General features: G+C 45.0%; 4 protein-coding genes across 9 annotated transcripts; all 4 read right to left on the reverse strand.

The window, feature by feature from the left end:
* Positions 1-81,146: 81,146 nt before the first annotated feature.
* ADD2 (adducin 2) lies at positions 81,147-204,005 on the reverse strand. The gene is made up of 16 exons (XM_086323801.1): positions 203,576-204,005; positions 140,251-140,368; positions 133,950-134,166; positions 132,118-132,256; positions 122,411-122,562; positions 121,896-121,976; positions 118,552-118,701; positions 117,250-117,393; positions 115,283-115,381; positions 108,658-108,834; positions 99,965-100,222; positions 98,943-99,062; positions 97,793-97,882; positions 95,737-95,884; positions 93,681-93,806; positions 81,147-84,753 (listed from the first exon to the last, which is right to left on the reverse strand). The coding sequence occupies exons 3-16, from the start codon at positions 134,130-134,132 to the stop codon at positions 84,446-84,448; spliced, it is 2,175 nt and encodes a 724-aa protein (XP_086179927.1). The 5' UTR covers positions 134,133-134,166; positions 140,251-140,368; positions 203,576-204,005; the 3' UTR covers positions 81,147-84,445.
* Positions 204,006-212,238: 8,233 nt separating this feature from the next.
* On the reverse strand, positions 212,239-227,148 carry FIGLA (folliculogenesis specific bHLH transcription factor). 4 transcript variants are annotated; one of them, XM_086323803.1, is made up of 5 exons: positions 226,830-227,148; positions 222,675-222,827; positions 220,937-221,087; positions 212,559-212,582; positions 212,239-212,318 (listed from the first exon to the last, which is right to left on the reverse strand). In XM_086323803.1, the coding sequence occupies exons 1-4, from the start codon at positions 227,103-227,105 to the stop codon at positions 212,572-212,574; spliced, it is 591 nt and encodes a 196-aa protein (XP_086179929.1). In that variant the 5' UTR covers positions 227,106-227,148; the 3' UTR covers positions 212,239-212,318; positions 212,559-212,571. The 4 variants fall into 4 exon arrangements, with proteins under 4 accessions (XP_086179929.1, XP_086179930.1, XP_086179931.1 ...); XM_086323804.1 differs by having other exon boundaries at positions 212,559-212,587; XM_086323805.1 differs by lacking the exon at positions 220,937-221,087 and having other exon boundaries at positions 212,559-212,587.
* A 15,466-nt stretch (positions 227,149-242,614) lies between these two features.
* CLEC4F (C-type lectin domain family 4 member F) lies at positions 242,615-259,082 on the reverse strand. 3 transcript variants are annotated; one of them, XM_086323806.1, is made up of 9 exons: positions 258,765-259,082; positions 256,950-257,046; positions 254,858-254,957; positions 253,926-254,042; positions 253,527-253,622; positions 250,635-251,753; positions 245,400-245,551; positions 243,981-244,099; positions 242,627-243,372 (listed from the first exon to the last, which is right to left on the reverse strand). In XM_086323806.1, exons 3-9 carry the CDS (start codon positions 254,931-254,933, stop codon positions 243,228-243,230), a joined length of 1,824 nt encoding a protein of 607 aa, XP_086179932.1. In that variant the 5' UTR covers positions 254,934-254,957; positions 256,950-257,046; positions 258,765-259,082; the 3' UTR covers positions 242,627-243,227. The 3 variants fall into 3 exon arrangements, with proteins under 3 accessions (XP_086179934.1, XP_086179932.1, XP_086179933.1); XM_086323808.1 differs by lacking the exon at positions 253,527-253,622 and having other exon boundaries at positions 242,615-243,372; XM_086323807.1 differs by lacking the exons at positions 256,950-257,046; positions 258,765-259,082 and having other exon boundaries at positions 254,858-255,098.
* Positions 259,083-261,824: 2,742 nt separating this feature from the next.
* Positions 261,825-267,809, reverse strand: CD207 (CD207 molecule). The gene is made up of 6 exons (XM_086323810.1): positions 267,700-267,809; positions 267,486-267,602; positions 265,742-266,116; positions 265,035-265,186; positions 264,295-264,413; positions 261,825-263,853 (listed from the first exon to the last, which is right to left on the reverse strand). Exons 1-6 carry the CDS (start codon positions 267,773-267,775, stop codon positions 263,703-263,705), a joined length of 990 nt encoding a protein of 329 aa, XP_086179936.1. The 5' UTR covers positions 267,776-267,809; the 3' UTR covers positions 261,825-263,702.
* Between the last annotated feature and the right edge of the window lie 20,549 nt (positions 267,810-288,358).

Here is a 288,358-nt window from a genome sequence, read left to right on the forward strand (position 1 = left end):
CTGGAAGAAGATAGTGCAAATATCTGCCGCATTTGCTTTTGTAGCTGCTGCCCAGATGACACCCTTCTTGATTACGCTGTTCCAGTGGCCAATTTGGCTTCATTTGTGGGTCCCACAGGACTGTAGCAAACAAAGAAACAGTTTTTAACCAGCTATCACCCCAAGGCTCAGCACAGAAGGACCAGATAGTAAAGCCCATCTCCCAACCTTTTCCTGGAAGAGACCTACATGCATACATTACATACTACTGCTTAAGACTCAGACTTCTAGTTTAGCACACATCTATAGGCTGATTGCAAGCCTCTCCTGAGACCAGGGAAGCCAGCAAAAATCACCTCTGCATTCTCCCTCAATCACATTCCAAACCACTAGTATCTCCCTGGAAAGAGTTTGTGCATACAACTGATGTCCCTATTTTGTGGCTGCAACCCAGGGAAAGCAACCCTTGATTGTTTGGCTCTGGTGCCATATTCGACCATGTTAGACTGGATGGACTTAACAGGTAGTTACAGAACATTCCATCCCAAAGCAGCTGAACACACATTCTTCTCAAGTGCACATAGAACACTCTCCAGGATAGATCATAAGTTAGGCCACAAAATAAGTCTTAATAAAGTTAAGAAGATTAGAATCATATCTAGCATCTTTTCCAACCATAATTGTATGAAACCAGAAATCAGTTATAAGAAGGAAACTGGAAAATTCACAAATGTGAGTAGATCAAACAATGTGGTCCTGAAAAACCAATGGATCAAAGAAGAAATAAAAAACAAAATGAAAATGTATCTTGAGGCAAATAAAAATGGAAATACAACATACCAAAACTTATGGTATGCAGCAAAAGCAGTTCTAAGAGGAAAGTTCATAGTAATATATGCCCACATTAAGAAAAAAGAAAGATATTCAATAAACAACCTAACTTTATAGCAACTAAAAAAGAGAAAAGAAAACCCAAAGTTAGTAAAAGGAAGGAGATAGCAGAGATCAGAGTAGAAATTACTGAATAGAGACTATATAGGCAATAGAAAAGAACAATGAAACTGAGTTGGTTTTAAAAAACAACAACAAAATACATGAAGCTTTAGCTAGACCTAGAAAGAGAGAGAGAAGAATATTATTCAGCAATAAGAAAGAAGGGAATTCTGTCATTTGCAACAACATTAATGAATCTGGAGGGCTCATTCACTAATGCTAAGTGAAATAAGTCAGACAAAGACAAATACTGCATGGTATCACTTAAATATGGAATAAAAAATAATGTCAATCTCATAGAAACAGAGAGTAGAAAGTGGTTGTCAGGGACTGGGGAGTGAAATAGGAAGCAACTATTAGAAAGCTAAACTTTCAGTAATAAGATAAATAAGGTCTGAGGATCTCATGTAAAACACGGTGACTATAGTTGATAATATTGTATAGTAATTAAAATTTGCTAAGAAGAGTAGAACTTAAATGTCCTCACCAAAGAAGAAGATGGAGAAGAGAAATAAGTGAGATGATGGGTATGTTAATAATTCAATCAGGAGGGAATCATTTTACTCATACACACATGCACACACACAGAGAACAGGACAAGACAAGGGTTTCCCAGTGCGTTTCTCAAAGCTGGTATAACCCTGACACCAAACCCAACAGACTGTGCAAGAGCAAACGAACAAAAATAGTACCTCAAATTTGTCCCATCTCTGAATACAGATTTTTTTAAAAATCATGAATAAAATACTAACAAATTGAAACCTGCTATAAGTTGACCAAGTAGACCTTGTTAAGTATTATAAGAATGATATAATTATGAAGGATAAAAGCTTGATTTATCATGTTCTTAGGTCAGAGAGAAGAAAGCAGTGATACTAATAGATATTAAAAATAATTTGATAAAAGTCATTTATCTATTCTTGATTAATCCTTTAGTTAATTGAGAATAAGAAATTCTTTTTTAATATGATGAAATGTTTTGGGAAATAGATGGGGAAACAGTGGAAATAGTGTCAGACTTTATTTTTTGGGGGCTCCAAAATCACTGCAGATGGTGACGGCAGCCATGAAATTAAAAGATGCCTACTCCTTGGAAGAAAAGTTATGGCCAACCTAGATAGCATATTGAAAAGCAGAGACATTACTTTGCCAACAAAGGTCCGTCTAGTCAAGGCTATGGTTTTTCCAGTGGTCATGTATGGATGTGAGAGTTGGACTGTGAAGAAGGCTGAGTGCTGAAGAATTGATGCTTTTGAACTGTGGTGCTGGAGAAGACTCTTGAGAGTCCCTTGGACTGCAAGGAGATCCAACCAGTCCATTCTAAGGAGATCAGCCCTGGGATTTCTTTGGAAGGAATGATGCTAAAGCTGAAACTCCAGTACTTTGTCCACCTCATGCAAAGAGTTGACTCATTGGAAAAGACTCTGATGCTGGGAGGGACTGGGGGGAGGAAAAGGGGACGACAGAGGATGAGATGGCTGGATGGCATCACTGACTCGATGGACGTGAGTTTGGGTGAACTCCGGGAGTTGGTGATGGATAGGGAGGCCTGGCGTGCTGCGATTCATGGGGTCGCAAAGAGTCGGACACGACTGAGCGACTGAACTGAACTGAACTGAATGTTTAAGTAAAATCAACCAACTGCCAATATTATTTTTAATGATGAACACTACAGGTATTCCATTAAAACCAGTAAAAGGACAATGCTCACTCTATTACTTACTTTTACCATTTTTCTGGAAGCTGTAATGAATGAATTCAATTTTTCAAAAAATAAGAAATATGACTTAGAAAGGGAGAGAAAAGATGAGCATTTTTAATATAAATGCAAGTTTTCTACCTGGAAAAGTATTAGATTGATGGGGTGAGATCCCTCCCTGTGTACAGGCAATAAGAGGGTATATTGCCTATTTAGAATTTTAAAGGAATAATAAATTGACTTAAAGACTGTCTCTTTTTACTACCTCTTTACACTGGAAACTCTAAACAATATCAGTGATAAAATAATCTTCTGTGAAGAAAATACTTTGCTAAGTTCTAAACAGTTGTGGCAGTTATTTTTGAGTGTGTATATTTATATATAAATACATATATAATTATATGTGTATTATGTCATATATAGTAAGTATATATACACACATACATATAAATATGCTTCAAACTAGCAGATTTTCATTACTTAATCTTTAATAAACTTTGTATCCTATGTGGAAATTAATTCAGAGACCTTCCAATTAAACAGTCAGTCCTACCCACATGGATTTACTTACAGATCGTTTGGAGAGGAAGTTTATAACAATTTAGAATCATTTGATCTTGCTTTAGGAGAATTATGAGTCTTCCATTCTGTGGTACTACTTAATTGAAAGAGTAGATTCACAACAAACAGTAATGGCACAATCGCTCTAAGAATATAGAAACAGGACTTGACTTCTTCCATTTGGCCATGTAATCATTGCCAGAAGAACTCAAAAGGGAAGGTCTGACTGCCTGTATCATTTTCACCAAGACTGGAACGTGATTCTAAAGCAATGGCTCAAATCCTGGCAATGTTCGCCATCATTCACCTTTTTCTACGAATTTTTTACAGAAAAAGAAAAACGTTAGAAGTTTTTCTAAAATGTAAACAGAAATGTATGATGAATTTCCTGGTGATGATATTTTAGTTACAGTATTGCAGCTTCTGGAATTGTAATTTCTACCAAATCTACCCTTGTCATTTAGACTTTTGCTAGCTATTTGTGTATCTGGTGCTCTATGTGACAGAAACTTTTGAAATTAAAATTAATAACTTTAATCAACTATAAATCTAGCCATATTGCCCAATGAACATGAATATGCAAACATTAATTTTGATGAGGGCAGTGACAAACTTGTAGAAGTAAAAGCTCAAAACCATAAACTGTAATTATTTTATATTATTTCATCATTCATTCCTATGCCAGACTGATTGGTAGGTATATGTTTTCTTTCCAAAGAACACATTAATGTAATTAAGATGTATTTATCTATTACTTTTCTGGTACAATAATATTTTATTTTAGGGTCTCCCAGGTGGCACAGTGGTAAAGAATCTGCCTGCCAACGCAGGAGACACAGGTTCGATCTCTGGATCAGGAAGATCCCCTGGAGAAGGACATGCAACCCACTCCAGTATTCTTTTTTTTTTTTAATTTATTTATTTTAATTGGAGGCTAATTACTTTATAATATTGTAGTGGGTTTTGCCATACATTGACATGAATCTGCCATGGGTGTACATGTGTCCCCCATCCTGAACCCCCCTCTCACCTCCCTCCCCATCCCATCCCTCAGGGTCATCCCAGTACACCGGCCCTGAACTCCCTGTCTCATGCATCGAACCTGGACTGGCAATCTGTTGCACATATGGTAATATACATGTTTCAGTGCTGTTCTTTCAAATCATTGGAAAATCCCATGGACAAAGGAGCCTGGTGGGCTACAGTCCATGGGGTTGCAAAGAGTCAGACATGACTAAGCAAAAGTAATTTTTTTACTGACATGATCATTTATAAAAGGTTCAAAAAGGAAAATTTTTATTGTGCCCTCTGTCATTATTATAATTTGTTTCATTTCATGATTATTATTCAAAATAACTTCATAGTATACAAGGGAGGGAATAAAAGTCCCAGCCTGCTCCAGGTATCAAATATTCTAGATACACCATTGCCAATATTTTGAGGGTATTACACTAATAACTCTTCTCTCTCTGAGAGAGGATCAAGCCCATTACATTGATTCTTTCACAGTCTTGATTATCTACACAGAGCTCTAATACTTTAAAGCTGGCATAGGTTTCACAGAATTCAGATCCTTGATTGTCCTTTTTGTACGTAGAAAATAGCTCTTGCTTCCAGGAAATCTTATAACCAACTTTATTGGGAGCAGTCTTCATGGGTCAAACACAGCAGATGTCTAAGCCTTAATCCTCTGTGCATCCAGCCTCTGCAAGGTGACATAATGTCCGGGTCATTTTCCCAAGTGATAAATGTCTCATATATCAGCCTCTACCATCATAATTTGACTAATGGGTAACACAAGACAAATTTTCAATATAGCATAGATGCATTTCTGAATGGATAAATACATGTTTGAAGAAAGAAATGGCAACCCACTCCAGTATTCTTGCCTGGAGAATTCCATGAACAGGGGAGCCTGGCAGGCTATGTCCATGGGGTCACAGAATCGGACACAACTGAGCAACTGACACACACACAGATACATGTTAAAGGCAGCCTACATCCTTGAACATCCCCCATATGTTTTCTTTTTAAAAACTTTTTTTAAATTTTATATTGGAATATAGTTGAGTAAAAATGTTGGGTTAGTTTCAGGTTATAGCAAAATGGTTCAGTTATACATATACATGTATCTATTCTTTTTCAAATTCTTTTCCTATTTAGGTTATTACAGAATATGGAGTAGAGTTCCCTGGGCTATACAGGAGATCCTTGCTGGTTTTCTATTTAAAATATAGCAATGTGTACGTGCCCATGCCAAACTCCCAATCTATCCCACCCGTTCTGTTACAAGACAGACTCACAGATTTGGAGAATGAATTTATGGTTACCAGAGGGGAAAGGGGGATTTTTTAAATGTACATGTTGCACAAATATAGAGTGACCAGTCGTCCAAATCTGCCTGCATCTGAGGGCACCGGGGATGCAGGATTTCAGTGCTGACACCAAGAGAGTCCAGGTACATCTGGGTGGATTGTCACACTAGGTATAGGGTTAGTTCACCTGTCCCATATATATATTTATAAAATTTAGAAATGCTTTTGGTTGCTAGCTAATAGGAAACCCTCCCAAAACCATTTAATCAAAGCAGGTGATTAAATGAATTCCACATTCTCACATAACAGGCAGATAGAGGTGGACAGACCAGTTACTGTAGCTACCCCACAATGTCATTAATGCCCTAGGTCCCTCCTGCCTTTCTAGTTCACTGTGCTTCACATTTTTTTCTATTGATTTCATGATTGCTAGAATGTCTGCCATACCTCCAGACATCCTTTTCATTCCACTGCAGAAAGTGGGGGAGGAGAGAAGGATGTACGGATGTGGCAGACTTCTTCCCCTATCTCGTTGGCTAGACTGTCCCGTGGGCACCCCTGACCACGCAAGCAGCTAGGGAACCTGGAATTCATGTTATAGCCTCTAGTGCAGGAAGTGGCAAGGGAGAAGGGCTGGAAATGGGTCCTGAGCAAGCCAATATACAGGTAAGGTTTGGGGCACTATCAAAGCCATAAACATTTGTCTATAGGATCTGATTCAGCAGCGTCCAGAAACATGAAGGATTATCATGATCTGGAAAATGTATAGAGTAGGTTTCTTAGGACAAGCCATGTCTAAGTATGACTCAGAAATGTATTTATACATTTTCTTGCTCCCAGGCTGATGTACGTTATCAGAAATAAAAAGTCCAGTCACGGAAGAAACAGCAGAAGAGCGGGTCATAGTTCTTTCAATTTGTTGGTGATCCATAGTGATGGGAAAATATACGCAGCAGTTCTGAGTTTACTCCTGAATGGAGAGACAGTAATCACATCCACTAGCACTCAGAACACCTTTTCCTGGGCGACACCTTGACTTTCGTGAGGTTAAAGCATAGGAACCTTCCAGCCATTTGTTGACTCCCAGAGCAAAATGTTCCTGTCCTCTCTGATTGTTGGAAAACATGAACTCAGAGGGAGCCAGAGCACTCGATTTGATGTAGTACTGTTGGGAAAATATCAAAGTCCATTCATTCATTCATTTGTTCATCAACTTTGAGCACTGATGGACCAGATGCTGTTCTAGTTGCTCAGCACACAGCAATGAGCAAGGCAGCAGAGAAAATTTCTTGCCCTCATGTAGCTTACATTTCTAGTGATGAAATAGATGATAAATGAAATACATATATATGTTGGTAATAAGTACTATGGAGAGAAATAAAACAGAGAAGGGGAGAGGGGATGAGGGGTGAGTAGTTATCGTTAAAAGGGTGATTTTCACTAAACGATGATATTTGAGTGGGAAATGAGGGCATAGGTCATACAAATATGTGGGCAAGAGGAGCCCCTGCTAAAAGTATGTAAATGCAAAGCTCCTGAAGCAAGAGCATGCCTTCCTCTATGGGGACAGTAGGTGAGCAAAGAGAAGCAGTGGTAGTAGTAGAGATGGGCGGTTGGGGGAGATTGTGCAAGACCCTAAGGATCATTGTTAAGTACTTTGCCTTTTATCTGAGATAATTCAAGGCACCGAAGGTTTCAAGCAGAGGAGTGACGTGGTCTGATTTGTATTTTAAAAGGACCATTGGTTGCCGTGATGAGAGCAGGGATGCAGGAGTACATTATACAAGAGCACACACAGGGAGAGCAGGCAGAAGACTCTTGCAAGAATGCAGGCGTGGGACTTTCCTGGTGGCACAGTGGATAGGAATCTGCCTGCCAATGCAGGGGACATGAGTTCGATCCCTGGTCCAGAAGATTCCACATGCCATGGAGGAACTAAGCCCACAAACCACAACTATTGAGCCTGTGCAGCTAGAGTCTGTGCTCTGCAATACGAGAAGCCACTGCAAGAGAAGCCCACACACAGCAACCAAGAGTAGCTGCCTCCCCTGCAACCAGAGAAAGCCCATATGCAGCAACAAAGACCTAGAGCAACCACATACATTTTTTAAAAAAAGAAGGCATGTGGAAGAAAGCGGGTGCTCGGACCAGGGTGATACCTGTGGAGTTGGTGTGAAATGGGGGGATCTGGGGGTAAATTTATCCTGCTGGATTAGCTACAGATGAGGGAGAGAAAGATTTTTGGCCTGAGCAAAAGGGAGACTAGAAATGCCATTTCCTGACATAGGAAGGACGATAGTTTGTACAGGCATTGTTTCATTTGCCCAGGAACTAAAACAAGTTTTCTGTGGGGAAGGTCAATTTTGAACAAGCTAAGTTTAAAAGTAGATGTCTATGCAAAGTTATCAAGTAGACAGCTAAATATACCAGTCTAGGCTGGAGGTAGGAATTCTTAGAACTTCAGGAAGAGGGTCTGCTTCATTAGCTGGGATTTTGTCCTACTTGTCCTAAAAACAAGCAGGAAAATACAAATTATCATCTCTGTAATTAAAGCTTTCAGGATTAAGTAGTTTAATTCCAATCACGCAGCTGTAAATAACAGATTGCCTCCATCTGGGGCTCCACCCGCGCTTCAGATCACAATTGTGTTAACCTTAACATTCACAGGCCTTCTCAGGTGGCACTATTGGTAAAGAATCCGCCTGGCAATGCAGGAGACATAAGAGATGAGGGTTCGACCCCTGGGTCAGGGAGATCCCCTGGAGAAGGGCATGGCAACCCACTCTAGTATTCTCGCCTGGAGAATCCCAGGGACAAAGGAGCCTGGCAGGCAACAGTCCATGCGGTCACGACTGAAGTGACTTAGCACGCATGCAACATTCACAGGAACTGTTCTACAGAACAGTGAAATGTGATCCAGAGTCACATGTCCAGTTTTTAACTAACGTGGTATCAAGTAAGTTAAGTCAAAGTGATGCAGCTGAAGCTAAAAAATATCCTCAGGATCAATGAAAAGTCACCCATAAATGTTGTAGGCCTCTGTTATAGGACCTGGGTTCATCAAATAAGCAAACTGAAAAAAATTGAATATTATCCATCTATTTTAAAACTATTTCTGTGCCTTTTCCAGACTTTTTCCTTTTAAAGGAGAAAAACCCATGAAGGTCAAAGTCAAGGTCAGAAGCTTTCCAGCAATCTTCAGTGGTTCTGATGCATATGCATGCAGGTGTCTGCAGTCTCAGCCCAACCGTCTCTGCCTGCTAAAGCCTGGTTTGGGTACCACGGGCAATACTAGGGTTTCCTGAACACAATTGTAGCTTGTAATTAAGACAATGACAATTTTGGCAGTCAAGGAGGCTGTGCTGCCGCCTGAAACCTACGAATAATCATTTTTCACATTCCTAGCAGCACTCTGCAAACTACTTTTTCACTATCTTTTTTCACCTTTGCCAACTTTTAATATGCATTTCTTTGTGTACTGGTGTAGTTGATAATTTTCTCAGTATACTCATTAGCTCTTCTTTTTACCTCTTTATACTTTGGCCACCTCATGCGAAGAGTTGACTCATTGGAAAGGACTCTGATGCTGGGAGGGATTGGGGGCAAGAGGAGAAGGGGACGACAGAGGATGAGATGGCTGGATGGCATCACTGACTCGATGGACGTGAGTCTCAGTGAACTCCGGGAGTTGGTGATGGACAGGGAGGCCTGGCATGCTGCGATTCGTGGGGTCGCAAAGAGTCGGACACAACTGAGCGACTGATCTGATCTGATCTGATCTTGTCGCTTTCAACCAAGGTACCCTGAAGCCATAGTTTAGGTAGTGCCGTAAAAGAATTAATGGATACATGTAGCTTTCTCTATAAAGCTCTCTGGGATGTATTGATAGCTTGCTGATAGCATGCAAGGAAGAAATTGAACAATAGAGAAATCCAGCTTGGGTCACCACCGCAGAAAGGGTGGAGTTTTAAATCTCTGAGAAGAGTTCTTCATTAAACTGTCAATCTGAGTACCTGGTGCTAAGAGAGAAAAAGAGTTGACTAACAATCTAAATTTATGAAGCTGTTTTTCAGCTTGAGAGCTGATGCTTAGAGATGTCCTGATAGGACATTAAGGCATCCAGGCAAACTCCCCAAGCCAGTGAGTCCCATGATGAAGTCTATCCCAATATCCCCTCATTCTGTTGCTCCCATGCATGCATGCGTGCTAAGGTCACTTCAGTTGTGTCTGACTCTTTGCAACCCCGTGGACTGTAACCTGCCGGGCTCCTCTGTCCAGGGGATTTCCCAGGCTGCCATTTCCTTCTTCAGGGGATCTTCTTGACTCAGGGATTGAACCCAATGGATGGATTCATGGATGAACCCAATGGATGGAACTCAGATGGATTCTCTACCACTGAGCCACCAGGGAAACCCCAAGTGTGTGTGTGTGTGTGTGTGTGAATGTGTGTATATACACACACACATATATATATGCTTACAGAATTATGCTTGTAAATATATATAAATATATACAAATTATATGTAAATACATAATCCATAATATATAAAAATACATAAATGTGTGTATGCTCAGTTGCTTAGTCGTGTCTGACTCTGTGGCCTCATGGACTGTAGCCCACCAGGTTCGTGTGTCCATGGGATTTTCCAGGCAAGAACACTGGAGTGGGTTGCCATCTAGGGGATCTTCCCCACCCAGGGATTGAATCTGTGTCTTGTGTTTCTCCTGCATTGGCAGGTGGATTCTTTACCACTGAGCCACCTGGGGAGCCCAACATACATAAACATATAGATATAGAATGGGCTTCCCAGGTGTGCTAGTGGTAAAGAACTCATGTGCCAATGCAGATGACATAAGAGATGTGAGTTTCTGCTGGGCATACACACCAAGGAAGCCAGAATTGAAAGAGACGCGTGTACCCCAATGTTCATCGCAGCACTGTTTATAATAGCCAGGACATGGAAGCAACCTAGGTGTCCATCAGCAGACGAATGGATAAGAAAGCTGTGGTACATATACACAATGGAGTATTACTCAGCCATTACAAAGAATACATTTGACTCAGTTCTAATGAGGTGGATGAAACTGGAGCCTATTATACAGAGTGAAGTAAGCCAGAAAGAAAAACACCAATGCAGTATACTAATGCATACATATGAAATTTAGAAAGATGGTAACGATAACCCTGTCTGTGAGACAGCAAAAGAGACACAGATGTATAGAACAGTCTTTTGGACTCTGTGGGAGAGGGCAAGGGTGGGATGATTTGGGAGAATGGCATTGAAACATGTATATTATCATTTGTGAAACGAATCACCAGTCCAGGTTTGATGCATGATACAGGATGCTTGGGACTTGTGCACTGGGATGACCCAGAGGGATGGTATGGGGAGGGAGGTGAGCGAGGGGTTCAGGATGGGGAGCACGTGTACACCCGTGGTGGATTCATGTTGATGTATGGCAAAACCAATATAATATTGTAAAGTAATTAGCCTCCAATTAAAATAAACAAATTTTTACCAAAAAAAAAAAAAAAAAAAACAAGAGAGAGAGACATGTGAGTTTGATTCCTGGGTCGAGAAGATCCCTTTGGAGGAGGGCATAGCAATCCACTCCAGTATTCTTGCCTGGAGAATCCCCATGGACAGAGGAGCCTGGGGAGCTACAATCCATAGGGTCACACAGAGTTGGACATGACTGAAGCAACTTAGCATGCACACATACATAAAAATAGAATATGTTGATATATGCTAAATATTTTTTTATAAACATAAATTCCCCTTTAACCAGCTTATAGAATAATAAAAATATGTTTCCTGGTAAACTTTAAGCCATTGTTTAAAAATTGGAGGATAGTTTTATCTCCAAACATCACCTGAGCATTGTAGTCAAATGAGAAGCATCAGTTCAGTTCAGTTCAATTGCTGGGTTGTGTCCAGCTTTTTGCGACCCCATAAAACTCATAATTTCCACTTCCTGTGATCAAGGCTGACCCAGCACTGCTGGATGTAGAGCTCTTGCTAAAGAGGAGAATCTGAAAACTTCACATCAGGAGACAGAGCTAGAGCTTCTTAAAAGCTTCCTAGGTTTGTGTACATCTCTAGGTATCTTTTGTCATAAGCCTGATGTTGGAAACCCTAGGATGTCATAGGGGGATTGGTGTTTCAAAGTGGGCTGTGTAGTCACGGAGAGGATGTGGCAAGTCTATAAATTATAGTAAGGTGCCCCAAGCAGAAGGCCACCTTTCCTCTCTTCCTTCTTCCTCTTCACCACTCATATCTTCCGAACATTGAATTCTGAGGTTAACTGGTTTCCCATCAGTTGACCCCTCTCAGTAGCAGAACCTCACTGAGTGTGTCTTCTGCAAACCACAGAACACCTACTTGTATTCCTCAAAACTTTTTTTGTGTTTCACTCTTTTTACCTTCACTTACTCCTCCTCTGATGCTCTTCCTTTCTTTATGTAGATCTGAGTTTCTGACCTACAATATCTTCCTTCTCTCTAAAGAACTTCTTTTCACATTTATTACAAGGCAGGTCTTTAGGAAAGAGGGATGGCTCTGAAGGGTATACATGGGAGGAACTTGTGCAGAAGAGGGTGGGATACTGTTTACACTTGGTTTGGAAGTCAGCTTCATATTTGGTGTCCCGCATTTCCTGAGAGTTTAGGATCCTTCATTTCCTATTTTTCAAGTCTTTTAGAAGTCTCTTTATTTTTGTAAAAAAAAAAAAAAAATTCCTCGAACAGCTGAGAGACAGGAAGGTAAGGTGGTTAGAGGCTGGTGAAACTTTAGATTCAGATGGAAACCCTAGAGGAATTTCAAACCTTTTCTTGAGCTTTATTTTCATTTTCTGGAAGATTTTCTCAACACTTACCTCCACTACACCCCCAGAAATAGTCATCTCAAACTAGGGGAGGGATTGAAGCACTTTCTGAGAAATAGATTGGTTAATGGTAGTTTTTGGTAAATCTTTCAACAAGTAAAGAGGGTAAGAGATCTTACATGTCTTGATTTAGTTTAAATGTAATGGCTGCAGGCTTATTTATGGAAGAAGGATTTAAAAACATAACCAAAAGACATGTGTGGAAGTGGGCTAAAGTGGGTGGCTGATTACAGGATTAGCTTGATGATATTAATATGGAAGTTGGTAGTGGAGTGGGGGAAATGATGGAATTAATTTAAAACATATGGCCAGTGTAGTGTACTACAGATGTATTTTCGCAGTTTGAGACTTCTGGTCCTGGTTAGGGTCAACATGAAAATAATTCCTCAGGATGTAGTCATTCCTTCTGATGCTCCATGTTCATTGTGCATCCAGCAAACAAGATGCAAGTATCCTCCCCTGAAAATTGTGGGGGGAACGTGAACACTGGCCATGCCACACATCTCCATTTCAGGACCCACACAAGTGGTTGCATCTTGTACAACTCTCTTGCTTCCACTGCATCCCACCACGCCCTGGACATTGATTTGGGAAGGCTTTCACTGGCCTCCAATCACTGCAGAAGGGGCTTTTGCCTAAGATACCCAGCGTCTGTTACAATTCAGTGCAATCTGGGGCTGACATTATTCTTGATCATCCTCACTTATCACAATGAGGTGAGCAAGAGGAGGGGCCTCTTTTAAAAAAAAAATTTAAAAACAATCTATCTACAATGTTCAAAGGTGGATCATAGATTCCCTCCTCTCCTAGGCATGGATGATCCCTGGTAGACTGAACTTGCGTGTGCGCACACAAAGTTGCTTCAGTCAGGTCCAACTCCTTGTGACCCTATGGACTATAGCCCGCCAAGTTCCTCTGTCCATGGGATTCTTCAGGCAAAAATACTGGAGTGGGTTTCCATGCCCTTCTTCACAGGATCTTCCCCATCCAGGGATCAAACTTGCATCTCTTATGTCTCCTGTGTTGGCAGATGGGCTCTTTACCACTAGCACCACCTAGGAAGACCCCAATAGACTGAACTGCTGCTGCTGCTAAGTCGCTTTAGTCAAGTCTGACTCTGTGCAACCCCATAGACGGCAGCCCACCAGGCTCCCCCATCCCTGGGATTCTCAAGGCAAGAACACTGGAGCAGGTTGCCATTTCTTTCTCCAATGCATGAAAGTGAAAAGTGAAAGTGAAGTCGCTCAGTCGAGTCCGACTCCTAGCGACCCCATGGACTGCAGCCTACCAGGCTCCTCCGTCCATGGGATTTTCCAGGCGAGAGTACTGGAGTGGGGTGCCATTAGTCACATCAAATGCTCATTCAAGAGCACATTGGCTAGCTTACTCAAAAGATGCTTGCAAAATATATGGAATCTAGAAAAATGGTACTGATGAACATATCTGCAGGGCAGGAATCGAAACACAGAGGTAGAGAATGGACTTCTGCACACAGCCAGGGAAGGAGAGGGTGGGGAGAATTGAAAGCATTGACATGTACACGTGTATAAAATAGCTAACTAGGAAGCTGCTGTATAACACAGGGAACTCAGCTCTGTGCTCTGTGATGACCTAGAGGGGTGGGATGGGGGGCAGTGGGAGGGAGTCTCAAGGAGGAGGGGATATATGTGTACTTACAGCTGATTCACGTTGTGCAGCAGAAACTAACACAACATTGTAAAGCAATTATCTCCCAATTAAACGTTTAAAAAAACATTTGACGAGAGAATCGGCAGCACAGAGACTCAAGATTGGGGCACAAAAAGAGGAAAGAAAGAGAACAATGTCTAGACACAAAGACTATTTTAGTCTCTCTCTCTTTATATATATATATATATATATGAATATATAAGTGGCACAATTTATGATAAAATACATGATAAAAAAAATTAAAAGACGTTTGCAAGTGTGTTGGTGGAGACTGGCCAAGCACACAAGCACCCAGCCCAACGAGGGTGTGTTAATCTCTTTGACCTTCAGCCCTCTGCAGCCTCTAAACCTGGGTTAGCCTGGATTCTTTAAAACTGGGCCCAAAGGAACAGAGAATAGTGTTTTAAACATAAAAAAAAAAAAAGTATGGGGGCAATGGTAGCCTCAGAAATGGTCAAGAGACTCACCTTAGCTGTAGCCCCCTGTATAAAACAGGTCCTGCCTTGATATCAGGAAAGGGATTTTGACCATTACAGAGGCCCCCAAAGTAAAAAGAATGCTCTATCTGCAGGCACTCTCTGGTCCTGGCTTCAAGCACAGGGCTGAACCAGGGACTCTGCTGTGTGCCTGGTGATTATTTCCAGCTCAGGGTGAAGTTCAGGGATTCCACTGTTGCGGTGGGGAGATCCCTTTTACCAGCTGAGGCTGTGATTGTTCATCCAGAAGCCAGATGGTCTTTGAGGCATTTCTAATTCACCTGGAAGGGGATGTTTGTGTGTTGCCCTGAGATTTGCTGATGAAAGCGGCCAGAGGAGCACAAAGGCTCCCAGAAGACCTAAATAACAGGAACTCGGCAACCCACAGACTGCAATTGTGCCTCCACAATAATAGTAATTACTGCAAGATTGATAATTTCATTTTCAATTTCCTATCGCCACTTTTGTCTTGGGCAGCTCAGAAACCCAACAGAAAGAACTTGAGCCACTTTTGGGGTGTGACCATACAGTAGTATTTTCATATTTGTCAAATGTTTTAGCATTTATTGGTTTTTTAAGTTACAAAAATACTATGTTGCCTATAAAAAATTGAGAAAAGGCAGTAAGTAAATTAAATGAGAATCCAACAAGCCAGTGATCACCACTACTGACACATATCATTTTATCTATCATTTTACAAAAATAAAAATGTGGTATGTGTTTGCTGCTAAGTCACTTCAGTCGTGTCCGACTCTGTGTGACCCCATAGACGGCAGCTGATTTCTAATTTAACAGTATTTTTTTCAGTCTTTCCAAGTCACTAAATAAAATAAATTTAATCAATTTAAAACCATTATTTTTAATAGTTCCATAGGATTGTATTATACAAATACAATATATTAAATATTAATATATTTAAATACAAATATATATTAATATATTTAATCCATTCTGTATTGTAGATTTAGATTATTTCTAATTACTTTTTTTATTGACAAGGAATTTTTTAGGTCAAAGCCTTTTTTTTGAGGCCAAAGTGCTTATTTTTAATAAATGCTCTGGACATGGACACTACCTGTAGAATTTCTGGTTCAAAAATAAGTGAACATAATCCAGGTTTTTTATATTTATTTTCAAATTATCCTTCAAAGAATTTGTGTCTGGTTATACTTGAACCCGGATTTCCCAGATAGCTCAGTGGTATAGAATCTGCCTGCAAGGCAGGAGCCACAGATTCGATCCCTGGGGGGGAAGATCCTCTGGAGGAGGGCATGCAACCCACTTCAGTATTCTTGCCTAGAAAATCCCATTGACAGAGAAGCCTAGGGGGCTGCAGTCCACAGGGTTGCAAAGAGTCAGATGCGACTCGAGCATGCACACGTACTCAAACCAGCAGAGTATAAGAACTCATTTCCCCATATATTCTTTAATTCTAAGTATTATTATCACTAGTAAGTATTTGTCAAATAGGTAGTTATACAATGGTATCTCATCCTTTAAAATTTGCATTTTCCTGGTCATTATTGACTGTGGCCATCAACAATAGCATTTGTTTGTATTTCTTCTTTTGTGAATTGCCTGCTTATTTCCTCTGTTCATTTTTCTGCAGGACCATTCATCTTTATCTTATTGAGCTACAAAAGCATAATCTGTGCCATAGATATCAAGCCTTCACTTTCCTTACAAGTTGGAAATATTCCACCCCCCATTGTTGTTTGCCTGTTAATCTTTTTAAAGATCCTTTTTGATATACAGATTTTAAAAATATTGTCAGTTCCTTTATGATTTGTGTCTTTGGTATCATTCTTAGAAAGCACTTCTCCATCAAAAAAAAAAAATATATATATATATGTATGTATATACATAACTCTTTTCCTTGAGGGTTTTTATAATTTCTCTTTTTAAACTCACATCTTTATCTGGTAGTGATGTTAATTTATTGTGTGAAATAGAAACTTTATTTTTTCCCCAAATTGTTAGTCATTTGGCCAATTATTGAAGATTTTTATCTTCCATTTAACTGGTTTGAAGTGTTACCTATATCATATGTTAAAATTTTATGTATATTTTTATCTGCTCCTGGACTTTGTGATTTTTTTTTATCAATCTATCAGTCTTAGCTGTTGTTGACCCCAAGTGGGGTTATTTTTTATCTCAACTGGTGTTATTTTTTGTAGTATATATTGCTTTGTTGTATATTGTATTAAGTGAAAGTGAAAGTCACTCAGTCATGTCCAACTCTTTGCCGCCCCATGGACTATACAGTCCATGGAATTCTCCAGGCAAGAATACTGGAGAGGGTAACCTTTCCCTTCTCTAGGGGATCTTCCCAACCCAGGAATCAAACCCAGGTCTCCCGCGTTGCGGGCAAATTCTTTATCAGCTGAGCCACAAGGGAAGCCCAAGAATACTGGAGTAGGTAGCCTATCCCTTCTCCAGAGGATCTTCCCAACCCAGGAATTGAACCAGAGACTCTTGCATTGCAGGCAGATTCTTTACCAACTGAGCTATCAGGGAAGTCCTGGATTGTGTGTTGGGGAAATTGCTGCGTATTTCATTTGAAGTTTATACTTGGATATTTTACGATTTCTGTAACTACAGTCATTGGGAACCTTCTTCCATGAGATGTTTTGAAGTAGTTATTGCTGATCTATGGTAAAACCCTTGATTTTTAATAAATGTTTTAGGACATCACAGCTAACTACCCTCTTACAGTTCCAATATTCTTTCACGTTGTTGTTGGTAGTTCAGTCTCTAAGTCATGTCCAACTCTTTGCAACCCCATGAACTACAGCATGCCAGGCTTCTCTGTCCTTCACTATCTCCTGGAGTTTGCTCAAACTCATAGAAAGCAGAAAAATAATTTATTCCAAAAGATGACAGATCAATCCTGAAGACAGAGTTTGGTGTGATTCCACCACATCGGGACAGATTTCCCCTCTGGACATATTCTCTTTCTGATTGTCCCACTGGAGTCTGGAATAAACCCTTATCTGAACACTGTGTGGTATATTTAAAAATACATATGGTTTGAAAATTCACTCATATTTTATTTAGAAAATTTCCCCTTGTGTGATAAAAGAAGTCTGTAATTTTTATTGTCATTTTTGCCTACAGGGATATTTTAGTTTTTTTTATAAATTGAGTTTTATTGATAAATCAGAACTCTGTTTACTGTTTTGTATTTTCTGTGGTAATTTTTTTTAAAACTTCAAAAATTTTTTTTTCTGAAAGGCCTGAAATAACTCTCCAGTACATTGTTTGAATTGTCCATTCAGAATGTACATCTCAAGTCACTGGCAAATGTCCCTCATCAATGAAACATCTCTATCCATCCTTATATTTCACATCTAATATCTTCAGGGCTCACTCCCAAATGTGCTCCCTAGGAGTCAGATCCTGCAATTCTTCTGGGAGCAAAAAGAAAATTCCTATTTGCAGGCTGGTCTGAGACAGGGATGAGGGTTGATATTATGAGGTACCTGCCTCAAGTGAAGTCTTTGCAGGGTTTTCAGGCAAGCAGAGACTGCTCTCCCTGCTAATGGAGAGACAACCCTTCTCCTGCTATAGACAATTCAGTGGAAACTAGGGATTCAAGATTTTTAGGGTCATACATACAAATGTCCCCATCCCAGTTCTCATAGATTTACCGTTTTTGTACCAGGGTCCTGACTCTAACATGGGGCATCTATTGTGGTTATAAGTTGTCTCTTTCTCTATTTTGCTACCTTTATAATTAGATCCTGGACCTCATTTTTGACATGGTCTACGCTATAGCTGGTTTCCCTGGTAGCTCAGCTGGTAAAGAATCTACCTGCAATGCAGGAGACCCTGGTTTGATTCCTGGGTCAGGAAGATCCTCTGGAGAAAGGATAGGCTACCCACTCCAGTATTCTTGGGCTTCCCTGTTGACTCAGTTGAAAAAGAATCTGCCTGCAATATGGGCTGGAAATGAGGTGTCTCAATAACTGCTTCTTTAGAAATGACCTGCCTTACACTGTATGCTTTGTGTATTGAGAGTTGTCTTTCCTGATTTCATCATTTTCTTTTTTAAGACTTTCAGTGTAATTAACAAAAGTTAGACAAATAATTAACAACAACAAAAAGAACCAACCTCCCCCAACAAAAACAACAACAAAAAACCCACCTCTCCTGGAACTAACAAGTGATTATATCAAGGTTATGGAACCCAAAGTATACAAAAGTCAATCACTTTCCTATATACCAGAAATAAATATGTGCAATTTGAAACAAAGAGCACAATACCACTTAACATTAGGACCCTCAAATGGAATATCTAGGTATAAATCTAAGAAAATAAGTACATAGTCTATATGAGGAAAACTATAAAGCTTTAATGAATAAAATTGAAGAATTAAATAAATAGATATTGCATGTTCATGGATAGGAAGACTCAATATTATCAAGATGTCAGTTCTTCCCAGCTTTGTCTAGAGATTCAATGCAGTCCCAATCAAAATCCCAGCAAGTCATTTTATACAAACTGATTCTAAAATTTATGTGGAGAGTCAAAAGACCCAGAATAGCCAGTACAATATTCAGTTCAGTTCAGTTCAGTCGCTCAGTCGTGTCCAACTCTCTGCAACCCCATAAATTGCAACACACCAGGACTCCCTGTCCATCACCAACTCCCAGAGTTCACTCAAACTCACGTCCATCAAGTCGTTGACGCCATCCAGCCATCTCATCCTCTGTTGTCCCCTTCTCCTCCTGCCCCCAATCCCTCCCAGCATCAGAGTCTTTTCCAATGAGTCAACTCTTCACATGAGGTGGCCAAAGTATCGGAGTTTCAGCTTTAGCATCAGTCCTTCCAAAGAACATCCAGGACTGATGTCCTTTAGAATGGACTGGTTGGATCCCCTTGCAGTCCAGTGGACTCTCAAGAGTCTTCTCCAACACCACAGTTCAAAAGCATCAATTCTTCGGCGTTCAGCTTTCTTCACAGTCCAACTCTCACATCCATACATGACCACTGGAAAAACCATAGCCTTGACTAGACAGACCTTTGTTGGCAAAGTAATGTCTCTGCTTTCCAATATGCCATCTAGGTTGGTCATAATTTTCCTTCCAAGGAGTAAGCATCTTTTAATTTCATGGCTGCAATCACCATCTGCAGTGATTTTGGAGCCCAAAAAATAAAGTCTGTCACTGTTTCCACTGTTTCCCCATCTTTTTGCCATGAAGTGATGGAACCAGATGCCATGATCTTCATTTTCTGAATGTTGAGCTTTAAGCCAACTTTTTCACTCTCCTCTTTCACTTTCATCAAGAAGCTTTTTAGTTCCTCTTCACTTTCTTCCATAAGGGTGGTATCATCTGCATATCTGAGGTTATTGGTATTTCTCCCGGCAATCTTGATTCCAGTTTGTGCTTCTTCCAGCCCAGCGTTTTTCATGATGTACTCTGCATATAAGTTAAATAAGCAGGGTGACAATATACAGCCTTAATGTACTCCTTTTCCTATTTGGAACCAGTCTGTTGTTCCATGTCCAGTTCTAACTGTGGCTTCCTGACCTGCATATAGGTTTCTCAAGAGGCAGGTCAGGTGGTCTGGTATTCCCATCTCTTTCAGAATTTCCCACAGTTTATTGTGATCCACACAGTATTAAAAAAGAACAAAGTTGAGGACAAACACCATCTGACATTAAGAATTACTATAAAGCCATAGTAAACAAGACAGGTGTTATTGGCAAAAAAAAAAAAAAAGGCAAATATATCAATCAAACAGAATAGAGAGTCCAGAAATAAGCCCACTGATCTTTGACAAAGGAGCAAAGGCAATACAAAGACAGTCTTTCAACAACAGTGCTGGGAACAACTGGACACTCATGTAAGAAAAAACAATCCTCACCCAGAACTTACATCTTTCACAAATGTTAACTCAAAATGGACCACAGACCTAAATGCAAAATGCAAAGTTTGAAACTCCTAGAAGATAACATAGGCGAAAACCTGGATGACATTGGGTTTGGTGATGAATTTTTGGATACAACACTAAAGCTATAATCCGTGAAATAAATTCTTAATAAGCTGGATTTCATTAAAATTAAGTTTCTGCTCAGCAAAATACAATGTCAAGAAACTGAGAAGATGAGCCACAGACTGAGAAAATATTTGCAAAGATCCACCTGATACGGGACTGCTATCTGAAGTATAAGAATTCTTAACACTCAACAATGAGGAAACAAAGGACCCAATTAAAAAATGAGCTAAAGATCTTAACAAACACCTCACCAAAGAAGATATATACAGATGGCAAATAAGCATATGAAAGATGCTCCATGTCATATGTTACCAGAGAAATGCAAATTAAAACAACAATGAGATGTCACCACACACGTTTAGAATGGCTACGGGGTGGAACACTTACACTACTGAATGCTGGCAAGGATGTGGAGCAATAGGAACTCTCATTCACTGCTGGTAGGAACGAAGAAATAAACAGCCACTTTGGAAGATGGTCTGGCAGTTTCTTACAAAAAAAAATATTCTTACCATATGATCCAGCAATTTCACTCCTTGGTGTTTACCTAAAGAAGTTGAAATTTTATGTCCACAAAATAACCTGTGTATGTCAGCTACATTCATAATTGCCAAAGCTTGGAAGCAACCAAGATGGCTTTCAGTCAGCGAATGGGTAAACTGTGATACATCTAGATGATTAAATATTATTCAACTCTAAAAATAAATGAGCTACCAAGCCTTGAAAAGACATGGAAGAAAGTTAAATGCATATTACTAAGTGAAAGAAGCCAACTGGATCCATTTGGAATCTCTATGATTCCAAATATATGACATTCTGGGAAAGGCAAAACTATGGAGACAGTAAAAAGATCAGTGGTTGTCAGGGCTGGGGGTTAAGGGGAAGGAAGAATAGGCAGAGCTCAGAAATATTTTCAGTACAAAAAATTCTCTGTATGATGAATTCATTATGATGAATTCATTATAATTAATTCACTGAATGTACAATACCAAGATGAACCTAAGGTGAACTATGGGCTTTGAATGATTATGATGGGCCAATACAGGTTAAGCAATTATAACCAATGTTCCACTCTGGTGAGTGATGTTAATAATTGGGGAGGCTATGCATGTGCTAGAGCAGGGAGTATATGGGGAATGCAGGTATATTCCTCTCCATTTTGTTGTGAACATAAAACTGCTCTATAAAAAATTAAATCTTTAAATAAATACCCACCAAATCAAGTGGTACAAATATTAAGTTGATACAAATCCAAATATAATAGTGATTCCATTGAATATAAATGAATTAAATACTCCAATGTAAAAACAGAGATATTCAGACTGAAAATTAAATCAGAAGTCACCTGGGGGTAAAAAAGCAAAGCCTGAGACTAAGGCTTAGGTATAATTGTTAGGGAATGTATTAATAGCGCTAGGGCTTGGAATGGAAATGAGGAAAGAATAGGGAAAAGAAATAGGCAAAGAGGAAGAGTCAAAACAAGGATGTGAAGAGTAGATATATGTATATGTATAACTGATTTTGCTGTACAGCAGAAACTAACACATTGCAATTCAACTATACTCCAATAAAAATTAATTTAAAAAAACAAGAATGTGTTATCAAGTTGACTAGCTGCTACAGGGTGTTCCATCACAATGGATGATCTAAGATGCTTTATGATAGGCAGCTAAGATCTTTGGGAAAAAACAGGGGAGCATTTATCCATTAACTCCCCCCACCTTTGGCTGAGGGTTGTTCCAAATGGCATTAAGTGCTTCTTACCCATGTTGAGCAGGCAGGGTCCCACTGGTACCCTACACTGAGGAAAGAGCTGGGGCCAAGAGAATCCCAAGTAATTCCCAAGAGGTGTCCAATAGACCATCCAAACATTGGGACTGGAAGTTTTCTTCTACAACTTTAAAATTTTCTTTAAGGATTAGTCATCAGATTTATACCTCCCATTTAGTCCATTTTGGTAACTTACATGTTTCTTTGAAAATCATCCCATTTCATCAAGTTCCTCAAATAGGCACCATGGTTTTTTTGTTTGTTTGTTTTTGATTCTTTTTGGCCACACGACATGTGGGATCTCATCCTCAACCAGGGATCGAACAGGTGCCCCCTGCAATAGAAGTACAGAGTCTTAACCACTGCACTGGAAGAGAAGTCCCCTAGGCTAGAATAGTTTTTTCTCTCTCTTTTTTTAAGTATACTTTTAGGAGGGTGTATAATATGTTGTTTATGGTTTTATATTACAGAAACAGGCTTGGATTGAATTATTAATTATACCTTTCTGTTTTTCAGTGAATTAATTTCTGTTTTCATTATATTAGTACCTTTTAACAGGTTTACTTTACATTTATTTTACATTAAAAAAATTTTCCTTCTTAGTCTAAAATATGTCACTTACAAAAACAAAATATAATGAGGGCTGGATGGGGGAAGAGGGAAATGGGGAGATGTGGTCAAAGAGTGAGAGTGTTAGTTATGTAAGATGATTAAGTTCTGGAGATCCAACATACAGCATGGTGACTATAGTTAATAATACTGTATTGTATACTTGATTTTTGCTAAAAAGGTAGATCATAGATGTTCTCAACACACATACAAACAAAAGGAAAAGGAAAAATGGGAACTATGTGAGGTGATAGATATGTTAACTAGCTCGATTGTGGCAATCGTTTCACAGTGTGTATCAAAATATCAAGTTGTACACCTTAAATATGTATAATTACTATTTGTTAATTATACTTCAATAAAGCTGGGGGGAAAAAAGGAATATGCAGACAATGAAGGCTTGTTGGATAGAGACCAGCAAATAAAGAGATGAACACCTTAAAATACAAGGTTAAGAAAAAAAACAGCAGCAAAAACTTTTCTTCTTGAAATAAATACTTAACTCACGTAGTTTCATTATTCCTTTTAAAAATAATATGACAGCAACAGCATTTTAGAATACGGTTTCTTTTCTGAGTATAGCTTTGTCACATGCCAGAAGTTTTGAAACCTGGTATTATTATTACTGTTATTTTCAAAACTATTTAATTATATGTTTTATTTCCTTTGTTACCCAAGAGTTATTTACAAGAATATTGCTTAACTTCCTGGTGTTTGATATTTTCCTTACTAATTTTTTGTTTTGCTGGATTATGGTCAAAGAGAGTTTAAATCTAAGAATTTATGGAAATTTCTTTTATGACCTAATATATGACCTCATATCCAGTGGCTATTTTCAAGGTATATGAACCAGGTGTTTGTGGACTATAAATGCCAAAAAGCTTACTGATTATATTATTTGATTCCTTTATTTATGTGTCCACTTGATTCATCAAAGTGAATAAAGAAATGATAGTCCTAACAATTTCTTCTTGATTTCTAATTTTTAATAGTTAGACACTATTTTATGTAGAACATAAACATTCATGAGTTTTATATCATTTTGTGATTTACATCTTGTATTGGTATAATAGTCTACATAACTTTTTTCTTTAACTCTTCTTTGTTATTAATATTGCCATCTATATTTTAGTTTTGGCTTTGTTTTCATCAATGTTGAGAATTAATGTTGTGAATAAAGTAATTCACAACATTAAGGTACTATGTCTTTGTCATCTTTTAAAAGAAGAACTTTATGGGTCACTTAATTTTAGACTTGCCTTTTGTCAACAACATGTATTACTCAGATTTCTGTGGAGAAAATAGAAACCACCTTATGTGTTTCAAGTGGGAAAGGACTTAATACAGGCTATTCTGTGCTTTGGAGGCCTTCGGGGTGTCTGGAGGAGTGGAGACTGGGGGCCTCCAGTGGACTACTGATTCCAAGTCACTGCAAGGAGATCAGGAAGCTATTGCTGCTGCTGTCAGGACAACTGTCTCTCGCCCCTCCGAGTTAGTGAGCAGATGCTGGAACATGGCTTCCACCAGCTGAAAGCTGTTTCCCATTACCTGACAGCAGGAACATGGCCTCCACCTCACCTCACCTACCAAAGCAGCACAACTATTTCAAGGGCATCTTATTGGCCCAACTGACTTATGACCAGTGCCCTCATTTTGATGGTCTTCAAAAAAGGTAATTTTTAGATTTACAACCTCTCCAAATGGAAAGAGAATGGAATGGAAGTTAGGAAAGCCAGTCTAAAAATCTGCCATACAGTAACAGAATGCTGGATTTATCCTTTGGAATTATGAGAGACCTTCTGTCTCAGATGAGGGGGTGTAGTAGCTCAGTCACATTTATTCTAACAGATACTACCGATCTAACTTCTTTACTCTTAGGCTGACTTGCATTTCTACTCTTCTTCTTTTCATACTTTTGAACATATGGATCAACTTTTATTTGCTTTTTTTACTAAATAGTAATTTATATTCCACTTCATTCTACTACTGATTATCTTCAGATTAAAAATATTAATACATAAAGGAACATGTTTCGTTCATCTACATATATTTAGGTTAAATATGTGTTTATATATTCATACACACACACATATATATGGGGCTTTCCTGGTATTTCAGCTGGTAAAGAATCCGTCTGCAATGCAGGAGACCCCAGTTCAATTTCTGGGTCGGGAAGATCCCTTGGAGAAGGGATAGGCTACCCACTCCAGGATTCTTGGGCTTCCCGGGTGGCTCAGATGATAAAGAATCCACCTGCAATGTGGGAGACCTGGGTTCAATCCCTGGGTGGGGAAGATCCCCTGGAGGAGAGCATGGCAACTCATTCCAGTATTCTTGCCTGGAGAATCCCCACAGACAGAGGAGCCTGGCAGGCTGCAGCCCATGGGATTGCAGAGTCAGACATGACTGAGTGACTAAGCACAGTATATATATAGATATAGATTGCAAGATTAATCATAAATTAGTATCTACTGATAAGCGTTCTAGTCAGGGACTTTGTTGGCAGATAAGAGAAACCTTCTACTAAGTTTTAAGATTTTAGTGGAAGGCTATTTGGTAGATTATAGAGTTGGTGGGAGGCCTGGACAGTAAGGCTGGACAAATGGGCAGGAGGCTAAGAACCTAGACCCAGGCCATACCCAATCTGTTTAGCATCCTGCTGCTGTCCCCACAGCCCCAGGGCACAGGCCTCCTGACTCCTCCTCTAGGTTAAATCCTGGGCAGGGCTTCCTGTGAGCCGATTTTAGGCCACCCACCTGGGCTATCGAAGAAGAGTACTTGGCTTTTTTAACATCAGTGGAGAAAGGCTGGCCTTTGAACCTAGGAAGGTGTGCGCCCCTTTGGGTGTGCGCCAGCACTCCCCAAAATGACTGCACACACCCATAATTGTGAAATATGAGAGATGTAGTCTGTTTCCCTTCTTTCTTCTCTTTTGTCTCTTCCATCTGATCAGAAGCTATTGTAGGCACAACATATGGAAATCAAGAAACCGATTTCTGTCTTCAAGGAATATATCATCTAGCATGGGAGAGTTAGATGCTTAAAGGTATGTTTTAATGTCATGAGAGACAAGTAGGAACATGTATGTTCACAGAATAGGAATGCAGTGGAAGAAAAGGATGCTTAATCCAGTCCGAGTGGGAGAGGACTAACTGATTTCAAAAGAGGAGCATTTCCAGGTTTCCCACGGGGCAGAAAGACATGGAATCCAGAAACATAGGGCCCCACGGTGCACCGAAAATAGACACACTCTGCTGTGGCCAGGTGTGAAATGCAGGGTGGGTCTAGGGTATCCAAGGCAGGAGAGGTGGACGGAGCACCTTGCGCCAGGGGAGGGGGACCCAAGGGAACACGCCACCTCCTCCACACTGGGGCCTGGTAACTCTTTGTCTCTGAGATATGATAAGTCTTTGAACTGTATGTTCAAAGTATGACATAGCAGGACAGTTCAAAACTATGACAGAGCTTCTAACCCAGCTGGAGCCTGGAGAAAGTGGTGGCCAGGGCATAGCAGAGCTGCTGGAAGGGCGCACAGGACACTGCACTTCTGCAAAATTGTAAGGGTTTCCCACAGTTCAGCAGACCCCAGGGAGGGTGCCTAGGTTTGGGCATCTTTCAGGTGAGGGGACTCCAGTAATATTTTCTGAGAGGCGGACCACCTGATTCAGGGAATTTGCATGGGGGAGGACTTATAGGCCCCAGAGAGGACAGCATTTAGATGTCTGACCCACAGAGGCTACCAGAAGCCCATCAGTTGCTACTTTTCTAGTAGCAATATCCACAGAGGGGCCACAAGAGAGACCTCTCCCCTTGAGTGGTCAGGCCACTCAAGATGGCTGTTTTCTTGCTCTCTTACATCCCCTACTCTACCAGTGCCTGCTTCACCTACACCCTACTCACAGGAATGACCTTTCTGCACACTTGCCCCAGGCCGAGCTAGTGATAGTTCTTATCAAAGAGGTGGTGAAGGGCATGCCCCTCTTTCAGTTTCCCTGATAACCCATGAGCCAACCTGACATCATATAACTGACATCCTCATATATCTGGCAATCTTCCTGTCCCTCTGGGAGCAAAGACTGCCCCCATGTCCTGCATCCTGCACACACAGGATGTCACTCTAGGACCTGACTTCAAATACACAAGCTCCCCCATCCATTAAACCATCGGTGACTCTGTTGCTGACTCTGGGCTCTTTCTTCTGTCTTAAAGCTGGACGAGCACAGGACTTGTAGGCCTGTGGAGGGCAGTTCAACACCCACCCCCACCCAAGCCTACCCTCATCTCCAAGTTGCTGTACCCACAACTGTAGTCTGTCCTGGAGTTTTTGATACTGGAGTGAGACTGTTTCAGTCATGAAAAGTGATAAAAAAGAGTTCTGGAGTTTTGACAAGCTGTCGACAGGGGAGCTGCTAGCCAGTGGGGAAGTATGACAGAGTACACAGTTGGAGAGCAGTTGCTGAAAAAAAATAAAAACACTCTATGCCTGTACCCGGGTGAGCTGAGACTTCTCAATAAACGTGTTTGGTCTGCGGTTGCCGGTGGCTAATGAAGTGCTGAGAGAGCTAGTTACTCAGCATGGACCTTGTATGCATGCTCAGTCGCTCAGTAGTGTCTGACCCAGTGTGACCCCACGGACTGCAGCCCACCGGGCTCTTCTGTCCATGGGACTATCCGGGCAAGAAATTGGAGTGGGTTGCCATTTCCTTTTCCACAAATCTTCCTAACGCAGGGATCGAACGTTCATTTCCTGCAAATGGATTCTTTACCGTTGAACCACCTGGCACAGGCAGTGTTTCCTAAAAGTCTCCCAAGAATCTCTTTTCCCTCGCAGCGGCTGCTGAAAACTCCCCATCCTCTTTCTCCACCCTCTAAATCTTTTTCCTCCCTGTGTTTTCTCATGCAAACCAATCTACCTGTGCCATCGGCTCGTCCCCACCCACCAAACCTGTCTTGTGGGGACCTGACCTCCGCCGGCTGAGTCACACCTGCATCAGCGCTGGGCTGACGCCAGGCCCTCATCCCGCTTCCGGCCCCGCGGTGAGCTCCAGTCAGGTTCCCTGAGGGGAGCCGCTTTCTCTTCCGCCTTCTGAATTAGATTCCCCAACAACAAGTAATCCGGCTTCCTGGGGAAAACTGGAGTTTGCTGGGGAACGTGACCATTAATTGTCACTCGGTTATCTGAGCCCGCTGTTCCTGCCTTTGCAAACAGCGCTGGGCCGTGCCCTGGAATGAACTGCTGCAGGGGCCCAGAGGTCCTGACCGCAGACCCTGCTCCCGTCCCTCTTCCCTTTGACACACAGCGGTGAACTCTGAATTCCAGCACGTCTCCGCTCTGCTGTAGAGCCTTTCTAGGGCGGCAGGCATTCGGCCAGAGCCCGTCTCTGTGGCTTTGTGCCCACAGGTAATTATTAGGGCATGGCCCCACACACCCTCTTAACCTCTTTGACTTCCAGTCTCGGGGGTCCACCACCCCTGCGGCGTTTGGAGACTTGTCTAGCCACCGCATGGTGGTGTGAGGTACAGTAGGGGGTCTGCTGGATGGCTGGTCCCTCCGTGACCTTCTGCTCTCCAGCGGCCAGACCCGGGTTCTGAACATGTCCAGTCATGTCTGCCACTGACCTCTTCATCCATGAAAGAGTCTTATATCTGTGCATTTATATACAATACTGAACAAATGCTAATTCCTAGCCAGTACTTGCTGAGAGACTTTGACTCTCAACCTTGCTGCCATAAAGTCACAGAAGTGTGGTTCTCCATTTCACAGATCTGGGTCCTAAAAGTCCATGCCCCCATGCCCTAATTCTGATGGTAGAATAGCCCCCATTTCCTTCTTTTTTGAAGGAGACTTTCTAAGGATGGTGCTGCTCCTATCAGACCAATCTCTGCTCCCTGGTACCATGAGCATAACAACTGGATGATCATTGTGAAAGCTCATTCTCGGCACAGTTCTAGAGAAGTAATTTACCTAAAAGTCCAAAACCCACACAAACCATCTAATATGACTGAAATGTTCCAGGCTTCCTTGCAGATCATTGCCATGGTATCACATCCAAGTAAATACAGATCCCACCTTTAAAAAAATTGACAAGGAATGCAGGTCTTTGCTGAAGTATTCTTCTAAACCCAGAGGATAGGGTTACACAGGACAAAAGTATCTCCTAAAATCCCTAAACAATTTTTCTTATGCCCAAACTATGATTTCTCATCCTTTCTTATGGGAAGTGCTCTAAATCTAGATGTCTCCTGTTTTTCCTCCTTTCTCTGCCTCTCTATCCCTTTGGTTCTCTCTGCTTTTCTCTTTATCTCTCCCTCTGATCTGTATGATTACACCTCCTTAGCATTTCATCACATCCAGCTGGTCTGGTCAACAAAGCCAAATCATCTTCCCTGAGACTCCTCACAAGGAGCACAAGGGATACATTTTCTTCTGCAGTTATTTTTCAATTCAATTTTTTATTTTGAGATAAATGTAGATACACCTGCAGTTGTAAGAAATAATGCAGAAAGATGCCCTGTACCTTTACCCAGTTTCTTCAGTGGTTACTCTTTCTAAACCGTGCAGCACAATTCCACAATCGTGATATTGTCATTGATAGAGTCAGGATACAGAACATTTCCATCACTACAAGGAGCCCTCGTGTTCCCCTCTCATAACCACACCTACTTCCTCCCCAGTCCTCTCATTAGCTCCTGGCAGCCACTAATCTGATCATTTTTGTCACTGTGACATTTCAAGGCTGTTGTGTAAATGGAATCATATAGTTTGTAACTCTGGGGGATTGGTTTTTCTCACTTAGCAAAATTCTTCAGAGATTCATCTATGTTGCTACATGTGTCTGTATTAATAATTCCCTTTTATTGTTGAATACTTATTTTTGCCCACTTGAGCTGTTATAACAAAATACCATAGACTTAAAAAAAAAAATACCATAGACTGTAAAAAACAGAAATTTATTTCTCTGGAAATGGGAAGTCCAAGGTCAAGTCGCCAGCATGGCCATGCTCTCACAAGGGCCCACCTTCTGGTTCCTAGCCAGTACCTTCTTGCTGTGTCCTCACATGATGAAAGGGGCTAGGGGTCCCTCTGGAGCCTCCTTTACAAGGCACTAGTCTCACTCATAAGGGTTCTATCCTCATGACACACACACCTCCCAAAGGCTCCACCTTTAGTAGTACCATCGTCTTAGGGGTTAAGATTTCAACACATGAATTGTGGAACAGGACACTCAGAGAAGGGCCCAGACTCCACCTTTAGTACTACCATCATCTTTAGGGGTTACGATTTCAACACATGAAATTGTGGAGCATGGCACAGACATTTAGATCACAGTACTAGTGTTCCATGGAAAGGATTTATCACAGTTTATTTAACCATTCACCCCTTGAAAGACATCTGGGTTAATTCCAGTTTTTGCCTATTAGAATAAAACTGCTATAAATATTTGGGGCCAAGATTTTGTGTGAACTTAAATCATATTTCTCTGGGATAAATACCCAGGAGTGCAATTCCTGGAGCATACAGTATTTGAAGGTTAATTTTTAAAGAAAAAAGCCAAACATTTTTCCAGAGTGGCTGGACCATTTTCTATGCCCATCAGCAATATATCCATTTTCTCTACATTCTCACCACATTTTATGGTGTCATTATTTTTTTGCTTTAATTTAAATTTGAATTTAATTTAATTTGAATTTCCTGAGGGCTAATGACATTGAACAACTTTTCATGTGCTTATTTATCATCTGTAAATCTCCTTCAGTGGAACATTTCTCCATGTCTTTTGTTCATTTCTAATTGGATTGCTTAATTTTTTTTACTCTTAAGTTTAAGAGTTCTTTATCTAGTCTAGATACAAGGCTTTTGTCATATAAGTGATTTTAAAATATTTCCTCCTTCCCTGTAGCTTATTTTTCATCCATTTAACTTTGCTCTACGAAAACAAATTCAATGTCAGATTTATCAATTTTTCCTTTTATCAATTGTGCTTTTGAGGCCAAGTCTAAGAACTCTTTCCTTCGGTTCTAGATCTCAAAGATTTTCTTCAGTGTTTTCCTTTCCTAAGTTTTACAGTTTTGCATTTTATGTGTAAGTCCATAATCCAGTTTTGCGTTAATTTTTGTATAACATGTGAAACTTAGGTATGGATTTTTTCTTTTTTTTCGCTTTGCTTTTTATATCCAATTGTTCCAGCATTTGTTAAAATGGCTATCTTTCTTCTATTAAATTGCTTTTGCATCTTTGTCAAAAATGAACTGGGCAAATTTGTAAGGATCTATTTCTGTGTTCTCTGTTCCATTGATTTATGTGTCTATTCCTTCATCAATTCTAATTCTATCTTGAACTTTGAGTACCTCTTAAACAAAAGTGGAGGAGACATTCTTGCCCTGTTCCCAATCTTAGGAGAAAGCATTAGGCCTTTCCCCATTAAGTAATGCTGGAGAAAGCGATGGCACCCCACTCCAGTACTCTTGCCTGGAAAATCCCATGGACAGCGGAGCTGGGTAGACTGCAGTCCATGAGGTCTCTAAGAGTTGGACACGACTGAGTAACTTCCCTTTCACTTTTCACTTTCACGCATTGGAAAAGGAAATGGCAACCCGCTCCAGTATTCTTGCCTGGAGAATCCCAGGGACAGGGGAGCCTGGTGGGCTTCCGTCTATGGGGTCGCACAGAGTCGGACACGACTGAAGCGACTTAGCAGCAGCAGCAGTAGCAGCATTAAGTAATGTTTGCTGGAGGATTTTGTAGATGCTCTTTGTCACATTCCTGTTCTTCTCCATTCCTCCTCTACTCCTATTTTTCTGAGAATTTTTATCAAGAATGGGTACTGAATTTTGTCAAAAGTGTTTCCTGTACCAACTGATATAATCCTGTGATTTTTCTTCTTTAGCTTTAGTAATTTGATGGATTATATCAACTGATTTAAGATCTCAGTGAGTCTTACTTGCAACCCTGGAATACATTCCACTTGGTCATAATTCTTTACAGGGATTGCTGAATTTAATTGTGTTAAGAACTTTTGCACCTACATTTTTGAGGGATACTGGTCTGTATTTTTCTTGTTTTATACTGTCTTTGGTTTTGGTATCAGAGTAATATTAGCTTCATAAGATGAATTGGGAAATGTTTCCTTCTTTTTTGTTTTATGGAAGACATTATGTAAAATGGTATTAAATCTTAAATGGTAAAATTCTCTAGTGAAATCATCTGAACTTGGAGACCTTTTTTGGGGGAGTTTAAAAAGTAAAGATTCAATTTTCTTAATGGTTATAGGACTCTTCAAATCTATCTTTTTATTGGTAAGTTGTGATAGTTCATGTTTTTCAAGGGATGGTCCATTTTACCTAACTTGTCAGATTTGTGCATGTAGAGTTATTTGTAGTATATCCTTATTTTTTATGTCTGCAGAGTCTGTAGTGATATTTCCGTTTCACACCTGATATTGGTAGTTTTTGTCTTCTCTCTTTTGTCAGTCTTGCTAGAAGTTTGTCAATATTATTGATCTTTTCAAAGAACCAGCTCTTTGTTTCATTAATTTTATTGTTTTTCTGTTTTCAAGCTTCTTTCTTTCTTTCTTTTTGCTTGCCCCGGAGGGGAGTGTTGGCTCTGAAACAAAGTCCAGACACCTGGTCTTCTGAGTCTGGAGACATGGAGGTAAGGATGAGGGAAAAGTGAACGCAGATGGGAAACAAGAAAGGAAATACACAGTTGGCAGGCACCACCCAGATTATCTTGATAGTGTGGGTGGTAGGTCTTCTGCTGGTGTATTAGCTAGGAGGTTGGTTGAATAGGGAGCTTGGAGAGAGTGCTGAGGACTTGGAAAAAGAGGTGCTTGACCATGATGAGGTAAGGGGTCATGAGTTGGATGTCAGGACTCAGCTCATGTTGGATACATGGAACTGGTAATGGCAGCCTACTATTAAGAACCAACGTGGTTTTCCAGCTGAACTAACAGGTCAGTCTCAGCCATATGGTAATTTGTGACATGTGGGCCAAGGCAGATATAAACTCTTGGCAAAAGAAAGAAAGAAGACATTTTAGTGATGATCTTTCAACATAGAGAAAAATGTTAATGTGGAGTTTGGTCTGTAAGATATTCATTTGCAAATACCACTGGCAGCAGGCTTGTATAGCTTGTGTTGTGTAATTACTGTGAAAGAAAGAAAAGAATTCCATGAATTGCCTATTTCAGTGTTTGGGCACAGAATCAACTGAGGTCAGGTAATAATAAGCAGTCTTGCTCCTAGCCTTATTCATCTAATCATCTCTTATTCTGCTGAGACAATGTTCCTCTTTATGCCACATGGAGGCCTGGATGCTGTGATTGTAGGAACTCCCGCCAATTCAGCACTTGGCTTGGTGAACTGAGGGTTCTCAGGTCACATCATCAGAGACGGCTAGTGCCATGGACCCATCCACTGTCTTGCTCCCCACGTGATGGCCATTGAAAATCCCATGGTGGGGACTCACTGCAGAACCCCTATTCAGTTCACGCATAGCCTCAAGGAGGGCAAGACTGACGTCAGCCTGGGAGGTGAAGGGCCCAGACTCAGAGAAGGCACGCTGTGTTCCAGGACATGACAGTTTCTATGGAGACAAGATGTATGGCTTCCCTCTGCTGTAGCATGGCTGAGCTGCAGGAGCAGTGAAGATAAGTCTTCTGAGGAGTTCATGCATTGTTCAGGAGGTTGCCGAGGAAGGATGTGATGGCAGAGGGAGAGGGGAAACAAATTATATATTTTCAAGCTGACGGCTCCATTGTGCAGCCAAATTCCCTTTAGACAGAATCTTGAGCCTGCGCACCCGAATAAATCCAAGAGTAAGGGAAGTCTGCGGTGATCCGTTTGTCCCCATCCAGTGCAAAATCCTCTATTAGTCCCAAATTACCTCGGATCATCTCTTCCTTCCACTGTAGGAAGGAACAAGAACAGACATTTATTTAACACCTGCTGTGGACATGGGCTTCCCTGGTGGCTCAGTGGTAAAGAATCGGACTACAATACAGGAGATGCAGGAGACTCGGGTTCAATCCCTGGATCGGGAGGATCTTTTGGAGGAGGGCATGGCAACCCACTCCAATATTCTTGCCTGGGTTGCCTGGAGAATCCCATGGACAGAGGAGCCATGGGGTCACCAAGAGTTGGACACAACTGAAGCAGTGGAGCACACACGCATGCATGTGGACACATTCTTGAATAGACCTTCCCTAATCTTCCCAACAACCTGTGAGGGAGATCTGAGCAACCTCTTTCACAGAAGGGAATGTGCAGTCAAGCAGCTTGAGGAGCTTCCTATGACCACTGCAGTCTCAGTGGTGGGGCTGGGATTATTAAAACCTAAGCTGTGTGACCTCGAAACCTATACATACTCTTCCCACTATATCCAAAGAAATCCATCAAGTGATGTACTTGGTGTTTCTTTCTGCTCAGAGTGCCTATTTAGACATCATAAAAATTTGCAGCTCTAGACTGAATGACCTCAGAGGGCAAGTGGGTATTTGCCCAGTGGCCTTGGGGGTGGGAAGAACAGTTTTCACTTTTATAGCTTTTGAACCAGGCACAGCTCGTTGTCTTTGAACTTACAGTGCTCACTGCCAATAACACCCATTTTTACACTTGTTCCTGCCCTGACTCTGGTGAGACCTGGCAGACTGGACCTCAGTCAGCTACATTATTTATATAAACAGAGAGTTGATGTATTGGTCTTTTTTCTGAGTCCAAAGTCAGGACACATGATCTGACCAAGACCTTTTTCTGATTTATAAATATATATGAAGAAAAGAAATAACAAGTAAACCCACTTATTTGCACATTTAATCAATGGTTTTGATGGAAAGGTTCACAATTATGAGATCCTGGTTGAATCTACAGTGATAGCATCATGCTGAGAATGAGGGAGCAGCCAAGATATCTGTGTTGAGTAGAACTGATTTGAATTGAACTGCACAACTGCCTGGCACTGGGAATGCCCTTGCCGACTCTTCCAATCGACTTCCTGCTCCTGCTGCAGGTGAAAGATGGAGGAAGGAAAATGATTTCTATGAAGAACAATAAGTGAATGACACGTTGGAATTTTTTAAACAGAAACGTTGCCCTTTCTTTCATAAAGTGACCTTCTTGGAAGCTACTAAACCTCTTTCTCCAAACCCCAGGGTTGGTGCTAGTCCCGTGGGTGCCTGGTCTCCAGCTCTCTCTCTTTGGGCACTAATCTGTCTATAACCCTGAGCAAAGAATTCATGCCGCTGACCAGGCCCACAACCTGTGTGCCTCTTTGGGCCACTGCTACTCGGGCCCCTCACAGCTGGGATGCTCCTGCACCAGCCTTCTCCCTGCCATGGTCTGTTCAGTTCCCTCTGCCAATGAAACCTTTCACATCTGCCCCACCCACACCATGCTGTGATTTCTTCTCTGATTCTTTCCTCCACCAATGCTGCCCTTCCCAACCTTTTCCAATAATGGGATGGGAATTATCCCTTGGAATATTGATCCATTATAAACTAGTGTCCCCATCCCCATGTCTTCAGGCTCTTCACATCTTCACATGACCTTCTTTCCATGTCCTGACTCAAAAAACTTGCTCACTCTTTCTCTTTCTAGGAAAGCTGGGGTCTAGCACCACCAGGGGTAGCCAGGGAAGTTAGAAGATCTACCTCCAAAGTGGCACCTGGGATGTGCTGTATCCATGGCCGAGTGAGGCATCTTGGTGGGTGGACCTGAGGAAGCTTCCCAGAGGACTGTGTCCCCCATGTGGTGGAGCAGGACGGGCAAGAGGGTCAGCCAACCCAAAGAGGCCCTAACCTTGGGACAGGAGGAGAAAGGTAGTGTGAACCTGACAACTGGCAGCCTCACCTCAGTAGCAGGTACTGCTGGGGAGCAGGAGGTTGTCAAGACTTCATGGCTAAACTGGTCCTCAACAGAAGCTAATGAGGCTAGAAGATGGCCAGGAACCATTCCAGCACCTGTCTTTCAAGGTCACGATCATGTCACCTGCAATAGAGATAGTTTTAGTTCCTCCTTGCCAATCTGAATGTCTTTTATTTTTTTCCTCATCTAATGGCCCTTCCTAGAGTTTCTAGGACAATGTTGAATAGAAATGGAGAGAGCTGACATCCTTGTCTTATTCCTAATTTTGCAGGAGAACTTTCAGTCTTTCCCCATTTAAGTATGTTGCAAGCTGTGGAATTTTCACAGGTGCCCTTTATCAGTCTGAGGAAGTTTCTTTCTCTTCCTAGTGTACTGAACATTTTCATAAAGGGTATTCTGTTCAGTTCAGTCACTCAGTCACGTCCAACTCTTTTCGACCCCGTGAATTGCAGCACGCCAGGCCTCCCTGTCCATCACCAACTCCCAGAGTTCACTCAGACTCACGTCCATCGAGTCAGTGTTGCCATCCGGCCATCTCATCCTCTCTCGTCCCCTTCTCCTCCTGCCCCCAATCCCTCCCAGCATCAGAGTCTTTTCCAATGAGTCAACTCTTTGCATGAGGTGGCCAAAGTACTGGTGTTTCAGCTTTAGCATCATTCCTTCCAAAGAACACCCAGGGCTGATCTCCTCTAGAATGGACTGGTTGGATCTCCTTGCAGTCCAAGGGACTCTCAAGAGTCCTCTCCAACACCACAGTTCAAAAGCATCAATTCTTCGATGTTCAGCTTTCTTCACAGTCCAACTCTCACATCCATACATGACCACTGGAAAAACCATAGCCTTGACTAGATGGACCTTTGTTGGCTAAGTAATGTCTCTGCTTTTGAATATGCTATCTAGGTTGGTCATAACTTTCCTTCCAAGGAGTAAGTGTCTTTTAATTTCATGGCTGCAGTCACCATCTGCAGTGATTTGGAGCCCCCCAAAAATAAAGTCTGACACTGTTTCCACTGTTTCCCCATCTATTTCCCATGAAGTGATGGGACTGGATGCCATGATCTTAGTTTTCTGAATGTTGAGCTTTAAGCCAACTTTTTCACTCTCCTCTTTCACTTTCATCAAGAGGCTTTTAAGTTCCTCTTCACTTTCTGCCATAAGGGTGGTGTCATCTGCATATCTGAGGTTATTGATATAAAGGGTATTAGATTTTGTCAAATGCTTTGTCTGCATCTATTGAGATGATCATATGGATTTTTCCTGCTTTAGTCTGTTAACCTGGTATATTACATCGACTCATTTCCCTATATTGAATGAAATATCATTCCTGGAATAAATCCTTTTTATATGCTGCTGGATTTGGTTTGTTAGTATCTGGTTGAAGATATTTGCTTCTATATTCATAAGAGATATTGGTCTCTAGTTTTCTTTCCTTAGGATATCTTTGTCTGGTTTTGGTATCAAGGTAATACTGACCTCATAGAATGAGTTAGGAAGTATTCTCTCCTCTTTTACTTTTTGGGAAGAGATTGTGATAAATTGGTGTTAATTCATCTTTGAAAATCTGGTAGAACTCACTGGTGAAGCCATCTGGTCCTGGGATTTCCTTTGCAGGAATGTTTTGATTGCTGATTCAATCTTTTTCTTGTTAGAGGTCTATGCGGATTTTCTATTTATTGTTGAGTAATTTTTGGTAGTTTGTATCTTTGTAGGAATTTATCCAGTATAAATTTATCCATTTATACCTAGGCTTTCTACTTCATTGGCATACAATTGTTTATAATAGTCTCCTATAATTATTTTTGTTCCTACAAGGTGAGTAATAATATCCCCTCTTTCTTTCCTGATTTTAGCAATTTGAATCATCTCTCTTTTAACTTGGTTAGTCTAGCTAAAGGTCTGTCAATTTTGTTGACCTTTTCAAAGAATCAACTTTTGATTTCATTTATTTTCTGTATTGTTTTTCAATTCTCTACTTTGTTTATTTCTGTCCTGATTTTTATCTCCTTCCCTTTGCTTACTCTGGGTTCGGTTTGGTCTTTTTTCTGATATCTTAAGGTACAATATTAGGATTTGTATTTGAGATCCTTCTTTTGTAGTGCAGGCATTTTCAGCTATAAGTAGCTTTCCAAGCACAGCTTAGCTTTCACAACATCCCATAATGTATATTGTATTTAATGTATATTGTATTTTCATTTTCATTCATTTCAAGGTGTTTTCTAATTTCTCTTATGATTTTTTCTTTGACCCACTGAGTTATTACTTAATTTCCACACAGTGTGAATGTCCCAAATTTCCTTCTGCTAGTAATTTCCAATTTAGTTCCACTCTGGACAGAGGACATACCTTGTTTGATTCCAATCCTTTTATGTTATTGGGCTTTGTTTTATGGCCTGACATATGGTCCACCCTAGAGAGCGTTCCATGTGCTCTGAGAAGAATGTGAGTTCTGCTATTGTTGAGCGGTGTGTTCTACAGATGTCTGTTAGGCCTAGTTGGTTAGTAGCATTATTCAAGCCTTCTGTTTTCTTGATGATCTCCTGCCTAGTTGTTCTATCCATTTGTGGAGTGTTTTACAATACCACAAAGCAATTCTCCAGTTCTCAGTGGATGCTGACTGGGTGTCCCGCAAATTTAACTCAGTTCTGACACTATCAACCTGGAGATAGTGTCAGATTCCACAAGTTAAGGGCTCAGTCTTCACAAGACTGCTTCCACCGATCACAAGTCCAGGTTGTTACTTCTGCCTTTGATTGACCAGTTATAAGTCAGAGGTTCCCACAAACCTCTCCTTGAGTTTGTTTAATTTGCTAGACTGGCTCACAGAATTTAGAGACACATTTACTTACACTGACCAGTTTATTATAAAGGATGTAGAGGAACCGCCAGATGAAGAAGTACCTAGGGCAGAGTTTGGAAGTACTCCACGTACATTAGCTTCATTCTCATGGAACTGAGGTTGCCACTCTCCCACCTTGTGGATTTACTCACCAATCCAGAAGCTCATCAAATCTTGTTGACCCAGAGTTTTTATAGAACTTTAATCTCTAGCACCACCCCCTTCCCTGGGATCAATGAGTCGGGCTGAAAGTCCCAACCCTAATCACTTGGTCTTCCTGGCAACCAACTCCATCCTGAGGCTGCAGGATGTAGGAACTGCACCTAAGTTACCTTAATTAGCATAAACTTGGGTGTTCTCAAATGAGGCTCCTTGTAAATAACAAAAGACACTCCTATCAGGAAATTCCAAAGGTTTTACCGGCTTTGTACCAAGAACTGAGGAAAAGGAGCAAATCTATTTCTTACTGTACCACACCATTATTGAAAATGGGGTACTGAAGTCTCCAAGTACTTCACAATTGTCTACTTCTCCCTTCAAATCTGTCAATTTTTACTTCATGTGTTTTGGGGCTCTGCTGTTAGGATCACATATAAATGTTTTATGGATTGTCCCTTTTATTACTATAAAATGTTCTTCTTTGTCTTCAACAACAATTTTTGTCTTAAAGTCTATTTTTTCTGATATAGCCACTTGGGCTCTCTTTTGGTTGCTATTTGAATGATATACCTTTTTCCACCTTTGTATTTTCAACCTATTTGTCTCTTTGAATCTAGGCAGCATATAGTTGCATTCCCATCTTTTAGCTGAAGAATTTAATCCATTAGCATTTAATGTAACTACTGATAAGGTACAATTTATGGTTCTCATTTTATTATTTCTTTTCTACATATGTCATTTTTGTCCTTCTATTCCTCTATTACTGCCTTCTTTTGTGTTAAACAATTAACATCTTAATTTATAACAGTCTACTGCAGACGGTGATTGCAGCCATGAAATTAAAAGACACTTACTCCTTGGAAGGAAAGTTATGACCGACCTAGATAGCACATTAAAAAGCAGAGATATTACTTTGCCAACAAGGGTCCATCTAGTCAAGGCTATGGTTTTTCCAGTGGTCATGTATGGATATAAGAGTTGGACTGTGAAAGAAAGCTAAGCGCCAAAGAATTGATGCTTTTGAACTGTGGTGTTGGAGAAGACTCTTGAGAGTCCCTTGGACTGCAAGGAGATCCAACTAGTCCATCCTAAAGGAGACCAGTCCTGGGTGTTCATTGGAAGGACTGATGCTGTGGTTGAAACTCCAATATTTGGCCACCTCATGCGAAGAGTTGACTCATTGGAAAAGACCCTGATGCTGGGAGGGATTGGGGGCAGGAGAAGAAGGGGACAACAGGGGATGAGATGGCTGGATGGCATCACCGACTCAATGCACATGAGTTTGGGTGAACTCCAGGAGTTGGTGATGGACAGGGAGGCCTGGCGTGCTGCCATTCATGGGGTTGCAAAGAGTTGGACACGACTGAGCGACTGAACCGTACTGAACTGAGTTCAGATTAATACCAATTTAATTTCAATAGTATCTAAAATCTTTACTCTTATATAGATCCAATCCCACATCTCTTTTGTATTGTTATTGTTGCAAGTTATATCTTTATACATATTGTGTCTATCAATATAGATTTATAAGTATTGTTTTATGCAGATGTCTTTTAAATAAGGGAAAAAAGAGTTACAAAGGAAAAAATACATTTACTGTCTTTTATATTTACTTATGTAGTTACTTTTACTAATGATCTTTATTTCTTCTTGTTGATTTAAGTTACTACCTAGAGTCCTTTAGTGCCTGAAGAACTTCCTTTTGTATTTCCTTTAGGGCAAGAATGTTAGTGACAAATTCATCATTCTTGTTTATCTTGAAATGTCTTAATTTCTCCTTCTTTGTTTTTAAAAATTCTAAATTAAAAGTTAAATATTAGAAACATTAAATTTTTAAAATATTAAAAATTTAAATATAAAAAATTTTATTGTAGTAAGGACACTACATGAATTCTAATCTCAACAATTTTCTTTTTGTCTTTGGCTTTGACAGTTCAATTTTATGCCTACATATAGATCTCTACGAATTTCCTATACTTGTATTCACTGAGCTTCTCAAATGTGTAGATCAATGTTTTTCATTAAATTTAGGAAGTTTTCACCCATTATCTCTTCAAATACTCTGCCATAGTCAGTCATCAGCCCGTCTGTCTACTTGCATAAGAACAGTATTGACAGGGAACCCACTAATATGTTCATTGCAATTATCTTTAGCCTGAAGAGACATGATCAGTTTTTCTTTATTCTTTTTTTTGAAACTGTGTCTGAATATTTATTTCATTCTTTTCAGATATTATATCAGGCTCAGACAATACATTAATACAATCACTGTTTCATCGTAAATGCTTACAGAAAGCTTTTGACATCGTTTCATAATTGGGGTTGAGCATCTTTTCATATATTTGAGAGCACTTTGTGTTTCCTTTACTGTGAAATGTCTGGACAAATATATTTTAAAAATAAACAAAATCTGAGTGCCATTACTGAAAGTGGAGTAAGGACCTTGGGAAATTCACCCCTTCACAAAGGAACAATCAAAAGTGCAAAAAGTATTAGAATAAATATTTTTGAAACTCTGGAAATTAACTAAGGGCTTTTGGGAACTCTGGGTAAATTTATGCAAGAAAAACTGACTGAATCTCAGTAAGAAGAGTAAGCTTTGTAGTATCTAAACTTACCCTGATTGTCTGTCTTTTTGTGATGTTAGCAGTCATTTATAATTAACACCCAGACCCATTTATTCAATGGGGACTATGAAATGGTGATATTCTAATTCCTTCATGCCTCTTAGCTTATTAGCTGGACTATTAAGAATACTATAAAGAGAAACTTCTTTTTATCAACTATTGATTACCTTGTAAAGGAAAATCAAAGAAGAATGCTTGATTTTTCCCCTTTCATTTACTGGATTTTAGAGTGATAAGTTAATTTTCTAGTATCTTCCAAAAAGGAACAATGAAGTTTAGCTTTGTTTGGGTTAAGTATCATCAAATGAACTCATGATTTACAGCTTTACTCAGCTTTTCTCCTTGTCTTCAATGGGAGGTTTGGTCTGAATTACACAAATTTGCTCTTTCTCAAATTGGAAGTCCCGTTTGCTTTTTTAACTGAAAACATACCTGGGTTTAATAACTCTTGTTTTCCAGAAGCTCTCACCCTTTGACAATAAAGTGGGCTTAGAGATGATGTGGAATTGGAAGAAAAGACCTAGAGTGATGAAACAATGGAGAGTTCTTAGGTCTTCCCTGGTGGCTTAGACAGTAAAGAATCTGCCTGCCATGCAGGAAACCTGGATTTAATCCATAGGTCAGGAAGATCCCCTGGAGAAGGGAATGGCTACCCACTCCAGTATTCTTACCTGGAGAATCACATGGACAGGGGAGCCTGGTGGGCTTCAGTCCATGGGGTCACAAAAAGTCAGACACAACTAAGAGATGAACTTTTGAGTTCCAGCCCTGACAATTTTACTCCCCCCACTTAATCCCACCTGAGAATCAGCATAGCTACAGGCATGGCTGCAGACATGAACACCACACTGTGTTCCCAGCAGTGTCTTGACACACCACACACCAGTGGACAGAGAGGTGGGGAGCATCTGACCCTGCAGGTGGGAAGACAGGCCCAGATTAGAGAACCTGAGTGAGGCTCCTAACCTCACCAGTCCTTGGTGACGCCTGGTACCTGCCTAGTGGTAAGGAGATTATAATTCCAGTGCCCGACACATCGTAACTTTTCCATTATTTTTTCAATTATTATTAATACTTGTAATGATTCACATTTTTATAACTCTCAGTGGTTCTTTAGGCTTTACCTCAAGGCAGTCTGCTTGATCCCATGTTATTTTATCCACTTTTGCCGTGTTTACATATGCCTAACCTTTTCCAGCTTGGTGAGAGAAAGGGCATGGGCTTTGAAACCCAAATCATTGTTCCTAATTATACAAGTGACCTAGAAGATTATTTTATACTTCCATAAAAATCAAACACCTTGTACATTTGTTTTCCAGGTTAAATTAAATGAGATGAGTTGATCAAAGGTTTTATAATCTGTGCGTGAGATATATTCAGTTCAGTTCAGTCACTCAGTCATGTCCAACTCTTTGCGACCCCATGGACTGCAGTACACCAGGCTTACCTGTCCATCACAAACTCCCAGAGCCTACTCAAACTCATGTCCATTGAGTCAGTGATGCCATCCAACCATCTCATCTTCTGTTGTCTCCTTCTCTTCCCGCCTTCAATCATTCCCAGCATCAGGGTCTTTTCAAATGAGTCAGTTCTTTGCATCAGGTGGCCAAAGTATTGGAGTTTCAGCTTCAGCGTCAGTCCTTCCAATGAATATTCAGGACTGATTTCCTTTAGGATGGACTGCAGTCCAAGGGACTCTCAAGAGTCTTCTCCAACACCACAATTCAAAAGCATCAATTCTTTGGCACTTTATCAATTCTTTGGCTTTCTTTATGGTCCAACTCTCACATCCATACATGACTACTGGAAAAACCAAAGTTTTGACTAGACGGACTTTTGTAGGCAAAGTAATGTCTCTGCTTTTTAATATGCTGTCTAGGTTGGTCATAACTTTTCTTCCAAGGAGCAAACGTCTTTTAATTTCATGGCTGCAGTCACCATCTGCAGTGATTTTGGAGCCCAAGAAAATAAAGTCTGTCACTGTTTCCATTGCTTCCCCATCTATTTGCCATGAAATGATGTGACCAGATGCCATGATCTTAATTTTCTTAATGTTGAGTTTTAAGCCAACTTTTTCACTCTGCTGCTTCACTTTCATCAAGAGGGTCTTTAGTTCTTCTTCACTTTCTGCTGTAAGTGTGGTATCATCTGCATATCTGAGATATATTAGGTAGTCTCTAAATGCTAGTTTATTTTCTTGAACCAGATTCTTTGTTTTAAACTCCAAAATCATAAATTCTTTTCAAACAAGCAAGACTTATTGCAATGATGAATTCCATTGCCAAGTGTAACTAGAACTGTGCACACAGAAAGGGAAGAGAGTCTACTGGTCAGCGCAAGGGTAGAGTAGCATGGAGGGCTAGCAGATGGACTGACAGCTTAACTTTCAGGCAAGATGGACAGGAACCTCCTGATCAAAGCCTTGAAAGGACTGAGATTCCTGGAATCCTAGCAAACCTTAGACAATAGCACACAGAGGAAACAGATCCGAGTTACACCAGGTTGAACTTTGGAAGTCACACTAAGCCTCAAAACATAATATGTTGTACATAGAACTGTTGAACACAGTTAAAAAGAAGACCAAGAGAAGACAACAAAACTTACCCTAAAGAAATAAAACAGAATGGTGGATTATTAGGGCTCCATGGTAAGTGCCCACTTATTTTAATGCTACTCTGTAATATCTAACCCTGGTTCAAAGTCTCCAGCATTCCCAGGGGTTTCTATTGGGCAATCATAGAAGAAGGGAAGGTCCTCTTGGCAGTGGGCACTGTGTGGTGCTTAGGAACGAAAGACAGGAAAGAGTGGAGGGTGTAGTCGTCATCATTCTCAAGGCTGCAGCACACAATGATGGCACACAACCACACGCTGGGGAAAGAGGATATAATCTATCATAGAGAACAAAGGAATTTCAAAGTATTTTCTAATTAGGAAACATTAGAAGAAAAAAGGGAGATTGAAAAATATTGAAAAGTTCTTTCTTCTAGACCTTCTAGGCAATTTTGGTTTGTTTTTATTGCTATGAGCAGTTAAAATGGATCTGTGAACTCTATGTCGTAATCTGCTGAAAGGAACAACTGCCATTAATTTTAATTTCCCTTCATGGTGAATTTCAATTAGTTACTTGTCTGAGTGAGAATCTACTATCTAGACAGCTTCCAGATATGAACAGCATTATCTTTCATGTTCCTTAGGTAACAGAAATTAGTAAATTTAAAACGTGCCTTTGTAAAATCAAGGCTAATTAAGATCTAAATCTAAACGCCCCACCACCACCGCCACCAAATTTTTGCTTTCTCTATTAGGATTTCCTGTCTCTGACAAACATACCAAAAACATCAGAAATAGAACCATTTTCTCTTGGATCCTGTCATTTACATAGCAAGCAAGTAGTGTGTGAATTGCAAAATGCCTACTCTTCTCCCAAGAGACTCATTTGCAAAGCTCTGAGAGTAGGAGGGAAAAACCAGTAATGTTATGCTAGAGTAATTTCCTTTAATAGATGTGGAGAAATAAAACTTTAACTATAAATACTGTTAAAAATCAAAATACAGGTTAAAATGCTTTAAAATGTAGATACAGAAGAACACTTACTTAACATGGTAAAAATAATAGAAATGTAAAACCAACAGCTACCATATCAACAGGAAAACTTATGAGACACCTCTGTTAAAATCAGGACAAAACAAGGTGTTTTTCTGTTAAAGTCTTTTAGAGGCTTTAGCTACTTTCCAGAGCAGATCAAACTTACCCCAAATTAATTTGCATTGTGATCGAAAACCGAATTTTGGAAGTTTTACTTGCCTTGGCTTCTTCCAAGCTGCTTGCTGTTGGATGGCCATGGTACTGCCCCTTCCTGCAGGTATCAGAGCCATTACGATTCCCCAACACCTTTTTTCTATGAAAGACAAGCTTATAATGATTCATGCTGCATGAAACTGTCCAAATAGCTTGTGAAGATTTCGCCGTAAGTTTTAGTTTTTCCTCTAGCTTTGCATCCCCGTCTCCCGGTCTCCTTTGAGGTCTGGTGGGGTGAAGGAGACACTCAGGATGGACATCCATAACCACCTCTAAAGGCTGGAAGATGCTCCCAGATCACTGCCCAGAGCCCTCTATGGCCACGCCCCTAAGGGACAGCCCCGGAACTCCAACAAGAACTCGGCTCCGGCTCCTCTCCCCAGCGTGTGCGCAGAAGGCAGCTACCATCCTCATCGACTGCAAACCATGGAACAGATAGAGGGATCGGTTTATTGATTCTTCGTCACTTAATCTGGAGCTGCCTCCTTCTCCCTCATGAAACTGAGGGAGGGAAAGTCGGCCCATTCCTGCCAGAACAGGAAAAAACAGAGGAGGGGTGGGGGTGAGGTGGGAGGCGCCGAGATCTGGCTTGCCCCTAGTGCCTGGCGCCACCCGAAGCTATGAAGCCCACGCCTTGGTGACAGCTCAGGACTGACAGTGAGAGAAGCAGGGAGAGGATGTGGGCTGGGGGGTGAGGGGGCTGGCGCTCCAGAAGTTCCAGCCCCTTGCCACGCGTGCCCGCCAAAGAAGAGAGAATGAGGAGGGACCACAGCGTCCAGAAGCGGGTGCTCACTCTGCTCTGATCCCGCCGCATGGGAGGAAAGTGAAATCCTGCAGGCCCGAACCAAAATGAGAAGAATTAAGTGTGTGGTTCTGAGGAAAATTGATAGAATTGGCCAGAAGATCCAGAGGAAGCCTGGATTTTTTATTAAAAAAAAAAAAAAAAGCAAACCCAACAAAATGCTGTTTTTTTTAGCTAATTTAGTAAAAATTTTAAAACAGTAACCATGAAAGGGGCAGCCACAGGTATCATGAGCCCAAGCCCTCTGGAAAGCCTTGCACCCACACCTTGAGTCAGCAACTTTGTTTCTGTAATAAACCCACTCCAGCTCTGAAATGTACTTTAAGAAAACAACTGAAATATGGACATAGCTTTTTAGCCCATTCTCTTGTATATATTAGCCACAGATAGGAATAATAATTTTCTCTTCTCCATTCAAATATCCATGCTCCATGTCTGGTTCATGTTTATGGCATTGTTTTAGAGCATCTAGCTCCAGGTTAACTGATTATAATTGTTATCTGTAACCCCACCCACTTCTGTGCTCAGCTGTCTACCTACTCCCTTCAAATTCCTTCAGAAAGGAGAAGGTGCTAATTTGGCCAGATTCCAGGAAACTGAGAGTGCACCCGTCTCTGCCTTTTAAAGATACAGGCAGCCATGCTCTGTCTCTCACTTAATGCACTAGAATCAGGCTGCACTCTGCCCTGCCCCGCATCGAGGACTGGCCTGAGCAAGCTGTTCATGACTTCCTATGCCACGGAACTCACCAGAAGGGGACAAGACCTCAAGACTGAGCCTCAGGCTGAGGGAGCATCTAAACTGCCTGCTCCAACTGGGCTGTGGTTAGAAAGGTCTGCATAGGAGGGCTTCAGACTCTGGTCCAGCTATCAAATGACACGAGTGTCCTTTTGCTCTTCTCGGCGTTTGGATGCACTCTCAGGAGGCTCACAGCGGGAGAAGGGATTGGTGAGATGGGATTCAGGCTTTCTTTGGATCTTCTGGCCAAATATTAATACCATCAATTTCCACCAGAGTTGCACACTTACTCTTCTCATTTTGGTTCAGCAGCCAGAATTTTGTTCTCTGTGAGTCTCTGTTTCATTCATTTGTGTCATATTTTAGATCCCACATATAAGTCGTATTGTGTGGTACTTGTCTTTCTCTTTCTGACTGCCTTTGCTCAGTAGGATAACCTCCAGGTCCATCCATGTTGCTGCAAATGACATTATTTCATTCTTTTGTTTTTTTAATAGCTGAGTGATTTGTACTGTGCATTGTGTTGTACAGGAGGTTCGACTGTACATCAGTACACACTGTCCATACAGCTGGTGGACCCTGGGGATGCCTCTAGGTCTGTCCTTATCTCTGCAGCCTTATGCCTGCATGAGGCTGCAACCTAGGGTCTCCACTTTCTGCTTTAACCAAATTCTAGGAGTGTCTCTCCTCTTTATCTTCCCTCCCTCCTCCTTTTGGCTCAACACACATTATCAGAATGAATAGGACACATTCCAACCCTCTGTGTAACACTCATACAACTCTTTACTCCAGAAGTAATTATAAGGGCCAATTAAATGGCACAGTGTCACCAAAATGTGCTCCTAATTTGTGCAGAAGGAAGCTGTCTGGCCATTAAGCTGGAGTTGCATGATCTTCACAAGTGAGTCCCCTCAGTCATTTCAGTCAGCTTCAGTCCTGTCCATGGAGACACGCACAGTGTGGGCCAACCACCTCACAACTCTGGCAAGATTTGGGCATCCAGATGTTGCAGAGCCGCTGAGAATCTTTAAGCTACCTCCATATTCTGCTGGTGATTCAGGAAACCTATAGGACATATTGCCAAAGGCTCTGGAAACCCTTAACATATTTGCAGATCAGCTGCTTCAGCTAAAGGCTCTAATTCTGTATTAACCGAAGCCTCGTGACTCAGCTTGTGACAAGTTCATTAATATGGGGTTCTGCTCTGCCTCAGGAGAGTAAGGAAGGCAATGAAACAGGTGAAAGGAAGCTAACAGCTACAGGTGACATCTCTTATCCCAGTTTGGCAGCCCTTGCTGAGTATCCCGGAGAAGGCAATGGCACCCTACTCCAGTACTCTGGCCTGGAAAATCCCATGGACCGAAGAGCCTGGTGGGCTGCAGTCCATGGGGTCGCTAAGAGTCGGACATGACTGAGCGACTTCACTTTGACTTTTCACTTTCATGCATTGGAGAAGGAAATGGCAACCCACTCCAGTGTTCTTGCCTGGAGAATCCCAGGGACGGGGGAGCCTGGTGGGCTGTCGTCTATGGGGTCGCACAGAGTCGGACACAACTGAAGCGACTTAGCGACAGCAGCAGCAGCTGAGTATCCAGTGGGGGTCAGTATTCCCCGGAGAGTCCCACTTAGTTCATTAATTAAAGTTGGAGGGATCCTCACGGAGTTCTTTCTTGGGGGAGGAGCCAGGTGTGAGCTGTACCTGGCTTGCTACATCCTGAGTTCAAGCTACTCATCTGGAGTATGCATGCATGCTAAGCCGCTTCAGTCATGTCCAACTCTGTGGGACTCTATGGACTGTAGCCCATCAGGCTCCTCTGTCCATGGGATTCTCCAGGCAAGAATACTGGAGTGGGTTGCCATGCCCTCCTCCAGGGAATCTTCCCAAGCCAGGGATCGAAACTGTGTCTCTTACGTCTCCCGCTTTGGCAGGTGCTTTACCACTAGCGCTGCCTGGGAAGCCCCGCTCATCTGGTATGAAATCCCTTTGAGAATATTCTAGTAATTCAGCGGAATGGACTCATTAACCTTGCGCTCGGAAGCCAGGTCCATCTGGCCAGGTCAGCCTGACGTCACACCTGGAAGCAGACAGTAAAGCCCAGGGAGTTTTGCAGGTGCTCCAGGTTTGCAATTACAGTATGTGTCTCAGGGTAGACAGACCTGAAGTGCTGAACCCGATACTCTGCAGGGCTCTCTCCCAACAGCCAGACTGGCCTCTGGGCCTGGGAGATGGTTCACCTCCTTGTCTGTGAAACTGGCCCAGTGTGCATGTAAGCCATGGCCCCCAGGCCGGGCAGAACTTAAATAGTTTGTCTTGGGCACAGGGTCCTGGAATGTCTGGCGGCGAGGGGTGGGGTGGGGTGGGATAAGGTTGAGGGGGTGCTCCTTGCTAAGGCCACCTTGTGCTATTCCGTTTTTGAAAATAGAAGACTAAGGAAAGGAGCCCTTTACTCCTTACAGAGAGTGAGTATTTCCCATGCTTGAGCCTACCAAGTTCCATGGGCCAGAACCTGGGTCCGCCCATGATGGAAACACAAAGCCTTCCTCTTCGGAGAGGACACTAAATGATGATGGGGATTATACTTACAGCATCATAGTTACTCTAAATGATCAGGCTAAGTCTGTGCATCAATGAACATCTTGAAGATCACATTTTCTCAAACAACTATTAGGATACAGGGAGCTGACAGTTTAAAAGGTATCAACGGGACAAGCAGGCATAAGACACAGAACCATCCTAGTACGTTTTGATATTGTAGCTGCTGGTGAAGGAAGAGGGATCCATGTCTGCTGAAAGGTCATGACTTGCTGGAGAGGTCTGGGGAAATGGATACGGAGTCTTGGAAGTGTTTGCAGAATTCTAAATCCAGTCCCAGCTTGATGCTAACCGTCAATAAGTCATAGAGTGGCTTAGGGCATCTATTTTCCACATCTTGGAGAAGGGCTTAATGATACCCCCTACTTGGGTGTGCACTGAAGTATTTAATTAATGTTTGCAAATCACCTTGAGATGCAGTTGTAGGGCCCACAGCCAAAAACAAAGCCAGCTTGTTTATTTTGGCAGTAAAAAAGTTAAGCACTCTTTACTAATTAACACCCTATTAGTATAACAGTGAAGTCCAGGAAGAGTTACTCAAGATCATGTTTATTTTTATCTCTCTGCTTAGGTTGGTTTCCAAGTTAAGGAAATCTGAACTTACCTGATGATGTGAAGCAATGATTTACTGAAACCTCCCCTTCAAGCCAAACTCAACCAACAAAGAAATATGCGAAGATGTGTGCATGCCAGGAAATGCCAGTTAAACAGGTGCCTGTTGGGGAAATATTATAACCAGAAACCCCAGGCAAATGTTTCCCGCACTGAAACTCACCTGGACTCCAGAACACACTTCCTGTGAAGAGTGTGGGCACAATGAGAGTGCCCTCTGCTGGCAGTAAGGAGTATTTTCCATGATTTGTCTGCCAACATGAAGGTGTGCTATGTACGTTGCTTTAGTCATGTCCGACTCTTTGCGACCCTATGGACTGTAGTCTGCCAGGCTCCTCTGTCCACGGGATTCTCTAGGCCAACATGTAAGAGCCTACAGAAATAGAATTTGAGAAAATTAGTAGAGTTTAAAGGAAGCTTGGGCTTCCCAGGTGGCACTAGTGGTAAAGAACCCTCCTGCCAATGCAGGAGACGCAAGAGATGTGGGTTTCATCCCTGGGTCAGGAAGATCCCCTGGAGAAGGAAACCCACTCCAGTATTCTTGCCTGAGAAATCCCATGGAGTGGGGGTGGGGGAAATACTGGAGTGATTCCCTTGAGTAGATGAGAGAGGGTGGGATCTGATGGATAATTAGGGGCATGGGTCTCTGCTGGGGTCATGAATTTTCACACTATTTTCACACTAAAGGAGGGAGGGCAGAATGCAAACAGGTAGGTGAGTAAGTATTACAGTGGAAGTTGGTGGGAGGGGTCTTTTGATTTTATCACTGAAATGGGAAGCAAATTCATCAATGGAGAGTGAGTTTGTTGGAGGAGAGGGGGAAACATTTGAAGCAGTCATCCAGGAAAGTGAGAGAATGATTCCGGCCTGCTCAGCAGTGGTGAAGAGGGTGCTGCCAGGAGTTTAAGGGGCACTCAGTAGAGAGGCCACTTCCACTTATGGTGCAGAAAATTACAAATGTCACCTACCCTAATCTGCTGCACGATCACAATTTTTTTTAAACCATCAGAAATCTGAGGTCACAAGGAAGCAAACCACAGGGACTGCAAGGGGGATAAAAGGCCTTTTGAGGAGAGATGGCTCTCACTCTCGGTGTTACGTGAGGGTAGGCCACGGGAGGAGGTGGCCAGCAGGTACCAGTGGGGAAGAAGAAGTGAGCTTAAGTTTTAACTAGCGGCTGAGCGTGGGTGACAATGTCTGTTCAAAACAGCTGGGTGCTGCAGACGTAGGGAGAGTTTGCTGTCACTCACGAACTTTCCCCATAGGCCTCCAGTGGGTGCTCCTGAGAGAGATGGAAGACAGGCAGGAGACGGCACAGAGCGCCTCTGCGTGCTGCAGGCACACAGAGCACCACCAATGGCTGTATGGGGACAGGTCCCCACACTGCTCTTCTGAACAAGAGGATAAGAGTCAGCGAATAGTGCAGAAGAAATATTTAGATAGAGAAGAAGAGATAGTGGTAAAGCATTGCATAGAGAAATGAAATACATCAAACCATAGATCCAAAACACCCAGAGAACCAAGAAGGATAAATACCAAACAAAACCAGTGTCACCTAGACACCTCTTAATTTAATTGACTATGAGGTGGAAACCAGTGTTACAGAGAGAAGCTTAAAGGCAATCTGTGGAGCTGGGGTTGGGTGAAGGGGAGGCCCAGAGGGAGAAGAAAGGCACATAATATTCAAAGAACAAAGAGAAAATTATAATAGGCTCTCATCAGGAACTATACAAGCAGAAAACAATGGAGCAGCATCTTTAAAATACTGAAAGTGCCATTGATCCAGAATTCTACACCTCGTGAAAATGTCCTTCAAAGGTGAAGGCAAATAAACACTTTCCCAGAAAGACAACAGCTGAGAGAAGTCAGTGACAACAGACCTGCAGAAATGTTAAAGGAAATTCTTCAGGCAGAAAGAAGAGGGTACCAAACAATATCAGATCCACACAAAGAAATAAAGAGCTCCAGAGATGCTCCATAGGAGGCTAAGTTAACACTTCTTAATTGCTCTAAAAATAACTCCCTAAAGCAAGGGTCAGCCAACATTTTGTTACATACAAAGCTGGATAGTGAAGGGTTTAGTGTCACAGGCCATGTGGTCTCTGTTGCAATTACTCAACTCTACAGCTGTGGCGTGAAAGTAGCTGTAAACAATGGGCGTGGCTGTGTTCCAATAAAACTTTATTTACAGAAACATGTGACTGATCTGACAGTCATAGTTTGTTACCCTCTGGTCTAAAGCAAATATAAAAAAAAATGTGGGGTTTACAAAATATGTAAGAGTAAAATATGAGACAAAAATAGCACAAGGAATCAGAGGAAGAAATTGGCAGTATACTGTTGTAAGGTCTTACACCATTCAGAAGGGACTGACTATAATTAAAGACATACATTGTAAACTCTAGGGCAACCATTAAACATTTTTAAAGGGAACGTAACCGATGAACCAATAGTGGAGATAAAATTAAGTCATTAAAAATAATCCCGAAGCAGACAGAAAAAGATTGAAACAAGAACAAAGAACAGATGGAACAAGAAAGCAACTGACAAGATGGTAGAGGGAAATGCAGCCATACTAATAATTAGATTAGATGTAAATAGTCTTAGACGTCAGATTTCATATTAAGAAAAAAAGACAACCATATACTGTCAACAAGAAACCCCTTTTTAATGTAAACATGTAGATGGGATAAAAGAAAAAGGATGGGCTTCTCTGGTGGTCCAGTGTTTAAGAATCTGCTTTGCAAAGCCAGGGACACCAGCTGGTTCGATCCCTGGTCTGGGAGAATTCCATATTCCGTGGAGCAGCTAAGCCCAGGCACCACGCCTACTGAGCCAGCACTCGAGCTCAGGAGCTGCAGCTACTGAAGCCCACGCACCTAGAACCCACGCTCCACAACAAAAGCCACCCCAGTGAGAAGCCCACACACCGCGACGAAGAGTAGCCCCGCTTGCTGCAACAGAGACAGCCCACGTGCAGCGATGAAGGCTCATCACAGCCAGAGACAAAAACAATAAAGTCTTTTTTAAAAAGAAAAAGGTGAAAAAATACATTAGTACTATGCAAATACTAATCAAAGGGGGCTGAGGTGACAATATTAAAATAAAAGACTTCAGAGCAAAGGTTATTAGTAAGGATAAGAGAGACACTGCAGAATGATAAAGGGTTGATTCACCACGAAGACATATCATCCTCAATACGTATGCACCTAATGACAGAATTTCAAAGGAAATGATACGAAAACTGCTAGAACTGGAAGGAGAGATGAACAAACGCAGGGTTACAGGCGGATACCGCAACACTCTGCTCTCAGAAATCAACAGGAAAAGGAAGCAAAAAATCACGACCAGTCTAAAAACCTGACCAACGCAACCAGCTGGGCCCACTTGTCCCTGCTAGGACACTGCACTCACAACAGCACAGTGCACACTTCTGTTTTGAATGACAGGGATCATGTCAGGATACATCATACGCATAATATTCTGGGCTACAAATCCCAACAAAGATAAAAGAATACAACTTGTAAAGAGCAACCAGTCAATATGGTTCTATGTTCATAACCAGCCTAGGTCATTTATGTGGGTTTAGGTAAAGTAATCAGAGAATTGGATTTAACTATGTTTGGGATTTTCCCAAGAATCAGATCAGATCAGATCAGATCAGTCGCTCAGTCGTGTCCGACTCTTTGCGACCCCATGAACCAAAGCACACCAGGCCTCCCTGTCCATCATCAACCCCCGGAGCAGTGGGTGATATAATCTAATGACATGTTATTAAGGGGAGGGAAGGTCAGTCTAGTAGCAGAAATGAGGAGCAAGGAGACCACCTGCTGCCCTGCAAGGCTCACTGGTGAGGAGGTGAGAAAAAACTGCCTTCCCCTAAGAAAGGGGCAGAGAAGGCAGAGTCCTTAGGAGAGCACGAACATTCATAAAGTGAATTAGGAGGCATTCGAATTCTTTCCTTACTGCAGACCCAGGGAGATTTTAAAGTTCAAATTAGCAGTCTGAACATGCAATTTGTTTCTTTTCTACCTGAAACCCCAGTGAAATGATGGTGAAGGAGTAAACTCATACATTAATAATAGAAGAAAATAGAAAAGGGATCATTGACAGGTGCAAGATTTCACAAATTTATTGTAGATAAAAAGAGGCAGACCATCAGACACTTGCTGAATAAACAGGTGAAGCAAATATCCCAGAATATGTGGGAGGAAACAACAGCAAAGGACAAAGCCAATAGCCCCAAGAAACCCCGGAGGGTTAGGAACAGGCCACAGTTGGCGTGACGGAGGGCAGGGGTGAGAAGGAAAGCCTCAAAATGAAGAGGTTAATTCAAAGCGGGCCCCTCTCACTTCCCTTTTCAGCTTGATTGCTAAGAGAGAGGTTGTAGGAAGCCCAGCATTTTACTTCAGGCACCAAACTATAGGCTCTTCTCTAAAGATATTGGACTTACTTCCTGGAGCCAAACCAGCTAGTCCCAGCACCAGCTAGTTCAGTGCCCCACCTATCATTTGGGGGGCCCCAGCTTGGGTCTGACCATCTACATGCTAATCTGAAAGAGCAGCATGCCTGCAGCTGAGCCTGGTCAACACTGCGGAGCTGCCAGCCAGCCTACCCATTCCTGGGAGAGACCTAGGGAGAAAAACAGCTACACGCCTACATCAGCAAGGACAGCCATGGCAGCTCTGGAGAAAAATCAACATCATTCCCCATTATTAAACAGGAATTGATGATAATCAGATAGAAGACAAACACCTGAGCATTCAATGATAAAGATATACAAACAGAAAAAATCACTCCAAAAGCAACAGGAAATTCAGTGAAGAGGAGAAAACAAAAAAACAAAGAACCCTCTAATTAATATCCCCAGAGATTGTGACATGTTGTATGGCTATGGATAAAAACAAGAGCAGGATGCTATTAAAAAAGGACAATCAGAAAATTAATTAGAAAAAAATTAATAGAATAATTGGAAGATAAAGTCAAAGGAATTTCCCAGAACATAAGGCTGGCAACCTGAGAAAAAAAAATTTAAAGTATCAATCTTTTTAGGTCAATTAAATTTAAAGGTCAATTACCTGACTGATACAAGTTACAGAGAAAAAAAAACAGAGACAGTGGATCAAACAAATAATATAAAAAAACTTGTTCAGGGCTCCAAAGAAACATAGTTTTCAGATTTTAAAAGTTCACATAGTATTGACAGCCACACATCTTTAACACATTTCCAAATACTGAGGAATAAAGGTATATCTTAAAGCAGAGAGAGGGAAAGAGGAAGAGAAGTGGGTGGGGAGGTGGAGGGAGAAAACACACAAGATGGAGACAAAGAGATGTTCTTTAAAAATCAAAAGTCGGGTTGACATCAGACTTCTTATCAACACCTGGATTCTAGAGGATGGTGGATCTAATTCCTTCAAAGTTCCAAGGGAATTTACAATTCTAGATTATTTGAAGTAGAATTCTATATACTGCTGAAATATCCATCAGGCCGACGTATGTTGTGGCAGCATATGAAGTGTGGCTGTAAACCCTGTAGATCTCTGATTACGGGGAGCACAGTTGATGTAGGCCCCACTTTTGTGTCTCAAATCCATGGACACTTGTCAGCGAATGAGTGAATGTAACAGAGATGCTGAGGCCGTTTCTGGGAGACAGGAGGCTCCTCAATGTCTCTGCCAAATCTTTCCTCTGACTAGATGGCAGTCTAGGACACTTCTGCCCTACCTCCCCTCCCTCTCTCCATCACTCGGGTCCAGCCTGCATTGTGATCTCAGAACTCACCCAACTGCTTCTGTAATTTCCTCATGCAAGCACATTTATTCCCATCTTGGACTCTACTTCTCAGTGGACCCAGAAAGTTTGGACCCCAAAGGAGTATACACCTCCTATGTACACTTCTTGAGGAAAAGACAGCAACAACAAGGGTAAAAAGGAAGAGAAAAAATTAGAATGAGCAGGACATTGGACATAACTGGCAGACCTAACCACAGCTAGGTCAATATGAAATTGTGCAACAGGCCTGAGAAAACAATTAGAGGGGAAGCCTGGTTTGAAGATGGTTGTCCAAAGTCACCTTCCCCACCCCACCCCCGCCCCCGACTCCCTGGAATGTATCCACAAATAATAAGGAAAATGAGAAGTAAAAATGCAAATGACATTTTAAGAGAAACTTAGAGGCAGCTAAAGCACCAGTCCATACACAGGGAAAAGGACAGTTATAAACAGTTTGTTGGGTGGAGGAGGGAGTATACAGAGAAATGATGCTTCAGGAAGAAGGTGCCATGGCCACAACTCTCAGCAAAAGCAGCAATATCACCCTTCTTAAAAATGAGAGGCATCATTGACAGGCAAAACCCAAGTCTATTTTTTCTAAACATGTTTAAGGAGTACTCTAGCTGTCAAGAGTAATTTCCTTGAATCTAGTTTTATTCCAAAATGTGAAGAAGATGGAATGAGAAATCACATTGGTAAACCACAATTACAGAAAGTGGTCTACCTCTTTGGCAATGAGGGGGAAAAAAGAGGCTTTACATGAAAACAAACAAAAAATATCGCACAGTCACCCTTCTTTATTAACTGGGAAGAAATAAAAGCTAAACAAGTATACATACACAGATTCCAGTTATTCTGGGACATGACCCTGGCCCCGCTAACGCATGATGTCATTCAGTAGCTTGTCCAGGAAAAACTTACCTCCTCCAATGATGAGTAATTTAAAATTAAGCAGCATAGACTCTTTACAAAAAATGCTAGAAGAAAAGAAGGAAATAGGAAAAGCCAATGACAGATGAAGAGTCTAAAAATGACATCACAGAACAGATGAAAATTTTGATATAAACATTTCACCAATGAATTTCAAACAAATGCAATGAGGCAATAATCTCCAGACAGTGAGAGAACAAAAATGAGATGCAAGAGAGTGGGGCAAGACGATGAAACAATAAAAGGAGATGAGAAGTGAACTGACAGAACTCAAGAAAGAAGGGAAAGAAACCGATGAAACCACTATTGAAATGAAAGAAATAAGGAAACAAATAAGAGAGACATGAAAGATGAAAATGAGAAAATCAAGTAACATTAAATAAGATATTAAAAAGTTAAAAAGAGGAGAAATTAGAGAAGAAATTGGAGATATGAGATGCAGATAAACGAGATCCAACATGCATGTAATTGGCATCCTTGAAGAAGAAAACCAAAATAATGAACAATAAATATTTAGTTAACTGTTTGTGCATGTGGGAAGGGAGTGATGGCATATACTCTGGTCTCTCATTTTTGACAGACACCTTAAAAAATTCTGAGCACATCCCAGAGCCCTCCCAGGCTTTTAAGCCATATGGACTTGAATTTGAATCTTGGCTCTTTCAGTTACGACAAGGGACTTCAGAAAGTCACTGAAGACCTGTGCCCCAGTGTTCTCATCTGTAAAAAGTCCCCATTAATAACTTGCACATTATAATGCTATAAGAATGAAATGAGAATTATGAACAGTGCCTGACACATAATAGGCAGAGTGAACCAAGATGTCATTTAACCAGAAAAGAGCTATTGAAGGGAATCCCAACCAGATCCCTCTTTGTCTTTTGGTAACCAGGGTTTGGAGTAAGAGAGAAAAATATTAACATCCCTTAGGTAAGACAGTGTTCAGATGTGGAGCCGAATTTCTGGGCTTGAGCCCCAGCTCTACCACTGTCTGATTGGGAGGCAACTTCTCTTTGCCTCAGTTTCCCCATTTGATAATGATAGTACTAATTTCTTAGGGTCGGTACAAGGATTAAATGAGTTAACATACGTATTAGATGATTGCTAGGATCACACCATCGACAGAGGAGCCCGGCAGGCTACAGTCCGTAGGGTAAGCGGGAGTCAGACACGACTGAAGCAACTTCGCATGCACACAAGCACGCACGTTGTCGTCACTGGGCTTGGGAAATTACCTCTAAGAGCTTCTGGGTTAAGCCGTGCGACTGAATATAGAATATGTCTACGTTTTCTCCCCAGTAGGGAAATTTGTAAACAAAATGTAAAAATGAACTTACAATGACAGGGGAAACAGAGGAGGCAACAGCCACAAAATTTTTGAAGCTGGTGAGTGGCAACTGAGTTAGTAGAGCTGATAAAGCCGAATCTTAAGTAATCTGTAGAGAACACTAAAAACCAACTTGATCTATTCCACAGAATCCTCAAAGTTCCCAGAAACCAGCAGCATTGGACCGCTCCAGACTAGGGGAGAAGAGGGGACCTGCATAATAACAAGGGGTGAAATCTGTTGAGAGTGATGTGATTCCTTCTTTATTCCACACTCGAGTGGCTGTCCTTTTCCCACCATGGCGCAAGGTGGGAGGCTTTTGTCCCAAAGAAAAGAGGGAAAACAAGCCTCGAGTATTGCACAGAGAACGGGATGTAAAGGGGGCACATACAGCTGCATGCTGGGAACGCCAGGCCACGCATCTCCAAAAGCACCAGCGTTCACAACCCTCCCTTTCAGTGGGGAGAGGAGACTTTTCTTGGGGAATCTGACCAACCTAAGAGAAAAAGGTCTGAGTTGGAAGCTCCAAATACACTGCCCTTCAGATTACCAAGGGGGAAGCTTAAGTTTGTTTGTTTTAATTTTAATTGGAGGCTAATTACTTTACAATATTGTATTGGTTTTTCCATACATCAACATGAATCTGCCACGGGTGTACACGTGTTCCCAATCCTGAACCCCCCTCCCACCTCCCTCCCCATACCACCCCTCTGGGTCATTCCAGTGCACCAGCCCCAAGCATCCTGTATCCTGCATCGAACCTGGACTGGCGATTCATTTCTTATATGATATTATACATGTTTCAATGCCATTCTCCCATATCATCCCTCCCTCCCTCTCCCACAGAGTCCAAAAGACTGTTCTATACATCTGTGTCTCTTTTGCTGTCTCGCATACACAGTTATCATTACCATCTTTCTAAATTCCATATATATGCATTATTATACTGTATTGGTGTTTTTCTTTCTGGCTTACTTCACTCTGTATAATAGGCTCCAGTTTCATCCACCTCATTAGAACTGATTCAAATGTATTCTTTTTAATGGCTGAGTAATACTCCATTGTGTATATGTACCACAGCTTTCTTATTCATTCATCTGCTGATGGACATCTAGGTTGGGGAAGCTTAAGCTTATCAAGACCTTCATGTACGGACCCAAATGCAAATCAAGAGCAGACAGCCAACACTTGTCTGACACTGAGGAATTCTCTAAAGAGGCCCAAACAAATAAATAGTGAAAAACAATCTAAAGAAAACAGGGTAATTGCAAATTAGAAGAAAACTATTTTTTTAAGCTATCAATGAAGTAAGAGCAGTGTGTCACTTTTTTTTTTAATTAACTTTTAACTTTGAGATAATCGTAGACTCCTATGCAATTGTAAAAAATAATACAGAAATAACTCAGGAAGATGAGGAGTGTGTCATTTTGAAATTCAAAAAGAGTAATTACAAAAAAGCTTTTGAAAATTAGTATGTTGGCAGAAATTAGGAACTCAATAGAAGAACTGGAGCTAAATGGGCATAAATCTCCTGGAAAATGGAGCAAAAAGACAAAGAAATGGAAATTAGGAGAGACAACATAAGAACATTAGAGGGTAAATACAGGAGACCCAAAATCTGACCAAATGGAATTTCAAAGGAGGACAGGGAAGGCTGAGAGGAACAGATCATCAACAATAGATTAAGAAGATGTCCCAGAACTAAAGGACAGAAGAACTTTCCAGGTTCAGAGTGCCCTGTGAAACCGAGGAAAACAACAGAATCACTGTGCATTTCAGAACTCTGAGGTCCAAGAGAAGATCCTACAAGCTTCCAGAGGGAAAAACTAGATCACATTATAGGGATGAGGAACCTGAATGGCTTGGGGTTTCTCAATAGCAACACTCAAATGAGAAGGAAGTGGAGTGATGACCCCCAAATTATTTTAAAACATAAGTTAAAATTTTTCCAATCTAGAAAAATTAATATTTCTAACCTAGAATTCTATAATCAGTCAACAATCAATGACATATGAGGACAGACACAATAAAGGCATTTGTGGCCATGAAAGTTCTACAAACTCTACCTACCATATACCGTTTCTTAGGAAGCCATTGGAAGCTACTGGAAATACACCAAGAAAGATAAGATAAAAAATGAATTTCAAGTTAGAAAGAAATGAAAAGAATCACCAGGAATATGATGAAAGAAGGTTCCAGAAGGATGTCTGGGGAATGGATATATAAGGTAATTGTCCAGACTGGAGAAGTGTTACTCAAGGGACAGACACGATGAGGATGGCCCTCACTGTGCCCTCCACTGCGGGACCAACTTGTTAACCTGGTGAGACACCTGGAGCATCTACTCCATCCAAATAAGGTATTAAACTAAAAAGAGGAAGACATCAAAGAAACAGAAGATGCAACGCCAAATGAGAGCCTAAAATAGTTCCAAGGATGACAGCAAAGAAAAGCCAGTCCCAGAAAGATAGTTATCCAGTGGAGCTAGAGAGCAAATGTCCAGATAGGAGAAAGCAGGTCTTCATGACGGATGGCTTCAACAGAAAAAAAGGGAAAAGAAAGAAAGAAAGAATTAGATTGGCTGATGTTGATGGCCTTGTAGAAAAATATTCTGAGAAGCTTTTGGAAATTGTGGGGTGAGTTAGCAATTAAGTACAAAAAAAAAGAAAACCCTAAGTAAACAAAGGGCCAAGGCAATTATTAACTACAGATAAAAACTAAGAAAGGAAACATAATCGTAGTGCACTACAGTGCTCAGCTGTGAATAATATCTGTCTAAGCATATTATGTAAACAGTCACCACTGATCTAAGAACTGTAATCTAACTACACGGGGAGGAGAGGAAACAGGAAACAGAGGAATGAGCAGGGTGGTGTAAGAGAATTAGATCCTCATCTACCATAATAGGAAGTCAGTAGATAGCACCTATAAATGGATAAAGTAAAAGATAATAGCATATACCTGTTATTGAGAAACATGGAAAAGAGCAGTTGACAGCTGTGGCCTCTGGGGAGGGGAAGATGGGGAAAACATGGAACAGAGAGTCATATCTTCTTACAAATAGTTTAGTTCAAGTTGATGTTTGAAACTATGTGCACTGTTAAAACAAAAATTAGTTTTAAAAATGGATTAATTTCTCCTAGCACCTTTGCCTGCCAATCTTGTAGCTGGCTGCCTCTGTATGCTGTGGTTCCTTTTTTGACTTCTTTGACCCAAAGGTAAGGCTTAGAAAATAACTACAATCCCACCTCCCCTACCCTCCAAAACCACCTCTTATTTTTCTATAGGTGTATGTTTCTTAAAGTGAGCTGTTATCTCAAAGAACAAACTGTCTGGGAGAATAAAAAAGTGGTCACAAGCAAGAAACATATAACTATAATTTTAAATATTTGCAGACAACACTGAAATGCAAGTTAACACCTTCCTAAACATCAGCCATGTTAACTTATCATGTAGCTGATTTCCTTTTTTTTAAAAGCTATCCCTTGGTTTTATTTTAACTTAACCATGTGAATACGTCACAAAAAATACACATACCGAAGCTAAACAAACTATACAGTCAAACTAAATATCCAGTAGATAAAACATGTAGTCAGAAGGTCAAAGATGAATAGCCATTCAGGGGCTGATGAACTTGTTTGCATAGTTTTTAAAAATCTACTTGGAAGTAATGAAGTTTATTTCCTTTTTGACCTCTCAGGAAATCTTGAATTTCCCTCTCCCTTTGCATTTCCTGCTCAGAAGTCTAACTGTAGCCTCCCAGCTCCTGGGGACCTGCTCTGGGGACTTCAAGGGGTCCAGGCTCCTGGCTTTAGCCCATGTCCAGTCCTTGCTAACAGTCTCATCCTTCCTTTGAGAGACAAGGACATACCTCCCTGAGAGCAATGACCTGCTTGCTACCCCATGCTTGGCACAGAATATACTCAAAGATAATTAGCTGAACAAATGAACCGTCTTCCTAACCTCAGAACAACCCCTAAACACTATTGAGCTGGAGGGATCCTAGTTTATCTAGTCCAACTACCTGATTTTGCAGAATCTCTTAGAGGAGCCAACATTTGTTAGGTCACTTGGTGAGTCAGATACTGAAGCAGGTGTGTGTATTAGTTTCTTAGGGCTACTGTAACTAAGTTCCAAGAACCAGGTAACATTAAACAACGTGCATTTATTCTCTCATATTTCTAGAGCCTAGAAGTACAATAATGAAAGTGTGGTCGTGACCACATTCCCTCCAAAGGTTTTAGGGAGAATCCTTCCCTACCCCTTCCAGCTTCTGCTGGTAGCCCCAGCAGTTTCTCAGCTTGACTCCAATCTCTGCCTCTGCCTTCACATGGCTATCTTCTCTCTGTGTCTGGGGGGTCTTCATGTCCTCATATGGCATTCTCCCCTTTTTATCTTCACATCTTCTTTTTAAAAGGACACCAATCCTATTTGATTAAAGGACCACCCAACTCCAATATGGAGTATAGCTTCATCTGCAATGAACCTATTTCCAAATATTCCAAGGTAGCCAGGGTTACAATTTGAACACACCTCTGCAGGGTATGTTCAATATATAACAGCACAGAAAACAGATATACTATCCCTGGCCTAGCAGACTTATCGCTAGGTCATAAGGCTGCCCCTCTATCAGGGCTGGACAGCCTTACTCCACCCAGCCCCCTTCCCCATAAAGTCAGCTCATCCAGCTCGCTGATAGGAATATTTTAATATCACCACTTACAGGTGAGTTTGCATTGTAAAAGAGGCTCTTAAAAATCAAAGATTCTTTTGGCAGATAAATAAATGGCATCAGTAAAAACAGAGACAGAACTTCAAATTCAGTGAAAGACCGTAGAGGAGATATTTGAGAACGTGTCCTTCCTGGAATCCCCCATCACACTTCCTGAATTTCCACCCTCCACTCAAAGTTTAGAGGTGAAGGTGGGCCTTCAGGGGATAGAAACCCTCATCCGCATCCGAGAGGATGGACATTCCTTCTGCTTCCCACGCCTCTGCATCCCCTGTGTCCAGGGTATGAGCTTCGGCTGAGAGGTTAGAGAAAGCAGGTGGCCACAACACTCCCAGAAGGCTGGACTTCGTCCTGCGCTGGGGGGCTGCCTGCACCCAATGCCCACCCACTCCAGTCACCACAATGACCCGACAGGGCCCACAGTGACACAGAAACAGGAGCGCAGGTTCACGGGTTTCCTTCTCGCCGAGGAAGAGCAAGAACGACGGTTTTACCCTTTCAGGATGACACAATCTTTGGGGCTGGGACATGCTGTCTTCTCTTTTTTTCATTGAGACCGCAGGCTCTGAGGACAAGAACAAGCTGTCAGGTCACGCTGGCCCTGTGGTGTTTATTTTAAAAGCCATGAGAATAAATCTGATTCATGTCTTTCATGATTCAGCCTTCCCCATAATGGTGAAGGAGGAGGTTTGTCCTGAGGCCTCCACTTCCCCCTCCTCCCTCCCCTTCTCCCGTTAGTCGCCAGGAGTTACAGGGCCTTTGTGTTGAGTGACATCACCCCTCACCTCCCCCCCACCATCCCCCGGGAGGCTTCACACTGTTCGAGAGCAAAGCAGTGAGAGTCCATGGGAGGACAAAGCCTTTTATGTGAAGAAGGCCATTTGCGGGTGCGGGGGAGGACTTCCAACCAGCCACTAACTCTGAACCACTAACTCTGCCCAGAGCTGATGTGGACAGTGGGCTTTCACGTTAGGAGCCATAACTGCCAACTGCAGATCTGGAAGGGGAGGCCCAGGGGCTGGCAAGCGTGATGGTGAGTCCAGGGCCTCAGGGGACTAGCCATAACGACCATACCCAGGGAAGACATCAGGTTCTTCCTCCAAAACAAACTTCAAAGACAGCAAGCGATAAGACAAAAACACTGGGTGATGACATGCCTGTGCTTCTTTTCATCTAGGCATCTGGAATCTCTTGAAAGCATTAATTACGCCTTCCTCCCTTTGCACGGAGGAGGACCCGTGTGGTTGTCACCATGGCAGGACATCTCAGCTCTCTGGGAAAGAGCACTGGACCAGAACCGGCAATGGGGTGCCAGCTTCAGCTCTTGCCTATACAGCGGTTCTTGGGCAAATCCCTTAACCGGAGTCTTGGTTTTCTTATGTTAAAAATGGGAGAAATAATTATAATGAAATTGTAGACCTTGTGAAGTACTTGCTGGTGTCAGATATTGAGGGCTACATCTGCTTTATCTCAGGAAGCTAGCATGATACCTCAGGGGGCAGGTACAAAAGGGGGTCCATTTTGTAGATGAGAAAACTAAGTCCTGGAGCAAATGATTGACTGCTGATAAGTAGAGATGCTACTTACAAAGCTATGGTTTTTCCAGTGGTCACGTATGGATGTGAGAGTTGGACTATAAAGAAAGCTGAGCACCGAAGAATCGATGCTTTTGAACTGTGATGTTGGAGAAGACTCTTGAGAGTCCCTTGGACAGCAAGGAGATCCAACCAGTCCATCCTAAAGGAAATCAGTCCTGAATATTCATTGGAAGGATTGATGCTGAAGCTGAAGCTCCAATACTTTGGCCACTTGATGCAAAGAACTGACTCATTGGAAAAGACCCTGATGCTGGGAAAGATTGAAGGCAGGAGGAGAAGGGGACGACAGAGGATGAGATGGTTGGATGGCATCACCAAATCAATGGACATGAGTTTGAGTAAACTCCAGGAGTTGGTGATGGACAGAGTGGCCTGGCGTGCTGCAGTCCATGGGGTCACGAAGAGTCGGACGTGACTGAGCGACTGAACTGACTGACTGAAGTAGAGATGCTGGTATGTGAATGCAAGTCTTCTGGAAAACCAAGGCTGATAGGCTGATAAGAAAATTTAGCAAGGCACGGTATGTGGATTCTTGGGAAAGTTCTGTGTTACACAGGAGTAAGAGAGAGCTTCCGAGCAGGTTCCAGCCGAGCCACCGTCTTCCTTCCACTCCAGGCTGCGGGCTCTTCTCCCTCTGGTCCAACTTCCCCGGTGCTGGTGCTTGTGCAAGATTCAGTCAGATCTCCAGTGGCTTGATTGTGTGGGAGAAACAGTATAGAATGTCCTAGATTAAAATGTTATTTTGTTCCTTTCAAAACCCCCACATGCTTCTGAATCCTTCAGTCTAGGAAAGCCAAACCAGTCTACCCTTAATCAGTTCTGAGAAAGCACTCCTCAAAGATAAGTGAAAAATAATATTCTGTGTGTTGCTTTCTGCCAGTGCCCAGGGCATGAGAAACATCTGAACGAGGGAAAGAGAAAACTGAGGGTGGGCTGAGCGGTGTCTTTTCTCCTTTTGCTGCTGAAAAGATGATCGATCTTGTAATTAATGGTGGTGCACATCAGGATTCCACAGCCTCAGTGGCTGTAAATAACCAGCCAGGAGAAAACTCTCCTGGGCCCGTCACACCCACCGCGGTGAGAAAGGCAGCCCATTCAAGCGCCCGTTGTTTGAGTCTCTGCACCTCCGCCTGGGGTTCCCGGACACCAACCTGGATGCAGGTATTACCAGAGATGGAGGGTGGGAAGACGCCTGCTGTATGGCGAGGAAAGACAAGGTGAAGGGTAGGAGGCAGGCATAGGAACGCAGCGTAGTTGGGACCCAGGATGGTGTCCCGGAGTCCAGCTGGTGGGGCTGGCTGCGCCCTGGGGGCCATGAGGCCTGGGCAGTCCTTGAAGGATCTGAAGCAAGCACGTGAACCTCGCTTCACAAGGGAGTGGATTCGTGTCGGGGAGGGCGCCCCCTGGAGGCCTCGGGGAGGTGCAGCGAGCCCAGGAAGGCCCTTTCTTGCCCAAATCTGAGTGACAGGTCACAACCAAGTCACTGGGGGACGGTGAGGCACACGTTATTTTTAACTTTCCTGCAAGAGAAACTGCTGCCCGTTGAATATTCTATGTAGTTAGTGATAATTTAAGATATGAAGCAAGATTTCCTCAAAAATAATTGTGTGATCGTTATAAGAATCGAATGCAAACTTAAATAGATAAAATCAAACATTTATCATGAGATTTTACAATCTTTTTCTTAAAAAAATTTTTTTTTGCTGACTTTTTTCTTCATTTAAGGGTTCACTTGGTGATACGGCTACAACAGTGAACACACACACCCCATGACATGTCCCGCTGTGTTCTAGGAGCTTTCAACAGATCAACTTGCTCAGTGTTTACAACAGCCATGGAGGCAGCACTATTATGCTCCTCAGTTTACAGGTGGCTGCATGAAGTAATCACACAGCTGGTAAATGGTAGAGCTGGGACTCGAATGCAAGCATTCTGGACCAGAACCCCCTCTGGGGCCCTTACCTGCATCTCGTCACTTGCCACAGCCAACACAGGCCAGCATTTAGCACCAACATGAACCTGGGCAAGCTCGTCACCTCTGTGCCTCCATTTCTTCATCTGCAGAACGAAGGAGGGGCAGTACATTGTGTGATCTCAGTGATCACTTCCTTGCTGTTATGTTCTACTGCTCTGAGTTGGTTTAATAAATATCTGAGCACCTGCATGGCCCACGCATGGGCCAGGCACTTTGCGAGGCCCTGAGCTTCAGAGAAAAGGCAGATTGGCCGTTCCTCCAAAAAGCTTGTGTTCCTCCATGGGGAAACAGCCATGAAGTCTGGTCTCCCTCACTGGCAGTTGGGGGCTGCGAGAGGAAAGTCTGATGGGAGACGATTGGGAGGCAGAGTCCCTCTTGAACAATGGTGACCATAGAGCCCGTAAGAGCTGGAGACCTCTGGCCAGGCTGCTGAGTGAAGCCCTTCTCATGAGGCCAGTAGCCCCCTATTTAAGCCCTTAGGACCTGATCCAGCCATCTCAGCAGGTGTCACCATCCAGCCAGCCCAGCCCCGTCACTGTGCCTCTTGGCTCCTTTACCCTAGGGCCTCTCTTCCTTTCTACACCCAGCAAGCTCATCCTCTCCCCCACCTCTTCTGTGAGTGTCCCTTCACCTCCCCCGAGGTCCCTGCTTCTTGGGCAGCCCTCTCTGGAGTTGATGCTTAGCCCACTCCCCCTTGATGTTCCTCAAGGCCAGGAGCCTGGGTTGACCTCCTTGGGCCCAATTTCCACCTTCAGACAATTGCCCTTCCTGCCTTGTGAATGCCTGGAAAACCGAAGTCCTCTCTTAACGGTTCCTGCTATCCTGATCCCCCTGCTGGCGTCAGCTCTGGGCCTCCGTGTCCCCATCAGTCAGGGGCACCCCCCCCCACTATGCACTGCCTCACGTCCTGCTCTCAGGACATCAATGTTAGCTGTTCCTCCAGATTGGTCATGTCAGGGTCTCCTCGTCCACCAGCCTGAGTCAGTCCCTCCCCCCAGGCTCATGCCCAGGCTTGTCACCACCCCGGGTCCAGCCTCTGTCCTTCACGTGCCCACCTCTAGCCATCCAGCTGCTTGTCCACGGGCCTCCGCCGGCCCTCCTTCACTGTCACCAGGGCCATCAGTCACTGACCCCTCTGCTTTCTTCCCTATCCACATTCCTCTCACCTTCACTTCCCCATGTTCCAACTCTGTCCACAGTCTCTCATGTCAACACTCTTCATAACAAACCACACTCCCTTGACCGTCCATCTTTTCAGTTCCCTACCAGGCAAACTTTCATCACGCTTCACCCAGCTCCGCTTGTTCTGGGCCTGCAGGCAGCAGCTGAGAGTTGGCACAACAGCGCTCTCAGCACAGATGTCAAAGCCTACAAATTAATGTCCATCGTGCTGCCACTGCCAGGCAATCCTCCAGGGTTTCTCCAGTGAGCACATTTCCCCACTCATCGCTCAGTGGTGTCAGCATTCTTTGTTCTCTCCTCATCTCTCATGTTCATTTTCTCTCTTCCCTGACTCCCAGCAGATGGCCTTGCCTCCTGATTCAGAGGGAACAGCAAGTTACCAGATGGGAACTCACTCATCTTCTGCAGCAACCCCGCTCACCCACCTCACCTTTCATTCATCCCTCCCTGACCTGGGCTCTAGCTGCAGTTGCTCTTAACTTGATGAATTAACTTTAAATATATATATATTTATATATATATATATCCTTTATATATATATATATTTTTATAATCCTTTATATATATATCCTTTATATATGCTTTGCGTTACATATCCTTTATATATTTATATCCTTTATATATATCCTTTATATCCTTTAATATATATCCTTTATATATTTATATATATATAAAATATATATATATCCTTTATATATATATATAATCCTTTATATATATATTTATATATATTTTTATAATCCTTTATATATATATCCTTTTTATATATTTATATATATATATAAAAATATATATATATATCTTTATATATATATATAATCCTTTATATATATATCCTTTATATATATATATAAATATATATATATAAAATATATATATATCCTTTATATATATATAAAAGTTTATATATATATTTATATATATAAATATATATAAAGGATATATATAAAAGTTTATATATATATTTATATATATAAATATATATATGGGATATATATAAAGTTTGTATATATATATATATATAGGATAGCATACTATAGGCTACCTCTGGGGCTTAATTTTTTCATTTAATAAACAGTGTATGATTTATCTATATTGTTGCATATGTCTGTAGTTCATTTGTTTTAACTGTCCTTAAGTGTTCCCTGTGTGAAAATACCACAAGAGAATGATAAACTGGGATTCAGGTTGCTGGTACCTCCAATGGCAGAAGCCAAGGGCAATGGAGGGAAGGAGTACATAGTAAGTTATTGTCAGTAGTCCTGTTCTTATCTTAGGTGTTTCTTATAATATTCATTTTAGGCAAGGATACTGGAGTGGGTTGCCTGCCCTCCTCCAGGGGATCTTCCCAACCCAGGTATCAAACCCAGGTCTCCCACATTGCAGGCAGATCCTTCACTACCTGAGCCACCAGGGACACTCAATAAATAAATATCTCTGACATGCATCTAAGATGAGACTGTGTCATGAACTAAGACATATGATTAATAATATTGCATAGGGACTTCCTTATCCGTTCAGTGGTTAAGACTCTGCACTCTCAGTGCAGAGGGCATGGGTTTGGCTCCTGGCTGGAACACTAAGATCCTGCTCATGCCACATAGCCAAGAAAAAAAAACTGCATAATTATTGTTACATAATCCTGTTATAAAATATATTAATTATAATCCTTATATATGTTATGTGCTATATGTGATATACATTATATATTATACATTATGTAGGTATGTGTATTATATATTATGTATATGTATGCATGCATGCTAAGTCATTTCAGTCATGTCCAACTCTTTGAGATCCCATGGACTGTAGCTTGCCAGGCTCCTCTGTCCATGGGATTCTCCAGGCAAGAATACTAGAATGGGTAGCCATTCCCTTCTCCAGGGGATCTTCCCAACCGGGGGATCAAACCTGCTTCGCTTATGTCTCCTGCATTGGTAGGAGGGTTCTCTACCGCTAGCACCACCTGGGAAGCTCATTATGTGTATACATATATATTAATAATATGTATTATATACTAGATACTAATAAGTAAAAAGAGCATGTTAATATATACTATTATTATCTATTATTTAATAAATGGCTTAGTATGTTATTTTATATATAATACATAATCTTTGATAAAATATATTATTATATATCCGTTGGGGGAAGGCATGGCAACCCACTCCAGTATTCTTGCCTGGAGAATCCCATGGACAGAGAGCCACAGTCTATAGCATTGCAAAGAGTCAGATACCACTGAAGTGACTTAGCACATATATAATGATAATTAATAAAATTAAGTAAAAACACCAACACTCTTTAACCCTCACAGTGCTCCAGCCGCCACTGTTCTTTTCTCTTCACTTTCACAGTCGAAGTTCTTCCCAGTGTTGTCCATCCTCCCCATCTTCATTTCCTTATCTTGAACATTTGTCCTCCTCCCATCCCATCCTGGCTTCTGCCCCATTAAATCCCTCCAGAGGTCACCAATCACCTCCAGGTCGTTGAGTTCACCGGGCAGTCTTGGGTCTCAACTTGCTCAGCTCTGCCACTGCTGAGACGCCCTCTTTCTTGGCCTCCTCCCCTGGTCTCCATGGGCCACACCATTTTGTTCCCCAGACTTCTCAGGCTGTTTTTTCCTCAGCCTCCTTTACCAGACCATCTTCTCTGCCATGGCCTGGGGTTTCCTTGAAATCCCATCCAAGGTTCTCTTCTTGTTTTCTTCATCCATTTCTTTGGCCTCATCAGTTCCCTAAACTGGATCATCAGTTACTGGTGGCAGCTCCAGCCCAACCTCTGGATTCATCCCCCTGGCTGCTCTGCTTGGAAGTCAGCACCTCCAAGCTAAACTCCTGACATTCTCTAGGTCGATCCTCCTCCAGGGCTCCCCATCCCTGGATGGGTTAATGACCCTGCTGGGTCCGTCCTAGTTGCCCCCTCAGATCTGGTAAGTGGCCCTGGAATGGGCTTGGTTCTCAGCCAGGACCATCCGAGACTTCCCCCAAGGTTTTTCTAAATGGAACTAATGGAGAAAATTCCTGACCTCTTGGGTTGTGAAGGGATTCCCTGGTGGCTCAGACAGTAAAGCATCTGCCCGCAGTGCGGGAGACCTGGGTCTGATCCCTGGATCGGGAAGATCCCCTGGAGAAGGAAATGGCAACCCACTCCAGTACTCTTGCCTAGGAAATTCCACGGATGGAGGAGCCTGGTGGGCTACAGTCCATGGGTCACAGTGAGGTGGACACGATTGAGCGAGAAGTCTGTTAAGTCTTGGGCTGTGAAAGACACAGGGGTAAGTGATAGAGGGTCCTAGAGAAAACTTGTCTTCAACAAAGAAAATGGTGAGTCCAGTGGAGATAGAACCTTGGGGAACAAGCAGAAAGCCCAAAGTTGAGCGGCCTGGGGCTATGAGTTGATTCCAGTCCCCCAGGCCCCTAGCTGCCTTTCTGCACTGCTCTCCTTGGTTTGTTGAGCGCCTACGTATCCACCTAGTGAATCCCCCTTTTGGCTCAAGCTAGTTTGGGTTAGGTTCTGGTCACTGGCTGCAAAGGAGAGTACTGAGCACTGTGGCTCTCTCCCACCCAGCGCAGCCACTGCCCATCAGGCTCCCGCCCAGCCCTTGACCACCCTCCTCTCCACCCTGGTGCACTGTCATCTGTCACCAAGACCCCTGTACCGGCCACCTTTGGTAACCACAGTCACTCTCTCCCACTCCAGTCTGTTTATCACATAACAGCCCAACTGGGATAAGGAGGAGCATGGTGCGGCTTCGCCACCTTCTTAAGTCACAGTGAGGCCGACTTTTGTTATTTAGGGGAAACTCCCTTGCCAGCGGTCCTTACAACTGCATACATGGGTGGCAGGGTGCACCTCTTGCCCTGGGAAGAGAATACAGCACACACACAGTGATCGGCAGGTGTGGCCCACAATGTGCAGAACTCGGGGGAGAGCCAGGGGCTGTTGGCATCAAGACCCAGGGCACTGGGAGAGCAAAGAAGCCGACACAGACCAGTTCTCCCGGCCTCTCGAAGCGAGGAAAGCACCCTTGGGTGGTGGATTAAAGTGCCTTTGACCTAGGTCTGCTGGCCAAAAACGACTAGCAGGGTGTGTGGATACTAGCAGGAGGGTGTGGCTGGTATCCCAGGGACTGGTGGGGGCTGAGGCTGGATGCTCCACAGGACCCATCTCCCCAGCCTAGGGTGGTGCCTTGGGGAACAAGCAGAAAGGCTCTGTGTGGGATGGTGGGAATTGGGCCAGTGCGGGAGTATCACTGCAGGTGAGGTCAGCTGACAGAGCTCAAGGGACCCATTTTCACAGCCATGTCAAGCTTCAGCAAAAGTCACAGCTGCAGAAGTGGGTTCATGTCTCCCCAGTGGTCTTCCTCTGGTGTGAGGGCCAGACTTCAGACCCAACCCCACCTGGATCCTAGAAACTCTAGAGAGAGGTGGCTGGGGATGGCCTCAAGGGGGCAACGCTGGCCTGTCTGCCCAAACGAGTATATGTAGACAGAACCACCAATGGGAAGAAAGTGAGAGACGTGGTCACATCTGTACCCTGAGTTAGTTATGAATCTTGGGTGACACTTATAGACAATCCAGCGAGTTGCGGCCCAGAACTAGAGGCCAGGCAGCAAACGTTGTCAGTGGTGGTGCTGACAAGCCGCCTCGTGTGGAGGCTGGGATTAGAGGCCTCTGGTCTCCTCCCAGAAGGAGCCTGGGTGTTGGGGAGATGGTGAAAGGATAAGATAAAGGTCCCTCCCTAAGTGTCACCAGGAAGGAGCCATCTGAAAATGCCACCTGTGGAAAATAAGCTATAGTCCTGGGCCGGATCACCCCTGGATGATCTGACAAAGGCTGTGTCCTGACCACACGAAGGGGAGCGCCAGATGGGCAGTGAACCAACCCCCAGGCCAGTGTGGTTACCTGCCTGTATTTATCATGCCTCGGTAGCCACGAATGAAAAAGACAGAAATGAAATGCTCACTATTAAGATTTCAACGCTGAGAGGCTTCAGTGTCTTACTGTACTTCAGTATCACCCACAGAAACCCAGGCGGTGTTTAGACCCCAGGGAAGGCAAATGTCCCTTGGTCCCTATGCTGCTGCTGCTAAGTCACTTCAGTCGTGTCCGACTCTGTGAGACCCCAGAGACAGCAGCCCACCAGGCTCCCCCGTCCCTGGGATTCTCCAGGCAAGAACACTGGAGTAGGTTGCCATTTCGTTCTCCAATGCATGAAAGTGAAAAGTGAAAGTGAAGTCGCTCAGTCATGTTCGACTCTTCGCGACCCCATGGACTGTAGCCTCCTCCATCCATGGGATTTTCCAGGCAAGAGTACTGGAGTGGGGTGCCATTGTCTTCTCTGCCCTTGGTCCCTATAAAACCTGGCGAATCCAACAGCCTCCTTAGAGCAGACCTTGGCAAGTGTCTGCCTTCCCTGTTATAGCAGAACACTTCCCATCAAGCACGTGGTGAGCTTTTGTTTTGTTAATTAATGGAACCTGTTCAGCCTTCTCAGGAACTTCTCAGAGGGTAGCACTGCTTACTCTTCCCTCCTTAGGATTTCTGCCCTTAAACCCCAACAAGCGGGCCACTGCCCTGTGTCCTGCATTGACACTTTCTCTGGCCACGCCCCCCATGGGGGTGGAGTCAGCATGACCAAGGAGACACGCCCATTAGTGCTACCCCATGCTCTGGATATCCAGGACTCTGCCGAATTTCCTGCCCCAACTGCCACTGACCCACTTTTGGTGTCCGCTCAGTTTCTTCCCAGAGCTCATCTTCCCAAGGACTTAGAGCACGGCCAGAAGGCAGCTGTTTGCCCAGAGGGTGTGTACAGAGCCTGGGCGTGAGGTCTAGGTGTCCCTACGTGTGCACACAATGGCATTTGTGGCATGAGCAGGACCCCACATTGAGAAGAAAAGGCTCAGACTAGTGGTTAGAGACGGAATCAGTCCGCCCTCTCCGCCCCCCGCCAGTGTCATGTTTGTGTGTGTCCCACTGGGGACTCCAGTGAGTCTAAGAATTCTAAATTTGAACTTGGCCTTCCATCCTATTATGAACGTATATTTATAAAAGCTGGAATTTAGAATCCATTTAACTTAAAATGTTTACCTATCTAGGATGTGAGCTTCCAACATACTCTGGCCTTGTACCCTCAAAGGTCCAGAGCAGTTACGGTGGTCAGGGAGGCCCCTTGTTGGCTCTGCAGAGATTGTAGGAGGCAAAGACCACTTCTAGAGGGGAGGGGCTTCTGCTTCATTCTCTGAATTTAGGATCTTCTGAATGGATAAAACAATGGAAACTGAGAACATCAAGTTTATTTAGCATGATCCCAGGGGTATGTGAGTATGATATGTGTTTGTGTGTGTGTGTGTGTGTGTGTGTGTGTGTGTGTGGTTGCTTTATGTGTGAAGGGTTATGTGGGGTTGAGTGTATTTCTGTGTGTGTTTGTGAGTGTGTCTCCATGCATTCGTTTTAAGAATAGTAGAAACTGTCCTTTGGAAGTCTGAGGTAGTGAAAATTTTATGGTGTCCCTCACTGTATGATTCAAAATCACAAATCACCCCAAATTAGTCCCCCCAAATTTTTTCATTTTACAGATGAAGAAACTGTAGCTTAGAGATGATGAGTGACTTGCCCAAGGGCACAGAGCTCATGAGGCCAGGGCCAGGATTCAGTCCAAGCAGTGTGGATCCAGAGCTCTGGGATCCTGCTCACTATTGTGTGTGGCCTCCTGGCCAGGAGAACAGGTTCTGATGAGTTAGACCAACACACAGGCTGCCCAAAGGTGTGGACTCTGGAAACCAGGCAGTGAGTACTAGATATTAGGTAAGTGTTAAGACTATGGTTTTTCCAGTGGTCATGTATGGATGTGAGAGTTGGACTGTGAAGAAAGCTGAGTGCCGAAGAATTGATGCTTTTGAACTGTGGTGTTGGAGAAGACTCTTGAGAGTCCCTTGGACTGCAAGGAGATCCAACCAGTCCATTCTGAAGGAGATCAGCCCTGGGATTTCTTTGGAAGGAATGATGCTAAAACTGAAACTCCAGTACTTTGGCCACCTCATGCGAAAAGTTGACTCATTGGAAAAAGACTCTGATGCTGGGAGGGATTGGGGGCAGGAGGAGAAGGGGATGACAGAGGATGAGATGGCTGGATGGCATTACCGACTCGATGGACGTGAGTCTGAGTGAACTCCAGGAGTTTTTGATGGACAGGGAGGCCTGGCGTGCTGTGATTCATGAGGTCGCAGAGTTGGACACGACTGAGCAACTGAACTGAAGTGTTAAGGGCTGCTCAGAAATCAATATCTTAGGTCTTTGATGAGTAAGGAGGCTCACTGCTCATCACTGATCCCTTTGCTGTTGACTAAAGGGTACTAAAGCCCATGACAGCACTGCGGGAGGCTGCCTGGCAAAACATGAAACAGTGCTGCTTGGAGCCCTTTCTTCATGGGAAGCCAAGAAAGGAAATGTCGCCAACTAGTGGACATCTTTGGTAGTGGAAGTATGCGACCCAGCAGACTGCAGGTATGGGGCAGGAGGAAAGGCAGGGAAGAGTCCTTGTTTTAGTGAATGATCATTTTCAAATGTCTTTTTTTTTTTCTTTAACTTTACATAATTATATTAGTTTTGCCAAATATCAAAATGAATCCGCCACAGGTATACATGTGTTCCCCATCCTGACCTGTTTCACATGTTTTATTCATTTCTTTTGGTTTTTTTTTTTAGGAAAGATAATTGTCTCTGTTACTCCATCTTAGCTGGATTCCTAATGATTCACTTTCTATTGTTATTTTTCTATTCAATAATTTGTAAGCTTATATGGCCTTTTAATGAAAACTATCTCTAAACTTTTATAAATCATCTCTAAGTTCATAACCTTATATGTAATTGAACTAGTTATTTCCATAACGGTCTTAAAAATGAAATAACCTATTAGATCCCTTTCATCACTAATGATTAATTTAGCATATTGGACTTCTCTGCTGTTCTAAGTGTGTGTGTGTGTGTATTCCAATAACTACTTTTTAAACAATTGCTTCCAGTTTGTTAAATTGACAATGAAATATTAGACTTAGGTATAAACTTATTTAATTGCTCATGACCATTTTTTAATCCCATGTCCTTCCATTCTTGAATTATTTACTTGTACTGATTTCCCAGTCAGTACTGGATACATGATTGGCTAATTTTTTCTAATGCTGGACTGGGGATCCTTGCCTGTCTGAACACTATGCCCTCCTCATTCATCGATGATATTCAACCTTTGTTGACTGCCCATGCCTCGTTTTAGAATATGGCATTGTTTTTCATCATCAAAATTTATTTTTCTTGACTTAAAGTGCTTCCTTTTCATGACTGGCTGGTCTTTTCTAATAAGTGGATATTAATAAAGATTTTTCTTAACCTCTTCCTGCTTTTTGTAGTAATTCAACTTCACTGAGGAGTACATCTTCCCATTTCTCAGACTGGTTCCTACATTTGAACAGCTAAATAACTCCCACACTATTATTCTCCCTGTTTATTCCTGGAGGAGTGAGATCTTTATCTGATTAAAGACAGTCCCATCAGAGGTGCATGGCTCTCTGTCCAAAGGTCCAGAGGAAGAGAAAAGGAAAGATTTTTGCATCTAAAGGTTACATTTTGTCAGATTAGTGGTCTAGTTATCTGCGTGGCACAGTGGACCATGCAATAACTTGACTGAAAACTTCCTTTTTCATATTTATTAGGGTGGCCGGCACTAGCTGGGGTCCCAGCACTCTGACCCTTGTCAGGATCCTGGTGCGAGGCATCTCTTCTTCCCCTTGTTACTGAGACCTTGCAAACAGGGTTCCAGCCGTGTGAACCCTGGACCTGGCTCTCTGCCTTGAGGCCAGATCCCCCTTCCCCCCTCCCCCGCCCCTGGCCACATCTCCTCTTCCTGTGTCCTGGGCATCCCTCACTGCTATCAGTTATCTGGCTTCCACTGCGGGTTTCTTCCCTCTCCTCAACAGGCTGGCTCACCTTTCACACATGGTTGGTTAACCTTAAATCTTCCTTCTTGCACTTTATTTCTTGTTCAGTCGCTAAATCGTGTCTCTTTCCAGTCGCATGGACTGCAGCATGACAGGCTCCTCTGTTTTCCACTATCTCCCAGAATCCACTGAAATTCATGTCGATTGAGTCGGTGATGCCATCCAACCATCTCATCCTCTGCCGCCCTTTTCTCCTTTTGCCCTCAATCTTTCCCAGCATCAGGGTCTTTTCCAGTGAGTTGGCTTTTAGCATCAAGTGGCCAGAGTCTTGGAACTTCTGCATCAGTCCTTCCAGTGAATAGTCAGGGTTGATTTCCTTTAGGATTGACTGATTCGATCTCCTTGCAGTCCAAGGGACTCTCAAGAGTCTTCTGCAGTACCACAATTTGAAAGCATCGATTCTTTGACCCTCAGCCTTCTTTATGGTCCAACTGTCTCATCCATACATGACTACTGGAAAAACTATAGCTTTGACTGTATGGGTCTTTGTTGGCAAAGTGATGTCTCTGCTTTTTGATATGCTGTCTAGGTTTGTTACAGCTTTCCTTCCAAGGAGCAAGTGTGTTTTCATTTCATGGTTGAAGTCACCATCCACAGTGATTTTGGAGCCCAGGAAAATAAAATCTGTCACTGCTTTCACTTTTTCCCTATTTGCCATGAAGTGATGGGCCCGGATGCCGGATCTTAATTTTTTGAATGTTGAGTTTTAAGTCAGCATTTTCACTCTCCTTTTTCACCCTCTTCATTAGTTCCTCTTATCTTTCTACCATTAGAGTGGCATCATCTGCATATCTGAGGTTGAGGTTGTTGATATTTGAAGAAAATCCTCAGTGTTTCTAGCCGGTGGAGGGCACTCTGCCCCCTTGTTCAGGTGTTTAGTCACCACAGTGGAAATTTAGGAGGAGCGCTCATGGCTTTGGGCCAGGGGAGAGCCTCAGCTCCTGGGGGAAGCCCGTGGGGACTTTGGGGGCACCTGGATACAAAAAGAGGCTGCGTTGTGGGAACAGTGGGCCTGGGAGTGGTGATTGAGTCTGTCTCTGTGGAGGTCTCTTTGCTCAGGACACTGGGTGGTGGGCAGGGGGGGAAGAACTTGGTTACCTAGAAGAACTTGGTTTGCATTTGAGCTTTACATATTTACCCATGGCCCAAGACAATTTCCTTATTTCTGAGGCTGTTTCCTCAACTGTGTAATGGGTAATATTAATCGGATTGTGCTCTTAGTTTATGGGGATTACATGAGGTGCTATAAGTTGCTTAAACTGAGCCTGACTAATGTATGTGGACCTTGAACAAACACCAGTCCCCTTATTTGAGTAAAGATGAGCTGGGAGGGGCAAAGCAGTTCTTCCCTCCTCTTCTTTCTCCCCTAGTATCTCTGTTCCCCTTTCACCCTTCAAGGTAACATCTTAGCTTCCCCCCACCCCCACTGTCCTCTGATTCTGGAAACTCTTTACTGTTCCAGCCTGTGGATTTGTCCCCTGCTTCCCTCTGGGGCCCACCCACATGTTTGTTTCTGCAACTCCCTCCCATCCAATCCATCTGAATGGACTGTCCTCCACGGAGCCGTTCACAAATTCACACGGCCTTTCCCTTCTCAAAAGACTATAGCATTTTATCACCTCCCTCCCCAGTCAGAACTCAGTGATTCATACATCCAGCTTTCCACTCAAGAGGTCTCCAGGATAAAAGTCCCCGTGTAGGGAGCACCACTCTGGCTTCTGAGCCCCACGGAGCCGGAAAAACTGGGTAGCCAACAGAGAGGGGTCACACACTGGGAAGCCAAGCATGGTAGATTTACTAGGGTAATATCTGCAGGTGAGAAAACAGCACATACATACAGAAATCCATGGGCAGAGATATCGCCCGGCACTACAAACACCAAAGCAGTGGGGGCTCAGCAAGTGGCTTTGGAAAGTTCTCTTGAAAATCCAAGGGCAGCTTTGGTGCTCAGAGATTCAAACAGAAAACTGTACAAAACCAACCCATAAATATATATATATATATATATTATATTATATATATGTGTGTGTGTATATATATAAAATTGCAAAATAAAAGCCCAAGAAACTAGTCAATCTGCACACCAGTGGCTCAAAAAGTGTTAGCGTAAAGGCAAAACCCTTCGTGGGGAGGATGCACAATCCGGGGGCTGGCATTTCAGTAGCAGAAAGAATATTTACATGGAACCCCTATTTGAAACCTCACAATACTAGGAAAAGCTAAACACAGACCAGGCATGTACAAGGGGAGGACGATTGTCAGACAGACGTATCACCGAAACCACCCACAGCTTTAGGGAACACTGCGCTCCACCAGGGCCCCGTCGCCCTGCCAGGCCAGCCAGGCTCAGGACTAGTCCTGCTCCCCTTCTCCCCGCACCGGGAGAGGGCTGGGACTCAGTGGTGTAGTGTAGTTTACAGAAGTTTAAAGGTGGAGCAGCCTGTGGAGATCAATCACCCACAAAGCAGGACTGATAGGCATGGGGTAGAGTTGAAATGTAGGGGTTGGGGTCCCCCACATATATTCCCATTTTAGGAAGGCTTTGATGTACTTAATGCAGCCCCTGTCCTTGGTCCACTTATCTTCCTCCTTCTGGTTCACTATCAAAGAGAAGGTCTGGCCTTTGCATTCTCAGAATTATACAAGATTCTGGGGGAAAGAAATTAGGGCTTTTCTTGCTATTCTCCTACCAACCCCCTGAAGGCCTCAAAACATTTTCTTCACACTGCTAAGAGAGAGGGGGTTTACCCATCACTGCTGCTTGGGAACAGTGGGTGAGAAATGTCGGGGGCTGACTATCTGGGGGCAGCCACTGGTGCTTCATGCCAGCTGTGCCCAAGTCCCTCCTCATGGCAGTAATGGTGACCACTCCTCCTCTGTCTTCAGACCCCAATGTCTCATAGTGATGACTCAACTTTGGGGGCAATCTTGAAGGCAAAGGTCACCAAATATCAATTTGGCAAAACTTCATACCACCTAAGTACAAACCAACACGAACCACAACTTCTACACTTCTAAGAAAACCCTAACTGAAGATTCTTCCTCATCATTCCTGAAAGGAGGAGATTCTTCCTCATCATAGACATCCTTTCCTGTCTATATGAAAATAATGCAAGGTGCTTTCTCAGGTCGAGAGGGACACCCCGCCTGAAACCCTCATGCCGAGTCCTGGGTAAGGTGGCTTCTCACTGCGGGAGGCTGAAGGGGGATCGGTGTGCGTGGGTGACAGGTCTCTACCTGTGCACTCAGTTCTGGTAAAAAGGAGGTCACGTCCGTGCTTAGACAGGACATCTGGAGCTCGTCACTCTACTGTGTGCTGTGCACATTTGTTCCTATTGTGGCGCCAGTGAGCACCAACGAGCACATTTCATTAGTCAGTTCAGGCCCCTGACACTCTAAAGCGCCCCTCCCAGAACAGATGTGGAGCTGTGGTGACATAACGTCCCTTTGGGTTTTGAACTGTGAGGATCCGTGTCCTTTCTGAGGAGGTGGAGAGCACAGATTTGTTCCCTCCTTCATTCCTTTGGGCTCTTTGAATGTTATCATCTGAGGCTTGGGCTCATGTGGTAGAGAAGACATAAAAGGACCTGCTCCCTCTGCGTTCAGAGAGACAGCTGCAAAGTACAGCCACCTCGAGGGTTGCCACTGACCCACACGAGTATCCTGGGGAAAGGCAGTAACTTTCTTCATTTGTTCAATAGACAAAAACTACATACTCCTGCCTGGAGCTACAGCATAAAATTTATACTAATGCAAAAAATGGCACAGAGGCTGAGGGTAGGCTATGTGTCTATCTGACCCTCTGCCTACCTCCGTGGAAAAATCCACCCTTCCTTTCCATCTTCTAGGCTTTCAGAAGTGAACTGTGCTGTTGGGTGAATGGTTCTCTCCAACCCACAGCGACTGGAGAAGTGGCCTCATGGCACTTCTCCCCGTGTTGACGGTAGAAGCCCTCTGTGATGACAGCCCTGAGCAACATGCATGACTGCCTTGGCCCATTCAGGAGTGACTGACGCACCCACTGGGCAGGGGGCAGAGGCTGGGCTCCACGGACATTCAGTGGTATAAGGGTGATGCTCTCCAGTGGGATTCTTACTGGACCAGGCTTCTTATCCAGCTCCCTCCCACCAAGTCCTTTAAAAGGAATTCGTCTGTCTACAGAAGAAGAACCCCGTCTTCTTTACAGGAGTGTTGAAGGAGGTTACTTTTATCTGTATAACCTGGCCAAAGTCAGACAGTGACTTGGGTCAGGTCTCAAGGCTCTTATGGAGCACAGATCTGGGCTGGTCTCTCCGCAGAGCTTTTTGCAAAATTTCGGGAAAGTTTGCGCATGCTCTCACACATCACTGCTGGGTACCATCCCATGCACAGAGAGCCACTGGCGCCAAGCTTGCGTCTCTATAAGCATCTCTCTCTCTGCCTCCTCACTCCACACCTGCCTGTCTTCCCAAGGAAACAGGCTCAGAAACCGCTCCACTCCCCAGTTCAGCATCCAGACCGCAGCTCATTTGTCTACACTTTCTCATCCTTTTCCACAGTGTATCTACACTTTCCTGGAAGCTATCCTATGGCCTAACATTTCTGAGCTTCCCATATGTACATTTTCTCCAGACAGATAACTGGTCAAAGTATTCAGCCAAACTTTTATTCAGAGCCAAAGAACACGTCCCTTCTTCTCACCCTAAGAGCCTGTGGTCTTGTTTGGACCCCACGCCTGCTTCTGTAGCACTCAGAGCACAGCCTCTGAGCAGGGGGAGGAGAAAAGGACTGGGGGACTCGACGGCTCTCCTAGCAACTCTAGCCTGAGACAAAACAGAACCCCAGACTGCAATGAGCATTAGCTCTTTGACGATCCCTTCTCCTCACTGTAAAGCTCTCATCAGATGCCTTCTCCAGAGAATTTCATGGGAATGAATTCTGCACTGCACGCTCACTATTTGCTGTAAAGGTAGAGGCAGTGTAAGGTAGCTCACCACACCTGTTTCGGTGCTGATGTTTCAGAAAGGCCTCCTCATGGAGCCCTCCCATTCCTCCAGCACTGTCCCCTCCCCTCCACTCCATTCTCCACTCAGCCACCAAAGGAATTTTTCTAAAACGCAGCCTGCTCTTGATCTCCCCTGACCACAGCCCTCAGCGGCTCCAGATGCCGTACATGAGGAAGTCTAGCTCCCCCACACCTACTACCAGTTTCCTTACAATCCACCCTGCCAAACCGTGAAGTGAAGCCCACCACCACCTCACACTGTCCGTCCCAGCAACGCTGAATCACTCCATGGACGCACCTGGCGCTCCAAACTTCCAGGCCTTTGCACACACACACTTCAATGATCACCAATGTCCTGCTCATCCTCTTGTCCTCCTGGAAAATTTCTCTTTGTTCTGAAAACCTAACTCAAGCATCACTCCTTGCAGGAAGGTTTCTCTGGCCTGAAAGATAGTAAATTGATGCCTCCTTATGCCATCTCTACATCCTTGCCTATTCTGTAACATGCCTCCTAGACTTGGAGACCTCCTCTGGGCAGGGACAGTCCTCAGGCCTGGCCTGTGACCCAAGCTCATGCATCATTTTTGAACACATGAAGAAAGAACAGATGGATGGATATGAGGTGGCCCCATGGCATAAACTCCTGCAAGGCACGTTCATCTAAATGAGGCCTTCCTGTTGTAAAGAGAATAGAATTTGTTGAAAGCAAAGAGTCAGTCGAGATTATTTCTGAGCTACAGTCACTCAAACACAAAAAGCTGCACCAGTGGCTGTGTCCATCCTACCTTGCTCTTAACACCACCTGCCCCTGACTGTTCTAGTCACAACGATTGTTTTCTTTTAATGTCAGCAGAATGCCTACCGCTGAGTGGATCCTTAACAAATATCAGGATGAATGGATGGATGTGAAATAGTTTTCTTTAAAAGGCATCAAAGGATTGGCTTTGAAAGGCATTTCCCACATCACAGACTTTTCTGACCTGCGTCGTCCATCACAAGACTTGACTCAGAAGCAAAACAGAGAGAGGAATCTGGGCAGCAGTTAGGAATCTGTTCTAGGGACACCCAGTATGGGGCTTTCTTTAGTAATGTGTCAGTTTCATTTCTTCGCCCCATCCTTACCAACTATGGATGGTACTCCTGGCCCAAACCAGAAGGCTCTGGCCTCTCCTTTGTCAGAAGTCCACACTGGCCCAGCCACAGCCCACAGTCACCAGGAACTTACTGTGCACTGAGGGGGGAAAAGGTGGGTGGACTCCCACCTTCACTTATGCAGTGGACAACCAGTTGCAGAAACAAAACAGTCCTGGACTAAAAGTTTTCTGATCATCACAGCTGCTAAGTGCAAAGGTTCTGACTCTGACAGACCTGGATTCAATCCAGGCTCTGGCTTTTTCTAGCCAAGTCACTGGAACAAGTCAATTAGCTTTTGGGGGGCTCAGTTTTCATACCCATAAAATGGGAATAATCTGACCCACATCACAGTACTGTCTCAAGAGTTAAAGGATATAGTGTATGTGAAGCCTGCATAGTGTGTGTGTATAGGAAGTGTGTGTGAGTGTGTGTGTATAGGAAGTGCTCAAAAGCAGAAAACTATGATTAAGAACTTTCAAAAATACTTTGACAATATTCAGGACAGAAAGGGAAAATATTCTTTGAAGACACTGTGCTTAAAAGAGAATGGATTGTCTATTTTTCAGGAGCCAACAATGCTCATAGATCAATGTCCCGCAGAAAGGTATGAAAGGATAGTGATGGCATTTAAAAAACAGCTGTGGCTCTTACAGGCCCTAGGATAGATGGACAGACAGTAACAAAGCGAGGGGCACCCAAGCCTTTCTCTGAAAGCTGATCCAAGAGGATTAATTCTGAAGAGCTCACCTCATTCTCCTCTGCTGGACCCATAATCCAGAGGAGCCAAGGTCAAGGGGCCAAGGGTAAGATGCCAGTTCCAGGCTATGAGCCAGGGTTTCTAGGCTTGAAGGAAAGTCAGGGGACCCCTAATGTTGGACCGGAGGCAAACCAGACAAGTAGTGTTGCTCAAATGTCAGGAATGCTGCAAAGGCGTGACATATCCACACTGCCCTGATCCTCCTTGTACAACCCAAAGCTAACAGAGGATCAAAATTTCCCCAAATTTCAGCCCTGAGCATGAGACGAGTTTTTTCTAAGCTAAATTTGGTTTTCGTTTTCAAGCGCCTGAGATGCACAATTCAAATGTGTTAAGTCCCTGGCTTCTTATATTGATCAAACCATCCCCTGCTTTGTGGCTGACCTGGCTGCCCTCATGCCTGCCCACTCTTACAACTGTTCCAGCCATCATTCCAGAGGTTCCATGAAGAAAGCTCAAGGTTAGTGGTTGGGGAAGCACAAGCTAAGCCATCAGCCCTTGGGAACAGGGATTAACTTCTGGTTGAGGGGACAGGTCCATTTGTCTGGGTACTGTGAGCAGCAGGGCCATTACCCTACAGGAAAGAGAAGAGAGATTTCTAAATATAGTGATAGCTCCATCAGCAAGAGACTGGGTTCCCGCAAGGACAAGGACCTTGCTCAAGGAAGCCTCAGCCTGTCTGAATGGGGCCTAGTTGGTGAGAGCTGGCAGCCAGCTTTGGCCCCTTGCCCTGGGCTCAGATCAGGGGCAGCATCCTTGTGAGCGTGGCCCACAACTAGGCAGTGTTGTGTCTGGAAGGAGCCAGGAGACGTGAATTCTAGTGCGAGCTCTGCCTTGACCTAGCTGAGTGACCTTGGGAAAGTCACCTGACTTCTGTGGGGCAGGGGAACAATGAGGGGCTGGGGGGGACAATCTCTAAGTTTCCCATCAGAGTGTGATCCAGGGCCTACTCGACCCCTCCTCAGCCCCACGCTTCCGGGGTCAGAGATGGGAGAAGGCGGGACAGGGGTAGGGGAGACACAAATGGGAGCCCCAGGGGACTGCGAATCAGGACTCCACTTTCTCCTTCTTTTTGCTCTTCTTCAGGAAGGATGGGGTACGGAATTTCTTCTTCTTCTTTGAGGGAGACTTGGAAGGCGAGCCCTCTGGGGACATGGGGCCGCTGGTGACAGACTCGGTCTTGTCCTTGGAGGTGTCCACATCCGTGTCAGCACTGGTGGTCATCTGGCTGAGGCCTTTGCTGAGGGTGTCCTCCACCGTCTGCTCGTCCTCTCTCCCGTTGACCACCACTCCTTCCGGCTGCGTCACGTCCGGCTCTGTGGTGACTTCGCTCGTTTCCGTCAGTTTAGCCTCTTCTAGAAAAAGATCCAAACACATGACCCATTAGATTTCATTCAGTCAAGAGCTTCTGTCTGGGGCTAACAGAACCATTTCCAGGCAATTCTATATAGGAAATTTAGAGCCAAGAGTGTCAGGCTGATGTTGTCAGGGGAGGGCTTTCTCCCAGACAGTAGAGAACAGGCCCTTGGTGGGCTAGGGACTCTGGGCTCTTGTCTACAAATGTAAATGGGTCATGATGTCCAAACATGGCAGCAACCCAGCAAGGGCCCAGGTGGGAGCTTTCCTTGGTATGGACAGAATGAGGAAACAGACCCGGGCAACAGAGAGGCTGGACAGCTCAGGGGAGGTGTCCAAGAACTGTCACTGGTTCAGTTTCACCAGTAAAAATAGGAAAATGACATGTTTTCATACCCACTTCATTTCCCACACCAGTGAGGAACTTTAAAAATGGACAGTATCTTCCCAGTAGGCAGAGCAGGGCAGGCAGAGCAAGGATGGGATTCCCTGAGTGGCCCAGACCCTACAGACTGCCACTCGTTCAAGGCCAGAAACAGAACCCTCCAACAGCCCCTCCTCCTCCTTCCCACTCTCACCCCACCCTGCTTCCCACGCAAGTTCTGAAGTGCATGGGCGGGGAGGGAGGAAGGAAGACTCTATAACTACAGACTTGGAAAAGTAGAAGGGAATGTGAAGATCATCTCGCTCCTCCCCATTTTACCGATGGGAAAATTGAGTAAAGTAGTAAAAGGGGACAGACTGCAGCCTCCTGCTGTCCCAGCTTAGTGCCTTTATACTGTGTGAAACTGAGACGTGTGAGTGTACCTGTGTGTGAGAGTGCATGTGTGTGAGTGCACACCTGTGTATATGTGCACATGTGTGATGGTGACTGGATGTTAATGCGCATGTGTGTGCATATGTGAGTGTACACTTCTGTAAGTGTGCAAGTGTGTGTCAGAGTGCACAGGTGTGCATGTGCATTATGCATGTGTGCACATGTGTCTGTATGTGAGTGCATGAGTGCTTGTGTGTGCATGAGTGTGCATGTGTGAAATGTGCACATGTGTGCATGTACGAGTATACACATGTGTGAGTGTGCACATATGAGTGAATATGTGTATCTGTGTCAGTGTGCACATGCATGTGTGTAAGTGCACACCTGTATGTGTGTGTGTGTGCATGAGTGCACATTTGTGATTGTGACTGGGTGTTAGTATGCATGTGTCTGCACTTCTGTGAGTGTGCAAGTGTGTGTGCGTGAGAGTGCATGTGTATATGCATTATGCGTGTGTGTGCACATGTCTATACCTGAGTGCACACGAGTGCTTGTGTGTGCATGAGTGTGCATGTATACATGTGAAAGTGCATGTGTGTGAGTATGCACATATGTGTGAGCATGTGTATCTAAGTGTGTGAGTGTGTACATGGTATGCATGTGTGAGTGTGCATGTGTTGAACACATGTGTACATGTTCATGTGTATGAGTGTATGTGTGTGAATGCACATGTGAGTGTGCATGTGTGTAACTGGGAGGGATAGCTAGGGAAGGTGGGGCTGGTCATTTACAGAGTGGGACAAAACAGAAATCTTGGGAAAGGGCTAGGGTTCTTTCCAGGGTAAAGACTGAAGAAATATCTGGTTACATGGAAGAGGGGGGTAAATTTGGGAACAGTTAGAATGGGCTAATTTAACTCTCTGGGCAAACCAAAGTCTTCTCCAACAACTCCTGAGGACTGTCTTCTCTTAGTACTGAGGGCCTTGGCCCTGGCTCCCATCTTCCTACTGTGTGGCTCGCATCCTGCCATCACCCACCTACCAAGCCCTCTAAAGCCCTTGACTCTTATGGCCCTTATGGTCTGCTCTCCCCCCATGCATTCCCATGGTCATCACTGGCCATTCTCTTGAACACAGGAAAGCAGTCCAGACACAACCTTCCCCCTGACGGCTCTCCTCTCCTCACCTGCTTTTGGCCTCATCAACCCTCTGTCCCTGGACCTCTCTCTGCCTTCACAGCCTGTTTCCCTCTGCCTGGACTGCCCTTCTCTATCTTCTCCATGTCCCCAATCTTCACCCACACAATGAATCAGCTTGAGTCTTACCCTCCCCTTAAACTCTTTCCTGATCCCGTCCCTGCTTCCAGGTAGAATGTGTTGCTCCTTTTGGCCCCTATTGTACAAATTTCCATCACAGAAATATACAACAATCACTTCTTTTTAATGTCTATCCCTTCCCTCAAAACTGAACTAAATTAGACAAGACTGTGTTTAATTATCTATGTAACTAGCTCATAGGAGGTATTCAAAAAGTGATTGTGGAATCCATGAATGGTTGAATGCATCAGCAAACAAATGAACATGTGAATGGTTTTATTCCAACCAAGCCAACACCACACATTGTCATCTTTCTTACTTGTCACAGCCTGAGCCAACCATGTAAACAAAGAGCAGGCTGTGTGCTGGCCTTTACCTCTTGAACCTCTTCCTCTGTCCCCACTCTCAATCCCCTGGACTTCTGTTCCTTTCATGGCCCCTCACTGAGGTGACCCATGAGGTCATGTTTCTCAAGTCTCACCCTCTCAGATGACTTTGTTACTTGCTTTCTAGCTCCATGAACACAACCGTGGATTAGACGGCTCTCCATTTCTGTCCATGTGCTACTTCTTGCCCTGGTGGTAACAGGCAGCCTCACTCCAACAGCACCGTTCATCCCTGCCCACCCCAGCAGCCTCATCCACAGCCGCAGCCTCTGCTGTGTCTTGCTTTAGGAGCACACACCCAGGTACTTCTTCCCCATCCAGAAAATGAGACCATGCTGAGTATACTGCCAGAATTTCTCATGCTGGCAGTATACAGAGCTTTCTCATGATGAATTTCTTGGGGAGCAGCAGAATCACAAAGTGGGTCGGGAGGCAAAAGGCCTTGGAGAAGTCAGGTTCCAAATTAAGGTCATCACTCCCTCAACTGGAGGAAACCAAAAACACTGAAGGGTGTGGCTGGCCAAGAGAAGGGGAGGCAGAACAGGGCTCTAGAAATACTTATTGGGCCCCAGTAATAAAAGCATCAAGGACCAGCTCTGAGAGTCCAGATCCCTCCTCTGCTAAAAGCCCAAAACAGGTAAGATCAGAACTTGATGGGTCTTCAGCTATTTGAAGACCAGGCTGGGAAGAGCCCCAGCAACTAGAAGCAGATAGAAACTCACCTTCTCACATCCCCTAAGGAGAATCACTGGCTTTCTCTCCTAGATGGGGCACTTGGAGTTCTGGGAGTAGGAGACAGATGTGGGAGTGGGTGGAATGAAGTAGAGGCTGGAAAAGGGGGTTGTCTATCCAAGGATGGTGGTCAGGAAGCAGGAGGAAGAGGAAAGGGAGTAGGGAGAGTGCTCTTTCTCTTTCAGAGAAAGACTGGGCTTGGCAGGCAGGGACAATATCTACACCCTCATGGGCTAGAAAGAGCTGAAAGGCCTGCAGAGGCTGGAGGAGGAAGAAAGGTGCTTTGGGGGGGGATGCCAAGCTTGTTTGGGTACTTACCTCTCAGAGTGGATTTCTCACTTTCCCTCAACATCCAAACACTTGTCTCTCAGTCCTCCAGTGTCCCCTCCCAGAAATGCCCACTCCCTGGAAAGCTCACTCTACTCTTGTCTGCCAGTCCAAGCATGTATCTCCCCATGGTCTGGTTCAAGCCTCCCTTGACATTTGACAATGATCTTGCCCTTTTCTAAACCTACTACCAATATATTAATTTTACACTTGAGTGTGGCCCCCTCCCACACTGAGTAGGGGATGGCCCTGTGACTTGGAGGAAGCAACAGAATGCAGAGGAAGTGCCACTAGAGGAAATGCCATTAAAGGAAGTGCCACTAACCAGCCTCAGGCTGAAGAATTAAGAAGGCCTAGCAGCTTCTGCTAGCTTCTGTTTGGGGAGCCCTGAGGCACCATGTATAAAGTCCAACAACCTTGATGGGAACGTAGATGGAGAGGCCACAGGAAGAGTACCTACAATCACATGGAGAGAGACAGAGACAGGCAGACAAAGAGGCCCAGCCATTCCACTGTCCCAGCTGAGCCCAGCCTTCCAGCCACTCTGGCCAAGGCACCTGACATATGGGTACATTATCTTGGAAATTCTAGTTCAGTCAGGCACCCGGATGACTGCAGCCCCAGCTGACATTAGTGGAGCAGAAGAACCATCCCGCTGAGCCTAGTCAACCCACAGAAGAACTAATTTCCATAAACCAGTTCTCATTAAGCGCTAGATTTAATAATTATCTACTGCTACATAACAAACCACCCCAAAACTTAGTGACTTAAAACAGCAAGCACTATAGTATCTCTCACCACCCTGGGAACACAGTACACAGTGAGAGCTCATTTATGAAAACACAGGACCGGATCCCTTTATATTTAGGAGCTCCTTTTATCCTGATAACGATGCTGTGAATTAGGAAAGGCAAGGATTCATGTTAGTTCCCCATTCTTTAGTGTTTTTAAGTAACTTATTTGAGATGGCTAAATTAGTCAGTGACAGGGCTGATCTTCTAATGTCAAATGGATGTCTATTTCTTTGCGGGGATAGCCAGTGCTCCTGGGGGGATGGAGTTTGCAGGGCAGGGACAGTCAGGAGCTGGTCAAAGAGAAGGTGATGACAGAGATGGCAGAGGTGAGGAAGGAGGACTTGAAAGCCTCTTTCAGAGACGCTGAGTGGTAGGAGTCAAGGAGACAGAGGAAGAGTGATGGTGAGGTGATTTAGCACAAGAGGATTTGAGAGTATGGAGACAGATGGAGAAAAGGCCATTCCTGACCCAGTAGCTGAGCTACACGTGAAAGTGCAGATGCTGCTTGGATGTTAGCCCTGTCACCCTGAGAAGCTGGGCCAGCCATCGGGCAGCATGGCCAAGCCACCCAGCCCCACCTCACAACAGTCACCCCAGACAGCTCCAACTGGGCCTCATCACATGAGGTCGGCTCCAAAGAGGTCCACATTCCCCAACTCTATTTCAGGAAGTCTCTTCTAACAACTCAACTGGGGTGTGCCTCTCCATGGAGCACAGATTTGGGTCAAAGAAAAGCAGGAATTCAGCCAGTGGGAAAGCAGTGATCCTACCCCTTACATCCTCCTCCTCCTGTCCTCTGTCCCACTGGACAGCAGAAATTGCTCTAAGGGGCTCCCAAGAGCTGAAATGGAAGCCTCCTCTCAGTGGCATTGCCTTCCTGCAGTTGGCTGCAAGGATGCTGCAGACAGCAGTCAGGCTGGGTGCTCTATGCATCCAGATCTGGCGGTTGTGCCCCAAGGTCATTCAGGCTCTGGCCTCCAGCCCTAGAAGACATCATGGGCTCCTTAGATGGGCCCATGCATTAGGAATGGGCTGCACATGTGCTCCTGAAGCCACAGGAACTGCCAGAGGGGAGTACCCAGCAGCTGGTCCCACAGTTCATTCACTGTGGGGGCTTGTTGCTTGTGGGTGGTGTGCCCTGTGTGAATACAAGAGTGTTTGTGCATGAGTACATCTATCTTAGACAGAGCCTAGTCCATGCACAGCACATGTGGAATTGGTCATGGCATTTACAGTCAGGAAACCTCCCAAAGGCAAGGTTGTGAACTGCAAATTAAAAATTGAGGAGAAATCTATTTCCTTTGCAATACTCCTCCCTCCCCACATTGCGAGTGTTGGAGTAAGTTAGTAAACAGCATCCCTATACTTCTGACAGAGACAGGTATTCAGAATCAGAGGAAACTCCTTTGATGAAGGCACAAATGGGAAGAGGAAGGAAAACACTGCATATAGGCTGACAACACCATGATGAGACAGATGGACACAGTCATGGGACATCCACTCAGGCTCTGGCCTCAAGCAGATGGGTTTCCTCTGGCAGCGCTAGGCCTGTGGTCAAGGCAGCAACTCAAAGAAGGAGCTCAGGACTGCGGTATGCAAGCAGCATCCACATGTCTGGCCATTCTACCCAGGAAGGGGAAGGTTCCATCAGGCCACCCAGCTGGTACCATCTGCATGGGGTCCAGGCCTCCCTGGTGAGGGCCCCGGGGGACCCAGGGGAGGAGCATTCATTCCCCACAGTGATTCCAGAAGCTCATTCAAGACACTTTCATGATCTGGGAGGTGTGGACGGTATTATTCAGCTCAGTTCACTCACTCAGTCGTGTCCGACTCTTTGCGACCCCATGAACCACAGCACGCCAGACTTCCCTATCCATCACCAACTCCTGGAGTTCACCCAAACCCAAGTCCATTGAATCGGTGATGTCATCCAACCATCTCATCCTCTGTCGTCCCCTTCTCCTCCTGCCCTCAATCTTTCCCAGCATCAGGGTCTTTTCAAATGAATCAGCTCTTCACATCAGTTGGCCAAAGTATAGGAGTTTCAGCTTCAGCATCAGTCCTTCCAATGAAAATTCAGGACTGATTTCCTTTAGGATGGACTGGTTGGATCTCCTTGCAGTCCAAGGGACTCTCAAGAGTCTTCTCCAACACCACAGTTCAAAAGCATCAATTCTTCAGGGCTCAGCTTTCTTTATAGTCCAACTCTCACATCCACACATGACCACTGGGAAAACCATAGCCTTGACTAGACGGACCTTTGTTGGCAAAGTAATGTCTCTGCTTTTCAATATGCTATCTAGGTTGGTCATAACTTTCCTTCCAAGGAGTAAGTGTCTTTTAATTTCATGGCTGCAATCACTATCTGCAGTGATTTTGGAGCCCAGAAAAATAAAGTCAGCCACTGTTTCCACTGTTTCCCCATCTATTCGCCATGAAGTAATGAGACCAGATGCCATGATCTTCGTTTTCTGAATGTTGAGCTTTAAGCCAACTTTTTCAGTCTCCTCTTTCATCTTCATCAAGAGGCTTTTTAGTTCCTCTTCACTTTCTGCCATAAGGGTGGTGTCATCTGCATATCTGAGGTTATTGACATATCTCCCGGCATTCTTGATTCCAGCCTGTGCTTCCTCCAGCCCAGCGTTTCTCATGATGTACTCTACATATAAGTTAAATAAGCAGGGTGACAATATACAGCCTTGACGTACTCCTTTTCCTATTTGGAACCAGTCTGTTGTCCCATGTCCAGTTCTAACTGTTGATTCCTGATCTGCATATAGGTTTCTCAAGAGGCAGGTCAGGTGGTCTGGTATGCCCATCTCTTGAAGAATTTTCCACAGTTTATTGTGATCCACACAGTCAAAGGCTTTGGCATAGTCAATACAGCAGAAATAGATGTTTTTCTGGAACTCTCTTGCTTTTTCCATGATTCAGGGAATGTTGGAAATTTGCTTTCTAGTTCCTCTGCCTTTTCTAAAACCACCTTGAACATCTGGAAGTTCACAGTTCACGTATTGCTGAAGCCTGGCTTGGAGAATTTTGATCATTACTTTACTAGCATGTGAGATGAGTGCAATTGTGCTGTAATTTGAGCATTCTTTGGCACAGCCTTTCTTTGAGATTGGAATGAAAACTGACCTTTTCCAGTCCTGTTGCCACTGCTGAGTTTTCCCAATTTGCTGGCATATTGAGTGCAGCACTTTCACAGCATCATCTTTCAGGATTTGAAATAGCTCCACTGGAATCCCATCACCTCCACTAGCTTTGTTCATAGTGATGCTTCCTAAGGCCCATTTGACTTCACATTCCAGGATGTCTGGCTCTAGGTCAGTGATCACACCATCGTGATTATCTGGGTTGTGAAGATCTTTTTTGTACAGTTCTTCTGTGTATTCTTGCCACCTCTTCTTAATATCTTCTGCTTCTGTTAGGTCCATACCATTTCTGTCCTTTATTGAGCCAATCTTTGCATGAAATGTTCCCTTGGTATCTCTAATTTTCTTGAAGAAATCTCTAGTCTTTCCCATTCTATTGTTTTCTTCTATTGCTTTGCATTGATCGCTGAGGAAGGCTTTCTCATCTCTCCTTGCTATTCTTTGGAACTCTGCATTCAAATGGGTATAGCTTTCCTTTCTCCTTTGAGTTTTTAGGGTTAATCTTAGGGTTCAGTTCAGTTCAGTTCAGTCACTGAGTCGTGTCCGACTCTTTGCGACCCCATGAATCGCAGCACGCCAGGCCTCCCTGTCCATCACCATCTCCCAGAGTTCACTCAAACTCACGTCCATCGAGTCGGTGATGCCATACAGCCATCTCATCCTCTGTCGTCCCCTTCTCCTCCTGCCCCCAATCCCTCCCAGCATCAGAGTCTTCTCCAATGAGTCAACTCTTCTCATGAGGTGGCCAAAGTACTGGAGTTTCAGCTTTAGCATCATTCCTTCCAAAGAACACCCAGGGCGGATCTCCTGTTTTCAACCTGGGCTATGTATTAGACTCACCTGGAAACAGATCTTATCGCTTTAGGCTGCACTCCTCCGCCCCCACTCCTAGACCACTGAACTTGGAATCACTGGGGTAGGACCCTGGCAGGTGTCAGGAACTGTAAAGCTCCCCAGGTGATTCCAATGCACAGTCACAGTTGACAGCGACATCATCAGCCTTACCTGGGAGCTTGCTGGATATGCAGGGTCTCAGGTCCCACCCCAGACTTACTGCATCTTAATTTTAACATTTTAATCTTCACTTTAACCAGATGCCTAGGTGAGCCCTGTGCACAGTAGAATCTAAGCACTGGGCTGCTGCATCTAGAAAGGCCCACCAGCCAGTCTGGCCTGAGTTGAAGATGAGGAGGCTATGGGCCAATCATTAAAGTACTCAGCATTGCTTAGAGCCGGCTATACCCATAAGGTGTATTGTCACAGCCTGTGAATGGAACAAGCTTAAAACTGGCAACCTCTATTTCAGGATCCCTAGAAATAGCAGAGGGGAAGGAGTTTCTGGTAGGAGGGCAGCATGTGTCAAAAGGCAGGGGCGCTGCAGTGCACAACTCCATGTAGACCCCTTCCTCGGTCTGTGGAGGTGCCTCCTCCCTGCCAGCGAGCGCTTCAGCTCAACTCACCATCCACAGATTTGGAGGGAGAGCCCACAGGGCTCTTTGGCTCGGACTTGGCTGGGCTCTGAGCTGGAGAAGCAGGTGCAGACTTCACAGGGGAGCCGGGTTCCTCTGGGACTGGCTCCTTCTCTCCTGAAAACACAGAAAACCAACTCAGGACAGAGGTCAGGCAGAGGAGATATGGGCAGATAAAGTGCTTTAAGGCAATGCTTTCTTCTACTTGGTCCTTATTTCTCCTAACTGGAATCACCTGCTTCCCCATCCCCCCTACCCCAACACACACTTTTTAAAATGTCTGCTACACTCTGAGCGAGGCACATGGGAGTAGTCAGAGTCCAGTTCTGTTTCCTCCATCAAATCACATCCTCGGATGGATTATATTACCCCTGATGTGGATGCAAGACTGCAGGGGAATTCCCGCCCACTATGTGTATGCAGCTCATATACTATTTATATAACTTACGTGTTCAGTCCAAACAACCTCTAGAGACAAAAAGCACTATATTTTTCCATCTACTTCCTCGACTGGCACATGAGAACTCCAAGCAAGCTGGCAAGGGTTCTTCCAGTGCCTTTGTGCCCAGGAAGATGGCTGACTTTGGGTGGGGAGGGGGGACGTGGAAGAAGGTCCTTCCCTGAGGGAATAAAAGCCTTTGATACCATGCAGGGGCCTGTGGGACTCCTGGGCACAAGGCCTCTCTGTCCCCCATTTCTTTGACTATAGGAAGCTACCTTCATTCAACCTCCATGATCTTCCCTGAGTTCCAATGGGGAGATTCAAGCTGTTGTTAATTATCAAAGGGACAGGAGGTCCCTTTCTCCCAAGGGAGAAACAAACAGCAAGAGCAGCCTTGGGGCAAGGCCCATCAGAGGATACACACAACCATATCTTTGAGCTATTTTGCAGATACTGAAATGCCCTCCAAGTGGAAGAAGGTAATGATTAATAATGATATGCTGCCCACAAGCATGCAGATCCCAGATCAGTTGGAACCGAAGGCTAACGATGCTGACTCCAACTTACCACACCACCAACCCATCCAAAGAATGTCCATGAGCTGATCATGCCCTCTTTGGACAATTAATACAAACCTTCTCACTATCTTCCCCAAGTTGGAACACACGGTTGTGACAGCATTAGCCCACTGCTGCCCCCTTGGCCTGGCCAAACAGTAAAGCTATTCCTATCTACTTCACCCAAAACTCTGTCTCTGAGATTTGATTCTGCACTGGTGCAGAGAGAAGCTGAGCTTTCAGCATCATCTTGTCTAGTGGACAAAATCAAGAGCTAAGTCCTGTGTCTCAGACCCCAAGTGCATCTAGAGCAAAGAGAAGGGACAGCTCATGAGTGGAACAGAGAGGGCTTCCTAGATGGAGAGAAGTTTGCCGTGGAGCCTGAAGTGTAGACAATATTGAATAAGGTAGCCAAGAAGGGAAACTCTGCCAGGAAGGGACAAAGGCGTGAACAAGCTCTCAAGAGTCAGCGTGGAGAGATGGGCTTGACTGAAATTCTGACATAAAGGCCTTGGCTGCTGACAGTTCTGATTTCCAGGTTTATACCAAACCAGATCCATTAACAACAGTGATCACTATAATAATGATCATATTATTATAACTAACATTTGTCTGGTGCTTACTGACCTAGGCCATATTTATATGGTGCTACTCTAAGTAAGCACCACACAGATTAACTTCTTCTTCCCAGGTGAGAGCATCAGTGGGGTCATGGCAGCACAACTGCCAGGCACAAGCCATGAGGGGCATTATTGGGATAACAGTATTATGCTCATAAGAATATTGTTTGGTGATGAGGCAGGAAGGCCAAATTGAAGACATGAGAGAGAAGAGACACAGAGAAGCAAATGAAGATTGAAAACAAAGCAAAGAAGCCTGGATGGAGCCCTGGGGGCTCTGGTGGGCAGGAAGGAGTGGGTCCTGCTGCTTGGGGGGCGCGGCAGGGGGTAGTGACGGCCTCAGTTGCTCTGCTGCCTCCCCAGTGCCCCAAGCTCTCCCCTCCCTCCCGCACGTCCTGAAGCACTGGCCCCCCACCAGGGTTATTTACCCTCCAGTTCCAGCTTCTTCCTCTCCACCTCCTTCTTGTACTCCTCCAGCTCCTGGTCCGTGAGTTGGCTGAAGGGGTTGGGTGCCATCTCCTCGGATTCGTCTTTGGCATCCGCCTGGCCCTGGGACATCAGCTGGCTGTCTGTGGACTGAAAGTTAATCACAGAGCGTGTTGCCCTCTGAACGCCGTGCTCGGGGCCCAGGCCTCAGCTTCCTTTCAGACTCATGTGGCTGCCCCTGGTCTTGCTAGGGACGGCGTGACAAGCAGCTCCTTAGCAATAGCTCAGGGCCTTGGATGAATGCAGGGATACCTCCCTCTGCCCCGGAAATAAAATCAAAGGATGCTCCCAAGGAGAAGGAAGATGCACCTTTATTGCAATCTCTCCTGTGGACACTTGCAAGCTGTCACTATGCAAATACAGTCAGTGGCCCACAGTCAGCCAGCCAAAACCCAGCAAGCAAAGCGTTGGCTCAACCAACTTCAAGCCAGCCACTCCCCACCCACCACCCCTCCTCTCCCAGCAGCAGGACAAGCCACATAGCACACAGCAGTAAGTCATATGCAAAACACACAATGACTCCAGCATTCTCAGTCCAAACTGTTATTTCTGTTGTGCACACAGTCATAAATTCAAGGAAGTTAAGGTCTTGAATCTTGGATCTTCAACCTGCCTGCTCTGCAGGTCCCCACAGGGACATTGGCAAAATCACTGTGTTTCACCACCTCTGGGGAGCCCCTGGCTCTGGAGAGCTCACCGCTGGGCCTTGTGTGAGCTCCGGGAATCCTTTGACCCCTCTCGCCCAGGACAGGGACTAATATTCAGACCCCACAGCCCTTTATCCCTTTATCCTAACTCAGCATCCTCCTCTTGGCCTTTGGGGATACAGTGCTCTGGAGCTGAGGAGCCAAAGAAAGTGAAGCCCAAGGAAGGTGAGCCAGAGCAGCTGGCCCACATCACGCACTCTGGGCCATCTGTTTCTGGCCCATCAGGTATTCTGATGATGGGCCCTGGGCTTCTCTCAAAAGAAGGGCAGCACTGGGCCCATCAATTATGGGGTTCACAAGAGAGTCCAACAAGATCCCAAGAAGAGGGACTCCAAGGAGAGCACTCGGTATAAATGGCAGAGTTTCTAATAATTTTGCTCATTGTATTGAACTCTCACCTCCCCCCAGTATCATGGGGCAGGTACGTCTATCCTTGACGCTGTAGCACATTTGATGTCCCTCCTCTTGGCTGAGCTGGGGTGGGGCGGAGGGGATGGCATGACCTTCACACTTCCCTTGCCAATGGGCACCCATCTTGTGAGTTGCAGCCCCATGTGCAATCATGACATTAGTTTGCTCTGCAGAGAGGAATGGTCCCTGAATCCTCCACACACCCGGCCCGGCCCTTACTGCTAAGGAAGATGCCACTGTGACTTTGCAATGAGCAGCAATGATTTCCAACACAAGCCAGAACTCTGACCTTTACCCCTTTCGCTAAGCACTACACAAACACTGTTCTATCTCAAGCATGGAAACAACTTTGTATTTTCTAACTCCATGTGGGTTTTGTAGGCAACTCACTGGCCCTCCCCCTCCCGCAGAGCACCCGTCCTTATATACACGTCTGCCCTCTGAGAGCACGTGGGCATCCTCTCAGAGGTATGGCCTGATGATGCCATATTCAAGCACAGAGGACAGAACCATTTGGAGCAGGCAGCTGTAGAGCCGCTGGGAGCGGCCAGCCACGCTCCTGCGAGCCCACCCTGCAGAGCACCGGCAGAGGGCAGACGGGAGTTCCACAGAGGAACCAGGGAAGCCATATCACTCCGGCGGGTGGGCGGATTGGGCTGCTCCCCGACCCCTCTCCCGGCCTTCCTGGGGCCCACAGCGGGCGATAAGACACTGTCCTCAGTCCTCACAGCATCCATTTTGCAGCAAGAGCACCAGCGCCCAAGAGCACAGGGAAAGGTGGGCATATGTGAGCTCAGGGGTCCTGCCGCCCAGCCCCAGGCACTGCAGACCCAGAAGGCAAACTCGTTCCCCCTGCAGGCGGGGGCAGCATCTCCTGTACCGGGCTTCGGCTCTTCTCTGCGATGACGCTTGCCAGCAGCTGGGACTGGGGCCCTGCCGACTTCACATCCTGTCGGTTTTGTTCTCGAATCTGTGTGGAAAGGGAGGGGAGAGTGAGCTAGCAGTCCAGAAGCAGGGCGTACTTAATAGGCCGCCCAGTGTGGTGTGAACATAACATAGTAACACATCACGTCCACTCTGAGACAGTCTCCATGGCTGTTCCAGGGAATGAGTAGTTGATGCAAAACACCAGATTCTCATGAACTCTAAAAAGGTCATTGTAAGAGATGAAGAGGCATGGTAGATCCTTGAGGGGGATTCTCAATTTTCAATACTCCTATAAAGTCCCTGAGGAATTGGTTTAAACTACAGATTTCTGGGGGAGGGGGACACCTCATATATGTTAAATCTCAAACCCGTGGGAGGAGGGTTGGGGGTAAGCCAGAAATCTGCATTTCAGAGGCGCACACATTGAAACACTGCTCTGAGAGCATGCCTAACCTACTGGAGGTGGTTCTGTTACAATTTAGGTATTTAAAGTAACATGAAGAAAATAAGTGAGGGAACTGTAAAGCCAAGGTAGAGAAATAAATATAAAGGATTTTGCAATTTTGAAAATGAGCCAAAGGGAAACAGCATAAAATTTGTAAAAATTCAATTTGGGGGCCTCTTAGACACATCTACTGTCTGAAGCTAGCAGCCCTCTCTTAGATGTTTACACACGATGAAAAAACCACAGCACTTAGCACTGTGCCTGGAACATGGCCAATAAATGATACCTTCTTTCCCATGTGGGCTTCTCTGGTGGCTCAGATGGTAAAGAATCTGCCTGCAATGCAGGAGACCTGGGTTCAATCCCTGGGTTCAATCCCTGGGTCAGGAAGATCCCTTGGAGAAGGGAATGGCAATCCACTCCAGGATTCTTACCTGGAGAATTCCATGAATAGAGGAACCTGGTGGGCCAGAGTCCATGGGGTCACAAAGAATTGGACATGACCTGAGCGACTAATGCTTTCTTTTCTTCTTTCCCATAAGAGGCACCTGGGGAAAGTCATGCACATCCTGCGGACGCCCCCCCCTTACACCCTTGCGGACGCCCCCTCCTTACACCCTTGCGGGAGAAGAGTGGGAGGCAGTTAGCTACACCTTACCTTGTTGCGCATGTCCAGCACTTCTTGGGGGTCAGTATAGAGAGGCACAAATTGGTTTGGGTTTTCGATCCGTATGGGCATGCCACTGCTGGATTTCTCCACCTCGTCAGCCTTCATCCACTGAACACACAAGCCCCAGTGAGTAAGACAAAGGCACACAGCTCACCGTCCACCCCAGTGGTCCACCCCAGGAGAGCTGAGCTGACCAGCCTGCATGGAAGGTCAGCAAGCCTAGACAAACACATTCCCTACTCTTGGGGCACTTGGATGTCTGTCTCCCAGAGCAGAGATGGGCAGCAGATGACCCAGCAACCAAACTAAGGCCCCTGATCAACAGCCATAAATAACACTTAAGAGGAGGGACGGAGCCTCAGTGACCAGTTTCGACAGACAGCCGGCCACTCGCGTTTTAAGAGGACTTGTGGATAGTTTCATTTTTTTAATGAAGAGCTATTCTATTTGGCTGCCAGCTACTTATAAAGTAAATAGTGAAAATCAAATTAAGGGTCAGAGGTGTTTGTGTGAGGGAGAGAGAGGGAAAGAGCATAAAATTTGTAAAAATTCAACCTCTGGGCAGGTCTCTTCAACACATTAATGCCTAAAGCAAGTCCACAGAAAAGGGTACAATGGGAGAGGACAATGTAATAGAAGCAAGTACCCACCTCCCTCCTGGTTTTGCATCAGATGGCCAGTTCAAATGTTGGATACCCATCCCCCAAACTTCCAGGAAGCCCCTTCTGGATGTGGGAGCAAAACGCTTTCATGCAGCTGAGAGTGACCTGTTGAGCCACGCTCTGGACCCAGAAACTCAGCACAGAGGTACAAGAAACAGGCGATCTGCTCTGTGGGCATGAGCAGCTGCTCCCAGACTCCCAGTAGGAAGCCCTAAGGGGTGACAGGACTAGCTCAGGCCTGGGGGAGGTTTGCTCTGTTCCTCTTTTAAAGTGGTTTAGCCTGCACAGAGGCCGGGCACTCTCCTCTGACCCCGGTCTCCCCAGGGGAGCCCCTTCTGCCCTCCTTACTGTGGTCTTGGGCCGAGGGCTGCCCATGCTCCTCTGGACCTCGTCGGCCACGTTGACCCGCAGGTAGGTGTTGGGCGTGTTGAGCCAGCGGGTCTTCTCCTTCTGCTGCTTCTGGGCGTACTGCCGCAGGGCAGGCACCGGGGCGCCGTCCTCCTCAAACACGAAGGCAGTGACCGTGGCTGGAATCTCCACCTCACTTTTGTGTTTGGTTTTCTCTTGAACGAAGGGATAGCGGTAGGTGTAGCCTGTTCTGTAACCCTGAAAAGAACAAAAATAGAACCACTTAGGGTAGGGAAAATGGTCAATAACATGCCAGCTGGCCAGCCCACACACTTCACCCCCTTCCATCTAAAGGACTCAGTTTAACCCAAAGTCTCCATAATAAAATACAACCCAGGCCTTGCCACAACTCTGGAAGAAAGTGAAATTGTTAGTTGCTCAGTTGTGTCTGACTCTTTGTGACCCCCATGGACTGCAGCCCACCAGGTTCCTCAGTCCACAGGATTCTGCAGGCAAGAATACTGGAGTGGGTTGCTATTTCTTTCTGCAGGGGATCTTCCCCACCCAGGGACTGAACCCAGGTCTCCCGCATTACAGGCAGATTCTCTACTTGTTCCCTGTCGTGGTCCCCCAACCCTTCCTTTCCTTCACTCCAGCAAGCCCTTTGATCAGGGGTGAGAAAGTCACCAAAATCTTGTGGACCAGACAGAGCTCCAGCTTTGGGTCTGGCCCAGTAGTTGTCAACACACTGGATCACAAAGGAGCTTTGAAAATATGGCTATCCGGGCTCACCCCAGCGTTGCCCATTTCACTGGACACTGGTACAATCTGGGCTACAGGACTTCAAAAAGCTTCCCAGCTGATTCGAGCAGTAGCCCTCCCTTCCTCAACTCTGAAGTTTCTTGACTATTTCTCTCTTGGGACCCCTGAATTTGACTCGAGAACATCCCTATCTCCTAAGAAGGACCATATATCCCTCAAAGGTGGGCTGGAGTTACTTAGAATGTTACTTAGAATGAACATTCAGGAATCTCAGCAGCTGCTGGAATAATTCTCAGCTCTACCAGTCATCTTTCTTTAAGTTAAAGTGGCATTAACAATTATGTGAATTACAAAAAAATACATAGCCATGTAGAAAAATTAAGCAATATAAAAAAAACATAAGGAAAATATGGGTTTTATGCAAAATCTCATCCTGAGAGACAACCACTAAAAATCCTTTCAGTCATCTCTTTAAGCATACATATACATATGCGCATATGTAAATATACAGACTATATAATTAATATAATATCTATATAATATATAAAACACTATATAAATGGGGCTGTACCATATAAGTGAAGTGAAATCGCTCAGTCGTGTCTGACTCTTTGCAACCCCATGGACTGCAGCCTACCAGGTTCCACCATCCATGGGATTTTCTGGCAAGAATACTGGAGTGGGTTGCCATTTCCTTCTCCAGGAGATCTTCCTGACCCAGGGATTGAACCCAGGTCTCCCACATGGTAGGCATTGTAGGCAGACGCTTTACTGTCTGAGCCACCAGGGAAGATCCATATAAGCAGTCTTCTAAAATACCAATATAATTGACATGTAACATTACATTAGTTTCAGATCTACAACACAGTGATTCAATATTTGTATGTATTCTATGCATAACTGAATCACTTTGCTATACACCTGAAACTAACACAGCATTGTAAATCAACTGTGTCACGTTTTAGTCGTTAAATTGTGTCCAGGTCTTTTGTGACCCCATGGACTCCTGCCAGGCTCCTTTGTCCATGGGATTTCCTAGGCAAGAATACGGGAGTGGCTACTATACTTCAGTTAAAAAGAAATTGTATGTATTGCGAAATGATCACCATGAATCTAGTTGACATCTGGCACCTTACATAGTTATAATAGTTTTTCTTGTGATGAGAACTTTTAAGATCTACTTACTCTTTTAGCAACTTTCAAATATATAACACAGTATTAATAACTACAGTCACCATGCTGTACATTACACCCCCAGGATTACTTATTTTATATATGGAAGCTTTTACCTTTGATCCTTTACCCATTTCTCTCTGCCCCACACATGGAAGCTACCAATCTGTTCTCTGCATCTACAAGTTTGAACTTTCTGGTTTTGGTTGTTTTTTTTTTAATTCCATATAGAAATGAGATCATACAGTATTTGTCTTTCTCTGTATGACTCATTTCACTTAGCATAATCCCCTCAAGTTCCATCCACATTGTTTCAAATGGTTAGAGTTCTTTCTTTTCATAGCTAAATAATGTTCTACCATATATATATATATGCACCACTTTTTCTTTATCCATTCTTTCATCAGTGGATACTTAGGTTGCTTCCATATCTCGGCAATTGTAAGTATTACTACATAATCAGCTTTAAAAGTTGCTTCTCTAGTTCATCAATTCGTCTTGGAGATTTCTTCATGTTACTGAACATAAATACACAGCGACCTTAAACAACTGCATAATATGCCAGTGAATGTACATATCACAATTTTTCTAACCAACACTGGAAGACACTTTTGTTAATTTCAAAATATTATAAACAACCCTGAAATGAGCAATTTTACACATTTTTCTTTAGGCAGTTAACATAAATGCCTAGTAATGAAGATGACTGAGTCAAAGGGTGCACAGTTTTTACATATTTATTTTAAAGGTTTTTATACATTCATCATGTCCATCTTCCCAGGACACTGAGCCAGTTTGCACTTCTGCCAATTGTGCTGGAGTTCCCAGTTCTCATCTCCTTTCCCCACCATGAATATTGTTGAGGTTTTTAAAAAATTCATTGGCAGTCAGACAGGTTAAAAGTAAAACCTTCTACTTTTGTTTTGTTCTTTTTTAGATTACTAGTAAGATTGGATATTTAATTACATTTAATGGCCTCGAATATCTTCCCTTGTAAACTGTGTCCTTAGTTCATTTTCCTATTGTGATGTTTATCTTTTCATATTGATTTATTCCTTTTACAGTAAAGATATCGATCTTTTGACTGTCACAGATGTTGCAAATATTTTCCCCATACTGTCTTTAGTTTTGCTTATGGCGGGTGAGGTGGTTTTTTAAAAATGTAAAATTTGAATTTTAATGTAATCATAACTGTCAATATTTGTCATCATGATTTCAGACTTTCCTGCCATGCTTGACAACGTCTTTCCCAACATAGAAGCATCAAGGATATTAATCTATGTTTTTAAATCTCTATATTAATTTCCTTTTCATGTTTAAATTTTTGGCAAAGGAGGGATCTATCTTGTTGAAAGGAAAAAGCAGCAAGCCACCCTAGGTTCATTTCCCACAGGGCTAGGAGTCGATCTTTCCCCACAGATTTATAAGATGGCTGTTTCTCCTGTTAAATTTTCATGTATTTGGGATCTATTTCTGGACTCTTTAAGCTGTAGCTCTGATTGGCCTGTCCCTTCTGGACTAATGCCCCTCCCTTCAGTGACTAAAGCCTTATCACACTTTACCGTGTGGTGGTAATCACTATAGGATTTTCCAAGTCATTCTGAATTTCAACTGAAAGAACATTTTGCTAAGTCCTTATATCTTGCTCCACTTTTGAGGAAATTACATTGAGTTTATTGATTAACTTGCAAGCCTCTTTACCCTACTGAAGCTTTTAACCAAGAATAAATTATAGCTCTTCACTGATTTAAGGTTTTCTCTGATGTCTATTGGTAAAATTTTACAGCTGTCTTTAAGGGGCATCTGCTTAAAACTTTATGATGTTGTTGCATTTACAAATAGGATTATTTCCTCTCATATTTTCACATACATTATTATATGTTAAAATACAAAAAAGCTACTAATTTTTACACATATTTTCATAATTGACCACTTTAAGTGCACTTATTTTTTTTAATTGGAGGATAATTGCTTTACAATGCTGTGTTGGTTTTTACCGTACAGCAACATGAATCTATAAGTGTATATATATATGTCCCCTACCTCTTGAACCTCCCTCCTAGCCCCCACCCCATCCCACCCCACTAGGCTGTCCCAGAGCATGGGGTTGAGCTCCCTGTGTTATACGGCAGTTTCCCATTAGCTATCTATTTCACATGCGGTACAGTATATGCTTCAGTGCACTCACTCAATTCGTCCCACTCTTCTTCCCCTACTGTGTCCATAAGTCTATTCTCTGTGTCTCTATTTCTGTCCTGCAAATAGGTACATCAGTGCCATTTTTCTAGATTCCATATATATGCATTAATATATGATATTTTCTGACTTACTGACTGACTTTCTGACTTACTTTCCTTTATATAACAGGCTCTAGGTTCATTCACCTCACTAGAACTGACTCAAATTTGTTCCTTTTTACAGCTGAGTAATATTCCCTTGTATGTATGTACAGGGCTTTACAGGTGGAGCTAGTGGTAAAGAACCCGCTTGCCAATATAGAGATGCGGGTTGGATCCCTGGGTCGGGAAGATCCCCTGGAGGAGGACACGGCAACCCACTCCAGTATTCTTGCTTATATCTTGCTTATACTCTTGTTTATATCTGTTGATGGACATCTAGGCTGCTTTCATGTCCTAGCTGTTGTAAACAGTGCTGCAATGAACATTGGGGTACATCTGTCTTTCTCAATTATGATTTTCTCAGGGTATATGCCCAGTAGTGGGATTGCCGGGTCATATGGTAGTTTTATTCCTAGTTTTTTTTTTAAAGAAATCTCCGTACTGTTCTCCATAGTGGCCATATCAATTTACATTCCCATCAACTGTGCAAGAATGTCTCCTTTTCTCCACATCCTCTCCAGCATTTATTATTTGTAGATTTTTTGGTGATGGCTATTCTGACTGGTGTGAGGTGATTCCTCATTGTAGTTTTTATTTGCATTTCTCTACTAATGAGCTATTTTGAGCAATTTTTCATGTTTTATTGGCCATTCACATGTCTTCTTTAGAGGAATGTCTTTTTAGGTCTTCTGCCCATCTTTTGATTGTTTTTTGTTTGTTTTTCTAATATTGAGCTGAATGAGCTGCTTGTATATTTTGGAGGTTAATCCTTTATCAGTTGCTTCATTTGCAATTATTTTCTCCCATTCTAAAGGTTGTCTTTTCATCTTGTTTTTGGTTTCTTTTGCTGTGCAAAAGCTTTTAATTTTAATTAGGTCTCATTTGTTTGTTTTCATCTTTATTTCCATTACTTTAGGAGGTGGGCCATAGAGGATCTTGCTTGCAATTTATGTCCAAAAATGTTCTGCCTATGTTTTTTACTCTAAGAGTTTTATAGTTTCTGGTCTTACATTCAGGTCTTTAATCCATTTTGAGTTTATTTGTATTATGGTGTTAGGACAAGTTCTAATTTCATTCTTTCACATGGAGCTGTCAGTTTTCCTAGCACCAGTTATTGAAGAGACTATCTTTTCTCCATTGCATATTTTTGCCTCCTTTGTCAAAAATAAAGTACCCACAGGTGCGTGGATTTCTGGGCTTTCTATCTTGCTCCATTAGTCTATATTTCTGTTTTGTGCCAGTACCATACTGTCTTGATGACTATAGCTTTGTAGTATAGTCTGAAGTCAGGAAGGTTGATTCCTCCAGCTCCATTTTTCTTTCTCAAGATTGCTTTAGCTATTCGGGGTCTTTTGTGTTTCCATACAAATTGTGAAATTTTCTGTTCCAGTTCTCTGAAAAATGCCATGGAAATTTGATAGGTATTGCACTGAATCTGTAGATGGCTTTGGATAGTATAGTCATTTTCACAATATTGAATCTTCTAATCCAAGAACATAAGATATCTCTCTATCTGTTTGTGTTATCTTTGATTTCTTTCATGAGTGTCTTATAGTTTTTGGTATACAGGTCTTTTGTCTCCTTAGGTAGGTTTATTCTTAGGTGTTTTATTCTCTCTCTTTCTCTTTTTGTTTTTGCAATGGTGAATGTGATTGATTCCTTAATTTTTCTTTCTGATTTTTCATTGTTCACATGTAGGAATGCAAGGTACTTCTGTGTATTGATTTTCTACCCTGTGACTCTAGTAAATTCATTGATTAGCTGTAGTAGCTTTCTGATAGTATCTTATAGGGTTTTCTATGTATAGTATCATGCCATCTGCAAACAGTGAGAGTTTTACTTCTTCTTTTCCAATCTGGATTCTTTTTATTTCTTTATCTTCTCTGATTGCCATGGCTAGGACTTCCAAAACTCTGCTGAATAAAAGTGATGAGAGTGGGCATCCTTGTCTTGTTCCTGATGTTAGAGAAAATGCTTTCAGTTTTCCACCATTGAAAATAATATTTGCTGTGGGTCTATCATAAATGGCCCTTGTTAAGTTGAAGCAGGTTCCTTCCATGCCCATGTTCTGAAGAGTTTTTGTCATAAGTGGATGCTGAATTATGTTGAAAGCTTTTTCTGTATCCATTGAGATTATCAAATGATTTTTATCTTTAAATTTATTAATGTGGTGTATCACATTGATGGATTGATGTACACTGAAGAATCCTTGCATCCCTGGGATAAAGTTGATTTGATCATGGTATAGGATCCTTTCAATGTGTTGTTGGATTCTGTTTGCTAGAATTTTGTTGAGGATTTTTGCATCTATGTAATTTTCTTTTTTAGTAATTTTCTTTTTGTGTGTGAAGTCTGATTTTGGTATCAGGGTGATGGTGGTTTCACAGAATGAGTTTGGAAGTGTTCCTTCCTCTGCCATTTCTTGGAAAAGTTTGAAAAGGCTAGACATTAGCTCTTCTCTAAATATTTGATAGAATTAACCTGTGAAGCCATCTGGCCCTGGGCTTTTGTTTTTTGGGAGATTTTTTTAACACCATTTCTACTACAGTGCTTGTAATTTATCTGTTCATAATTTCTATTTCTTCCTGTTCAGTCTTGGATGGTTTAACTTTTCTAAGAATTTGTCCATTTCTTCCAGGTTGTCCATTTTATTGGCATATATTGCTCATAGTAGGTCTCTTATTATCCTTTGTATTTCTGCATTGTCTGTTGTAACCTCTCCTTTTTCATTTCTAATTTTGTTGATTTGAGTCTTGTCCCTCTTTTTTCTTGATATGCACTCATTATTTCTAATTTTTCTCAGTTGATTCTTTTGAACCTTAGAGGTAGGTAGATGTACTGACTATAAAGAAGAGTAATTTTGTTTTCTATACAACATGTACACCTCTTATTTTTAGATCTCACTGCCTTAAATTGATTTCCAGTATTATTCTTGAACAACATTAAATAATAGTGCTGAGAACAGAATCATTGTTTAGTTTCAAAATTTAATGGAAATTCTTCTAGTGTTTCACCACAATACTGGTGTTCGTTTTGACAAAAAAAAAAAAAAGGTAATTTTAATCATATTAAATAAATGACTTCCTATCCTACTTAACATCTATTATTTTTATAAATTGAGATTACATTTTTATCAAATACCTTTTGATCTCAAAGTGATCCATAGGTTTTTATCCTTTGACTCATTGATATCATGAAATATATTTAGATTTATAATATTAAACCATCCTTCAACACAAGGAATGAACCCTCACTTGGTTATCATGTATTATTATTCTAATATTATGCCAGATACTATTTACTAGTTTTCATGCAGCATTTTTCATCAACTCAAAGTGAGATTTGTCTGAATGTCTTATAATTGTTATGGCTTGGTTTCCTTCTCTCACTCTTCTCTGCCACATTTAAACAGCATAGGAATAGTCTGTTTCTTAAAAGTTTGAGGGAATTTCTGCATGAAACCATTTGGTCCTGGTGCTTTATTCAGCCACAGATTACTCAACACACAAATGTTAATAGGAGTTGTATTTTCATTGTGGATTGTACCTTTTAGTACTATAAAGTTACCCTCGTGGTCAGCCCTGTAATAAACTGGTGATGATTTGGAGGAACTGGAAGCAAAACGGAAAGGATTAATTATTGCAAATGACCCAGACACAATAACGAAAGGGTCCAAATTAATAGCAGTGAGGAGGAGGGGAAATAATACAGGAATGCTACAAAAATAGGGCTCATCTTCACTCTTCTGAGCAATCTGGGAAGTCATAGCCTCTTCTTGCAGTTAGTTCCTCACTGTGTATGCTTTTCGCTTATTCTTGAATTGTTTCCTGTTTATGTCATATGTCATCAATTAAACTGTTAGTTCCAGAAGGAAGGATGTCTTATAATGCTTTTGGATCCTTTAAAGCCCAGTCTAGTCATATATCAGTTAATTTTTTACCTGATTGTTTGCTTGATTCATCACAATAGGAATAGTGTTGTAATGCTATTTATCGGGAATAGGGAAATCAAAGCTACTGTGTTTTCTGTGTTAAAATCATGAGATTAGAAGGAAACACAGAGCTAACTGCAAAAGAGGAGTAAACCAAGCCACAATATGAGAGAGGCTCTGTGGTCCTGCTTTTTGCTGGATTACCACCTCACACGCCAACCAGTAGTTTCCTACCCCTTCTCCAAAGGGCACCCAGCAGGTGCAGCATCCACAGCCCTTGGAAAGGGAGTGGCAAAGGCCATCGTTTGAGAAGATTCAAGTACTACTAGCGTGACCACAAACTCTTAGTCAAGTTGCCAGTCAAAGGGCTTTAACAACTGAATTGTGATGCTGGCAGTTCTCGTATCTACTGAGTGCTTCATACTGACTGGTTTTGGGGGGCTAACCCACAAAGGACTGGTCTGGAAGGACAATGGCAGGAGACTCACCAGATTGTCCAGCATCCTCATGAGGGCCTCGAACTCGTGCTCCCCCAGCCGGCTCTTCCGCATGGGCCCGAAGGTGCCCCCTGCCCACTGCACAGAGCCCACCTCATGAGGCCGCTGCTTCTCCTGTTCCAGCAGGATGAGGTTCTCCACACCCCCCGCACTGGACAGAGCAGACACCTGTGGCAACGAGCAGAAAGCCGTCAGCTCACACACGTGCGTGTGTGTGTACACCCACAGCCCTGTACACATTCTGTGCTCCTGTGTGTAATAGAGAATGGGGATCAGGGAAGGTTAGAAACAGAAATCTCCGGAAAACTGAGTTGTATTTGGCTTTTTCCTCCTAGAGGAAAGCTGCTCCAAACCTGTAGGGCATGTGCCCATTCCCAAGGAAAAAGGTATTAGTATTTCTGTCCCAATGTCAGTTTTTAGGGAGACATAACAAGTGTTAGGAGAAAGCAATGGCACCCCACTCCAGTACTCTTGCCTGGAAAATCCCATGGACAGAGGAGCCTGGTGGGCTGTAGTCCATGAGGTCGCTAAGAGTCGGACACGACTGAGCGACTTCACTTTCACTTTTCACTTTCATGCATTGAAGAAGGAAATGGCAACCCACTCCAGTGTTCTTGCCTGGAGAATCCTAGGGACGGGGGAGCCTGGTGGGCTGCCGTCTATGGGGTCGCACAGAGTCAGACACTGCCGGGAGCCGGCGAGAGACATTCCACTCGTGACAAAGGTCATGAGGAAGGAGGCTCGGCATACGCAAAGGCAGGATCGAGCCTCAGGAGTCCCCCCGGATATTCTCGAGCATCTACCCCCAAAAAACCAGAGTCTGCCTACTTTATTGCTTTGTGCTCTCATCACCGACTTTACTGGGGGCTGTCCCCCATCACCATCTCACTCTCTCTGTCAAAGAGTTAACTTACAGCTCCAATTAATAAAGTTCCTGGGCAATTAGGAGTGTTTAAATCCAAACCCCTCAGATGGCTCTCTAACTCGCCTGACAAGTTTACCCGGACTCCTGCAGCTATGCATACGATTGTTTACAGTCTCCCAGCCTCGAGAGGCACGGGAAGCTTAAGATATTCAAATAGCTGAGAGCCTCTCAGAGAGTTAGAAACTGTCAGAATAAAACTAGTAAAAGATTTCAATGATGAACCAATGCTTGTTGCCAAGTTTTCACATCCCCTGAATTGTATCCTTGAATATGTATTAATTAATAGTTGGTATGTAGAAAAAATAAGTAGTGGCCTTGGTGTTAGTAACTTTAGACCCTTAAGGTAATAAATTCTTTCCTTTGTTGTAAACCCATTACACATCCGCCCTATAGGAATGCAATTTTATCTTCGGAAGATGGCGCCAAACCTTAAAATAATTACTCTTAGAGAAAATAAGTCTTTGTTGATAAGTCCTTGTCAAGAGTCATAAAATGTTAATAGGCCTTCTGGCCAGAAGACGATGTAAATCACTTAAACCATTTGTATACGATAAATTTGCAGGAAAGAAACCCTGGTTTTTGATAAGGGTCAAAGACTGCTGACTTTGCATCCCCTATTATCCTCTAGGTGTAACTTAGGGTATATAAGCCCCTATTAAAAATAAAGCTACGGGCCTTGCTCACCAGAGCTTGGTCTCCCCATGTCATTCTTTTCACATTCTGGCTGAAGTCTCCATCTGGACCGCGGATATCCTCTGTGACCATTTATTTGCCTGGGCTTCTAAGACCCACTCGAGAAGGTGTCTAAGGTGGGGCACCTTCCGCTATTCGAGAGGGCGCCTGCAGCCTCTGTGGTCAGAGCTAACCTGGTGTCACGGGTTATATTGATTTTCCGCGTAAGCCAAGCTACTCAGCCTCTTTTCTCCACTGAATTTTCCTACTGAACTATCCTCATTCTATTACTCTTATATCTCTAATTAACATATAAATAGTCGCCTAGGCCGTCTCTCCTTCGAATACCCTGGATCAGCCGGGGCTGGACCCCGGCAAGACACGACTGAAGTGACTTAGCAACAGCAGCAGCAGCAGGAAATGTTAAATCTTGAGAATAAAACAGCACAGAGGACTGAAAAGTTACCTGGCACAGAGGCCAACTTCAAGCTGTGATTATTTCCAGGGAACAAGGGAATTTGAGAAAAAGAGACTTCAATTCTTGTCTATAATATTTTACTTCTCCAAGAAGAAAAGGCTGTTGATATTTGTTAAATCCAGTGAGTGGAGAGTGAGTATTGTATTATTCTCTGTATTTTTCTGTTTCTGAAATATCTCCCCTTAAAAAACAAGTCACTTGAAAGAAATAAGCTGGCTTCTAGGCCAACAAAATATGAGTGTGGCCTGTTGGGATGAATTAACAGGTCTAAAGGAAGAACATCCTCCATAATGGGCTTAGTCAGTCAAGGAACCCCAGAAAAAGGAGACAGATGAACAGCAGACAGGCACAGCCAGGCTCTGTAGAGGGCTCAGAAAACTTTCACCAACAGACTTAGAGTGTTTGCTCCACTGTCAAGGCTCCAATGGGGAGGCAACCATACAGGTAACCAGAAGCCATGGACTTGGGGTTTTAGCGCAAGAGGTATGTATATAAAACAGGCAGTTTTAGAATGATCCTAAAAACATTTATGAATCCAACTAATCTTATTTCTAATTCCATGCTCATCCGAAAGTACATTTTATTTACACCCCGTATCTGCCACCCAGACACAATTGGCTATGATGTGGCTTCTTGGGTAAGTCCAGACACAGAGAGAGAAATGGTGGATTCCAAGTATTGTAAGTATTGAAGCTTAAGTTTTGTACTGCACATCAAGACCCTTCCCCAGTAGCTCAGCTGGTAAAGAATCCGCCTGCAATGCAGGAGACTCCAGTTTGATTCCTGGGTCAGGAAGATCCCCTGGAGAAGGGACAGGATACCCACGCTAGTATTCTTGGGCTTCCCTGGTGGCTCAGATGGTAAAGAATCCGCCTGCAATGCAGGAGACCTGGGTTTGAGTCCTGGGTTGGGAAAAGCCCTGGAGGAGGGCATGGAAACTCTCTCCAGTATTCTTGTTTGGAGAATCCCCATGGATAGAGGAGCCTCAGAGGCTAGCGTCGCAGAGTCAGACACGACTGAGCAACTAAGCACAGCATCAAGACCCTAGTGTTCTGATTAATATTTATTACTCCCTGTAAACCTGCTTGTCATGGGGGAACAGCTCTGATTATTTAAGCTTCCAGTGTTCCAGTTTTTATGTCAGTTATTGTTTTATTGAAGATGAAAGAAATCGATGTAGCCTGATGAGAAACCCAGGCCGATGAAGCCCTGAGGATCCTGGACATGCTCCAGAGAGTATGAGTCACCAGTGTAACATACAGCCCCATGAGACTTCCTGGAGGTCAGCCAGGCAACCTTCTCAGTGACCCCCCAACACTCTGTGAAGAGGAAGAAGTAGGAACAAGCATTTTCCACACCCTCTTCATCCAAGGCATGTGTCCCATAGAAGCCTCCATTTTTAGCTTAAAAAGATGACTCCACACCCTGCAAATATATATAACTAGAGGCCATTTATTCCATACTCTTACAAAAAATAAGAGTCCTTATCTAATATTCCTAGAAGGTGTCAGCTCCATGCTTGAAGAGGCAACCTAAAGTATTATTATCCAAATGTTAGAAGGGTTACAATGAGATGGTAGAGATTACATTGAGCTGAAATCTACCTTTTTATCATGTTCATTCACTGGTCCCAGCTCTGCCCTCTGCTGCCCTGTTCTCTAATTCTGAAGTCCCTCACACCCGGCACTGAGGCTGAGCATGTGGGAATACACTCTCGAAGATAGCAAATCCTAGGTGGTTGATCAATTACCACATTCATCCTGGACTCCTACCTGGTCAAGGCAGGCTTTAGCCCTAGGACCCTGAAACCTTGACCTGAAGTGCCAGCTCCCTGGGGAGAGGCCCCAGCCTGTCAGCTGACCTTTCCCGCCAGCCTTTACTGCCCTGAGAGGCAGTGCGATGTAGTATTTAAGACATAGAACTTGGGTACCAGGCTGCCTGAGTTTGGATCCTGGCTCCACCACCTACTTGCTGTGTGACTCTGAGCAGCTATTTACCCTCCCTGTAAAATGAAAATAGTATATTGACCTCATGAGATTTATTTAAGGTATTCCTAAAGCTCTTAGAACAGCACTTGGTACATAAAGAGTGGCATAGAAACACTTAGGAAAAACAAATTCTGAGGCTTTACCATGGAACGCTGAGAGGCAGTGCCCCGGGGGCTGGTCATTTGTGGAGGAGGAGAGAACTGCCCACTTCCTTGCAAGAGCTGCCTCCTCCCATCTCCCTCTTCCCCTCTACGTTTCCATGGCAATGGGTAGCACATGAAGAGTTGCCTGAGCTGCTTCTCATCTGCCTGTAAGCAGAGCAGGTAGCCACCTCTCTGAGCAGAGGATGACCCAGTTTCCTGGAACCCCAAATGGATGGAAAGCAAAGAGAATGCTGTCCCCAGGAGAGAGGAACAGGCTCTTAGCCTTGAACCACTGAAATGACCACAGACACATTTGCTTATTTTCCAAGGTCACTGAGAAAGAAAATTAGTCCCATAATGCAAGCAGAACTCCAGTGCAGGTCATCCATCTGGAAACGTCCCTCTCAGGGGCTGCAGTCCCAACAGCTCTGCAGGCTGTTGGCACCTGTTCTCTTCTGAGCCTTACTCCACCCACACCCTTCATTGATCTCTCCTGTTTTTCTTCTACTCCTTCCAGTTCATTTCTCCCTCTAGAAGCCTTCCTGCTCCACTCACTGAAAAAAAGACACTGGAGCCTTTCTTGGGGTTATCTGCCCCCATTGCCTGATGCACTTTATAAAAGTTGCATCAAACCAGTCCCAACTGAAAAAAGAACGTGACAGCAGGCAGGGCCAAGAGGAGCAGCAGGGGCTGTCCAGGAGAGTGGCGGGCTGCTCGGCCCTTCATCTAGCCGAAGGCCCAGCTAGATGGACTTCCTCCCTTTGGTTAAATAGCACAAGGGCCCTTTCTGGGGATCTAGAGCCTATGGCGGAGAAGGCACTGGCAACCCACTCTAGTACTCTTGCCTGGAAACTGCCATGGACGGAGGAGCCTGGTAGGCTGCAGTCCATGGGGTTGCTAGGAGTCGGACACGACTGAGTGACTTCACTTTCACTTTTCACTTTCATGCATTGGAGAAGGAAATGGCAACTCAGTCCAGTGTTCTTGCCTGGAGAATCCCAGGGACGGGGGAGCCTGGTGGGCTGCCGTCTATGGGGTTGCACAGAGTTGGACACGACTGACGTGACTTAGCAGCAGCATAGCCTACGGAGGCATACTCTATCCATTCATTTTTAGGGCTGGGCTATCTTTGCAAGGAGATAAGGCTTTATCATTTTCTCATAGAAGCCTCCGTCTATGAGATCTTTGCAAGGACATGAGGCTTTATCGTTTTCTCATAGAAGCCTCCTTCTGCATAAAAATGGGAAACTCTTCAGAGTTCAGATATGGAGAAGAGAAAATGGGCTTATCAGAAGCTCTGCCAGGTTCTAACATCATCCAGGGGTCAGAGTTCAGGGCCAGGATCATTGGATGAGGGGAGGGGTCACCTCTTCATCACTGTCCTCTCAACTTATCCTTTAAAAACCACTGAGAAAGGTCCCACTTGTACAGCCTTCACTAGTAATGCTTTTGGGATTACTCCCATTCTTCCTGCATAGCGACCAAGAGAAGGGTGAGCAGTCTTCCTTGGGATACTGCTCTGCCAGGAGAGGGCAGACAGGGCCCCACAAGGGATGCAAAGCGCTGACTCACCCTGGAGCAGCTGGCCTCCCCTGTCAACCGAGTCCTGACAATACCATCAGCAACACCTCTCCTTGTCTGAAAGGCCATCCTCACAAGGTCTCTGTAGACCCAGTTCTACAGCTGAGGAAACAGGAAATGGAGGCTTGCAGGGGGCAAGTCCCTGACCCAAGGGCACAGATCCCAGGGCTGGGAAGGATGGAGCCCCGTCAGTTGTGCAAGACCCTCCTACTCACCCCTGACGGCTTGCTGCACTGAAGGAGCACGTGCTTGGCTTATCCACCTTGTTATTTGATAAAACTGCAGGATGTGTGTTTTCCTATTGCTTCTCCACCCACCCTCTATCTCATCCTTTACCAGTTAGGAGGACCACACCACAGGCTCCCTGGACTTCACCCTGGGGCCTCCCTGGTGCCAGGCCTGCCATGCCAACACTCCACCTGGGCCATCTCTCCATTTCTCTTTCTGGACTTGACCACATTCAGAGTCATTGCAAGCTACCCTCTGCCAAGCAAAGAAAAGCAGACCTACCTGGGTGGTGTTTGTGAGGGGACACCCCAGGTAACACAGGAGCATGGGACAGTCCTCCCACTGTCCTACTGGTGAGCCCAGGCATCTTCCTGCCCTCAACACTGACCCCCAAGAGTTGGGTGCTGGTTGTTGGACAAGGGTGATAAAAAATTTTAAAGCTGCAAAACTAAGTGTGAAACTTTAGAAGGATAAGGCAGAGAAGCAGAGTGAGGCTCCACCTAAAGGTCTCCTTAAATCACAGCGCAGGGGGCCACCACCATTACCCCTGGGCCCCTACCAGAGCCCCTCCTGGGCCCACTGTCCAGGGGAACATGCTTACCTGTATCTCACACGCAGCCTGTAGGTGGAAGATCTTATAAAACGCCTCCTCCACGGTATCACCCAGAGCAACCACTCCATGGTTTCTTAGCACCAGGATCTGTACAGGAGCAAACAGCCAATTGACACTTTCAGCCTTCTAAACTTCAGTTAAGAGGGAGAGATTTTTCATTTTATTCAGATCAATTTCCATATCCCATCCTGGAACACCTGCCCCCTAGTTCCTCACTCACTCTCCCTATGCAAAAACCCAGTGCAACCCCCGTGAGTTTTAATATCCACCCACAAGAATGCTTAAGGCATATACCCAAAGAAATGGAAGATGCTTTTTAAAACTGAGACTGAATAGCTTGGTGGCTTGCTTTGGGCAAGGCTTGGGTTTTTAGGCCCTGAGAGCTTAGAAGTCTGAAAAATGAACGGTATGTCAAAGTGAATAAATGTATTTGCCGTTAAACACAAGGGTCTGACTTGTCCCCTGTGACTGGGTTGACTTGTGAGTCAAATCCAAGGGAATGATCCGCGAGAGATGATCCTGCATACACAGGTGAGTTGGGTCACCTCTCTGCCCCTCAGGCTTCCTCCCCATGAACTCTGTGGGGCCTGGCAGCTCTAAGATCCTACAGTTCTGTGAAAGAGGCCATAGCAACCTTTTATTCTATCTTACTAGAGGAAATAAAAGCCTAAAGAAATTGAAAGTCTCCCAGCTAATCAGGGGCAGAGTTGGAACCCAGGCCGTCCCTGATGGTGCAGTGTTTTTGACTCAGCCGGGGGCAGGCAGATCTAAAAGGGGGAAAAACAGAAAACAATTTACACCAAGGTCCAGGTGCACCCTCCCTTCTTGATTGGTTTCATCCTTAAGGATGTTCTGAGTAAAACCCAGGTGACAACCACCTGGGGGCTGGGATGCAGACCCAAGCATCAGATCCATCCTTCCAGTACCTGGGCTGAGGCCCAGTGGCCTAGTCCTCATATCCGTTCTTGCTGAAAACAGCTGGAGTTTTTTTCCTCTTAAGAGCCACAGAGATGGGAAGAGACTATGAGTCTCGCTCACAAAAGATTTTACAGATAGCGAACGCCCTTGTCTTTTTGTAGCACTTCAGGGTTGTGAACATCACCCCTCTCCTGACTCTGCTTATGAGGTTTCAGAGGATGGCAGGAAAGGGCAGCAGGGATTTCTGCTCCATGTTAGAGATGGGAAGACAGGGACTCTCAAATGGGAGATGACTCCAGCAGCAGCAAGGAAGGGGGCAAAGCACCCATCAAGCCAGGCTTGGCTCTGAAACTTCCCCTTCTAAGCTCACCAGCCCTGATTATGTGCTGTTATAAAATAGGTCTTCAGACTTAAATCAAGCAATAATAATGAGATTCTGTTCTGTCAAGTTAGCAAAAAAATAAATAAATAAATAAATAAGGGATAACACTCAAGTTTGAGGAGACTATAGAAAAATGGCATTCTTATACATACTAGCCTCGTCCAGAGGAGAGGGCAGTTTGTTACTATGCAGAGTAATAAGTTAAACTATGCATCCTTTAGAAATCAAACACAAAGATGTAGCAGAAGGAATTTTCATCATGGAATTGTTTACATTAAAAGAAAATTCGAGGAGAAAAATCTTTTCAATGTCCAACCATAGAGGACTGTTCAGGTAAATGACGGCACAGCCATTCATACGGTGACATATAATTTAAAATAGTGATTAGAAAGTATTTTAATAACTTACAGAGGAGTTGACTGTATATTGCTAAGGGGAAAGAAGAGTTTTACAATCCTAGTTTTCTAAATCTACGTGAATAGATATGGGAGTGTGCATCAAAATCGAAGGGTAGGGTGAAAGATTATTTCCTTTCTTTTGTTGCTCTTGTTTATCTGCAACTTATAAACATTTTCCAAGGAATATTTATCCCTTTTGTGATATGGGTTTTTGACAACCCCTCCCAGAGCATCTTCCTAGAACAGCTGAGCCGAACCTTGCAGGTGGGTCCAAGGCACTTCTGCAGGTTGATCCGATCAGCTTCCTGCTCCATCTCACCATTGAAGTCATAATACGCCATGTCACCCACCAGCAGGGCATCGTGGGACACAGGCAGGAGGCCCCACTTCATGGCTGACACCTTCAGTGAGATGAGAAATGGTTAGCTACCCCCACCCTCCCCACCCCCTGCCCCTCTGTCACAGTCGCCCTCTCCTCAGATGGCCCAGTCAAGCTCTGTCTGGGGACAGGCAGCAGTGAAGCAGGGTCCAGGGTCCAGGGGGTGGGTTGGTAGAGACCTTCAGCCTTGGCTGCAGAAACAGCCACGACTCTTCGCTGACAGGGAGGCCCATTGAGAAGCTCCCATTTTTCTAGCAATGGGGCAATGCAAGTGCCAGGGGAGATGATTAAAATCCAGGCTGTAACCACCATGTGCCAACCCTTGGCCTTTATTAAAAGCAAGGAACACGGAGAGATTGGGAGAGCCTCTCACCTTCCTTCAGTCATCTTGCCCTGCCCGTCACGTCAGCCCCAGCTCTGCAGAAATGCATACTTGGCACAAATATATCACGTAGCCTTAGTCTAACTTTTGGAAGGTCTGAGTGCTTGTAAACCAGTGTGATTTTGCAGAGAAAAATCACAAGTCGGTGGCAGGTCTGCTCTGCCCCTGTAGCTGTGTGGCCAGGGGATTGGTAGTTGGGGATGGGTGTCTGCTGTCTTTCCAGGTGCACTGCCGCACCTCAGGTAGACACAGAGAAGTGTCCAGAGACCTCAGGGGACAGCCTGCTCCTTGATGGTCTTCCCTCTGTTCTCTCCCAGTTCTCTTTGCTCCTGCCCCAGCTCCCAGCCCCCACCCCCACATTGTGAAAAGTGGACACAGTGCAGGTTCCCACCATCTGATCTCATAGCAAGATGTGTCCATGCCAGAGCCTGGGCTAGGGGGCAGGTGCCGGGCTGACCTAAGCAGAGTCTCAGAAGGTGGCATCACCTGGACAAGTGGGGCCGGTTTGCGTATGCAGCAGTTGGGGGACAGAGGGGGGCCGACAGTACACACCTTCACCTTATCTCCCCTCACTGAGACTTCCACAGTCAGAAAAATGAGAGGAGGAGATTCCCACATCGGGTGTCCCTCCTCACCTTGGCCCGAGTTCCAGGGAATCTTTCCAGAACTGCATTAAATGGTGAGTTTGCTCCTAGCTTGCGGGGCTTATATCTCCCCGTGGGGAGACTCTCAGAGAGACAGGTGCCATGGGTCTGCTGCCATGGGGGCTGAAATGCTGGCTGCAGAGCTGACACTCACCGCCGCCGTGGCCGGAGTGTGCAGGTGGATGATGCAACGCACGTCGGGTCTGGCAGCATAGATGGCCGAGTGCAGGCAGAAGCCCGTGGTGTCCACGGGGAAGCAGCTACTGCCCTTCTCCACCACCTCTCCCAGGATGTTCACCTTGATCTGGGCCGGGGTGGGGGTGAGGAGGAAAAGAGACTTCTGACCACCGGAAGGCAGAGGCCCCTCACTCCCCTCCCTGCAGGTGGGCCAGGCATATGCCCACCCACCAGCGTCCACTCTCCATCACACCACGGGCAACGGATGTGCTTGGTGGCGGGGTGGGGGAAGAGTTCCTGCCTGCAGGGTGAGCACACAGGCTGCTGGGAAACAAAGGCAATTTTAATTCACAAAAAATGCAAGAGTTTTGCAAACTTCACTGTGCATGAGGATCACCTGGAGATCCTATCAAAATGCAGATTTGAATTTGGTAGCCAGAACTCAGCCTGGGAGTCTGCATTTCCAAAAAGAAGCCAGTGATACCCCTGCTGCTGGTCCATGGACCACAGTTTGAGTATCAAGGTATAAGGAGAGAGTCATTCACAGAATTCTCTAGAAGCAGATAGGATGAGTCTTTAATCCCAGTGGAAATAGGAGAGCAGAGAAGCCTTCCCAGAGGAAGCAGCATCTAAGCTGAGACTTTTTCTTTTTTTCCAGCTTATTATTTTGAAAAAATTTAATCACACACAAAGGTAAAGAGGATAGTATAATGAACATCCATTTACCAGTCACCCAAAAGCTAGGGCTTAACAGACAAAGGAGAGAGCAGTCCCTGGTCTTATAATCTGCTTTTGACTCTGAGGGATTGTGGGTGTTACAGTGAACACACACGCATGCCCATGCATGTGTGTACACACACACACACACACACACACATACAGCTTCTGGTGGCTGTTGCTGGCCTGGCACACAGCTAAGCCATAGCACTTCCTGCTTAACATAAACAACCTCACAGAACATCATCATCAGAGAAGACCACTTTTGACTATGACACAGAAAACAAAAGCCACTCCTTAATTATGTCTAAGCAAAGGCAAAAACAAGTTTGTACAAATGCAAAAATGACCAACACAAGGATTATAAGAGACTACTACAAGCAAGTATTAATATATGCCAATAAAATGGACAACCTGGGAGAAATGGACAAATTCATTGAGATGAACACCCTTCTAAGACTGTACCAGGAAGAAACAGGAATATGAAACAGGTCAGTCACAAGTACTGAAACTGAAACTATGATTAAAGACTTCCAACAAACAAAAGTCCAAGAACAGGTGGCTTCAGGTGTGAATTGTATCAAACATTTAGAGAAGAGTTAATACCTATCTTTCTGAAACTCTTCCAAAATAACCACAGAGGAACAAACACTCCCAAATTCATTCTATGAGGCCACCATCATCATGATACCAAAACCAGAAAAATATCTCACAAAAAAAGAAAATTGCAGATTAATATCACAAATGAATATGAATATATATGGAAGAATCCTCAACAAAATACTAGCAAACTGAGTCCAACAACACATTAAAAGGACTATACAGACAGAGGATGAGATGGTTGGAGGTATCACCAGTGAAATGGACATGAATTTGGGCAAACTCTGGGAGATAGTGAGGGACAGGCAAGTCTGGTGTGCTGTAGTCCGGGGGTTGCAAAGAGTTGGATATGACTTGGTGACTGAACAACAACACACCATGATCAAGTGGGATTTATCACAGGAATACAAGGATGGTTCAATATATGCAAATTAATCAGTATGATACAACACATTAACAAAGTGAAGAATAAAAACCATATGATCATCTCAATAGATGACCAACATTTCCTCCCAGTTGACAGGAGACATTCATCCTAACTGCACCAATAGCAGCTTTGGCCTCATTCTGTGCCCCCCACCCCAGGACTGCCCCTGGGCAGACACTGCGCCTTACAACACCTCCTTCTGTGTGTTAGTGACTCAGTCACGTATGACTCTTTGTGACCCCATAAACTAGCCCGCCAGGCTTCTCTGTCCATGGGATTCTCCAGGCAAGAATACTGGAATGGATTGACAGTCCCTTCTCCACAGGATCTTCCCAACCCAGGGATTGAACCATAGGTTCCTGCATTGCAGGCAGACTCTTTACCACTTGAGCTATAGGGAAGACCCCATCACCTCCTTCTTAGGTTCCAAATCACTCAACACAACCCTAATCCTGAAACAGGCCCTTCCAGACACGCTTAGGCTGAAAACACCTCCTGCTCCATGAGCAGTCTCCCAGAAGCTGGTAGGTAGTTAATTTAGCCTAACTTATTGACTAGAAGTGTTTGCTGGACATTAGCAGGCTAGATTTTTCCTTTCTAAAAATCATGTCAGCTTTGGCTCTTAAAACTACAGCGCAGGGACAGGCCCCTGAATGCAGCACACAGGGCAGTTCCACAACACACCCACCACACGCAGCTCAGAGGCCCAGGCGGACAAGTGGTACCAGAGTAAGGAACACGCTACTGACAACACCAGTTCCAGCAGAAGCATACGATGGTCAATAACCCTGTCTTACAAAATTCTACTTTAAGTGAATTTTACAGGGTGAACATGACTTTCAAGTGGCCTGACCCATGAAAGTGGCAGCCACCCTGCCATCTGAGGAATTTAAACCTGCAAGGCTCTGATGCAGACCCTGGTTTCCATTCAGCCCAGCTCGCCAACCTCCTCGGCTGGGGGGCCCACTCAGACTTCCCTCTCTGGGATGAGCTCTCTCTGCTCTCATGTGTTCCTTATCTCAGCCTTGGATATGTGACCTGTGGTCACACAAGAATCTCTACAGCGTAACAGGACAGTTACTGTCCCATGCAGTGCCTTTGTCCAGTGAGAAAACAGTCCCCCCTCTTGAGGACAGCTGCAGGGCCATAGGGTGTGTAGGTACTGCCATTGCGCAAATTTGAAAACTCAGCCCCGAAAGGGGACCCAGAAACTCTCTCTCCTAGTACTAGAAGAGCCTTGCATTGCGATGGGACAAAGCACTGGCTGTTGTTCTAATGTACACCTGAGCCAGGAAGGCTTCCTGACTCCCAGGCTTTGAAGTCCAATCCTGGGCGCAGAAGCCTCTAGGCTCATCTTTCCTTCCCTCTCCCTCCTAGTGAGTTTGCTGCCTTCACCTCCCATTTGGTCTCTTGGTCACATCATGGTCTGTGCAGAGTTTGTTTTGGTGTCCACGTGATTCTCTCTCCCACCAGATTGCAAACTGCATGAAGGACAAGATGGCAGTGGCTAGCGTGGAGCAAAGACGGTGCTGTCATTTCAACAAGAAATCTGTAGTGAGATGCCACACTGTACTTACCAGGCTGGATGCTGTGACTTCACTGCAAGAGACTCCCTTAGGGCTGATCAGGAAGTGGTCCTGCTCCTTGCTGACTCTCAGCTGGAGGAAAGACATGTGTTCCCCGTGGTGAGGAGGGAGACGGGCCATTTCCAATGATACTGTGCTTGAATCACCTTTACCCCTGAATCCACTGCATACAAATCTCCCCCCAGCCCAAGAACGCTTACTTCCTCCTGACCCATGAGAGATAAAGAAGACTCAGCCTTTATTTGGAGCCAGGGAAATGGAGCTATAAGAGGAATCTCCCAATGGTCAAGGGTGGCCCTAGAAATAGGCTCCAGGAATTCCTGGCTTCTCATCCAGAGAAGTGCCCGCTGGGCAGGTTGTCTATTTCAGGTAGCCACAGTGGCTAGAAACCTTGGAAGAGCTCATGGCCAGCAGTGTCACAGGCACACTAAGGCTCAGGAAGTCTCCCTCTGGGTTTGGTGGGGGCCACAGGTAGAGCCCCACCCAGCCCCGGACGCTGTCCTCACCGTCACGTAGGTGTCGCTCAGCTGGGCCCAGCCATACAGGTCCAGGAGGCGGTAGACACTGCTGATCTTGCACCGCATGAGCCGCTCCCCCTTGGCCAGGTTCAGGGAGTCGGCTGTGTGGAGGTCATTGATGGGTGTCATCATGGAGAAGTCTGAAGGGACAGAAGGCAGCTTTCGGGTCAGGAGCTCACGTCTGCACTCTCCTGCCTTGCCCCCACCCTCTCCAAATTCTCCTGGGCACTAGCTACATCCATACACGAGACTCCTGTGGGCAGGGAATTCAACATCCTTTGACCCTGACTCCAGAAGAGAAAACCCTCCACAGAATGGATAGTTGTGCCCAATTAAGTTCTCTGCTCCTTTAGAGAAGGAAGGCATTGCTTTGGGTCAAAACACATGTCCAGATTCAAGGCCACAAATGAAAGGATCTCAGCTCAAGCTGACTATAAACCCTAGAGATGGACATTGAATAAAAGCAAAAATAAATTTCTGAGTGGAAATATGGGTACATTTTATCAGTTAGTTTTAATGAGTAAGTTGCTAAGCATTATCCTATTGTTTTAACTAACTTTTTCTCTGATTTAGAAAAGGGCAAACAGAAAGCCAAGTCAACCAGGAGGTAAATTCCTCAACTTTTTCTGACAAGTCATAAACTTCCAGAAGTCAGTGTGGCTGTGGTGGGCTGAAGGGCTGGAGGCTGAGGACTCAGCCTACTTCTGATTGCCTCCAGATATGCAGTCGCTTGGTTATTTATGGCTCTTTCCAGGAATTTGGTAATATGGAAATGAACCTAGAGAGTTTGATAGTCTTCTACTCAGGGCACCCAAAAGGTCTAGTCAGTCCCATGAACCATTCTGACCACTGCCTGCATGCCTCAGGAAGCCAGAAGAGGGCATCTGAGCCCCAGCCCTCCAATTAATCAGTGTCTAGGAAACAATAAAAGAATCAATAGGAAAGGGTTCTGGCTCAAAATGATGTCTGGCTGGGAGCCTCCTAATGCTGCCTTCCTCAGCATCCCACTAAAAACTTTAATGGATGAAAATGCTCTTAGGAAGCTTCCACCATCACTGCAAACCTCACTGCCACACCACATGATGTATGTCCTGTATCAGGTTTGCCATTAGCTGAAATGATAAGGTCTGTGAATATGAAGGTGGACTGGGAGCATAAAGCAAGCAGAGCAAGCCTCAAACACCCCATGTCAGGAAGATGCCCCAACGGGCTTGTGCCCACCAGTGGTGGTATGCCTCTAGGGCATGGGTCCAGTACAGGAAGTTGACAGGGATACAAGTGGTCCAAAGACCTGGCTGAACTGGCAAGAAAAACAGCAACAAAATCTCAAAATGAAGGATTTCTATTTCAAGCTGACTAGTCGAGGATCCTTGCCTCCTTTCTAGTTCCCCAGACAAGTATTTGCCGCTGGCAGCAAGAAGGGAAGCACATCAGAAGCATAAGGCCCCCAAGCAAAGCTGGAGATGGGGGAGGCTGTTGTTGGGAGAGGTCTTTGAACTCTTCTTTGAGAAATGACTGTGGAGCCCCCAGAGACGATCAGGAGGCCAGAAGAAGTCTGAAAACACCGGCTATCATGTCCTCTGTGTCCTGTATCCCCTAAGAGTCCCCCTCCCCAACCCTGTAGAGCTTCCCATGAGGACTGTCCACCTACAGGCCCAGAAGAGACCACAGGGCTCCACAGGAGTCCCCGGTCCTCTGTCCTCAGGGTCTTCTTGGAAAGGATGCTTATTCTGATCAGCCTCACCAAGTGAAGATCTAACTGGGCCATTATTTCAAAGTACCTAAGAAAACACAGATGAAAATCCACCAAACTCCCAGAAAGCTACCTACATACTCTACAGGAGAAAAAAAAAAAAAAAAAAACTCAAGGAAACAAACAAAATCCTAAGGCGAATGGAGCTGGACAAAGAACAACCTCTCTGGGCTTGGACTCATGACACCTTGAATTTTCCTTCTCCACATTCGCTGACTCAGTTACCCTGGCATGCACCAACCAGATTTCCAGACATCCAACTGTTTTCCTGGCAGATGCTGATCAGTAAAGCAATGGAAAGCCCTATTTCTCTTTAAAGAGGAAGAGTGTAAGATCAGTGACATGAAAATGATGAGTAAGAATTTGATAGACATGGGACAAAGAGCAGAAGCCCTGGCATCTAAGCATATAAGTAGATCACTCAACTAGAGCCAGACATCCTGGAATGTGAAGTCAAGTGCGCCTTAGAAAGCATCACTACGAACAAAGCTAGTGGAGGTGATGGAACTCCAGTTGAGCTATTTCAAATCCTGAAAGATGATGCTGGGAAAGTGCTGCACTCAATATGCCAGCAAATTGGGAAAACTCAGCAGTGGCCACAGGACTGGAAAAGGTCAGTTTTCATTCCAATCCCAAAGAAAGGCAATGCCAAAGAATGCTCAAACTACCGCACAATTGCACTCATCTCACACGCTAGTAAAGTAATGCTCAAAATTCTCCAAGCCAGGCTTTAACAATTCGTGAACCGTGAATTTCCTGATGTTCAAGCTGGTTTTAGAAAAGGCAGAGGAACCAGAGATCAAATTGCCAACATCTGCTGGATCATTGAAAAAGCAAGAGAGTTCCAGAAAAACATCTATTTATGCTTGATTGACTATGCCAAAGCCTTTGACTGTGTGGATCACAATAAACTGTGGAAAATTCTGAAAGAGATGAGAATACCAGACCACCTGACCTGCCTCTTGAGAAACCTGTATGCAGGTCAGGAAGCAACAGTTAGAACTGGACATGGAACAACAGACTGGTTCCAAATAGGAAAAGGAGTACGTCAAGGCTGTACATTGTCACCCTGCTTATTTAACTTATATGCAGAGTACATCATGAGAAATGCTGGGCTGGAAGAAGCACAAGCTGGAATCAAGATTGCCAGGAGAAATATCAATAACCTCAGATATGCAGATGACACCACCCTTATGGCAGAAAGTGAAGAGGAACTAAAAAGCCTCTTGATGAAAGTGAAAGAGGAGAGTGAAAATGTTGGCTTAAAGCTCAACATTCAGAAAACGAAGATCATGGCATCTGGTCTCATTACTTCATGGGAAATAGATGGGGAAACAATAGAAACAGTGTCAGACTTTATTTTTCTGGGCTCCAAAATCACTGCAGATGTTGACTGCAGCCATGAAATTAAAAGAAGCTTACTCCTTGGAAGGAAGGTTATGACCAACCTAGATAGCATATTCAAAAGCAGAGATATTACTTTGCCAACAAAGGTCCGTCTAGTCAAAGCTGTGCTTTTCCCAGTGGTCATGTATGGATGTGAGAGTTGGACTGTTAAGAAAGCTGAGCGCCGAAGAATTGATCTTTTGAACTGTGGTGTTGGAGAAGACTCTTGAGAGTCCCTTGGACTGCAAAGAGATCCAACCAGTCCATTCTAAAGGAGATCAGTCCTGGATGTTCTTTGGAAGAACTGATGATAAAGCTGAAACTCCAGTACTTTGGCCACCTCATGCGAAGAGTTGACTCATTGGAAAAGACTCTGATGCTGGGAGGGAGTTGGGGCAGGAGGAGAAGGGGACGACAGAGGATGAGATGGCTGGATGGCTTCACCAACTCGATGGACATGAGTTTGAATGAACTCCAGGAGTTGGTGATGGACAGGGAGGCCTGGCATGCTGCAATTCATGGGGTCGCAAAGAGTCGGACACAACTGAGTGACTGAACTGAACTGAGCTGAACTGACATAATAGAAGAAAAAATTTTGAGTTCAAAAAAAGACGTGTGTGTGTGTGTGTGTGTGTATATAAACTATAAGGACTTACTGCATTTCATTAAAAGAAAATAACCCACAATTAAATGCTTTCTGACAACATTTCTGAAATGTGAGAGTAAGGGGGAAATTCCACAAGCATTTGAAAAAAAAAAAAAAAAGGTTACCAACAAGGATCCAATAATAGACTGTTTTAGATTTCTCTGTTATAGCAACAGATGCCAAAAGACAATACTATAGGAGATTTACAAAAACAAACACTAAAATAAAGTGACACAAAGCAGGTAAAAATAGACCATCAAAAGTAGCCCAGCCAACTATAAACAAAAAATAAACTGAGGTCATAATATGATCAAAGTAGAAGCCAAGGAAAATAATGCTCTTTTGGACAAAAACAGCCATTTTGTAGGTCATTTTATATGGAGTAAAAGCATAATCCATAATGGAGCTATAGCTATAAAAACATTTATGCGTTGAAAAGCATTTTATCAAGGTATACAAAGCAAAAGCTGTCATAAATACAGAGAAATGAACAGAAATCAAATACAGTGGGAGACAACACAACATTAATATTTTATAAAATAAAAAATGGTAAATGAAGACATAAATGAAATACTATGCCCCAGGGATAGAGTCTATATCCATGTATCATTTAAATATAATATTATTAGGCCACAAAAAAAATCTCATAAATCCCCAACACAGACAATAAGTAGGCTACATTTTCTAAACATAATGCAATAAAATTAGACATTATCAATAAACCTTTAAAGAATACAAATTCTACCACTAACAAATGAGAAAGCACACTTCCAGAGGTTGCTTATTTTATTTTAGAATAAAAATAAAGCCAAAACAGCAACTGCAAGCTACCTAGAAATTAACAACAAAGAAAATTCTACATGTCAAAATTTATGAGACAGGATCAAATTTATACTCAGAGAAAAACTTCATAGCCTTACATGTCTTTATTATTGTATTAAATATGAAAATAAATCAAATCCATTTTATTCTATTGTAGAAAAATATAAAGACTAAAATAAACCAAAGAAAAGTTATGGAAAAGAATTGATGAGTATAAAAACAAAATCAATGAATCAGAATATAAGGAAATTAGGAGAATCAATATGTAAATCCAAGAACTGGCTTATGTGAGAAGATCTATGAATAAACTAGTCTCTGGATTTGCCAGTAAGGAGGAAGCAGGAATACATAGCACCAGGAATGAGAATGGGTTGTCATATCCACAGCAGAAAGTTTAAATGATAAAAATAATATTGTAAATCACACTAGCAATTTTTAAAGCCATGTGAAATGAATTATTTTATATAAATATGACCAAAATTTACTCAAGAAGCAGCAAAACAAAGTTTTAAAGAACTTTAGATGAAACAGAAAAAAAGATGTTATCCAAATATTTCAGATCTGGATAGCTTCACAAGTGAATAATAAGTCTTCAAAGAGCAGAGACTTCCTACCTAATTTTTTTTGCTCCATTAGGGCAAAGAAGTAGAGAAGGAAATGGCAACCCACTCCAGTATTCTTTCCTGGAGAATCCCATGGACAGGGGAGCCTGGCGGGCTACAGTCCATGGGATCACAAAGAGTCAGACATGACTGAGTGATTGAGCAGCAGCAGGGCAAAGAAGAGGGTGGGGATCACCCTGATTCATCTTAGGAAATTATAGCCTTAATACCAGTACTAAACAAAGGCTGCCCCAAAAGTTAACTGCTTTTCATCATGCGTAACTATGGATGTAAAAATTAATAAAATTCCAGCAAATCAAATCTAGAAGAGTATTTTTTAAAGACTGCATCAAAATCACAAATTATTTATTTCAGGAATGAAAAGAGTTCAATATTCAGAAGTCTGTTAATATAATTCACCTACATCAAGGAAAGAAACATCAATACATACCAAAAATGCATTTTATAAAATTCAATATCCATTTCTGAGAAAAACCCATATTGAACTAGAATACAAAGATATTTCCTCAACATGATAAAGAATAATTATCTCAAATTCTTGTGGTAAAAGAATTACCATTAAAGTCAGAAACAAGGCAAAGATGATTACTCTCTGATCTATTATTAAACATTGTTCTGAGAGTTCTAATGGATGCAATGAGAAAACTGGAAAAATAAACCAAAGGGTAAAATGTTGAAGAATGCAAAATGACTATGTGATTTCTTTCTATATACGAAACCCAAAAGAATTCATTGAGAAGATATAGAATTTAAGAGCTCAATAAGGGGTTAGTGTATATATATATATATGTATATATATATATATAATTCCAATGATATATATATAAATGTATATAATGTATATAAACATAATATACATAAATACACACACATTTATATATATAACTCCAGTGATTTCCCTAGGTGACGGCTATAACCAGGAAAAGATCTGAATGGAGAATCACTCAAAATGACAAATTACATAAAATTTCCAGAATAAATTTAACAAGAAATTATTAAGTGTCAATGTATGTCAAAAACCACCACAATATTATAATTATCCTCCTATTAAAATAAATAAATTTTTTTAAAAAGAAATTAGCAAGCACTACACAAAATCAGGAAAGGACTATGTCAAGGCTGTATATTGTCACCCTGCTTATTTACCTCATATGCAGAGTACATCATGAGAAATTCTGGACTGGATGAAGCACAAGCTGGAATCAACATTGCCAGGAGAAATATCAATAGCCTCAGATATGCAGATGACACCACCCTTATGGCAGAAAGTAAAGAACTAAAGAACCTCTTGATGAAAGTGAAAGAGGAGAGTGGAAAAAGTTGGCTTAAAGCTCAACATTCAGAAAACTAAGATCATGGCATCCAGTCTCATCACTTCATGGCCAATAGATGGGGAAACAATGGAAACAGTGAGAGACTATTTTTGGGGGGCTCCAAAATCACTGCAGATGGTGACTGCAGCCATGAAATTAAAAGATGCTTGCTCCTTGGAAGAAAACCTATGACCAACCTAGACAGCATATTCAAAAGCAGAGACATTACTTTGCCAACAAAGGTCCGTCTAGTCAAAGCTATGATTTTTCCAGTGGTCATGTATGGATGTGAGAGTTGGACTATAAAGAAAGCTGAGCACCGAAGAATTGATGCTTTTGAACTGTGGTGTTGGAGGAGACTCTTGAGAGTCCCTTGGACTGCAAGGAGATCCAACCAGCCCATCCTAAAGGCAATCAGTCCTGAATATTCACTGGAAGGACTGATGCTGAAGCTGAAGTTCCACTCCTTTGGCCACCTGATTCGAAGAACTGACTCATTTGAAAAGATCCTGATGCTAAGAAAGATTAAAAGCGGGAGGAGAAGGAGATAACAGAGCATGAGATGGTTGGATGGCATCACCGGCTCGATGGACATGAGTTCGAGTAAGCTCCGAGAGTTGGTGATGGACAGGGAAGCCTGGTGTGCTTAAGTCCATGGGGTCGCAAAGAGTTGGACACAACTGAACGACTGAACTAAACTGAACATAAAAATAGCTACCATCTTTTCTGATGGACATTAAAGAATTAAATAATCGAGGACATATCATTTCCGAAAAGATTTAAAATTCATTTATGCAAGTATTTTGTAAGCACCTGTTACATGCCAGCTACTTTTGTAAGTTCAGGATACTACTCTAACAGTGAACAAAACAGCAAAATCCTTTCCCCAATGGAGCTTACATTCTAATATAAATTTGAACATTTATGAAGTCTCCACCAAATTAATCTATTCATTTAATGCAACCCCATTCAAAATCCCAGAAGGAATTTTTTTGAGGTGAATAAAGAGACTTGACAAAATACTTCTAAAGTTATTTTAAAGAATCAACTTGTATGATGGCTGAGAAAAATTGCAAATGAATAATTAAAAGTATTTTATTGAATGATAAAACATAGGGAAGCTGTTTCTAAGCAAACAATCAAAAGCAGACAACACAAAAGAAAATAGTAACAGATTCAACTCCATGGAAATTATTCTACAACACAAAAATATCATGAAAAAATTAAAAAGCAAAGGAGACACTGGAAAAAATCTGCAGTGTTTTTGATTGGGAGTAGAGAAATAGCCTTACTTTATGAAGATTTTTAAATCTGTAAAAAAAGAATATGCATGCTCAGTTGTGTCTGACTCTTTGCCACCCCACGAACTATAGTCCATTAGGCTCCTCTGTCCACAGGATAGTCCAGGCAAGAATACTGGAGTGGGTTGCCATTTCCTCCTCCAGGGGATCTTCCCAATCCAGGGATCGAACCCTCATTCACTATGTCTCCTGTATTGCAGGCAGATTCTTTACTGCTGAGTCACCAGAAAAGCCCAAGAAAAGAATTGCAAGTAAAAAACTGGCAAAGGGTACGACAGGCAATTTACTACTGATCCGTAGCCTGTTACCACATTTCACTCTGATGATACGATAGGTCATAAATGGCACTTTGTGTTTTAGTGTGCTTTTATTGGATTACTAATAAGATTGAATATTTTCACATGCATATTGGGCATATTGGGTTTTCTTTTTGTCATGCCCAATATGTATACGAAAACATTCAATCTCATTAGCAATCAAATAAAAGCACACTAAAACACAAAGTACCATTTATCACTTATCATATCATCAGGATGAAACATGGTAACAGACTACAGACCAGGGTGGAGGAAATGGGCACTCTTGCATTTCTGGTAGCAATGTAAATTCGTTCCATCTTTCTCCAGGATAATTCGGCATTATGCATAACAATCTTTAAAAGATGCATAGAATTCAATCTAACAGTTCTACTTCTAGCAATTTTTCTTAAGAAAATAGTCATGGATTTAATCACAGATTTATTGATAAGGATGTTTCTTGAATTGTCATTCATAATAGCAAAAAGTTGGGAATGACCTAAAAGTCCAAAAAATCGGAAACTGACTAAAATAAACTATGGCATATTCAACCATGCATAGAATAACATACATCTACCAAAAATTATGTTATATAACCATATTTCTTATATGAAAAATTAGTCAAAATACAATAAGGATATAAATGTGCATGTATAATGTGATTGTATTTTTTGCATAGTCTCCATGTATTAAGAAAAAAAGACTGGAAGGACACACACCAAAACATTGATAATAAGAATTTCTTCATTGTAAGGACTCAGTTCAGTGATTTTTAATTCCCTTTCTTGATTATTTTCCTAATTTTCAACCATAATCCTGTATTTATTTTATTGAAGGAAGTATTTTCCAATGTTTGTTTCTTAAAGATTGTGGGCAGAGCTTCAGAGCCAAGGAAGATGGGTTTGTACCTAGCCTTGGCTGCTCTTGGCCCTTGTCTATGGAGTCAGGTTGACCTGTCCAGTGGGGCATGGAGACACCAGCTCCAAAGGCCTCCTTTCGTCCCCTCCAAACTCCATTTCCAAAGGAGTAACTCCAGAGGACTGAGGGAAGAGCCACCTGAGAGCTGGATGCTAAGAAGACACGAGGATTTTCTTAGGTTCTGTACCCAAAGCTAGAGCGACAGGGAGCCGAATTCTCACTCTCCACTGTCCACTCCCAGGCCTCAGGCAGAGGCCACGTAAGATTCTTGGGTTGCAAACCTCTTCCCTTTATGCTAATCCCCTTATGAGGGGTGAGGGTGGTGGGGTCATACCTAGGCTGCCCTGCCTCTCTGCAGTGACACTGGGTTATACTACCCCCTCCCCCAGCAGACCACCCCCTGCCCTCCTAGTTCTGGCATCAGGGATCATTCTCCGTGGGCCTTTACATCACAGCAGCATTAGAAGCAGAGCCAGGTACTTCTTTCCCTGCTGCCCAGATCCCCCAGGTCTGCTAAGGCAGCTGTACCACTCACTTCGTAGCCTGGCAACCGAGCTGCTTATTACTGTGCCTTCCCCCCACCACCCCCCCACTTCCTCCACCTCTGCTCCTGGCAGCTCCCCAGTTCCCCACGTACTCATGGAAGATGTTGGGAAGACTGCGTGGGAGGTGCTGGCCATGAAGTCCGCGATCTGCCGCAGGGCCCAGATGTTGGAGGAGTTGTTCCCCTTCTTCATCTGCTCCTGGATGAGGCCTTCCAGCTCCTCCCTGAAAGACTGAAGCAGGCCCCCGAGGCGTCCTCCCAGTGTGTCTCAAGCACGAGGGATACTGATGGCCCCTCTTCCAAGTGCCCACCCGTGGCCCCTGGGTCAGCTAGATCAGAGCCACATATCTGGGACCTCAGGAGCCTCCCAAAACTGCTGTGTGGGGAGCAACAAGGAGATGCTGGGAATGGATCCTATTCCCTTTGCCCTGGGGGAAACTCCAGGCAATATATACTCCAGAATCCAGGTCCTTCTGATGTCTTAGTGATAGCCTAGACCCCTCCCCACCCCCATCAGACACAGCAGGACTTCACTTTAGTAATTAAAAGACATTTTAAAAAGCAGAATTGAATGAAAAAGTATGCCATCTTCCCTGTCATTAGTCAGGCTGATGGCTCTTCTGGGCCTCAGTTTCCTTATGAGGGGTGGGGATGGTGGGGCCTATACAGAAGGAGTTGATGGCCTCAGAGGTCACTTTTGATATCCTGCTACTCTGAGCCTGGCTTTGCAGACCATCAGGTGACACTCAGGAGGAAATAGGGAGCCACTTAGGTGTTGAGGAATCTACAAAAAAGGACAGAAGCAGCATGACTGCCTCTTGGCCCCATCTCCTGCCTGAGAATAGTCCCATCCTTCAGGTTCCCAAGCTTGGGTTAGTGCTAACTCTGCCTCCACTCCTACCACACAACAGCCACCCCTTCTGGTCTCACACAGGGATTCTGTCATCCCAATGCATTCTCCTCCAGACCCCCCAGCTCACTGTCACCTGTCATCAAGACCTGGGGCGTATCCTCCTTAGCATTCACTGTGTGCTCTCAGCCGGGTCACACACAGCCCACTGCACGCCCTGGCTCTCCAATACCTAGGTAGGGACTGGGGCAGAGCCCATCCTGGCCAGTACCTGGAGATGCCACTCCACCCTGGGCTTACCAACACTTAGGATCACGTAGTGTTTCCTGAGGCCCACCCAGCTCTACTCCCTGAGAGACCTATTGCCTCTGTTCCCACTGCTCTTCCTCCCTAGGAGGGCCTGCATCATGGTCCTGCTTCCCTGGTCCAGTAGACCCACCCTCCATCCTTCTCAACACACCATCTGAGAAAGAGCACTGTATCCATGCCAGGCAGGTGCCAACTGACCTCAAGACTCTGGCCAGGGCTGGGTGACCCGGACTTGCCCCTCTGCTGTCTATTCCCCGCCTCCTGGGGCTTTCAGGCGCACTTCACTCCTGCCTTGGTATGTCAAAGCCTTATTTGCCAGGACAGAGTTCTTGGCGGTGTGCAGAAAAAGGAGCCCCAGACCTCCCACGTGGCACCTCTCGCTGGCCCCTGGTTTACCCGAATTGTTAAGAGTTTTCGGTGAAGAGGGACAGGAAGACTGGAAAGTGAGGCTCAGAAGGGGCACGAGGAACTGAAGTAGGGCTCCTGCTTCTCAGATCCACCTTCCCCACCAGGGAGTCAAACACAAGCCATAAACTGCACATAAGCCAGGATTTGCCATCCGCCAGCGACTAGGGAGATACTCAAACACCCACCCAGCCAAAGCATCTTGCTCAGAGCTGAAAACTGTTCCGTCTCTGAGCAAGCGGAAGAGGAGCAATTTCTCTTTCGGGTTCACCGGGTGCATCGGCGTCCTCCGCACCCCTTCCCCGCCCTCCTCTGGCCTCCTTCCTCCTCCCCCGCCCGCGGGAGTCAGACCCCCACTCACCGGGCTCTGCAGGATCATGGTGACGCGCTTCTTCTGCTCCATCAGGTTGAAGTCCTGCCGCAGGTCGGCCGCGCGGCTGCGAAGGCGCAGGTACTCGGGGTCGTCCTCAGAGAAGCGGTCGAAGTACTGCTGCCCCTGCGTGGGCGGCGGGGAGGCGGCCTCGGGGACGGTCTCTTCACTCATCGTCCTCGTGGGTTTGCAGTCCCCTCCTGGACCCCTGCCGAGAAGAAAGGAGGATGCTCCCAGTCGGGGTGCACGCTTCCTAGGCCGGAGGGCTTGGATTAGGGGTGGGGAGTGGGAATGAGGCTATTCCCAGGAGAGTGTGAGCCGGGAGGCGGGTTGGCAGGCAGGGCGCCGCGGCTGCCGGCCTGTAGGGGGCGCTGATGCATCGTCCGACTAAGTGAAGGTCTGTCTGTCACTGGCTCCGGCTCGCCAGCCCTTCCCTGCCTGACCCACGGGGCTTGGTTCAGGTAGACTGGTCCCCCAGTGCGACCTCGACCTGCAAAGCTTTGGGGGCATTTTGTGCTGCTTATCCACACAGTGTAAAGCTATTCACTGCAAGTTCGTACTTGATCTAAAATGTAAGCCCTCTAAGAAGCCTCCTAAAAAACATGCGGTGGGAAATCCACGAAACTGAAAAGAGAACGGGTAGCTTCTAACAGGCTGAGCGCTGCTTCCCCACCCCCCCCAACTTCGACTTTGCTCCCGCCTCGGGAAAAGATTTATTGTGAATCTGTTTCTGTAAAACGTGTCTCACTGGAGAATCATTTCTTATCATGAATTGAAAAGAGGTGTGCAGTTTTTATTAGTGGAAAATGAGTTTCTCTAAACCCCAGTAAATGAATATTGAGAAATAGTGAAACAGTGAACACTGATTGAATGGCACCATATGCCCGGCTGCCCAGAGGCCTGAGTATCTAGACCTGGAGCGAGAACTAGGGCCGTCCTTGGAAGGTTGGGCTGCGAACGAGTCACTATTTTTTCCACTCAAGCAGGCTTTTAAAAATGCCTGAATGGTGAGTGAATGAATGTCCTTATGGCCATATTGGAGTCCTGCTGAAGAAGCAGGCTGCTGCTCAGCCTTGGCTTCCCAGCTGTGGGACTGTGGCCACCAGTCTCCCTTTGTGTCAGTGCTGCTAGGTTATCATGCTCCTTCAACATCCGGAGGGTGTGGGGGCTTACAGAGCCTCAGCCTTCTCCCAGGTGGCTGAGCCCCTTCTCAGCAAAAGAAGGCAAGTGCCTTGACTGAACAATAACTAGTTTTTGAAGGCAAATAGGAAGATACCAACAAAAGTGCTTTATCTGAGCTCAAGGTACTTGGCTTTCATCCTTAATCTGCCCCTCCTTCCCTTTGCCTCTGGGGACTCCCTTCCAGAAGGACGTGGAACTGCCATTGTTCTCTCAAAGCAGCTCCTGGCCTCCCCAGACCTGATCTGCTCTGCCCTCTAGGCTCATCCTGTTAGCCAAAGCCTTAGCCTTCATTCCAGTCAGCAGCTCATTATGGAACAGGCCTTGTTGACAACCAGATAGCATATTCTTGTTGTCTATGAGAAGTCTGCGACTTCTTCCATCTTCTGTCAGCACTTTACCCTCTACCTTACAGTTCTTCCAAGTAGGACAGGCAGGGCCACACTAGGCAAGACAAGTAAGTGGGAGCCCATCCCATCAGCCCAGAACACTCAGGTGATTGACTGATATTATTGTTATTTGCATTCTTGTTCTTTGGGGAAGGCAAATAGCAAGTCCAAGGGAAGACACATGGACAAGGTCCTTCAAGGGTCAGCTGAAGCTCTGAACCCTTGGGGTTCTCAAGCTTGGGTGCACATTGGAATCTCCTGGAGAACTTTGAAAAATACTGATATCAGAGATTTTAATATTATTGATCTTGGGTATGACCTGGATTTCAGGATTTTTTTTTTTTAAGTTCTCTGGGTGATTCTAATGGGCAGCCATGGTTGAAATACCACAGATAAATGTTTGTGGTTGTGCTGTATAACAGAAGGCATTCATTCCAGGGCTTCCCTGGTGGCTCAGCTTGCAAAGAATCCGCCTGCAATGTGGGAGACCTGAGTTCGATCCCTGGGTTAGGAAGATTCCCTGGAGAAGGAATCTCTAGTAGGAACCACCCACTCCAGTATTCTGGCCTGGAGAATTCCATGGACTGTATAGTCCTTGGGTTGCAGAGTCAGACACAACTGAGAGACTTTAAAAAAAAATTCATTCCAGGAGCTTACCATTTCTAGCAAGCATGCCAAGATGGCACAAAGCCTCTAACGCTAGTGTTATGCACCACTTCCTATGGCTGTCCAGGCCCCTTCCTGCCACTCTATCATCTACCACCATACTCTTGACCTGGGCAGCAAGAGTGGTCCAAATGCCACCATAACGCACTTTTGCAAGTCTACAAAGCCATGACCTCTGGTCTTAACTGTCACTAGTCAGCTCCTTGTGAAAGCCCTCAACAGATCTCCCCCAGTTAGCACCATCCTTACCAGCCATGTCGATGAGATGGAGGCGGGAGGAACGAGTGGCCTGGGAGTGGCAGCCCAAAACAAACATTCTCTAAAGAGACATTTTGAAACATATTTGGCAGGTTGCGAGAATGTTTGAGGTTGTACTCAGTGACATTTAAAGCCAGATTCTTCATCTCAGTAGAGTGATGAAGTCTGTCGGGGATGTTTCGGGCTGAATTAGCTCCAGACTAGAAGCCTGCAGTGCTGCCCAAGTTATGACATTCCCTTGTTCATGGACTCAGGTAAGTAATTTCCCTCTTTGGATCTCATTTTGTCCATCCTTAAATGGGGAAACGAACAGAATGGACCTTGGGGCCCCATCCAGCTCTAACACTTTATGGAGAGAAACAGACTAATGTAGAAAAAGGCAGAAGGATGGAGGATCTAGGTTTCCTGGAGCAAGACCTTCTACCCACATCTCCCCAGTGCCTCTTCCTCAAGCCAAATGCCAAAAGAGAAACATCTGCAAAGAACACACATGACCTACTGATGACTGCCTTGTGGTTTCAAGTCAATCCCACACACATGGGTTCAGTTAAGAATACTTCACCCGCTTCGTGCTCCCAGCAAGCCTCATCTCTGGAACTTGGGGAGTAAGAAGAGAGCACAAGGTCAAACATCATGGGAATGCATCAGAGCCATGCAGACTTGGGGTCACCACCCAGATTCTCCTGGGCAAACTCTGCAGCAGACCAAAGTTCTTCCAGAGGCATTGCCCCACATACACACGCCTCTCCATTTTCATTCTCTTTGGCACCTTCACAGCCCCAAATCTTTGATGTTATTTTTATTTTTTTTTAATATTTATTTATTATTTTGGTTACTGTGGATCTTAGTTGCAGCAAGTGAACTCTTAGTTGAGGCACGTGGAATCTAGTTCCCTGTCCAGGGATTGAACCAGGGCTTCCTGCATTGGAAGCACAGAGTCTTAGCCACTGGACCACCAGGGAAGGCCCATGATGTTATTTTTAAAATAGCAGCAGACAGTCCCTCAGTGGGTACACTGGATGTGGGCATGGAGATCCTTGTGTTCCTTGTAACACCAAGTCACCCCAGCTCCGATGTGTCTGAACTGTCAGCTTCTCTGGGACTGGTAGCACCTGGTACTGAACCTTCCTGGCCTAAATCCTTTTCATCCAGGCAGGAAAAGGCTGGTCCTCTCCCTTCTTTTTGGAGTATCTGGATTTTCCGGGAATTGATCTGTGAAGTCTCTGAAGTAGCTCTCTCCCACAAAGCATGAGGAATCAAAATATTCAGGGCCCGATGGACAGGAGCCCCTAGGCCGGCCTTCACTTGTTAGAGTCCAGTCCCATAGGGCTGCTCCAGTGGGCAGGGGAGGAAATGAAACCCTGACTCCCTTACCATGACAGCAGGAGCCAGAGGCATCCTTCTGTGCTCCTTCCTTCCCTTCCCAAAATGTTGGGAGGTGATCAAAGCTGTGGGCAGCAGAACTTAGTGGTTAAAAGCAGGACTCTGGAACCAGACTATGTATTCAAATCTCAGCTATGCCCTTTTTTAGCTGTGTGATCTTGGGCAAGTTACCTACCTCTCTGTGCCTCAGTTCCCCATCTGTTAAACAGAGATTGCAACTATTTAACTCCTCCTTAGGTTGTCGTGCAGACTGGGTGAGTTAATGCATATGAAGTAGTTCAAACAGTGCCTGGTGCCGAGTAAGTGCTATTAGCGCTTATTATGTGTCCTTTAGGGGCTAGAATCATCATAGCATGAGGAACATGAGTAATGAGAGGCTTATGATTCAATTGTAAACAGGTGCATTCGAAATAATTGTAATTATATGTTTTAGTCCCCAAACTAATTCAATCTCAAGTTACATTAACAAAAAGAAAAACCAGAAAAAGACTGATGAGAACGCTTTTTACTCTGACCAGATAGTGGGAACGTGTAAACCTGGAGAGCACAATAAAAGAATGTAAGCAGGGTGCTGAAGATCACAGAAGGCTGGCGCGTACAGAGCCAGGAGTGGCATTGTAAAGAGTATATAGGGCCTCTGGCTCCAGTTCTTGGCACGTGGGATTTCTAAAATGTCCAAAAGGCATTAGGAGTGTTTTGTTGGTCATAATGAGCCCCTCTCACCAAGCCTGAGCATAAAAATGCAAATGAGGTGACATGCTGGGCAATTAGACATTTCAAGGGAGGGACTGGCCACTGAGAAAGACCGTGCATATAATTAAGGGATTGGGACTCAGCCCCATCCCAACCACAGGAGGAGGAGAGGAAAGGCACTGGAGATTGCTTTCAATCAAGTGGCAAATGACTAAATCAATTTTTGCCTACCAGTAATGCACACCCCCATTAAACCCTGGACAGCGAGGTCTGGGGGAGCTTCCTGGCTGGTGAGCACATTTCTGGGCTGGGTGCTGACAGACCCCACAAGGAGCAGACATGGAAGCTCTTCACCATGTCCTCATCCCCCAGACTCTGTGCTCTTTCTTTTAGCTATTCCTGAGTTAGATCTTCTATAATAAAACTGCAGTTGCGGTTGCAAGAACTTTCAGCGACTTCAGTGAAGTATTCTAGGGAACCATAGAAACCGAGAGGGAGGTTGTGAGAACCCTCAAATTTATAGTCAAGTGGGTCAGAAGTGCAGGTGGTCAGAGGACCACACCTGCAGCTCGCCTCTGAAGTGGGCAGAGTCTTGTCCATGACCTTGCTTTTTCTTATTTCCCTTTTAACTCAGGGTAGTGTCAGAATTGAGTTGAATCGTAGGACATCCTGTTGGTGTCAGAGAATTCGTGATGAAACAAGCAACCTTGATTTGTGAATTATTTTCATTTCCAGGACAACTCTGTGAGACAGACATTGTCCCTGCTTTACAGATAAAAAGACTGAATCAGAGAGGTTAACTAACTTGCTAAAGATCACACAGTGGAGTCGGGATTTCAACCAGGCCTGTCTCTGGCCCCAGATTCTGCGTTCCTCCTCTCCAAATATCTGCTGGACTGCCATGTGGAAGAGGGATCAAGGTGATTCCTGAGAACCTTGGGGGGCCAGAACCAGGAAACCAAGTGGTTATTGCAGGCAGGCAGATTCTAGCTAAGGGTGCGAGGGTGAAATTTCCACCAGCAGGAGCTTCTCAGTAAGGAGAAGACCGGACAGGCTTCCTCGTTAGATGGTGAGGTCTCTCCTTGGAGCCAGGGTAACCACAGGATGTTGTAGAGGGGCTTCTGCCCTCTTGGGGTGGGACCAGTGACCTCCGAGGTCCTTCTGATGCCATGATGGCTCTTTTTTTGTTGTTGAAGTATCGTTGACAATTGCTGTGCCAATCTGCACTGTACAGCAAAGTGACTCAGTTTTAGACATATTTGCATGATTTTCTCAATATTCGTTTCCATTATGGTTTATCCCAGGAGACTGGATAGAGTTCCCTTTGCTATACAGTAGGACCTTGTCGTTTACCGAGTCTATACATAATAGCTTGCATCTACCAACCCCAAATTCCCAGTCCACCCTTCTCCCCCAACCCTCACTTCCTTAGCAACCACAAGCCTGATCTCTGTGTCTGTGGGTCTGTTTCTGTTTTGTAGACAGGTTCATATGTGCCATATTTTAGATTCCACGTATAAGTGATATCATATGGTATTTGCCTTTTTCTGACTTCCTTTACTTAGTATGATAATCTCTAGTTGCACATGGTCGCTCTCGAGTCAATGGGATCAGGGGAGTTCATGGCAATGACCCGAGTGTCTGGAAGCTCATCCTGGTGAGACGGACCCAACCAAAAACTGCGTCTCACCCCTTCCGCCTCCCCATCACTACCGACTGATTACCAGGAGGCCGGAGCAGCCTTGGCCCAGGCTGCCTCTTCTCAGCACTCAGTCTGCACGCTCCGCTCCACAGCCCGGCTCAATGACCACATCTATAGGATCTCAAACATCTGGGTAGAAACTGGAAAAAAAAACACAACAGATTTCAGGGTGTTTTCTGTTCCACCACAACTCTTTGCCCTGTTTTTGCAGCACCATTAGGAGCTAGTTTATTTTAAGAACTGTTGGGGAATTCTTGAAAATGAACTGAAGGTGAATTTTTATTTTAAAAGCAAATTCTGTCTACACAAAGGTAAAGAAAGCTTCATTATCTTTACAATTGGGATCAAAATTCCTTTCAAAGAGAGTTGTTGGAAAAATCCCTGTGCTGAATGTTGGCCAAGGGACCCCAGGCTTTCCCAGAGGCTTAGCTGGTAAAGAATCTGCCTGCCAATGTAGAAGACTCCAGAGATGCAGATTCAATCCCTGGGTTGGGAGGATCCCCTGGAGAAGGAAATGGCAACCCCCTTCAGTATTCTTGCCTGGGAAATCCCATGCATAGAGGAGCCTGGGAGGCTACAGCCCATGGGGCCGCAAAGAGTCAGACATGACTAAGCACACAAGTACCTACTACCACCAAGGGGCCGCAGGGGAGAGTGGCTGCTCTGCATGGTGGAGGGAGTTGAAGGCGGAACTCCAAGCAAGCCCAGAAGTGCACACACAGCTGGGCTGGAAGGGATCAACCCCTTCCTGACAACCCACTCCCCCAGATACTTCACTAACAGCTCCTAAACCCACACGTGCTGGTGTGACTGATTTTTGGATGCAGCCCAAAGAGGCAGAAGAGGTTTGAAGAATATCACACCCTGGGAAAGTGGGAGGGTTTTGAAGTTGCACAGACCATGAATTGGTGGATTTAAGCCAATGTCACCTAGAGTTCAAGGGGAAGAAAGGCCCCAGCTAATACTAAGTAACAGGTCATGAAGTAACTGCTGAAGGAGGAATGTAAAATAGTTAATGTCTTATAAACAATGGCAAGTTACTGATCCAAAAATCCTAGTTACTAATCCAAAAATCCTGAAGATCGAGGTCCTCAAAGGGTTAATCATCAATATACTTTTTTTTTTAAGTGATAGTTATTTTTTTTTTAACTTGGGTGTCTGTTGTTTGGACCCAGAGGTGGTTACCTCACCCAGAGTGGGCGTCATCCCCACCCCCAGACCCACTTCCACCCATGGGTCTGAGGACCTGTGATGGCCTGCCGGTCCTGTCTCATCAGCCAGGAAAGGAGCATTTGGAAAGACTACTCTCACCAAAGAGGGGGCAAGGAGAATTCATCTTGGGAGGTCTGATGTGCCCGAGGGAGTCCAGGATGCTGACTGACCCCTGAGGCACCACTGCTCGCTCAGTCTGTTTGAGCACCCCAGTGCTCAGCATTCCAGTGCTGAGAAGGCCCCTGATGGGTCCAGTCCTGATGCTTACCCCTCTAGTTAGGGTCTTGACAGCTGTTTCCAAAAGCTCTTCTCTATGCTCTGCATGTCCAGCTGCCAGCTGCAGGTCTCCTAACCATGGGTCTTATTTTTAGCTAGAAAACAGGGTCACTGCCAGAACTTAACGCCACTTCCATGCATGGCCTAACAAATGTGGGAGCCCTGCCTACTGGGGTTTGCTGATATACCTCTGAACGTGCTCCTTCCTGTGGGCGGCCACTGACCTGCCTTAAGACCAATCCTGCGGCCAGCTTGTCTTACGTGACGTGCCAGCTTCCTCCCCTCCACCAGCAGCCCCTGGCACAGAGATGAGGTTGCCCATCCCTGCTAAGGCGTGGATTTTCAGAGTCTGAGCTATTACTTGTGTCCACAGAGAGAATTAATGTCACCCAAAGGGACCTGCTCCATTCATGTAAGAAGAGAGACATCTGTCCCACAGATAAGTATACACTGAACACTGACTAATACCCATCCTATCTCCATCAGTGTTGATATTCCACTATTAGAGCTCCATTCCTGAGGGTATAGTATTAACCCTTGATTACAATGAAAATAGCCCTGAGAGGTATTATAGGTAAATGCATTATTTTAAACATTCTCCTGTGTTAAGAAACCTGTCAGATCTCTGCTTGCAGAGTCAGGCTGGGTGGGGCCAGGACAGGTACCCGATCAGCAAGTCTCAGTGAGGGAAAAGGAAGAGGAAGAGGTCTAATGCCAGGGCCACTCAGGAGAGTCCAACTCCTGAGGCAGAGCTGGGCCTCAGGGGACCCTGGTCTCGCAGGCAGAACGCTCTGAGCTATGCCTACTGTCACAGCTCAGAGAGAGGGTCACGATCCACTCCAGTCAGCCTTTGGCTTCCCCAGCATGTGCTTCAAAGGCCAAGCTCACCCAGGCCCCATGGGAAGAGCTAAGCAAGGAGTGCCCCATGTAGTGAGAAGGCCTGACACCTCCTGGGAAGCCACCCCGGCCCCACTATCCACCCCCATCCCAGGGTCACCTGCTCCCTACTCTCAGGGGGTAGCCAAGCCAGCTGGGAGGCAGAACAAGTTAGGACACTGGATTTCAGCCCTAGCTGGCTGCTCACTAGACTGTCCACCCCACCCCCAGACGTCCCACAGCCACCTTGAAAATGACCTGTCTAAATGGACCAATACTCTAGCCAGCCCTGCACCAGAGCCTCCCTCCTCCATCCAGCATCCCCTCCCTGCCCCCCACCCAGCTGGCCACCCACCAAGGGCCCCAGAAGGCAGCCTTGACTCCTCCCTCTTCATGCCCTGTTTCCCTACTGTCACCAGATTCTCTGGTTTTATGTCCTAAATATTTTCCCACCCAGAGCACCACACCTTGAATCAAGCCAGTGTCATCCCCATTGCATTCAGCAATTCAGTTCAGTTCAGTCACTCAGTCATGTCCGATTCTTTGTGACCCCATGAACTGCAGCACACCAGGCTTCCCTGTCCATCACCAACTCTTGGAGCTTACTCGAACTCATGTCCATCGAGCCAGTGATGCCATCCAACCATCTCATGCTCTGTTGTCCCCTTCTCCTCCTGCCTTTAATCTTGCCTAGCATCATTTACAAATGAGTCAGTTCTTCACATCAGGTGGCCAAAAGAGTAGAGCTTCAGCTTCAGCATCAGTCCTTCCAGTGAATATTCAGGACTGATTTCCTTTAGGATGGACTGGTTGTATCTCCTTGCTGTTCAAGGGACTCTCAAGAGTCTTCTCCAACACCACAGTTCAAAAGCATCAATTCTTCATTGCACAACTCTCACATCCATACATGACTACTGGAAAAACCATAGCTTTGACTAGATGGACCTTTGTTGGCAAAGTAATGTCTCTGCTTTTGAATATGCTGTCTAGGTTGGTCATAGGTTTTCTTCCAAGGAGCAAGCATCTTTTAATTTCATGGCTGCAGTCACCATCTGCAGTGATTTTGGAGCCCAAAAAAATAAAGTCTCTCACTGTTTCCATTGTTTCCCCATCTATTTGCTGTGAAGTGATGGGACCTGATGCCATGATCTTAATTTTCTGAATGTTGAGTTTTAAGCCAACTTTTTCACTCTCCTCTTTCACTTTCATCAAGAGGCTCTTTAGTTCTTCTTCACTTTCTGCCATAAGGGTGGTGTCATCTGTATATCTGAGGCTATTGATATTTCTCCTGGCAATGTTGATTCCAGCTTGTGCTTCATCAGACTGGCATCTCTCATGATGTACTCTGCATATAAGTTAAATAAGCAGGGTGATAATATGCAGCCTTTTCATACTGCTTTCCCAGTATGGGAACCAGTATGTTCCAGTATGGGAACCAGTATTTGGAACCAGTCTGTTGTTCCATGTCCACTTCTAACTGTTCCTTCTTGACCTGCATACAGATTTCTCAGGAGGCAGGTCAGGTGGTCTGGTATTTCCATCTCTTTCAGAATTTTCCACAGTTTGTTGTCATCCACACAGTCAAAGGCTTTGGCATAGTCAATAATGCAGAAGTAGATGTTTTTCTGCAACGCTCTTGCTTTTTCGATAATCCAACACATGTTGGCAATTTGATCTCTGATTCCCTTGCCTTTTCTAAATCCAGCTTGAACATCTGGAAGTTTTCAGTTCATATACTGTTGAAGCCTGGCTTGGATGATTTTGAGCATTACTTTGCTAGCATGTGAGATGCGTGCAATTGTGTGAAAGTTTGAGCATTCTTTGGCATTGCCTTTCTTTGGGACTGGAATGAAAACTGAACTTTTCCAGTCCTTTGGTCACTGATGTATTTTCCAAATTTGCTGGCATATTGAGTGCAGCACTTTCACAGCATCATCTTTTAGGATTTGAAAGAGCTCAATTGGAATTCCATTACCTCCACTAGCTTTGTTCGTAGTGATGCTTCCTAAGGCCCTTTTGACTTCACTTTCCAGGATGTCTGGCTCTAGGTGAGTGATCACACCATCGTGATTATCTGGGTCATGAAGATATTTTTTGTATAGTTCTTCTGTGTATTCCTGCCACCTCTTCTTAATATCTTCTGCTTCTGTTAAGTCCATACTATATCTGTCCTTTATTGTGCCCATCTTTGCATGAAATTTTCCCTTGGTATCTCTAATTTTCTTGAAGAGATCTCTAGTCTTTCCCATTCTATTGTTTTCCTCTATTTCTTTGCATTGATCACTGAGGAAGGCTTTCTTATCTCTCCTTGCTATTCTTTGGAACTCTGCATCAAATGGGTATATCTTTCCTTTTCTCCTTTGCCTTTTGCTTCTCTTGTTTTCACAGCTATTTGTAAGGCTTCTTCAGACAACCATTTTGCCTTTTTGCATTTCTTTTTCTTGGGATGGTCTTGATCACTGCCTTCTGTACAATGTCACAAACCTCAGACCATAGTTCTTCAGGCACTATGTCTATCAGATCTAATCCCCTGAATCTATTTCTCACTTCCACTGTATAATCATAAGGGATTTAATTTAGGTCATACCTGAATGGTCTAGTGGTTTTCCCTACTTTTTTCAATTTATGTCTAAATTTGGCAATAAGGAGTTCATGATCTGAGTCAGTTGGCTCCTGGTTTTGTTTTTGCTGACTGGATAGAGCTTCTCCATCTTTGGCTGCAAAGGATCGCATTCATGATCTCGGCCTAGTCTTTCCTTTCTCATACACCCCATCCAATCAGTAGCAAGAGTCGCTGTTCTAAAAATGCAAATCTGACCCACTGCCCTGCATCCCCCTCCCCACCCCCAGCCCATCCATGGCTCCCTGCCATCGATGCAGTGTTCTTGCAACTTTTTTTCCCCTAATTTCTGCTCCTCTAGCCAAAATTTAGTCAAATTTAGATTGTATTCCAAAAGTGACAGCTCTCCTTTTTATATTTATCAAACAAAAAAATTTAATTCTGAATTTGCTTTTTCAAACCAAATGCATTCTTCATGTTGGAAATTGAAGCCCATCCATTCCCCACCAGGAGACCAAGGATCAGGCCTTTCTGTCTCTGGCCACTCCCTTCTTTGAGGACTGCCCCCCACAGAACGAGGTCCCTCTTAGCTCCTTCACAAAGCCCCCTGGGCCTCCCAGTGCCTGCCCCCTCCCTCCCAGACTATCACTCACGCTCCAGCGACTGTTCCCAGGACCCGGAAGGCACTCAGCCAGTCCCCACCTTTGTCCTTGCTGGTCTCTGCCTGGAGCACTCTTTCTTCTTTGCCATTTCCTTTCAGCTCAGATTGTCTGCTCTTCCCGGAAGCCTTCCCTCCACACCCCTGTCCCTTACACTCCCATCACCATTATGCTCCTCATTCATTCCATTTAAATCCGACAGCAACAGTCTATTACCAGGACCTCCTAGCAGGCAGGGCCTGTGTCTTTGACATGTCTCTACTCTTTGTGTTGCTGTAGGGCTGGTGTCAGGTAGATGCTTAATAGATATTAGTTGAACTGAAACTCCACTAGCAGTGAATTAGGCGTTAACACTGCTCAGGCCCTGGGGTCCCAGAGGTAAGTAAGGGCCCAGGGGAGCTCGGAACACTGTGGGGAGACCTACCCCTGAGCAGCCCATTTCAGAGTATGGTGCTGAGTGATAATGGGGCATGTGTGGCAGGCACCCTAGCAACTAAGCTGTCTCCTCTAAAATAACATATTCTCTTGTTATGTAATCCAAATGGCTAGACCTCTCTGACAGCCATTCTTCCTGCCTATTTTGACAGAATTCCAGCAGTTGGTTGCAGCTCTAACAAAGCCAACTCCGCAATATAACACGGATTGTGGGGAGACAGAGGAGAAGGGAATAGACACCCTCAGCTCAGCAGTCCCCCCTTGGCCCCCCCACCTCTTCCCTTCAGTAGCTCCACCCCTGCCCCACCCCCACCCCAGGACCCCCTCAGTTCCCCTCTCAGGGCAGCCCTGGAGCTCCCTCTGGGCATCTTCAGTTTGCACCCTCACACTCTGGAGCCTACTCAGCAAAGACTCTGCTGGGATTCGCCCTCCTCGGAGAGCAGCCAGGGATCACAGTCCTGAAAGGCGCTCCCTGTCACAGGTCATTTTTGTCTCTGTCCCACTGAAGATCGGGTAAATGTAACCACTGGAGTATGAAATCACATTTCTGTGGGTTGTTCCTTGTAGGAACAGAAGGTCTAGAAGAGAATGCTCAAGTTGTCTGACTTTCTGTTCATATCTGTTTAAGCCCTGTGCGCACAAAGGGAGGCGGGTACCTGTCTCCTGTCTCCAGACAGGAGCAGACAGTCAGTATCACCCGCACCCCGAGCCCACAGCGGAAAGACACGACAAGTGGTCCTTTCCCATCTGCTTCAAAGTCTGCCACAGGCATGGCCACCCCCTGGGTGGGGGTGCCTCTAAAGCCCCAGGCTCCCAGCCCCATGAGTCAGCTCCAGACAAGGACAGCAGGGCATTTACTTCAAGCCTGAGACGTGAAGTCAGAGCCCAAACTCACCGATCCCTGAATGAAGCTTCCAGAAGTGAGGGAGGAGCTGGTCAAGGCTTTGCTGCTGTTACTTTGCACAGTAAATGGAGACAGTTGAGTGAGAGATGGGACCACACCCTGCCTGGTCGGTTCAGATAAAGAGAAAGCTCATGCCCCTGGGTGATGGGATTATGGCTGAGGCTTATCATCATCTTCTTCACCTACTTCTGAATTTGCCACAGTTCTAGGTAAGGGACTAACCATTTAGGATGAAAAGAGTATCAAAGAAGAAAAGAGGAAGTGTCTCCCTCTGTCCATCTCCAGAAACCCCCTTGGCCGCAGGAATCCTTTAACCCCCTGACTGCTGAACCCTCAGAAGGAAGACATTATTTGATCCAAAAAATTGGAGCTGTTAAACCCAGATAGGTATTGGGGCTGTGCCCAGCCCTTCTCATCAGTGCCATGGTGAAGGGCCCTTCATCCTGCTTTTCACGTGAGGAAACTGAGGCTCAGGAAATGGAGTGACTTGATCAGTCACAGAGCTACTGGGGATCATGGCATTCCTGAGACATGCACAGAGAGAGCATTTCAACACTGTGTGTGGGGGTGAGGGCAGTGCTCCAAACAAGCTAGTGAACTGTGGGGTTCCAGGGAGGCCCCAGTCTCAAGGCTCCAGCATGAGCTTTAACCCCCTTGCCAGATACCTCTGCCACCATCACAAAACCATGTGGGCTTCATGCCTTCACTGAAGGAGAAGAAAAGGGGTTCAGGAAACCCCAGTGATGCAGAGACAGTCCTGAACTAGCAGGATGGCTGTGCTCAGCCTTCAAATATGCAGTTCCTTCCTTCGGTGAGGAGGTGCCAAACTTGTATATTATGTGGATAAAAGCCTGTCTAATTGAACTGACTGACACGTCCTCTGATTCCCTGTTTCACACCTCAGATTGTCCTGGAATCCAGTCACAGGGAACTTGTAAGTGGTCATGTTTTCTTCAGGCCAGACTGTACCTAAAAACCAACAGAGCTATATTTTGAAAGGTTTCACCTTTGTCAAGTTTGAACATAAAACGGTTGGTTCTGCTTTGGGACCTAATCTGAGAGTATTTATCCTTCATGTGGCAAGAATACCCTTAGCCCCAACTCCACCTCCAGCCAAGAAGTCCAGGGAACAGATATTGGATGCTGTGTCCTTCTATGTCTAATAAGCTATTTTCTTGGCCACAGAGGTAGAAATAAATACTCCTTTAGCATATTAAGGTCAAGATTGTTATGTTGGGCTTTAAAAATTGGTTTTGTTGGTTTTATTTTTTTCACTTAGTGAGCACAAGAGGAAATGATAAGAACACCTTGCATCTAGGACTAAAGGGGGATCTGACACCATCCCTCCCCTCTCCAGACTGAGGAAGCTATAGAAGTTCACAGATTCAATGGGACATGGGACTTGCTGGTTTGGGAGGGAGAGGAGAGTCACTAAGCCCAGAAAGAGGGATGGCAGGAACTACAAGGAATGTGCCAAATTGTGACAGGGTCCAAAGGCTCATGTGGGGAACCTACCGCCCCTGGAACATGCATCAAAGACAGCCCAAAGGCTGAGCAGTCAGGCTCACAATGTCACAGTGTGTCAGAAACAAGACAGAAAAAAATAGCAGGCACGTTGGTTTGACTTTCCACTCCTCTCTACGATCCTCCCTATGCTCCTGTATGGTATGGATTTTATCACAATTAAGGAAAGAGCTGTTTAAACCTCTGTACATATTTGTATGTGTGTCTGCATATCCATGTGTCAGGAACAATGCCATGTACTCACCAAACTCACTTCCTTTTCTTCCTGGGACCCACCTTTCCTACCTGCCTTCCCTCTGAATAGGGTCAATGAGATGTCAGCCAATGAGATTAAGCAGAAGTGACTTGCATCACCTGTTGCCCAGACAGTTAAGAGCAGAACTGCCTTCTCCACACTCTCTCCTTCCTTGCCGCCCTGCTGGAGGCGGAGGATCCGGTGGAAGCTCTGGGACCTTTGAGGGTGATGCAGCCACCAGACGGAAGGCAGTGGGGTGTCACTGAAGGCAGCCCACTGAGCACTGGATCAGGGAGGCTGAGGTGGTGGTTACAGTAGCAGGTAGCCCACCCTGAAAAACATGTTTTCTTTAGCACAGGGTTGACTGTCTTCTATTAGCTCTATGGTTGTTTCTTCCATTTCACTTGAGTGTCTCCTTTGAGATCAGCAGTTACCCATATGTTGAATTTTTGCTCTCTAATTTTTTTCTCGTATTTTTTTTTCTCACTAATTTCTTTACTGCTATTTTCCTGCCATTCTGAATGTTTGTCATTATTATCATCTCCAATTTTACTAATTTTAATTCAGCAAAATAGTGTGAATTCTAATTCCCACATTGAACATTTTATCTTTTGCACACTTTTCTTACTGTATCTCCATTTCACCTCTGACCTTCTCATCTTAGTCTATCTTCTCCTATGACTGCCCCCTCCTGTTTCTAGGAACCCATGCCTTTTTGAACTATTTTAAGGCTACTAGGGTTGGGAAGATCCCCTGGAGAAGAGAATGGCTACCCACTCCAGTATTCTTGTGTGGAGAATTCCATGGACAGAGGAGTCTGGCAGGCTACCATCTGTGGGATTGCAGAGTTGGACATGACTGAGCAACTAACACATACATACATACAGGGCTACTAAATAGTTTTCTGTCACTTTTCTTCTGGTTCCTACAGCAGATTATTATGAGATAAGTACTTCTTTTGAGTCTTCCAGATCATTTATCTTCTCTGCAGTGTCTTTTCTCAAAATACATTTAATTGTTTTTCTTTTCCTTTATTCTTAAATAAGGTGAAATCAAGTCTCCTAAGATCCAACCTACAGTGGAACCAGCTTTTAGCAAAAGGTTATCAGGAAGCCAGATTTCTGGAAATCAAATATGGTGCACACATAATTAACAGTGACTTATATTACCTTCAGGCAACTTCTGCACTGAGCTGGCCATAAAAGCTACCTCCCTAATCAGTCCACTTAAGATCAGAGATATACAAGGACGATTATCAAGAAAACCAGCTCAATCTCACATCCAGTTATAAAATGGGTGCTCTTTTTACAGAAAATTTAATGAAGTTCAATCAAGCTCATTTCTAGGCAGATGATCCTAGTCTCTTAACATCAGACTCGAAGAAACAAACAAGTGAACCTACACTTCTTAAAACATGACCCTCCACTTAATAACTTCCTGAGAGTTTGTAAAACTCTTGATAAGATTTAGGAAAGAGGAAATGAAAGGTAAACTTCAGGACAACAATTTGAGGGCTATCAGATTCCGGCAACTCAAGCCAGCCTACTTCCAGGACGTCTCCTGCTTAAAGAAATGACATGAGAGGCTAGTCACACAGCAAGCCCAAGGAAGACTTTTGATACAGGCCTCAGAAGTGAAGGCAGAGAGACAGAAGTGCAGGTATCGATTTTATACTGAGAGGTAAAAATAAACATTGGTAACGCTGCATTTCTCCAGATCTAGGATATCATTGTTAATTGACACATGCTTATTTTAAATATTACCAAGAAAACCACTGCTAGTTATAATTTTGCCATCATTAATCGGAGCACATATCCCAATATGAGATGTTGAAATGTGGGGAGAAAATGTGTGCATTAGAATTGATGAAGTATGAGAACCCATCTTAGAAGTCAGTGTCACCAACTTTGAGATTGCCCTTCACATGGGAGTGACAGGTTGTCCACCAAATCGGGAAGCCAAGGGATGAGGCAAGAGAAACAGGCCATGGGGCTTTGGGAGAGCCCCTTGACACTTTGAATCAAGGCTTATCAGCAGACGAGGTTGTCAGCTTCTGGCAGGTACACTACTGACCAGGATCTATGGAGCGAGGCAGATTGACATGCCCAGCTCCCAATCAGCGCACACCCATGATCTGCTGAGGAGGCATCTTCCTCCTCTGTGGAACAGGACCATATTATCATAAGGCAGGGCCAGACTAGAATGAGAAGGCCAAACATAAAAGACATCAAGATGAAACAGAATGGAAATAGATCCACCTGAATTTCTGACTCACTGAGCCAGTGAAAACCACCATGGCTGGAAGTGCTCTCCAGAGGAACTAGCACACAGCGTGTGCTCGACCGGCCCCGTATCCTCACTCTAAGAACCCCCCCAGATCGGCCTTGGGGTCTGCCTGGCCTCCTTCTCAATGTTGGCAGTAGAGAGAGTTAAGGTAAGCAGAGAGAAAATGAAGAACTATTAAGGGGAGTGGGGATAGGGAGAGATGGGAACTTAACTCAAATGGAGTTTGTGCTGGGCTGTGCTAAGTCGCTTCAGTCGTGTCTGACTCTCTGCGACCCCATGGACTATAGCTCTCCAGACTTCTCTGTCCATGGGATTCTCCAGGCAAGAATACTAGAGTGGGCTGCCATTTCCTCCTCCAGGGTATCTTTCTCACCCAGGGATCGAATCTACATCTCCTGCGTTGGCAGGTGGGTTCTTTACCACTAGCGCCGCCTAAAGCCATCTTAATACATGATGAGCCCAGGAAACTGGCTCCACCACGCAGCATTGTGGCTGAAGATCCAGGCTCTGGAGAGCATTAAGGGACCAAAATCGAATTCAAGCTCTGCATCTCTCCAGCTGTTACTAGTTTCTCTCAACCTCAGTTTCTTCATCTGTAAGATAAAGAGAGGAAGAGTACCTCGGAGGAGGAGCATATGAGACAATATATGTAAGCATAGGCTTTGCACAGGGCCTGGTAGATAATAAGTGGTCACTCAATAAATGTTACATGCTTGCTAGTCAATGAGTCCTCTTGTGGTCCATGACAGTGTAACAACTGCGTCTTTAAATCACAGTCTGGATTCCATCTTCCAGCAAGTGTACGTCTGGGCTGACTGCCCCATCAGATGTTCTCAGTTCAGTTCAGTTCAGTCACTCAGTCATGTCTGACTCTTTGCGACCCCATGAATCGCACATGCCAGGCCTCCCTGTCCATCACCAACTCCCGGAGTTCACTCAGACTCACATCCATCAAGTCAGTGATGCCATCCAGCCATCTCATCCTCTGTCATCCCCTTCTCCTCCTGCCCCCAATCCCTCCCAGCATCAGAGTCTATTCCAATGAGTCAACTCTTCGCATGAGGTGGCCAAAGTACTGGAGTTTCAGCTTTAGCATCATTCCTTCCAAAGAAATCCCAGGGCTGATCTCCTTCAGAATGGACTGGTTGGATCTCCTTGCAGTCCAAAGGGCTCTCAAGAGTCTTCTCCAACACCACAGTTCAAAAGAATCCATTCTTCGGCGCTCAGCCTTCTTCACAGTCCAACTCTCACATCCATACATGACCACAGGAAAAACCATAGCCTTGACTAGACGGACCTTTATTGGCAAAGTAATGTCTCCGCTTTTGAACGCCAAGGAATCTGTGAGGCTGAGCTTAATAAAATTAGGCAGGTTATGTCTGATGCTGAATTTCTATACTAAGGAAACAAGTGGATTTGGGGCTGGTGCATTTGTAAATGGTGGGCTCCTCTTTTGCCTCTGAGCTGCTCATCTGGAGCTTCCACTATCGGCTTGTGGAAGCGTGTCCAGCTGTTTGTGACCCCAAGGACTGCAGCACGCCAGGCTTCCCTGTCCTTCACTATCTCCCGGAGTTTGCTCAACACATGTCCATTGAGTTGGTGATGCCCCATCTCGTCCTCTGTGGCCCCCTTCTCCTCCTCCTTCAGTCTTTCCCAGCATCAGGGTCTTTTCCAATGTGTCAGCTCTTCACATCAGGTGGCCAAACTATTGAAGCTTCAGCATCAGTCCTTCCAATGAATGTTCAGGGCTCGTTTCCTTTAGGATTGACTGGTTTGATATATTTAAGTGACTGCTATGTTCAAGCACTGTACTCAGCACTGCCCTACCATGAGCCTGCCATTCCAGAGCCCATACTATGCTGAGGGGTGAGGGACAGAGCAGCCATGAGACCCTGGGCATTGTATGCCTCATCTCTAAGTGGTGGCCATAGCAGTACTTATCTCACGAGAAATATCTCACCTGCATTCTGGGGGGCCTTTTCACAAGGTATTCGGAGCATGGCTCAGCTGCCAGCATCCTAGTGAAACCATGCACCTGTCCTGGCACATATGCCTCTGTGCACCCTGCCTCCCACAAACATACTCCGTGCACATGGGCCTTCTGGAGCTCAAGTCGGGCTGTGTGCTGCCTCGGATGCTCCCCTGAGCACACCAGGAGGCGGCCTAGTGACATCTCCCTTGTGGTTCTCCCCCCTGGGCTCTTTGACTTTGCTTCGGGTCTTCTGGACTTGGAGCTCCATCTCAGAGTTGCAGCGCTCAATTCTGTCCCCTCTAGAGATCTGAGCATCCCTCCTTGGCAGGTCCATGGATAGAGTCCCTGCCAGTCCCTGGCCCAAGCAATGTCCCTGGCCATGGCTATGCAGTGCTCCTTTGACACAGATGGGACGCACTGTTTCAGTCACTCACTGAACAGTAAAATGTGCTCCCCATCCTCCAGGCACCAACAACTGGGGGGCCCCAACCTCCAGGCACTGTGGAGTGGGAGCAGGAAAGCTCACACTGTATCTTGGCCTTCTTTGTGCTCTGCCTCCCTGAAATGTGGGACCTGGTACCATCTCTCTCTGCCACCTCTTGAACCTTCCATAGTTTCAGAAGCACTTAATAATGCTTCTGAATGGTGAAGTATATTGTGATGAGCACAGATTCTGGGACAGACTGCTGGGTTTGTAGCCCAAGTTCAACTCTTCCAGCTGTGAGAGCTTAGGTGAGTTCCTGAACTACTCTGTGCCTCAGTTTCCTCATCTATAAAATAGGGGTGGTAATTACAGTTGCAGCCCTGAGGGGTTGTTGCAGTCAAATGGATTCATCCATGTAAAATATGTAGGGCAAGGTCTGTCGTAGGAAAGGCATCAATAATGCTGGTACTGTTTGGCAGTGTTCAGCAGTATAGGTAAATCAGAACACCAGGCTGGACCACCAGCAGAGGGTGAGCTACGGCAAGGGGCTGGAAGCTTGCTGCCTGGGACTGTTCTAAGGGGGTCTGTCGTGGGTTGAAGAGTGGCCCCCTCCCCTCAAAAAATATGTTCATGCCCTAATACCCAGAACCTGCAAATAAGATCTTATTTGGAAGATGGATCTTTACTGATGTACTTAAACTGAGAATCTTAAGATGAAATCATCCTGAGTTATCCCGGTGGGCCCTGAGCCCCATCACAACTGTCTTCACAAGCCATGTGTTGACAGGAAGCAGAGATCAGAGTGAGGCAGCCATGAGGCAAGGAATGCCAGAAGCCACCAGAAGCTGAAAGAGGACAGAGAAGATTCTCCTTTAGAGCTCTGGGGGGAGTGCAGCCCTGCTGACCCCTTGAGCTCACATTTCCAACCTCCCTGAGCTGTTTCAGGCTTCCCCCACCCTAATGTGCGTACACATTGCCCTAGGGTCTTGCTAACCTGCAGATTCTGATTCAGTCAGTAGGTATGGAGTGAAGCCTCCAGATTGTGTATTTCTCAGAAGCTCTCAGGTGAGGCTGATGCTACCCTACTTTGAGAAACAAGGGTACAAGAGCGTATTGTCATCAACAGCACCATGTTGGCAAGGGGGACCCCCAGAACAAAAGTTTGGAATTTATAGATGCAATCAGTCACCATGCAGGACCATTGTGGGAGTGGAGGAACCTAGCTTTCAGCTGCAGGATAAAGAGTGGATGCAAGTCATTGAACTCTGGTGGGATGTCTCCCTGGGCTCAGTCGATGCTTCTAAATGGAACAACAGCTCACCAGGCCAATGCTAATGGCTTCTGACTGTTCCAGTCCATCACTCTCTAACAGCATCAACCAAGAAGTGGTCTCATTCTTTTGGATGAAAAAGAAGAAGAAAGGTTTCCTTAGCCCTGTCATACAAAGAGCCCAAAACAATTCCTGGGAGAATGGAAACTATGACGACAGAATCCCAGTTTTATAATTTCAATGAGCTCGATGGAGACTTCTGCTTCAGTACTTTTGCCCTAACGTTTTTATAGAGTGAAAAACACTTGGTCCAAAAAAGATGAGAATGTACCTGGAACCTAGTCTGAGCTCTTATGTGACTGGGTAACTAGAAGTTCAGTTTGATAGAGACAGAGAGGAGAGGCCGTTGCATGGGTGCCCAGGATAAGGGTGGGAGTGGAGGAGCTTTACCCCATTAAAAAAGCCTAGGTTTACAAATGAAAACAAAAAACGCTGGCCCACCAAGTCCAATGTAGGAATGGGCAGAAGACACAGATGTCCTTTGGCCAGAAATCTCAACATATTCATCTCCCCACTTAGCTCTCTTTTCAGTGCTCACTCCTTCCATCCAGCCCACACCCATGGTTGCATGTCTAAAATGCCTCACAGGAACCATCCATGTCTCCTGTCCACAGCCAGACAGTCCCCAGGCTTTATGTCACATACCAACAGTGATGGATCAGTGACGCTGCTTGTAGAGCTTGAATCCCCTTCTGCCTTCAGTCAGAAAGAACATGAGGACTGGTTTCCGACGTCTGCCGTAGGCTGGGGACAGCAGTGTGACTCCATGCCATTTCTTTCTGGACAGCAGCAGAAGGTCATCTTGGCTTTCAAGCTCCTCAGTCTGGCACCAAGGAATCACCTCCCTGCTCCTCCCGTATGAAAGGCCCAGCCCAGCCTGACAGACAGGCCTGCCCTCCTGCCCCAGCCCTGCACACGTGCTGCTGCCTCTGCAGCCTGACTCAGGCCGGCCTCTCCTCTTCCCCTAGCTAAGGCCTTTCTAGTCTCGCCTTCTTCTCAGCTCCAGGACCTCTCATTTGTCTTTTCCAGCTATTGCTCATCTCTGAATACAAGTCAGGACAAAAATGACTAATGCGTGAGTGTCCCCAGCTCTTCCCTCCCCACGGGCCTCCCCTCCCTGAGCGTCAGAGCCTGCCTCCTTGGTTCTCTGGGCTTTGTAAAGCAGGAGAGGTGGGGAGAGAATGAGAGGTAAGCCCTTGAACATCGTCAGTGGGTTTGAAGGTCTCGTGTTGGGCGAGGAGAGTGTGTGAGGCCTGAGGGCAGCAGGCAGAAAAGCACAGATCAGTGGGAAAAGTTGCCATGCTCCACATGCTCCCGGCCTCGCGGTCAGGAAACGAGAGATCTGGAGTTTTACAAAGGGTTTCGGGTTACTCAGTCCCCTCTAGAGCCACAGCCGTGCTCTCGCCCTCAGTTTAGACCTCCTGGGACGTGATTGTATGGGTGTCCTCTTCCCGCCTGCCCCCGTCTGCCAGGGCTTGGGGGTGGATCCCAGAGAGCAGAGCTGGGGGCCCCGAAAGCACACGCCGACCCCTCACTTCATAGGCAAAGGGCTGGGGGCCTGTCGGCACCTTAGACTCCACTGTGGCGGACACCTCCGAGAGGACAGAGCTGACATCACTTCCCTTCTATGGGAAGAGAACACCTCAAGTGAGGGGATGTCCAGTCAGTCCAGTCTGACGGATCCTGATTGAAGTCACTCCATGAAAAAGGTGCCTTGTATGAAAACCAGTTAAACACTCCAGAAAAGCCTGCCATGCCCTGTGTGAGTTATTTTATGACTGGAAGCACACTTTTGCACAGACAGCGACTATCACTGGTCATGGGTGAGGCCCTTTGACCCCTTTCCCTTTGGGTTCAGCTCTCTACTCACAGGTATGAACCCTTTTCTGTCTCCTCTTTCTCATCCTTTACCCTCTTGGACCTACCCTTCCTCCTCACATCCAAAACACCTTCCCTGAGGTCTTGCTTTGTCTTCTGTCCATAAAGGCAAATCCAGTGCAGAACAGGGCAGGTTCACCCTGGGGACATTTGTTTCTGATGATGGGATGGGGAGTCTCAATAAAGACCAGTATGACCTTCACATAGAAAGTTATATTCATAATACAAGTCATTTGTGTCTAATGTTTTATTTATTGTGTCCCAACATATCTTGAAGGGTAGAGTTACAGAAAAAATAAAATTGGCTACTTCCAAGTGAGTTCCCTTTGCAGTATCTAGAATATATCACTCCAATAAAAATTTTTATAATTGAATTTTTTAAAAAAGAGACTAGTGTGACCTTATTGACTTGATTTTCCCATCAGCACGCCTTCGAGGACACGTGGAACTTTTCACTCTCACCGAATGTCAGTTACAGGGATACTCGTAGCCTGACCATTCCACAGCCTTCTCTGCTGACCCTGGCAGCTTCCTGCTGGGTTGGGGACAATTGGAGACACTGACCCAAGATCAGTGGGGGTGCAGGGGGAGGGTGAAGGGGGATGGAGGGAGTGGGGGTGCCAAAGCATTTCTTCCCTGGCTCTCTGCATCCAGTGGTGTTCCCTCCATGGCCCCCTGGGCTGGGGTGACATCACCTGCTCACCTTCTCCCTCCAGCCTCCAGGAAGAAGAGTTGTCCTGCTGGGGCTAACCTTGGGGCTACCTCCCCTTCACTCCCTCCCCTTTGCCCTTTCTGTTTTACCTCCTCCATTACTTGTATAAATGACCTGCATTGAATTCCCTTTGTTGAGATGCTTGAAGAATTTCCTATTTTCCTTGTTAGACTCCAACTGATATACAGCCCAACCCTACTCTCCCACTTCATTATACCAATGAGAAAACTGAGGCCAAGAGGGTGAGATGTGTCCAAAGAAAGACACAGTAATGCTTAGTTGTCAGTGACTGGACTGGGTTCCAGGCTCTATCCTCCTCATCTCTGCAGAATATGGCAGGGGGTGCTTGCTTTTCACTTTCAAGCCCAAAGAATCACAAGTCACTGGGATCAAGTGTGAAATATGAAACGTCTAAGGAACAACCACAGTTGTAGTTCATTCACATTCTCAACGCCTTCTGGAAATTAGGAACAATTCAGACCTTCACTCTGGGAGATGGAGGCACGTCAATTAGAATAGCCCAGGAGGGTGTCCCAGGTGGTGCTAGTGGTAAAGCGTCTGTCTGCCAACGCAGGAGACGCAAGAAACGTGAGTCCAATCCCTGGATCGGGAAGATCTCCTGGAATAGGAAATGGCAACACACTCCAGTATTATTGCCTGGGAAATTCCCTGGGCAGAGGAGCCGGGCGGGCTACAGTCCATGGGGCCACAGAGAGTCAGACACAACTGAGCACACACACAGGAGGTGAGCGCAGCCAGGCCACCACCTGCTTCCTGTGCCTCAGCTTCCACGTCTCAGGAATCAAGAGAAACACAGAATGACCGTTTCCATTTAAACATCTCTCTTAATACATGCAGCAAAATTCACCTCCTTAGATTTTTGGACCACGTGGTTTCTCAACTCTGTAAAGTAGGTTTAACTTAATAGTTTTTTAAATATGCCCATATATTTTAAATACACAGAGCTTCTGCTAATTAACACTTTATAATTTCTCCAGAGTCCCACAGGCAATTGTCACCATTCTTAACCAGTGAAAGACAGTGTCAAGAAAATGAACCCTATTTCCTTTCCAAATTGCAGCCCTGGAATACTCCATGTGCAGCATCTCATCTCTTCTACCTTGTATGAATGGAGTGGGAAAAAATGAGTGTGATCCCCTGGGGTTGGATGATGGGGACATGTGAGCCGGGCATCACCTAAAGTGCTTTGAACACTGATGTACTTCAAAAGGGTCAACGGGCCAGTGTTAATTACTCATGCTAAATCAATTCAGTAATGTTCGACTCTTTGCGACCCTATGGACTGGAGCCTGCCAGGCTCCTCTGTCCATGGAATTCTCAGGCAAGAATATTGGAGTGGGTTGCCATGCCCTCTTCCAGGGGATCTTCCCAACCTAGGGATCAAACCCATGTCTCTTAATGTCTCCTGCATTGGTAGGCAGGTTCTGTACCATTAGCGCCACCTGGGAAGCCCTGTTAGTTACACAGATGCACCTAAATTAAACAGTGACCATGGGGACTTCCCTGGTCATCCAGTGGTTAGGACTCCATGCTTCCACTGCAGGGGGCACAGATTTGATCCCTAGTCAGGGAACTAAGATCCCACATGCCTCGTGGTATGGCCAAAAAGAAATACAAAAACAAAAGCAGTGACCTAAGAAGAAGAAATAAACATGGACACATTTAGGTAGATGCACACACAGTGCTTGTATGAAAAAGCCAGTCATGGAGCAAAATGAGTCCTCTGTGTGGGGCCAACTAAGCCACAGGTTTAGAGTGGAGGAGAGGGGCACTCTGCCCCCAAATCTCACGAGGCTGCCTCAATATCCTCACCCCACTCCTCCGTGCCTGAAGCCCATTATTTAGAGGTTTATTTGCCTAATATGTCTCCTCCCTTTAAAAATCAGCTTTCCTGGGAAAGCCACTCGGTTATTTGTTAATTCTGTCTTCATCACTGTGACCTAAGGAGATGGCTTTCTACCTGGAGTTTGCAGACATCCGAGGCTCAAGGAACCCAAGGAGAACACAGCGCACTTAGGGAGATACAGGCTGCCTTAACTTATTGCAACAGGGATCATGGGCACCTGTGAGTGGAGAAAAGGGCGACCTACAGTTTTCTGGGGCACCTAAAAGGGAGGAAGGAGGGCACTTCTGCTTACCCAGGGCTCTTCCCAGGATAGGCTCTCACCCACCACGCCTACCACAGCCTCAGGATGCTGTGGCTTTGAGGGGAAAGGAAAAGACATGAGCAAAAGTTTGAAACTGAAGCAGGGGATAAAAATAACAGAAAAGACTGTGTGTGATAGAAGAAAAGCTCATGTGGAAATGTCTTTCTTGAAAAATCTAAAAATAAAGAACTAGAACAGGCTTCCACCCATCACGAGGCTGGAAGTTCTCAGACGGAAGGATGCCCTCTGATTTTGCTCCTTGTTGAAGGGGTTCCATAGTATAATAGTGAGCACTCTGGACTCTGATTTTTCTCCTCACTGTATCCCAGCACCAAGGACAGTGTCTGAGAGATGGGAGGTGACCTTTAGGAACTGGTTATGTGGTTACATGGTGGTGGGACAAACAGTTCCTCCAGGACTTCCAGTCCCGGATCTGAAGGCCCCCCAACCATCCGTGGCTGCGCCATCTCTTGCTAGAGTTACGGATGGGCCTCTGGGGAAGAGGAAGCTCCTCCACAGACCCCTACAGAGATGTATGCTGAGCTTTCTGATGTCCCCCTAGGTTGCTGCATTCATTAGGCAGAATCTGCTAAATGGCCAGCCCGCCTGTCACATCCAGCAGCCCAGGCTTCTTCCTGCTGACACCTACAACAGGAGGTAGATGCTGCGTCAACCAACCTTCCATTTCCCTGAACCAGACCTGTGGTTCAACAGGCAGCAGGCTCTGCACCCACACAGACTGAAGGGAAATTCTTGGGGATAGCTTCCACACTTCATCTTTAAGGCACCACAAGCATCATAACACTGTTGATATTCTGCTGGACCCAGTGCCCCAAAGTGGTGTTACAGCTATATTTTCAACCTTCCCTTCCCTTCACTGGGTTCAGAGGATTAAGTGGAACAGGTAACAGGGGAGGACGTGGCCACGATTCTGGAGGAAGGTAGGACAAAGTTAATGTTTTGTAAACAAGCCATGAAGCAGTACAAAAATATATAGTACGAAGCCTATGGGTCTTTACAATTTGCAAAACTCTATTGTCAGTCAATCAAAAACGGCACTGGATGCTAGCCAGGGACGTTCCTACCTAAGGCTCGTCTATAAAAATCCAGGACCCACAAAGAAGAATCTTGTTCAATGCGAGGCTCACAGTAAGTTCTCAATTAATTTTTGTGCAATTTAGAAACTTCTGAATGCAATGTATATCTGGCTCCATCGCAATCACATATGTATGTATGAAACCAAAATCTTGCCTGATCACTGGGCATACACCTGACGTGTATAACATGCTGAGGACCCAGGGCGCTAGTGGACATTCCAGGGGCTGGGGAAGGAGCAATGGACAGACTCAAGAGATCAGAGCTCTGGTCCTGGAACTAACTCACTCTGTGATGGACAGCAAGCCACGGAAACTCTCTGGGCTTCTATTTCCCCAGCAGTAAAATAGAGCTCAGAGTTCCTACCGGTTCCGAGGGGCTCTTTTGAGTCTGTGGTTTGAACACAAGCATGTGATTTGCTTGGTCCGTGTGGGGGAAGGGCTGAGGCAGGAAACACAGCCCCTGGTCTCCCCAGCCATCCTTAGATGGCCCACAGGGATGTGGGAGGGGGGCTGGAGAGGAGGATCCTGTGCCATCTAGAGTCAGAGCGGACATGGTCCCAGGGGCCAGGGAGTCTCCAAACAAAGAACTCAGCCTAGGAAGAGCCCACAGATTGCGCGGGGGAGGCAGTGTCTTTCCTCTCAGAAAGACAAGGAAACAAAGGAATTTGAGAAGGGCTTTAGAAAGACACAGCTCATCCCCTGGATCCTGGGGGAGAGGGACAGGCAGGAGCTAAATCTGAGACACAGAACTGCGAAACTCACGAGGAAAGAGTCCCTCATAGAAAGGCACCAGTTTCCGGCCTCCATCTGTCTGTTCATACATTCAGCTGAATCCACCTTCCCCTGTTAATTAATTCCATCTTGTCACAGTCACTCTTGGCCCATAAGTCCCCACTCACAATTTCCCATCTATACCACCAAGCGTTCACGAACTCCATTCTCTGACATAGACACACACAAAAAATAAGACATATTTGAACAAATTAGCAGCTTTTATAAACTCAGGGTCTGAGGGCCATCTTTATTAGATCTGCCATCAGCTATTTTGCAAAATCTTTTCTCTGAGTTTTCTTTAGCAGCAGATGTCACTTCTTGCAGGAGATGTGAAATCACTGTTGGCAGGCTTCTCCCCTGCAATCCATAGACTGCTTTTTAAAGAGGCTTTAATAATGCATAGGCAGGGAGGGGCGGTGCATGAATTAAACACCAAGCCTCCATCAAGACAGGACATGCTGCATGAAATCAGGCCTGGTGGGGAAAACAAATGGACCCGCTTTTAGCCTGAGTCCTCTGGTTTGCATCAAGAATGAGGGTTTAGATCCCAAAGCCTTTATGAGGATGCCATTTGACAAGTGTAGGTCTGAGCCAACATCAGCTTGTCAGGAGCTGATTTTCATTCCCTCCCAGCAGCCTGGCCACACAAAGCATCGCTAGCTGGAGAAACAAGAAATGCTTTTCATTTAGCCTTCAAGAGTGCTAGGGGTGAGTCCATGTTCAACTGACATCCTAAAATGTTATCAAAAAGGTGTTGCAAGTCTGGTAAAATAAGGATCAGAGGCAATGCAGTGGAAAGGAAAGGAAGATTCTGTATCTGGAGTCCCAGTGTGCAGATTACATAACTGGTATTACTGTGCCACCTAGGAAGGTTTTAATATTGTTAATAATACAGGAAGAGTTGGCGAGCTCTCAGCAATGGGCTGCTACACTTATAAAGAAAGGATCGCCTTTCTTGTCCCCAAGTCCCTGTGCTTTTCACACACACACAGAGCCCACCCTCAGGAACAGATGAGCAGACTTCATCCCTGTTGTCAAGGAAACCAGTCTGTTCTGAGCTCTAGATTTAGAAAGTCTGGGTCTGGTCTCAGCAGTGCCTTCTGCCTACTTCTGGTGGGCCTGCCATCTCTTCCCCACTCAGGACACCCTTTCACAAAATCACTAGCATTGGACGGTACAGTTGGGGCTCCATCAACTGTCCAAACCAGTCAACTGGTGATGTGCAGGCCACATGAACAAATCCATGGGGAAAAATGAGTTTATCCACATGGAAAGGGAGAGGGCAATTGACAAGGGCCTGGGACAAGTGCCAAGTGATTGACCATGCTACCAGAATAGCTTCACGAAGCAGGATCAATCATCCAAAGCCAGCCCAGTGCTTCTCCCTCTGAGACATCTACCCCCACGTTTCTACAAACAGAAGGGTCACCCCACTGGTGTCCACTAATGGTTCAAACTTAGTGCTCTACCCGAAGCAGGGTGGGGGCCTAGGGAAGCCATCTGGGGTAAGGGGACTGGGTAAAATACTCCTGGGTGGATGGGGGCATTTGGAGAGTCAGAGGCAGGACAAGGGTCTGGGAGGAGGGTGGAGAATCTCAATATTGCTGCCACCAGGGGAGGGGCTGCTGAGATGCAAAGGAAACAGGGAAGGACAGGAGAGAACTGACGGCCAGCAAGATAGGGAAGAGACCTACCAGCAACTTTAGGGATGTTCCCTGTGAGCACCAAGCATGGGAGATAAATTAAAGGGCCCTAAGGTCACATCTGTCAGGGACAATCTTGTCCCCGAAACAACCCACTGACTTGATCTTCTGAACTCTCTGAGCCAATGCTGTGTCAGTACCCCCTTTCAGAAGTGAGCACCTCAGAAGACCTAAATAGACATTTCTCCAAAGAAGATATACAGATGGCCACTAGGCATATGAAAAGATGCTCATCATAGCTTATTATAGAGAAATGCAAGTCAAAACTACAATGAGGTATTACCTCACACCAGTCAGAATGGCCATCATTAAAAAGTCTACAAATAACAAATGCTGGAGAGTATAGAGAAAAGATTTTCTTCCTATACTGTCATGGGAATGTAAACTGGTGCAGCAATCATGGAAAACAGTACGGAGATTCCTCAAAAAACTAAAAATAGAGCTACCATGTTATCCAGCAATCCCACTCCTAGGCATGCATGTTAAGCTGCTTCAGTCATGTCTGACTCTTGGCAACGCTATGGACTGAGCCCACAAGGCTCTGTCCATGGGATTCTCCAGGCAAGAATACCAGACTGGATTGCCATACTCTCCTCCAAGGGTCTTCCCAACCCAGGGATCAAACCTGCAGCTCCTGCATTGCAAGCAGATTCTTTACCACTGAGCCATGGGAAAGCCCAGACTCCTAGGCATATACCCAGACAAAACTATAATTCAAAAAGACACATGCAGCCCAATGTTCATGCAGCACTATTTACAATAACCAGGACATGGAAGCAAGTTAAATGTCCATTGACAGATGAATGGATAATATATATATATACACACACAGAGTGGACTATTACTCAACCATAAAAGAATGCAATAATGTCACTTGCAGCTACATGGATGGACCCAGAGATTATCATACTAAGTGAAGTAAGTTAGAGACAGAAAGGCAGCTACCATATATATCACTTACATGTGTAATCTAAATTGTGCCACATATGAACCTATCTCTGAAACAGACTCACAGACACAGGGAATAGACTTGGTGGGGGAGGTTGGACTGGGAGTTTGGGATTAGCAGATGCAAACTATTATGCATAGGATGGACTACAACAAGATCCTGTTATATAGCAAAGGGAACTACATTCAACATCCCATAAAGCATAAGGGAAAAGAATATGAAAAAGAATATACATATACATATATATATTTCTGAATCAATTTTCCAGAAACTAACATAACATTATCAATCAACTATACTTCAATTTTTTAAAAAAGGAAGTGAACAGCGTCTACCTTGAACTATACCTTCTGGATACCTGGTTTATCTGTCCTTTCATACCAAAATCCCTGAGGTGAGGGATCTATTTCTGACACATCTCTCCATCCTCCACACCCCTAAAAGGACAGTTTGCACAAACTAGGACTGATGAGGGTCGGCTGAGTTTTCGTGAATGAATGAATTCTTCCTCCAGATCCTGTGAAATTACCTACACAAAGTGTTCACAGTTCTGAGGTGATTATAGTACATAATTTTTTGACTTCTATCTTAAGAGTTCAGAGTATTAGTTGGGTTTTCTTTTCTAGCAGTGCTTTATCTGGCTGTCCCAATGACTGTGATTGTTTTATAGTTATGAATAATGATGATGGTGGTACAGATTCTTGTCAGCATGGGGTAGCTACACTACCTTCATCCCCCACTCTTCATCACAGAAGCCAGAAGAACAGGACGGCGGCAGAACTAACAAAGCCAGCCCTTGCACGGTGGCTTACAAAAGCAGCTAATTTATCCAAACATGTCTGCCTGGGCAGTCTCGCCTTCCCCCTCAGGAAGGTACAAGATGGCAAGGGAAGGAGCCATGTACACAGAACTACGGAGTCTTCTTCAGCTGCTAGGAGAGCAGAAAGATTGAGGACAGTCAGATGGTGACGATTTTTGTCCCCTCACCCAAGAAAGACTACATCAGGAGGAAGGAGCATCAGAGAGGCACGAAGGCGACAAGGAGAGTGTCCCAGGGCAGTAGCTGGAGTGAAGGAGGGCCAGCTGGGCAGATGCCTGGGCACTTGTCATCAGCCAGCACTGCAATATCACTGTTGTCATGTAGGCAGAGATACAGTGCCGGTTTTAACCAGATCTTCATAGAAACATCACCAGTTAACTCAGGCTTCTGCACATGACTCCTCACATTATGGTGAAATGTAAACTGATTCTGCTCCCCTGGAGCAGACAGAAGACTTATGACAGCTCCTCAGCTGTGCTGACCCACAATTTTTAAGTAGTTTTCTAAAATGCCCCTCCAGGTCTCATGGTAGAAGCATGACAGTCCCCTGAAGTCTGTCACCGCATTCAGTTGACATTTCTAAATTAAAGAAGATGTGATAGAGTGCTCTGTACAGAGATAAGTTATTTAGCTTATTATATAACTTCAAGAAATTTTCATATGCCTTCAGAGAAGCTGTCCAGTTCAGAAAATCTTAGTGTTTTCCATATTTTGGACATGAAGAGAATTAAATTCTCTTCACTCTTCCTTTTTAAAACAATTAAATGAATACTTAAATGATGTCAGCTTGGAAGGAGGCAGAATCAGTTCTCCACCCAGGATGCTCATAAAGGTACAACTCAGGAGAGAGACCATCCCAGCTGTAAACAGGCTACTCTAGACTTGGTACTTTTGTGAAATGTTGAATTCATCCAAGTTCCCTGTTCTGACTCCATCTCCCTAATAGTTCTTCTGATTGTGATTCAGCTTCTCAAATCCATGTGAGGCCAAAAGAGAGCAAGTTCTGATAAACATACCACAGATTGCATCTGATTTTCACTACCACTTTCTAGTGCGAATATTATTATCCCCATTTTACAGAAAAGCAAACTGAGGTCCAGAGAGTTTAAGTCACTTGCCCAGGAACACACAGCTAATTAGTGGCAGAACTGAACACTGGCCCTGCATTCATAGGATACCAGAGTCCAGGGTACTACAAGGCCTCCAATTGTTTCTACAGCTTGTTAACTTATTTATTTTTTAAATTAATTTTATTCATGACACGTATTCATAAATGAAAACAAAGATCCAGTAAGGGAAGACTAGGATTTTTAAAAATGATTACAAATAATTTAAGAAATTCCAATTTAGGATGGTATCTGGTTAGTGATCTATAACTCACCCTCCCCCAACTTTTCACTAAAAACCAATGTCACATACAAAGTCGGGCCATAACTTATAAGAACTCCAAAAATGATGACTGACAATTAGACTAGAGCCAAAGCAATGGATAAACATTTACTTGCCATAAGACTTATGAGACTGAAGGAGAGGTGCAAATGGTGACTGATACAGGCACTTGTCTTTGTCACTTCAAGGACAGAAAACGTATTAGCTGGAAGGTGAGGCCTTATTCCTCCCCAACTAAATGCCTTCCCCTCAAGGACTATACCCTCCAGAAAATTTAGCAAACTTCCCACTATGATGTGGAAGTTGCTCCTTGAGTGGCCAGAGCCATCTCACACACATATCACCCTATGAGCCTCTCTCATGCTGTATCTGTACTCAGTTTGCAGTGCCGGTCACGCAGTGTGGTCCGGATAGACATGCAGTTCCCATGCTATGTTACAGCCAAAGATTTGAAGACACAAGTATAAAGTGTTTCTGGCAGGATAGGTGTGAGAAAGTCAAACAAAATCTACCTCTAGGCTAGTCAGAAAAAGATATGCATTTGATGAAGTCATGCCACATGACTAAAAGTATTAATAATTAGCTGAATAAATATGTACCAGGGAAAAATAAGTGTATCAAAAACAATAAAATTCAAGGTAAAAAGAACTCGGGATGATTGCTTTATATTTGAAAAGAGTAAATCCCACAAAGAAAATATCATACTGAACTATTAGGCATCACATAACATAGTATTGGACTGTAGATATAAAGCAAAAACTATTGGGAATTGTTGAGATAATAACGGGATCCCAGTAATAATGGATGGCATTAATATGTTTCTCAATCGTGACAAGTTAAACAGGCTAAAAAAATGGGTGAGGAAGTAAAGAACCCGAATAGGTTGGTTAATCAAACGTAAAAGAATCCCTCACTATCCACATTCTCACAATACAAACTCAGGAACCCAATAGATTTAGGTGGCAAAATGTATATTGTATATTAACATTAAAAAAACCAATTTCACTGCAGGCAGATAGAGCAGGGTAAAATGCCAGTTAAAACAAACATTTCCACCAAACTCTTCTTTATTCTAAGAGAAGCATCATTTATTCAGCAAGATAGTGAAGACAGTGGGTTGTTTTGTTTTATTTTTTGGCTTTTGAGCCCAGGAAATTTTTTGATGGGATCCTTAAAATGTGAAAAGTGAGCTCCTGTCTCCCTTACTGTGAAATAATAAAAAATACATATAGTAGTCAGCACCCCCAGTTCCTGACACAGATCTCCTAAAACTCTATAATTTCCTAAGCGATAATGGTGGGAGAAACATCTTACACAGGGTTCCTAAATCCCTTGGAATTTCCTAGGTTATGTGAGCATCTTTTGTCCTAATAAGATGACTGCTGGTGGGCTCCTGTATGGGGGCTGAATGCCAGAAAGACCAAGCTGTGATTAGAATCTTGGAACTTTCAACCCCACTCTTTATCCTCTGAGGTGGGGAGAGGAGCTGGAGGTTGAGTGAATGATCAGTTGATCATGCCTGTGTAAGGAAACCTCCACAAACATCCTTAAAGTACAGGGTTGGGAGAGCATGAACGTATCCATGTGCTGGGAGGGTGGTGTACCCAACTCTACAGATAGAAACTCTGGTCTTGAGACCTTTACAGACCTCGCTAAGTACCTCTTCATCTGGGTGTTCATTTTACCCTTTATTATATAATAAACTGAAGGACTAAGTAAGTGATTCCTCACATTCCATGAGCTAGTCTAACAAATCGTTGAGCCCAAGAAGGGGGCTGTGGGAACCACTGATTTACAGCTCGTCAATCATAAGATGCAAAGACCAAGACTTGCGATTGGTATCTAAAGTGGGGCCAACCCTGTGGGACTGAGCCCTTAACGTGTAGAATCTGATGCTTACTTCAGATAAACAGAGCCAGAATTGAATTGAATTACAAGGCACCCAGCAAGTGTTAGAGCATTGGCCAGCTAGGGAAAGAAAAAGTCAGACATTTAGTGTCCGAACATTGTTAGCAAAGGAAACAAGTGTTTTTCATTTATTGATCAATCCTTACCAGCAATGTGGTGGAAAAAGATGGTGAAACAAAGGAATAAACTACCCGGCAGAGGAAGTAAGTAGTGCGTAAAAAGCGAACGCAGAAAGATGGGAGATGCAGGGACAGAGAGGGGCATGGCAAAGAACAGAGGCCTAGAGAAGGAAGTGGATAGCGACAAATTCCCTGTGGTGGAGAATGACAAATAAATTTTGACAATCGTTGATGTCTGACGTTGAACGTAAAACTTGTTTCCAGCCCTGTACTATAAATGCCTTCTGTCTACCTCATCCTATGATTAAAAGTCTGACGTGCAGAAAAGCCTTGTGTTTAGTGGTGCTTTGGGGCAATAAAGGGAGACAGGACAGTGTTTAGTGAGGGCAAATTATTAACAAAGAGGGCAGCTCCTCTGGGAGGTGGGCTCTCCAGTGTGATGTTCCCCAGTATCCGTTTCCTCTCTACCTGTCAGTATGGGAGAGGATGATCATTTCCACTCTCTTCCAGTTTGCTTTGCCACGTCTTTCTGTGGTTAATAAAATATGGACAGGAGTTCATCTAGAAATAAATATTTTAGAACCCTTTCTCCTGCTGCAGCCAGTAGCCATTTCCAGATGGTGATAACTCCATCAGCTCAAGTCTCTGAGAGAGGAAGACATGGGACAGGTCCCCCCACCAAAATTCAATGGACATGTACCAGGAGCAAGAGAGAGATGTCAGTCAATCCAGCCAGTGGAGGATGGGGCAGGGGGAGGGGATGGGTGGAGGGGTAATATGAGGAAGGGAAGAATATGTGCTGCTACTAAACAATGGTCCATTTTAGAAAATGGCTGCTTATTTGCAGTGGATGTTAGTATTTAATCTGGCAGCTTCTAGGGAGAGTCATAGTTCCAACAAGCCCCAGGGATAACTAGTCATCTACAAGAAGCACAATTCTCATCATAGAAAGCAATCCAGTTCTAGCTTCCCCAGGAGGGAAGAAGCAGATCCGTTTTCTGACTGGTTCATACATCACCTGGCTCAGGACAGTCACACTAGGACTGGCGTACAAAGTGCCACTATTTACTGGAGAGGTGGGAACGAGCCATGACCCACCAGGGGACCAACCTGCCCCCAAGATATGATACAAAAGGGATGTGCCACATCTTTGTGGGAGAGTGGCAGGGGTAGCTGGTAGCTCAGCCGGTAAAGAATCTGCCTGCAAGGCAGGAGACCTGGATTCAATCCCTGGGTCGGCAAGATCCCCTGAAGAAGGGAATGGCAGCCCACTCCAGTATTCTTGTCTGGAGAATTCCACAGACAGAGGAGCCTGGTGGGCTACAGTCCATGGGGTCGCAAAGAACTGGACACGACTGAACGACTAACACTTTTAGCTTTCAGCAACACCTTTGTGAGTCATGACAGTCAAGGCCCTACCTCTCTTTCCAGGGCTGGGTGAAGCCCCTCCTCCAAGCTGAACCCTTACTTAACGGGACTGAGTTCTGATGTATACTACAGGCTTTGAGTGACAAAGATGAGTCACTTCATCATGTTCATCGACTGTCACAGATGCACCATGCTGATTGGGCATGTTGATAAGGGGATGCTATGCGTGTGTGGGCATGCTCCGCTGCTCAGTCGTGTCCAGCTCTTTGCAGCCCCATAGACTATAGCCCTCCAGGCTCCTCTGTCCATGGGATTTCCCAGGCAAAAATACTGGAGTGAGTTGCTATTTCCTTCTCCAGGGGGTCTTCCTGAACCAGGGATTGAACCCGAGTCTCTTGAATTGACAGGTGGGTTCTTTACAACTGAGCCACCAGGGAAGCCCATGGATCTTATTATACACGTGTTAAAATGAGAAATCTGCTATAAAATTACTAGTACTGCGTCAGATAGCAGTTCACCTGAGAATCCAGAACTGTGTACTTAAGGAATTAGTTCAGTAGGTCAAAATTCTCACCTCAGGGACTTCCCTGGTGGTCCAGTGGTTAAGAATCCGCTTGTCAACACAGGGGATACAGGTTCGATCCCTAGTCTAGGAGGATCCCACACGCTCAGGTACAACTAAGCTTGTGCTCCACAGCTGCTGAGCCCATGTGCTACAACTACGGAAGCCTGTTTGCCTAGATGCTGTGTCCCGCAGCAAGAGAAGCCACCACAACGAGAAGGCCTAGCTCCGCAACGAGAGAAAGTCCACACGCAGCAATGAAGCTCCAATACAGCCAAAAATAAAAATTAATTAATTTTTAAAAAAACAACTGTGAGCCATAAAAGGGAAAAAAAAAAGAATCCACACTTCCACTGCAGTGGAGCACAGGTTCAATCCCTGGTCGGGGAACTAAGATCCCACATGCCATATTGTACAGACCCCCAAAAAAAAAATTATCACCTCAAACTCACACGTAACAAACAGTTTCCAAAGTCTACCAGTCAGGTCAAAATTGGTTAGTCAAAATTATCCTTGAAGGTCTTGATGGCCATGAAGAATAGTGCGAGGTTTTGTACGTATTGCCTGACACAGTAGCATATACGTGCAATTGTATAATATGTATATTCTATGTACGATTCATAAACAGGTATGGGAAAAGTAGAATCTGGTTGTATTTTCACCCTGTCTCTCTGGGAGTCAGATTACCATGAGATACATGTGAGCATGAGGCATCTCCACTCTACAGAAAATGTTCAGTTTCATTGATGGCGGTATTTTGGTTCTCTTTATGCTGCCGCTTATATTACAACCATCGAGGTAATCACCAGCTCAATGCACGTGAGTTTCAGCAAGCTCCGGGAGTTGGTGATGGACAGGGAAGCCTTTGCGTGCTGCAGTCCATGGGGTCACAAAGAGTCTCATACAACTGAGTGACTGGACTGAGGTAATTTATGAGAGGATGACCACTTCAAAACTGAACATTGATCCAAGAGGAGGATGAAGGGTTTTTTCTTCTCAGTAAGTGTGTAAAATTGCAAATAGGCCTGTAAAATTCAGAAAGATTTGCAAGGTTTATTTTTTTAAGAACTTGGTTTAAAATACACAGAAGTAAGGCCTCCTGGAAGCCGTGACTGTAGCTTATTTAAAGTCATCTCTGTGTACAGAAAAGACAAGCTCAAGTTATTAGAAAGGTTGCAGTGCCTTTCAAATAAAGGTTTTAATGTGCCAAGAAAATGAAGACGTTGTCTTTAAATACTCCCTTCCCAGAATTACTCATAATACCTTGGGGAGTGAACTCCAGAATATTGGTTTTTCATAATGAAGTTTAAGGCAAAGTGCTGGTTTAAATATTTCAAATGAAGCAAGAAAGTATTCTAAGTTTATTTTTTTGATAAGAAACTTAGCTAGATTCCCCTGAAACATAACAGGACTTCCCAAGCTTACAGATCTTGTTGGTATTTTTAATAAATTTAATGAGCTTCATTTGGCAATTTAGAGTCACAATATAACATGCTTACAAGTCATTTATCATTGAAACGGAAAGCATGTGGACTAAACCTTCCAAACAAAATGCATTTGACTACTTTAAAAGTCTGAGTAAGTATCTGCAGAAGTAAAGGCTAAAGAAAAATTTAATAGCATTGTCAAACATTTCATAATATTAAAAGCACACTGACAAAAATTTTCTGCCAAACACTGAAGATTTAAATTGGCTGAGTTGCTCATTCAATTATCCCCACACAAATTGAAAACTCTTGCAGAAAAGGGACAAACGCTATTGTTAGATGCTGGGTAATTCAACTGAGGAAATTACATTCAGCAAACACTATGTAAAAGGTAGATGGGAGAATAAATCCAGGCAACATCCCGGCAAGCGTGGAAGATGGAAGTTGGTGTAGGAAACAGGCACTGACTAGTAGCCACAGAAATAGTTGAATCTGTACCTGTGCCAGTGGCCATGCAGGAGAGACACTGGGCTGGGAATCCCTATCATTAGGTAATTTGGCCTCCTAGTAAAGCAGGTCAGAGACAGCTCAGTTTCTGAAGACATCTGTGCTGACAGTGTAGGGAAGAATAAGAATCAACAATGAAACAGGAAGGAGAAAGTATTCCAGGCTAGGGTATTAGCACGTGCAAAGGCCCTGTGGTGGACCAGAGCATGGCTATTGCTGTTGATCAGTCGCTAAATCATGTTTGACTCTTTACAACCCCATGGACTGCAGCACGCCAGGCTTCCCTGTCCTTCACTATCTCCTAGAGCTTGCTCAAACTCATGTCCATTGAGTCAGTGATGCCATCTAACCATCTCATCCTCTGTCACCCCCTTCTCCTCCTGCCCTCAATCTTTCCCAGCATCAGAATCTTTTCCAATGAGTCATCTCTTTGCATCAGATGGCCAAAGTATTGGCACTTCAGCATCAGTCCTTCCAATGAATATTCAGGGTTGATTTCCTTTAGGATTGACTGATTTGATCTCCTTGCTATCCAAGGGATTCTCAAGAGTCTTCTCCAGCACCACAGTTTGAAAGCATCAACTCTTCAGTGCTCAGCCTTCTTTATGGTCCAACTCTCACATCCACATATGACTACTGGAAAAACCATAGCTTTGACTGTAGGGACCTTTGTCGGCAAAGTGGTATCTCTGCTTTTTAATACACTGTCTAGGTTTGTCATAGCTATTCTTCCAAGGAGCATTTTTTAATTTTGTGGCTGCAGTAACAGTTCACATTGATTTTGGAGCCTAAGAAAATGAAATCTGACACTGTTTCCACATTTTCCCCATCTATTTGTCATGAAGTGATAGGATTAAGATGCAATGATATTTGTTTTTTCTATGTCGAGTTTTAAGCCAGCTTTTTCACTCTTTTCTTTCACCTTCATCAAGAGGCTCTTTAGTTCCTCTTCACTTTCTACCATTAGAGTGGTATCATATGCATATCTGAAGTTGTTGATATTTCTCCCGGCAATCTTGATTCCAGCTTGTGCTTCATCCAGGCCAGCATTTTGCATGATGCACTTTGTGTATAAGTTAAATAAGCAGGGTGACAATATACAGCCTTGAAGTACTACGAGGAATCAAAGGAACATTAATGTGGTCAGAGCAGAGTGGAGGAACCTGGAGAGGCCAGAGGGGATGACATGGGGGGAGCCACATGCTGCTCAGTCCTATTCCTCCATTCAGTCATTTACATTCACTCATTCATCAGTAAAGGGGCTCTTTAGTTTCTCTTCGCTTTCTGCCATAAGGGTGGTGTCATCTGCATATCTGAGGTTATTGATATTTCTCCCAGCAATCTTGATTCCTGCTTGTGTTTCATCCAGCCTGGCATTTTACATGATGTATTCTGCATATAAGTTAAATAAGCAGGATGACAATATATAGCCTTGATGTACTTCTTTCTCAATTTGGAACCAGTCCATTGTTCCCTGTCCAGTTCTAACTATTGCTTCTTGACCTGCATACAGGTTTCTCAGGAGGCAAGTAAGGTGGTCTGGTATTCCCATCTCTTAAAGAATTTTCCAGTTTGTTGTGATCCACACAGTCAAAGGCTTTAGCATAGTCAACAAAGCAGAGGTAGATGTTTTTCTGGAATTCTCTTTCTTTTTATGATCCAGTGGATGATGGCAATTTGATCTCAGGTTCTGTGGCCTTTCCTAAATCTAGCTTGACCATCTGGAAATTCTCGGTGAAAAAGCTAGCTTAAAACTCAACATTCAAAAAACTAAAATCATGGCAGCTGGTCCCATCACTTCATGGCAAATAAACGGGGAAACAATGGAAACAGTGACAGACTTTATTTTCTTGGGCTCTAAAATCACTGCAGATAGTGACTACAGCCATGAAATTAAAAGATGCTTGCTCCTTGGAAGAAAAGCTATGACCAACCTAGACAGCATGTTAAAAAACAGAGACATTACTTTGCCAACAAAGGTCCATATAGTCAAAGCTATGGTTTTTCCAGTAGCTATGTTCGGATGTGAGAGTTGGACCACAAAGAAGGCTGAGCATCAAAGAATCGATGCTTTTGAAATGTGGTGTTGGAGAAGACTCTTGAGAGTTCCTTGGACTGCAAGATCAAACCAGGCAATTCTAAAGGAAATATACCCTGAATATTCACTGGAAGGACTGATGCTAAAGCTGAAGCGCCAATATTTTGGCCGCCTGATGCAAAGAACTGACTCATTTGAAAAAACCCCAATGCTGGGAAAGATCGAAGGCGGGAGAAGAGGATGACAGAGGATGAGATGGTTGGATGGCATCACCGACTCAATGGACATGAGTTTGAGCAAGCTCCAGGAGATGGTGAAGGACAGGGAAGCCTGGAGTGCTGCAGCCCATGGGGTTACAAAGAGCTGGACATGACTGAGTGACTGAATAACAACAACGTTCATCAGTCAATATTTACTGAGAGCCTTCTAGGTGTCAGACAGTGTTCTAGGCACTAGAAGAGGAGATGTGCTAAAGGACAAGTAAAAATCCTCCTTTCAAGGAGTTTACACCCTAGATAGATAATAAGTAACTACCTACTTAAGACTCAGAGAGGGGTAGAGGAAGGATGGATTGGGAGTTTGGGATTATTGTATATAGAATAGGCAGACTATTGTATATAGAATAGGTAAATAACAAGTCCTATTGTATAGCACAGAGAACAATTAAATTCAATATCCTGTAATAAACCATAATGGAAAAGAATATGAAAAAAATATATATCTATATGTATAACTGAAGCACAGCAATTGTATAACTGTATAACTATACAGCAGTAATTATCACAACATTGTAAATAATTATACCTCAGTAAAATAAATTTTTAAAAAATCAAGAGGGGTAAGAGCTAAAAGAGGGCAATCACTGAATTGTACACCTAAAAAGGATTAAGACGGGATGTTATCTATATTTTATCACAATAAAATTTTTGAAAAAAATAGAAAGTAGGCTCTAAACAAACAAACAAAAAAGAGGTTGATTTTTTTTTGGAAACTAACATGGTAATAATTGTTTCAAGTAAGAAACATCACTGAAGCTAAATCTATAGGGCAAAAAGATGATGACACACAGGATGTTTACACAGTCTCAGAGCACTTCCCCACAAGGTAATTGATACTTACAAGGAGTGGATAGTAACGCTACAGTAGAGAAGACTGGCAGAAAACACTGCAGTGTGAACCAGCTGGGAGGATGCGTGGATAACACAGCACCTAGACCTGCCAAGAACGCACAGCCCGAACCTAACCATGAGAACACAGCTGACAGATCCAAACGGAAAAATGCACAGCCAAAGAACTGGCCTGGATCCTCAGAAAAAGTCAAGGTTACAAAAGATAAATGAAGACTGTGGAACTATTCCAGGCTGAAGAAGTCCAAAGAGCCATGATCCTGCAGGGAATACTGGACCAGGAGAAAAACTGTTTTATTTTGCATAAGAGAATATTAGTGGAACAATGACAGAATTTTAATAGAATTTGTAGATTCAATAATAGGATTACACCAATGTTAATTTTCCGGTTTTAATAATTGCATTTGGTTATATAAGAGAATGTCTTTGTTTTTAAGAAACACACACGGAAGTGTTTAGAGATAGATGAATTATGTTTGCACTTGACTCTCAAATAGTTTAAAAAATTATGTGTGTGTATAGATATAAATATATATCTGTATATTATATACGTAAATACGTATATATTGAGAGATAGCTGCCGTCTGAAGAGGAAATACTTGGACTGAGGTATAAATGACAAGAAGGAACTAGCCAAGAAAAACCCTGTGAAAGGGCAGTCCGGGCAGAGGGCGCAGCTAGTGCAAGGCCGTGATATTGGAAGGCGCTTGCTGAGCGTAAGGGGCAGAAAGAAGTCTGGTGTGGCTGCCGCTAAGTGGGAAAGGGAACAAGTGCTATGAGATGGGAGCAGACAGGAGTTTCACCTTTTTTCCCAAGAATAACAGGAAGCACTAATGTGCTTTAAACAAGAGGATGTGAAAGTGAAAGTGAAGTCTCTCAGTCGTGTCCAACCCTCAGCGACCCCATGGACTGCAGCCCTCCAGGCTCCTCCGTCCATGGGATTTTCCAGGCAAGAGTACTGGAGTGGGTTGCCAGGATAGCAAGGCCCAATTTGCATATTGAGAGCCCACATTGGATTTAATGTGAAACACAGAGCAGGGGGTGGGGCACAAGTGGGTGAGGAGACACCAGTTGGAAACTGGGGCATATGTGCACGTGGGGGTGATGGGGACGATGGGGATTGGACTCAGAGCATGGGGGCAATGGAGAAAGTGAACTGAAAGTCACTCAGTCATGTCTGACCCTTTGCGACCCCATGGACTATACAGTCCATGGAATTCTCCAGGCCAGAATACTGGAGTGGGTAGCCTTTCCTTTCTCCAAGGGATCTTCCCAACCCAGGGATTGAACCCAGGTCTCCTGCATTGCAGGTGGATTCTTTATCAGCTGAGCCACCAGGGAACCCCAGGGAAAAAATGTAAAAAAGGGAAGCGATGGAGAAAAGTACATGCCTTTGGCATTGTTTAGGAGACTAACAAATTAAACAGGACATGGTGGTGATCTGGATGTATGCTCTGGTTCTCGTCTTTCAAACTTTGGATCTGAAAGGAACTGAACCAAGATTTCAAGCAAATTACAAAGTGCCCCTATGCCATCCTTGCTATAGGTTTGCTTTTGCTTTCTTTATTATTCTCACACCCCTTTTCCAGACAGGGCCCCCCAAGCACAGACCAGAGACAGGACAGATTTTTGCTGCTATGGAAGGAGCCCTCAGGAGTATGAAAATTTTACTTAGATGCGAGGGTGTTGGTCTCTCCAGAGGCCCCATCTCCGAGGTTAGCATGGCATTTCTAACATCCCAGCCCAAAAGCAGGGAAATGTCATGTGCTGGAGATGAGATCCCCCCTCCACAGCCAGACCACCACCTCCAAACACTTCTGTCCAGGGAGAGCAGCTATCTGCGCCCACTAGGAGATCGCCGGCCCCTCCCTCTCGGGAAAAAGAACAGATGCTTTTCGATAATATTCAATTACTCCAAGGAACATCATCATTTTTATGATTAATCAGTTGCATACACTCAGGGACATATGTCTGGTGGGTATCCAAGGACAACAAAAAACCCTGCAGACAAGAGATGAAGTAAGTCCAACCCTGTAGCTGATAGTTGGAGAGAGAGATTAACCAGGTACATTACACAAATATCTCTCCATGTAGACTATGGACAAAGCAAGAACTATTTTAACCTAAGTTCTCTATCAAAAAAAAAATCTATTTTTAAAACTTATAGGCTTTGGAAATGGTGGGGGAGAGTTGTAAATAATAAATATCCCCTTGACAGAACTCAAATAATAATGAGCTGGGGAGCCTACACCTGTGATTGTCACTCATAAAATAGCATCCAATAAATAAAAAAAAATAGCTTTTGTGCTTAAAAGGACTCTTTCAAGAAGAAATCCAATCAAGCAGGAGTATTCTACTTGTGTTTTGAGGCCCAGTTCAAATGTCAACCCCTTGTGAAGTTTCCTCTGATGTCTCAAACAGAATGAACAGGCCTCTCCTCTAAGACGTTCCAGCATCATCAGTGGGGAGTGGAATTATTTATCATGGTAAGTCTCTCTGATGATGCTCTTCAGTACCTAACATACTGTTCAGCCTGCCTCCTTCCATTCCAGAGCCTTAAAGATGATGCAAAATGAAAAGACTTAGTAGTAACCAAGCTGGGAGCTGCTAACACCTACAGACAGTTCATGGGGCCAGACACTAAATCCACGCAATCATTCCTTTAATCATCATAACATCCTGAATGATGTAGGTGCCACCAAAATGAGGAAACTGAGCAAGAAAAGTGAAGGTGTGTCCAGGTTCATGCTGCTAGTAAGTAGGGACAAGTAGGATTCTAATTCAGCCATTCTTACTCTGTCACCTCCCAGACTGAGATGGGAAGTCGCTGGTCTGAGAGTCAAAATACCTGGGGCCAGGTCTTTGTTTGGTAGTTTACTAGCTGTGTAGCCCTAGGATACCCACTTAGCCCTGCTGGCCTCTGGAATGTCCCTGCAATCCAAGTTCCAGGTCTCATCTGCACCTACCAGCAGCACAACTGCCCCCAACCCCAGCAGGGCTTCCCACAGTGAGCACAGCCTGAGGCCTCTGGTTTAGCATTGGAGCCAAATGTTTTTGATGAGACAAATGTTTTTGGATCAATTTACTTGGGCATCACTGAGTGATGACTTTACTCATAGCTTTTAAAGACTAAATGAGACACTGGGCTAAGTGCTAAGAGGTAGCCAAGATATAGCCAGCGGTCTTTGCACCCCAGGAATGAAGAATTCAGCAGTAGATGCAAACAAGGAAGCCAAGCCTCAAGATTACAATGTGGAAATCTATGGCATGTGCTCTCCTATCACGCCCCTCTTCTCCTATCATAACTCAGTGTTCTCGCAAGATGCCTCATGATCTCTCATCATGCCTCAAGTTTTCCCATCATGCCTTGCGTTCTCCTATCTTACCTTGTGTTCTCCCATCAGGCCATGTGCTTTCCCATAAGGCCATGTCACTCAAGCAAAAGAAACTCATCCTATCTTCTGCTACATTACCCCTCTCTTTATACCTTCTACACACATTTCATGTTCCAAGGGCAGAATCTCTTTATGGGTTGGTGGCTTTGAGCCACTTACAGTTTCAGATTGACCCTTCTAAAACATTACTCAAACATTAATCAAATTATTTCCTTTGTACTAAAGGGGATTACAATTTGAAATTCAATTTTTATTTGTACAGTAAATCAACTGAAAAACTGGGACAAGGGCATTTGCTCCTTTCAGCCACTGCCTTTGTATCACGCTGGCTATGAAGCCACTGTGACCTGTGCTTTCTTAGAAATTCATAATGGCATAAAATTTTTATGAGTTAAAAAAAAAATTGTGACATGCTTTTGCTGATAGGAAAAACAGATGTTTGACATCCTGGATTGGTTACTTTCCCTCAGAATGGAGAGAGCTTGTAATCATGGCAGAAAATGGGGAATTGCATAATCTCTGACTGTTTTCCCCCCAGGCCACTAGGCCCTCACTTGTGAAGAACATTCCTCCTCCTCACCCATCTGCAGAGGTAAGATTAGAAATGTCACAAATTCAAGCAGAGATCAAAAGGAAACCTCTTTTGGAATCTGTTGTTTGTCTCTGTGTCTTTATCTTTGACATTACTGTTTGCTGTACTCATCAGGCTATGTTAGGTTATGCTGCAGTAACTCGCCTCCTTCCCTGCCTGTGGGCTCTGCCTGACCACACCAAGCAGAGGAGGAGGCTCCGCCTCCTACAGGAGGCTCCTCGTTGCAGATTCGACCTGCAAAAGAAGGCATGCTCCCCTGATGATTAGAATGTGTGGCCACAATGGGGACTCTGCCACTGATGAGGTTTCTTGAGCCACAAGGCAGCATCTATTGTCTCTGAGAAGACAGACGCCTCTGTCTGTTCACTGATTTAAATGTTGGCCAGATGAACTGGCGATGCTTCTACAGTGTGTTCAGAGTATATTACTTTAAACATGACAGCTATATATTTAAGGGATTTGGGCTTATTAGAAGCGGAAGTTCCAAAATCTATTAGAGCACATAGAAGAAAATGAAATTAGCTTAGGAGTACAAACATACATCAAGCCATTTAATAATTTAAAAGTATAGCATGGCGCCATACAATTACAGGAGTTCGTAAACTGCTTGAGTTGTCCTAAGTGAAAATGTTTGGCAAGATTAAACATGGAGGCTCATGCTGCTGCTGCTGCTGCTGCTGCTAAGTCACTTCAGTCGTGTCCGACTCTGTGCGACCCCATAGACGGCAGCCCCCAGGCTCCCCGTCCCTGGGATTCTCCAGGCAAGAACACTGGAGTGGGTTGCCATTGCCTTCTCCGGGAGGCTCATTCTAAAAACCTGAAATTCCACAGAAAGCATTTTCTTGTGAAAGACAGTAGGGACAAATTTTTAACAAGGGTGATCTCCTGGTCACTAATACCGTGGGGAACTGTGTGTGTGGCAGTCACTGCCAGCTGCCCATGCAATGCTCACCCCTTCTTTCTTCCTAACAGAACTTCAGTGTTATCCAAGATACAATGTGCACGTGTGCTAAGTCACTTCAGTCCTGTCTGATTCTTTATGACCCTATGGACTGTAGCCCACCAGGCTCCTCTATCCATGGGATCCTCCAGGCAGGAATACTGGAGTGGTTTGCCATGCCCTTATCCAAGGGACCTTCCTGACCCAGGGATCAAACCTGCATCTCCTGAGGCTTCTGTATTGCGGGTGCATTCTTTACTGCTGAGCCACCGGGAAGACCCCAAGATACAATGTGCCCTCCAAACCTGCATTTCTCAGCTTTCCCTGAAGCTAGAAGCAATTATTTGATACAATCCTAGTCAATAATGTGTAAGCAAAAATCTGCTGGGAATTTCTGGGCAAGTGTAATTTCCTGATAGAAATACTATCCCTTTCCCTCCACCACTTCCTCCTCCTTCTCTCTGTCTAGAAGGCAGTTGAGATATTAGAAATGGAGTAGCTGGTTTGTAAACTTTCAAGAAAAAGAATACCACCATGACAGAGCAGAGAGACAGAGGAGGCTGGTACATTGGTGCCATCACGAGCCACTGAGCCACCCTGGGCTGCCGAACTCTGACCTTCCTCAGTGAGGGATATAAACCCCTATTGGACTAAGCTACTGCAGTTGGTGTCCTGTACCATGAGGATGGAGGCAATATTCCATCAACATAGTGTATTAAAACAAAGAACTCCCTGTCCAATCAAATTTGGGATTGGAAGGGTAAACCCATGTCCTTGTTACAGAAAATTTCCCAACAATGTGTATCCTAGATGTGTCATGCTTTGAGAGGAGGATAAAATATAGGGTCCTCCAAACTCTCCTGACCATGGAAACTTTTGTTCCACGTAACATTCCCTGAGAATAGTGCTCTACCAGGTATATTTTGGCAAAGAGTGATCAAGGACCTTCTTCCCCCCCACTTCTTACCCCCTCCCTCCCTCCTGGGCTAAGGAAACAACATGTCTTTGTGGGGCATCCAAGTATAAATTCTTAGCAAAAGTTAAGATATAAGATCATTTAACTTTGCATGCCATCTAGTCAAGGCTATGGTTTTTCCAGTGGTCATGTATGGATGTGAGAGTTGGACTGTGAAGAAGGCTGAGCGCCGAAGAATTGATGCTTTTGAACTGTGGTGTTGGAGAAGACTCTTGAGAGTCCCTTGAACAGCAAGGAGATCCAACCAGTCCATTCTGAAGGAGATCAGCCCTGGGATTTCTTTGGAAGGAATGATGCTAAAACTGAAACTCCAGTACTTTTGGCCACCTCATGCGAAGAGTTGACTCATTGGAAAAGACCCTGATGCTGGGAGGGATTGGGGACAGGAGGAGAAGGGGATGACAGAGGATGAGATGGCTGGATGGCATCACTGACTGGATGGCCGTGAGTCTGAGTGAACTCTGGGAGTTGGTGATGGACAGGGAGGCCTGGCGTGCTGCGATTCATGGGGTCGCAAAGAGTCGGACACGACTGAGTGACTGAACTGAAGTGAACTTTGCATGCTGGGTTGAATAGTGAGTATCTCCCCAAAATTCTATGACTGTGACCTTATTTAGAAATAGGGCCTTTGCAGAAAGTTAACACAAAGTCATAATGGATTAGACTCAATCCACTAAATTCAGTGGTGGGATTGTTGAGAAGGAAGAGGAGACTTGGACATGTACAGGCACGAAGGGCACACAGACACAGAGGAGAAGGCTATGTGATGGTGGCGGCAGAGCTGGGATAGATGCGGCTGCAAGCCAAGGAGCACCCGGGACTGTGGGCCCCAGCAGGAGGAGGGAAGAGGCGAGCAAGGCGCCTTCCACTCGAGGCTTCAGAGGGAGCTGCAGGTACCTTGAGCTCAGACATCACCCCCCACCACTATGAGAGAATAAATCTCTGTTGTTTCAAGGCATCCAGTTCCTAGTACTTTGTTAAAGCAGGAAACTAATCAACTTTGCAATATTATAACAAAGTTTAAATTGTCATAATTTTCCCCTGTATCCACCCCCAGGGCTGAAAATTAAGGATCAAGATGGCGGCCTGGCCATCTAGAGAGCCGGCCTCAGCCCCGCCCATTTCCTCTACTATATTTTAAAGATTCTTGAAATGGATTTATATTCTTCTTGTCTCTTTTCCTTGAATCAACTAGCCTCTGAAAACTCTGCCACTAAAAAAAAAAAGAGGGAGAAGTTGACATTTAGAAAAAAATGCCCTAAAGAGCAGCTTGTCAGGAACCTGGATTTGCAGTAATTATAGCTATGCCCTTGGGTGAGTGCCTTGGCTTCTCTCAACTCCATCTGCCTGAACCAGTGACTTGGGGGGTGGCAGGGAGTGGGGATCGGGGAGTGGGGGCATGAGGCCAGGAGAGTGGACTGGTAGACCTCTATGGCCCTTCCACCTTGATAGGCTGGAATTCCAGCCTCAATGTTTCATGTATGTGACATCTGACACATGTTACTTGGAAACATAAAAGACAGCTGAGTTCATTTATATATAAGAACCTTAATTCCTAGGGTATTTCTTTTAACTGAACTAGAGAAAGGAATGCAATCGTATGGTGGGGTAATGTTTGTCTTGGCATACGGATTCTTTAGAGAAAGGTGTGATAGGAATGGCTAGGTAATGAATGTGTGTCTTCCTTTCTCACCCTTAAAAGAAACTCATACTTGAAAAAAGAATTACTCAAAACATTACAGAATGTGTTGTTATTTTGAAAACAAGTTTATTAAAGATTTCCTTTAAGATAAACAACAGAGCAAAATTGTAATTTAACCTGCTCTTTTCCACCCTAAACAACCCAAGATCCTCAGACTGTCTCCACCTGAACTGCCTTCCATCTACCTGACTATGTGCGCTGTTGCTTCCTGAACCCCAGCCGCTTTTCATCATACTTTGAAAGTGTGATAACCAACACTGAGAATGATACTGTCTAAACTGAACAAGGCACAGGAAACCTAGGAAAAGTTTACACCTTGGAGCGTGAAGGTCATTCTCTCAATGTATCCCACAGGTTACAGAAAATTCAGTGATGTCATGAGAAATGAAATAACACAAGGACACAGAAGACACAGTGTCTGCGTAAGGTGCACCATGATACTGTAATTATCAGACAAAAATATTTCACAATGTTTTAAATGCAAATAGGCCTTGTCAGAAATGGTCTGAGGAAGCCAAAGAGACTATAAATTCTGTAACATGCACACCCTTTGCACACACATTTGCCTGTGCACATTTGCAATAAGATTTGTGCTTTACCAAGGACACAGACACCTTAAAACAAGACCCTCTCTCCTAAGTACCTAAGTATATCAATAGCACTGTTGGCTATCATGTTGACAACAAAGGAGAAAAATGAACTAAAATAATGAATTAGGTTTTTTAAAGTAATAAACGGCAGGTCTATGTAGGGTTACCTAGTTTTACATTTTTCTCATCCAAAAACATGCAATTAATAATCCCATCAACTGTATAGGGTGGTCATAACTAGAATGGTGGTGGTGGTTTAGTTGCTAAGTAGTATCTGACTCTTGGGATCCCAAGGACTGTAGCCAGCCAGGCTCCTTTATCCATGGGATTCTCCAGGCAAGAATACTGGAGTGGGTTGCCATTTCCTTCTCCAGGGGATCTTCCTGACCCAGGAATCGAACCCAGGTCTCCTGCATTGTAGGCTATAAATGTATGGCATTGTCTTAGTTCACTTGGGTTGCTTAGACTGGGTGGCTTAGAAACAGCAGAATTTTTTTCCTCACAGTTCTAAAAACTAGGAAGTTCAAGATCACAGCACCACCACATTCGGTGTCTGGTGAAAGCCCATTTCCTGGTTCATAGACAGCTGTCTTCTCGCTGTGTCCTCATATGAAAGAAGAGGCAAAGGAACTCTCTGAAGTCTCTCTGAGGTCTCTTTTATAACAGCACTAATCTCTATGCACAAGGGCTCTGCCCATTTGACTTAATCACCTCCTAAAGGTGACCCCTGCCCCAACATCACCACATAAGGGATTGGGTTTCAACATGAGGCTTCCTGGGTGTCATCAGTGGTAAAGAATCTGCCTGCCAAAGGAAGAGACACAAGAGATGCAGGTTCAATCCCTGGGTTGGACGATCCCCTGGAGCAGGAAATGCAATCCACTCCTATATTCTTGAGTGGAAATTCCATGGATAGAGGAGCTTGGTGGGCCACAGATCATGGGGTCGCAGAGTCAGACCCAACTGAGAGCACCTGTACATACATGCGCATATGAACACTGGGGTGACAGAAACATTCCTTCCATAGCAGTTATTAACAAAGTCCAACATGTAGAATATACTCAGTAAATGCCAGCTACCACTAACATCATGGAGCCAAGTGTAAAGATCTGGGATACGTTTTAGAGGACTGAGCCAATGGCATTTTCTGATGGATTGGATAAGCAAGTGAAGGAAAGATAGAAACCAAGGACAATTCCAAGATTTTTGGCATGAGCAACTGGGAGGATGATATAATGCAGAAAAAAGTGGGTTTGAGGAAAGAACTCAAGAACTCTAACAGGGTCATGTGAGGTTTGGTCTGAGATGCCTCTAGGACATCCACGTGGAAATGTCAAGGAGCCAGTGGGATTACAAGTCTGAAGCCTCACCACTCAATACCGCTCAAAAGACCAGCAGGGTCAGCATCACTCGGGAGCTTGTTGAAAATGCAGAATCTTAGGGCTTCCCTGGTAGCTCAGCTGGTAAAGAATCTGCCTGCAATGCAGGAGACCCTGGTTCGAGTCCTGAGTTGGGAAGATCCCCTGGAGAAGGGATAGGCTAGCCACTCCAGTATTCTTGGGCTTCCCTGGTGGCTAAGATGGTAAAGAATCTACCTGCAATGTAGGAGACCTGGGTTTGATCCCTGGGTTGGGGGTATCCCCTGGAAAAGGAAACAGCTACCCATTCCAGGATTCTTGCCTGGAGAATTCCATGGACAGGAGAGCCTGGTGGGTTACAGTCCATGGGGTCACAAAGAGTTGGACATGACTAAGTGACTTTCATTTTCACTTTTTTCACTAGGCCCCAGACTAATACAATCAGAATCTGCATTTTAACAAACTCCCCAGGTGATCAGTATGCGCACTAAAGTTTGAGAAGCACTAAGCTACATCAAGGCTGTATACTGTCACCCTGCTTATTTAACTTATATGCAGAGTACGTCAGGAGAAACGCTGGACTGGAAGAAGCACAAGCTGGAATCAAGATTGCCGGGAGAAATATCAATAACCTCAGATATGCAGATGACACCACCCTTATGGCAGAAAGTGAAGAGGAACTAAAAAGCCTCTTGATGAAAGTGAAAGAAGAAAGTGAAAAAGTTGGCTTAAACCTCAACATTCAGAAAATGAAGATCATGGCATCCAGTCCCACTACTTCATGGGAAATAGATGGGGAAACAGTGGAAACAGTGTCAGACTTTATTTTTGGGGGCTCCAAAATCACTGCAGATGGTGACTGCAGCCATGAAATTAAAAGACGCTTACTCTTTGGAAGGAAAGTTATGACCAACCTAGATAGCATATTCAAAAGCAGAGACATTACTTTGCCAACAAAGGTCCGTCTAATCAAGGCTATGGTTTTTCCAGTGGTCATGTATGGATGTGAGAGACTGTGAAGAAAGCTGAGCGCCAAAGAATTGATGCTTTTGAACTGTGGTGTTGGAGAAGACTCTTGAGAGTCCCTTGGACTGCAAGGAGATCCAACCAGTCCATTCTGAAGGAGATCAGCCCTGGGATTTCTTTGGAAGGAATGATGCTAAAACTGAAAGTCCAGTACTTTGGCCACTTCATGCGAAGAGTTGACTCATTGGAAAAGACTCTGATGCTGGGAGGGATTGGGGGCAGGAGGAGAAGGGGACGACAGAGGATGAGATGGCTGGATGGCATCACTGACTCGATGGCCGTGAGTCTGAGTGAACTCTGGGAGTTGGTGATGGACAGGGAGGCCAGGCGTGCTGCAATTCATGGGGTTGCAAAGAGTCAGACATGACTGAGCGACTGAACTGAACTGAAGCTAGAGCTCTGGAGATAGAGAGGCTTCGGAGTCATTAGCATTTAAATGGAGTCTGAAGCTAAGACCTGGATGAACTCTCCTATGGAGAGTTTATAAGACGGCTAGGTGGCCCACGGTAGACCTATGGGGGTCTTCACATTTAGAGGTCTGATAGAGGGGTGAGGGGAACCACACAGAGGAAGAAAAGGAACAGTCAGTGAGACTAAAGGAAAACCAGGGGAGAAAGGGTTCCTGAAGGCCAGAAAATAGAATGTTTCAAGAAGTGGTCAACTGTGTTGAATGCTGCTGATGAGTCAGGTAAGATATGAACAGGGTAGAGGTGGTTAGGGGCTTCCCTGGTGGCTCAGACAGTAAAGTCTCCTGCCTGCAATGCAGGAGACTCAGGTTTGATCCCTAGGTTGGGAAGATCCCCTGGAGAAGGGAATGGCTACCCATTCCAGTATTCTTGCCTGGAGAGGTATTTAGATATTGCAACATGGAGGTCATCAGTGACCTTGACAAGAGCCATCTCAGTGGTATAGAGAGGACAGGAACCTGAGTGCAGAGAGTGCAGAAGAGGAAGCCAGACAGGGAGCAAAAGCAACTCTTGCGAATTTGCTGAGAACATAGAGCAAAGGGGTAGTAGCTGAGGTGCGTAGGTAGGAGACACTGGAACATGCCTGAATGCCAAGGGGAATGTTGTAATTGAGAGAGGGAGAGAGACAGAGAGGAAAGGTGTTGATTCAGAAAAAGGAAAGACCAATTGCTAGGGAGGTATTTTGAGGTGAGAGGGAAGGGGCGCAGAACATGGAAGCCTCTGATAGAAGCAGGGCCGCTCAGCTTGTTTCTCCACAAAGTCAGAGGCACCCAGCAAGGTGGATGGGGTGGGAAGGGAAGGCGATTTAAAGAAAGGAGGAGCGAATTAGTCATTTTGGAGAGTGAGAAAGTAAGCGACTCAGGACTGCCAGGTAGTCAGGGTGCTTTTTTGAGACGCTTGGCTAAGCATTTAAAAAAACCTCACACTTTCCCATAACATGTTTCATTCCTCCAGAAAACTTCCTGCCCTAATACATGAGCCATCAATTACGAGAAGGTGCATCTTCTCCATCCATTCTCATTATTCCCATGAGCATTTTATTACGTTAAAGGTCACCGTCAGCAGAGCAAGGCTAGACATGAATCATTGCAGAGCTGCAGCAAGACAGTGATACAAAAGGACAGATGCCTTCTATCCCCTCCGTGAGATTTGTGGCTGGGGGTGACACAGGAATCAGTGACATGAACAAACAAGATGTCGCAAGAGAGAAAGTTTTTCCTCCTCATCTCACAATTCACAAGAAGAGCTAGGAGATCCCTCACGAGACGAGGACATTGGTAAACAACACCAGCTAGTATTAATTGCCTTTAATTGAGTTTTGAACAAGCCCCAAGTCAATAATGCCTCCATGGTTACCGCCCTTCCTGCTTGGAAACGAATCTCACTGAACACTGCATGATTCTTTGCAGCAGTCCATAATTCAGCTTCATATACCTCCCTTTCTGTGATCCCCAAATCCCAAATCTAAAACCTGCCTCTCCCCTGACCACACAGCTCTCACAGCACACACCTCACACACACCGTGTCTGTGCACAGTATAGACAGCCTCCTCGTGCCTGACAGCCGCCTCCATCTATTTCCACGGCTTCAAACACCCCACTGCCTTGGGAGAAAACGCCCTCCTGCTAGACTTCCCATCGCTCCTCCCTTTGGCTACCCTCCACCACTCTCCCGGTCACTCCCCTGGTTCACCGACCACTTCAGCTCCTTCCTCCTAAGTGTCTTCCCCTCCAATGCTATCCTTACTCATTACTGATTCCGCTCCAGTCTCCACAGCCATGCAGTGATCCACCCAACACCCCACCTCACGTTTTCTCGACCTCTTATGTCAATTATTTCTCCTTTCACCCCAGCCTCAGTCACCCATTCCCATGGGCACACACTTTAGATCTTGCTGTCACCAGCAAGAACTCCACCTCCAACATCTGGAGTTCACACCTTACTCCCTGACCACTCCCTTCCTGTCCAACTACTCAGATACCCCTCCACCAGGAATTCAGTGTCTCCAAGACCTCCCACTCACTTTTTCTCTATCTACTCCCAAACTCCGCCCTTCACATTCCTCCTTATCTTGCTTTAATGAGCTACTCCAGCTGGGTGACCACACCTTTGCAAAATGCCTCTGCCCCTCTGTCCTCCACTATTCTCACGTCACAGAGCCTCCCCTTTGGTCAAACCCTACACCACCTTGCTTCCAGTGTGCATCTGGGCAGTTGACTCTCGCACACAACCACGCCGATGGGACTCATTTCAAAATTCCCTCCACACCTTTGAAATGACTTCTTAACTTTGCCAGGCAACCTGCCCTTCCCCTGTATAGACTCTTCAAGGGGATCATTTCCCACCTTTTCATCTCTCCTCAATTCTCCCCCACGTCCACCTCACCCCCACTCTCAGCCCATGGTGTCATCTCAAACAGCACAATGAAATGCTTGCAATCAGCCAGCATTTCCTCATTGTCCAACCCAGTCCCACTAACCCCTGTGAGTCAGCTCAATACCTCCTCCCCAGAGAGGCCTTCCCTGGCCACTCTGGCTAAGCAGCCTCCTCTGGTCACTCTCTCTCTGGTTACCTGAATTTATCTTGTGCATAACAATATCAGTGCTTGGCACCGTTCATTTGTTTTGTTAGCAGGTTTAGAATCTTTTTTACCTTCCTAGAGGATGATCTTCTAGTTTGCCCCAGCATTCCCAACACCTGGAACACTAGCTGTGCAGTGAGGGTGTTCAGTAAACCCTTCTCGACTGACTGATATTCATAGTTAAACCACACAAACCTACCTACAACTGTGATAAATTACTCATTGTTGCTAGTTTACCTCAATCATAGTTAAAAAAAAAAAAAAAAAGTGTATCACTGTAAGATGCCCATAACATAAAATTTACTATCTTAACTGACAGTTCTTAAGAGTAAATTTCAGTGATATTAAATACATTTATAATGTTGTGCAGCCATCACCACCATATATTCCATAAATCTTTTCGTCTTGTAAAACTGGAACTCTGCAGCCATTGAACAATAACCATCCATTTCCCCTACCCCAGCCCCTGGCCAACACTGTTCTACTTTCTGTCTCTGATTTTGACTGCTCTCAGTGCTTCATATAAATGGAATCATAGAGTATTTGTCTTTCTGCGATTGACATGTCCTCAAGGTTCATCCATGTTGTAATACATGTCAGAATTTCTTTCTATGACGGGACATTATTCCACTGTATGTATATACCACATTTTCCTTGTCCCTTCATCCATAGACAGACACGTGGGTTGCTTCCATGTTTTAGTTCATGTGACTAATGTTGCTAGAAACATGAGTGTGTCAGTATCTTTTCAGGTCCTTATGTCAATAAAATGTAAATATCCATTTCCTTGAATACCTTTTATTTAACTCTCCCCCCTTCCCCCAGTTAATAGTAGGGCTGCCATCTGGGCTAAAAGTCTCTATTTTAAAGAGGTATTTATTTAGTGACTAAAAGTATAAAGGCAAGAACTTGAAGTAAGCAAAATTTTTAAATGGAATCAATATGATGGCTTATTATAACCGTCTTCCTCCCTTCCTCTCTCCCTCTCTAGGGAGCAGCCCCTCATAGTACAGACCACATCATCCTCCAGATAAGAGTTCCAGAAGCAGCCTGTGGTGGAAGGATCAGGTACCCCAGCTGAATCACTCCCTGGCATCACCTTTCTCTTGGCAACTCTCCCCCCATGCCCCATTCACTTCCCCTGTTAAGCTTCTGCTTCCCCTTTGAGACTAAGGAAACACCCTTTCCCTGCTTCCCTTTGAATGGCAGAGCACTGCTGACATTTAAAAGACAAGAAGAAACAAAACAGAGCTACTGTGGCATCTAAGCAAATGAAAAGATGTTTAGCAGCATTGATCATCAGGGAAATGCAAATTAAACACACAATGAGATATTACACCTATCATGATAGGTAACATTTTTTTAAAAAAAACTAACAATACCAGGTGCAGAGCAACTAGAACTCTCATACATTGCTGGTGGGGATACAAAATGGTACTGTCGTTTTGTAAACCACTTGACAATTTTTTTTATAAAGTTAAGCATACACTTTCAGTTCAGTTCAGTTCAGTCGCTCAGTCATGTCCGACTCTTTGCGACCCCATGAAGTGCAGAACGCCAGGCCTCCCTGTCCAACATCAACTCCCAGAGTTCACTCAAACTCATGCCTATCGAGTCAGTGATGCCATCCAGCCATCTCAACCTCTGTCGTCCCCTTCTCCTCCTGCCCCCAATCCCTCCGAGCATCAGGGTCTTTTCCAATGAGTCAACTCTTCGCATGAGGTGGCCAAAGTATTGGAGTTTCAGCTTTAGCATCAGTCCTTCCAATGAACACCCAGGACTGATCTCCTTTAGAATGGACTGGTATACTGCAATCCCACTCCTAGGTATTTAACCAAGAGAGTTGAAATTTTATGTTTATACGAAGACCAATAGGCCAATATATACAGTGGCTTTATTCACAAACATCAAAAACTGGAAATATCCAAATGTCCTTTAATGGGTGAAGGGTTAAACAAATTGTGGTACAGCCATCCAAACAAATATTACTCAGCAATCAAAAGAATGGACTACGAACATTTGTAATAACATGGATGAACCTCAAAAATATTACACAAAGTGAAAGAAGTCAGACACAAAAGGCTACACTGTATGATCTCATTTATATGACATTCTGGAAAAGGCAAAACCAAAAACAGATGCATGGCTGTCAGGGGTTATAGGTGAGAGGAGAAGATTCACTTCAAAGGGCATGAGGGAATGTTTTTATATTTTGACTGTGGTGGTAGCTACATGACTGTATGCATTTATCAAAATTCATAGAAGTATATGTCTAAAGAAGTGAATTTTACTATACATATATTATATATAACATATATAATATCTTAGAAAGCTTGCCTTTTTTTTTAAAAAGCACAAGTAAAGTAAAATGTGACCATCTGTATATTACTGGGAGACACAATAGGAAATAATAACAGCAACACAAACAGCAACAGAGCAAGCCATTTTTAAAGAACTGGTTTCCAATCCTACAGTACAGCCTTCCAGCCTTGAAAGAACCTGAGTATGATGCAGTGCTTTGCCTGGCATTTCTAGATTCCTTTCAAGGTGCCACCTAGGAGCCAGGCAAGCATCCATTTCAGCCCCTCTTTGAAAAGGGCACAAAAGACCTCCTGATCCATAGCCACCTGGGCCCTCTGATTGGCAGAATCAGAATGACAGACATCCTGGAAGGCAGAGCCCACCCTGCTGCCTCGCGCCCGCGCCTGCCCTACACCACCTCCCAAGTACAGCAGTAGACAGGTGACTAAACTCTATGCCATGTACCATGGGGATTACAGAGCAGGAAGGGAGACCTTCTCAAAACCGGAGTAATTCTGAATGATTATTTTAACAGGTAATGGAGAACCTCAAATAGGAGAGACACCAAGCCAGGTACAGATCGGATTGTGGACTTGCTCTGCAAATCAAAGCCCCGCTTTCCTGGCCCAGCTCCTCATTTCCCAGTGGACTTGACCTTTCTTGTGGCTGCAGTCACCCATCCATAAAATCTCGATGAGCCCAATTCACAGTAATAAAAGCAAGGCTCCCTTGCATAACTAAAGCTAGAGATCTGCTTTATAACACTGTCAGCCTGATTAAGGATTGCCTTCTGCATGTTCCAGTTGCAGAATTTATGGATTTGTGTCCCACTATTATAAGTCAACTAATAGATTTGTCATTTAACAGTGTTCTCTAGCCATTTTCATTTTGTGTTTGAAGTTGACTAATGTTTAACATCGTGATTAAGATGAAAGTTTCCAATTTTAATAAAAGAGCAAACAGTACAAAACAGTAGATGTTCTTTAATTATGGAAAATGTTGAAAATATACAAAGTTAGAGAGCACACCATAATGAACCCTAAGTACCTATCACCTAGCTTCAGAGTAGATTGCAGTTTGCCCAGGAGAGACCTCGATATGCCTCTTGTTCCCTTGTAATTACTGTTAGCACCTCCTTTAGCTCTAAAAAGTGCCAGTTTAGGTGATCATTTACACTCAACCCCAACAACTCATGCACTACTTTAGTTCACCTCCAACCCCACCATCCACCACGAAAAAAAGATTCTGTTGAGACAAACCCTAGACATAGTATTACTTCCCCCACAAACATGATAGGCTTTGAAAATGAGATTTTAATTCTTTGACAGCCTTAACTTAATATAGCTTCACTCCAGAATTAAATACAACAAATAGTGGCTTCAAAGCTGGTGACAGTTTTACAGCCTGTAACTTTAACAGAGTTAAGATAGATGTTAAGACAGTTAAGTAAGATTCCCAAAACTGTTTTCAGTCTTGATGTTCATTGCTAAGGCTGAAAAATGAAGCAACAACTTCCAAATTAAATGAATACAGAGAAACAACTGGAATTTCTTATGCCTTATAACTCCAGATTTACTTTCTGAACAAAGAACTGTTGGCAAGTCCTTCCTTCTCAACCAGGTAAAAAAAAGGCCAACAGCCCTTCCCCTGTGAGACTATAACCCATTACTTTCACTGAAAGAAAGTTCACTTACTTTCTCTGTGACTTCTTTACTTTCTGGGTCTATATCAAATGTACTGTCAACTCTGACAAATGGTCTTCCGTAGCACTTGGGCAACAACTGTGATACAGGTTCCTAGAAGAACTTTTCATCTTCTCTTCATTTTTATCCCCATCTCTTTTAGACTATTAGCCAAGCTCTTCTTTCTAATTTGCCATTTCCACTTTTCTGGAGTGGCTAAAGAGAAACAAACTGCACTCATAAGAATTGTGTATAAACTAAATGCTAATCATCTTTGAATAGAAGAATGCATCAATGTTTCTGGACTGTTCTAGATAGCAGAAAATATTGGAATTGAGTTGATAAATATGGTACAGATTTGAAAACATTTTTATAACGAGGAAAAGCAAATCTCACCAGGGTTTGAATTTAAATCACGGCCATGCCAATAGTTTACTATGCATGACTTGATTGAAAATTAATGTCCTTGGCTTCTAATTCAAGATGGCAAGCCTAATCCCACCATATTTCTCTCTCTTCTTGGACTCCTTAAATTAATCATAAAGGAATAAAAATACATAAAACCTACAATGACAAAGTAAAAGTATATGATTAACAGAGAAGAGATTTCAACAGGTTTCTGGAGGACAAAAAGCAGATGGAGAACTGGTGACTAATGGTTGAAAGCAGAAGAAGCCTAGATTTCAGGCACAGGATATTGGAGCCAAGGAGGCAGATGATCTGTCTGGCAGAGCCCTAAAAGTGTTCTGGATTCTGAGATGGCAGGTGTTATGGAGGGGGGGAATTAAAAAAGAGACTAGACACAAGGGCACAAATGCAGTCTCTACATGGAGGAGCAGACCCTGCCCATCCCCTCTCCCACCCCCAACACACAGTGGTTCACAGCCAGGCACCCAGCTATAGTTACCTCTGTATGTCAGAACAGTATACACATACTTTCGCTTCTGAATTTATCAACTTGACCTCTGGGTTAGTCTCCTTAGAGGGGAACTAGAGCAGCTCTGATGGTACCGGTGCTCTCAGGATAACAGAATCCATTTGAACTTCCCCCTGGAAGCATTTTCCACTTAGTGGTCCAAGGGTTGAGATATTGGAGCCAGTGAGAAAGAGATGAAATCCTAGCATGTTATTTATCACGCAGTGAGCAATATCAACCCAGTTAGATAATGAACACTTGAACAGTTTTCATCTTTTAGAATTACCTTATAGACAAATCATAGAGACCAGCTATGATGATGGAACAGTCAGTTCAGTGGCTCAGTCTTTGCGACCCCATGGACTACAGCACACCAGGCCTCCCCGTCCACCACCATCTTCCAGAGTTTGCTCAAACTCATGTCCATGGAGTCGGTGATGCTATCCAATCATCTCATCCTCTGTCATCCCCTTCTCTCGCCTTCAATCTTTCCCAGCATCAGAGTCTTTTCAAATGAGATAGTTCTTTGCATCAGGTGGCCAAAGTATTGGCACTTCAGCTTCAGCATCAGTCCTTCCAATGAATATTCAGGGTTGATTTCCTATAGGATTGACTGGTTTGATCTCCTGGCAGTCCAAGGGACTCTCAAGAGTCTTCTCCAACACCACAGTTCAAAAGCACCACTTCTTCAGCGCTCAGTTTCTTTCAAACTCTCACATCCGTACATGACTACTAGAAAAATCATAGCTTTGACTAGACAGACCTTTGTTGGCAAAGTAATGTCTCTGCTTTTTAATATGTTGTCTAGGTTGGTCAGGGCTTCCCTGATAGCTCAGTTGGTAAAGAATCTGCCTGCAGTGCAGGAGACCCCTGTTTGATTCCTGGGTCAGGAAGATCCAGAAGGGATAGGCTAACCACTCCAGTATTTGGGGGCTTCCCTTGTGGCTTAGTTGGTAAAGAATCCACATGCATGTGGGAGACCTGGGTTCAATTCCTGGGTTGGGAAGATCCCCTGGAGAAGGGAAAGGCTACCCACTCCGATATTCTGGCCTGGAGAATTCCATGGACTGCATAGTCCACGGGGTCACAAAAGAGCTGGACATGACTGAGGGACTTGCACTTTCACTAGGCTGGTCATAGCTTTCCTTCCAAGGAGCAAGCATCTTTAATTTCATGGCTGCAGTCACCATCTGCAGTGATTTTGGAGCCCAGAAAATAAAGTCTGTCACTGTTTCCATTGTTTCCCCATCTATTTGCCATGAAGTGATGGGACTGGAATGAATAATTTCTTAATTTTGATAATGCAAGCAAATGCATGACTAGAGGGAAGGAAAAAGTGGGCAAAGAGAGAGAGTAGTGATATCCTTATCTTAGAGTAGAGAGTCAAGTGACCCAACTACCAGTCCACGGAATGAGAAACCTGGTTTTAATAAATGCATTGTCTGGTGTGACAGGTATGATGAGAAGAAAGCTAGAGAGGAGATGTAGGTGTGGCCTAAACTACATCCTTGACTTTCATGGCAGGAATTCACTACATGATGATCAAAGCTGATAAATTCAGAAACAGCAGTATATGCATATTATTTTGAGATACAGAAGTAACTATAACAGAACAGAAAGCACAGCTAAAATTGGTTTGCCTGTGGATAAAGGATTTGGGGAAGGGCAGGGATTGTTGCTCTCTGTTAGAAGCCCTTCAGTTCTATTTGATTTCTTAACTGTACATATGCATTGCCTTAGAAACAATAAAAATTGGGGGACAGGTGACAAAGGGAAAATAATGGTATGTTTTACGAAATACAAGAAAGGAAGTTTCACACTATATAATATGCAGTCAGAACAAGCATGGAATGGGTTAAGCTGGATGCTGCATAACTATGGTAACAGATGTAGCTAATTTAGGGTACAAATGATCTAAGAGAAGCCTAGTGTGGAGAGGGAAGGAGAATAAATTCTAAATAAAGGAATGCTGAGATAACCAACATAGATGTTCCGCCACCTGGCACAAGTAAAGAGGGAAGGGACTGAAGCTGCCCCTATTTTTCTGATGTCTTTCACCATAGATGTTTAAAAGTAAAGCCAACAGATTTGTATATGGGTGCCATGCAGGTAAAGAAAGCAAACACAATGGTATTATACTCGATAAAATAATATAGAAGAAAACCATGTCTGTTAAATAAAATTCTGTCTTCATAAAGTCCCCATGCATTTCAAAGTTTAATAACTTCATCTGTTCTTTGAGAAAAACAATTTATAAATGACATTTAAATGCACAAGGATTGGCTTTCCCTTCAATAAAATGATTCACAATTGAGCATATCCAGTTAACTACACCTTTCAAGATTCCAAAGAAAAATAAAAATAGGAACAAATTTGCATCACTTTTGGTTACCAGGAAGACTGCCATCCACGCAACAGAATCTGTGAGGAACTGACATCTTTGTAACATTGATTCTTCCCAACCAGGAACATGGCGTTTGATTTCTGGAGTAAATATTAGTAGTTCATATTCTGTTTGAAAACTGTTTATTTCATCAAGATTTTCACATATGTTAGGATACAATAATGCATAGTGTTTTTATGATTTCAAATCTCTTTTTCCTTCCATATATCCTTTCTAGTATTGTTAATTATTTTCTTTTAATTAGGCTTGCTAGAAGTTGTCTATTTGGTTGGCTTTTTAAAAGAGCCAACTTGCCAGATAAAAAGTAGGAGGAGGGCACGTAAGGTGGAAGGAAGAGCCTGTGGGGGGTGGGTGGAGAAGGGGAATGTCCAGAAAGGTGGTCCAGCCTGCATCTCCAAAGAAGGAGAAGTAAAGCTGTCCAGGTAGGTAAGGAGTTTGGGGTTCATCCTAAAGGATTGACAAGATTGGATTTTTGCTTTGGAAAGATGGAAGGAGGGAGGTCAGGCTGTATGTGGGGAAGAGAAGCAGGAAGCTCTGGAGAAAACCGGATTTCTAGCCGACAGTATGGCTGACTGAAACAGAAGCCCAGGCAAATTAGACCAGCAGGATGGAGGGCAGCCATATCAACGCAGGGACCAAAGTCTAGCTGGGCTTCATGGAAGTTACAGAACTGGAATCGCTGTGGCCACCTCAAGACAGCCAAGTGGCTCCTTCTATAAACTGGTGAGGGGTGTAGGGGATGACCTGTGGTCCCCTCTTTGGCCTCATATGGCTACCAGCCCTAAGGTTCCAGGTCCTCACCGGTCCATACCTGGTCCAATCAGCTCTCTGTGTGGGAGGATGCAGCGCAGGGGGTCAGATGGTCCTTAGTGCTTCTAGTCACTGAAACCCAAGGAATTTGTACTTGGCTTGATAAGTTTTTTCCAGACACTTCCAGGCTGGGCCCAGGGAAAACTATTCCAAATATGATATAGTGCTCAGTCACTCAGTCATGTCTGACTCTCTGCAGCCCCATGGACTGTAACTTTCCAGGTTCCTCTGTCTATGGGATTCCCTAGGCAAAAATACTGGAGTGGGTTGCCATTTCCTTCCCCAGGGGATCAGCACTGAAATTTTTTTTCCGGCAACCACATCCTAAATTCTCTGGCCTCCGGGTCCTGCCTGGGTTGTTTGAGAGTTGAGGCCCTGGGGCAATCGACTAAGTTAGGGATATTTATTGCTGGACCAAGTGGTATTTATCTATGTATTTATGTATCTTAATTTTTAGCTGCAAGTGTGCGGTTGATGCAAACCAACCTGGTTTGAAGCTTTACTGGGGGCTCCCTTGGCACATGTCAAGACTGGATGCCCTGACACTCAAGGTAGAAAGTGCTGACAGCATTCCTAGAGCCTTCTGATTTATACCCTACTCTCGCCCTAGCAACACCATAACCCCTCCAGGCCTGGTGCATTGAGCCTGGGGACTATTCTAGGAGGTAACTGGGAGAACATGACTGCCTCTTCCCAGGAGGATGCCTTATTGAATCATGGGATAGATACTGCTGGTTGGCACCATCTGCACCATCTCTTCTGGAGAGTCCTTAAAGAATCTGGGCCTCTGGTCTGTTCTCTCCCTGTTCTCTAAAACTAAAATAGATCTGTCTTCCTTTGCCTGGCACTATCCCAGTGTTTGCACTGAAAGTGCTCCATCCCAGGAGTCCTAGGCAATCAGGATTCTAAGTAACACACCATCAAATATAATTCTGTGTGTGTGTCTGTATAAATGCATATGTCTTTGATATGTGCATATCAACAGGAAAGCTATCAAAAATATGATTATAGTGGGAGACTAACATATTTCTTATAATCTTTGACAGATCATAGGTATGAAGAAAATTTTAAAATAGATTTGAATATAACCAGTAAACTTGTTTTAATCCAAACAAACATTGTACTCCATAGAGAATAGACTTTCTTTTCACCTCACTCAATAATATTGACAAACCTTTCATTTGTAGTTTATTCTAGAAAATAGACCAAGATGAATTTTTGCTGGAAGCTTACCATTCCATAGATGCTCTTTGAGTTCAGAGGATTTTGATGCTGTTGTTAAAGACAGAGGCAAGCTTTGGTATTACTGCCTTAAAATTCTTTCAAGCTAAAACTATGTCAGTCAAGGTATATGGGGTCAAATTTGGGGCCACAATCTCTCTTCTAGAAACTCAAAATTCTATTCGAAGAATCTTGAGTCTGTCCTTGAACCCAATTCAAAATGCTTGAATTTTATAGAAATCCTTTTTGAAAAAAAATCTTATGAACCAAAGGTTGACCTAAATCACTTTATTAAAATATAACTTAAATATGTACATTCAAAAAGACCAGTTCTAAATACTTGAACTTTATAACTTTTATATAAGCAGAATGCAAAAATGAATGTGGAAATAAACACAACTATCCAACTTTAAAATGTCAAATTAATAAAATTTATTTACTGAAACAGATAATATTGTTTTGATGAAACTAAAATACCATTTGGGTTTAACAATAGAAAGGTGCAGCTTCAGGTCTAGTTACTACATGTTCATGCTCAGTTGCTTCAGTCGTGTCTGGCTCTTTGTGACCCTATGGACTGTAGTCCACCAAGCTCCTCTGTCCATGGGATTCTCCAGGCAAGACTACTAGAGTAGGTTGCCGTGCCCTCCTCCAGGGGATCTTCCCAACCCAGGGCTCAAACCCACGTTTCTTATGTCTCCAGCATTGGCCGGCGGGTTCTTTACCATTAATCTTAACCACTGGAACATCAGGGAAGTCCTACTACATGCTGCTGCTGCTGCTAAGTCGCTTCAGTCGTGTCCGACTCTGTGCAACCCCATAGACGGCAGCCCACCAGGCTCCCCCGTCCCTGGGATTCTCCAGGCAAGAACACTGGAGTGGGTTGCCATTTCCTTCTCCAATGCATGCAAGTGAAAAGTAAAAGTGAAGTCGCTCAGTCATGTCATTACCACTACCTAAATATTTACTTCAAAGTACTAATGCAGACAATACATAAACGATGCAAAACAATATTAATAACCTCAAAAATGTGTTTCCTACTTGAAGATAATCAGGTATCATAATTTAAAATTCTGGTATCAAAAAAGAATGGATAAGACTTCAGGGGCCCAGTGGTTAGGAAACCACCTGCCAATGTAGAGGACACGGGTTGCCTGTACATGTCTTGGGGCAACTGAGCCCACAACCACTGAACCCACACTCTAGAGCCCCTGAGCTGCAATAAGAGAAGCCAACCACCATGAGAAGCCGGCGCACCACAGCACACCCTGCTCACTGCAACGACAGAAAGCCCAGATGCAGCAATGAAGACCCAGTGCAGCCCTTTATAGCAAATAATAAATACTTTTTAAAGGATGGGTTTATGTTTATGTATAACTGAATCACTTTGCTGTATACCTGAAATTAACACGACATTGTAAATCAACTATATTCTAATATAAAACAAAAATTAAATTTAAAAAATTCTGACACCAAACCATCCTGGCATACTTACATAAATGAAGTGCCACTTCATTAATAAAACAGTATGAATGCTAACATGCAGTGAACATAGTTTTTCACATGTAATACCTCCAATCCTCACAATCTTACTGTGAAATCAATGCTGCATATTTATCCACATAGTATCATAGGCACAGAGAGGTTGAGTAACTTGTCCAAAGTCTCACAGCTAAGAAGTGGAAAAATGGATTTGAAGTCAGGCTGTCTGGCTCCTCTTAACCATTACACCAAATTGCTGGTCTCATTGCTTTGGACATAAGGTACTTATTGAGAAATAACTAAATCTGCATTAAATCAAGATCTAATCCAATTATTCTAAAACCAGCAACAGTAACTTTTTCCTTGCATTTTTACTGCAACACCTGCTGCTAATAAATTGCTGCAACTCAGTCCATGCCAAGGTGGAACTGGCAGGAGAGCTTCATTCCTGGCCAGAATAGCAGTGGTCGCCGGGAGCTGTTCTTTTGAATCTAGCAAACCTGTGCCCTGAGTGGACTCACACACACATGCACACACACCCATCTTAGTTTAAACTCCCCTCCCCCTCACCCGTGCTGTGGCCCAGCCCCCAGGCCTGCCCCTGGCCCACCTGGGAAGACACAGAGGCAAACAAAGGCCCCAGCATTGTTTTGGGGGTTGCCATGAAGATCATATAGAACACAGTTTTAATATTCATTATGTAAGATCATCACTGAAATAAAGCCACTGCAGTTTAGAGAATACACAAGTCCCTCAAAATACAATATTCTCAGAACCACAGGGGTTCAAGAGATCTGTGGGGGTGATATCAGGATCCCTCACACTAAGGGACACTCTAAAAATGGCAAAGTAAAACCTATCTGACAAGGACATTATTTCAAACACTGCTTCATACCTGAAAAATGTTCCTTTTTGCTCTTAGAATCAAAAATGGTTATGCATCTCTGCAGAAGTTTTTATTCTGTGTTTTTATGTCTGGACGTGTGATGTTTTGCATTTCATGCTTTTCCTGCACAGCTCTTCTCACATCTTGTAACCAGATATTTGTTTGAGAGATGTCTTCATGAAACTCCATCTCTTGCATTTGGCTGTAAGTGTTGTCAGGGCAGAGACCACATCTGCCTGCTTCATTCCTTTCTTTCCAGCGCCTCACAGAGCCTGTGCGTAGTAGGTCCTCAGTGAATATTTGTTGAGTGAATGACTCCATGAATAAACAAAGCCCATGAACCATGGGCTTGTCAACTTCCCTTTTAGTATGAGTTGCTAGAAAGTTCAGAGTTGGATTTGTTTGCTCCTCACATGTTTGCCTGGTGGCTCAGACGGTAAAGAATCTGCCTGCAATGCAGGAGACCCAGGTTCAATCCCTGGGTCAGGAAGATCCCCTGGAGAAGGGAATAGCTACCTACTCCAGTATTCTTGCCTGGAGAATTCCACGGACAGAGGAGGCTGGCGGGCTACAGTCCATGAGATCACAATGAGTCAGAAACAACTGAGCAACTGACACTTTTCTCTTTTTACTCTCAAATGTTTGTATTTTCACGTTAGCCTCATTCTTAACACAATTTTATGTCTCTACCTTTAGTTTCCTTTTTCTTTCCCATCTACTTCTAAGTCTGTCTTGCTGTATTTTATGAATCTCTGTAAACTGTCTTAAATTCCGTGTAGAACAAGGTAGGTGATAAATATATTTATCGGAGTTTTTTCATAAGTATTCAAAATCTTAACCCTAAACCCTCTGCCAACAAACACATTAGATCATCTGCAAACTCTTAAGAAAAGCTGAGTTTTACTAATTCCAGCACCATGTTGATATTTAAAGTAAATTCAACTCAAGCTTAGAAAACACATACAATATGTCATTTCGGGCAGTTTTGTATATTTTGTATGTGACAAGCACATTTCTAATCAGGTGAGATAACTGGGTGGACAAGAAAGAACATCAGGCTCGCTACAGAAATGGTATGGATTGCGGATCAAAGGGTGATTTATCTCTAGTGGTTCTCCAAAATGTATTGACATCATACTAATAATGAAAAGCTTTCTTTTGCTGTACCCTTTTAGGATGGGGAGATGGGGAGTGAAAGTAAATTGGGGTGTCTGGGCAAGATGTTGGTCCACAGGCAGAATGAAGGTAGAACATTATAAAGGAGAAATATTAAATGGCTTAACCCCTTTTTAAAATCTCCAACATATATTCTTCCTATGTCGGTAGGAGGGGTGACTTGCAAATCTGGAAACTTCACAGCTATTTTCCGTGGTCCTACTCATTTATAATTTAAAGGGCTTTCACTTCAAGTGTTAGCAACTATTTTCCCCTTAAAATGAAACATCATTTTCAAATGCCATTTATGAAGATGTCCCTCATTGCACAAGTTCAACGTCTCCTGTACCTCCACTAGATCCACACCCTAGATATGAAAGGAGGGTGTCCACCTTTCCCATCATTTGTTCCTGCCAGGACGCTGGAAATCCCTCATTCCAGGTTAATCAGAAAGCACAAAACGTCCCTTTAGGAAACTGATTTGATTTCTAGTATTTATAAGGCTCATTTGAGTCCGTTGAATCTTAGCCAACAAACTGCAAGAGGAGGGAAGAGTGGGCATGAAGAAACAGATGGGTAATAATCATGTGTCAAAGATAAATGACAATTTTCAGAAGAATTTGATAGGGTGTGGGCTTGGGGCTTTTTTTTCCCCTCCTTCTTTTTCTGTCTCTCTCTCTCAGTCCTCTCGGTCTCTCTCTCCCCATCCTACCCTCTTTTTGTTCCTTTTTTTTTTTTTTTTTTGGTCTGGGGGTGGAGATTAGAGAAGAAAAGAAAGGGGGAGAAAAGGCAAGACAATAGGCTAGACCCGAGCGCCTGATCAGCATCCTAAAGCAATCTGCCCCTCCCTTCCTCCCAACACCAGGTAGGCTGGCTGTGGTCGCGACTTCAAAACAAGCAGCCGCTGGCCCCCGCCTCCAGGTGGAGCGTGGCCTCCTACTGGGTGCAGGAAGGGACAGGAGGCGGGGGAGGAGATGGGAAGGAAGACAAACTGTGATAGATGGTCTGGCTGGCCCGATCTTCTCGGGGACAGTGGCCTTTTTTCCCTCCAAAGTGGTGCGGTCGCGTAAAAATTCAAACCCATTGGGGTCGGCTCACGTTCTAGCGCTCCTGCTCCCAACGCCGGCAGCTGCCGACGCCGCACCTGCCGACCCCTCAGCTACCGCGGCGCCAAGGCGATGGCGAGGCCTTGGGGAGCGCGCCCAACCCGGCTGAAGGCGCTGGGCGGTTCCGCGGAGGGCGGTGGCCCAGAGCAGCGTGAAGGGAGGGGCGGCCCCATAAAGCGAGGCTTGCAGCCCGCCAGCCCGGCCGGACTGAGAAGAAAGCCCCACCTGGCAGGCGCTGCGCTCGGGGCGCGTGGGTCCGCTGGTCCCCAAGCAGAGGCCAGGGGTGGGCACCCCGCTTCCCAAAGAACGTCCGATGTTACATCAGCAACAGAAACCTTTAGGCATAGCACAGCCGCGGGGAAGAGCTGCCTCGCAGACACACTCATTGACAGACGCTCACCCATCTGATAGACCAACCTGCTCCCGCTCGGTGGAAGGATGCTGTAAGGGTCGCAAATTCGATTAAAATAAGCAAAACCAAGCCCAGCCCGCGGCGTCCACTCCCAAGACGGGCTTACCTCCTGCAAGGCATCTTCTCCATCTCTGGTCCTCGGCTGCGGGTGGTTGGGGTCTTGTTTTGTTGGCTGGCTTTCTTTGGGAGAGCTGCTTGATAAATGCACCCAGCTAATCTGCAGAGCAGTGTTTTCTACCCATCCTGCAGCCGCGCACTGGCCAGAGCTGCCTGGAATTCCACCAGCAGCGCAGCTTCTCCGCGTCAGTGGTAATCACAGACAACAGAGGCTGCCACTCCTTGACAAAAGGCTTTCGTTCGCGCTCGTCCCTTACAGCTCTGCTGTCAGAATCAAATCCATTTCCCGCACGAGGCTGAGAGGAAATGAGAGCTCTCCCGGCCGAGTGCGCTGACAAAAGGAAGCTCGGCGGTGCCCACAGCGCCCCCTCTAGCGGGCCGCTGCCCGGCCGCCCGAGGGCCGCGGTGCTGCAGTGCCCCCGCCCGCTCGCCCGCGCTGCCGCAGTCCCGCCGCCCAGGCCCCCTGCCCACGGCCACTCCTGCACCACGAGCTGCCCGGAACAGCCAAGCCAACGTGAAGATGCTGTTCCTAGGAAGGAAATCTGAAACAAGAGCTCCGATGGAGGTTGCATTCCCTTGGGATTAAAAAGAAAACAGTCTTGTAATTTTTTTTTTGTCTAAGAAGGACGTTTTGCTTTAGAAGATTAATTATGTTGGTGATTTTAATAGCAAACGATTGATTGTTTGAATTCAAAGCCATAATTATCCTATTGTAATGCTGACTCCATTTCCCACAAGGGCAAAGTGTTTGTTCTTGCCAGACCCTCTCGGATTACAGGCGCACCTCTCTCCAATTCTCACTACTTCTTCCTCTCACTCCCCTCCCTAGTCTCCCACCCTAGGGGGAACAGGTGTTTGGTGATTGGGCAACGGATGGAGAACAAGAATACCTGGTTATAGTCTCAGACGTGCCATTGACTGACTAGCTGTGTGACCTTGGTGAAGGCACTCAATCTTTCTGGGCCTTTCTGGGTCTTACTCTGTAAGATGATAGTGTATAGCTAAGACACCTCCCACTGCTCCTTTCTGACAGTGTTTCTCAATGCAGAGCCTTCAGAGAGTAGAGATGTCAAGACCTAGTTTGGGACTTAGACCCCCATAATCTCCATCAATTCCCCAAAGCTCCCATAAATCACCATTCACACTAGGTATTTGTAAAAATGTGATGACAGGGCAAGTACAGCTTCCAGAAAAGCCTCTGCTCACTGCCAACCAGATCAAGGCCCCTTGGTTCCCTCAAGATTCTGGGGTACCACAGCCCCATGAAAATTACCATACCCTAACACAGTGTTGCTGCAGAGTCAGCATCTCTGGATTTGGGCCCAGGAACCCAGAGGTGTGAGCTCACCTCCTGCAAGGCATCTTCTCCATCTCTGGTCCTCCACTGCTGATTGTTGGGGGTTGCTTTGTTGGTTGGGTTTTCTTTGGGGGATCTGCTTGATAAATGCACCCAGCTAATCTGCAATGTTTTCTCCCCATCCTGTGTGTGTATTTGTGTGTGCACACACATGTGCGTGCGCGTGTATGTATAGGCTGCACCATGCAGCATGGATCTTTGTTCCCCAATCAGAGATGGAACTCGTGCCCCCTGCACTGGGAAAGTAAAAGTGAAAGTCACTCAGTCATGTCTGACTCTTTGCGACGCCATGGGCTATACAGTCCATGGAATTCTCCAGGCCAGAATATTGGAGTGGATAGCCTTTCCCTTTTTCAGGAGATCTTCCTAACCCAGGGACCGGCAGATTCTTTACCAGCTGAGCTGCCAGGGAAGCCCAAGGGAGCATGGAGTCTATTCCTAGTGATTCTTTGAACACTAACATATAAGAAATGTCACTGTATGTGAATAGCTGCTACTGACGTAGATAGAAAAGGAGAAAATGCCCACATAACAACCCAAGGACACCTGGCAGGCATTGCATTTCAGATAACAGAGTAAATTTTGTCTTTCTGCTCAGCTCATCCAGCCCCTCCAACCCCTGGTCTCTGCTGCTTCTTCCCCACTCAGAGCTTCTCATCTATTCCCACTTCATCTTCAGAATCACTGAATCACAAGCTCTCTTCCTATTCTATTCTCCCATCAAAACCTGCTAGAATTACAAGCAGCTCAGCCACCAGGACCTGAGGTCTTTCTGGCCAGATCCAGGAAACAGTGTTTATTGAGACACTTCAGGCAACTGTGCACTATTGGTGCCGAGCAATAATATCTGGGAAGTTGAAAATGCCTTCTCTGGAGCCCTGGAATCACAGGTAAGGTAGGCCCTTTTCTGAAATAGAGCCCAAAAAGGGAATAGAGAATTTTTGTTTAGTCCAGAAGTAGCAGGTTTCATAAATTCCCTTGATCATCACATCACTCAAAAATTTCTCTTCCTGGTGTGTTAGTAAGCTTTCTCAAACTAATAATAGCGAACTCTTTTTGGCTCTTGCCATTGTTCTGAGAGCTTTACATGCATTTTTGACTCATTTAATCCCCACATGAATCCTGCAAGGGTGGAAATGGTACTATCCTCTATAGTAGATGAAGAAATTGAAGCCCAGAGAGGTTAGGTAACTCTCTCAAGGTTGCACAGCTAGCGGAATGGCCAAGGCAGGATGCGAACTCAGCAACATGGCTCTAGAGCTGAGCCCTAACTTGTATCTTGCACATGTACTCTCAGAGGGGGCAAAAAATTGACTTTAAAAAGCAGAACTAGTATAAGATACTGATAAAATCCACAAGGCTGATTCACTCTCCTTCCACCCACCAAAAAAAAAAATTGATTCTGCTTTGATTCTGCTCTTCTAGCCATCATAGAATCTTAAAAAAAAAAAAAAAAAAAAAAACCCTCCAGTTTCTCCCAGATGGCATCTGAATATGATGAGTGCTAGTTCAAACGTCAGACTTCAAACAAGACTTCATTGTATTAATTTCCATATTAATAGCCTATATGGAAATTTGAGTTGAAGTCCTGGAAGTTCTCACTTAATTCCAAATTCACTTTGAAATCCAACAAAGGGAACCAGAACTACTTGGCTCCATCAAGTATCATCAGAATTCCAAGTTCTCACTTGCAGAAAGCTCAAGATGCCTGGCTCTTAACAAGGAGCAGAAAAGTATAGGAGACTCCATGACAGACCCAGAAAATTATATTTGGATAGCCTCCAGTAGCCTGATAAAATTAGACTAACTGATATGTAATAAAATTATTTATAATCTTCAAGTCTTTTGATGAAAATGTTTCTAGGCAGCAGTAACTTGTAAAGAGTGGATGGCAGTGTAACAGACACCTGCTGTGTCTAACAGACCTACATGGCAAGGAACCAAGGGTGATATCTGGCAAAAAAAAAAAAAAAGCTAGAAACTGAGGCCATAAGCCCAAACATCCTGGAGGAAATGAATTCTGTTGATAATCCCATCACCTTGAAAACAGGCCGTTCCCCAGCCAAGCCTTCAGCTGAGACCCCAGCCCAGATTGACACCTTTATTTCTGCCTGAGAGAAACCTTGAAGCAGAGGGCCCAGCTAAGTCATGCCCAAGCACAACTTCTGACCCACAGAAACTGTTATAATAAATGTGTTATTTTAAGTTGCAAAGTTTCGGGTACTTTGTTGCTCAGCAATAGATAACTAATCCAGGACTTCAGCACTCTCTTTAACACTTTAGGCATTCTGTCAATGGCCTTCTCCAGAGCATGAGGTGGGTGCTGGAGGAATTGACACCCCAGAGAATCAGCTCTCAACAAGTGGCCATCAGGAGTTAGTGGACGGAGAGGCCGACTCCCTGCTCCATAAGTGTGGGGAGGACCCCTCTGAGGCATGCTGTGCACTGTCTCCCAGCATGACTGAGCCCCTCACTCAGTCATGCCCACAGCATCACCGCTCAGCATGCAGCTTTTATAGTCTGGCTTTTCTTCTCTATATAATTTTCCCACTCCTCAACTGGTGTTTCCTGGAGTTGCCTCCCAAATAAACTATAAATTACGGCCTACTTTTAGAGAAATTGAATTTATGATAGAAGAGAGCAGGGAAGATGGTGCTTTCAAAGCAAGATCAATGGTAAATTCTAAGTCTAGATCTCTTGAAGACAGCACTCTCCCAACAAGAGTAAGTTCAGCCAACCCTGTGGCTGAAGCCTGCTGTGTAAAGAGAATGAGCCTGGGGGTGCAGGGCATGGGATGCCAATCTTGGTCCCATGGACTGTGTGACTTCAGGTAAGACTCTGACCTTAGGGCCAAGCTATAAACTGACAGTAACAGCATTGCCCTCTTGTATGGGCTGACTTGTGCCCCCAAATTCCTGTGTTAAAATGCCAAGCCTTAGTACCTCAGAATGTGACTGTTTTGGGTGTTAGGGTCTTCAAAGAGACAATGAGATAAATTAATGAAATAATTAAGATATAAAACTAGGTTGTATGAAAGTGAAAGTCGCTCAGTTGTGTCTGAATCTTTGCAACCCCATGGACTATACAATCCATGAAATTCTCCAGGCTAGAATATTGGAGTGGGTAGCCTTTCCCATCTCCAGGGGATCTTCCCAATCCAGGGATCAAACCCAGGTCTCCTGCATTGCAGACAGAGTCTTTACCAGCTGAGCCACAGGAGTGGGTCTTAATCCAATAGGGTGCTGCCTTTTTAAGAAGAGGAGATGTGCATACAGACTAACACAGGGAGAAGACAGTCGTCTACAGCCAAGGAGAGAGGCATCAAGAAAACAACTCTGCCGACACCTCCATCTCTTGATCTCAGATGAATTTCTGTGGTTCAAGCCCCCAGTCTGCACTACTTTGTCCAGCAGCCCCAGAAACAAGTCCTCAACCACCCAGGGTTGTCATGGAGACCAAATGGGACAAGTTAAAGTACTTATTGGCTTCCCTTATAGCTCACTTGGTAAAGACTTTGCCTGCAGCACAGGAGACCCGGGTTCGATTCCTGGGTTGGAAACCTTTGCCTCTATGCACCAGTGTCAAATCAAATCTTGGAGACAGAGTTTTGCTTGAAGCAGAAAATAACAGCTTTATTGTTTTGCCAGCCAAAGGGTGACACAGTCAGCTCCTGCTCCTCCAAAATAATGTGTCCCAAACCAGGAGGATTTAGTGAGGAGTTTTACAGCAATAGTTCACAGGTATGGTTGCTGACAAGATTGTGTGCAGGGCCTGCTCTTCTCTAATTTCAGGTAATCTTGATGAATTTCTCTAGTTCCTTCAATCTGGCCTCAGGTGGTCTTCTCTGGTATGAAGAATGCTGTGTTGTTCAGTTGCTAAGTCATGCCCAACTCTTTGTGGCTCCATGGACTGCAGCACGCCAGGCTTTCCTGTCCATCACTATCTCCTGGAGTTTGCTCAAACTCGTGTCCATTGAGTAGGTGATGCCACCCAACCATCTGATCCTCTGTCATTCCCTTCTCCTCATGCCTTCAGTCTTTCCCAGCATCAGGGTCTTCTCCAGTGAGTTGGCTCTTTACATCAGGTGGCCAAATTATTGGAGCTTCAGCATCAGTCCTTCCACAGAATATTCAGGGTTGATTTTCTTTAGGATTGACTGGTTTGACCTCCTTGCTAGCCAAGGGACCCTCAAGAGTCTTCTTCAGCACTGTAATTCGAAAGCATCAATTCTTCGGTACTCAGCCTTCTTTGTGGTCCAACTCTCACATCTGTACATGCGTGCAATGCATGTGTGCTGTCTTTTCAGTTGTATCTGACTCTTTGTGACACTATGGGCTGTAGCCCGCCAGGCTCCTTTATCCATGGGATTCTCCAGGGAAGAATACTGGCGTGGGTTGTCATGCCCTTCTCCAGGGGATCTTCCCAACCCATGGATTGAACCCACGTCTCTTGTGTCTCCTGCCTCGGCAGGTGGGTTTTTTACCACTAGTGTCACCGGGGAGGCCCATCCATACGTGACTATTGGAAAAACCACAGCTTTGACTAGACTGACCTTTGCTGGCAAAATGATGTCTCTGCTTTTTAACACACTGTCTAGATTTATCATATCTTTTCTTCCAAGGAGCAAGCATCTTTTAATTTTGTGGCTGCAGTAACCATCCACAATGATTTTGGAGCACAAGAAAATAAAATCGGTCACTGTTTCCACTTTTTCCCCATCTATTTGCCATGAAGTGATGCCACGATCTTCATTTTTTGAATGTTGAGTTTTAGGCCAGCTTTTTCACTCTCCTCTTTCACCCTCATCACTAGGCTCTTTAGTTTCTCTTTGCTGTCTGCCATTAGAGTGGTATCTGCATATCTGAGGTTGTTGATATTTCTCTTGGCAGTCTTAATTTCAGCTTGTGATTCTTCCAGTTCGGCACTTTGTATGATGTACTCTGCACATAAGTTAGATAAGCAAGATGACAATAGACAACCTTTCCCAATTTGGAATCAGTCCATTTTTCCATGTCTGGTTCTAGCTGTTGCTTCTTGACCTGCATACAGGTTTCTCAGGAGGCAGGTAAGGTGGTCTGGTATTCCCATCTCTTGAAGAATTTTCCACAGTTTGTTGTGATCCACACAAAGACTTTTGAGTAGTCAATGAAGCAGATGTTTTTCTGGAATTCCCTTGCTTTTTTGATGATCCAGCAGATGTTGGCAGTTTGCTCTCTGGATCCTCTGCCTTTTCTAAATCCAGCTTAAATACCTGGAAGTTCTTGGTTCATACACTATGGAAGCCTAGCCTGAAGGATTTTGAGTATGGCCTCGCTAGCATGTGAAATCAGCACATATGTGCAATAGTTTGAAAATTCTTTGGCATTGCCTTTGGGAATGAACGAAGAATGCTAACATCTTCCATTTGTTGGGTTTTAGTTCTATAAAGAGCTTAAAGATACTGCTGTGTGTATCCCTTGAGGTGGAACCAGGACCCTGCCCCAAGGCTGCAGTATACAGTTTCTTGACTGCTCCTCCTCTGTCCCTGCATCCCCTCCCTTCCCTGGTTACCAACTGTTTGAATACGCCCTAGGAAGTCAGGGAAGGTCCAGGAGGCTGGAGTCTGTTCCCCACAAGAAACAGGGGACACAGAAAGGCTACCATGCCCAGGTGGTCCACAGGGTCCCGCTCAGTTTCATTATTACAGATTAAAACAAGGCCACCAGCAACCATAACCCCATCCACACGAGGGGAAAACCACACAGAGGGAAGTGGAACCATATATGATTGGTGTGGCGAGGCCCCAGACTCCAGAGGAAAGGCAATTCTTACTATAAAGTGCAAGCAACTTGGCTAAATTTTATTCTAGTGTTTGTGTCAAAGGTAGAACTTGCAAATAATGACCTCAGATACTTAGCAGAGGAGACTTTTAGGCAAAGCATTGAAGGTGCAACCTGAGTCCTCCTTACTGCTTATAGTAAACGCAAGAAGTGAGAGATGAATTAAAGGAAGAATTGTTAAACAAAAAGGAATCAGACTTTAGAAACTTAGACAATCCTCAGCCTCTCTATACTGTAAAAACTGAGAAAGCTTGCTCTGAAGAGAGCCCTAAGGGTGTAGGTGAATGATTGTTTAAGAGCTCATGGATGCAACTCATAGACTTAACCATCTCAGCAGAGGCCAAGAAAAGAGACGGGATTATGTAGCAGAAACTAACTGAGGCACCTCATTATGTTAGCCCTTGAAAGTGAACTATACAGTCCATGGAATTCTCCAGGCCAGAATACTGGAATGGGTAGCCTTTCCCTTCTCCAGGGGATCTTCCCAACCCAGGGATCGAACCCAGGTCTCCCTCATTGCCAGCAGATTCTTTTCTAAAATTTTCAAGACTGCTGAGCGACCAGGGAAGCCCTTATCCAACCCTTATTCTCTCCACCCATTCAACCTACAGATGTTTGTTCTCCCTTTCTTTCTTGCTTAATTGCACTCTGAAAATGATTGCCATCTAGCTACACCTGATGTTTACTCCTCTAAGACAACACTCCCTAACACTTCTTTCCTCTGGGAGTGTTCTTCACTCCAGAAAGCACGTCATGGAACAATGACCAAAATTCATACATTGAAACCCTGCTCTTCACTGTGACTGCACTCAGAGACAAGGCTTTTAGATCACTAAGGTTAAATGAGGTTGTAAGGGTGGGGCCTTCATTGCAAAGAAACTATCCTCCAATTAAAAATAAATTTTGTAAAAAAGGTTGGGGCCTTAATCTGATAGGATTGGTATTCTTATAAGAGGAAAAGAGACCAGAGCCCGAGTGCTCGCTCCACCTTGTGAGGACACGGAGAGAAAGCAACTGTCAGCAAGCCAGGGAAAGCAAACTAAATCCTTTAGGCTTTGATCTTGGTCTTCCCAGCTCCCAGAAGTGTGAGAAATAAATTTCCACTAAGCCACCCAGTCTGTGGTCTGTGTTATGGCAGCTTACATGGACTATCCACTTTTTGTGCCTCAGTTTCTCCATCTGTAAAGCAGGGGTCATTGTGCCTCTCCTGCAGAATCATTATGAGAACAAGTTATCATAAGACAAGTGTGGAGAAGAGGCCCGTTTATGTGCTAGGTCTCTGTGAGCAGTCGCTATGAAGTCTGCCTCCGTGCTCCAGGCGCTTGTGTGTCTAACCTGCACAGAGGGGCCATATGGCCTTAGCTGGGGGAGTGGAATTGAGAAAGGAGAGTCAAGTAGCTTTGTGACAGTCAAGGACATTTAAAGGGTAATTGTTACTCTTTGAATTATGACAATATTTTAAGAAAAAAGAGACTCTTAAACTTTTACGACTGCATTTATTTTTCTGTAGAAGGTAGCCCTGGGCCAGCCTTTTCACTTTTCATACTTGAGGGAACCTGAAACAGAAGAGAGCTCATTGTAAATGGCCAAAAGATAGAAACAGTTCAAAAACAAACAAGAAGTTATGAATTAACTAGTAATCAAAGATGTTTAAATTTAAAGATACCATTTTTTGCTCATTAAAACTATCATTTTAATCAATCTCATTGTTGGCAAGGATATTACGGACTCGGCACTTTTGTAAGCTGGTGGTATTATAAGTTGGCACTACACAGTAAGTCATAGATTATACCTACCTGTGACTCAGTTCTATGGGGAATCTATCCTAAAAACAAAATAAAATACAAAGAGAACTAAATACATCAGGTTGAGAACAAAAAACTGAAAACAAATGTCCAAAACAATTAGAAAATTATCCCATGGATAATTTAATGGACCATTAAAACTTGTTATAAAGACTATATGGTAACCTCTAACATGTCAATGATAGCATAAAAAAATATACAATGTTATACATCTTATGATAATTTATTAATTCACAGGAAAAATTTTGTAAGCATAGTATCAATAGTATATTTCTATCTGTGGCTTTTTTAAGATAGTAAGATAACCTTGGTCTTCCCAATTTTCTGAAGTCTCAACTTACATCCATGAGTTAAAAAAATAAAGACACCCAAATTGTGGTCAGACACTTCAGAAACTGAAACCCAAATGTACATTAGTATGAAATACTGTGATCAAAGGCTTTAATTTAGCTTTAAAAAAGCATTTATTTACTTCCTAGCCCACTTATTTACAATTAAAGAGTGATCTTTGTTAGAATGAAAGGCCATTAGAAGGTCTAAGACTATTTCCCACATCTCCCAACCCAAACCCTGCGTCCACTCACTGGATGTAGGGTGACTTCACTTCACTTCTTAGCTTCATGACATGTAAAATGGACACAGTTGTTTGTACCTCACAGGGTGGTTATGAAAATTAAATAGATTATTAGGTATAAACTGCCAGGAATAGTACCTGGCACAAAATAAGTATCAATTTTTTCTGATCTTGAGCAAGTCTTTCCAAGATACATGTCATCAACTTTCTTTTTTTGAGTTCAAATTTAGCTTTAGAAGTTTTATTTTAAAAACTTTCAACTTTTTACACAACCAGAATGTTCTAAACCTAGAAGACAAATTCATGGATTACTGTGTTCACCTAGAGGGTTAAAGGATAATTTCATTTTATCAGCCTACAGTTCAGTGCATTATAGATTATTGTCTTAGTTTCTTTCAGTTGGCTGGAAAATTCCAGGAATGTAATATTTAAGTATTGGAATACAAAAACTTGAAATTTATTGATGTTTATGGTCACAGTTCACTTAAAAATGCTGGCCTCATCTAAGTTAAGGAGTTGGAAGGTCCAAGAAGAGGGTGGTCTGAGGAATAAAACCCAACCTGCGGTTCAGCAACTTTAATAAGGCAGGTGTGCTCCTGCTGTTGGTTGTGTAGCTCTATAATCTGACACATTATCTGATGTACTTTTCCTTCCCCTGCTGAGTCAAGGCTGGGGGGTGGGGTGACGGGGAGGGGAGAAGCAGATAGGCACCAGACCAGAAGTCCTCACTCACTGAGCTTCTTCAGTTCCAAGCTTCACAATAATCTGAAAAGCAGGGCTCTTGTTGGGAAGGGGCCAACTTTGCTGAAAGGGACAGCTCTGGTGGGCAGAGCTCAGATGGCTGCTCACCCAGTAGTCACAGAGCAGAGAGGAGGCAAGACATGATGTGGGAAGACTTCCGACAACTGAAAATGGAGATGAAATTGAAACAGGAGGAAGCACCTATTCAGGGGTGATGGGTCAGCATGTGGAAGCTGCCTGATCCCTGGGAAGGGTCCTTGTACTATGCCATCCTGGGCTTTGACCCAGGGACGGGGTACGGTTCCAGAGGCAAAGTAGAGTCTGAAGAAAGCAAGAATCTGTACCCACGTCTCAGGATACAGCCTCTCAGAGGAGTGGGTGAGCACTGGCTGAGGGGCATCTTCAAGACCTGAGGGCAGCCACACTAGCCCTTCTGGGAGTAGGAAGCCAGGAGGATGAAGAGGCCTGGGTTCTGGACGGTGCCACTTAGAGAAAAGAAGCCACAGGGGGCCATAGATGCCCTCAGCCAATGTCAGCCCAACCACATTCAAGACCAGGGCCAGAGGATTAGATGGGTCAGAGGTAGAGAGACACACAGGAGTGCTCCCACTGCAACCTCCATGCTGTACACGCTCCTCACTGTACCCGAGGAGGACAGGGAGGAGGGAGAAGGCTTAAGAGGCACAGGAGTCCCCAAAGGGAACATTCTCAACACTGAACTGATTCAGTATTTACTCAAACAGGATAGACCTCCATAGAGCAAGATAAAGAGTTTTCCAACCACTTGAGTGATAAGGGTCTTAATGGGTTCTCAAGAACAAGTGGAGAACAGTGTAGGAAGTAAAATGGCCTTTCTGCCCATCTAAACTGTGCTCTAACCGCTTATACTACTTCGGTGAGTGAAAGTCCAGCCAGGACCCCAAGATCAGAATCCAGTCTTGTTCAGAAGACAGCCTCGCTGTCTCATGTCTGAGGGAGAACCATACAGATGATTCTTCCAGTAAACGAAGCTCTTTAGAGTAAGCAGGGCTCTGGCCACTAAGCCCCATGTCTCCTCCCTTGGGGACCTGGCCCAAACAGCATGATGTTTGGGGGACTCTGCCCCACGGTTCCTCTCACCTCCAAGCACCCCAGTGAGGTCGGCATCCAGGCCTGTGTTCTACACAAGAGCTGCCGCAGGGACAACTCCTGAGGGAAAACTCATCCAGAAAGGAAGAGAATGAGCCAAAGAGGATGGAAGAGTTCCAAAAAATAATTGTGTTGTATCTCTAATCCTTTTACCCTCCTGCTGACAGATCTGCCAGGAACACCGTGTCTCTGGAGTCCGTTTTATCCCTGATGTGCTCTGCAGAACCCAGGGTTAGAACAGGGGCAAGGTGGCGGCTGGGAGGATCCACTGACCTCCCTCAGGGGCTGGCTCACATGGCCTGAGCATTTGGTGGTTTTCTGCTGATCCAGAGCTGACCCAGGGAGGTCCCACAGCAGGTCAGAGACGCTCTGCCTCTCAGGACCCTCTCAGCAAAGGGTCTTTGAGAGTCCCTTCCATCCAATTCTTGCCATTGTCTCCCACATTCATGTGGGACCAATGAGATGGACCTTTCATAGAACTCATATAAATGAGATTTCCCTGGCATTCCAGTGGCTAAGATTCCACACTCCCAATGCAGTGAGCCGGGTTCGGTCCCTGGTCAGGGAACTAGATCCCATAGGCCGCAACTAAGAAGTTCACATGCCACAGTGAACAAAAGATCCCACGTGCTGCAACTAAGACCCAGTGCAGCCCAAAAAATACTAGAAAAAACTCATATAAATCCCTCAAGAAGTTCATAAGAATAGATAAGAAATTACCTTAATTTAACCACCATGCCCATGATATGTCAGAGAAACAGAAATTACTGGCTTTCTCAGAAGATGCTAAGCTCACTGACAGACTCAGGGGCACGTAGCAGCTAGAGATCTCCTCAAACACACCAGGCTTCATGTCCACATGCTCACCTCCACACACACAGACAAAACCTGCTTCCCCGACTGATTCAATCTTTTATCCCCACAGAAGAATCCGAGTTCCAACAAAAGACATCTCCTTCTCTTATTTTCATGAAGAAATGAGACTATGTCTTCCCTGTAACACTTTCTTCTTACCTGATCAGACTGGGCCTTAAAAGTCTTCCTGGGAAACCAGAATTGAAAGAGACACATGTACCCCAATGTTCATTGTAGCACTGCGTACAATAGTAGCTAGGGCATGGAATCAACCTAGATGTCCATCAGCAGACGGATGGATAAGGAAGTTGTGATACATATACACAATGGAATATTATTCAGCTATAAAAAAGAATGTATTTGAGTCAGTTCTAATGAGGTGGATGAAACTGGAGCCTATTATACAGAGTGAAGTAAGCCAGAAAGAAAAACACAAATATACAGCATATTAATGCATATATATATATATATATATATATAGAATTTAGAAAGATGGTAATGACAATCCTACATGCAGGGCAGCAAAGGAGACACAGACGTAAAGAACAGACTTTTGGACTCTGTGGGAGAAGGCAAGGGTGGGATGATTTGAGAGAACAGCATTGAAACATGTATATCACCATACGTAAAACAGATGACCAGTGCAAGTTCAATGCATGAAGCAGGGCACTCAAAGCTGGTGCTCTGGGACAAGCCAGAGGGATGGGGTGGGGAGGGAGGTGGGAGGGGGGTTCAGGACGGGGGGACACATGTGCACCCATGGCTGATTCGTGTCAGTGCATGGCAAAAACCCACAATGTAAAGTAGTTATCCTCCAATTAAATTTTTTTTAATTATTTAAAAAGAATCTTCCTTGGAAACAAGACACTGTGTAGCACAGGGAACTCAACTTAATCCACTGTGGTGACCTGAATGGGAAGGAAGTCCAAAAGGGCATATATGGATATGTATGGCTGAGTCCATACAGTAAAATCTAACACAAAATTGTAAAGCAACTATACTCCAATAAAAAGTAATTTAAAAATAAGAGTCTTCCCAGGTTCTGGTTGGATCTCCTCCTCAGTAGCTGCAGCCTGGGGACCACTCCAACAGAGGTGGCATGACTCCAAAGTTAGATGGATGCCATCCTACATGCCACATCTTACCTTACCAAAGTTCCAGAGAGAATGACTAGCATTCACATCATTCGAGCGTGTGTGCGTGCTAAGTCACTTCAGTGGTGTCTGACTCTTTGCAACCCTATGGACCATAGCACACCAGGCCCCTCTGTACAAGGGATTCTCCAGGCAAGAATACTGGAGTGGGTTGCCATGCCTTCCTCCAGGGTCTCCTCCCATCCCAGGGATCAAACCCATGTCTCTTCTATTTCCTGCACTGGCAGGCAGGTTCTTTACTACTACCAACCCCTAAACCTCCAAAGCACCCCAGAGCCAAAGGCAACCACTTGTGCAGCTTTCCTTATGAGCTCAGTGACCCTGATCTGCAAAAATTAAACACCTACATGGAGATGCAGTAAGAGCGGGTGGGGGCTGACAAACCAAAGAGCACCCACCCCCTCAAAAGGGACGTTCAACTTTTTAAAATATTCTGTGACTAAACTCATCTGCATATGCCCACTAGGCCACCAGTGAACACTGGGGAAGATAAACGTGCTTCCCAAGGAAAAGTCTAGACCGTCCTCCCCACTACCCCACTGCTGTGCTGCTATATGGGATCTTTGCTATCACACGTGGCCACTACCTGGGGAAAACATGAGATAGAAAATAAAACAACAGACACTTCAATGCCTTCCCAGGGTGCTAATAAATTCATCCCAACTAGCCAGACCATCTGATTTCAGAGCTTAAATTGCTATTAGAAGAAATGTCCCCAGGGTTTAATTTCACACACACATTATCACAACCTGCAGGGTGGGGGGCAGGGGGGCGTTGAGGAGATCTGCCACCCACCAGGCTTCTTTCTCTCAGAAACTCTCTCCAAGGACTGCTCCTATGACAGACCAAAATTGAGACGTGCAGGATGGCGGCACACCCAGATCCCACAACAGACGTTTATGTTCACACATATATCCCTTTCCAGAGCCCCTGAGATCCCAGCACAATTGGTATCTCACTTCCGCACTGAGGGTGGACTTTGTCCAGGGACACAGTCTCTACAGGATTACAGGAAACTCAGAGCAACATTCAGAGTTTTGCCTGGTGTGAAATGCCTAAGCCACAGCCATCAGTGACAAATAGAAGTAAAGAGTGGTGGGTTAGTGAACATCATGCCACCCAGCCTAATCTCCAAACAGTAAAATCTTATACCTTGAAAGCCCAGTTTAAACAAGCCTCCCCTGAACCTTGACATTAATCCCTCTCCCTCCCAAGGCCAGACGCTGTGGCTTCACATGGCCATGTCCCCTCCATCCACACACACAAGCACTTGCTGATTCGGTCCCAGGTGAACCTGCTCTGGCCCGAGCAGTTCACCTCCTCCCTCCCTGCCATCAGCAGATTCTTGTGTGCTTCACCAGGGCTCTGGCCTCAACAATGTTGTTCATCTGGCACAGCTTCTTCCAACCCCAGCCCCAAGTCTCCCCAGGTGCCGATCTCTGCCTGCACCAGATTCCGCTCCTGAGATCCTCTCCAAGAGTGGAAAAATGGGTGCTGCTTCTGCAGACTGAAGTTGGAGGAGATCTGCCTCCCAGTTCCTGAGCCCCACATGGACATTTCAATCCAGTGAGCCACACTGGTTGTCCCCATGTCTCCAGGTAGGGTATCTGACTGGATCCTGAAACCCTATGTATTAGCAGTTGCCCTTTCAGGTAAAGCAGAATACTTTGGGAAATGAAGGCCAACCTGAGCGTTGTTTCCTTGGCCCCTTTATCTCTATCCCTCCTGGAGAGGGTTCTGTGGAGGGGCAGCCTGTCACGGGTGTTGTTATGGGCTGAACCATGGCCCCCAAAACGCATGTGGAAGTCCCAGCCCCCAGTACCTGGGACTGTATTTGGACTTAGGACCTTTAAAGAGGTGATTAAGTTAAAAAGAGGCCATTGAGGGTGGTCCCTAATCCAATCTGACTGGTGTCCTTATAAGAGGAGGAAATTTGGGCACATAGACACCAGGGGCAAGCCCACACTGAGGCAAGGCCACCTCAAGCCAAGGAGAGAGGCCAGAAGAAAACACGCTCGCCAACACCTCAACTGTAAGACTTCCAGCCTCCAGAACTGTAAGAAACAAATGTGTGCTCTTTAAGTCACTTGGTCTGTGTGCTTTGCAGCTCTAGCAAACCAACTTCAGGTGCTAAAACCCAAGGAGAAGAGCCACAGAGGGAGGAGATGACATCGAGATGAGACGAGGTGGGAGGCGAACTACCCACTGGATGTCCTTGATAAAAGGTTGATTCCAAGGCTGGGGCTGGAAAAGTATAAGATGCTTGAGCTTGGACCATCTTTTGCCAGAAAGGAAGTGATCAAAGGATGATGGTGATGGGATTTCCCTGGTAGTCCAGAGTTAAGAATCCACCTTGCAATGCAGGGCACATAGGCCTGCTCTGTACCAGGCCCAAGGGGACTAGCAGGAAGGACCAGCCAGTCGGGTATCTCACCATGAGAATGACTTGGTGATGCCTATCTGACGAGGACCAGTGAAGATTAAATGCAAGCAAGATTCTTGCCTTAACACCTAACACATGAAAACCACATTTGTGGAAGTGTTACTGTTATTCACTTAGGCAGTCGGGTTCAAGCTTCAGTTCACTCTTTGTTCTTAATCATTCCCTATCAGCTCATGTAGTAGCAAGAGGAATTCTGTCTCCTAAAAGTTGATGGGAGAGGGGAAGTTTTAAATCTCAAGTGGCCCAAACTGGAATATCTAGACTGAGCATGTGCACAAGTAGAATCCTTAGAAATCAGTAATCAGATCAGAAATGAGGCCAGCCAATCAGCAGAAAGTCTGTCAGACCTCAAACCAGAGTGAAGTGCTGGTGACAGCCACAGAGCGGCGATGCCTGGGGCCCACTGTTGACTGCTCACCGGTCAATACCGATGGCTCACGGCGAGGCAAGCCAACTTTATAAAGGCCGAGCGAACGCTGACACGCCAGGTACTATGCTAGACGCTCCACTGACATGATGTCATTTGAACCTCACAGGTACCTTACATAGGTACAATTATCATTCCCAATCTACAGATGGGGAAATTGAGGGTTGGAAAACTTCAGCACCTCATTCAAGGTCACACCAACAAGTGGTAAAACCAGGGTTTGAACCTCAGCATTCTGTCTCCAGAGCCACCACTCAGCAGGTCTCCTAAACCAGCTCCCACGACCAACCATCATTTGCTACTCCATAGCCCCCACTGTTCCTTATACCACACTAAGCAACTTGCTTAGTTCCAGATTTCTGCAAGCCTTCCTTGTTTCAGTAGCAATAATAGAACAGGGGATCTTATCTATGTAACACAGAGACACAAGAGCAATACCTCTACTTCCTAGACTTGGAGAAAAGCAGGCTGCTCCTTCCAACAGTTTCTTTAGTTTGGCAAAGTAATAAGCAATAATATTTCAATAAACTCCTTTGTTATTATAGAAAACTTGTTGCTCTGACATTGCAACAAAGGTCAACTTAAAAACAAATGTGCCTCTGAGTGTGCACATGTGTACATGGGATCACCATGCAGCTTTATGAAGGGCAAGCTACTTATTTTTCTGGAGACCTCAGTATCCAGAAAACCTTTTGACGTATTAATCAGGGTCATAAAAAATTAAGCTTAGGTCTGTACAGGGTGATTCTGGAGGAGCTGCCTTCCCCTTGAACTGCTTTCCAATGAACTCGGAACATAATAATAGATCTTTCAAACTAGCAAACTCACCTGCCCACCTAGGTGTTTTCACACAGTGATCTTGCTTCAATCATGGTTTAACATGGAAAATACCTTATGCCCAAGGGATGTCTTATGAGTTTTTGGATATCAACATAACTATTCAAGAACAAACACTTTTCCAGACTCCTCGCTGGGGAGAGAATTCCCATCGTAGACACCATCCCATCGTAGACACCGCCCTCTGGCGACAAGTATGTGCCAACTCACCACTGCCACCATCTGCCCAGGACCCTTCCTTCTCATTCTTCAAGCCCATAGCACAGCCGGCACGTTGTATAATTCTCGATAGCTCTCTAGCTGAGGATGTATGTAGCTCAGAAGTATTGCTGCTATAGCTCTGATGATCGGGGTCTCGTTTCTAGAAACCATATGTAGTTGTCAAACAGTATAATGGGACAGATTTTGACTATTTAAGCCAATATATTTCAAAGTTTTAACCTATGAAATTTTATTTAAGTGATGAGAGCAATGCTTAAGTTATTATGGAAAGAAAAATCATTGCTTAGCAGACTGGTTTCTGTTCTGCTGTAACCTTAAAATGTTGTGTGATTGGAAACTACATTAAAAAGATTATAGCATGAAACAGATTCTGTATTTTATGTAGCACCAAACAAAGCACTTATATTAGGCGATTCACATGTAAGGAAAAATTAATGCAGCCGTCTGCATCTGTGCAAATATTGCAACCACTCTACAACCCAGCCATCCAGTTTGTCCATCAGGACAATCTATCCCTGCTACCAGTGCAGAATGTATCCTCCCAGTCGTCACATTAGTAGGACTAGCGGACAAGAGGAAGAATCTAAAATGTACCACTAAGCATTTGTCTATTTCTGTTCCTGAGTATATTTCCCTTCTATCTGTCCTCTTCAGTCCCTAAACAGGATCGCATTGCTAATTAGAAAAGACCTTCATTGATCCAACAATTGTCATCGTTCTTCCATCCTTTCGAGCCTCTTTTCAGTCTCAGACTTTCAGATTGAATAGACTTGAAGCTTTACACTTCCCTCTGTTAGATTTCAGATATTTACCAATAACATACCATCAACCCACCAAAGGCTGGCCTCCAGCCCACTCCTGTCCTTCACGTTCTGTGCCTGGTTGTCTTCCTGGCCCCACGTATAGCTTCTCGCACAATTTCCCACACTTGGATCCCCAAGATTTCCCCTCCCTGATTGTAGGGTCCCATCTTGCTTCTCCATCTGCCCCTCTCTGATAGCCCCTCCTTCTCCTGTTCCTTAGGGCACATCTCTAAGGCCTTTTCTCTCTTCATATCTTACCTCCTCTGATGACGAATACATTTTCAAGCCTTCCGAATTTGCCTCTCCATGGAATGAGCTCATGAATCCAGCTCACACCTTCCACTGATGAAGACCCCTGAGCTATGTGTCCCAATAATAGTGGTGACATTACAGGGCTTTACAGTTTACAAAGCAGGTTCACCTATGTAGTCCCACTGAATGGTCACAAAATCCCATGAGATTGGCATCAAAGGAGATCAATGAGCTCTCCAGCAGGGTTGACCCCCAGGGAGGTCTTCTCCCAAGGGACACCCCTCTTCCTTTCTGTGCTTCCTGTCTGATGTGTGTTCTGCTGAAGAACAGCACTGCCACAGAGTGGCTTTAGGGACCCTCCTCTCATGTCCCTGCTATCAAAGTCCCATCAAAGGCTAAGCAATTCAGCGCTAGAGGCTCTGGACAGTGACAGGAAGGATACAGATGGTCAGAACTTGACTCCAAAGCTCACACAGGCCTAGATTCAGACTCCAGTCCTGACACTGCTTAGCTGTGGGACCTTTGCCTGTATTTGGTTTCTTCCTCAGTAAAAGCAGCATCTGTACTAGGTCAGAGGACTGTATAACTAGCACAGACGCAGAAGTTGGCCTGCACCTAGAAAGAGCTCAATAACGGCGAGTGTCATTGTTCTAACTTCTTAAAACCTTTACCTCGGAGTCTTTGGCTTCTTCCAAAATATCACTGAGAACTTGTATGTATTCAGTTGCACCTCTGAGGATATCAACTTTGCTAGGCTTCCTGTTTTGGGGAAGAAATGGCACCAGTGCCTTCAGTTTGGCCAAACCATGGTTGAGATTTTTTATCTGGAAAGGAAGAAGGCACAGTGACACACAGGAAGCCAATCTGTAAGGCGTCTCCCCAGACTACAGAAGGTGGTGGTGGGGGGTCGTGAGGCCGAGCAGGCTCGTGCCCAAGCACTGCCGCTCCACTGGCAGTACAGTCCCTGGCAAGGGGAGCGGGAGCGGCACGAGCCTGGCACGAGGCGTGGGTGGACTGCAAAGGGTGTCGAGGTCCACGCTGGCCTCTTCCTCTGAGAGCACCCCCGCTGCAAAACAGAGGCAGAGCCGCTACCAGTGGCTAAAAGCTCTGAGTCAGCACTCAAGGATTCAAATCCAACTCTGCCACTTGGCTCTACAGAAGTGTGTAGGACACTTCATATTACCAAGCCTTGGTTTATTTGCAAAGTGGAAAATCCTCACCTTGTAGTGGTGTAGCTGCTGATTAAGGAACATAATTTCACATCAAATATTTCCCCCTGCACATAGAAAGTCCTCAATAAGTTGCATTGATGATAATGAGTAAAATGTACAAACACTTGTCTATTCAAGTACTGTGCCAACCATTCTTCAACCTCATTCCAAACTGAGTTGATGATATAGTCAAGTATTAGAGTCCAGAGAGTCTGCATATTGGTGAGACTTGAAAGGTAGAAAGAAGTACCTTTTTTTCTTAATCTTCAGGGTCTAAATCCTTGTCTCTGGAGGCCTGGAATGCTCATTATCACACTGCCCACCCCCCTGTGAGGGGGAAACAGACCCTTGAAGAACTGGCTCTACACAGGAAACCACTCAGTTATATTGAGAGCTCCCTTCTACCCCACATCAAATTGGACAATGAACAGAGGCCATTCACAGCAGAATATGATAACCAATGAATTTATGAAATATCAAACTTTAATCATCAAAGAACTGCAGACTAAAATAGAAATTATGGGTGGGAAGAAGGCTCAAGAGGGAGGGGATATATGTATACTTATAGCTGATTCATATTGATTTACAGCAGAAACCAACACAAACATTGTAAAGCAATTATCTTCCATTTAAAAAATACAAAAAATAAAGCAGAAATTGGATACCAATTTTTTGTGTACCAAGCTGGCAACATTTTTATTTTGATTATCATGCCCAGCATTGGGATGGAAAAAGGAAACCGTCCAATAGCCTGTAAAAGGGGATACACATTAATTAATGAACTTTTCTAGAAAGCAACTGGGCAACCTGTATCAAAAGTCACAAGACTGCTTATGTCCCAGTAACTCCACGTCTAATGTTTTGTTGGAAAGCAATTATCAGACATGGAGGTAGATCTTTGTACCACTAAAAAGGTGCAAAAAAGCATATATGCCCAACACTAGGAGACTGGATAAGCAGTCTATTTGTATGTTGGACTATAAAGTCGAAAGCTGTTCTGCTTAGGAATATGAGGAAATGTTTTTGATAATGTTAAGTGAATAAAAGCATAAAAATATATACTCAGTTCAGTCACTCAGTTGTGTCCGACTCTTTGCGACCCCATGATCACAGCACGCCAGGCCTCCCTGTCCATCACCAACTCCCTGAGTTCACTCAAACTCATGTCCATCAAGTCAGTGATGCCATCCAGGCATCTCATCCTCTGTCATCCCCTTCTCCTCCTGCCCCCAGTCCCTCCCAACTCTTTGCATGAGGTGGCCAAAGTATTGGAGTTTCAGCTTCAGCCTCAGTCCTTCCAATGAACACCCAGGACTGATCTCCTTTAGGATGGACTGGTTGGATCTCCTTGCAGTCCAAGGGACTCTCAAGAGTCTTCTCCAACACCACAGTTCAAAAGCATCAATTCTTCAGTGCTCAGCTTTCTTCACAGTCCAACTCTCACATCTATACATGACCACTGGAAAAACCATAGCCTTGACTAGATGGACCTTTGTTGGCAAAATAATATCTCTGCTTTTCAATATGCTGTCTAGGTTGGCCATAAATTTCCTTCCAAGGAGCAAGTGTCTTTTAATTTCATGGCTGCCATCACCATCTGCAGTGATTCTGGGGCCCAAAAAAATAAAGTCTAACACTGTTTCCACTATTTCCCCATCTATCTGCAATGAAGTGATGGGATTAGATGCCATGATCTTAGTTTTCTGAATGTTGAGCTTTAAGTCAACTTTTTCACTCTCCTCTTTCACTTTCATCAAGAGACTTTTTAGTTCCTCTTCACTTTCTGCCATAAGGGTGGTGTCATCTGCATATCTGAGGTTATTGATATTTCTCCCCGCAATCTTGATACTGCTGCTGCTGCTAAGTCACTTCAGTCGTGTCCGACTCTGTGCGACCCCATAGACGGCAGCCCACCAGGCTCTCCTATCCCTGGGATTCTCCAGGCAAGAACACTGGAGTGGGTTGCCATTTCCTTCTCCAATGCATGAAAGCGAAAAGTGAAAGTGAAGTCACTCAGTCGTGTCCAACCCTCAGTGACCCCATGGACTGCAGCCCACCAGGCTCCTCTGTCCATGGGATTTTCCAGGCAAGAGTACTGGAGTGGGGTGCCATTGCCTTCTCCGATCTTGATACTAAGTGATCACAATTTTATAAAATTATATATATATGCTTCCCAGGTGGCAATAGTGGTAAAGAACCTGCCTCCCAATGCAGAGACCCAGGTCTGATACATGGGTGAGGAAGATCCCCTAGAAAAGGGCATGCAACCCACTCCAGTATTCTTGCCTGGAGAATTCCATGGACGGGGGAGCCTGACCGGCTACAGTACATGGGGTCACAAAGAGTTGGACATGACTGAAGCAACTTAGCACACACATACATATGCACAAATTTAAGTAGGAAAAAGACCAGGAAGATTTAACAAGAATGACAGTTACTGTGAGTGTTTCCGTTCCCTGTTTAGCTCTATCTTCCAGGTGTACTAATTCTCACTAGTAGGTGTACTTTATTCTCTATCTTCCAGGTGTACTACTCTCATCATTATAAAGAAGAATGAGGTCATTAGTTTTAAACTAGTGGATAACACCAGGACTGATTCTCTGCAGAAAGCAATTCCTTCCTGGTGGGGAAAGCCCAACTTAAAATGCCAAATACAGGAACAGAACCTTATTCGAGAACCACACCAACACATCAGATCACAGGGTTATCATAAAGGGCTCCCAACTTTCCCTGAAGTCTTTTACACTCACTGGGTTCTTTCTCCTCACACCTGAGCCCAAACAGAGCTCCGAGTTGATTGACTGGAGCTACGTTGCTAAAGGGTCCAGAAGTGTGCATGAACACCCCCAGCAAGGCATCGAAGAGCATCCTCCTCGGGTCCCAGGTCAGAATGTGTGCCCTCCCTCTTCCACCGCTCACCCTTCCCTGTCTCGGATCCTCTCTGCAGCGGGCAACCCAAAGACAGCAACGGACTGAAAGGAGACCGAATTTGACAAGTTTGGGATCGGAGTTTAGTGAGAAATACTGAAATGCCGGTAGGTGGCGCTCCGACTCCGCCCGCCGGACCATCCTGGTGGGTGATTTGCCGCGTACCCACCAGACGGAAACAGCCACTCTCAGTCTCCCGCCTGGGAGTTGAGTGGGAGTCTGGGTGCACACCGAGACGTTGTTTAAATTCTTCGTTGAAAGTAAGGAAAAGAGTAACTTCCATTAGGTCATCTGTCCCACGCCCCATTTGGGCTTCGGCGCAGGGTAAAGGGGGCCCCAAGCACCCACTCAGCGCAGGAGGTAGGGAGATGGAAGCGCCCTGCCGCCTCCGAGGGTTTAAAGCACCTGCCAGCGGGAGGTGTTTCTGAAGCGGTCGGGGTTCCCCTCGGCCTCCCCAGACCGGCTTCCTGCTCGGCTCCAGGTGGGTCACAGGTGAGGCGCCAGCCCGCGCGGGTGGAAGGGAGCCAGGTGGCCCTTGGGAGGTCCCAGCCGCTCCGGGCCCCCAAGGGGGAGGTGGACTTCCCGGGCCCCCTAGGTGTCTGAAGTGGCTGGCGGGTCTCGGGGGGAGCCTGGAGGAAGGCGGCCGGGTTCCGGCGCGGGGACCCAGCGGGGCCGGCCTGAACTCACCCGCTCGCGCTCTTTGGCGTTGGCCACGCGCCGCCGCTCCAGCACCAACTGCACGTCCTGGGTGGACGAAGGCAGCCGCTTGAGCCGGCAGATGGTGGCCTGCTGGGGCAGCGGCCCGAACTGCTCCCGCAGCACGTCGTCCAGGAGCTCGGCAGGCGGTACCCTCAGGAGCTCGGGCGCGGCGTCCATGGCTGCGCGCGGGGGCGGCGGGCAGCTGGGCCTTCCCCGGGGGCGCCTGGGCCCCTCGGGGGCGGGGCCCCGGGCTCCTGCCGACATCCCCCTGCGCACCTGCGTACCTGTCTGCTCCGGGGAAGCGGCTCCGAGACCCTCAATTTAACTAACTCCACACGTGATTCCCCTGACGCCTGGATTGCAGCGCTGGCTCCCAAATCTGCTGCATATCGGAGTCACCTGGGAAGTTTTTAAAAACCCCTGCTAGGGTACCAGTCCCTCACCTTCTAATTTAACCAATCTGAGTCGGGGCCTGAGCTACTGGATACATGTATGCGTGCATGCTGAGTCGCTTTAGTCGTCTCTGACTCTATGCGACACTATGGACTGTAGCCCGCCAGGCTCCTCTGTCCCTAGGATTCTCCAGGCAAGAATGGAGTGGGTTGTCATGCCCTCCTCCAGGGAATCTTTCCGACCCAGGGATCGAACTCTTTTAAGTCTCCTGCACTGGCAGACGGGTTCTTTATACCACCAGCACCATCTGCAAAGCCATATATGTATACATGTGTAGGCAAATAAACATGAACACATATACATTTACCAGGAAAAAAAATTGATGGATGCACAACATTTTTAAAAATTCATTTTGAAATATATGAGTTGCAAGAGCAGTAACACAAAGGTTCTGTATCCCCTTCACCTAGATCTCCACTTGTTAACTATTTTCACATTTGCTCCATCTCTCCCCTTCTATGAATTGTCCCATTTTCTTTTTTTTAATATAAATTTATTTATTTTCATTGGAGGTTAATTACTTTACAATATTGTATTGGTTTTGCCATACATCAACATGAATCCGCCACAGGTGTACACGTGTTCCCCATCCCGAACCCCGCTCTCTCCTCCCTCCCGGTACCATCCCTCTGGGTCGTCTCAGTGCACCAGCCCCAAGCATCCAGTATCATGCATCGATGATGATGATTCGTTTCTTATATGATATTATACATATTTCAATGCCATTCTCCCAAATCATCCCACCCTCACCCTCTCCCACAGAGTCCAAAAGACTGTTCTGTACATCTGTGTCTCTTTTGCTGTCTCACATACAGGGTTATCATTACCATCTTTCTAAATTCCATATATATGCGTTAGTATACTGTATTGGTGTTTTTCTTTCTGGCTTACTTCACTCTGTATCATAGGCTCCAGTTTCATCCACCTCATTAGAACTGATTCAAATGTATTCTTTTTAATGGCTTCATTATTCTTTTTCTAAAGCGTTTTCTTTGTCTTGTCCTGTCGTCATGGCTTTGACAGTTTCAGAGAGTAGAAGACTTTCAGTCTGTAGGATGTCCCTCAACTGGGGTCTGTCCAATGTTTCCTCATGTCCAGGCCCAGGTCCTGACCTTATGGCAGGGATTCCACAGAGAAGACGCTGGACTTTCCTCAGCGCTTCATATCAGGAGGCGTGTGGTGTTGACCTGTCCTGACACTGGTGACGTTAACTTTGGTCACCCAGTCAAGGTGGTGTCTGCCAGGCTTCTTCACATTAATTGACATTTTTTCCTTTTAGTTGATAAATATTTTGTGAGGAGATACCCTTAGCATTCAATACTGACTCCTGCCTGAATTAACCACCACTCTGATAATTGCCAAATGATTACCATCCTGTCGAGAAGAGCTTTCCCTTCTCCCCAGTTTCTGATTCATTTTGTTATGTCAGCAGGAGCTCATAAATTTCTATTTTATTCAGTAAGATGTAATTCATTCATATTATTATTTATTTGAATGTTCATATTGTCCCAGATTTGGCCTGTGGGAGCCCCTTCAAGCTGGCTCCTCTGTCCTTTTAGCATGACTCCACCATTCTTTCAGCACTTGCTTCAGTTCAGTTCAGTTCAGTCGATCAGTTGTGTCCAACTCTTTGCAACCCCATGAATCGCAGCATGCCAGGCCTCCCTATCCATCACTAACTCCCGGAGTTCACCCAGACTCACATCCATCGAGTAAGTGATGCCATCCAGCCATCTCATCCTCTGTCGTCCCCTTCTCCTCCTGCCCCCAATCCCTCCCAGCATCAGAGTCTTTTCCAATGAGTCAACTCTTCTCATGAGGTGGCCAAAGTACTGGAGTTTCAGCTTTAGCATCATTCCTTCCAAAGAAATCCCAGGGCTGATCTCCTTCAGAATGGACTGGTTGGATCTCCTTGCAGTCCAAGGGACTCTCAAGAGTCTTCTCCAACACCACAGTTCAAAAGCATCAATTCTTCGGCGCTCAGCCTTCTTCACAGTCCAACTCTCACATCCATACATGACCACTGGAAAAACCATTGCCTTGACTAGACGAACCTTTGTTGGCAAAGTAACGTCTCTGCTTCAGCACTTGCTTACTTGTGCCAAAAAGACAACACATTCCAGACTCATCTCAAATTTTCCATGCCCTGACCAGAAATTGGTCAATTCTCCTTTTAGTGGAAAATGGGGTTTAGAAATCAAGTTTGGATGTTCATTCCTTTGGGGATGTAATTGCTTCTAGGCTCTTTTTGGAGACAAGGTATAGATGTAAGCATGCACACAAGCAAACACAAGCATACACAAACATACAGCTGTGTCTATCTCTGTATGCAGATGGGTAGATAGCTTTTGAAAGTATGAGTTCACAATAATACCTCTAATTCCAATCCAAGAGGTTTCTCTCTAGTTTTCCCCTTTTCATATTTGTAATTCCCTTCTCCACCAGTGAGAAACTTGACTCTGGTTACTTATTTGCTCAATTCCCTCATATAACTAATTTCCTAGTCACATCAACCACCTCCTCAGCCCCGTCTCCATGGCAACTGCCTGCAAGGGCAGGGCAAGGAGGGAAAGAAGTGGACACACTAAACGCTTAACCGCAGTTCCCCTGAGCAGTGGGCCTGGGAACCGAGAGTTCAATCTGTGCATCCCATCTTCTATATTGCTTGTGTTTCCATACTAGCATGAAATTACCTTTGTAATTTTTAAAATATATTCTTTGAAGAAGGCAAATAATTTTGTGTGTTCTAGGTTCATTTGGTATTGTCTGCTGGGAGACAGGGAGAAGGCAGCAAGAGCCAGGTGTGTGGGGATGAAGCTTAAAATGGAGTTGGTTTACCTATGTATCTTTTCTTAGCATCAAAAAGGATATTATTGATATTTTTCTATTTTATTGCCAAACCCTTAGGCAGGCAAGCTGGTATGACCAGGAACCCAGGGTAAGAAACCCAGACTTCATTCCTTCAGACCTGCTTCCCTCCACCAACACCAACTATAATTTTCTGCCCCTTGGCTGTTTGATTCCTCAGCTGAGTCATCTGTTCTGAAGAAGAGCAATCACAAACTAGTTTGAGCTGAGAGGCTGACACCTTTCCGTCACCCAATCATGTAACAGCCAAATGAACAAGAAAGTTTCTTTCTCTTGCCTCTGTGAAAGGTGGAGGTAAGCAGGGCATCTCTGCTCCTCAAGGTCACTCAAGGACTTAGGTTCCTTCCAAATCATTGCTCCTCCATTCTCGCCTTTTAGTGTCATTTCCCAAAATGAAGCTGTCCCGTTTGAGGCTTCTGCCATCACTGGTGCCCAGCAGGGGTCAACCTCACAGTAGCAAAGTCCTCAGGCCATGCACCCAGTCAAGGTTCAGAAAACTCTTCTAATGGCAGAATCTCTTCAGGGTATTCCAAGTAGATGCCAAGGGGCTTAATTCAGGGACTTAGGTGCTTACACAATCCTGGAGAAGCAGGAGGAACTCTGAGTTCAAGGACAGACCACCAAAGCCACAGCCAGGCAGTGGGAAGCCCCCGCCCCTGCAGCTGCCACTCAACCCTCCAAAGGCAGGGGAGGGGCCCAGGACACTGTTGCCAAGAAACCCCAAGTCCCCTTACCCTGGCTTGTCCATGGACCCAGATGGAAGGACAGGCACTCTGCCTCAATTCCCTGCTGCCAGTCTCACACACCTGTTTCTAGCTAATCATAGTAACTGGGGACCAGAACTATGAGTACAAGACGTTCTGGGAAATGGCACTTGGGGTCTCCCTGACTCTGCAATGCAGAAAGGCACCTGGGGAAGGGAGCAAGGAAGGGCCACATTACCTTCCACCCCAGACACAGAGAAATTGCCCCAACAGGGTCACCTCATCAGTCTTTGTCTATCTATTACCCTGCTGCTGCTGCTGCTGCTAAGTCATTTCAGTCGTGTCCGCCTCTGTGTGACCCCAGAGACGGCAGCCCATCAGGTTCCACCATCCCTGGGATTCTCCAGGCAAGAACACTGGAGTGGATTGCCATTTCCTTCTCCAATGCATGAAAGTGAAAAGTGAAAGTGAAGTCGCTCAGTCGTGTCCGACTCTTAGCGAACCCACAGACTGCAGCCTACCAGGCTCCTCCATCCATGGGATTTTCCAGGCAAGAGTACTGGAATGGGGTGCCATTGCCTTCTCCGGTCTATTACCCTCAAAGCCCCCAGCACACCAATTAGATCACAGCTCCAACACAGTTCCTGTTAATCTCCTTAGTTCAGCCAAGACATGAGATAGCAGTGAGCAACAGCTTTAGTAAGGGAAAGCAAAGGATGATATTTTAAAAGGGATCAAAGACTATATACAGTCATGTTGCTCAGCAGGTTAAGAATCCACCTGCAATGCAAGAGACCCCAGTTTGATTCCTGAGTCACTCAGATCCCCTGGAGAAGGGATAGACTACCCACTCCAGCATTCTTGGGCTTCCCTGGTGGCTCAGAGGATAAAGAATCCACCTGCAAAGTGGGAGACCTGGGTTCAATCCCTGGGTTGGGAAGATCCTCCAGAGGAGGGCATGGCAACCCACTCAAGATTCTATACCTGGAGAAGCCCCATGGACAGAGGAGCCTGGCAGGCTACAGTCCATGGGATCACAAAGAGTGGGACATGACTGAGCGACTTTCACTTTTCCTAGAATTGCTATCCAAATCAATTTGGCAATTTCATAGAATTATTCACTTTCACATAAATGTGTATTAATATTATTACATATTATTCATTACATAGTATGTATTATTTTATCTCACCATATTTCTGGGAATTAAACTTTACTCCCATGTTCGGAATTCAATTGAAGATAGTAGGGAAAACGACTAGACCATTAAGGTATGACCTAAACCAAATCCCTTACAATTATACAGTGGAAGTGATCAATAGATTCAAGGGATTAGATCTGATAGACAGAGTTCTATGTCTATTAGAACTTTATTAGAGTTCTATTGTCACGGAGGTTCATGACGTTGTACAGGAGGAAGTGATCAAGACCATCCCCAAGAAAAAGAAATGCAAAAAGGCAAAATGGTTGTCTGAAGAGGCCTTATAAATAGCTGTGAAAGGAAGAGAAGTGAAAGGCAAAGGAGAAAAGGAAAGATATACCCATTTGAATGCAGAGTTCCAAAGAACAGCAAGGAGAGATAAGAAAGCCTTCCTCGGTGATCAATGTAAAGAAATAGAGGAAAACAATAGAATAGGAAAGACCAGAGATCTCTTCAAGAAAACTAGAGATAACAAGGGAACATTTCATGCAAAAATGGGCTCAATAAAGGACAGAAATGATATGGACCTAACAGAAGCAGAAGATATTAAGAAGAGGTGGCAAGAATACACAGAAGAACTATACAAAAAAGATCTTCATGACCCAGATAATCATGATGGTGGGATCACTCACCTAGAGCCAGACATCCTGGAATGTGAAGTCAAGTGGGCCTTAGGAAGCATTGCTATGAACAAAGCTAGTGGAGGTGATAGAATTCCAGTTGAGCTATTTCAAATCCTAAAAGATGATGCTGTGAAAGTGCTGCACTCAATATGCCAGCAAATTTGGAAAACTCAGCAGTGGCCACAGAACTGGAAAAGGTTAGTTTTCATTTCAGTCCCAAAGAAAGGCAATGCCAAAGAATGCTCAAACTACCACACAATTGCAATCATCTCACACACTAGTAAAGTAATGCTCAAAATTCTCTGAGCCAGGCTTCAACCGTACGTGAACCATGAACTTCCAGATGTTCAAACTGGATTTAAAGAAGGAAGAGGAACCAGAGATCAAATTGTCAACATTCACTGGATCATGGAAAAAGCAAGAGAGTTCCAGAAAAACATATACTTCTGCTTTATGAACTATGCCAATGCCTTTGACTGTGTGGATCAAACAAACTGTGGAAAATTCTGAAAGAGATGGGAATACCAGACCACCTGACCTGCCTCCTGAGAAATCTGTATGTAGGTCAAGAAGCAACAGTTAGAACTGGACATGGAACAACAGAGTTGTTCCAAATCAGGAAAGGAGTATATCGAGGCTGTATATTGTCACCCTGCTTATTTAACTTATATGCAGAGTACATCATGAGAAACGCTGGGCTGGAAGAAGCACAAGCTGGAATCAAGATTGCCAGGAGAAACATCAATAACCTCGGATATGCAGATGACACCACCCTTATGGCAGAAAGCGAAGAGGAACTAAAGAGCCTCTTGATTTAAGTGAAAGAAGAGAGTGAAAAAGTTGGCTTAAAGCTCAATATTCAGGAAACAAAGATCATGGCATCTGGTGCCATCACTTCATGGCAAATAGATGGAGAAGCAATGGAAACAGTGACAGACTTTATTTTGGGGGGCTCCAAAATCACTGCAGATGGTGACTGCAGCCATGAAATTAAAAGACGCTTGCTCCTTGGAAGAAAGGTTATGACCAACCTAGATAGCATATTAAAAAGCAGAGACATTACTTTGCCAACAAAGGTCTGTCTAGTCAAAGCTATGGTTTTTCCAGTGGTCATGTATGGATGTGAGAGTTGGACTATAAAGAAAGCTGAGCACCAAAGAATTGATGCTTTTGAACTGTGGTGTTGGAGAAGACTCTTGAGAGTCCCTTGGACTGCAAGGAGATCCAACCAGCCCATCCTAAAGGAAATCAGTCCTGAATATTCATTGGAAGGACTGATGCTGAAGCTGAAACTCCAATATTTTGGCCATCTGATGCAAAGAACTGACTCATTTGAAAAGACCCTGATGCTGGGAAAGGTTGAAGGCGGGAGGAGAAGGGGAAAACAGTGGATGAGATGGTTGGATGGCATCACCGACTCAGTGGACATGAGTTTGAGTAAACTCCAGGAGTTGGTGATGGACAGGGAGGCCTGGCGTGCTGCAGTCCATGGGGTCGCAGAGTTGGACACAGCTGAGTGGCTGAACTAAACTGAACTTATAAATGGGAAAATTAATGCCAGAGAAGCTGAGTAACTAGCTAAGGTCATACTAGCTGGTCAGTGGCAGGTATGAGCCTACAACTTAGGTTTGCTGTCTACATGGCAGTCTTTTTTCCTCAAGGTCTTGGCTACCTCCATCCCAAGTTCTCTGGTCCAGCCCAGTGCCTCCAATTAACCTGGTCCACCAGCACCCAGATCTTGCTCCTCTCCTGAAGTCCTGCTCCCTGTGCCCCACAGCTCACCTTCACTCCCTGGGCATGAGCTGAGGTTAATATCTTGGCCACATCCTCAGCAGAGGTAACAGTGGGTCAGAAGTGCTTTTCCACCAACAGCAGAGAAGAGGAACAGGCCCAACAGGCTCTATCCCCAGGAAGCTGCTTCACGGTCATTTCCCCACTGGGACTCTCAGTTCATGCCTTTCTCATTTGTGCTTCCCTGCTTCGGCCACAGCCAGGAGCCTGGAGCTCTGACTTGATGCAGAAAGATGCCTGGCAGTGTCGCTAATGGGGTAGATGGAAGCCGAGGGCCTGTGGGGCCACATGGAAGAGCTGAGACTTAAGCAGGGCCTGAGGGTTTGTTACGGTCAGAGGAGAAGAGCTTCTGCAGCACAGGGGTTCCTAGGATTTTTGAGCAAGTCATCAAAACTCTAGGCCTCACCTCACCACCTATAAAGCAGAGATTTTAATAGAAGCTTCCTCAGAGTTGTAGTGAGGATTCCATCAGGCCATGGGTATAAAAATTACAGCTAAGGCTTATACAGTGGGATCCAGGTCCCATGCACTATTCTAAGTTCCTCATATGCAGTAACTTTCTAAATTCACACAAAAGCCTTAAGAGGGAGGGACTCTATTCACTGGAGAAGAAATTGAGACACAAAATCAGGTAACCAGCTTTTCCAGCTAGAAAGAGGCAAAGCTGCATGCATCCTAAGTCGCTTCAGTTGTGTCCAGCTCTTTGCGACCCAATGGACTGTAGCTTGCCAGGCTCCTCTGTCCATGGGCTTCACCAGGCAAGAATACTAGAGTGGATTGCCATGTCCTCTTCCAGGGAATCTTCCTGAACCCGGGATTGAACCTGCATCTTTTATGTCTCCTGCATTGTTAGGCGGGTTCTTTACCACTAGCGCCACCTGGGAAGCCCCAGAGCCTGGATCTGTAACCACAAACCTCTCCTGCCTCAGGTGACCCCCACCCCCATTGGAAGTGATTACAAGAACAGCAGTGATGATTCACGAACATGAGTGAATGAACTTCTGGAAACTCGGCTGTTATACAGACAAATCCTCAGTGACAGAGGGAGAACAATGTTCGAGTAGTGCAGAAACTGAGAGCAGAGCTGGCTGAAGGGTCCTGAGGTCCAGAGACCCTGCAGCGGAGATGCCATGAGAAGCTGTGTGGGGCCACCTCGACAAGGGCGTAGATTGCTGGTCTGACATCTGTACAGCTGGGAGTGGGAAGTGCTTGTCAGCTCTAAGAAGGGTAAGATTGCAACACAAGTTGGGCTCTGGGAAGCGCAAGAGGAAGTGGGGTGCAGGCTGCTTTGAGGGAGTGTAAGGGCAGCTGCGGAGAAGGCAATGGCACCCCACTCCAGTACTCTTGCCTGGAAAATCCCATGGATGGAGGAGCCTGGAAGGCTACAGTCCATGGGGTCGCTAAGAGTCGGACATGACTGAGCGACTTCACTTTCACTTTTCACTTTCATGCATTGGAGAAGGAAATGGCAACCCACTCCAGAGTTCTTGCCTGGAGAGTCCCAGGGACGGGGGAGCCTGGTGGGCTTCCGTCTATGGGGTCACACAGAGTCGGACACGACTGAAGCGACTTAGCAGCAGCAGCAGTAAGGGGAGCTGAGAGGCACAATTGTGCTGGGAATACTCTGCTGTGTGGGGCTTATCCTGCAAGAGGAAGTCTAATTAGGCCCAGGTGGCAGCCCCTTGTTCTGTCCTAAATCACCACCACCACCACCACCCTGAAAAGCAGCCCAGAGTTCCTCACTCTTCTGTGACTCTCGTGAAGCCTGGGGCTTTCATTGACAGCGCCTGGGGTTGTTTGACTGGGAGTGGCAGAGGTTGCTATTAATAGTAGCAGATCCAGGTGGAGCCATTTATACCTCATCATTATAAGTGAAAGCGGTAGAAAGGGCAAGTGTCTCCCCAGGAGGCATGGTGTAGGCATACAGGGGTGTCGGAGCAAGGCCCAGGCCCGAATCTGGGCGTGTGGGGCAAGTGTTATAAGAATTTTGGAGCATGGAGGGCTGAGATGTCAGCTGGTAGAGGACACTTGGAGTTTCCAACTGTAATGAGTTGGAACTGTAATGCATCTTCCTTCAGGATGCATTCTCTCTCCTGACTGAGAAATTATTCTAGAAAACCAGGCCTCAAGGTTCATTTCGTCACAACCGAGAAGTCTAGGCCTTCTCTTCCCATGCCAGAGTCTGGCTCTCCCCTAAATGACAATATGTAGACCCCAGCCTCCTCGGGTTGGGCCCTCATGCAGAGAAGGACTGGAAACCGTGGCTCTGGGAACAAGGCTGTGGGCACACCCCAGGTGGCGGCAATTGTCGGTCACAGCCCGCTGTTGCCATCTATGCAATCCAAATGGCAGCTGCACAGGGTTCCCACAGTGGAGGCAGAGTGGGACAGGCACCCCGGGGTGACAAGCTGACCACTTCCCCCAGGTCATCTGCAGATTCACTCTGCCTCCCCAGATGGCTCCATTCCGTCTAGAGAGAACTTAATTCCTCTGCCTTTCTCTTTCTTGGGGAAATTCCAGCCTTCAGAACCTCCTCTAGAGGAGAGAAAGGGCTAGCCTGGACCTGAGAATTGACCCTGGAGAGGGAGCCGGAGAGAGTCCTTCACACTTGCCTGTTCCTGTTCTGTTAGCTCTAGACAACAGACCATGGGTGGGCTGGATGCTCACCTGCTTGCTGCCCCAGAAGGTCCCCAAATCCAGGTTTCAGGCATCGCAGGACTCCTTCCTCTGGCTCTGAGAAGGGAGCAGATGTCCTAACCACCACGGCTCCCTTCCCTACTAGAATGACGGCTCTAAAAGGACCAGAATTTTTATCCGTTTTGTTCCCTGTTGAATCCCCAAAACCTAAACATGTGCTTGGTAGAAGCACTATGAATAACATAAGCACAATAAATAATCCTTGATTGAATGAATATTAATAAAAAGTAAAATTCTTCAAGTAGATTTAATGGTTATGAATCTTTAGACATTAAAGTAACATTGAAATACATAAATCAAAAGTTATTAGAAATCTAATAAAAAATAGTAATCATAGAGAAATGTTAAACGTAAGAGATTTAAAATCCTCTTAGAAAAAGTGATAGGTTGAGTAGACAAAACATAAAAGAGGACATAGAATATCTGAATAATAAAAATTGCAAGCCTAAGCTAATAAATGTGCCTATGGAACATTTATAACATGTGAGCATACACTAGGTCACAAAGAAAATCTCAGTAAATTCCAAGAAAGGGGGACATATTTAATACTGGCTTCTACTTTACTTTGTGTAAGCTAGGAAAACCCTAAAACAAATAATAGAAATACATGCAAAGAAAACAATAAGCCCATCTCTCTGTCTATATATATATATATATACACACACATACACACATATATATATATTGCCATTACTATAAAATTCCTAGGAATCAATTAACAGGAAATCAAATCTAGCAATATAATAAAATAATACCATAACCAAATCGGTTTCTATTCAAAATCTGCAAAAATAACTGACAATTAGGAAATTATTAATGTAATTTGTTATGCTAACAGTAAAAGGATAAGATTTTTATTAATATTTTGGTGTATTCTGAAAACCCATTTACAAAAGCCTGTATCCATTCTTAATTTAGATTATCTCTGGTTATTTGGAATTAAAGGAAATTTCCTTCACTTTATGAAAGGTAATTACCAGAAATCAATGACAAGCAACTTACTGTGAAACTGGAAATAGTCCCATTAACATCAGGAACAAGGCAAGCATGCCAGCTATGACTACTACTGTACAGCATTATTCTGGAGGTCTTACCGGTACAATAAAAAAGGAAAAGAAATATGGTATAAATTCCAGAAAAGTACAGTTACAATTATCATTACTTGCAAGTAACGTTGTTTATCCATAAAACCCAATGCAACTTACTAGGGGAAAAAAATAAGAACCAGAGTTCTTATCTGTGTATTCAGTAACATGTTTTATATATGATAAACATGCAAAGCTAATAGCTTTCCTTAATACCATAGTATCTTATTAGAGAATATGAGTTTCCAGTTGAAAGTGGTAGATTCAATGCGCACATTCATGTCTATTTGCTCTGAAAATCTGCTATAATGACAGTAAAGAAATAAAAATAAGAAAAACCCATAGTGACAGGGAGAATGAAAGAAAAATCAACAGCAGGCAAGAAATTTCAACAAAACTTGGAAGCTGGTAATAGATGGATGAGTGGTAAATGACTTGTGTGTGTATGTGTATGTGTGTGTGTGTGTGTGTGTGTGTATTAATCACTCAGTCGTGTCTCTCTTCATGACCCCATGGACTGTATGTAGCCCACCAGGCTCCTGTGTCCATGGGATTCCCCTGGCAAGAAAACTGGAGAGGGTAGCCATTCCCTTCTCCAGGGGATCTTTGATCCTTGTTGCTTGTGGGAGGGACTTGGTGATTGGTGGATTTCATCAATTTAAAAAAAGTGAATTTAGTATTTGAGAAAGTTGGGTTTTATTTTATTTTATTGACATATAGTTGATTTACAATGATGTATTCAATTTGTTGTAAAAAGCTGATTTTTCAAACAAGTGAAAAAGAGGGGCTATGATTTAAAGATATCCAATGGCACCCCACTCCAGTACTCATGCCTGGAAAATCCCATGGATGAAGGAGCCTGGAAGGCTGAAGTCCATGGGGTCGCTGAGGGTCGGACACGACTGAGCGACTTCACTTTCACTTTTCACTTTCATGCATGGAGAAGGAAATGGCAGCCCACTCCAATATTCTTGCCTGGGGAATCCCAGGGACCGGGGAGCTTGGTGGGCTTCCGTCTATGGGGTCACACAGAGTCGGACACGACTGAAGCAACTTAGTAGTAGTAGTAGTAGAGACAAAGTAGATTCCAACCTCATATTGCAGGTCTCCCATATTGCAGGCAGCTTCTTTACCATCTGAGCTACTGAGAAAATGGAACTGTAACTGGCAGAAGTGGGGGAAGTGAATAAATATCAGGACAACCCTGGTAACTTCACAATCTGAAGGTACTGAGTACCTCTAAATGCAGGGGTGCAGGGCAGACTGAAAAACTGGAGAACCAGTTAAACTTTTCTCTTTTTCATTTAATGTTTATTTATATTGAAGGTTCAGTTCAGTTCAGTTCAGCCACTCAGTTGTGTCTGACTCTTTGTGACCCCATGAATTGCGGCATGCCAGGCCTCCCTGTCCATCACCAACTTCCAGAGTTTACCCAAACTCATGTTCATCAAGTCATTGATGCCATCCAGCCATCTCATCCTCTGTCATCCCCTTCTCCTTCTGCCCCCAATCCCTCCCATCATCAGGGTCTTTTCCAATGAGTCAACTCTTCGCATGAGGTGGCCCAAGTATTGGAGTTTCAGCTTTAGCATCAGTCCTTCCAATGAACACCCAGGACTGATCTCCTTTAGGATGGGCCGGTTGGATCTCCTTGCAGTCCAAGGGACTCTCAAGAGTCTTCTCCAACACCACAGTTCAAAAGCATCAATTCTTCAGCACTCAGCTTTCTTCACAGTCCAACTCTCACATCCATACATGACCACTGGAAAAACCATAGCCTTGACTAGTCAGACCTTTGTTGGCAAAGTAATGTCTCTGCTTTTTATTATGCTATCTAGGTTGGTCATAACTTTCCTTCCATATTGAAGGTTAGTTGATTTATAATGTCATGTTGGTTTCAGGTGTACAGCAAAGTGATTCAGTTATGTGTGTGTGTGTGTGTGTATTCTTTTTCAGACTCTTTTCTTATATAGGTTATTACAGAACATTGAGTAGAGTTCCCTCTGTTATACAGTAAATCCTTGTTGCTTGTCTATTTTATATATGCGTGTGTGCTCAGTCAGTCAATCATGTCCAACTCTTTGTGACCTCGTGGGCTGTAGCCCACCAGGCTCCTCCGTCCATGGAATTTTCCAGGCAAGAATACTGGAGTGGGTTGCCATTTCCTATTCCAAGGGATCTTCCTGACCCAAGGATCAAACACATGTTTCTTGAGTCTCCTGCTTGGCAGGCAGATTCTTTACCACTGTACCACCTGCTGTTGTTCAGTCACTCAGTCGTGTCTGACTCTTCGCGACCCCATGGGCTGCAGCACGCCAGGCTTCCCTGTCCTTCATCATCTCCCAGAGCTTGCTCAAACTCATGTTCATTGAGTCAGTGATGCCATCCAACCATCTTATCCTCTGTCATCCCCTTCTCCTCCTGCCTTCAATCTTTCCCAGCATCAGGGTCTTTTCTAATGACTCGGCTCTTTCACATCAGGTGGCCAAAGTATCGCACCACCTGGGAAGCCCCAATATATATATATATAGAGAGAGAGAGAGTAGATAAATATATATACTACTATATATTATATAGAGTAGATAAATATATATACTACTATATATTATATAGAGTAGATAAATATATATACTACTATATATTATATACAGTAGATAAATATATATACTACTATATATTATATACAGTAGAAACACTCGTTAATCCCAAATTCCTAATCTTTCTCTTCCCCATACCTTTCCCCTTTGGTAACCGTAAGTTTGTTTTCTATGTCTGTGAGTCTGTTTCTGCGTTGTAAATAACTTCATTTGTATAATTTTTTTTAGATTCCACATATAACTGATATCATGTGACATTTGTCTTTGACTTACTTCACTAAGTATAATATTCTTTATGTCCATCCATGTTGCTGCAGATGGCAATATTTCATCCTTTTTTTATGGCTGAGTAATAGCCCATTTTATATATAAATATATATATATACCACATCTTCTTAAGTCAATCATCTGTTGATGAGTAATTACAAGTTTCTTGATTGCATTCCCATGAGCTCTCTTTTTCCTTAATGAGAGCTGCATTGCTTTAATTATTGTAGTTTTATAATACATTTTGTTATCCAGTAGGGCAAGTGCCCCCTTTAACTTTTTTCAAACATTTTTAGATCTGTTTGTGGGAGGTTCTTGGTGATTGATGGATTTCATCAATTTAAAAAAAGTGAAATTTAGTATTTGAGAAAGTTAGGGTTTTTTAAAAAATTTTACTGACATATAGTTGATTTGCAATGTTGCATTAAATTTCTGTTGTAAAAAGTTGACTTTTCAAACAAGTGAAAAAGAGGGGCTATGATTTAATGATATTCAAGGTAAAGTAGATGCCAACCTCATGATATTCTCAAAAATAAATTCCAGGTGGCTCAGTAATATAAATGTAAGAATAAAATTATGAAAGTACCAAAGAAATGTAGCAAAATGTTATTTCAATCCCTCGATAGAGGAGGAGGGTCCAAGATTAATTAAAAAAAAAAAATCGGGAGCCACAAAAGAAAAAGGCCAAAGGAAAAGCCAAAAGGAAAAAAGTGAACACAAATAGGTTAAAGTCCAGTTCAACCAAAGATATCATAAAAGATAGAACAGATTTCCAGTTCTGGGCATGATGTAGTTACTGGACTAGCCATTCTGCTGTAAGCAACCAGAAAAGTGGACAAAACGCATGAACACTATTGTTTTCAGACATTGGATAACAGGCAGAGCGAAACTGGCATCTGATTGACTGAGTCCACGACCCTCCTGGGTTTCTTCCTGGAGGATATTTCCAGACCCCTGGGCAGAGGCGGAGGGTCCACACAGGGTGTGGCAGTCGCACTAGGCTGAGGAAAGAAAGATGTAAGTTTGGGGAGACTGAACTGACATTCTAGCATTTGGGAGCAGAGTATAAAGTAGTGCAGAGAAAGAACTCTATGAAGTGTCCTGGCAGGCTCCAGGAAAGCCCTGGTTTGGGCCTGGGACTGGAGGTGGAGTGACCCCCCTGGGAATAGAAGGAGTGTGTCTGGGGCTCTTTGGGGCCTGTGTGCAGGAAGGAGAGAAAGTCAGTGGGGCTCAGGTCGCCCAGGAGCTTACCCACAAAGAAGAGAGCCACAAGACAGGAGACCATGAAGACACCCAAAAAGGCCAGAGTATAAAGTAATGCAGAGTAATGCAGACAAAGAACTCTAGAAATGTGTCTCAGATTCCCTGGCCATGTCAAGGATAGGACCCCAGTATTTGAGGCAAAATATTTGCTCTAGAAATTCTCATTCTAAGTTGAGCTGGCAGAAAGCTGAGTCCCTGGAAGGGTGAATGGGGGCAAGAAAAGTCAGAGAAACGTCCCTGAGAATTAACAGTCTGAACACAAGTAAAGTCAGCCACCCGGGAGAAATGAGTTTGGGGAGTGACTTTAAAGGGCTTGGAAAATTCCAGCTCCAGCCCCGTCTCCAGCAAAGAAAGTGCCAGGAACACCTGGGCGGCTGTGACTTCTGGGAGCATATGCTGCTGCCCAGTCATCGTAGTTCGTGGTAAACCTCTGCTTTTTGCAACACATCAACTGAAAGGGCCTAGCTATAAAGCCCTTAAAGACGTCCTTATCTCAGAACAGAAGGGACCCTGAGGGAAGGAGAACCAAAGCAGGGAGAAGTGAGCCTGGTGGCTGTCGCAGAGACAAGTCCAAACTTTGGTTCATCAGAGTATTTATTGAGGAGCTGCCATCTGACAGGCCTGCGCTGGTTGCTGAGGGGACATACAGAAACAAGTCTCTTTTTCTTCTTTGAGAAGCTGCTGGTCATGCTGGGTCACGTGATGTGAACATGTTTGAAAGATTTATTTCAAAAGGACAGGTCAGGAAAAGCAAAGGCTGAATGAAGGCCCCAGCAAACCAGTTGATTGAGTGGCTCCCAAGGCGTCGTGGAGAAGGGTCTCAGCCCCCCTGCCCCGGGCTACAGCTGGACCATAGGCTTCTTGCAGATCCAGCGGCAGAGAGTGGAGCAGGATATGTCATTCCACTTCTGCTGCATCTGGACACAGTCTTCCGACTGCCCAATACCGTGTTGCCAGTTATCTGGCTGATTCTCAGCCCAAAACCTGGCAAAAAGAGGGCTTCATTCTGCTTGATGAAAGAAGAATCCCTTCCCCCTGCTGTGGCATGAGGAACTGAAGTGACATGGGTCCCTAAACCCCTGGTGGCCCCAGGTGCCCTGAGGGTGGCTTTGCTGAGGTTGTCCTCCATTACTGAGAATGGAGGGATGGGAAGTGTGTCTAAAGCTACAAGTCCCCCCCACCAGAATTCATATTTAGAGCCTTCAGATGGGGGCAAGGCCCCTTGGGCCCAGGCCTACGTGGTAGGGTATAGGATAGGCAAAAAAAAAAAAAAAAAAATCCAAACAGCAAGACCCAGTTGCAGGGTGCCTGCCAGCCCCAGGACCTGTCTTATCCTGACGCCCCTGTGAAGGGGTCCAGACAAGGATCACAGCTATGCTGGTGTACACACACATCACACACACACCACACACATCACCACACAGTCAAATATACACACACCATATACACACATCACACACGCACATCATACACATAGATCACACACAGTGCTAACACTTCCTGGACGGGGATACACACGCAGGACAGAGTCTCTCTAGGCAGACCTGTCCCAGACAGCGCCTGAGATGGCACCAGACAGAGGCAGGACTCACGCATGGCTCCTGGCATGATCGAATGCTGTGCCATCTGTCCAGCGCCAGTGGCCCTCCGTACCGTGGTCAGTGAGGCCAATCCAGTGGTAAACAGAACTCGTGAACTGTATCAGAAATGTCTGTGGAGAAAAGGCAGTGTCGTGGCAGTGAGCTCGTGCGAGGAGCTTGCTCACCAGGCCACGTGGAAGAGGAATCCATGCCGCGCTCTCCCCAGTCCCAGCGGCATTAAGCCCACTCTTCAGGAGCTGCACCCCCACCCCCCGCCACCGGTTCCCTGGTTTTCCAGAGCTAGGGCAGCAGACAGGTCACCTTGGGGAAGTTCAGCTTCTTCCATGGTTACCTGATGAGGAGTGTGGCTTTCCTGGGACAAAGACAGACCTGGCCGTGGTTTTCTAAGATGCGTTTTACAAAATAGCATGTCCTTTGACAGACAGACAAGTACCGTCTCAGGAAAACCCCAAGGGATGGGTACGTCTGTAAGTTAAATTTGGCCAAACGCACTGTGGGTACTTGTCAATAACCTCAGTAAATTCGGATAAGAACATCTGGCATACAGGCCACTCTGCTGCTCTGTTGGCTTTGTTGTTCTTGTTTGGTCGCTAAATTGTGTCTGACTCTTTGCAACCCTGTGGACTGCAGCACACCAGGCCTCCTTGTCCTGCACTATCTCCCAGAGTTTGCTCAGATTCATGTCTGTTGAGTCAGTGATGCCATCCAAGCATCTCATCTTCTGAGGTCCCCTTTGCCTTTGCCTTCTATCTTTCCCAGCATCAGGGTCTTTTCCAATGAGTTGGCTCTTTACATTAGGTGGCCAAAGTATTGGAGCTTCAGCTTCCACAACAGTCCTTCCAATGAATGTTCACGGTTGATTTCCTTTAGGATTGACTGATTTGATCTCCTTGCATTCTGAAGGACTCCCAAGAGTCTTCTCCAGCACCACAATTTGAAAGCATCAATTCTTCAGTGCTCAGCTGTCTTTATGGCCTCAAACTCATACATTTGTCTGGCCTTCCCAAGAAGCCTGGATTATCTGCTCATGGGCCTTCCATAGCCATGAGATGAACTGACATTAAAATCAAGATTGACAACTAGAGAAGAACCCTGAGAGGAAGACGAGGGGATGGGGAGGCAAGGAGGCACCCAGCACATTGAGGGCAGCTACCTGGTGCCCCTCCCTCTGCCCTTCCTTTCTGCTGACCCCTCTGGGGTCTCCCTCGTTCACTGAGGACATTGGGTTTGCTGTCAGTGCTTATACCTCTGGTGCAAGATGTTCATCAGAATTCAATAAATATTTGCTCCCTGACTGACAGAGGAGACATGAAGGACTGCCATGCCAACTCCAAGAGGGGAAGGCCAAAGCACAAAGTCCCTGACCCCACATCACTCCCAGAAGCAGCACCCCAAGCTCACAGCTCTGACCTTCTCCTCCTCCGAGGTCACCGAGGCCAGGTGGGCTCCATGGGACACACAGAACTGCTCGGCCTCCCGCCACGTCTTCTCAGCAAAAGAAAAGTAATACAAGCTCCCACTGTAGAACTTCCAGCCTTGCAGGAACAGCTGGAAAAGTTGATCTGGAGCAAAGGTGGGGAAGGAGAGAGAACAGGGAGCTGGCTGCAGATCCTGCTCCCTCCAGAGACTAACCACTGAGGGTCACAAACCCCTGCAACGCTTGATGCCCTCGGCTACAGGGCCACAGTCTGGGAGGCTGCACCCCCAGCCCACGACCTGACAGAGCAGAGGAGCAGCTCAGGACATCTGGCTCCATCACTCCAGGGGTATTCAGACAGCTCTGCTACCTGGCCATTTTCTTTCAAGGCTCTTGTTTTCTAGCTATACTACTCACTTTCCCAACTCATTGCTACCACCTGCTTGTCCCCTGCATCTTGGTCCCCTTCATTTCCCTGCGAGCGTTCACAGCCATCCTGTATCTTCACTCATTCCCTTGACTTCATCTCCATCTACTTCAGCTGTCCACACCAAGAACCACACTTGGGACCTTGTCATCCCCTGCCTGACCTCACAATTTCAGACCCTAATGGCTCATCCTATCAGCACAAGCCCCGATTCCCTCAGCTATTTCATTCCCTTCTGTCCTGACACTCTGTTAACAGCCTCCTAATCACAGCTCCTTGAAATGGTGCCAAAACAGACTCATTCATTCATGTATTCTTTTATTCAATATACCTTAACTTCTATGAATCAGGAGCCTTTATACAAAGATCAATTAGACATGATTCATGCCCTCAAGGGAATTACTGTCCAGCAAATGAGACAGACATAAAACTGGTATTGAAGATGCATTGATTGGAAACCATGGCATGTTAGAGGCACTAAAGAGGGTGTGGTGTCCTTCAGCTGAGCTGGAAACAGAGCTTAGGAAGGACCCTAGGTGAGGATTCACTTGAGCTGAGTCTTCAAAGACCGAGGAAGAGTTTGCCAGATGGGCAAGGAGAGAATCCCAGGCGCGGGAGAGAGTCACTGCAAAAGCACAAAGGTGTGAAACAGCACGGTGCAGCCTGATCTGTTCAAGGACTTTATGGCCAACGCGCAGGCTTCCCAGATGGCACTAGTGATAAGGCACTTGTCTGCCAAAGCAGGAGATGTAGGAGACGCACGTTCAATCCCCGGGTCGGGAAGATCCCCTGAGGAGGGCATGGCAATCCACTCCAGTATTCTTGCCTGAAGAATCCCATGGACAGAGGAGCCTGAAGGGTTACAGCCCATAGGGTCACAAAGACTTGAACACACGTGAAGCAGCTGAGCGCACACACGCAGACACAGTCAAAGCACAAAGGATGGGAGATGAACGTGGACAGGGTCACCAGTGCTAAATCATACGTCCTGTGCGAAGGAGTTTGGGTTTTTTTCCTGGCAATAGTGGGAAACCCTGGAGGGTTTGAAGAAAGATCGTAATATGCTCAGATTTGCCTCGAGATGGTGCGGTTGCTGAATAGGAAGAAGGCAATCTTAATGGGAGAGACACCAGTTACAGTGCAATTACAAATGTTTGAATGATAGATGGTGAGTGTGTAAACCAGGGTTTTTCAAAGTGTGGTCCTAGGTGCCCAGCATTAGTACCTGGGGCTTGGTAGAAATGCCAGTTCTCAGACTCACCCCAGCCTAGCTGAATTCAGAATTGTTTTTTGACAGTCTGCATTTAACAAACTCTCCAGGTGATTCTGATACACTCCAAAGTCTGAGAAACAGCAGTCCAAACCAAGAATTGGCAGACTACAGCCTGCCAGCAGCTTCTTTTTGCAAATGAAGTTTTTTTTTTTAATTCTAAATTTATTTATTTTTTAATTGAAGGATAGTTACTTTATAGAATTTGTATACCTATGGAACACAGCCATGCCCTTGAGTTGACAGATGGTCTTCAGATGCTTCATCATTACAACAGCAGAGATGTTGCAACAGAGACTGTTTAGCCAGAAGCTCAAAACATCAACTGTTTGGCCCTTTAAGAAAAAAAATTAAACTAATGGTTCTTAGCCCTGACTGACCATTAGAACCACCTAGGGAATTTTTAAAAGAAAATTCTGATGCTAGGCTGCATCCCAGAACAAGCGCCTGCCCTCCCAAAGAAAAGTTAGAGTTCTGGAGGTGGGTTCCAGGCTTCAGTTTTATAAAAACTCATCGGGTGATTCCAGCGTGTCCCCAAGGTGGAGAAACATTCGTCCCTACCAAAGCAGGAGCAAGGCAGAGGGAGTGGGGAGGACAGCAGGGGGGCGTGGGAGCCGTGTCAAGAAGGGAAGACTTCCAGGCTTCCAACAGACAGACAGGGACAGAGCGAAACAGCAGAGCAGGCGCTCAGTGCTGTCTCCCAAGCCCCTCATTTGTCAGCCGCATATTCCAGCAGTTGCTCCAAATGGCCCCATCCCTCACAGATCTCTCCCTCTTCTGTCGCCTTTGACTAGGGACCTCTTACTCTACAAAGACATCACTAAGTATCTGCTCCCTCATTGTCTTGTACCTGCATCTGCAAACTGGGTGAACATCTGCTCCCACAGCTCCTCTGCTCCTTCATGGCCAATCACTCCACTCTGCTTTTCATTCTCTCCTCTCTCTCTGTCTCCCAGGTTCCAACATTGTCTCCCCAACTCCTCCCCTACTCTCTTTTTCTCTCTCCTTCAATCTTCTCCCTGTTTGCTGGTGCCTTTGTCTCACCCTCAGATCAAGCCTAGCCTAATCTAGACCAGCCCTCTCAAGGAATTTCACCAAAATATTAGCAGTGGTTATTTTTTTAAGAGACATTTTTACAGAAACACAATTTATCATATTCTCATCTTTCTCTTTTTCAATATTTGCCACGTCTACAATTAATTATGTAGGTTTTGAGATATAAGTATGGATGGCACAGCTGGTTTTTTAACCCCTGCTTCTACCCTCCCATATCCCTCACCTCAGCCTCATCTTCTGTTCTCAGCCAAGGCCCTTGAAGGACTGGGGCACCTTCGTCTCTCACTCACTTGCTACTGACTGTGGTCTGGTCTCCAGGCCACATACAACTCTCCACTGAAACTTTATTCCAATGACCTGCGAACTGCCCGGAGTTAGTGGGTGCTTATTGGCTTCTTTACCTGGGGCTCTTAGACATTTGCCAGAACCAGCCACGCTGTTCTTGAGATGCTCTCCTTCCTTGACTTCCCCAACTGCACACTTCCTAATTCTCCTCCTGCCTCTGAGACTGCCCTCTCCAGTCTCCTTCAAAAACACTTCTTTCCCTTCTTGCCACCTGAAAGTTGACTTCCTGTTTCCACCCTCAGCTTCCTTCTCACGAAGCATCTCATCTCATGCAAACTCCTGCATTCCCACTGCCACAACCAGAACCAGCGTACCCAGGGCTCCCGCATCTCTGTCTGCAGCAGGACCGCTTTCCTACACCCCCGACAGCCCACAGGTGATGGCCTCGTGAATACCCCCATGGTATCTCAGATTCAACACGCTCAAACCTCACAGCTTGTCTTCTCCTTTTATTCCCTGTCTCAGTCTATAGACCCATCCAGTCAGCCTCCTTGAAATTCTTCGACAAATACTCATTTCCAAAAGGATGAAACCCAAACTCAGAGCCATTCCACATCTAGCTGGTGTCTCTGCAGAGCTGCCTCCCTTTCTCTCACAGTGTTTTTTCAACTGCCGTCATCAACCCACTGGTGGATTTTGTTGAAGTTATTGCGGGGAGAAGGAGTTTGGAGACTAGACAATAAAATATGAGTGCATTCATGTGGTAAAAGCTTTGCTTTTTGAAATGTGTATGTGTGTGAGAGAGACACATAATTGTAACTAGAGATGGTTGGATGGCATCATTGACTCAATGGATATGAGTCTGAGCAAACTCTAGGAGATGGTGAAGGACAGGGAAGCCCGGCATGCTGCAGTCCATGGGGTCGTAAAGAGTCGGACATGACTGAGCAACTGAACAACAAACAACATGATGTAAAATGAATTTTATGCTGTGATTACATGTTTGAAAGCCACTGCTCTGACCCTTACCTACTGTCTTTTCGGCCTGTGTCTCCTCAACTGCCCTCTTGGCCATGGTCCAGTCAGATAGAACTACCAGAAGTTTCTTAAACCTCATGGTTCACATCTCCATGCCTGTGACCTGCTGTTCCCTTATCTTATCTGCTTGGAAAACACCTACTTATCTTTCAGGCCTCAGTTCAAAGGCCAAATTCCCACTGAAGCATCTTTGATCTTTTATCCTCCAGAAAATTGCCTCCCTCCTTGGAAGATCCTTGTCTGCACCAGAGGACATCAGCCCTGAGAAGACACCTTCTTGTCCTTTGTTTTGTTCCTCCCCACCCCCCAGTTTCTAGACCTACTCCCAACATTGCACCTCTCAGGCCTTTTGTGCAAGGCTGCTCCACCCACCTATAAGCTTCAAGGGCTGCTGCTGCTGCTGCTAAGTCGCTTCAGTCGTGTCCAACTCTGTGCGACCCCATAGACGGCAGCCCACCAGGCTTCCCTGTCCCTGGGATTCTCCAGGCAAGAACACTGGAGTGGGTTGCCATTTCCTTCTCCAATGGAGGAAAGTGAAAAGTGAAAGTGAAGTCACTCAGTCGTGTCCGACTCTAGTGACCCCATGGACTGCAGCCTACCAGGCTCCTCTGTCCATGGGATTTTCCAGGCAAGAGTACTGGAGTGGGGTGCCATTGCCTTCTCCAAGGGCAGGCATCACATTTTGTTAATCTTTATGATCCTGACACATCCTAGGGCCTCAGGAAATTTTTGTCAGATGTATACAGGAATGCTGTACTTTGTTGAATGCTTTATGTGTGTTAAGTCATTTGGTCCTCACTGGGGAGCAAGTATTATTTTCCCCACTTTGCAGGTGAGAAAAGGGAAGCTCAGAGAAGGTGAACAACTTGAGAAAAACCACAGCATCTGGGCTAGTCAAAAGTTGGAAATAAGGCTGGCTGGCCCTGCTAGCACACTCTGTCTCTATTATACACCATACGGACAGACCGCGTTTGTTTCCCAGATGTAGGTTTTGTCACTCTGGTCAGAGAGTAAGCAGGGATTACATCACCTTTGGTTGGATCTAGCACCTCTCGAGCACCCACACTCCTTCCCCGGGGATGCATGTTGAAATAAGCAAAAGGCCAAAGGGACAGGAGACTCTGCCCTCCCCAGCCCCCTCCCTGCACTTACTGTGGTTCCTCTGGAGCTGCTCCTGTGAAGCCAAGGCTGTGCGGAAGGACTCCAGGCTTCTCTGCTGCTCCTGGATTGTTGTCCTCAGTGTTTTGGTGTTCTCCAAATCCTTTCTTAATGTCTGGATCTCAGTTCTGGCCTCCTGCAGACTTCTCTCTAACATTTGGGTCTGGGACTGTAAGGCTGCGGCATCCTTCATTCCTTGTTTTAAGGTCTGTATCTCTTGGCTGGCATTTCTCAAAAGACCATTTAACACCTGAATCTTGGAACTTAAGGCAATGGCACTTTCCAGCTCTGTTTTTAATACTCTCATCTCAGCATCTGTCTGCTCCAGGTGACTGCTTGCTGTTTGGGTCTGGGCAGTGACATTTTCCAAATCTCTTTTTAACAAGTGAATCTCACCTCCAGCCCTTTCCAAATGACTTCTTAACACCTGGATCTGAGCACTGGTGTTGTCTAAACTGCCTCTTACAAAGGTCTGGGTCTGAGAGTTTAACGCATTTGCATTTTGCAGACTTCCCTTTAACCTCTGCATCTCAGCAGTGGTGCTTTCCAAACTACTCCTTAAAACCTGATGGTGGGCCCTTAAATCACTAACACTATCCAGATCACCTCTTAAAACATGGATCTGGGCATTAACATTCTTTAAGCTACTGTTTGCCAATCGGACCTCAGCGTTTGCCGTTTCTAACCCTGCCTTCAACACCTGGATCTCCGTGTTGGCATTTTCTAAGCCTCTGCTTAACACAAGGAGCTCGATGCTAGTGTTTTCTAAACTGCTTTTAAAGGAACCCTGGATCTGGGAATTTGAACCATTTGCCTCTTCTAGATCTCCCTGTAGCTTCTGAATCTTAGAAGTGGTCTCCTCCAAGGAACTCCTTAACAGCTGGGTCTGGAAACTCAAGGCACTGGCGTCCTTCAGGAGGCCTTTTAGCATCTGGATGTCAGCACTGGCACTTTCCAGATCACCGCCGAGCATCTGGATCTGAGAACTGACATTGTCCACTCTGCACGTCAATAGCTGGATCTCCACGCTCCAGGTGCTGGCGTTCTCCATATGTCCTTTAAACAACTGGACAGCCTCTTGGAACTCCGCCACCCTGACTGAGTGGTAGGGATCTGGAGGGAGGAAATGGAGAAAGCAGCCAAACAGGCTCATCATGTAGGAAAGCGTTCTTAAAATCTCCAAGGTAAATGTCTGCAGCACAACCCTGAGCTCTCCTCAAGCAGCCTATAACCACCCAGGCCCTGGGGCTGGACCACCTGAGAATGTAAAGCCAAAAACAAAATAAAGGTCTGTTTAGTGAACCAGGAAGCAGAAGGATTGAAATACTTGCCTACTGGATTATTCTGCCATCGTAACTGAACTTGAAAATAACTGATTAAATCACTGAGAGCTGTTGATGTTTAATTCAGCTGAAGTTTCACCATTAGATATTAATGGGTCATTATGGAAAGACAACAGGTATGAGTCAAACCCATGTTTATTCCTACGCTATATTTGTACACCAAGCATGAAACCTCTTGATTCACAATTGTGACTTCCTAAAAACTGTGTAGGCCACAAACATAGGCCTTTTCTGATCACAAATTCGTGGGGGGAAGAAAACAGAAACAAAATAAAATAGGTACCCATGGAGGAAATTTTCTTCTCAATGTACAGGGCTATGTGGAAGTCCTCCGACACTGAACCCTGAACTGCAATGGCACCTCCAGGGCCACGTAGTGCAAGGGTCCCTGGCGAACCATTTGAGGACATGGGAGACCCTAGTGAGAGGCTGTGGTCCCTGCGTCATTCAAGGAAACTCTGCAGCATCCCACCAAACCCCCTGCAGTTGCACCCTCTGTGCACCCATGAGCTAGAATGTGAGCTCAGACATTCACGGCGTGAGGCGCCCATTCCAGCCTCCTTTCAGAAACAGGGAGAAGGACCCGAATAAGCAGAGACCCTTTCTGGAGGATTCCTGCCCTGCTTCTAAAGCTCTGCCTAGGTAGGTATGTGAGACCTGAGCCACTGTGCTGAGGTAAGACCAGGAGGGCCTTAAATCAATGGGACAGAAGAGAGAATGTACACAAATATGGACAATTGGTTTCCAACAAAGATACAAAGGAGAAAGGATAACTTTTTCGACTGATGGTGCTGGAACAACTGTACACCCATTTGCAAAAAGAAAAAATGAACTTCAGTCCATATGTTGCATTATTCATTATTCAAAACATTAACTCAAAATTAATCATAGACCTAAATGTAAAACCCCAAAATTATAAAATTTCCAGAAGCAAATTTGAAGGCATGTCTTTGTGATCTTGGTATAGGCAGATTTCTTAGATACCAGACCAAAAGGACAATCCATAAATGAGATAAGATGGATAAATCAGACTTTACCAAAACTTAAATCTTGTTAAGAGAATGGAGAGAGAAGCCATAGACTAAAAAAAATGTTGGTAAATCACATGACTGATAAAGGTCAAAAAAAGAGTACATACTCTAGATCCCTTTATATAAAACTCTAGAAAAAGTCAAGCCATCCGTATCCCAGCAAGTAGATCAGTGGTTGCCTGGGAACAAAGGGAAGAGGAGAGAGGCAGGATGGCCAAGGGCAGGAGTGAACTTTGGGGGCAGAAGGCTGAGTATGCCCAGTATCTTGATTGTGATGTTTCATGCATCTCTGTATTTGGCAAAACTTAGGTTGTATGCTTTAAATATGTATACTTTATTATGCGTCAATTGTACCTCAAAAAATAAAGCCATTTAAAAGAAAGATACTGGCTTTCTGTGAGGAGAATAGAAACCATTTAGGGGCCTGAGGACATTGAGGAGGAAGAAATGTGTCCTGGGGTCTGAGCATCCAAGGCCCCGGCCCCCTCCCCTCCCCCGCTGCGGCTACTCACAGTCGCGTTCCTTGAGAAACTGCCCAGTATGGTTGTCTCCCAGGAACTCTTGGAAGTAAGCAGATGTGTCCAGTGCAGGTCTTGGGTGCTGCAGAGCTGAGACACCCCATTCCCACCTCAGCACAATCCCCAGGCTGCCCCACTCTCAGTCAAGGTTCCAGAAGGAGGTGGAGGAGATGGCACCATGACCCCCTCAGAGTTCCCCTCACCCGCCTCATCTCTTGGGAACCTCCCTTTGGACAACGACCTTGGTTGGGTCCCAGGAAAGCCCTGGTTTGGGCCTGGGACTGGAAGTGGAGTGACCCCCCTGGGAGTAGAAGGGAGGTGTCTAGGGCTCTTTAGGGCCTGTGTGCAGGAAGGAGAGAAAGTCAGTGGGGCTCAGGTCACCTAGGAGCTTACCCACAATGAAGAGAACCACCAGACAGGAGACCAAAAACACACCCAAAGAGGCCAGGGTGGCCTGCAAACGCCGGGGCATCCTGGGGGCTGCAGGAACCACTGCCACGGGGTCCAGTCCTACAGGGAAGAAGCCAGGATCCAGGAGGAGACTGCCGTGTGGGCTGGACAGTTGCAGCCCCTCAGGCTTACTCTCCTGGCCTGTCCCATGGGACTGAGAATGCTTGTCCCGCTCACCCTGGAGAAAGGCAATGGGCGCTTGGGAACGTGCACCAGGGCTCGTGGAAGCTGTGGTAGCAACAGAAGGCTCAGAAAAGACCACCAGCCCGAGCCTGGAGGGCGCGCACAGGGCACAGACCTGGCACAGTGGAAGACAACAAAGGTACTGTTTGAATGAAAGCAGAAAGGAGGGAGGGAGTTGGGGAGGGAGGCACACAGCAGGAACCCGACCTCAGCGGCTCAGGGCCAGCTTTGCTGCGTGAATCATGACCGCAGCGACACTCACAGCCCTCGGGGCTGCTGCTGCCACAGGCTGACATCGGTGTCCTAAGAAGGGCTGTTCCTGGGAGTCTGCTGGCTGAATATACAGAGAACGGAGAGACCACAGCCTGGAGTCCCTGAGGCCTCATGGGGCCAGCCCAGAGTGCAGAGATGGGTTTCAAACCAGGTCCCCCTGAATTCATTGTTCACTCTCCTTCTCTTGCCAGGTTGCCACCCCCCAGGGAAAAGGGTCAGAGGAGATTTCACGCAAAGCCTCAGTGCAGGCCACAGGCACTCTGTTCTTGCCTGACCCACCTTCAGTCCCACCTGTTTATTCTGGAAGCCGAGCCAGTGCTGAGCCTGCCAGGCAAGGGCTGAGGAAGATGGTGGGGGGCCAGGGCCCAGCAGGCTGGACCCTCCATGCTGAACACAGGCTGGGGCCTCAGTTTTCTCACCTTGGGAGGACAGGGAGACATTCTGGTTTTCTGTGCAGAAGTGGACCTGGTCAGCTCTCGTCTCTGCTTCCTTCATTCTCCAGAACAGCTCCCTGCCACGCTGTGAACCAGCAGTGGGGAAGTGGAGCTGCGATACGGGTCTATATGCTCCCGAGTCAGTCCTTACAAACTCTGCCTTCCCCCGCTGCTGACTCTGCAGAAGTGCCCCATCTGGGCCCTTCCCCTCAAAGCTCCCAAGTGCCAGTCAGCACCCCCATCCTCCTTCCCTCAGCCCCAACCTCCCACCCCTGCGATCCACGGTAGCCTCAAACACTAGCCTTGGCCCCAAAGTCACAGACACCTTTCACCAGCCACTTAGAAGGGAGTTAGGGATTCCTTCTCAATTTGCATAGAAAAACATCCTCGTGACCATGGCTGAGTCTTAATTCCAGCCTCAGACTCTCCTAAGTAACAGGAGGCTAGTCAGGAGGAGGCTGGCTCAGCGCAGCAGGTGTTTGCAGGTCACGGGAAGGGCTGAGGTGACTCTCTGCCCACTCAGGACCTCACAGTGGCCGTGATGGGAAAAGGATTATAGCAGAATAAAACACTTGGAGTTTTCTGAGTGACAAGTGTGTCTTTTGTTATCCAAAACTAACCTTTTTAAACCACATTTGCATTCATGCTGATGAGGGGACTCAGACCACTAGATAGCTTCTGCTGCTGCTGCTGCTGCTGCTGCTGCTGCTGCTAAGTCGCTTCAGTCGTGTCCGACTCTGTGCGACCCCAGAGATGGCAGCCCACCAGGCTCCCCCGTCCCTGGGATTCTCCAGGCAAGAACACTGGAGTGGGTTGCCATTTCCTTCTCCAATGCATGAAAGTGAAAAGTGAAAGTGAAGTCACTCAGTCGTGTCCAACTCTTCGCGACCCCATGGACTGCAGCCCACCAGGCTCCTCTGTCCATGGGATTTGCCAGGCAAGAGTACTGGAGTGGGGTGCCATTGCCCTCTCCAGATAGCTTCTAGATGGAGACAGTCTTAGAAAGACTAATCCCTCACCTCTCTCATTGGGTTATAAGAGCTCATAAACGACAAGAGAGCTTCAAGAAGTTTCCTGGCTGGTGAACAAACCCACCTACCCAAAAGGGTATTGCACCCATACTCTATGGGGACAGAGACCCCCCAGGCTCCGGGTCCTTCTGCACCTTGCCCTCTGTTCCTCTTCATCTGGCTCTTTGTTTTTATCCTCCATCATAAACTGTGATGGTAAGTATAGTGTTTTCATGAGTTCTGTGAGTCATTCTAGTGAATTATCAAGCTGGGAAGGGTCATGGGGTCCCCCGGATTTGCAGTCTGCTGGGCAGAAGTGTGGTCGCTTGGAGACCCTGCTTGCACAAGGTATCTGAAGCTGGGCTGTCTTGTGGGACTGAGCCTCTAACTCACTCCATGGTTGAGTGTCAGGATTGAATTGAATTGTAGACACTCAGCTGATGTCAGAGAACTGGTTGGTCTCAGAAAACACCTGGAGAAGGCAATGGCACCTCACTCCAGTACTCTTGCCTGGGAAATCCCATGAATGGAGGAGCCTGGTGGGCTGCAGTCCATGGGGTTGCGAAGAGTCAGACACAACTGAGTGACTTCACTTTCACTTTTCACTTTCATGCATTGGAGAAGGAAATGGCAACCCACTCCAGTGTTTGTGCCTGGAGAATCCCAGGGATGGAGGAGCCTGGTGGGCTGCCATCTATGGGGTCGCACAGAGTCGGACACAACTGAAGCAACTTAGCAGCAGCAGCAGAAAATACCACACATCTGGTGTCAAAAGTTATGTCAGAAAATACCAAATAGGACCCAGCTTGATCCAAGATCTCACCCCTAGGTGATTGGATTTGTGCTCCCTGAGCTGATCAGGTTCAGGACTGACTCCGCCAAAACTACTGTATAAGCCAATGTGCCGCTTTACCATGAGACCTGTAACTCCCAGGAGAAACAAACACTGTGTCAGGGGGTTCCTGTGCTTGTGGGCCAAGACCTAGGAGTGAGGTGTCCCAGGGGAGCCGTGCAGCCCCAAGTCCCTACCCTCGTGGGGTGACCAATTAGGCAGAATCAATACCCACCCTGGCTGGTCAAGACAGTCCTCCTGAAGTCAGCTCTGAGGAGGACAGTAGATTCTCACTGCTCGCTCCCCCATCACTTCAAAGGGTTACCGTCTTACTGAAATGGATCACACTTTCTTTAATACATAAAAAACTAATTATGTGTTTGTCTCCTATCTCACCAGTGAGCCATTTACGAGATGTCAGTTACCTTGTAAATGGATTGTTCCATCCAAATTGTGTTGCTTTTTCCCATTTTCACCTTCAGCCCTTACATCCTATTCCCACAGCATTTTCCCAAATGCTGGAGTCAGCCTCCCACAGGGCCCCAAGCACCATCCAAGAAGCCCACTGCCCAGCTTCCATTGTAGAGAAGCCAGGCCGAATGTGCCTCTTCCTGTGGCCAGGCCAGGAGAGCAACTTGGGTCCCGCCTGGGTCATGAATGGCCAGTGTCAACACAGCCCCCGCCAGCCAGGGGCACAGCTCGTCTGCAGGGTGAGGAGAGGAGGGCTTGCCTATGCCCAGCTCATGATGCCACAGTAATGTGGGGATGTGTGTGTGTGTATGTATGATATGTGTGTTGTGTGCAATATACGTGTATGCGTATATTTGTGTGTTTATATGGATGTGTGTATGTGTCCATACTGCTGTGTGTCTATGTGCATATGGACTTCCCAAGTGACTTCATGGTAAAGAATCCACCTGCCAATGCAGGAGCCACTGGAGACCCAGGTTCAGGTCAGGGTCAGGAAGATCCCCTGGAGGAGGCCATGGGAACCCACGCCAGTAGTCTTGCCAGGATAATCCCATGGACCGAGGAGCCTGGCAGGATACTCACGGGGTCACAAATAGTCAGACGTGACTGAAGTGACGGAGCACATGTGTATATTGCATGTGAATATGTGTATGTGATGTGTGTGTATATGTGTATGTGTGTGTATATGTGTGCAGTGTGTGCATATGTATGTATATGCGTGTATGTTTTTGGGTGGTGTATGTGTGAGTGAAGAATGCAGATCCACCATCCACCAGCCTGCTGCTAAGTCACTTCAGTCGTGTCCGATTCTGTGAGACCCCCAAGACGGCAGCCGACCAGGCTCACCCGTCCCTGGGATTCTCCAGGCAAGAACACTGGAGTGGGTTGCCATTTCCTTCTTCAATGCGTGAAAGTGAAAAGTGAAAGTGAAGTCGCTCAGTCGTGTCCAACCCTCAGTGACCCCATGGACTGCAGCCCACCAGGCTCCTCCATCCATGGGATTTTCCAGGCAAGAGTACTGGAGTGGGGTGCCATTGCCTTCTCCGACCAGCCTGCTACCTCCTGGCAATTGAAAGCTGAGGAGAGAGGAGAAGACACAGGAAAATGTAGTCAGTCAACAGCTCTGCCTGAGACCCCAGGAGTGTCCATGTGGGTGGGGGGCTGCTAGAGGAACCCTCAAGAGGCTTGTCAGGCGTCCAGGGTGGCAGCAGAAAGAGAGGACTTGCCTTGGTTTCTGTTTCCCCACATACAGGAAGGGCCCACATCAGCTAACTCAGGACCTGTTTCCTGGGACCGAGAAGCTGACAGAGCTTTCAAAGCAGAACTTTAGAGAACCCTTGCTCAGCTGTAAGGATGGAGACTGGGGTGGGGAAGGGTCATAGTCCTCCAGGCCTGGTCAGCAGGACTCCTCCTCTGACCCCCTCCCCTGCGCCCAAGCCCTTCCCACTCCAGGCTCCCAGCTTTCATTTCTCCTACAAGAGCATCATCTGCCAGCAGGAAGAAGCACCAAGAAGTTACTACATCCTTGCTGAGTATTTCTCTCTTTCTGGCCAGAAAAAGTCAAATGGATATCTGATACCTTAACACCAGAGCCACTCATCGGCGGGGACCTCTCACACTGGTTTTCCCTGTCTCTGCCGAATGGTACAGGGCTGTCTTCCTAGAGATGCAGTTCCTTAGCTTCAGATGCCCCAGAAGCTTTCGGTCCTCCATATCAACCCCTGACAGCACAGGGTCATCAGCTGGGATTGGCGGGCTCCTCCTAGAAGTGTCAGGAGGGCTGGCTGCAGCTAAGGTGGCACCAGGAACCTCAGCAGCCAGGCTCTTGGGCCTTCACTCTGCTGCTCAACTGTCTGTGTCTCGCCTACCCTCACCTCTGCACCATTCTCTTTTCTCTGCAAGATGTATTCCTTGTGTGCTCCGCCTCTCTGCCTCACAGCTGCTGCATATTTCAAGTTTCTGCAGGTGCCCCATGGTGACCCCGCCAGCCTTTCTCTAACTCAAGGCCTTTCAGCTTGACTTCTCTCTGTTAACTGCTTCAATCCCCAGGTGTTTCCAGGTTCAAATTCTTTCCTAGAAAAGTGGTCAGATAGTCCCAAACCTCCCTTCACATCAGAACTAACCAGAGATTCCTCGCCAGCCTTGTTCTGCTGCTGCTGCTGCTAAGTCGCTTCAGTCGTGTCCGACTCTGTGCGACCCCACAGACGGCAGCCCACCAGGCTCTGCCGTCCCTGGGATTCTCCAGGCAAGAACACTGGAGTGGATTGCCATTTCCTTCTCCAGTGCCTGAAAGTGAAAAGTGAAAGTGAAGTCGCTCAGTCACGTCTGACTCTTCACGACCCCATGGACTGCAGCCTACCAGGCTCCTCCATCCATGGGATTTCCCAGGCAAGAGTACTGGAGTGGGTTGCCATTGCCTTCTCCAGCCTTGTTCTGATTGCTTCTTATTTACCGCAGTGGTGAGTGTCTCAGTAAATTCAGGCTGCTATAACAAAAACATCATGAACTAAGAGGCTCACACAAGAGAAATTTCTTTCTCCCAGTTCTGGAGGCTGGGAAATCCAAGGTCAGGATGCTGTGGACTCAGTTCCTGGGGAGGCTCTCTTTTCTGTTTTGTAGAGAGCCTTCTTGTTGTAAACGCAGAAAGCAGAGAGAAGCAAGCTCTCAGTCTCTTCTTTTTTTTTTTTTTTGACTGCTTGTTTGGCTTTATTTATTTATTTATTTTTACATTTTATTTTTTTACATTTTATTTTATTTTTAAACTTTACAATATTGTGTTAGTTTTGCCAAATATCGAAATGAATCCGCCACAGGTATACATGTGTTCCCCATCCTGAACCCTCCTCCCTCCTCCCTCCCCATACCATCCCTCTGGGTCATCCCAGTGCACCAGCCCCAAGCATCCAGTATCGTGCATCGAAACTGGACTGGCGACTCATTTCATACATGATATTATACATGCTTCAATGCCATTCTCCCAAATCTTCCCACCCTCTCCCTCTCCCACAGAGTCCATAAGACTGTTCTATACATCATCAGTCTCTTCTTATAAGGGCACTAATCACATCGTGAGGACTTCACTCTGGTAACTTAATTACTTCCAAAAGGCTCCATCGCCTAACATTATCCCATTGGGATTAGGATTTTAACATAAGAATTATGAGGGGGTGGGTTCAATCAGCCCATAGCAGTGAGGGAGGCATTTCTTGTTGCAGATAGTACAAGATGGCCAAATGCATGGCATCTTACACTGGACAGATAAGACCCACAGCATCTTATTAGTCACACATAGTCATAGTCTGGAGGAGGACACCAGATACCATGCCAGGCCACATGGGGGTTACACCTGAAACCAGAGGGAACCAGCAAGGGCTGTGGGAGACAGGCTTTGCAGCAACAAGAGGATACAGTGCCCCCGGTTCCTGCAAGAGGATCTGACTGACTTGTTTGAAGTTTCTGTACTGGCAGGTTAGAGGAACCCAGTAGGTTGAAAATGGGTGGAGGTCAGCTGATCCAGTCAAGGGGAACGGGCCAGGTCAGGGAATATATCTGGTGAGCGTGGGGGAACCCATAGTTAGGCTTTGGGGGCCCTGTAAGACCCAAAAATTGTCCTGGCAATAAGTGAAATTTTAGGTCTTACAATGCAAGCCTTTGAATCCGCTGCCCTAGTGACAAGTGCCTACCTCGGGGAGGAAGCTGGAGTGTGGGGCGGGGTCACATGCTGCTCAGCACAACAGCACAGGAACTTCTTGGTCATCCAGTGCTTGAGAATCTGTCTGCCAACACAGGGGACACGGGTCGGATCCCTGGTCTGGGAAGATCCCACATGCTGCAGAGCAACTAAGCCTGTACTCCGCAGATACTGAAGCGGAGGGCTTCCCTGGTAGCTCAGCTGTAAAGAATCCGCCTGCAGTGCGGGAGACCCCAGTTCAATTCCTGGGTTGGGAAGATCCCCTGGAGAAGGGATAGACTACCCACTCTAGTATTCTTGGGTTTCCCTGGTGGCTCAGATGGTAGAATCTGACTGCAATGCAGAAGACCTGGGTTCGATCCCTCGGTTGGGAAGATCCCCTGGAGGAGGGCATGGCAACCCACCCCAGTGTTCTTGCCTGGAGAATCCCCATGGACAGGAGCCTGGCAGGTTACACAGTCCATGGGGTCACACAGTCTATGACTGAGCGACTAAGCACAGTTCAGCACAGTGTGCCTAGAACCCATGCTCCGCAAAAAGAGAAGCCACTGAATGAGAAGCCCACTCGCCACAGCTAGAGGGTAGGCCCCGCTCAACTAGAGAAAGCCTGTGTGCAGCAACAAAGACCCAGCACTGCCAAAAGCAAAGAAATAAATTAAACATTTATTTAATGGTGTATTACCATTTGTAAAATAGATGACCAGCGCAGGTTCGATGCATGTAGCAAGGCACTCAAAACTAGCACTCTGGGACAACCAAGAGGGATGGGGTGGGGAGAGGTGTGGGAGGGGCGTTCAGGATGGGGGACACATGTGTACCCATGGCTGACTCATGTCGATGTATGGCCAAAGCCATCACAATGTTGTAAAGTAATTATCCTCCAATTAAAATAAATTAATTAAAAAATGCAATAAAACCACATCAAAAATGAATAAAATGTAATCATCCAGGAAATTTTTTTAATTAAAAAGAACACACAACACACTGCAGCCCAGACGCGGTGACTAACAGGCCAGGCGCGACAGTACAATGGAAAGCAGAGTCAGGTTTGGGAGCACAATGGCAAAGTTCCCTAGAGGCAGCTCTGAGCCTACAACTTGTATTTCATGTCTCCATCAGCTCGCGCTCTGAGCAGGTAGTTGACACTGGGAAGAAATAATATTCTCCCGTAATTTGCTACTTCAAATTATGAAGAGTAAGAACAGCCAAGTATTTCTTGGAGAAAATGCAGATGCCTTCCGTGCCCACACAGCCTACCCTGCATGCTCGCCAGTCTGCACTCCCCTGATGTGCCCCCACCCCCAGACTTCAGATGCCCCTGGAGCTTTGGGCAAATGCTCTCACATGAACCCCATCACGGACTGTTCATTCCTCATCATCACCATATTTTTAAAAAGGCCATTTGCCCCGTGTTCCTTCAAGCTTCCTCCTAATATCCCTCCAGTTCAACCTCTTCACAACCAGAACACCACTCTGCTGGTCACAGTCATTGAAGAAAAACATCCTCCCCCCAGGACCCTAAAGAGGGCACCTAACAAGGACCCCGAGGAGAGGAGGGCCGCTCTGCTGAGCCTGCCACGCGTTCACAGAGCACCCCTTTCTGCTTCCTCTCGGCTCCACTCTGTCTGTGCAGCCTGGATTCCTGCTTCAGCCCCTGGATGGCAGATTTGGACCTGATGGCTGTGATCAGGGTCTCTGTGAAGAATGGGAGACCTGACGCATCTCCCCATCCAGTGCAAAGCCAGAGAACAGAAGCTGGTCCACGAATGTCTAAGAAGAAAGACCACCCAGAAGGTGGTGACACGCCTGACCCTGCAGTCCTATTCGGCTGCATTTCAGTAAAAATCAAAGATAAGTACTGCTCATATTTTATGGCATTTCCAGGGCTGGGACTTTCTGTTATTTGAACCCCTGTTTCCTGAGGACACCCCAGAATTTCATATCCAGTGGAGCAGATGTTCCCTCCACCCCACACATCCACCTGTACCCCCAGGAAGAAAATGAGAGTGGCCTGTTCCCAGGCAGCATTTTATTCTAATGAAGCTGGGGTGCCCTCTCTACTGAAGGCCGCTTCCCCTGACCCCTAGGAAGAGAGGAGATGCAGAAAAGGAGGCCCAGGGGACAAGGCAGAGGAGCTGGGCAGACAGACTGGGACCCGGGGAGGAGCACCCAGCAAGTGATGGGTAGGGAGAAGCACGTGGATACTGGTCTAGGTCTGCAGAGACACGTTTCCTTCCAGCCTCTGACCTGAACCAGTCAAGCCTATCCCAGGGAAGAAGGGGCTCAGGTCTCAGAGGATAAGGATGAAGGGGACCATGGGTAGATGGCATGAATAGGGCCTACCAAAAGCAGAGCTCTCCCACTGAGAACACTTAGGAAGGCAACTGGGAATTCTGGGGTATCAACTGGAAACACCCTGAGTCTCGGTCTCCGGAGAATCTCTGGGGTGGTCGTACACAAATTTCACACAGTAAAGCTAAGGCTTCTCCAAAGGGACAGACCCCTCCAGGGTGCTGCCCCAGATGCTGTATCCTGGTCCATCTCACTGGAGCAGTGCAAACTTATTCTCTCCACCCTCACCTCTGCATTTCAACCCAAGATATCCTTTCCACTTCATCTGCCTTTGAAGCTGAAGTGGAAAGGATAGCCACTCTGGGGCCAGAGAATTCCCAGCCAAGGTAGATGGACTCCGGGATGCCTTCAGGACAACTTTAAAGCATGAAAAATTAAGGTTCAAAATCACCTTGGAGGACAAAGGAGAGAGGAGCATTTCCTTGAATTCAATGAGCTTTGGAGCTTAAAGTGCTGGCATAGGGGCCAGTCCGGTCATGGTTCTGATGGTTTATAGGACCGCTTACAGATAAAAAGAAATGTATTGTCACAGGAGGCATCATTCCATGACCGCAGTAAGGACGTCTTTAGGGTGACACAGTGTTCATTGTTCCCAACGTTGTTGGGTTCTCCTGGAATCCAGAACCTACCGAAGGGAAAAACAAAGCAAAATGCATTGCCAGTGAGTGAATGAGAGACTTCAACCCCAGTTTCGGTCTGGGGTGGTAGGGTTGCAAATTTTTCCATGCCTGAGAGGAAAGGGACCGGTTATCCGTCAACCTCTGAGCCTATAATCTCCCCCCAACTTAGGGCCACACCAGCCCACCCACTCTCAAGGCCCTATAGGAACCCACGGTGCAAAGACCTAGATTTAGAATGAGGTCCCTGCCAAAGCTGAGTGGATGGCCATGCTGCCAAACCCCAGCCAATCAGTGGCAGAGATCAGCTAGATCTCTGGTCAATGTTCCTGCTGATCAAGGACAGGAAGGATGGCAAACTTTGCGGTCAGTGGGACTCTCCCCCGACTCTTCGTGCCCTGGACCCAGCCCAAGAAAGCAGCCTGGGACAGCGGGTTCTCAGGACTTACTTCTCACTCTGGACCTTGTTGTACGGAGTGCCATCCACCCAGTGCCAGTCCCCCTCGCTCCCTGCTTTGGTCAGGCCGATCCAGTAGGGAAGTCCGCCTGCTGTCCTGTAGAGGAACTCCTACAGGAAGACAGTAGGCAGAGATGAGGCGTCAGAGCATCTGTCTCTCTGGGCATCTTCACCCATCCTCAGCCACAGCCCCTGAACCCACAGACACAGGGTTGGGACTCCATCCTGACTCTGACTCTGACCCGCTCTGCTGGCCCACTTAAGATGAAAGGAGCTTGTTTAATATTCTGTCTCAGCAGGGAGAGGACTTCCTGGGTTAGATGGTGTCATTAACGCTATTCACAAATATTTCTATTTTTCTGGGCACATGGAAAGGTGGCACTATCCTGCCCTCTTTGAAGCTACAAATACTGCATCCTTTGTTTGGCCAACGAAATGTGTTGTTTCCAGGCTTTAAGAGCCAACATACAATGTACCACGTTCCCTTTTCTTACCTCAGCAATTGTGGAAACGTATGTTGATATGAAATCTCCTCTGGCCTAAGCCCTTAAGTAGCCACAATGAGCAAAACGCCTTGCTGGCCCTTGTTGGACATGTAGTGTGTAAGTGAGAGGTAATCATGAAGAATTACTGATATTTGGGAATATTAGTCACTGAAGCATCATATTGCCCATCCTGCCTGATACAGCTACCAATATACCCCCTTCCTAGCGCCCACGGGAGAGCACTCACCTGTTCACGCTCTGAGGTCACTGAGGTCAGGTGGGAGTCCCTCGATATACAGATCTGCTGGGCACTGTACCAGGTCTTCGAGATTTTAGAAAAGTAATAGAAGTGCCCCCCGAAGTACTTCCAGCCTTGGGAAACCACCTGGAGAATGTCCTCTGGGAACAAGGGTGAAATGTGAATGCTGGTGTTCCTGCTTTCTCTGGTGCTGGCTGGGTGGGAGTATATGAGCAGGATCCCAGAAACAGAGTGAATGGGGCTGGGCTCTGGGGTCCTTTGGTCCTTGGGTAGGAGCTTGGGGACACTCCCTCAGATCCTGAAAGTCTGAGATTGGTAGAGTCTCTGGGCTCAGAGAGGGGAGAGTGAGAGAGGATGAATCAAGAAACTGTCTCTCCATTGACCATCACAAGTGTCTGAGCCCCTGAGCTCTAAGCAGGAACTGCTGAAAAGTGGTGAGGTTTGGACCCAGAGAAACTCCCTAATGTCTTCATATTCTGTGGCTTGGTGTGGGAGCCCTGGCTGGTCCCTGGTCCCATCTCTCCTGAACAGCCCCCAAGTCCTCCCCAACTCCAGTGCTGAGCCCTCTCTTCTTAACTTTCCAGCCATGCCCATGCTTTCCTCCACACACACCAGCCCAATGGCATCATGCCTGAGGTTAATAAGGTCCCACAGGCCACTGACCAACTTGCAACACTCTTTTCTGAGTCACTTACTTTGCTGTTGAAGCAATTTGCTGATACTCTCCAAACCGCTCTGGAGTTCCCGGACCTTTGCATTTAAAGCACTGGCTTTATCCAAATCTTGTTTTAGCTCTGGAATTTGGGCATTTAACTCATCAACTGCTTTCCAACTACTTGTCAGCACCTGCAGCTGTGCACTGGCTTCCTTCAAGCCTGTTTCCAACCTCCGGATCTGAGGACTTATGCGATCCAAGCTGGCATTCACCATCTGGACCTGAATGCCAACTGCCACCAGGCCACCTCTGTTCCTCTTGATCTCAGAACTCAGGGAGCTGATGTTGTCCACACGACCTTTCAGCAACTGGGCGTTGGTCTTGACATCTGATATTGTGCCCATAAACCAGGGATCTGAATTTGAGGAAGTCAAGAGGTCAGCTGCAGGGACCCTCAGGGACTGGAGTGGGGTGTTGCCAGGGTGATGAAAGGAAGGGGAGGGAAGGTATGGGCTCAAGCTTCCCAAGGACCCAGCCCAAGGAGCAGTTGCCTATCCTCTATTCAATCATAATGTATTCATTCAACAAACATAGAATGGACACCTTCCATGTGCCAGGGACTCTGATAGATGCAGATCATGCAAAGATTGGTAAATCATGGGATCTCTGTTTGAGGCTCTCATAGGTAAGCAGAAGAGGGGATTAGAATTCAGTCCTATATTTCCTTTGCATGTTCAGGGCACATTTGGTAAAGAGATGCCTTCAGTCACCCCCTTGTCATCCTTCTCACATCATGCTGGGCCCCATCACTTGACTCCCAGCCCTCTCTTTCCAGAGACCCCCACAGTGCCCATCAGCTAGAGAAGCACCTTCCCACCATGACTGCCCATAGGTCCCTCATGGCCATCGGAGAGGCCAGCCATACAGACTTCTTGTCTGGAAGTGATTTCTTCTCCAGAGAAAACGAGAAGGGAGAATTATGAAACCACTTCTCCCCTTCCCTTGTCCTACCCGCTGTCACTGTCTGCTCAGGCTACAGGCTCAGGCCACAGAAGACACCAAAAGTATACCAGTGGACTCAAAGCAGGGGAGATTCTACTCAGAGCCTCTAAGTCCAAGTCCAAATGTGTCCTGGGGCCTTGAAAGGAGAAGAGAGATGTTCCCTCTGTCTGCTATCTGGAGACCTAATGAGAGGAAGAAGCTTCTACCAGCAGCAGAGGCCAATCGGGCTTGGCAAAGCAGGAAGAAGAAGAGAGATAAATCACACATCCAGTGAAGAAGTAGGGCATCTCCCTTGGCATGATCTTTGTGGGAGCAGGAGAGTGAAGAGAGCATGAAAGGGCCCTGTGAGGTTGGGGGAGCTGTTCCCTAAGCCTAGCCTGGCCTAGTCAGTTGGGGATGAAGCTACAGTTGGGACCCCACCCCTCATGGGGTCAGCAATCATTATGCCCACTTTTGGGGGTTCCCCACAAGGCTCTGAATCAAAGGGACACAGAGCTCGGAGAGGAAGGAGAAAACTGACCCAGGATGAAGATGGGATGAGCACTTCCTGGGAGGAAAGAGCACACCCTTGTGCACAGGCATGCTGACCCCAGTTAGGAACATCTCCCCGGAACTGGAAAGGAAGGAGAAGCAGCTGGTCTTACTGCGGACTCTCTGACTGCACATGGAAAGAGGGGGAAGCAAGACATATGGAAAAGCCAGAGGGAGGAGAGCCCACCAGAGAAGGGAAGGATCCCTGGCCTTGGGGAAAGACCGAGCCCAGATCAAAGCTGGGGACTTACAGAGAATGGCCTGCAGCAGGACAGAGGTGATCGTGACCAGCATCAGGAAGACGACCACAGCGCGGACCGTGAGGAGTCTCCCCAGAACCTGGGACGGACATGTCTTGGGAGGAGGGTCTGCAGGAAGCAGAGGAGAGCGTTTGGTGAAGGAGCAGCCAACTGCAAGCTTGGCCACAGAGCCCTAAGCAGGCTCTGAGCAGAGGCTGACGCTTGCCTGGGGGCCAGAGGGAGACGTTCTGCTTGTCCACCGCGAAGTGCGCATCGAGGACCTCGCTGTCGGCAGTCTTCATCCTGCACGCTCACCCTAGTGGCACAGGTGCTCCCAGCCAGCTGTCTCTCCAAAGACCTTTTATCTAGACGAAAAGGGAAATGACCCCCGGAGTTCATTGTGTCATCCCAAAGTTCCCCATTCCTGGCTTAGGTGCCTTGCCTGTCCTAGGCTGCAGCTTGGTCCGCTCCTCAGAAGTCTGACTTTTCAAGAAGAGACCATCATTTTCTCTGGGAATCTGTTACATGGACATTTTAACCATCTTGTCCTCAGGCTAAGCTTTCTCTCTTATAAGACAGCCCTCATCCATCATCCATCCAGCCACCTTTCACCTCACAAATACATGTTGAGTGCCTTCGGTGTATCAGGCACTGTACCAGGACTGAGCCACGGAGCTGAATAACTCATGGCCCTTACACTCAAACAGTTCACCCATCTTCATCCTGTGTCATTTTCCTCCTTCCCCTCTGAGTTCTGTTTCCCTCTGATTCTGCCTAGTAGAAAAAAAAGTGAAAGTGTCAGTTACTCAGTCACGTCCAACTCTTTGGGACCCCACGGACTGTAGGCTGCCGGGCTCCTCTGTCCACGGAATTCTCCAGGCAAGAACACTGGAGTGGATTGCCATTCCCTGCTCCAGGGATCTTCCTGATGCAGAGATCAAACCCCGGTCTCCTGCACTGCAGGCAGATTCTTTACTGTCTCTGCCACCAGGGAAGCCAGAAAAGAAAGACCTGAGCAAATAAATGACAATACGTCCCCTGAGCTCAGTGGTAAAGAATCTGCCTGCAATGCAAGAGACACCAGGGATGTGGGTTGATCACTGGGTCAGGGAGATCCCCAGGAGGAGGGCGTGGCAACTCACTCCAATGTTCTTGCCTGGAGAATCCCATGGACAGAGGAGCCTGGCGGGCTGTGGTCCATAGCGTCGAAAAGAGTCGGACACAAATGAACATGCACGCACACACAGGGTGATTAACTTAATGATAGAAGAATGTGCACAAGTCAAAGGGAGTACAGAGACTGGAGTCATGGTAAGAAGTTCCAAGTAGAGAGATTAGCATATTCGGAAGTATGGTGCGCCTGGTGAGTTGTAAGTGGTTTGGCACTGTTAGAGTGTAAAGTATATGACTAGAGTGGGGAGGGCATGGGCTAAGGGAGCACTTGGAGTCAGATCCTAAAGACCCTTTTGGGTCATGTTAAGGAGCTTTAACTCTGGCTTCTGGGTGATGTGGAGCCAGTGAAGGACTTTAGGCAGTAGAGAGACAAGGACAGGAACATTGAAGAAAGATCACTCTTATCACGGTTAGAAGCAGAGACCAGGGTGTGGGGGGTCTGGAAGCAGGGAGACCAGTAAGGAGACCACTGCAATAAAATGTTCAACTTTCTGTTGTTAAGGCATCTTAGGTGATACGTGTCAAGTCGCTTCAGTCATGTCCAACTCTGTGCAACCCTATGGACTATAGCCTGCCAGGCTCCTTTGTCCATAGGATTCTCCAGGCAAGAATACTGGAGTGGGTTGCTATGTCCTCCTCCAGGGGATCTTCTTGATCTAGGGACTGAACCAGCCTCTCTTAAGCCTCCTGCGATGGCGGGCAGGTTCTTTACCACTAGCTCCACCTGGGAAGCCAGTATCCCTTTATAAAATGGGGCTTGAGATTGAAATGTACATGTAAGAGTTGGGTTCTCCTCTCTGCTTCCTGCACTCGTGAGGGCCTCAGACAAAGTGGGGAGGATCAGCAACATCAGACCAGGAGCTGTTCTTTCATTCATGGGAGATGCTCAGGGCAGAGAGCAGCTGATTTGGCGTCCCTCTCCGAGGGATTAAGTTTTCTTCTGGGAAGCCTCTCATACTTTGAAGAGGTCTGCCAAATCTGAGGAACCTGGTATAAAACATATTCTAAACAAATATTTCCTGGAAGATAGAAAAGAGAGGACGGAAGCGAGGAAGGGAAAGAGAAAAGGAAGGGAGTTCAGATAATTGGATGGATGGATGGTTGGATGGATGGATAGAAAATGGGTGTATGAAAGGATGGGTGGATGGGTGGATGGATGGGTAGAAGATGGATGGATGCATGAAAGAGAAATGAATGGAAATGGTGATGGCTAATCATGACTCAACTCTGAAATTCCAGCCTGTGGACTGGAATCTGTCTCTTGGGAGCCACTACATTTTTCTACAGCCTCCAATTGTAAAAGCATGAGTCAAGAGTGATTTTAAATCTTATCCAAATATGCCTAACAACTCCAGCCACAGGACTAGAAAGCTGACCTGGCCCCGCTGACTCTGAGCCAGTGGAATTGGAGAACAGGTTGGTATCAGGGACCAAGGTTAGAGGCTAAATGATCAGGACCAAGGAAATAACTCTACTTGCAGGAGCTTCTGATGCCTTTGATATTTGAGAGGATCCCACCTCCCTGTCTGACCAGTTCATTGCACTTATAGGCCCCTTGCAGCTCCTTCTGCAGGCTGCTGCTGCTGCTGCTGCTAAGTCGCTTCAGTCGTGTCCGACTCTGTGTGACCCCAGAGACGGCAGCCCATCAGGTTCCACCGTCCCTGGGATTCTCCAGGCAAGAACACTGGAGTGGATTGCCATTTCCTTCTCCAATGCATGAAAGTGAAAAGTGAAAGTGAAGTCGCTCAGCTGTGTCCGACCCTTAGAGACCCCATGGACTGCAGCCAACCAGGCTCCTCCGTCCATGGGATTTTCCAGGCAAGAGTACTGAGGTGGGGTGCCATTGTAGGCCTCAAACCAGGAGCTGTTTCTCTGACCAGTTGAGGGAACCACAGAGGACTTCACACCATACTTTCCAAGTGCTGGGAAGGAAGCTGAGTCACAGGATAATGTCCCCTTCATTCTGTTTCATTTCCTCCCTCTCCAAATAGCATCCAGGCCTGCCCTACTGTCTGCTCTAAGCTTTGACGTTAGCTAACTCCCTGCCAGTCTCTGAACAGTGAGAACAATGCCCATTCTCTTAAAGTTGCTCATCTAGTTGAAGAGCCTTGGCTCTACCAGCGCTCAGCAGGAGTGAGAATGTTCTGTTTCTGGGCTCTCCTGCTTGTTCCCCAGTCTGATCCCAGAGTCACCTCAGCCTTTCTTCTCCTGGTTCCTGGCCCCACATCCTCACCCCAGGGCCTGGAGATGGAAAGGAATCTAGGTTACTCAAGACCCTGGTAGAAAGTGCCCTTGGGGTTCTGGTCTCCTTCCGAGGCACTTGAGAGAGAGCAGCTGCCACAGAACACTAGAGAATGTCTGACCCTTTCCCTCTCTGTTGAAAACTTGATTTTCCTCCAACCTCTGCTGGTACGTAGCATGAGCAATCAATGGAATGCCCATGTGCCCTCCCAGTGGCCCCAGGAAAGGATCTGGAGGCCTCGCCAAGATGGGACAGGACTCAGTGCAGAAGAAGGGACTGGGATTGGGGGCATCTACTCAAGTGATGGAAATGGAAGCTGCAGGTAGATGTTCCCCTGATTGCTGGACAAAAGGCTGATCCAGAATGAGGAAGCTGGGCAAGAAGCAACCACAATTCTGTGGGCCCTCTGGGGTTTCAGAGACAATTTCTGTAAAAGCTTTGGCCATGAGGAGTTTCATTTCCCATTTTGCAAGGAAGATGCGGATCACGAGCTACCTTTCTCTAATCATGCTTATCCGCAGGTATTTCCTGAAGTCTCCCTGGGTGCCCTAAGTCTCTCCTGGCCTTAGGAGGAGAAAAGCCCAGAGGAGAAAAGAGGAAGAGAACAGACCAAGCAGAAGGCAGGTGCTCCAGCCTCACTTTCCAGCCAGGAAGGAGGGCTGTTCTCCTGGACACTCAGGAGATCCCTGCTCTTCCAAACAGAGGAGCTTTGGGTCAGGTCTAGAGCGACCAAAAATCTCTACAGTGATGAGAGACAGGAGATCGGTGCTCACTTTTCTGTCTCCCCACTGCCATGCTCCCGGGGCTCTAAGGCTTTCCCTGGATAAAAATGGAGGAAGGAAACAGTTTGATCACTTTCCCCTTCTCTGGTTGGGACTCTCCTTATGCATGGTGGTGCGCTGTGGGCATAACCAATGGGAGTGGCAAAGAGACTCGGGCCGTTTGACAGTCTCAGCAGTGCTGACAGTCTTCTCCAAGGCGTGGTGATCCGAGTCCTTCCATCCAAGGCTCAGAGGAGACTAGAGTGGACAACAAACCAGGGAGAGGGGCTGGGGGAATAGGGGAGGGGTGCAGGGGAGGGGAGAATGAAATGAGAAGGCAGATGGTTATGAGAGCTGAGCAGACTGCTCCACGGGCTTCACAGGGGACTCCTGCATGTCATGTGATGAGGGATTCGACCAGCAGATCCCAGATGCCAAAGGATGTCATGCCATCCTCTGGACATGTGCCCTGGGAACAGGGGATGGGACAGAGAAACCAAGAAGAAAGAAATGGAAGGCGGGCCCTTCATCCATCCTGTCCCCTAGAATGCCTGCTCTGCACCAGCTACAAGGAGAAAGCCAGCCGTGGACCCTGCCCTCAGAAGCAGTGCTTCTATTGGGGAAACATAGCATCCATCATCCCAGGGAGAAGGGAAGAGTCTCTCAAGACTGAAAGTGGCTGCAGACACGGCACAGGGCCTCCCCAGCTCCCCCTGACCCTGGGAACCAGCTCCTCTCTTTTAGAACATTGGGTGACGGCACTGTTTCTCTGGCACAGTGACCATGGCTAGACCTCAATAAGCAGGCAATTCCCCCTGGCGCCATCATAAACAGTGTGGAATGGGCGAGCGGCCTGGCTGCCGGGAAGGATGGCTGTGTTCCAGGCAGAGAAGGCTGGTCTCAACTACCCATGTCAAAGAGCCCTTGCCTGTGACTTTAGTGAGAAGGGCAAATTCATGGCAGGAAAGCTATAAAGGGCCCTTGGGGAAAAGTATGCAAATCTTACTTTTGTATCTTTTAATTCTTTTTTAATGGTACTCATTATAGAAAATCAACCAGGTGAACAAGAAGGAAAAAAAAAATTATCTACCATACAGGAAATAAAAATGGCTATACACACAGCTCATTCTTCGTATCTACATGTATGTATATATTCATTTACATCTATATCCATGTTGTTGTTGCTGTTTTTAGTCACTAAGTTGTGTCCAACTCTTTTACAACCCCATGGACTGTAGCCCACCAAGCTCCTCTGTCCATGGAATTCTCCAGGCAAGAATACTGGAGTGGGTTGCCCTTTCCTCCTCCAGGGGATCTTCCTGACCTAGGAATCGAACCCGAGTCTCTTATGTCTCTAGCATTGGCAGGTGGGTTCTTTACCACTAGCACCACCTAAGAAACCCTAATCTATATCCATAGTGATATCCAACTATAACTGTGTATATATTTATATAATATTTATATATTTATATAGCATAGTATATATAGACAGCTCCTATGTCTTTTCCCCAGCATTCTTCCCATCTTCATTTCTGATACCAAGAGTTAGTTCCCCCTCCTTTGGGAAGCTATGCCTCCTTCTCAACCCCTGCAATGCTTGGCTCAGAGCCAGCATCCATTGGCAGGTTGAGTTTTTATCTCAATTCATTACTCTGACATTGAGTCTTCTGTCTCCGGCTTCCACTTCTAAGGCCTCTTACACTGGGCCCACTCAGATAATCCAGGATGGTCTCCCTGTCTTAAAGCCAGCTTATTTTTTAATTACGTTTATTTGGGGGGTAAGGGCATGCGGCATGGCTTGAAGGATCTTAGTTCCCCAACCAGAGACTGAACCCACACCCTAGGCAGTGAAAACGCCAAATCACCAGACCGCCAGGGAATTCCCAACGCCAGCTCATTAGCAGCCTTAACTTCACTCTACCATGTGACTTAATATACTTCCCGTTTCTGGGATTGGAATGTGGACATTTTTGTGGCCATTATTGTACTTACCAAGCTTCCTACCTCTATTAAGTTAGGGTGGCCTTAATAGAGCCATTCAGAAAGTTTGGTATTTATCCCTGAAGTTTGAGAGATAGAGTCTGGTACTTGACATGTGGATGAAAGATCTAAGGCTTTCAGTGGGTGATAATAAATAAATAGTAGGTAAATAAACTGTGGTACTTCTAAACAATGAAATATTATTCAGCACTAAAAAGAAATGAGCTATCATGTTACTGGAAGGAAAACAGATACATAGATCAATGAAACAGAAATGAGAGCCCAGAAATAAACTACACATATATGGACAATTAATTTATGCAGAGAATCAAAGAACATACAAAAGAAAGAATGTGTGCATAGTCGCTCAGCTGTATCCAACTCTTTGAGACCCCATGGACTGTAGGGGATTCTCCAGGCAAGAATACTGGAGTGGGTTACCATGCCCTCCTCCAGGGAATCTTCCTGACCCAGGGATCGAACCCAGGTCTCCCACATTGCAGGCGGATTCTTTACCATCTAAGCCACCAGGGAAACCCAAGAATACTGAAGTGGGTAGTCTATCCCTTCTCCAGGGGATAGTCTCTTCAGTAAATGATGTTGAGAAAACTGGACAGCCTCATGCAAAAGAAAAAGAAAGAAACTAGACCACTATTTCACACTATAGGTAAAAATCAACTGAAAATGGATTAAAAGACTTAACTGTAAGCCATAAAATTCCTAGAAGAAAACATAAGCAGTACACACTTTGACTTCAGCCTTAGCAATATATTTCCAAAAATATTTCCTCAGACAAGGGAAACAAAAGCAAAAATAAACAAGTGGAACTACATCAAAGTAAATAACTTCTGCACAGCAAAGGAAATCATCAACAAAATGAAAAGATAGGCAACCAAATGGGAGGAGATATTTGTACATGATATATCTGATAAAGGGTTAATATCCAAAATATATAAAGAACTTATACAACCAAAAAAAAAAATAACAAAAATCAACTTGGTTAAAAAAAATGGGTAGAGAAGCTGAACAGACATTTTCCCAAACAAGACATACAAATGGACAACAGGCACATGAAAAGATGTTCAGCGTCACTATTTGTCAGGGAAATGCAAATCAAAACTACAGTGAGGTATCACGTCATACCTGTTAGAATGGCTTTTATCAAAAAAAGCAAAAAATAACAAGTGTTGGTGAGGATGTGGAGAAAAGGGGACATCCATATGCTATTGGCAGGAATGTAAATTAGAGCAGTTATTACAGAAAACCATGTAGCGATTCCTCCAAAAACCAAGAATAGAATATCATGAGGCCAGCTTTTCCACTACTGTGTATTTATCCAAAGAATTCAAAATCACTAATTCAAAAAGATATATGAGGACCTCCCTGGTGGTCTAGTGGTTAAGAATCCACCTGCCAATGCAGAAGACACAGGTTTATCCCTGGTCCAAGAAGATCCCACATGCCCCAGGGCGACTGAGCCTGTGTGGCATAACTACCGAGCCTGCACACCTAGAGCCCACGCTCTAGAAAAGCCACCACAAGGAGAAGCCTGCATACCACGACAGAGTAGCCCCCACTCTCTGCAACTGGACAGAGCCCACACGTAGCAACTAAGACCCAGCACAGCCAAAAATGAATAAATAAAAATAAAATCATAAAAAGATATGCACACCCCTATGTTCATTGTAGCATCATTTACAATAGCCAAGTTATGGAAGCAACCTAATTGCCATCAATGGATAAAGAAGCTTCATGTGGTATAAATACATACACAAGGGCATACTACTCAGCCATATGAAAGATGAAACCTTGCCATCTCCAACAACATAGATTACACTAAGTGAAATAAGAGAGACTGTGAAAGAGAAATGATGTCACTCATATGTGGGTGAAAAAAAATAAACAAAACAAAAAATAAATGAATAGACCAAACCAAAGGAAAACAAGCACACAGATATAGAGAATAGAAATAGTGATTACCAGAGAGGAAGGACCAGGAGGGGGGCTGGAATGGGTAAAGGGAGTCAACTGTATGGTGATGGATGCAAACTAAATTCTGAGTATTTTCCTTCCCATAAAAAAATCTATATTTTCTTAACGGATCCCTAGGATTCTAACTATAATGATTTATGTAACCAGTGCCTTGTTAGTAAACAATCAGGATGTTTTTCCATTGCTCAGCACTATGAACAACTTTACAGAGAATATTCTTCAGTAATGTCTCTGTCCTGTATCCATAATTTTTCCTTGGGATAAATTCTTGCAAGCATAATTGCTGGACCATAACATATATTTTTTAACAAATAAGATTTATGACGTTTTGACAAATAATGCTCTAAAAAGATTCGTATATAATATTAATACAACAGTTCATTTCCCCTGGACCCTCATCAACAGTGGGAATGAGTAATTCCTTTTTTTGGACCGGTATAATAGTCAATTTTTATGCTGCATTTTCTTGATTGCTAGTGAGACTACTGAAGACTTCATGTGTTTTCTCTGACATGTTATTGTCTTTTGTGGATGGAGTTTATTATTTTTATCACCTTCATGATTTGTAGGCAGGCTTGAAATATTGAGGGTATTAAACCATTGTCACAAGCTAAAAAAGACTTAGCTATGATGGAGAGCCACCAGTTATGGCCGTGAACAGAGAAAGGACAAGAGGTGAGAGTGGATGTAGCCTCAGCCTATGTGGAGAAGGAAGGAACATGCAGAAGGGAATCCACAGAACCGAAACTGTCCCCCCACCACACGGACAAGGCATTAGCACTAGTAAATGAATCACCAGTCAGCACTAGTTAACTGCTCAGCAAAGAGGAACTGAAGAACTGTTATGATAACAACAGCATAACTGTGACACAGATTTTATAGTTCATTCATCCATCTTTCACACTGACCTTTCGCCTCCATGAACAATGCAGAAATAACTTGTACAATAATCATTTAGTACTTGACCTCATGGATCCTGCTTGGCCATTGGAGTAAAGTTGCCAGTACCCAGAGTAAGTAAAATCCAGCAAGTGTCCAGTTTTGACTTAATGGAACTTTTCTGTGCTGCATGAACTACTCAAACCTGTGCCCAAACCCACAAAAAAGAACAAGACCTCCAAAAACCCAAAACTCCATGGTAATATCTCTAATACCACAAAGGGATGTTTGTCCTCCACAAACTAAAATCATTAAGCCAAGAAATTATAAAATCCCAATTTATGGCCACATTCTCATAAACTGTAACAGAGTTCACTTTATACACCAAGTTGGTTCCCTCCAACTTGCTTTTTCAACCTTAACTACAGGCTTCTTTTCCCAAATATTTCCATTCCAAAGGGCACTTTTCAGAAAGTAAATAAGATAACTGCTCTCGGCAGCAATTTTATACTTTTAGTTTCTTTTCCCCTCTTACTGAGGTTACCAACTTCTTTTTCCCTCATTAAGCTCTCCAGCTGGCCCTTCAGCTGGGTCAGTCTCACCCAAAGAACCTAAAACTTTCATTTGCTTCCGGCTGCTCCCTAGAGATGTCCCTGAAACTTCTGCTTTGACCTAGAATGCTTAGAACAGGTGTCTTTCATCATATTTCTAATGGGAACATCCCCAGAGAAGTGGCTAACCTTGCCTGTCACTCATCCACTCAGGCATCCATTTATCCATCCAGTGAAATGTATCGAGTGCCCCCCATATGCCAAGCTCTGTGATGGATGCTGAGAACTCAACCTTGAACAGAACAGCCATGGTTCCTGCCCCTCTCTGGGTACAATTCTCTCTGGATAGGGGAGTACAATTCTCTCTGGATAATTCTTGGTAGGGGAGTACAATTCTCTCTGGATAATTCTTGGTAGGGGAGTACAATTCTCTCTGGATAATTCTTGGTATCTTGCAACTAAGAAAAATAAATTATATCCCTGATTAAGCCTGAAGCAGTGACAAAAGAAAAATGTAGCTTGAAATGGTGTAAAACATGGCATTTTTCCAAACTGCTTTTATTTAAAACATAGTACAAAGATATAGGTCCATGGTTGCATTTCCTACAAATATATACCTTCTCACTATATATCTGACTCTCAACCACAGGAGAACTGCATGCTCACACTGCCCTCCCCCAGAGCTCCCTTCCCTAGGAGCCACGGAGGAAAAGGAGAGCTGTGCATCTGAGACCTAGGGTAGTGGTCCCCACTCTCAGAGCATGTTTGTAAAGATGCCAGCACCCCACCCCAGAAATCCTGACCTAACTGGTTTGGGTTGGGACTCAGGCATCAGTATCTTTGTTAACTCAAAGTGAGTCCCACATGCAGCCAAGGCTTGCAAACCATCAAGCCAGTGTAAAGTCATGAGTCCTGGGATGAAACTCTGGCTCTGCCACTCCCTAGTTGAGTGGGTGATCTGGGGACCCCCTCCATCACCTGTGCCAGTTCAAATCAAGTAAGATAATGCTGTGTGGAAACATCTTAGTGCCACGTAACAAGAGCTGCCCACTCTGAAACACTGTACGTTACCACTTATATTCAGGATCTAAAAAATATACAAACTAGTGAATTTGACAAAAAAGAAGCAGACTCACAGATACAGAGAACAAGCTAGTGTTACCAGTGGGGAGCAGGAAAAGTGGAGGGACAACATAGGGGTAAGGGATTAAAAGGGACAAAACGCTAGGTATAAGATAATCTACAAGGATATGTTGCACAGCATGGGAGATATAGACAATAGTTTATAACTATAAACGGAGTATAACTTTTAAGTATTTTGAATAACTAAACTGTACACCTGCAACTCATATAATATTGTACAGCAACTATACTTCAATAAAAAACGTAATAAATAAGAAAATATACTTTAAAAAAAAAAGACTTGCCCAGTTTGTATGATTATTGAATGAAGATGACTGGCAGCGTTTGTCCAGAATTAAGGGTCTTGACTGAAGCAACTTAGCAGCAGCAGCAGGAAGGGTCTTGAACCAGAAATGGAAAAAGAAGAGAGCCACCTTGTGGCCAAAAGAACCAACCTCAAGCCTCAGTAGCTTAACTGCTCTAGGGCTGCAAACGTCTAGAGAAGCATACACGGCCTGTCAGTCACACACGAAGAAAAGAAAACACATGCCCAGAGAATCAAAAACACACCCAGAACCTCTCACCAGAGCCAATCAGATACCACGACTGCGCGACTGAGACCGTAATATGTGGTTTTAGAGATACAGGAGTCTTCAAGGAACGTCTTGGGAGTCTTCTCTCAGCCAACCTCCCGGATGCTGCCCCATTTTCCACATCTTCATGTTGACTCTAAAAGCAAGGAAAAAATAAATAAATAAATAAAAGCATGGGGCTGTGAAAGTGAAAGGTGCTCAGTTGTGTCCAACTCTTTGCAACCACATGGACTATACAGTCCACGGAACTCTCCAGGCCGGGATACTGGAGTGGGTAGCCATTCCCTTCTCCAGGGGATCTTCCCAACCCAGGAACTGAACCCAGGTCTCCTGCATTGCAGGCAGACTCTTTACCAGCTGAGCCACAAGCATCCCAATAAATTGCTGTGCTGTGAAAGTCGCTCAGTCGTGTCCACTCTGTGTGACCCCATGGACTATAGCCTGCCAGGCTCTTCTGTCCATGGAATTCTCCAGGCCAGAACACTGGGGTGGGTAGCCATTCCCTTCTCCAGGGGATCTTCCCGACCCAGGAATAGAAGTGGGGACTCCTGCACTGCCAGCAGATTCTTTACCAACTGAGCTACCAGAGAAGTCCTCCTTCCCAATAAATTCCTTTTCTGCTTAAATTATGTAAACATGGGCTTATGTTTCCCATCAAGAACCCTGAGTGTCATACCTATCAAAATAGCTCCTCTCTTCCTAAGATGGATCCAGTTTTCCCAAAGTGTTGCATAGAACACTAGTCCAGAAATATATTTTGCCCAAAAAGGGTTCCAAAATTAAGTCAGTTTGGTAAACATTCCATGCTCTGGGGCTTTATTACAGGTTCATGGTAACTGATCATATTAAAGATTCTGAGACACCCTGTGTTAAGAAAAGCTGTTTAACGCTGTTCGTACCAGAATTGCCATCACCATTTTCCTTTTACACGTACTTGATGGATGACACTTCTCACTCTGAGAAACACTGCCCTGAAGCTATGAAAGAAGCTATGAAAGAGACTCCAGTTCCCTCAGATTTCCAAGTTCTAGTTTGCTCTGAGGTCTTGTCACCTGCCCAGTTTAATTACAGAAAGACTCATTAGCCCCTTCACAAGTGTCTATGCTAAGCAGAGAATATCAGCTCATTCTGTGGACTAATCTGTCCTTCACCATTAATTTCAGATGCTTCCTGTGTTTGACGTTAATAAAGTGTCTTATTCTGGGGTCTGTTGAGGCCTCTCTAGTGTGTTTCATTCACCTAAGAATTCTTTCAATTTGCCAAACTAATCATTTCTTTACACAATATTTTAAAATACGGCAGGCCCCCTTTATTAACATTTTTATTAATTAAACTTTTCTTAGCCATTCTTAATTTGTTCTTTCAAAGTACCTTCTGGCAGGTTACAGAAACAAAGTCCTATTGAGAGTTTAAGCAAAGCTGAATTTTAGTAAATTCAGGAATTTTAGTAATGCTGTAAAATAACTTAGGAAGATTTGGTATCCTTAAAAATAATCTTCATACTGAGATGTACATGACGTTTCTCTATTCTCTTTATATCTGTCAGTGAACATTTTTCAGTTTTAATGGAAGTCCCAGCTTTCTTTTAAGAGAAGAATTATTATTTGCATGACATCATTTTTTTACCTATGAAATCTGAAAGAAGCATCTGGAAGAGTTATCTAAATTGAAAAGAGAGTTTAAAAATCACATGGACAAAAATAGTCTACATGAATAACTTTCCTGTATACCAAAAATAACCCATTGAAAATATGGATATGCAGTAGAATTGAGAGCATTCCAGATACATTTAGGAACAGAATTAACAGAGCTGGGTAATGGGTTTGGTATAGAGTGTGGCAGGATTAATGAAATTTTTCAGAATGCTGTATGGCCTGCTTTTGCCCTACCAACACTCTCCAGGAGAATCATGTTGGATTGTAGAATCTCATTGCAATTTTAGAGTCCAAACTGTTGCCTCCAGATAACACCGGCATTCCTACTTTCAGCACTGCTGGTGTGACCTTAGGCTACTTTCGTTCATTTGTTTTTTTCATTTTGGTTGGGTGACAGTGGGTTTGGTTAACTATTCGGCTCCTAGAAAACCATAAGTTTCTTTGTGACTATCTCTCACTCCTTTCTGGTTGTTAGATGAATTAGGAGGAAAAGATCATTTACTGGAACTAAGAAAGATCATCTGCTTGGAATTGAATACAGAAAACTTAAAGGCAGTTGAGTATTTACGATATCATAGAAGAGAATGGGAGTTGGACTATAAAAAAGGCTGAGCACTGCAGAGTTGATGCTTTCTCATTGTGCTGCTGGAGCAGACTCTTGAGGGTCCTTTGGACAGCCAGGAGATCAAACCAGTCAATCCTAAAGGAAACCAACCCTAAATACTCATTGGAAAGACATGCTGAAGCTAAAGCTTCAATACTTTGGCCACCTGACACAAAGAGCCAACTCATTGGAGAAAAACCCTGATGCTGGGAAAGATTGACAGCAAAAGGAAAAGAGGGTGGCAGAGGATGAGATGGGTTAGATAGCATTACCAACTCGATGGACATGAGTTTGAGCAAACTCTGGGAGTTAGTGAAGGACAGGGAAGCCTGGCGTGCTGCAGTCCATGGGATGGCAAAGATTTGGACACAACTTAGCGATTGAACAACAGAGGAGAATAAAAGAGGAAATTCGTCAAAGACAAGGAAATGGAATAGGAAGCTGTGAGACCACATACTCATAGCAGCCTATGATCCAAAGTGATTCTGTAAATTGCACATGCTCTCATATCCTTTGAATAAGGAACTTACACATGGAGGTAGGCAAGGAAATGCCAAAGCCCCTTCTCTGGACTAACCTAAATCCTTGCAAGTACACACTCAGAAAAATATATATATGTATCAGTGTAAATATTGTTTTCAGGGCATCAAACTATTGAGTGACAACCAATTAAAATAGTGGACTTTTAAGGGTTAAAGGGTAGGGCTTCCCTGGTGGCTCAGTGGTAAAGAATCCTCTTGCCATTGCAGGAAACACGGTTTGATCCCTGACCCAGGAGGATCCCACATGCCTCAGAGCAACTAAGCCAGTATACCACAACTGAGCCTGAGTTCTAGAGCCCACGTGCAGCAACTGCTGAAGCCTGCATGCCCTGGAGCCCATGTTCCACCACAAGAGAAAGCCCCGCAATGAGAAGCCCGCGCAACACGACTGAAGAGCAGTCTCCGCCCACCGCAACTAGAGAAAAAGCCTGCATAGCAACAAGACCCAGCACGGCCAAAAATAAGCAAAGAAATAAAAATAGAATTACTTTTTAAAAAAGAGTTAAAGGTTACACTTCACAGTACATAACAATCTCTGAAATCCAGCATCTTAAAAGACTCCTTTGTTACACGAAAACAGCATTATACGCTTTCAACAAGTCTTCTCACTGGCAGGAGGATAAATCCAATGCTATTTGTGAATATTCTCAATACACCTGTTTATCAGGACTCACTTTAACTAGGTCTGCTTTCCTGTAGTTTTGTAGGAGGGACTATTGTCTCCTTAAATTTCCAAGACCTTTATTTTATGAGCACCATGCTCAAAGTTAAACCTATTGTCAAGGTTAAGTTCATTAGCCCAGGAGAAGAGGAAAGTCCTAAGAAACTTCAGTACTGAGGGGGAGAGGGTCAAAGAGAATTTCAAATGAAGAGAATATACAATGGTGTGCTCATAGATGTTCAACAACTGATCCTCTGGTTATAGAGGAGAAACCCTCTTATATAATATTTGCCAGTTACTTGTGTAGATTGTTGTTGGACTGCAAGGAGATCAAACCAGTCAATCCTAAAGGACATGAACCCTGAATACTCATTGGAAGGACTGTTGCTGAAGCTGAAGCTCCAATACTTTGGCCACCTGATGTGACGAGTTGACTCATTGGAAAAGACCCCGATGCTGGGAAAGATTGAAGGTGGGAGGAGAAGGGGGTGGCAGAGGAGGAGACGGTTAGATAGCAGCATCGACTCGATGGACATGAATTTGAGCAAACCCTAGGAGATAGTGGAGGGCAGAGAAGATTGGCGGGCTACAGTCCATGTGGTTGCAGAGTCAGACGTGTAAGCCATTAAGTCTAGACTTAATGACTGAAAAATAACAACAAACACCACTACCTTAACCAATTTCATGTTACCATCATGATGTCACTGAATGCAGAATTGCAAAGATATGCACACAGTAGGCTCTTGAGAGCCAATAAGGTCCAGTGCCAGCATATCGGAGAAGGCAATGGCACCCCACTCCAGTACTCTTGCCTGGAAAATCCCATGGACGGAGGAGCCTGGTAGCCTGCAGTCCATGGGGTCGCTAAGAGTCCGGCACAACTGCACAACTTCACTTTCACTTTTCACTTTCATGCACTGGAGAAGGAAATGGCAACCCACTCCAATGTTCTTGTCTGGAGAATCCCAGGGACGGGGGAGCCTGGCGGGCTGCCGTCTATGGGGTCGCACAGAGTCAGACACGACTGAAGCGACTTAGCAGCAGCAGCAGCAGCCAGCACATCACTAAGAGACAAGTAGTGTGTTTTCTTACTGCAGCCCCAATCTATCCAATTACATGGTTTTCTCTAACCTTGCTTTCCAGGAAGGAAAAGAGGGGATTCAGATGTAGGTCTGACAGAACATCAGGGGTACTGTCCAATGTCATCAGGGAGACACAGAGTGGGTAAAAGATGCAAGGACTCAGTATAAAATAGAGCAAACAAGTCCCCATTCCTCCTGGAGATTCTCTATTCTTAGAATTTATTTGTCCATTTATACCAATTTCCACTAACAATGTGCTATTGCTTGTTTTAAGCTCTCCCTGTAAATTCCAGGGAGAAACGTTTCTCTTTCCCGGCCGCACGCCCCCCTACCCTGACCACAACTGCCTGATGTGGGCGCTTCTCCCTTTCCTTGGGGTGATGTCTGGGCACCTTCTCCAGAGACGGTGACCTGACAAGGAAATCCCCTGGTTCCTGGGTGCCGGCTCCAGGAAATCCCCTGGTTCCAGGGACAAGAACCATGAGGGCCACAAAGGCCCCATGTTTGGTCACCAGAGAGATGGGTGAGGGCACTATAGGAAACAAAAACCCTTTCTGTGGGTGTGGCAACTTCAGAGGCCTGGGGACATTTCTGGGGTGAATGGGAAGAAATGAGATGCATAATGGGATTTTAAAACATGAATCTGACCAAGTCTGCTGCTCCAAAGGGATTCTCCCTTGATGCCCGTTACCCTTAAAAGAAAATAAAAAATCTTTATCATCTTGAACAGAACCATTCAAGATCTGACTCTTGTCTGTCTCTGCACTCCCATCTCTCACCATTCCTTCGCCCAGCCCTCTTTATGTTTTGAAACATGTCAAACCTGTTTCTTCCTTTTGGACTTGAATTGTTATGTTGCTATGTGTGCATAATATGCATGTGTGTGTGTGTTCAATTGTGTCCAACTCTGCGACCGCCTGGACTGTGATTCGCCAGGCTCTTCTGTCTATGGGATTCTCCAGGCAGGAATACTGAAGTGGGTTGTCATTTCCTTCTCCAAGGGATCTTCCCAACCCAGGGATCAAACCCTCATCTCTTGCATTTCCTGCATTGGCAGGCACATTCTTTGCCACTGCAGCACCTGGGAAAGCCAGTATGTATCTACACATATTTTCTCTTGCTGGACCATCATCTGAAAGTAAATTTCAGCCTTGTACTATTATTTAATACTTCAGCACTTATCTCCTAAAAACAAATACAATCTCTCTATAATCATAATACCATTGCCACACCAAGGAATATAGCACGGCTGCGATATCTAAGCTATACGTGAATGTCTAAAATAAAAGTCCCTCGTACAGGGGAGTTTCCTGACTCTTGGGTCCAGTTAAGTTTGGTTCATTGTGTTTGACTGTCATGTCTCTGTAGTTTCCTGTAACATACAATAGCCTCACCACCCCCATCATCACTCACACACCTCTTTTGATCGTTCATGCCATTAACATTGTAGAAAGTTCGGGCTCCTTGCTTATAGAACACCACCAGTTCTGGATGTGGCAGATTGTTTCCTCATGATTAGATTCAAGTTATGGCTTTCCTTTTTTAAAAAAAATACTGTCAGTGCAACTTGACAGCCCCTCGTGGGGAGGATGTTGAGAGGTGAGTGAACCGAGAACTCAGGACGTGTGCATCGGCTGTGGCCTAGCCTGGCCTGCAGGTGTTCCCTGCAGGGCTCCACGCCCCTGAAGCTGCTCCTAAACCCTCCCCGCCAGAACTAAAGAATTTTCTGGGCCAACAAGTGCTTTGGAGCTCCTGGGGTCAACTGTTTATTGTCTTCTGACAGTGATGCCTGAGCCCTGGGGCAAACACGTCTTGATGGAGGACACAGAGAACAAGAAACAGCTCTATACAGAAGCCCACGTCCTGGGGACCCCTTGCCAAGGCCGAGAAGATGCCCCGTTATTAGGTGGAGAGATTATTTCTTGCCAGTGTCGGCCCCGGGTGTATGCTTACGGTCTCCGTTGTGAGACCACGAACCAGATGTGTCACATGCCTGTGATACCAGCCACACCCAGCCGGTGTGCAGAGGATGATGCCTTCAGTGTGACCTCCAAGGGGCTGGGCTCCGGTCCACCGAGGTGGCCCAGGATCTTCTAGTGGTGTCTTTAGCCATCCAGGAGTTTGGCGAGGCCTCGTTCAAGACTTAAGTGGTTGAATGAAGTCTTCTACTGCTGGTCAAGACAGAGTAACAGAGCTCGTGTTTACTCTGCTCCCTCTCCTGAGGACAAGGGTTAGGGGGTGGGCAGAGAATATTCAGGAAACACCAGTCTTGAAAACACTGGGCATCAGGCAATGAAGGATGTGATCTGTAAGATGAAGGAAACACGTGAACTGAGCCGAAGATTGCCCCAATTTACTGTCTTGAGAGTTTCCACAGCACAGGGAAGAAGAACAGGCAGAGCCAGGCAGGCTCCCTGGGTTGAGGAAACAGGGCTGAGAGTTCAGCGAGACTGAGGCCACCAGAGTTCACAGGACAGAGCACCGAAGAGGAGGGGGCTGCACAGACACAGAGCTCCCAAGGCCCGCAGACCAACAACCCCCTGTAGCACCCAGCAGAGCACTAATTACACACACGTGAGGGAAGCCCACGAGGCTAGGGAGAGCCCACGAGAAAGGATTAGAAGCAAAAGTGGGTGGTGCTCACACCAAACCCGTAACAGTGTCTGTTTCCGCCAGCCAGACTGAAAAACTCATAATTCATGGGGCCCTAGGGAGAGTTCTCAGGAAGTTGTGGTCTGAGCTGTAGCAGATACCCAGCCTGAGGCTGGACACGTCTCTGGACCTGCCTCACAAAGCACGACAGATAAATCTGAAAGGGTCTGTTACCCAATAACTTTACTGCACCCCCAGAATAAATCAAAGAAGACTCACAGGTATGTAAAAATATCCAGTGTCCACAAAGGAAAAATCCACAATGTCCAGAATCTAATCAAAGACTACTAGGCGTGCAGAGAGGCAGAAAAACCAAACCCATAATGAGGAGAATAATCAACCCACTAAAATCAACCCAGAATTGATATAGCCCTTATAATTAGCAGATGAAGACATTAAAACAGACATGTAACTGTATTCCATATGTTTAAAAAATGAAATAGAAGGAATTCCCTGGTGTCTAGTGGTTAGGATTCCATGCTTCACTGCAGGCAGCTTGGGTTTAATTCCTGATTGGTGAACTAAGATCCCGTAAGCCACAAGACTTGGCCAAAAAAAAAAAAAACACCATGAAGTAAAGACCCAAATCAAACTTCTAGAGATGAAAACTCTAATGTCAAAGATTTAAATAAACAAACACACATGCGCGTGCACACACACACAAAAAAATGAGATGGGATTTACAAAGACTGGACATTGCAGAAGAAAAGATTAGTAAACCTGAAGGCATAGCAACAGAATCCCAAATGAAGTAGAGAGAAAAAAGAATTTTAAGAAATGAGAAGAGCATTCATTGGTAGATATTAGACTTTAAGCAGCCAACTGGATTTCCTGAGGAGAGTGGAAACAGAAAAAATTTTGAAGAAAACTAGCTGAGACATTTCCAGACTTAAAACTATAACCCACGGGTCTAAGTTCAACAAACCCCAAGCATAAGAAACATGAAGAAAGCTACACCAAGGCACATCAGAGTCAAATTGCTCAAATTAGCATGATCAACATTATCAAGGGTTTTAAATATATCTTAGCCAAGGTGAAGATCCCTCCAAGATGTCTGTCGGGACAGCAGAGGAAGCCCTGGGGAGAAGTGAAAGAGATGACAGCATCCGTGGAGACATGCCCGCCAGGCCACCACCAGGCAGAGGTGGCAGGCAGTTTTCTGTTTGGCCAGCTGGGCCCCTGGTGCGGCCAGCGCTTTCACCACTACTTACTGTGTGACATGAGCCCCACCCACCATGCCCAGCCTTGTGCCCCAGGTTACTTTGCCATGAAAATCATCTTTCGGTCTTATGTACCGTTTAGGACATGTCCAATTTGCACTGACAGCCTACCACGCATTATTACATGGCCTCATCCACGCAAGGGCTTCCCTTGTGGCTCAGCTGGTAAAGAATCCGCCTGCAGTGCGGGAGACCTGGGTTTGATCCCTGGGTTGGGAGGAGCCCCTGGAAAAGGGAAAGGCTCCAGTATTCTGGCCTGGAGAATCCCATGGACGGTATAGTCCATGGGGTCGCAAAGAGCTGGACATGACTAAGCAACTTTCACTTTCACTTTTATCCATCCAAAACAACCTCTCAAAGCTGGACCCACTTAGGTCCCCTTGAACAAGTAAGGAAACTGAAGCAGAGTCCCAGTGGTCTGCCCAGGATAACAGATAATGTGTGACAGAGCAAAGGTTCAAACTCAGCCTGAGTCTGAAATCCATGATTTTCCTGGCAAAGACAGTAGGTGAAGCATAATAAGGCTTCAACTGTAAGTTCTATAAGCTCACAGGTTCTATAAGCTCACATATTTATTGGAATGAGCTCTATAAGCTCATTCCAATAAATATGTTAAATGAATAAGCAGCTCTGATGTTAGACAAGTTTTGTTCAGATCTTGGCTCCAATTTCCCAGCTTTGTGACATCAGAGCAAGTCATCTCAGCCACGTGGGATTAATAATCAATAGTACCTGTCTCCTGGACTTTAAAGCTTCACTGTGGAGACTATAAAAATGACTAGCAGTGTCTATCACAATAGACATTCAATGAATGTGCTAAAAATTAAAATAAGTGAATAAACGAAGCTAGTGAAGGCTCCCTGCTACCCATCATGGCTTTCCTCTTGTGGGAGAATTTCAGCCCTTCCCAGTTCTCTGCTTTCCCAGACATTGAGGCTACTTGAGTCCTATCTTTCCTGTGAGGCCACAAAAGGGAAGCTGACCGTGGGGAAGGAGAGGCTGGGGAAGAGGTGCAGACACCGTTGATAGCTGGTCTCTGTCTCTCATACACCCCAAATGAGGCAGTTTGGGAGGATGACTGACATCCCAAAAGCAGTGAACGAGGGAAAGGCAGTGGACAGCGTGAGCCAATGAACACCCCTGTTCTTCATGCGCTGCTGATGCCATCCGGGGCCA

This window comes from Bos grunniens, chromosome 11 (assembly GCF_055505025.1).
Source record: "Bos grunniens cultivar Pamir isolate PY7600 chromosome 11, Bosgru_T2T1.0, whole genome shotgun sequence".
Taxonomy (NCBI): domain Eukaryota; kingdom Metazoa; phylum Chordata; class Mammalia; order Artiodactyla; family Bovidae; genus Bos; species Bos grunniens.

What these genes read in the sequence shown, in the direction of transcription:
- ADD2 (XM_086323801.1), bottom strand. Translation starts at nt 134,132, where the DNA reads ATGAGTGAAGAGACCGTCCCCGAGGCCGCCTCCCCGCCGCCCACGCAG. An exon ending in GCCTTGGACCCACCTGCAAG is followed by an intron (nt 115,382 to 117,249) that starts GTTCGGCTCAGC and finishes GCTCCTGTACAG; the next exon opens with ATCCTGGTGCTAAGAAACCA. An exon ending in GCCCTCGGCCCAAGACCACA is followed by an intron (nt 99,063 to 99,964) that starts GTAAGGAGGGCA and finishes TTGTGTGTTCAG; the next exon opens with TGGATGAAGGCTGACGAGGT.
- FIGLA (XM_086323802.1), bottom strand. Translation starts at nt 227,105, where the DNA reads ATGTCGGCAGGAGCCCGGGGCCCCGCCCCCGAGGGGCCCAGGCGCCCC. An exon ending in ACGCCAAAGAGCGCGAGCGG is followed by an intron (nt 222,828 to 226,829) that starts GTGAGTTCAGGC and finishes CTTCCTTTCCAG; the next exon opens with ATAAAAAATCTCAACCATGG. An exon ending in AAGAAGCCAAAGACTCCGAG is followed by an intron (nt 221,088 to 222,674) that starts GTAAAGGTTTTA and finishes TATGGTTTCTAG; the next exon opens with AAACGAGACCCCGATCATCA.
- CLEC4F (XM_086323806.1), bottom strand. Translation starts at nt 254,933, where the DNA reads ATGAAGGAAGCAGAGACGAGAGCTGACCAGGTCCACTTCTGCACAGAA. An exon ending in TGTCTCCCTGTCCTCCCAAG is followed by an intron (nt 254,043 to 254,857) that starts GTGAGAAAACTG and finishes TCTTCCCTGTAG; the next exon opens with GACTGGACCCCGTGGCAGTG. An exon ending in GTTTCTCAAGGAACGCGACT is followed by an intron (nt 251,754 to 253,526) that starts GTGAGTAGCCGC and finishes TCCTCCCTCCAG; the next exon opens with ATCCCTACCACTCAGTCAGG.
- CD207 (XM_086323810.1), bottom strand. Translation starts at nt 267,775, where the DNA reads ATGAAGACTGCCGACAGCGAGGTCCTCGATGCGCACTTCGCGGTGGAC. An exon ending in CGTCTCCCTCTGGCCCCCAG is followed by an intron (nt 267,603 to 267,699) that starts GCAAGCGTCAGC and finishes TGCTTCCTGCAG; the next exon opens with ACCCTCCTCCCAAGACATGT. An exon ending in CAAATTGCTTCAACAGCAAA is followed by an intron (nt 265,187 to 265,741) that starts GTAAGTGACTCA and finishes CCTTGTTCCCAG; the next exon opens with AGGACATTCTCCAGGTGGTT.